This window comes from Trachurus trachurus (assembly GCF_905171665.1).
Source record: "Trachurus trachurus genome assembly, chromosome: 4".
Taxonomy (NCBI): domain Eukaryota; kingdom Metazoa; phylum Chordata; class Actinopteri; order Carangiformes; family Carangidae; genus Trachurus; species Trachurus trachurus.
This window is the reverse complement of record NC_139898.1, coordinates 31,402,819-31,685,303: the sequence shown is the minus strand read 5'-3', so window position 1 is coordinate 31,685,303 and position 282,485 is coordinate 31,402,819. Positions and strand designations below refer to the sequence as shown.

The 282,485-nt window shown below is 41.4% G+C and overlaps 6 protein-coding genes across 6 annotated transcripts; all 6 read right to left on the bottom strand.

Moving 5' to 3' along the window:
• Positions 1–9,642: 9,642 nt before the first annotated feature.
• Positions 9,643–10,817, bottom strand: rgs16 (regulator of G protein signaling 16; the record flags this gene model as incomplete). The annotated part of the gene is made up of 5 exons (XM_083970933.1): positions 9,643–9,906; positions 10,011–10,177; positions 10,335–10,396; positions 10,501–10,584; positions 10,774–10,817. The coding sequence occupies 5 exons, from the start codon at positions 10,815–10,817 to the stop codon at positions 9,643–9,645; spliced, it is 621 nt and encodes a 206-aa protein (XP_083827059.1).
• A 26,637-nt stretch (positions 10,818–37,454) lies between these two features.
• rgs8 (regulator of G protein signaling 8) lies at positions 37,455–45,320 on the bottom strand (the record flags this gene model as incomplete). Its single annotated transcript, XM_083970344.1, has 4 exons — positions 37,455–37,649; positions 39,311–39,477; positions 44,277–44,338; positions 45,220–45,320. 4 exons carry the CDS (start codon positions 45,318–45,320, stop codon positions 37,455–37,457), a joined length of 525 nt encoding a protein of 174 aa, XP_083826470.1.
• A 36,524-nt stretch (positions 45,321–81,844) lies between these two features.
• Positions 81,845–240,997, bottom strand: LOC310985357 (thiamine transporter 1-like; the record flags this gene model as incomplete). The annotated part of the gene is made up of 8 exons (XM_083970931.1): positions 81,845–81,988; positions 82,153–82,294; positions 83,617–83,809; positions 94,769–94,989; positions 95,445–95,971; positions 101,904–102,146; positions 102,200–102,384; positions 240,760–240,997. 8 exons carry the CDS (start codon positions 240,995–240,997, stop codon positions 81,845–81,847), a joined length of 1,893 nt encoding a protein of 630 aa, XP_083827057.1.
• An 8,608-nt stretch (positions 240,998–249,605) lies between these two features.
• Positions 249,606–253,402, bottom strand: LOC310984938 (nuclear factor 7, brain-like; the record flags this gene model as incomplete). The annotated part of the gene is made up of 2 exons (XM_083970319.1): positions 249,606–249,934; positions 252,259–253,402. The coding sequence occupies 2 exons, from the start codon at positions 253,400–253,402 to the stop codon at positions 249,681–249,683; spliced, it is 1,398 nt and encodes a 465-aa protein (XP_083826445.1). The 3' UTR covers positions 249,606–249,680.
• A 1,205-nt stretch (positions 253,403–254,607) lies between these two features.
• On the bottom strand, positions 254,608–256,067 carry LOC310984953 (E3 ubiquitin-protein ligase TRIM39-like; the record flags this gene model as incomplete). The annotated part of the gene is made up of 1 exon (XM_083970336.1): positions 254,608–256,067. The coding sequence occupies exon 1, from the start codon at positions 256,033–256,035 to the stop codon at positions 254,608–254,610; it is 1,428 nt and encodes a 475-aa protein (XP_083826462.1). The 5' UTR covers positions 256,036–256,067.
• Positions 256,068–257,986: 1,919 nt separating this feature from the next.
• On the bottom strand, positions 257,987–259,574 carry LOC310985356 (nuclear factor 7, brain-like; the record flags this gene model as incomplete). Its single annotated transcript, XM_083970930.1, has 2 exons — positions 259,541–259,574; positions 257,987–259,431 (listed from the first exon to the last, which is right to left on the bottom strand). The coding sequence occupies exon 2, from the start codon at positions 259,412–259,414 to the stop codon at positions 257,987–257,989; it is 1,428 nt and encodes a 475-aa protein (XP_083827056.1). The 5' UTR covers positions 259,415–259,431; positions 259,541–259,574.
• Between the last annotated feature and the right edge of the window lie 22,911 nt (positions 259,575–282,485).

Sequence of the window (282,485 nt, the reverse complement as noted above, 5' to 3'; positions counted from 1 at the left end):
GAGCCCTTGCAGGGTGCAAGCGTTTCTTGACTTTTTCAGAACCCCAGTGTAACTCCAGTGTACTTCTACACTTTATATTATTTATGATTTATTTATTTGATTTATTAATGTATGATTCAAGTTATGTTTATTGTTTGATTTTGCCACTCAGTCAGTCAAAGTTTCCAAGTAAATTATGTGAAAATATAGTGTCATACAGCCTGTTGGCTCATAGTGTCATCATATCATGTCAAAAATAACATACAATATAAATAAATAATGTATTTAGAATGATAAAGAAATGTATATTTTATTCATAATGTCATGTTTTAACTTAATTGTTTTAGCTTAATCTATTGTTTGTGTCCTTCTCTTCACACATTTACACAAACCGGGCCCCATTATAGCCTATTTGTCTGTTTGAAGCTGGCTGCACTAGTTACCTGCTAGGGGCTGGTGACAACATTGGGTGAAGTTTATAGTCAAATAACCTATTTTTTTGATAAGATAACAGTCTTTGGTACATATAAATTACATTTTTTGATGATTGGTATTCTGACTTTAATAATGACAGACAAATATATACATACCTTCTGGATTTTTAATTTCCGATTACATTTTCGCCTATAATTCATGTGTGTTTAAGTGTATAAATCTCAAAGATGGGCAAAGGTACTGATCAAATCTTTGCTTTACTGCATTCAACAACTATCTGTGAACATCCATTCCAAATTTGGTGACATTCTGATCATTATTTCCAGAGATACATGTGATAAGGCAAACACTGCCCCTTTTCGAGGAGCCTAAATTTTCACTATTTTCGGTTTTGGCAAGCATCTAAATATTAACCAAAAAAAATAATTTTGCAGTAAAATATTTTTATACAACCATCCATTTCATAAACTAGACATATTAAAGATATGAAAAAACATGGTTGTGTTTTGTTCTACCTCGGGTAGGGGTATGTCAAAAACTAAAGGCTTTTTTGGGGGTTTGTTCCTCTACTAAAAAGGCCCCTTTAGTATTTAAAATGTATGGAAGCCTGTTTCTGCCAGTGAAAGAAAAATAAATCCTCCAGGTAAAAGTCACAGTTATGAGTTAAAAAGTCAATATTATCAGAAAAAGAGTGATCATTTTGAGACAAACTGTCAATATCATGAGATAAAAAGTCAAAATTATTAGATAAAAAGTTAAAATTCATGAGATAAAAAGTCATTATAGGTGTTAAAAAGTCAATATTATGAGAAACTGCAGCACAACAGGTCTAACAGCTCTTTGGTATTTGACATATGGAAATGGATTGTGAATTCATAACCAACATTTTTGGTGCATCCCCCTGTAACCATGGTGCTGACCAGAGATCTGCTGTTCAACGGACGCTGCCATGTCAGCCACATCAGTTTTATTTCTATTTTTATAGAAATAAAGATTTTTTTCTTTCAGTGGCGGAAATGGACTTCATCCATTCATATGACATCATCCATATGACATCATCCATACATTTTTCATTTTCATTTCATTTTATTGTTTATTTGACAAGGACAATGACATCATCCATAAAATACATATGACATCATTAAGGTGTTTTTTTTCCTTTCCTTCCTTTCCTCTCCTTTTCTTAGAGCCATTATATATACAGTATATATGTGTTTACATTTTTTCCTGCTTTTTTTTTTTTACCAGTTTTTTTTATTATTGTTTTTATGATGGATTTTTTTTTTTTGCCAGAATTTTTTTTTTTTTTTTTTTTTTTTTTTTTTTTGGCTGGCCCTAATCGACTTTTTGAAGTTGAAGACAGTTGGAGGAATTTTTCACCGTGGTGCGTGCGTTCACAGGCATGGTGCAAGGTCTCATTTGTGCTGATGATGATGAACCAACACACACACTCTGATGTTGGACTTCCATGATTCTTTGATAATGAAAGATGAAACACACAGCCACTATGAGAAGCTGTGTGTGTGTGTGTGTGTGTGTGTGTGTGTGTGTGTGTCCTGTGTGGACGGACAGAGGATGTGAACCTTAAGGAACTCAGAGTCACTAGATAGAGACACAGTTTTCCCTTTTCACTGGGGACCCTCACCAGGAGTTTTCCCACGCTTGGGAAGTGTAACGCCGTTCTTCCTCCTCCTCCTCTTCCTCCTCCTCCTCCTCTTCCTCCTCTTCCTCCTTCTGTCTCTCCCTCTCTCTGTTCTCGCCCACTCGTCTAATGTGTTTATCATGAATCCTCTCCTCTCCCGTCTCGTCGTCTCCTCCTCGATGCCTCTGTCTTGTCATAGCAACATGAAGGACGATGATGGGATGTTGCCGGGGCCACACTGAGGTGCGTCGGCATCGGGGAGATGAGCAGCACAGATCCATCCGGTCCTGGGGGAGAGATGAGGGGAGCGAGGGAGGAGGAGGAGGAGGAGGAGGAGGAGGAGGAGGAGGAGGAGGAATGTGCACATCGGGTCATCCACTTCATATCTGCTCCGGGGCTTAATGACCACCGAGGGGGGGTCGCGGCGGCTCATCCTTAAAGACGCATGCAGATGCAGAACACTGTGTGAGCTCTGCACCTATTTTAAACTCGGGGTCAGCGGGGGCAGAACAGACTTATGTGATGATAGAGAGGATGGACATGGACATGGACATACAGTCTGTCCTCCTCGGTGCACTGACTCCACCAGATACAGTTTATATGTCAATCTTTTTATTTTTTTTTGTGGTTTTTCAACTTTTCACAAAAAAATACACTTTTATTTAAGTAAGGAATCAACAAACATCCTTAAAGTTTAAGTCTAATTTAGAGTTATTTGTCATTTTACCACTATAATCATCTATACTGAAGTCAATGAAGGGATTTCCCTTACACAGATGGAAATGTACATATATTTATTTCATTTCATTTATTGTTTATTTGAACAGGACAGTGCATACTAATGTACAATTTGTGATGCGACATCACGTCATGTAAATATGCCGGATTTAGCTCAATGCTAATTTCCATCCGTAGTCCTCACATTAAAAGACGGACAGACTACCATACAAAAAGATAACAATAGGAAGCTCCTGCATAAGTATGGAAAAACATAGTATTAGCAGCAGTTACAGCAGCAGTTACAACAATAAGAAAACAGATAGCAACCTGCATAAATATAGGAGAGGACAGAGTAGGCTACTAGCAGCATTTAGGTCACTACATTAGAGACAGACAGATCAGTGCATTCGAAGCATGCAGTTAGAACATTAAAGGTGATTACATGTTTGGTTGGCTCTAAGCCATACCTGCATGTGGCTCTTAAAAGTAGTCAAGGTAGGGCATTCCTTTATGGGTAAGGGTAGTGTGTTCCAGATTGCAGTTCCTTTCGTAGACAGGGCATTTTGACTGAAAGAGGTTTTCCTGTATGGAACCACACAGTCCCTATTAGTAATTGATCTGATATATATATATATTTTTAAAGATATCTATCATATGGTGGTTCGATTCCAGGCTACAACATGTCGAAGTGTCCTTGGGTAAGACACTGAACCCACACTTGCCCCTCGATGTGTCCATTAGGTGTATGAATGGTATGAATGGTTGCCTAGCGCTGTATGAAAGTGTGTGAAAGGGTGAATGTGACCTACAGTGTAATATAAAGCACTTTGAGTGGTCCAAGAGTAGAAAAGCTCTATTGTAAGTGCATTTACCATTTGGCATAAAGAATATTTACAGTTTTTCTCAGTCGCTTTGGTGCTTTTCTCAGATCAGAATAACTTCTAGTTCAACCTTCACAACATTTAGTCATTTGTGCACAACATAGTAGCAATTTCTCATTCCTTTGAACAAATTGCAAATGCTTTTGGACATGTATCAGTAGCTCTCATACAAACAATTCTCTGCTGTTTTATACAGTAACATTATCATTTGCTTATGTCAGTCAAAATTATAAATGCTGAATAGTCGTTCCCTATAAAACTAATAGTCCTCATTTCATTGCTTGAGTCATTACATACAAAATTGTTGAACTAGTTGTAAAAATCTGTCAAACTAATTTTAAATGTTGGGAGAAGCACTGTGAATTCAATTATTCAAACATGTCAGGGAGAACAGGTATGTATGGTATTGGACAGTAGCTACTGTAATTCAGGCATTACGTAAGCTAACAGGGGGACAAGAACTTTTTACATTTAGACTAACAGCTTTACTACAGTACATATTTACTGTATTGTAGTGTATTACAGCAACTTACTTACAGTAAAGATTTGCCATATTTACAGTATTGTACACTACAGTAATAATGGTTGATGCAGTACATGTACTGTACATTACTGTAATTTTACTCTGCACCACATAGGATTGCAACACAACCTGACAGAGGTGGGAGAGACTGAGCCCTTTTTACTCTGCAACAAGAGGAAGCCATTTGTGCAATGGTGACTGCAAACAATGACGTAAGGTTGAGAGAGACACAAAGCGAGGATGACATTACTGTATCTCTGGGAATATTGAATCTGTTTCAATCGTTACAATTGACAGAGTGATGTAGATGAAAACATGTGACCAGACAGACAGGAACATCTGGATTTACAGTACTCTGTAGGTTCAGCTACTATACTGTATGTACTGCAGTATTGTTTAGAGTTGTGCACATGCAGCTCTACCATAAAAAAATGATTCTTATGTTTGTTGTAGTGTGTGTAGTTGTAGTGTGCAAGTGACGCGCTTTTGCAGGTTATCCACTCGGTTTTGCAGTTTGTACTAATTGTTTTGAGAAATACACTAACTATTGTGCAAATGTTCATAGTGATGTGAGAAAAGCACCAAAGCGACTGAGAAAAACTGCATTAAAGCTACACAGATAGATAGATAGATAGATAGATAGATAGATAGATAGATAGATAGATAGATAGATAGATAGATAGATAGATAGATAGATAGATAGATAGATAGGCAGTCAGAGAGAGTCTCTGTGCTGTGGTTTTATTTCTCAGCCTGTTGCCGCCCCCTGGTGGTGGAGAACAGAACCTGCAGGTCACTGGCTTTTCCTCATGAAATCATTTTAAACCAGTTTGTCTGATTAAATAAAGGCTTCAGATGAAAAAGAAAGAGAAAAAAAGAGTGTTTCCTTCTCAAGACCAACTTTTATTTTAAACTTGTGACTCCTCATCTCGAGCAACAAGTCCCTTCCTCTCCTCTCCTGGTTTAGTTTATGGCCCCGAGTCCTGGTAACAAGAAGGGATAAACAGTCCAGTGTCTCATTAATGTATTAACAGAACATCGATGTTGTGTAATGGTCAAACAAGGACGTTTTGATGACAACATTTCCAGTAAAAGCAGCTGCTGTTACACAACCAAACCACCAGGTGTCAGTGCAACTTCACACAACTACTAATGGAGGAGGAAGTCCGGCTTCCTCCATCCACACACTGCACCTTCCTAATGAGCTTTTAGCACCAAGACAATAAAACGCTGCTGATTTGTGAACATGTAATTGTTGGAGAAAAAGAAAAAAAAGAAAAAAGAAAAGGTCATAAAAACAAAACTGGTTGAGTTGTGTGTCCAGGAGGAGCAGAGGTCAGCTGAGTGTTGGCTCGGAGCGACACTCATGAGCTTCACTGTGGCTAAAAATACTGTACAAGTGTGTTATTGTCCTTTGTGCTGCTTTTAGCGCAAACAGCATGTGGCTAATACTGTGGTGACTCTTCTTAATGTGGGCCTTGTTGGAGGACATCAGTGCCCCACACACACACACACACATACAGTAGCTACACATACACAGTGAGTTAGGTGTGTGTGTTTTATTCATAGTTTATTTTGAGTTTTTTTTTTTTTTTTTTTTTACAATACCAAGAAACCAGGAACAGTCTAACACTAAATATAAACCGAGAACATGTGGACGTGTCAGATCACAGACCTGTGTGAATTAACTTCTTATAAACTATATATAATGTAATGATATAAGAAGGGGTCACCAAATATTAAAGACGTGTTGGACGTAGTTAAAGAACTTTCTCTTAAAACAGGAAATCATGACACAGAAGACATTTTTATATCAAGCAGTGATGAAGATTTCAACTCCCTCATAATAGAAATCAACCTACACTGCAAAAACTCATAATCTTTCCAAGAATATTTGTCTTATTTCTTGTCAAAATGTCTCATTTCTAGTCAAAACTAATCTCTTTCCACTTAAAATAAGACTCATGAACTTGTTTTTAGATAATTTTCACTTGTTTCAAACTAATTTTCAATTGAAATAAGTAGAAAAATCTGCCAGATAAAGCAAGTTTTTTTGTGCTTGAAACAAGAACGAAAAACTTGCTCCACTATCAGATTATTTCAAGTGAAAATAGGCTTGAAATAAGTAAAAAGTGTCTAAAAACAAGCTACTTTTTAACGTGATGAGTCTTATTTTAAGTAGGATTAGATTGTTTTGACGACAAATGAGACATTTAGACTAGAAATAAGTCAAATATTCTTGGTAAGATTTAGAGTTTTTGCAGTGTACGGCCACAAGACTCTCTCATGGTGGATGGTGACTCATTTTCCAAGTAATAGACTGCACCACTGACACATGATCTCCACAGGAGCCAGAAGAACCCATACAGATGCCCACGTGTTGCATCCTGGGTAGGAAACACGAGTCAAGTCAAACTGGGCCGAACAGACTGAATCTGAAGCAGCGAGTGTGTCAATTACATTTTCAATACTGATCAGACTTTTTAATGGATTCCTTGTGTGTTTCACTTCAGTTTCAGAAATGTATCTTCATAGAAAAGTTAGACCGCTCACTGTGGAGAGGAGGGGTTGTGGTTGTGGTTGAGTGTTTCTGGAAGGAGGAGGTTGTTGTTGCTGTTGAACACTTAGAGTAGCACAGATTACAGCTCACTTCCACTGAACTGAGAATGAGAATGAATGAAAAGTTTCTGCAGCAGCGGCTCATTATCTACTCACCCTCATGTGGACTAAGGGCTGGGAGAAGTTTCAGAGTCCTCCGTGGCTTCTCTGAGTTACAGGGGGTCTCGGCGTAGCAGTACATGTCCATATAACGGTTGCAAATGGATACCAACTGTCTTCGTAACAAAAAGACACATCAAAAAACAACCAAATACCTCCATGCTGCTTGTATGTAATGTCCCTCTTGTATTGAAGCCCCGAAATGCGAAATTGTTCCGAAAAAAATTAAATAAGTCTATATTTCAAGCTTGTTTGTAGCGGAAGCTCCTCTTCCTGGTTCCGTCCTCTCCCTGGTTCGCATTTTGGGGCTTCAATACAAGACGGACATTACATACGAGCAGCATGGAGGTATTTGGATGTTTTTTGGTGTGTCTTTTTGTTACGAAGACAGTTGGTATCCATTTGCAACCATTATATGGACATGCACTGCTACGCCGAGACCCCCTGTAACTCAGAGAAGCCACGGAGGACTCTGAAACTTCTCCCAGCCCTTAGTCCACATGAGGGGGAGGAGATAATGAGTGCAATTTGAATTTTGAGTGAACTATCCCTTTAACTCTGCTTCATTTGTACCTTAGTTCCAGCTCCAGAGTCCTAGTTCTGGTTAAATCAATGACTAGTAACTAGTTCCAGGGAGAATGGAGCGTCTCTTGGCTGAAAACCAACCTTGTAAGATCAGAGCCTCCGACCCGGTGTCCCAGCTCTCGTCTCCATGGTGACACCGCCACACAAACGTAACGCGCTAACCCGTAACCAGTAATCTCTTGTTTATGACAGATAAGACTACACAGATATACACATGGTAACATGGTAGATGATAAATAACCTTATCCACCGCTCCATGGATTGATTTCTCACCGGCCTCGTTGGAAACAAATGCACATGGAGGAGAGGAGGGAGGAGACACCAGGAGAGTTCTTCTTTAAATGATTTGTCGTATGTTGAGCTTCACTGCTTGAGCTTTAACTCAGAAACCAGTAGAGACAAAGTCCTGCAGAATCATCCAGTATGAATGAATGAGGCCGTGTAATCACCAGTGTGTCTGTCAGCTAACTTTGTAGTGGCTGTGCAAGAAAAAGTTGGTCTTTCATGTCGTTAAAGTGTGAAAGTTGAATAATGCACCAACTTTTACTGTATGTTTGCTACGTCAGCATTAAGTCAAGCTACGATCTTCTCTTCCTGCCATTAAGCAAAATCAAGATATCCACATTTAGCATTAGCTGCATGCTAACACACACACACCTGTGCACTCCAACAGGATGTGAAATCACATTTTCGAGTGTTGCAGCATCTTCTCCTTCAGACCAGTGATGGAGATGAGCTCCTGTCTGCTGTAGTAAAACGTATACTACTGTACATACACATGGTCATTGATCTAGATCAAAGGTGTGTGTGTGTTACTATGGAGATGGAGGCAGCAGCAGTAGTTTATTTTTATTATGATTATTGTGAGCTGTTCATATGCAGGAGTTTGAGCAGCAGCAGCTGTCGTCCACCTCTTCACTGATGACATCTGAATACACAAAGCAGAGCCTCAGTTTGTTGCTGCTGAAATACAAAAAAAAAAATCTTCTACCTGCAGGTTTTTTGTTTTGCATTTTAATGAGAACAAACCAGATTATCACTGTATTCAATGTCAGTGTTACGTAACCACCTGCAGCTCTGCCCTGCGCTCCTTTATTACCTGAAGTCCATGATGATGGTCGGTGCAAACATTGATAATAAAATGTTATTGCTCTTCCTATTACGTTAGTACGTCTCTCTTTCTTTCTCTCTCTCTCTGTCTCTATCTGCACTTCCTGTTTGCTAGAAAGCTCTTTCTCATTCACACGATGTGGGACAAAGGGCCGAGAGCAGCCGGATGCTATGCCAGTCCTTTATGACACAGTTTCCTTGGTGAACGACCAACACTGAGCAAATATATGTCACTGGTGGTTTGGATATGAGTCAGTGTGAGTGTCTGTTTACAGCTCAGAGACACCGTCTGTCAGATATGTTCATAAATATACAGTGGATGAATGAAAATGACCCATTTCACACTTTATTTCTCAAATAATTTAGTTTATTTTCTGATAATGTAAAAAGAAGAACAACAGTGATATAAATATTATAATATAAATTAAATTGCACATTGTTTTCATTTTCTTCTTGCTTTGTTTGGTAAAAATCGCAAAACAAAATATATTACAGACCAATAAATACAAATAAATACAAATCCATGCCTGTTCACATCTAAACAGTGCACAAGCACAAGTGTAGACAGAAGGACACTGAACGTCACAACCACAAACAGGTTTTTTGCCCCGACGGCAAAAGAAAAGTGCGTCTTTCTCCCGGTTGTCCCGCCCCCTTCCTGTCCCTCTGACTGTCTGTCAATCAATCAATCAATCAATTAATCAATCAATCAATCAATCAATCAATCAATCAATCAATCAATCAATCAATCAATCAATCAATCAATCAATCAATCAATCAATCAATCAATCAATAGTCTGTCAGTCCGACTTCCTGTCTTGAACAGGTCGGTCCGCTTTAAGGCATCAACCTGCAGCTTCCTGTTCTTCTGCATCTCTTCAGAGGAGATGGCGCCTGCAGAAACCCGACCGTCGCCATGACGATCTCAGCGGCTTCACGATGCAGCACCCAACTCTCTCTTTCTTTTCTCTCTCTTCTTATTTTGCCTCCTCAACTTTTAAGGCGACCGTGCACGAAAACACATTCCTCCATCGGCTTCACGGAGACGTTCACGCCTTCTTCTCCTGCAGCAGCGGCGCCGGCGGCGACGGATGCTGATGCTGATGCTGCTGCTGTTGCTTGGCGACGGTGGCCTTGGCGCCGGGTTTGGCTTGGCACACTAGATCCCTGTAGTTCGGGGAGCGGAGGAAGCGAGGGTAGCAGTCTTTGGCCATCAGCATGTAGATCTTGTGCTGGGCCATGTCGAAGCAGGACGTCGAGGGCGTGAGCATGTTGGCTTTGGTGATGTCACGGGTTTCGTGGTCGATGTTAACCTGCAAAAGCAAAAAAAAAAAAAAAGAAATTAGTCTTTAAATCCTTTTTTTTTTCCATTTTGAGGACGATTGTTTTAAAAACCGAAGCTTCTGCCGGCTCTTACCTCTCTGGGAGCTTCGCTGCCGATGAACTCGTCGTAGATTTTCTGGGCTTTAGCCGGCAGCTTGTCCACGGCTTTGGTGACCCGGTAATCCTCGCACGCAAAGTAGAACGCGATGTTCTCCTCGCTGAACTCGGACACCAGGAAGGCTGTGAAGGCACACAGTCCATCTGAGGAGAAGAGGAGGAGAGGAGGAGAGAATTGAATTAACTGATGGTACACTGTGGTCCCGCAGGGCTGCACGTGTCTCTGGCTGCTGCAGCCGCGGAGCATCGCACAATGTTTGGTTTGTTGTTTGTGCAAAAAAAAATGTTTTTAAAAACTTACATTTGCTGGACAGAAGTTTTTCAAAGGATTCCTTCCACCGGAGGCATTCCTCCAGGGTTGGCCTGAGGGGAGAAGAGAGTCTGATTAGACACAACAGAGATGATAAGAGTGAAATAAGCTGGTGTTTAATCATGCTACAGTGTGTGTGTGTGAGTGTGATACTTACTTATTTTTCCCTATTTTGCAGCAGGACAGAGTCCAGTTGGGTTTTTGCAGAATGCTTCCCAGCCGTGCTTTCAGCTCCTTGGCCCTGAAACAAAACCAAACAGAACAGAACTGGTTAGGATAAAAGATTAAACTCAGACTCTGTTCTTGATCCTGAGGCTGAAATCCACTTTTAGTTCCTCAGTCGCTCACAAACACACAAATGCACAAAAAAATATGAAAAGTGTAAATCCATCCATCCATCATTGTATGATTTGCATGAAGCTTCTTGTACCTCTCCAGGCAGCAGGTGGGCAGCGATGCTAGTCCTTTACACATCGCAGCAGCAGGTCGGTGCAGGTGCAGGTGCAGGTGGATGTGGAGGTTTAGGTGGTGTTGCTGGTTCTCGGTCGGGTGGCGAGTAAATATCCGTTTGGTGAAGCTGCAGCGGAGAGCGAGATTGTCTGTCTGTGTGTCTGAGCAGAGCCGGAGCAGAGGCTTTATAAAGCTCGACCTCCCCACACGCCTCTGACGTGTCATCGGCTCCCTCGGCCAATCAGAGAGGGCTGAGGAAAACACACAGAGAGAAAGAGAGAAGGAGAGAAAGGGAAGGTTGGAGGAAGGGAGGGTGGGGGAGGGTGTGGGTGCTATGCAAGGACGAGGCTGGGAAATTACTGTGAAATGAAAAAAAGCCGCTGATATTCTCCGTGGTGTTTTTCTTGCATGTCCCTGAAAACACAGTGAATCTCTCAGTGTCTTGTTTTCATCCTTCTCTGGGAATAACAACACAGGAAAACAGAACATGTGTGTGTGTGTGTTTGGTATTGAGGCCCAGGAAAATAAGATTTTAAATCATTCATACTCAGAAATGAGGGTGTCTGACAACCACAACAAGGTGCTTATCATTATTTCTTTGGGTATTATTTACCGACTTAGTTTATTTGCTCTGTTCGTGTTACTTTCAGTTTGTCTTTGTACGTATGAATGTGTTTGTATATGTTTTTATATGTATATGACTATATAGAGAGATAAAGATTAGTAATCATATGTTAGAATAAATCTATATGCATATAAATATAATAATATATTAGAATAAATACAGTTAAATAACTCATCAATTAATTCATTGTATAGACTATAATGACTAGATAACTTGATAGATATTTTATGGATAAGGGAGTGGGAGTAAATAAGTTTTACTTCTTCCCACTCCTTTTCGGATATGAAAAAAAAAAAAAAATCAAGTTATCTTTATTTTCAATTATTTTATTTTTTTTGTTCATATGTTGTCTTTGCAATGTTTTTATTTGTTATGTCTGTCCATTTCTGTATTATGTTTTAACATGTCCGAAATAAACTTAAACTAAACTAAACAAAAAAATTATCACATTTAAATATTTTATTACCTTGAAATATGTGACTTCTCATTATACTATATCATATATTGTCCTCTCTAAAGTGTCTGCTCTCAGGTTACATCTGATGAAGAAACTCCTCTCTGGGAAATAACCACAACCACCCTCAGCTTCCTTTATGGGTGTGATGAAGGCGGCCGGCCCAGGGGCTGATGGGAAGGAAACTGGCTCTTCACTTTGTTTAATTATATTACTGTAAGCAGGCTGCATGTTGGTACAGTACCGCAGCCAGCTGCTGCTGCTGCTGCTGCTGTACGACACAATAAAGCTGCAGCGGGAGCGTTTCCCATATGGCCGGCGCTGCAGGTTGTTGCTTATCTAGGATTTGTTTGTGGTTATAATACAGATTAAAGGGACATTAGATAATCAAAGGCAACACGTGACCCCATGACTCCCACTGCAGGGTCGAATGTCCAACAGATGAGACAAAACTGGAATCATTCATAATAATAAAAAAAATAAAAAAACAACATCTTCTGAACATTTTGTGAATGTGTTGCACTCACAACACGACCTGCAGCAACCAGAACCAATACAGGAATTAGAGCACTGAAACACCTCCAGCCTCCAATTCCCCCCAACAAATGACAGTGCAGCCATTGTGCGTTGCAGCCATTACATAAGTTTATATAGCCACTGGTGTTTTATTTTCGAAGAACTGGGACCAAAACGAGTGCAGTGTGTGATAGATAAAAATCAGCCCCCATGCAATTACGGAAAAATTTACTCCCCTTTGAAAAAAAAAAAAAAAGTAGGGTGCATTCATTCTTAAAATCTAATTCCAAGAAACATCTTCACTGACCAAAGAAACCACTTCAAACACGACCAATGACGCAAACATGGATATTCAGAGATGCCGGGAACATGTTTTGACACATAACCAGGAATAATTCAATTGATCAAGTGTGTTTTTATGTAATTTATCAATGTGAGATACGGGAAAAGATAGTGTTTGAGATTTGACCCCATTACATGCTTGATGTGTGCATGTTAAACCAGGACAGAGGCGATGATCAGTGACACTAAGAGCAGTTAAGACCGATATTCTTCAAAATAAAAAGAAGAGAAGATGAAAAAACCCAAAGCTGGGCAGCACCACAGCTCATTACAACACATTACACTGACATTTATGTCAGCCACAGGAATGTTAATTCACCATTTTAAATTATTCCTGACAAAGGGAACTGGTACCTTACACGCTTCACGAGGCGATCACCGAGGTTTTACTACGTTATCAGAGGACGATGTGGAGAAAAGAAATGTGATGATGATGATGATGATGATGGGAACGAGGTCACTGATATGTCATGAACCATCTCAGCTCTGTGTGACTGTCCTGGTTCATTATTGTGTTCATTCAATGAGAACACACTTCACACTTATAACAGATAGCCTAAAGGTGGTGATGAGCTGGTTAGCAGCTGATATGAATATGAATAATGTTGCACCATACAGTATAGGCTAACTGCTGTGCATCAATCTGGTGATTTATAGCCACATGATAAACTACAACACCCATGCTCATTGTATAAAAGGAACTTGTCACCCAGTGCATGATGTGTTTTTATCATTTTACAGCATCTACACCACAGAGGGATGAATTATGGATCCACAGACAACAAAAGTTTGACTCAGCAACCACAGAGATGGAAGTTACTGTAATAAAACACTCATATTATTAGTCACAGTCACATGAGGTATTAACAAAATATCACATTAACTCTAACTTAACTCACAATATGATGTGATTATCTGCCACTCTCAATCAAATCTATTGACAAAAGACTTAGTGGGATGACGTCGTTAAACTAAAGTGGTCGTCATTGTCACTTAGTCAGGATCCCCTCAGTGTCTGGTGATCAGAGAGTTTTCTTTAATCAGGAGCTGAACGACCCTCGGAGGATCTCCTCCTACTGGAAACCAACAGATGACAACAGTTGATTAAATCCAGTAAAACCACTGAATAAAAACGGTTGCATATTAAAAACCCTGTGTGTGTGTTGTCTCTGATGAGTCTCAGAGCTGCTGTTAACGTTATGATTCTCAAGATGAGGAGTTTTCTGACCCAAATACTTCATTTACTGTAGGTACTTGAAATCTGAAGACATAAAAAGTAGCTACACTTTTAAAATCATTTATTTTGATTCCTCTGCACATTAAAAACCTGTGTTTCTCTCATGCACAAAGGAAATCTCACAGATCAGAGCTAAGTTGCTGCTAACGTTAGCTAGCTTGTCTCTACTGAAGATCCCGACGTCTGCTGACCCAAATCCTTCATCTGGTTGAAATATACCTATGAAGATCTGAAAACTGGATTTTTAAAAATGTTTATTTTGATTCTTCTTCACAATAAAATGTGTTTTTGATGTGTACAAAGGAAGTCTCAGAGGAGTAGAGCTACGCTGCTGCTGCTAACGTTGCTTTGAGATCTAGACGTCTCCCAAACCAAATCCTTCATCTAGTTAAAATCTGTGAAGATCTAAAAAGTGCATCTTATGAAAGTTTATTTTGATATTCCTGCTCAATAAAAAAGGAAGTTTCAGAGGGGCTTGGAGCTTAGCTGCTGCTAACATTAGCTTTTGTCTGTAGCCTAATGACTGAGGATTCAAATACATGTTGACCAAAATCCCTGATCTAGTTGAAATGAAGACATGCCCAATACGGGATAATGTACATATTAAAAAAAAATGCTTATTTTGATTCTTCTGCACATTAAAAAATCTGTGTTTTTCTGATGTGCAAAGGACTTTTGCTGCTAACGTTAGCTTGTCTCTCTGATTACTCAATATTCAGACGTCTCTTGACCTAAATCTGATCAAAATATTTGTTTTGATTCCTCTGATAGTGATAATGGTAAAGTGGATAGCCTATAACAGCATCCACAGGTTGTAAAACCACATGCAGGAAAGATCTGTGGTGATGTAAGTGTACTGCTCCACAAGTTGTGTAACACAGGTCAAGGTTTTCAGACATTTTAGAGATATTAGCCTACCTACACCTTTATCCCAGACTGCAGATATCCTCCAGCAAGAGAGGAAGCAGTAATGTAATGGGGCACTGCCCATAATATGTGAGCACTCAACTAGAGAGCTCACAGTGTACCAATGGACCACAAGGCATCGCTGATTAGGTTGAGTCAGCTAATGCAGGGTGGATATGGCTCCGGCTGGGAAGAAAAAGACAACTGCACAGGGATTACCTAACCTGTCTGGATTCATTGTGCCGGGGAGGATTTAATTACACCATTTGTTTGCCGGGAAAGAACAAAGGTTTTCCTGCAGCAGCCTGGGGGAACCCGGCCACCCACTCTTACGCTCGTATACTGTGATGTCACAACACGTCAGGGCGTCCATCAGCCGCTCGGATAAAAAAGGACAACCGGAATTGAAAGACTGACAAATGAAAAAAAAGAAAAAACATCTGTGTAATGTCATTCAGCTAAGGTGTTTTTTTTTTTTTTTTTTTCCGGAAACTGGGGATTCACTGTCCTTGAAGCTGCCTGATGCAACACACACACACACACACTCACACTCACACACACATAAATGCATCAAACTGGAAATAAGAGCTTACATCACAGCAAGGTATCTGGTATAGCACAACTAGATAAAGCTTTGAGAAGAGACTCTAACATTTTATTTCTCAGAAAAGCTGCAGAATGTGAGTCCTTATCTGAGGTCTTGTATAGCAACAGAGGCTCCCATTGTTACGCTCAGATATCGTCGGTCATGCATTCTTTCAAACTGATGTGCTCCACCATATTGGGTTTTAGAGTTTGCATGCATTAGCTTTTACCTAAAGCTTTTTAATGGTCGTGCAAGGAGACACTCAGTCTGGTGAACTGATGCTCTCAGTTTCTTCTTGGAAACATCTTTGCATATCTCTAAACCAGATTTCAGATTTCAGCCCAGAGGCCCAGTTCAGATGGGAGCTAGTGCAGATCTCTATCTCTGGTAAAAACTGGGATTAATTGTGGTGCAAAGGTCGTCACGTCGGCCATTGTTTTATCATCTCAAAGCTGATTTTGCAGCGGTGCAGTGCATTGAACCTCCAATTTTAGCTCTTTGCTGCAGTGGATGTTTATTTATTCCTTTTTTTACTGAACCACCAAATTTATCTGAAGCCAAATTTAGTTTTAATCCACGGAAATTATTTCGATATGGAGGCTTTATGGCGCTGACTGTGGGTTTTTTAAATGGGATGGCCTATAAATAGGAGCGTCGCTATTATAGAAGGTATTTTGCATGTCGTGTCTGCGCTTTTTAAGCTTGTTGCATGTTGTTTAATACCGTTTAATCCTGCATGTCATTTAACATTTAAAGAGTTTTAGTCAGGGTTATGGAATAGGCAGTGGAGAAATTTCCCCCTACGGTATGACATGCAAAAAAAAGGAAAATGGTGCAGTGATTAGACTTGCAGAGATGCTATCTCACCTCTGACTGCTGACTTTGGCTCTTCTATGTCTGCTGTGTGTTTATTAATTATAAAACTGACCCACTGAGTCTGAGAGCGTGAGAACAGCAACGTCTCATGTTCTTATTTTTAACGCGGTCCATCATCACAGACGACATTTTTCCACTCACAACAATGACCAACAACAAAGAGCTCATTCAGAGGTGGTTTCTCACATGTGGCCGCGGCTTTCATGTAGAAAATGTGTCAAAGTCATAAAATGAGTCACTTTTATGGACTCTGACCTGAAATCATCATAATAATAATAACACCAGGGGGCTAACATGTGCATTTTATACTCACTCCTCTTCACACCTCGGTATATTCGACATGTAATTAATGCTATGTTGACCTTTGACCTTTAGTTTGAACCTGTTGCTAGAGATGATAGGTCGTAGTTGCAAGCTAAACCATCGCAAACAATTACTGCAATGGAGAATGAGAGTGGTGTGCAGCACTTTTATAAAAAGGTATTTTAACCTTAGGCGACCAGTTGTGCACTTTTTTTATATGATACTTTATTTTTGTTTGGCTTTTATTCTGTAATTTCCAGTTTACCTACCACAGGTAACAGGATTTCACTTTGAGTTTCATTGGTTTGTGACTGTTTTCTCTTTTGTTTTAATGCATTTTAAATCATTTTTTATCAGTAAAACCACCTTTTATGTTAAGCATGCACTTCAGGAAAACTGTTTATTATGATAATAAAGTTCTGCCAGATAAACAAAACCAAAGATATGTAGCTTTTATTGTACACCAACCATGTTGAACTGATAAAAAACACAATTGCGATGAAAAATGATGAAATATTGTGATCGATTAACCCTTTCAATCTCGAGGCTACCTGGGCTTTTCTACAAATCTGAATTTATTGAAACGAAATATGTCAAGGTGAAGGTGGGACACTGAATAATGGCGAGGAAGCGTATCGCCGGGGGGAACCAGATAAACCAGACGTGACATTTACCTGAACGAGTGAGTTTTTCAAATTAAAGGTCACTTTATCACCTCTGGGAAAGAATCAAGGCGAAGGCCGATTCAGGACGCTCGCTGAGGTCTCGCCGGCCTCACTTCACCTCGAACCTCACAGTCGTATTCATATTATTTTTGCAGATTGGGAGCGAATATAAGCTTCTTTACCCGAAACTACTGTACCTGCGGGTTGGAAGTCGTCGTGTTTTCATCTCTCTAACCTTTTAGTTTCATGTGGGCGGCTCAGCTGTGACGGAGAGGAAGCTCATCTTCGGCCCAGCGTGCTCCTTTCAGAGCCTTCACCTCCATCTGGGGTCTGACGGGGATCATCCTCTCCTCGGGGGAGGCTGTTACTCCTCCAAGCTTTGTCTCCAAAGAGAAAATGACAAATGAATCATATATATGAGGTCGGTGGTGGTAGCTACCTGTCTTTGGAAACCAGAGCAGCTTGGGACAGAGGCAGAGGGAGAGGCAGACCACCGACTGGCAGTATAATAGTGAGTTATTTGGTGGTAAATTACACCCCGACGCCTGATGGCTCTTATTAGCCTTTTCTTCTTTTGAGGCGGAGAAGTTTATATTAGCATAGAAAGTAGGCCAAGTAGATGAGGAAACTCCTCTCTTCAGGATTAAAGGGCATTAAAACTGTATTAAAAAACACAAACAATCCCCATTTGCATTGTAGCTACTTGTTGTGTGGGATGGTAAATGTAGGATTATTAAAAAAGTAAAGCTCCCAGGGATGAACTCAGCAAATTGTTTTTGTTTTTTGCACCGAGCCAAATTGAATATTATCATAAAATACTAATTACTGTGTGGGTCTCTCATCTCTCTTACTCATGTTGTTTGTTTGTTTCTTTCTTTTTTAGCTTTTATTATCAGTGAAGATACCGTAGAGCAGGGCCGTTTCTAGTAATTCTGGCCCCCCCTAATCAAATACTGCTTGCCCACCTATGTATTATCATGTTTTTTGTTTGTTTTTTGGGGCTTTTTTGCCTTTATTTGACAGTATAGTTGAGAGAGACATGGGAAGAAGAGAGAGGCCATGTATTATCATGTTTTATTTGTTTCCACCAAGGCAACGATGACGGTGAGTGACAGTAACAGACAACTGACCTAATACTTCTCCACTATGTCTCATGAAATTCTTGGTTTTCTTGTGTCGCACCAGTCCTGTGAAAACGTAGCGTCACATTACGGTGCATTCACACCAGATAAACACCAGAAAGCGAATTTTCACCTCTTCACTGTGGGAGTATTTGTGTTTACTTGTGCAAATACAAAGAGGAGATACATTGGAATACCAAACACCATCATTTCTTGGTTGATAATATCATCTGTCTATCAATTTCTGGTGTGTGAAAATCAATAAATATTTACTGTATCTAACAAGCCACTTGAATCTCAACACCCCATATCAGACTCTTAGCAAACACAAAATAATCCGGGCATATGGCAATACAACATGCACCTACCTCAGTTGAACATCTATTTTTATTTCTACACTTTTATTTATATACAGATATAGATAGTATCTGGTCCTTTTAGAGAATTTTATGTCCTTGTCCTTCTTCTTAATCTCAGGTTCGAGCCTTTTTCCTTGTGTCTTGTTTGTCCTACCTGACTCAGAACAACCGCACACGGGTTGGCACACAAGTTCCTATACGTGTACTGTATGCACAAATGGCAAATAAAGTTTTTGACTTTGACTTTGACACTGATACAGTAGTTCTGTCCCAACACAGCGTCACACAAATATTTTTGCTGGAGTAGAAAAATGCAATGCAAATGCAAATGACTCGATTTTGCATATTTGCGTTACACCATTCCTTTCCTGTTATCTGCACCGCCAGCACAAATTTGCATACAAGTATTTGTGTCTTTGCATTGACATGTAATCTCATCACATGAACTCACCGTTAGAGTAGCGCCCTGTATTAAAGCAGAAGTAAGCGATCCGGTGGTTTTGGCTAACTTCCTGTCAGCAGATGGAGTTAGCAGTCCCCGCCCTCGTCCCTACGTCACCACATTCATGCACATCCCTTGGCTGCACACACAGAGAGGACCGCCCCTTTATGCCGTTCTCTCGCCTCATTGGATAAAGGTTGTAGGATACAAGGAAAGTTTTCTCCTCGGCTCAGAGCAGAGCAGAGTGACTGACAGACCCGTGTTTCAGACTAAACACTCTATAGAAGTGATTGCTGTCGGAAGATAGAACTATTTAAGACTTATATTAACAAAAATATTTCACTTACTTCTGCTTTAATTCAGTCAGGGACACTGCACCAACCGCCGCCTGCATCCCTTCCTATGAAGCAGTCTACCACCCAGTCCTCCCATTAAGCTGCCCTGCTCTCCCTATCTCCCTTGCCTGCCAGAAGCTCCTTTCTTCAGCTGTTGTTAACATGTTTCCCACATTCTCTGTTATAAACTGTTTTCTTGTCTGTAACAATATCTATTGCACGTCTGTCCGTCCTGGGTGAGGGATCCCTGTTAAAAGGGTTTTTTATGGAGTTTTTCCTCAGTCGATGTGAGGGTCTAAAGCCAGAGGATGTTGCTACGATGCCATGTAAAGCCCTTTGAGACAAACTGTTTGTAAAAACGGGCTATACAAATAAAATTGCCTTGCCTCGCCTTGCCTTTTATCTTTCAAAGCTGGAAAATCTTATTATATTTGGGATGATACAGTATAAATATCATTTGATTCATCTTTAAATTCCTGTGTTGTGTCTGTGTAATAACATGCTGGGCCGAGCCCCCAGGCCACGCGGCCTCGGCGTAACGCCCCTGCTCATGGGAAGTCTCTACTGCTTCAGGGTTTTTTCCATCAGCGACCACCACCACCACCACCGTCCTCTCATGAACCTCCGTGGACTCGGTGCCAGCAGCACCAGGCTCTGGCCTCGGGCCCAGGGAACACAGACCCAAGAGGCACAATAGGTCCTCCACCTCGTCTGAACCCGCCTGGCATCGGCAGCTCAGGGAGCGGTCGCTATTGAATCAACTGGAGTTACAAGAGGCTGATTTTCTGACAATGAAAAACCAGGAGTCACGGCAACAGAAATAGCCATATCTTCCTGTTTTTGTGTGTCTTGTGTGCAAACTGCAGACACAAGTTGTACTCCTCGTAGGAATATGTTGTTGAACATACTGAGCTGAGCACACAGGTAGTTTCTGCTGCGTCTGGAAATTGGGTCACAGCCACAAACTGTTCAAACTGTACTGTCTAAACCTCACTGACACTGTAGCAGCCAATAGAGATTTTAGTTGTGTTTACTTTGTGTGTGTGTGACGCCATTCTTGCCTTTTCTGCCTAGTTTCCAATTGTTTTTATACAGTAGCACCTGAATGAGGCACTGCAGATGGTGCACCATCACTCACTGGGGAGCAGAATGTGGATTAGCAGCAGTGCTATAGGTTCAGAACAAAAAGGTTATTTGACCGTTATGTTAAAGGGCTAGTTCAACATTTTGGCAAATTGGCCCATTGCCATAATCCCTATAGTCATAGCAGTAGGTTCGTTACCTTTAATCGTCGGTGCAAGCTATTTTTAGAACGCCGGAGCAGAGCCGTGAGCTGCTCAGAGCTACGCTATGGAGGCTCATGGGATTTCTCGGTTTCCCTCATCAAACTCATCAAATACACAATCCAACAACTCCACAACGCTCTGGTGGACAAGTTGTGACCTGCACATTCACCACGCTATGAGATAATAACACAACGTTACCAGACAGAGTTGTTTTAGAGGGAAATACAGAGACTGCTTGCTGAAAAACTGTCCCTGAAGGCAACGTGCATCAGTGGTTTTGCATGAATTTACCTCTAAAACAACTCTGTCTGGTAACGTTGTGTTATTATCTCATAGCGTGGTGAATGTGCAGGTCACAACTTGTCCACCAGAGCGTTGTGGAGTTGTTGGATTGTGTATTTGATGAGTTTGATGAGGGAAACCAAGAAATCCCATGAGCCTCCGTAGCGTAGCTCTGAGCAGCTTGTGGCTCTGCTCCGCCATACTAAAAATAGCTTGCACCGACAATTAAAGGTAACAAACCTACTGCTATGACTATAGGGATTATGGCAATGGGCCAATTTGACAAAATTTTGAACTATCCCTTTAACGTTATGGCATTGTTACAGTTTTTACAGCGTCATCTGTGGAACATTTGTGGAATATCTTCATGTGTGGGGGAATCTAAGAGAAACTTGGACATATATTGATGAGATATTATCTACTGTACCTGAAAGTACAACAGTGTGACATAAAACTGCAAAACGACGACCTGACTCATCAGTAGCCATGTTTACATGGACACAAATGATCGGAATAAAATAGGAATAAAGGCCGATCACGGCAAAAACTCAAAATCCTTCCAAGAATATTTGTCTTATTTAAACTTAAAATAACTTGTTTTTAGATCATTTTCACTTGTTTCAAACAAACTTTCACTTGAAATAAGTAGAAAAATCTGCCAGTGAAAGCAAGTTTTTTGTACTTGTAATAAGAAAGAAAAACTTAACTTACTTAAACTACTTATTTCAAGGGAAAATATGCTTGAAAAAAGTAAAAAGTGTCTAAAAACAAGCTACTTTTTATGTGATGAGTCTTATACAGTAAGTGTAATGAGATCTGTTTTGACTAGAAATAAGACAAATATTCTTGGCAAGATTTGGAATTTTTGCAGTGATCCAAAATAATCCGAAAATTCAAATCTGAACAGGCTCATTCGGACAGAATTTTTTTCCGATCAAGACGAGTGTTTTATGCCGGTCGATTTTCTGATCAAGATCCATGTAAAGGGTTAATATGATCAAAGTCATCCTATCCTGTGGCTGCAGCTTCATTAAAAAGAAAACAATAAACAGGTTATGGTTACTTTATTGGTCTCCACCAGGGAGAAATTTGTCTCGGAGATAGAGAACAAGTTGCAAGACATAAAGAAAAAAAAGACCTAGTTTGGACCCTGCCGACTGCTAACAACTAGAGTGGCTTTGAAAGTAGACCAAGTTTTACGTCTGCAAGGTTTATTGATTGATGGGAAGTTGGATAAGACTGCTTTGCTGTGACCTAGATTCTTTTTTTCTTTCTTTTTTTATAGTGTTACAGTAATTCATAAAATGAAGTGTGAAGCATCTTTTAGTCAATATAATATAACCAGAGCGCTGAGTCAGAGCCACTTCCCGACTGTGTCAACATCTTGCTTCTTGTCTTTTCTATTGATGATGAACACACGGCTAAAAAAGCCTTTGTGCTGCGAAGGACAATGTAGATCTCCACATGCTCCTTTGTCTCCCCCCCATCTACCCCCCCCCCCCCCCCCCCCACACACACACACACACACACACACCACCATGAAGCATCAAGCAGCTGTTAAATGTTACAATGTGCTGCCGATCGCAAATCACAGAACGTACACATTAAGCTGCAGAACAAACATGTTGAGCAGCTGTTCAGATGACACACACGTTAACAGAGAAAAAGTGTGAACTCCCAGTGTGTGTGTGTGTGTGCATGTGCACGTGCACGTGTGTGTGTGTGTGTGTGTGTGTGTGTGTGTGTGTGTGCAACATTGCTATTAAACTAAATGGAGACGAGCGTGCAGCAGCTTCCCTGCAGCCTTGGTGTGACTTTATGTCTGATGGAGTGATGAAAACACAGCAGAAGCAATCACAGCTCCACTGTTTCCTGTATGTGTGTGTTCACGGCCGCTGTGTGTGCGTTTCTGTGTGTGTATGTGTGTGTGTGTGTGTGTGTGAGAGAACATCCCAGTGTCAGGTCAATGCCACAGGAAGCTTCTGCAGCGGTTCTGGGCATTACACCGGGCCTGTTTGTGTTGTGTTGCCCTCCTCAAGGTCTCCGAGCCGTGACTCAGCGAGGAGACGAGCAGAGCAGAGTGAGTGACAGCCGCACAAAGTCACTGAAGGATGCTGGGAAATTCTGCCCGTAACGGATCTGCCCATAAAAGGGAGTAGGACGGGTAATGACTGTGAGCTCTTATCTCTGCTCGGATGCTTGTATTTATTTATTTTAGTCGTTGAATTAGGAGTGAAGTGTATCATGACCTCATGCCGGATATTCCCCCATTTACCTCAACACATGTTAGTCAGCCATGATGAATGAATTAATGAATGAATGAATGATCTCAGTCCACATCAATCTGAAATAACCTGGATATAACATTTATAAAACTTGTACACTTGTACTTTTGCCTTTTTATAAACTTTATTTACAGTATGTGACATCTTCGTTATATCAAGGTTAAGGTTAAGTTTAAGGTTTTAATACCCAAGGGTAAAATTGTTGTGCAGACAAGAGATGTGGCAGTCCAAAACATACAACACATTAAAGGGATGGTTCGAATTTTTTGGCAAATTGGCCCATTGCCATCACCCCTATAGTAATTGTCGTTGCAAGCTATTTTTAGGACCAGACCAGTTGGACATCTGTGGCACATCTGTTCCACCGGAGGAGGACATAAATGAAATATGTGCATTTAATTACAGAAAGCACCAATCATACATCATGTTTAAAGGGATAGTTCAACATTTTAGCAAATTGGCCCATTGCCATAATCCCTATAGTCATAGCAGTAGGTTCGTTGCCTTTAATTGTCGGTGCAAGCTATTTTTAGAACGGCGGAGCAGAGCCGTGAGCTGCTCAGAGCTACTGTACGCTACGGAGGCTAATGGGATTTCTTGGTTTCCCTCATCAAACTCATCAAATACACAATCCAACAACTCCACAACGCTCTGGTGGACAAGTTGTGACCTGCACATTCACCACACTATGAGATAATAACACAACGTTACCAGACAGAGTTGTTTTATAGGTAAATACAGAGACTGCTTGATGAAAAACTGTCCCTGAAGGCAACGCACATCAGTGGTTTTGCATGAATTTCCCTCTAAAACAACTCTGTGTGGTAACGTTGTGTTATTATCTCATAGCGTGGTGAATGTGCAGGTCACAACTTGTCCACCAGAGTGTTGTGGAGTTGTTGGATTGTGTATTTGATGAGTTTGATGAGGGAAACCAAGAAATCCCATGAGCCTCCGTAGCGTAGCTCTGAGCAGCTCACGGCTCTGCTCCGCCGTTCTGAAAATAGCTTGCACCGACAATTAAAGGTAACAAACCTACTGCTATGACTATAGGGGTTATGACAATGGGCCAATTTGCCAAAATGTTGGACTATCCCTTTAATACAAATATATACAAAGTCAATGGCAGTTTGTGTTGACATGACTGATCCACCCAGGTAACTCCTGATCTTCATCACTTGATTAAACAGTGATATAATTGGTGCTCGGACGGATTGGACTTAGTGCGTTGTTGAAGTGGTGTTTGGTCTCAGTGGGAGTGTGTGTGTGTGTGTGTGTGTGTGTGTGTGTGTGTGTGTGTGTGTGTGTGTGTGTGTGTGTGTGTGTGTGTGTGTGTGTGTGTGTGTGTGTGTGTGTGTGTGTGTGTGCGCGTGTGCAGCAGCCTCAGGTTGCTCATCTGTCTGATCATCCTCCGGGGAGCAGAGGAGCAGCTTGCTCCGGGCTCGGCCAGATGCTCAGCGTGGCTGTTAAACAATAACCACTGGAGTGTGCTCCCCCCTCAGCAACACTGTGATCCGTAACTACCCCCCCCAGGGGTGAGAGTGGGGGGTGGGGGGTCGGAGGGGCAGAGGGGCAAGTTTAGACAGAGGTCAGCTGAGCCTATAGCAACACGCAGTCCGCTGTCCTGAGATGCAGAGTCAGAATCTGTGAAGTTATTTCTGTTTCAGTGCTGTGACGGTAATATCACAGTTTTTCCCGCTCAGACACTGAGACTTTATTTCCTGTCTGCACATTTCCTATCCAGTCACATCACCTACTTTATAATTACCCTGCTGATGCTTCGGGGGTTTTTAATCACCAGGTTTCATAAATTAAAAACAAACAAACAAAGAAAACCAGGTCAGCTCGCTCCAAACACAAACTGATGAGACTTTAACGTCAATTTTACAGGAATTTGGCCACAAATCGAACACTAAACTGAGATTTTAATCATCTTATTGTGACTAAAATTCATGATTCTCTGACTGGAAGACAAGTCAACCTGCCTTTATTGTTTTTTTCTTCTACTCTATCAAGATTGAGATCGATCGTCCTCCTCAGTCACATTGGTCCAGATCAGATTTTGCCGGTGGAGGTATCCAGATGTTCCAGATGGTTTGTTACACTGAACCGTTGTTGGACACTAGACTGTGTGTGGAAAAGAGCAGGTGTTCCCAAAAATGGACTTGGATTGGCCGAGCCATCTGTCAATCACCATCTATCAGGAGCTAATTCCAACGGATCAGACCAGTTGGACATCTGTGGCACATCTGTTCCACTGGAGGAGGAAATTAATGAAATATGTGCATTTAATTACAGAAAGCACCAATCATGTTTAAAGGGATAGTTCAACATTTTGGCAAATTGGCATAATCCCTATAATCATAGCAGTAGGTTTGTTACCTTTATTTGTCGGTGCAAGCTATTTTTAGAATGGCGGAGCAGAGCCATGGTGGACCATTCACCATGCTGTGAGATAATTTTTCCATTTATTGTTTATTTGCAGAGGACAATGCACATTAATGAACAATTTAACGCCGTGGCGTCATGTAAGTGTGCCGGATTTAGCTCAGAGCTAGTTTCCGTCCGTAGTCCTCACATTAAAAAACAGACAGACATACCACAGAGCACATATAATAATAATAATAATAATGGAAAAAAAGAAAGCAGATAACGATGCCATGCAGATAATAACAGAACGTTACCAGACAGAGTTGTTTTAGAGGTAAATGCAGAGACTGCTTGCTGAAAAACGGTCCCTGAAGGCAACGCGCATCAGCAGTTTTGCATGAATTTCCCTCTAAAACAACTCTGTCTGGTAACATTGTGTTATTATCTCATAGCGTGGTGAATGTGCAGGTCACAACTTGTCCACCAGAGCGTTGTGGAGTTGTTGGATTGTGTATTTGATGAGTTTGATGAGGGAAACCAAGAAATCCCATGAGCCTCCGTAGCGTAGCTCTGAGCAGCTCACGGCTCTGCTCCGCCGTTCTAAAAACAGCTTGCACCGACAATTAAAGGTAACGAACCTACTGCTATGACTATAGGGATTATGGCAATGGGCCAATTTGCCAAAATGTTGAACTATCCCTTTAAATTTCAATTGCACGGAAACAACTTAGGGAACAGACAAAACAAATATATAATTGTTTGCTGATTTATAATTAATGTTTCGATGATGACAAGTTACAGTAAAAAGATTTGTTGTGTTGGGAAAAAATGTCACAGAATAAAAAAAAAAAAAACACGTTCTGGTTTTCTGTCCAATCAGCTGCTGCGACCCAGAGACAGGAAACATTAAGCTACTGTCTCATCTCCGAGCTGCTTAATCACTGCCACATAATGACGTGTGTGTGTGTGTGTGTGTGTGCGTGTGTTTATCATTTCCTGTGTGTTCATGTACATATTTACCAGCAGTAGATCTGAAGGAGCCGCTGCCACATCACGTGTCCTTTGTGTGTGTGTGTGTGTGTGTGTGTGTGTGTGTGTGTGTAAACGCTGCAGCGCTCTCATGTTGTCGAAGCACCTGGTGCCACTTTTGATTTAATGAGTCGATTTATCTTTTCTTTTTTTTATCATTCTAGAAAGAGGAAGTGAAACCATGTGACGCTGCACTGGGAATCTTTTAATTCAATTTATCCTGAGTGTGTCTGTGCTGTCACATTGTTCTCACACATCCTTCAGCCCACTGTTATGGATTCTTAAAGCCCCAGTATGTAACTTATTTGCCTTTTTAGTAGCAAAAATTAAATATTACTTTCATAAATACGTATTTCACTGAAGTGGAATCACACCCGCATACATATGAAAGCTTTCTGGTTCCTTAGAATGAGTTGTTACAAGTCGTTACAAATACACAAGTGGGCGACGCACCGAACCGAGGCGGCCATGTTGCATCGCCATTTTTTTTTACGTTGAGTGGCAGCGTGACTGTAGGTAACCACAGAAACTGAGCGGAGCTGTGGGCTCGGCCTGTTAAAACTGTCACCACTGTGTAGTGTGAAGAAGGACGGAGGCACTGATGTTGCATTCAGGTGCAGTCAGGCAGACGGCCGTCGGCAAACCAACCGGATGTCATTTTACTCCACCAGAGAAAGACGGTAAAACAATACCACATCACCATGACAACATATTGTCAGGCCTGTATTGTTTTGCCTCGTGCTGGCGGACCACTTGTTTACATTGACGCTTGTTTATCCTGTTACATGCAGCAAGTTAAATTAAAATTAATTACTTATTCAAGTGTTAAAGCAGATATCAGTGGAATGTTTTTGTTAATATAAGTCCTAAATAGTCCTATTTTCCGTCAGCAATCACTTACATGAAGTATTTCAGCCTAAACACGAGTCTCTCCGTCACTCTGCTCTGCTGTAACCCGAGGAGAAAATTTTCCTTGTGGGATACAAGTGTTATCCAATGAGGAGAGAGAACGGCATGAAGGGCTGTGTGTGCAGCCAAGGGATGCGCGTGAATGTGGTGACGTAGCACGAGGACCAATTGATGCCTGACAAGGGCGGGGGCTGCTAACTCATGGTGCGTTCAAAGAAACTCGTACTTTGTGTTTTTCCTTCCTGTGAAGTCATACCAGTTCGATCTGGTACGAGTTCACGGGTCGGAAGTTACGAGTGGCCGTTATAGGGAACTTTCACAGACAACAGGATGGTAAAAACACGAGCTACGGGTTACCTGGAACGCTACCAAGTCGTAGTTGTGACTTGAAGCTGTAACTTACGGTTTCAAAAGCCTGCCTTGAACGCAGCATTAGCCGAAACGGCCGTGAAGCTGATATCTGCTTTAATTATTCAATCAATTCAATGCATTGTTCAGCAGATATGCCCAATATGTCCATATAGAAGACTTGGAAATGTTTGGTGCCAAAAAGGATGTTTTTGCCACATTTTTTTTTATTTTAAAATGTTTTAGAACATGTTCATTGTGTTAATATGCCATACGTTTATTACATAAATACTCTACATCTACTCTATTCATATACGTATGTCTGTGGTTGCAATGTTGTGGTTTAAGGTTAATGAATATAGTTGATTGAAGTGTGGTCAAAATTTTGTTTTGTCTCTCCCGTAAAGTTTGTCAAAAGTCACTTACGCCCCTCTGGCTCCAAGCCCTCGATATTGTCACACCTGTATTGTTTTGCCTTTGTTACATGCAGCGTCTGTTGTCTGTCTGACGTCTGCCCGATTTCACTTGAATGCAACATCAAGAATACGTTCAGATATGCAACCGCACCGCTAGACGGGGGTAATTCCTACATACTGGGGCTTTAAAGCTTTTAAATGAGTCGTTTTTTTAGATGTTTATTACAGAAAAGGTGACTGTAATGAAATCTGAGAACAGATTCTACGGCCATGAATAAAACATAACCGTGATTCTCTCTCTAACAAAAGCACCTCCAGCTGTGTGTGTGTGTGTGTGTGTGTGTGTGTGTGTGTGTGTGTGTGTGTGTGTGTGTGTGTGTGTGTGTGTGTGTGTGTGTGTGTGTGTGACCAGTAGAGAAATCACTGACAATGATTAACTTGATGCTGCAGCTCAGTGGTCGGCGGTTGCGAAACATCAGGACACAACAGACAACAACAGGACTGATATTTGACTCTTGTCAACATCACACACACACACACACACACACACACACACACACACACACACACACACACACACACACACACACACACACACACACACACACACACACACACACACACACACACATAAACACACAGTGTGAATGTACCTGCTGCCGTGGAAACCATAACAAACAATCAGTAATGTCAATAGGAGGGACGGGCAGGTAGTGTTATTCCCATGAAGTGTCTAAAAATAAGATGTAACACTGGTGGATGAGAGTGGAGGTGTTGACATAATTATTATATTTAATGTTAATATTTACTGCTGCCAAAAATAAATCCTTGTTTAAACAGTGAAAATCTGTTTTTTCCTCCTCTATGGAACACATCCTCACATCTGTAAATATTGCACTTTGTGTGTAATAACCAGGTCTAACTAAACAGTGGCTGCTGAACGATGAAAACAATTATGGAAATGAATTGTTTTTATTCCCTCCTCCAGGCGTTATGGGGAACTATAGTTATGTAATGTCAGTCAGTGGCTCTGAACTTTCTCAAAACATGTTTGGTCTAAACTGAGCAGAACAATGGGTTCGGTCTTATTCTGGGTAAGTTCATTAGTTAGTGAAGCTATGAGTCTGTTTTTGGCAAAAGCTGCAGATTCCACACTTTTTTTTTTGCAGTTTAATAGTTTTATAACAGCATTGGGTGCACAATTTAATGTCAAATTAGACTATCTCTCCCTGTGTGTGTCAGTTTTTCTGGACCTTATTTCTACCATAAAATTTGATAATTTACTCACCCAGATAACTTTGGTGTCATTACAAGTCGTTCTGATGAAATTAGATCCAGCCGAGAGCCGTGTATATCCGTATAATGGAGTCTACAGGGCAGCAGAATGCAGCCTCTAAATAACACATTATCTGCAGAGAAACTGGTTCATTTCACCAATATTTAGTTATGATGGGCTAGTGCTATTCCTAATATGCTAATGCTATTCCCCTCTGAGTCCGGGGTTAGCTGTTATCAACATCCGGGGTGTGTAGGTTGACCTACTATATTTTATGCTAGAAATAAGGTCCAGATTGTAAAAAACGGTAATTCTCCTTTAACACACAGAGCTGTGAAGCTGCCACCATTATTAGTGAATTGACTGTTTCTTGTGGAAACTGTAGCAAAGGCTTGTTGTTGTTCTCTGAAGCTCAAGTTAAAGATTTTTCTTCGTGTATTTATTTATTTCAATTGGTGCGTTTAATTTCCTATTTGGCTTCAATAACAATTTCAGATCAATACAGTCCATCCATCCATCCATCATCCATCCATCCATCCATCATCCATCCATCCATCCATCCATCCATCCATCCATCCATCCATCCATCCATCATCCATCCATCCATCCATCCATCATCCATCCATCCATCCATCCATCCATCCATCCATCCATCCATCCATCCATCCATCATCCATCCATCCATCCATCCATCCATCCATCCATCATCCATCATCCATCCATCATCCATCCATCCATCCATCCATCCATCCTTCCATCCATCCATCCATCATCCATCCATCCATCCATCCATCCATCCATCCATCCATCCATCCATCCATCCATCCATCCATCATCCATCCATCCATCCATCCATCCATCCGTCCGTCCGTCCGTCCGTCCCTCAAATTGAAGAGTCATGCAACGTTGGAGTAGGCTATCTCATTACTGTAATGAGGCGTTCACTGTCACCACTCAGCCACCAAGACTCTTCAAAGCTTTGTGTTTTTCCTGACCAAAAGTCAAGAACCCAAACGCAACAGGTCGACTTTACTGCCAATAAAAACTGAGAAGAAAAAAAATCACATTAAAGAAGCCGCAACTGGTGCATTTCTGGCACTTTAACTTTAAAAAGAAAAAAAATATTAATCTGCTGCCAAACATGTTGCTAATTGCTTTTTTTTTTTTTTTTTGATTGATGACATTCTTTATAAATCTGTCTTATCAAGCACCTGAGAATAATAGCTAATCTAAATCCTCACATATGATAGCCAGTGTTAGCTTGTTGCTAGCTTGGCCTGCTGTGTGTTGTAGCTCACAGTGAATGAGACCAAACCACATGGTGCAAAAAATCAAAACAATCAACACTTAGCCCCATGAAGCTGCTGCTGCTGTGTGTTGTTATTGTGTATTTATCAGTGCAGTTTGCACGTGTTGCATACAGTCATTGGTCGTTGGTCATTGTGTTGGACATATCGGTGTTCTGAGCTCCTGACCTCATCACAGTCACGTGAGACGACCGCAGCATCCGATGCAATAAACGGATTTCTTTAATTCAGGTTGGTGTAACACAGAAAATCCAATTTCTTGTGTTGTTTTTCCTGCTCTGCCTCTGTTGTTTGTCTCAGAGCCATCGGCTGTCTCCCTCATCCTCCCCGTGATCCATAGTCATGGCAGCGCTGCACCATGGGTATAATGTTCACTATTGATTAAGACAGCACAGAGATAGAGAGAGAGAGAAAGAGAGAGAGAGAGAGAGGGGGGGGGGGGAGTTAAAGGTTTAGTTCTACTGAATGCTGACGATGAACCTGTTCCTTCTCCTGAGATTGAACTCCACAGCTGCTTTGTGATCACAATGAAAATGAGGGCTGACTTTGAGCTCATATTTTACACTTTTTACTGGATATATGGATTCATAAGAAAATATATTTATGTCATAATACAACAATAATACAAATACAACAATAGCTAAATGTAGGCTATCAGTTTTTTTCCCCCATCGAAATTTATTGAAAAGGATTTGTACAAACAAATGTTCCATATAGTGTCACATAAATCTTATTAGAGAAAAATAATAATTCATATAATTTGAACAAGGATATGAGAAGAATTACCAATATATATATATATATATATATATATATATATATATATATATATATATATATATATATATATATATATATATATATATATAAAGGTAAATAGGTAAATAAATAAATAAATAAATAAACGTTGACATGGGGATCTGAAGAAAAGAGAGAAGATTTGTTTAGTATCAATAAATGTTTCAAATGTTAGGTGCAATAAATGTTAAACTTAACATAAAACACTAACACTAAATGTATGAGTAGCTAAGCATAATAATGAATAAATAAATTGTAGTGCACTGGCCCTTTAATGACGTCCATACGTAGCCTACGTGCGTCCTCCCCGAACGGTGAATGGCGGCAGAATTAAAAAACAAACAAACATGGCGGACGGTGTCGCGGAGGAACGGTTCCATCCGCAGCCAGACTGGAGCACTTCTTCTCGCTCTCCTCACCTCTCTCTCCACGGTCCCTTCGTCTGCCGACCCGGACCCACCAGAACCGAGAGGATTCGGACCGGGTCCGTCACAGAACACAGCACATAGATCCTCAACAGAACAGGAGGAACTCTCCGACCGATATATGCGGGGACCAAGTAGCTTCCTTTCGAGCTAACGGAACTACAGCGCTCCCGACGTTACGTGACCCAGTCGTTTTGTTTTCGCCGCCATCTTGGCGGGAAAAGCGGACAATATTCCACACAAACTTTTCCCTCTTCCTACTCCGGAGAGATTCTGAAAGCCTTCAAGAGCCTGGAGCGTCACAACTGGACACATATCTGGCTTTGTGGTGAATATTCTGCTTCCCTGTGTACCGGCTAAAGATAGCGATGTCGCCATTGGGGTGAGTGTTACTTACATAATTGTTTTGAAAATGGGTTCATTACTCAACTCTTCAGGCTTTTCCTGGTGAATGAGCACACACCTCAATGAGCAGTGTTGGAGAAACTACTTTTGTAGAAAACACCTTTTGTTCTGAAGCATTTTTGCTTTGATCACCCCTGGATTTGAAGTGTGTGTGTAGATGCACACACACACTAAGACTGAATATTATGTTGCATTTACAGATTGTTGAATGTGTGTTTTGTTGTTGTGGGAAATATGGCATAGGTTGGGTGTGCTTGTGTAACTATGGCAGGGGGTGATTGTTGTTGTTGTTGTTGTTTTAGAGGTAAATTCATGCAAAACAGCTGATGTGCGTTCCTGTCAGGGACAGTTTTTCATCAAGCAGTCTCTGTATTTACCTCTAAAACAACTCTGTCTGGTAACATTCTGTTATTATCTCATAGCGTGGTGAATGTGCAGGTCGACAACTTGTCCACCAGAGCGTTGTGGAGTTGTTGGATTGTGTATTTGATGAGTTTGATGAGGGAAACCAAGAAATCCCATGAGCCTCCGTAGCGTAGCTCTGAGCAGCTCACGACTCTGCTCCGCCACTCTAAAAATGGCTTGAACTGAAAATTAAAGGTAATGAACCTACTGCTATGACTATAGGGATTATGGCAATGGACCAATTTGCCAAAATTTTGAACTATCCCTTTAAGCTGCAGTCAGTGTCATGTAAGCTAATTGTTCTGCTAACCTGTCTGTGTCTATGATTTGCGAAGAATGATGTGTTGTTTTATGTTTTATGACTCTGACAGGGGAAAGAGTGCACAGTTTGATTTTAGGAGGGGTTCTGAGTTTAGTTTGTGTTATCCATTCACCTTTTCTGGAAACTGTGACTTGCTTTGTGGTGCTTTGTGATTGTTTGATTTAGGTGTGTGCAATTTTTTGAGAGGATATTATTCTGCCATATGTGACAGTTGAGGTTCCTGTCACTATGCCTCCAATTGATCATGTGCCCTGGCTACTTGGTCAATGGGATGTCCCTTTGGGTGACTGGCAAGCGCACATGACTCTTACCCGGGAGGTGTGGGTTCAATCCCCGCCCGGGCCCTCTTCACCTTGCCACACATACAATGCTTGCTAAAATCCTTTATTTGCTCTTGTCGTAGGGCAGTGATAATATTATTATAACCTTCATTTAAACTCAGAGATATATTGAGGAACATCCTCATTTACAATGTAGCTGAGATAAGACTCAAATCATTTGAAGACAAAACACAAAACATATGAAACATAGCCTACATAAGCGTATCAGAAATACCAAAAAGTAAAGGTGACAAAGATACATTGAAAACAGAGAAGTCTATAAACGATGTAAAATAAGATGCAGTTATGGATTTAAATTGTCCTAATGCTGCTGTTGCAGGAAGAAAAACTGGATGTAGCTATTACCTCACAATGTTACAGAAGTTCAGACAGCATGTTCTCAGGCACAGTTCCTGAATACAGAACATTTTTACGGTGATAAAAATGAAAAAAAAAAAGACGATGACATCCCACATAGATAATCTGTGCTTTTTAAAGTCTGATGTGTGAACACAGCTGCAGCATCAGCATCGATTGCTGATCTCATCAAATAGGAGGCAGCAGCACCCACACAAGGTTTACTCACTCACTGCTGTCCTACAATTACATTACTGTAATTTACACTTTCATAACCACAGATTAAGTTGTGCCGTCATCCGTCATCATCGCAGCCTGAGCCGACGATGCTCGATCACTTTGTAATCACTCTCCTCGGCGCCGTGTGCTCGTCGTCTACTGGCCCAGATAGGATAGCCTCGTGGTGTTTTGTCTACCGAGCAGGACGCTGTCCCACATTCACCGAGTGACTAACACGTTCAACAACAACAGATAAAAAGTCACGGCAAGTCTGTGGATGTGTAACAACGTCACGGTGGAGCGACTCCATCCCACCGTTGCCCCAGTTACTAGAAGACTGAGAGTGCTGCTGCTGCTGCCAAGGAGCATAAATATTTGATTATTATCATTCTGTTTTCCCTCTTTCTAAAAGTAGAAAGGTGTGTAAAATAAGACTCCTCTGCACAGCTACACTGAGTGACTCATCGCTGATAAAACCAGCAGCTACAACGTCCAACCTGCGATGTGTCAAGATGTAAATTAAAGTACTCTGGCATTTGCAATAGCAATTAACTTACTTTGTTGCTCTCCAGCCAGTTTTAATTTTAGCTTTCTTTCTCGCCTGCTAGTCCTTGTTTCTTTTCCCCTAGCAGATTGGAGACTGAATGTTCCCATCCCAACATCTCCTCTCCAAAAATCTTTTTTTTTTTTCAAAAACACAAAATCGGACAACTGGGTTTTTAAGTTATTAGAGATTTTAGCGTCTGGTGTTGTCGCTTTTCTAACGGAGGGGGGAGGGAGAGGGGGATCAAGGTCAATCCGTCAGTCTGATCGGTGGATGAATGCATTTCTCCAGCTCTTTAATACGCTTTTGGTTTTATGGAGAGAGAGAGAGAGAGAAGTCACGCAGTGCACAGAATATAGATGCAAGAGTTTTATTTTTATTCGCAAAATATATAGGGGGTGAGGTTAGGTTACATTCATGTGGAAACACAGTAACAGTAACATACCATACAGGGTGATATGTCATTCAGCCAGGGTTTTGCTGTTTGGCCTATACAGTAGACATGCATTAAATAACCCTCCACCCAGGAAAAGGAAACATTTTTCAATCAATTTATTTAAAAAGGAGTGCAAATACCGCGGGAGAACATTGGTCATGTCACTGACATATTCTGGAGTTACGTTTTTTTGTTTATTTATAAGTTTTGCAGTCATTTTCATCACATATTGTACAAGTAAAATAATAATAACTAGTTAATCTGAGTATTGCATCATGCTGAAAATAAAAAAAAACACATTTTTCAACTCAGAACAGATTCTGTCGGGTTGTCGCTTTCAATTCACTACAATAACAGGGTTTAATATTCGGTTCATACAATGTGCATTTTATCAAAAAAATGCAATTACTGTGTATATTACTGTAAATCCACTGGTGCAACAGGACGCTCTGTGTGAAACCAACATTTTCTGAACTGAGTGAATTGAAAGCAAACAAAAACATAACAAAAATTAAAAAAAAAAAAAAAAAAAAGATTAAACCCAACCCTTCGTTTTATACTCCACATTTAACTATCACATAGAATACCTGCAAGAGTTAACAATACACAGGGTTATTTATGTAGCTATAATCGATACCTAAGTGCAGTCTAGTTTGGCACAGTTTCAGATTATTATGAAAGTGTTCACTCACTTCATTGTTCAGTGTAAACACAAACTACCACAACAGGTCGACGTCGGCCTGCGTACGACGGCGTCTACTCCACAAAGAACTGAAGAGGAGTACTGTACGAGGCAGCGCTGGGGAATAACGTGACGATTACGACGAATAATTATCTCTCCATTAGTCATTTCTTCATGAAGGTTAATGAAGCCAATAAACTTCAAACTGCTCTCGACAAACACCGTGGAGGCCAGCAGAGACTTTAAACCTCCCTCAAGTCTATTTTAATATTATTATAATATGTAAAACCACAGTTAGCAGCTAAATTCATCATCTAATTGGGTCAAATTGCAGTGTTCATACATCGGTTTATGAAAGAGCCTCAGAAAATGTTATTGTGCTATTTTGAGTCTGAGTTGTTGTGTTTATTTTCAGAAGACATGATTCATGACTGATGGAAAAAGAAAGGTTTATATTCTTATCTCGATAATATTGTCCGTCACGTCACCCAGCAGCACTGAGTAGAGGTAAAATAATTAGCTTATCATCATCATCATCATCATCATCATCATCATCATCATCATCATCATCATCATCATCATCATCATCATCATCCTCCTGTCCCCGTCGGTCCACTGAGACACGTCTTATCTAGAGGGATTGCATGCACGGAGCTGGTGTAAGACAAAAGGAAACAGTGGAGCGAGCGCGTCGCCCCGTCCTTTAGATTCACAGTATATTCAGAGATGGTTCAAAGGGGGAATAAGTGGTGTTTTTTGTTATTTTTTACAGTGTAGGTCCAACTTTAAGTCCACTGACGTCTTCATGTGGTCTGGTGGTTATGGAGCTATTTCCCTGACATTAAAAGTTGGCATTGAAAACAGAATTTGGCATTGTAATAAAACATTTTGGCATTGAAAATAAAATTTTGCATTGTAATAAAAGTTGTATTGACACTGAAACAAGTATCGGCATTGAAAAATGTTGGAACACAGGCATAAAAAATACAATATTTAATTTGGATTTTTTTTTAAATATATTATCATGTAGTTTTCAATGTCAGTCTTCAGATTTCTTCTTAATGCGTCCCTATCCCCTCCACTCAGACCCTCCCCTCCACGCCAAAACCCTGACAGTAACTTGGCATTGAAAAAAAGAACATTGAAACAGAAAAAAGAAAATTGAAACTGAAAACCAGTGAGACTTGGGGAAAAATGCAGTGTAAAAAAACACACTGAAAAAGGTGGACATGAAAAAGAAATCTGAAGACTGACATTGAAAACTACATGATAATATATATTTTATAAATCCAAATCAAATATTGTATTTTTTATGCCTGTGTTCCAACAATACTTTTTTCAGTGTCAATACAACTTTTATTACAATGCCAAATTTTATTTTCAATGCCAAATTTTTTTATTACAATGCCAAATTCTGTTTTCAATGCCAACTTTTAATGTCAGGGAAATGGCTCCATAGGTGGTCTGGTGGTGTCAGACGGACCGCCGCTGGCCTTGTGCGTGCGCCCGGTTCACCATGTCTTGGTACATCTTGGACCTGAGGAATCGCGGGTACGAGTCCTTCTCCATGAGGCTGTGGACTTTGGCCTGGACTTCGTTGAGGCTGGTCGGGGACGGGTCCTCCAGGCTCTGCTTGGTCTTCTCCCTGGTGCGGTAGTCAATGTTGACCTGCCATGCAGGAGAGGCAGAGAGCAAACAACTCAGAGATACACAATAAAGTATCATATCATATCGACAGCCACACATAGTAACAGTGTGTGTGTAAGCGTAACTAATGCCCACGGTTGTGTTATCAGGTTTGTTTTGACCAAACACTGCGGATCCAGCTCCACTGAAGCTTAAACAATCACTGCTTTTCTATAGAACTCACTGTTTATTTATTAACTTGCAGAGTATAGGTCATTATAAGTTCAATTTTCATGTTGGGCAATTCAAAAACCTCATCCGTTTAAAGGGGTAGTAGCATCTTTTTAAAGTGGGGTTGTATGATCTACAAATAGCCCCTAAGTACTTTAATTGCAGTAGAAGACTCTCTGCACTCCTCCCGTTAGCAAAGCCAGCCCATAGCCCTGCCCAGAGATTTACAACATACATTGTTGTGAACAGACCCAAAGAAACGGCCTATTTTCACGGCCTAAAAGAGGTTTTACCTGAAAAAAAAACACAGTTCCATTGTTCACTATAATATAATTTTTTCCAGCCCTTCAAAGTGCAGGAAAAACGCAGTTTTTATTTGGACCTAAAACCTCTTTTAGGCCGCGAAAATAGGCCGTTTCTTTGGGTCCGTTCACAACCCTGTATGTTGTAAATCTCTGGGCAGGGCTATTATGGGCTGGCGTTGCTAACGGGAGGAGTGCAGAGAGTCTTCTACTGCAATTAAAGTAGGCCCTACTTAGGGGCTATTTGTAGATCATACAACCCCACTTTAAAAAAAATGCTACTATCTCTTTAACCCTTCATCAGGCAAGTGATGATAATCGTTAGCTTATTTTTGACAAATAGAATAAGTTGTTTTTAAGTTTAAGCTAACTACTTAAAGCATCGACAAATAAATTTCATTTTGTGTTGATGTTGGTGCCCCCTGTGGACAAATGCGGTAGTGTTTTGCCGGAACGAAGACTGCATGAGCTCTAGTAGTTATTGTCGTAAAGACGCTTTATCTGGCTTGCACGTGCCGTCTCCGGTCTGAGTGCCGTAAAGTGTGAAGTCGGAACTCCAGCTCGGAAATTTCTGACATCATAGCGCTCATGCTACAGGTTAACTTGGAGGAGAAAGAACATGGATGCCTGGAAGAAGTTTGGCATATTGTGGCGGATATATATCTATGCAGCAGCAATTTATTCTTATTTTGGAAGTAGATGAAGATGCATGAAAACATCGACAAAGTTTGATGCTTTTCAATTCATTTTACACAACTCGGAGCTCGTTTTTTTCTGAGTTGCAAGTTGAACGCAGCATGAGGCTCAGAATTTGGGGGCGTGGCCAGTCAGGCTGTACAAAGATAGAGAAAGTGCAGTAACACAAATCACTCCTCAGAAACCTACGTCTGACAACATGTCGGCTACATCCATCTCTATTCTTTCGTGATGCGGACCTCTAGTGGCCGTAGGAATTATGACGACCGTCTGTCAAGAATAAAGAGATGGTACTTCGATGTGTAAAGTTGATTTTTTCTAACCAAAACCTTAAAGAAGGTGGTTTTACCTTTTTAAACCTGACCAAACATCATCTATAGCAATTATATATTTAAATAAATTGCTAATTTTGGTTCATTTGCGATGTAAAATGTCAGGAACAACTTTGTCACACACACATACACGTACACACACCTCTCTGGGTGCCTGAACATCAATGAACTCCTTGAAGATCTTGTTTGCTTTTGTCACCAGTTTGGCCGAGCCCTTGATTTTCTTGTACTCCTCGCAGGCCATCCAGAACTCGATGTTCTCGTCGCTGAACTCCGTCTTGAGAAACGTCCGGAAGGCAGCCAGGCCATCTGAGTAGAGGAGGAGGAGGAGGAGGAGGAGGAAGATTAAACACAGGGTTAACAAAAAAAAAAGAACAAGGAGGTTATGAGAACTAAACACACACACACACACACACACAAACAACAAAACGATGATTTACATCCCAGCGTTGCACCTATTTCCTGGCAACAGCTCAGAAGTCCCTCCTCCATGTGATGTGCTATTTTTCCAGCGTGGAGTAGCGCTATCATGTGATGTGTGATAATACACTTAGTCCTATGTTGATATTTTTCCAGCACACACACACATGATGCACACACACACAGAGGAGCGGGAAATGGTTCTTATATTATCTTAAGAACACAAACAAATCAGAACAGGAATCCTCCCACAAAGAGCTCTTTCTTTTTTCAGCCTCCTGTCCAGATAAGTGATCAATTAATATCTGCCCGTCTCTAATAACACAGATGGGGGGGTGGGTAGGGGGTGGAGGGGGGGTTGTTTTTTTCTACGGCCTTGTGTCACGTTGACATGTTATTTCCACCGCTCTCGTTTCTGCTGTTTACCTAATAAAAGCCGGGCCGAGCAGAGGGGCCGGTCCATCTGTGCATATTCAACAACATTACTCACACAGAAAACACACACACACACTCGCACACACACACACACTTTCTCATGAGTGTACACACACAATAACATGCAGGTTGCACAACACACACACACACTCACACACAAACAAACAAAACAGAAGAAATCCCTAAATAACACAAGAGGGCGGAAGTTACAGGCACAAGGAAATTTTTAGAATGAGTAAATGTTGAGACACACACACGCACACACACACCATGATATCTGATCTGTTGTGAGGGTTATATTATAGCAGTGTGTTGAGTCTGTACATTGTTTGCAAAGCCTGTAGTTTAGAATAATATTCACTGGATATTGACTATATTGTTCTGTCCACCATTGAACAAATAACTTGGGCTGGACCAAAGGCTTCCTTTTTTTTTTCTTCCTTTTTGGCCGCATTCATGCCGGAAATGGGACAAACGGGGGCGGGGAATTAATGTTTAATGAGTTGCGAGTCCGGCCACATCGGATCTGGGCTTCAACACCCGTGGGTCGGATCTTAATTGTCAGGCCTGTGGTGAACTCTAGCATGAAACAAGTAGCTTAGAAACTGCCCAAATGGGCGATGCAGTGGGCTTTGAGAGGTTTTGTACGTTCACAAGAACTTGTATAGAAAATAGACTCGCCTTTTACATTTGAGAATTTCTGACTGGATTTTGTCTCTTTTTTGCTGATAAAAGTGTCGGTACATTTCATCATTCGTGGATTCATTTTTATTCAATTGTCATCTCATTTTCATCAGGAATGAAGAAACATGGAGCCTCCACTACTCAACAAGTCATTGGTCCACATCATAAAACCCATGTGGTGGTGTATTTGGTGTGTCAATCGAACTTTCATTATAGTTCATTTATAAATCAGAGATGCTAAATGTCTGAGGACAGACTGAGGCAGGTGAAGTAAGTCAGGCTGAAGAGTCGGCAGGAGGCTACAGGTGGATTAAGAGTCAGTCTGACACAGTGAGAGTCGGCGCTGCTGGGGAACTTCTTAATGAAGTGACAGGAGACCGTCGGTCCACAGATGCAAGCTTAAATACATCAGAGCAATTAGGAAGCAGCTGGGACTGATGGGGACAGTGCAGGGCAGCTGGAGACCTGGGAGTCCTCTGGGGGCCCTGCCCCGAAAACAATAATAACACCAAGCTTCAAAACAAGAGAGAGAGAGAGAGGGAGAGAAAGTGCAAAGGAGAAATTCTGGACGATTCTGATTTGTTTTCGTGCACTTAAAGGTATAATATGTAGGAATTCCTCCCATCTAGCGTTGCGGTTGCATATCGGAACGTATTCTTGATGTTGCATTCACGTGAAATCGGGCAGACTGCTGGAGGTGCTTTTGTTAGAGAGAGAATCACGGTTATGTTTTATTCATGGCCGTAGAATCTGTTCTCAGATTTCATTACAGTCACCTTTTCTGTAATAAACATCTAAAAAAACGACTAATTTAAAAGCTTTAAAGCCCCAGTATGTAGGAATTCCCCCCATCTAGCAGTGCGGTTGCATATCTGAACGTATTCTTGATGTTGCATTCACGTGAAATCGGGCAGACGTCAGACAGACAACAGACGCTGCATGTAACAGGATAAACAAGCGTCTATGTAAACAAGTGGTCCGCCAGCACGAGGCAAAACAATACAGGCCTGACAATATGTTGTCATGGTGATGTCGTATTGTTTACCATCTTTCTCTGGTGGAGTAAAATGACATCCGGTTGGTTTGCCGACGGCCGTCTGCCTGACTGCACCTGAATGCAACACCAGTGCCTCCGTCCTTCCTCACACTACACAGTGGTGACAGTTTTAACAGGCCGAGCCGACAGATCCGCTGAGTTTCCGTGGTTACCTACGGTCACACTGCCACTCAGCGTAAAAAAATGGCGATGCAACATGGCCGCCTCGGTTCGGTGCGTCGCCCACTTATGTATTTGTAACGACTTGTAACAACTCATTCTAAGGTATGAGAAAGCTTTCATTTGTATGCGGCTGTGATTCCACACTGAAATACATTTATGAAAGACATATTTGATTTTTGCTAATAAAAAGCCAAATAAGTTACATACTGGGGCTTTAAATCTATACAAACTCCCACCCTGGGACAATGTGCTAATGAAGCAGCACAACACAATGTCACATAACGTCCTCTGTTCTGCTGAGCAGAAGTGTCAGAGCTGACTGTGCACAGGTCACACAGCCAGTTTTACACAGTGAAGGGCGACACTGGAGACACTGTCCCTGCTTTTAAATCAAATTAAGGCCAATGTCAATGCAATATCCTATCAAGAGAACATTCAGTGCTGCCTTCTATCGCTCTGACTTCACTTATGTAATGTATGTGTATGTGTTTGTGTGTGTTTCGATGTACATGCTCATGCTTCGATGTCGTAGCTCACCTCCCTAATGCTTGGTCAATTGAAACAGGATACGCAGGTGTATCTCTGCCTCGGGGGGCAGGGGTGGGGGGTGGGCTCTATTCTTGGCTCTCTAACAAAACTTTATGTTTCCCGAGGGCGACATTATCTTTTCTTTCTTGTGTGTTGCATTATGTCACAACCCTGACCTGAACATTTAAAGATAATGTTCACGAGGATGTGTTGTAATAATGGACTTGAATCAGTTGGATAACCGTCCAAAGCTTTGAGACGTAAGGACACAACACAAATTGGGGATTTGTTTTTTGTGTGTGTGTGTGTGTTTTTTTTTTCACTTTGGTTGTGTTTGCTTGAGTTGGACACAGATGGAAAGACGGTCTGAGAAGTGTTGGCAGTCAGGACGAGACACTTAGAAATGTCTGTGATTAGAGTTCAGTCTCTAAACCGCTCAAATCCCACAGGACGGCACCGAGACAGAAACGACTTCTGAAGCACTCAGCTTAAAAAGATGAAGAAAAGTATGAAAATGTGACATTTGCTGATTGAAAACATAATCCATCGTCGTCTCAAGGTCTTTATTTGCTTTTTGTATTGAAGCAGTTTTTCATTGTTTGGATGAATCACAAGCAGCTTCCTGTTTCTGATGAGAGTTTCTTTCTTGTTCTTCCAGTTTTCCTGTCAAAGTTTCAAAGCAAGAAGACCCGTGGCCCAAGACCCTGTCTGGTAACGTTCTGTTATTATCTCATAGCGTGGTGAACGTGCAGGTCACAACTTGTCCACCAAAGCTTTTTGGAGTTGTTGGATTGTGTAATTGATGAGGGAAACCAATAAATCCCATGAGCCTCCGTAGCGTAGCTCTGAGCAGCTCGCCGCTCTGCTCCGCTGTTCTAAAAATAACTTACTAAGGTAACGAACCTACTGCTATGACTATAGGGATTATGGCAATGGGCCAGTTTGCCAAAATGTTGAACTATCCCTTTAGATTATGCTGTGATGTAGCCATTTTTCTGCCTGTAGCTGATTTTTTGCTGGGCGTGTTATGCCGAACTTGTTTCTGCCTGGCAATATTTTGCAAGTGCACAATGACTGTGATTGGTTGAAAGACATCCAAACAGTCGGGCCGTTTTTTCCCCTCTGATCTCAGAATCGGAGTCGGTCGTGAGTGAGACTAATCTCCATAAAACACATTTTTTTTAATGTGCTGATTACGAAATATGCATATTTGTCAATGCTTTGTTATGTTGCCATGGTAAATATTACATGCTAAGTAACAAGCCTGCAAATGTAACAAATCGGTAGATATACCGTTGTGATTTAAGCAGTTAAATAAAAAGATGCCATTCATATCAGTTCAAGCATGATCTAATATCATCATAGAATAGATGAGCAATGTATTAAATATTGGTTGGTCACAGTATAGCATGAGTTATTGCTTGTGTTTGTTGAATTACACCAAAGATAAGGAACTTGAAAAATAATTGCAATAGGATTGAATGTGCTCTGACTCCTCAGGTGTTTTCTTTGATATGTCAGCTCAGTGTGTTCACTGATGTCACAGTGAGATAACACATGTGCAACCCTGTTTGTATAGGTCACACACAATAGAGAGCATGTAAGTGAGTCTGGACCAGAGGGAAGGTCAAGTATGTGACTCATTACGCGGTGAGGAGACCTTACAACACAGATCTGAGTCGCCTTACATAAGAAAGGCTCAAGGTGTCAAGTGAAAAATAGAAGCTATTACAGAAACAAGGTTTTACTGCTGCGTTTAGGTGCCGCCGTTAGTTTGGCCGTTCGCCGCAGGGAAGAGAAACATAGAAACCTGTCCACTTACATTTGTGAGCGAGGAGGTGATCGAACGACTCAGACCATCGAACCACCTCGTCGGTTGATATCCTGTTAACAGAGAGAGAGAGACACACACACAGGAAGTGAGACGCCAACCAACCGCTGTGCTTTTCATTCATGCATTTTTAACAGAAGATGGTACAGTATGTATTATTGAAGGGTGGCTGAGTTTAATGTATGATTTATCTCCTGCTCGCAGCACTTCCGTCGCTCGAGGGGGCTGCAAAGTAATCGTAATGTTTTGGTCACATTTCCATAGTGATGGGAACAGCCGACCTTTGTCTGCTCTTTAATGTTCTATCTATATATATGAAGGGGAGGTGAAAACACAACGTCTTGGAGATTGAAGAAACACATTAACATGATTGTATCCAATGTGCTTTGTCAGAACATTAGATGTTTAGAAACATGTCAGACCTTTTACCACAGTAGAGCTGATGATGTAATGATGCGTTCAGGTACATAGCTGTGTTGACTTTGCATGGAAATGGTTGCACTGACTTGAAGTGGAAGGAAGCTCCAATATCTTTTGATTGAAATATATCCAAATTAAGACATACATAGGCTTAATCACACCAATTACAGTGTTTAATACATCAATGTTGTCTCTATAATCGCCGCAAAAACTATCAAGTCTGGACAGGAAAATACAGCTCTGATTGATCATCTGTGTTTGGCTCAGAGAGTTTTTCCCTTCAGAAGTTTGAACAGTTTTAATTCATTTCATAACTCCGAAGACCAAATGTGTTATTTCACACAACAGAAGCTTGAGTTTAAATTTGTCCCACTGAAGAAGAAGAAGAAGAAGGAGAAGAAGAAGAAGAAGAAGAAGAAGAAGAAGGCGAAGAAGAAGAAGAAGAAGAAGAAGAAGAAGAAGAAGAAGAAGAAGAAGAAGAAGAAGAAGAAGAAGACGCGTTGGCACGACTCACTTCAGACACCTGGCTGTGGTTTCATGGGCCGGAGGAAGGAACTCGGAGAAGTCGCTGTAGGAGTCGGATTTGTTGGACAGGCAGCCTAGTCTGGTCTTCATGGTGCAGATCCTGCTGGAGAAAAAAAAACAAAAAAAAAACACAACTCTTGATACGGTGTTATGAGAAGTAAGCTTTTTCTTTTTGGACTGTTCAGGTTTCCATCCACTCCTTGTTGACATTGAATTATCTGAAGATACCTAGACAAATAATGCGAATAAAGCAAAGTCAAAGTGTGTTTCCATATAAGAGCTTTAAATCGAATAAAAAATCAGTGGATAATGACGTCAAATTGGTGTATTGAAGGTGTTTCCATTCGTTTTTTGCACTGAATGAATGCAAAACTGAATGCTCAGCAGCCAAAAGTGGAGCACACCGTTGGAGTCATTGTCGTAGAAACGAGCTTTTTAGAAACATGGATCACATCTAACAACAAATGGTAAATATTGCACATGTTACAATGATAAGGGGAGCATACATCAGTCCGACTGCCCAAAAGTCCGACGGCTCATTTCTCCGACTACCCATTCTACAGTTTTAAGGTTAGGTTTAGGGTAAGGTTAAGGGTTAGGGCTACTTAAGTCTGAGAAGTGGGATGTCGGACTAATGGACGCAAAAATAAAGAAATGTATGGTCGGAGAAATGGGTAGTCGGACAGACGTCATGCGCCCCAATAAGAGTGCCTATAATGTGCCAACTGACTGCGACATACCAAGCTACTGTCAGAAGACGGTGGCGTTTTGATGATGCTCCTACCGTTAGTTAGATGTTACATGACCTGTGGTTTGTTCAGTTGTAGGAGATCATGGTTGAAAGACACTTCAGGGAAAGTTTATCCGTCTGTCTGTCTGTCTGTCCACCTGCGTATTTCTTTGTTTACTCCCGCCATGTCTTTGAAAAGCCGTGCACATACTGAAGCTACAGTAAGTTGTTTTAAAACGTGATTGCAATTCACATTTTTCCGGCAAAGAACTGTTTCATCAGCATTTATTGCATGATGCCTTTTATCGATCATGATAAAAATTTGTCGATATTTATGACATTTAATCAAGTTTTACTGTTTCCATAGAGCGTTTTTAATCCGATATAGCCTACCTCAATGCACGCAAAAAGGAGTGGATGGAAACAGTGAGTTGCTATTGGAAAGTGACGACAGGCTGGGGCTGGGTGGTTAGCATACTGACTTCATTAGGAGAAATAGTTACCTTTCAACCAAAGACATAGATATGTTAAGTGCAACTGAAAGAGCTTCAGCAGCTTTGGAGCCACAGTGGGTCTGAACATGTGTCTAACTGCTGCATGAATGTGAACCTCAGAGCTCATCAAGTGTTTTCAGTTGTGGACAAATCATGTGTTCAAATAGCTGTTGCTACGGTGGCTAATCAGATGCTTTGGCTGCATGTGGTTTGGCAGCCCCCCACTCCCCCTACATGGTTAGACTATGTATAAGTTCTGTTGAAGACCTGTTGAATAAACTGATTGTAAAAAATAAATGAAATAAAAAGCGCAGAGAGATAAGGCCGGCTGGCTGCACAGGCCTGGGCTGGATGTAGACGACAGGTGCAACTCCATATGCACAAGACTGCTTCAGTGTGGTGGAGGGAGCTTCAAACATCCCCGATACTAAACTTCACCTCCTGACGAAGCTTCTGTCTGTGAACGGGGTTTCAGAAAAGCTCCTGCACAGTTTTGCACGACTGCAAACCGAGTTCTCTGCAGTTTCACTGACCTTATCCTGCTTGTTTTAACTCACAATAGTCTGCAAAGGTCTGCATAATAACCTCATTTCATTTTTGCACAGGCTTTGTGCAAACGTGAGCACAAGTGGGTTTGTTTATTTGCTTATGGAAACTGGATAGTATGTATCTTAACGTATAGACTTTTAGTATTTTTGAATGTGATTAAAAAAAAAAAAAAACACTTCCTGTCTCATGAGGATATGTGTGTACTCCCATTTTCCATCACGGTCTGTCCCATCTTATTTGTACACTGCTGCTGTCATGTACAATTTGTCAGTAATCTGCCCCCGGGACACATGAGTCACTCCAGATGGGACATGGTCATAAAGACACTCGGGCAAATGCCAGACATTTCTGTAAAAATAGGTCTGTTGCACATAAAAAAATAATAGAACTGGGAACCATTCCTACTGACAACATAAATAGATACATTTCATAATTGAACATCCATGTTAATTCTTCCATTGGATCTAGATGACCATGATAGAGAGATTATATAACAAATGACTGGATGCATTAATGCTATAGGTTTTTACCTTTTCTGTTAAATAGCCGAAAAACCTTTCAAAAATCTATATTATAATGTATTATGTCATAGCATACCATTTGTTTCCACTCTTTCTGCTAAGTTGTGCTAACTGGCTGTTAGCTTCAGCCTCAGATTTACCATCCAGAGAGTAAATGTTAGAGTGGTATCAATATCAGCAAGTAAAATACGTATAACAACAAAAAAGTCTGCGGCCAATGTTTGGGTACATAACACTACCTTGGCTTTTGGTGCAGATCTAAAGACCAACAGGAGAATATTTTGGCATTTTTGGCACATTTCTTGCTCATTGCATGAATGCACGATCCTTACAAGTTGTACCTTGTAAAGGTGACATGGTTTTCCAACGATATAAAACACAACAATTGGAATTATTAAAGGAGCGGAATCAATCATGTGCAAAACTTGTAATGCATACAAATATTAGTCTGTGTGGATGGTGTGAATGCAGCGGTGGAGTCGGAGAAGTGGATTGTTTTGATGGTTTGGACCTTGAATTGGGAACATTGCATGAAATGTAGCGTTCATTATGATCCAACTGAAAGCCATTTGCTGGAATTAATTTGCTCCATCCTGCATGTGAATGTGAAAGCTCTTTAAAATTCTCACTTTGTGTCCTCCGTCTATCTCTGACACGTTGTTTTGAATTATTGCATGTGTGTGTGCAGAAAACACATGGACTTGTGACTAATGTATATGGTTTCTGATCTTTCTTTGTAAATGAAAATTGAAATGTTGTCTGCTTTGCTAACAAAGCTTGGGAGTGAGAGACCAAAGAAAGATTTTTTCCCCCCATGGAGGTGAATATGAGATATAATAAGAAGGAATCTGGGTTTCAGTGCAGCGTTAATAGTCGTGTTTTTTTTTTTTCTTTTTCAGAAGCTTTTCTATAAACCTCAGAAAGCAAAACGCTAAAGTTTGATTGTGCTGCAGCGTTGATATGAGTCAGCCTGCTCCAGAAACACCCATATTATGTGTCAGATGTTATGTATAAAACAGATGCAGTGAACTGGAAGAGCAGTTTGTGTTTCATCTATGTGAGTCACATTCTCAAGATGCACTCAGTTCGTTAATGAATAGTTATTTTCAGAGATAGCTTTTCGCAAAAAGTATAAAAATAAAATAATGGGCTGGAGATATTTTAAGGTGCAGGAGGATATGAATGAATAACGCTGCGCATTTACCGAGGTTCACGAGTCAGGGTCAAGTTTTACGTCAGATTCCTCCATGAAGCTGCAGAGGGTTATAAAGAGCGTTGGTTGGACGACAGCGGCAGTGACACCAACACAGCGCACAAAGCTATTTTTAAAAACCCACTGCTAAGAAGGTTCAAAATGTAAAGAATCCAGGTTTTGTGCAAACTTGTGGATGTTTTGTGGAAAGTTTATAAAGTGGAAATTAACAGTCCACTGAAAAGGTTCATTGTCTGTTTGCTGCAGGAGGTTTATTTATTTCTCTTCACTTGATAAAATCTTGAGAATATGTAAAATGTCCTGGAGTGCTCAAGTTTTTTATTATACAAATGTGACTTTAATGTATTTTTATTGAAGATCTTTGTATTGCAGCGTTGCCTTGTCAATGTTTTATCTTTATACTTATTGAAGTTCAGGTTCAGGTTATTTGACATGGGGTTGTGTGAGGAAATAAAACATAGTCGGTGTTTACCTGCAGTAAATTCAGCTGATTGAGTCAGATTGAAGCATAAATACACTAAAGTGCAGGAATATGTTGGTTCAACACTCTAAAGAAAAGGTCTGTTGGACAGAAAGAAATAAAAAATTAGCGCCCGGCTGATAAGGATATTTTGGAGCCAAAGCTGCTGTTGATATATCGGCGGATTAAATTTTATATCAAACAAAAAGCTGCTTTTGGCCCTTTAAATAAAGTTCAAGCATTTGTTATGGGATGGTGTATGGTGCAAGCAGCATATGAACAATCCTCTAACATAACATAGGTGGATATTAGCAATATTATAAAAGTCAAAGTTGTAAAACAGGATTTAGAATACATCTTTAAACGTGTGTTCACATTATCTTCCCTCCATCATTCAGACCCATGAAGTTATTGTGAATCAAACTTCAACCAGAAACTCCCTCTCCTGCTCAACGTTAATACAGCTGTCATGTCTTCAGTCGTAAGGTTTAATCGTTACATGGCAAAGTGACATTAGTATCAGAGTGGAGTAAACAACAGAGCAATAATGTAAACTGTTACGTTATTTAATTACTCAAGCACCAACTGGATAAATAATAGCCAAGAACGTCATGTCTGCGTAAATCCAAGTCACATAACATTGGCAACATCGGTGTGTATCGGCAAACTTTTGGCTGATTACCAAAGGGCGACAGTCAGCCAGATCCTAATAAATGTATTATATATGAATATGAATATTCAACCGTTATGTTATTTTGAGAGCAACTAAATTGCACATAGCTTCTGTACACACTCTTTTCTAGGGGTGGGAAAAATATCGATATGGCAATATATTGCGATACTTTATATCGCGATACGATATCGATATGCAATATTTAAATATCGATTATTATTATTTATTTTTTTTGGCTTTTGATGCCTTTATTGATAGTATAGTTGAGAGAGACAGAGAGAGGGGGGATTGAGGACTGTAGCCTCTACATGGGGCGCCTGCTTAACCTCCTGCTCCACTCGATGCCCTCCAATATCGATATTTTTTCAAATAATAAATCATGTTTCAGACGTAAATCCAGTACGACTTCCGCATCTCTGCTTCACGAGGTGTCACTGTACTGCTACCACTGTACTGCTACCACTGTACTGCTACCTCAGACAGTGTGTTGTACATGCAAATATGTTGTTGTAACTTGCACTTGTATAAAATGGCATGGGTAATTTGAATTACATTGTTTTGACTCAGTTTGTCCCATAAATTATCACTATCATCTGATGTAGGCCTACATACAACTCGAATTTTAAGATGCATAATGCCTTTTACATTTTTCAGTGAACTATGTAGAATATCGTAGAATATCGCAATATATCGCAAAATTTGGATATCGTATCGTGACTCAAGTATCGTGATGCGTATCGTATCGTGAGGTCCTTGGCAATACCCACCCTACTCTTTTCCTGTAACCACATCAATGGGCTGCACAATCATAAAAGATATGTAAAGATTAGTGTCTGTTAATCACAGATTGCATGTCAATAGATCAATCCATTCCTGTCACACAGCAACTGAAGCTTTGAATTAAACACAATTTGTAAGAATACATCAAATACTGGATGGCCATTTAACTATATTGGTCCTGGACACCAGCAGCCTTCAACCGTTTATTCATCACGGCCGGCTACATATGTGTGTCAACATGTGTCTTTTTCAGCAGGCAAAGGTCACGGTGTGAGGTTGATGAGGGGAGACGTGTCGCGGACACATTGATGAGTGTGTTTGGTTGCGTGCCGAGCTGTCAATATATAACGTGATGGGAGGAGCCCCCGCTGTGTGTGTGTGTGTGTGTCGTCTCTCCTCCTCTGTTTTGACAAAATCTGCATCTCCCCGGCTGTTATGAGCGGCATTCTTTGTCTGCAGTATGCTGCTGCAAACACGTGCTGCTGCCGCCGCCGCCGTTGCCGCTGAGCTATTTATAAAAATCCCTGACAAATCCATGTAGTCAGGAGGAAGCAGTGCATGTTCTATTCAGCCATGCATGCAGCAAGGCCGGCTCCTGGAGGAGAGAGGAGCTAAAAACAGCTACAGCAACTCTCTAATGTCTCAGATATACACAAGTGTGAGCCTCATGAATGTGAAAGTACAGGAAACATCAGCCAGACCTGCAGCGTCTGAAGCCTGGGAGGGCTGCCTGCTGGGGTTCGGAAGTAACACAAAAATCTAGATCATAGAGGTCGGAAGTGTCTGTGCATGTGTGTGTGTGTATGGCAAGCCATTTTAACATTTAAAAGCTAAGTTTGACTCTCCGGAATTAACATTGTAGATATCAACAACGTCTTTCTGACTTGTCGTAATTACATTTTTGATTCAAGATATCTGTAATTCAGGTTTGCCTAGTCAAAAAGAACATTTCAGATATCCACAACTACATTCTTCCTATCCACAATTGTGATTTCAGATATCCACAACTACATTCTTCCTAGGACAAATTACGTCACTTTAGCCATTCATGTGTATGGGCTTTGTCATTACAGATATCTACAATTCAGTTGCGGATATCCACTATGTGCATTACGGATATCTGTAACTGAATTACGACTAGTAGTAATTCCAGTTTGAGATATCTACGACGTCATTTTGACTAGTCATAATTCCAGTTACAGATACAACGTCATTTCGCCTAGTCAAAACTTAATTTAAGATATCTGAAAAGGGACATGTAGATATCTTTAATTGAGGTGAAATAAAGATATCTTGAACTGGAATTATGACTAGTCAGAATCAAATTGTAGATATCTCAAACTGGAATTCGTACTAGTCGTAATTCAGTTATAGATATCCGTAATTCACATAGTGGATATCTGCAACTGAATTGTAGATATCTGTAATGACAAACCCCATACACATGAATGGCAAAAGTGACGTCATTTGTCCTATAGGAAGAACATGTGGATATCTGAAATGACAATTGTGGATAGGAAGAATTTAGTTGCAGATATCTGAAATGTTCTTTTTGACTAGGCAAAACTGAATTACAGATATCTACAACACATATCCAGTCTGGCTTTTAAATGTTAAAATGGCTTGCCATAGTGTGTGTCGTATGCATATGTATGTGTGTGTGTGAACATCTTCTTTGATGTTACCTAACTTGGTGCAATGCAGGTTTTCAGATTTCCCTCCATGTCCTCATTTCTGGATGTTGACAGGAGACACCCTGCAGCGTTGCGTTAGCTGCAACAATGATCATGAATCCGTCGGATTTAAATTCATGTGCACAGAGGAAATATATAACATATGCTCAGTGATCTGTGATCTATACATTGATACTGCACTATAGGGTGCACGACGTATCTGCTGTGACGCCGGCGGTGTTGACGTCAAAGGCAGAAAGACAAGAGAGAGAGAGAGCACGTGTCAGTGTGAGTCTAAGTGTGTGAGGTTATCCCTCTGAAGTACAGGTCACTTCTCTGCTCTGCTTCTGGCTGAGTGAAAAAGTCAAAAATAGAAACATCCCAAGTCACATTTTTGGGACACTCTGGGATGCGCCCAAATATAGTCGATCACGTTTTTATCCTAAATCTAGGGCAGCCCCCCACACACACACACACACATTAGTCACAGGGTTTTTATATAGCACTGCAGCATAGAGCTCACTATATTATTGTGTTTTAGACGAAATCAGTGACTGGATTCACAGTTTCTAATACAGAACAGTAATTAAATGTCCAGTGGAATTTGGGGGGATTTTATGCTCATCCACTTTCTATAAAAGAACAGTGGTGAGCTTAGTTTATCTATCTGTCTGTCAGCATTGACCCTGACACATACAGAGCTGTGAAAAAGTATTTGCCTCCATCCAGATTCCTTACTTTTTTGCATATACACTTAAATGTTTAAGATCATCAAACAAATAGACAAATATCAACCAAATAAATATAAAATGCAGTTTTTTAAATGATGATTTCATTTATTAAAGGAAAAAAGTAATTGCCCTCCCCTTTGGTAAATCATGGACTGAATCAACCTGTATGTAATTGTGGATCATGATAAATTCATTCATTGATAAATTTGTAAATTGTATAATTGTGTGTGTTTTTTTTGTAATCAAGGCGTCATTGAAAAAGAGAGCTCGCTCTCAATTGACCCTCCCTGAATAAATAAAGGAGAAATGAAATTAATCAAGAAATCTCCTCAACAGAACAAAGTGAAGTAGGCTGAGAGATCTCCAAGACCAACAAAAGAAATTCAAGAAAAGATCTTGACATCTGTCAGTCTGAAAAGTGTTACAAAGCCATTTCTAAAGTTTTGGGACTCCAACGAACCACAGTGAGAACCTTGATCCACTAATGGTGTACTGACGGCCAGATGTTTTTTCTTGTAGAGAGCAGAATTTATGGTTCTATCAATTACTGCAACTTGTCCCGGTCGACAACTGACTGGAAAAAGACGTTGGGTACCTACGTCATGTTTACGTGACTCCTGAGGTTACACCCCGCCTTTCCGAAAATAGACTTTCATTCTTCGTAATAGCGGGGTTTCCTATTTTTTCTAAAGACCCCACTATTCCAAAAAGGCTATTGGGGAATACCCTCCATTCCGAACCCCCCCCACTCCGAAAGGACAGACGGACGCAATCAGAAAGGAAACGGAGGCTGCGCATTGATTCTTTTTTCCTTTTTGGGATCAAACGGATCATGTGCATAATTAACTGCAAAACAAGCAAATACTTAAAGGTATAATATGTAGGAATTCCCCCCATCTAGCGGTGCGGTTGCATATCTGAACGTATTCTTGATGTTGCATTCACGTGAAATCGGGCAGACGTCAGACAGACAACAGACGCTGCATGTAAGAGGATAAACATACGTCTATGTAAACAAGTGGTCCGCCAGCACGAGGCAAAACAATACAGGTGTGACAATATGTTGTCGATGCAACATGGCCGCCTCGGTTTGGTGCGTCGCCCACTTATGTATTTGTAACGACTTGTAACAACTCATTCTAAGGAACCAGAAAGCTTTCATTTGTATGTGGCTGTGATTCAACTTCAGTGAAATACGTATTTATGAAAGACATATTTGATTTGTTTTGCTAATAAAAAGCCAAATAAGTTACATACTGGGGCTTTCATATTAATGACATCTAACACTCATTATGCTTCTAGCCTGTCTAGCCTCTACCTGGTCTTTTTACTAAACTTAACCAACTTCTACGCAGAGTGTAAACAACGTCAGCCAGTTCAGCACCATGGACAGCTGCAGGGGGGGTTGTGTCGGAACAGAGAGCTGTCCCCAACTCCTGATTGTAGGATGAAACTCTGAGAAGTAATACTTTAACAATGGAGACACATGTAATAACTTGTGAATGTAATGAGCTTAAACAATATTTTTGTTTAAGCTCATTACATTCACCTATACCAGCTTATTAGTACGTCCTGCGTCCATAAAGGGCATTCCAACCAAATCTGTTATGTAAAATTTGCAACACACTTACATTTTACCAACTCAATATAAAACGTAAAGAAGGGAAATCGATATATTATAAGCAGTGGTGCAATGAATAGTTGATCCATGATCAAAGAAAAAAAAGGTGTGCACTCATTGTGGGAACATGTAGGCCACCGCGCCAGCCTAATAACCAGGCAATTTGAAAGACTCTGCTCATAAATCTGAAGCTGCAGCTCTATAGGTCATGCTCAACAAAATTGTTTGTTTTATCAACATGTTTATGTTAATTTGTTGCAGAAGTCACACGTTGGAACATCAGTTTCCACCTTCGAATGTTCTCATTCTTTAAATAATTTGAATTCTGTTTGAATAAGCGAAGTTCCTTCTGAAAGCCCTACAAGGTAACAACCAATGACTGCAGACTGTTCCCTCAGTCAGACACGACGGTCACCAAACCAGCTGCTCAGAAACATTTGCACATATTCTACTGTGTTCACCACAGTCCTTTACAATATGACTGGACCGGCGCTGCTTTGTTCCAGCCTCAGATCCACAGAGGAACCGTGCTTTGCATATCCATTAATTCATTTAAATTCATGAACATGTTAATTACTTCGCTCATCCACTGTTGCAGTCTCTCACCGCGCCCTCCCATTTGTCCCACACAGACTAAAAGAGGGTCATTTTCTCATCTTATCTCTGCAGAACCAACACAGAGCTGTGTCGTTGCTTTACCTACATGAAACTTTGGACCATTGGCTGGCTTTTCCCTTTATACGACAATACAGGGTTAAAACTGATCTATGAAAAACTGCTTAAGTCATTGTCTAGTTTCCAAGGACGCAGCCGGAAACAGACAGAGACATATTATATTTTCAGTGTTGCAGGTTGAATAACTATTGTAATGTGTTGCATTGGAAACACACAGTAGAGACAGAAACAGAAGAAAAGCTAAAGATTACAACAGCTGAGACAGACGAGGACGTTTAGAAACTCAAAGAACTCAGTCTATCTCATGATGCGCCGTTATCTGTGCCACATGTTTCACAAAGTAATTAAACTCGCTGTCTCTTCTTCGCTCTGAGAGACGGTTTGAGCTGTTTTCAGGCTAATTAAGATGCTCCGTGACTCAGATGACAATTGGGTTCTTGGCGAGGCCGAGCGTGGTTCTTGCCTCTCCACAGCCCGGCTCGTCAGATTTTTTTGGGGGGTGCTTGAGTCACAAGAGTCACAACTGTTGGTCTTGCACTTGTGTGTCGGATGGTCGCCGAGGCCCTGGAGCGGAAGCCCGACTGCCCACAGAAGAATGTGTCAGACCATCTGAAGTGTCGCCGCCATGAGCAACAACAGACGGGACGAGTCAGGACCGGTCTCTGGAGGATTTATTTCTGTCCCGACTCAGGTACAGGACTCTGACATGACGGACAGCTGATGCTACTCTGTGTGTCTATGTGTTGTTGTCTTAGAAATACTGGGAGAAAAAAAAGGTGCAGGACTCTTCTCGTCTGCCACATTAACAGGTGTTTTTAAGAGGAAGTAGATGAGGAGGTTTAGAGGGATTTAATCTTCACACTTGAGTTGCACAGGAAGCTGGTTACTGCTGTTTATAGTAAACAACGTCCTGTTGTGTCAAGGGCACCGAGGAGAGAAGGCTTCAGGAAATACACAGGGCCGGCTGCACACACCACTGATACACATGAACTGATATTGATGGAAGAAAAATTAGCTCTTATAACTCTGGTACTCTGCATTAAATGGAAACATTTATGCCTAAATTGATAGTTCAACATTTTGGCAAATTGGCCCATTGCCATAATCCCTATAGTCATAGCAGTAGGTTTGTTACCTTTAATTGTCGGTGCAAGCTATTTTTAGAACGGCGGAGCAGAGCCGTGAGCTGCTCAGAGCTACGCTACGGAGGCTCATGGGATTTCTTGGTTTCCCTCATCAAACTCATTAAATACACAATCCAACTACTCAACAACAAAACGCTCTGGTGGACAAGTTGTGACCTGCACATTCACCACGCTATGAGATAATAACACAACGTTACCAGACAGAGTTGTTTTAGAGGGAAATTCATGCAAAACCGCTGATGCACGTGTCCGTCGGGGGCAGTTTTTCATCAAGCAGTCTCTGTATTTCCCTCTAAAACAACTCTGTCTGGTAACGTTGTGTTACTATCTCATACCGTGGTGAATGTGCAGGTCACAACTTGTCCACCAGAGCGTTGTGGAGTTGTTGGATTGTGTATTTGATGAGTTTGATGATGAGGGAAACCAAGAAATCCCACGAGCCTCCATATACCGTAGCTCTGAGCAGCTCACGGCTCTGCTCCGCCGTTCTAAAAACAGCTTGCACCGACAATTAAAGGTAACAAACCTACTGCTATGACTATAGGGATTATGGCAAAGGGCCAATTTGCCAAAATGTTTAACTATCCCTTTAATATTGTGCATGATCCCTTTTACAGAAAACAACAACAACTGATGTCATGCATGAGCCACAGTGAGGACAGAACAAGAGAACACAACAGAAAACTTCTTCTCTCCAGTGAATCATGTTCTTCACCATGATTCATGTTGTTCTCCTCCGTCCGTCGCTCCTTCGCTCCTCTGAGGCTCCTGACGACACCTGAGCTCCAAGCCCACTTCAGCACAGTGACAGGTCAGACTGGGATAAAGCCTCCCGGGGGCTTTTCAGCACATAACGCCCTGGATACTATTTTCATCTACTTTCTACTCAGAAAAAAAAAAAGGTACACTCATGTACGCTTGGATTAATGTCACTCTCCCAGCACACAGCCTCTCCTCTCCTCTATCTATTTATTTTCTATCAGCTTAATCTGTGCGTCCAGTTCACAGGCTGCGGCATCTTCACATTTAATCTCCAAAAGAGCAGAGATGCATTGGCGCCGGCTTTACAGGGACACTGTATATTATTGTGTCTCGTTTGGCAGCCAGAATGTTTTTCGCCTGAATTCTTTATCCTCTTTTCACCGACGTGCGCTCTCGTGTTTATTTGGATTTATGTTACCCTCCTTCCTGCCTGCAGGTGCTCAGCTGCCGTTGCAGAGACTATAAACCAGTACAGGCTGTTAATCATTCACGCAATAAAAGCTGCTGGTTAAATAGCAGAACTTGGATTTTAAGTGACATTAAAATAGTTTATTTTAGAGAAATGGCCGCATGAAGATGATAGCTAATACATAACAAAAAAAAGAGAAAAATATCTGTAAAAATGTAACATAAACAACTTGGTAACACTTTACAATAACCATAGTTTATAAATGGTAAATAGACCATTTATAAATGGTAAACAGATACTGTAATTTACTAATGTTTAATCATCATTTATAAACAGCATATAGACCAATTATAAATGGCCTATTAACCATTTATAAATGGTCTATTTACCATTTAAATACATGGTCTATGCTGTTTATAAATGATGATTAAACATTAGTAAACTATCTGTCTACCATTTATAAATTGTCTATTTACCATTTATAAACTATGGTTATTGTAAAGTGTTACCAACAGCTTTATTTCTATCCATAATCATCCATTTTTCCACCACACATTTATTCACCCCCCCCCCCCCCCTTATTTATATGCTGTGGGTGCAGACATGTCCCAGCATGCCTCAGGTCAAAGCCAACGGTACATCCTAATGCAGGTGAGCTGTGAGACGTTAAGGCTTCATGATCGTCTCATCAGATACAGGAGCTGATTAGCTCTAAAAAACAAAACAGGGAAACTCTGAGTCAGATGTGAAAATCCTCTTAGCATCACAGTAAACAGATGGTTTGGGAATAAGAAAGTGAGAGGTGAAGTCACAGAGGGGAGAAGCTTCTAGACAACATGGGATACATTATTAATTAGATATTGTTGCTAAACAAAGTGGCAGGTTGCTGCTAATTAAGATATTGTGCTAATGATAGAACAGCCTGGCTCCTTGGAGCAGCTGTCAAACCAAAACAACTATGGAAGCCCCAAAGAGTCATCTGCAAACTCCCAGTGGGTTGGTCACTGTGGGCAACAGCATCAACATCAACCTTCAAGGGAACCTCCGGTCGCCTTTTATCACTGTTTTGGTCTTTTTTTGTCCACAGAGCTCCTCTACAGTTACGGATGCAAATTTTACTATCATAAAAACTCACCTCTAACCCCCCCATGTGCATTTGTTTTGGTAAGAAGGCAATCCATGGAGCAATATCTACCGAGATGGGCAACGTTAACAAGTGATTATGGATTACAAGGCGTGTTTGTATCGTAATGCTGTAAAACAGTCCATGTTTCTCGCGAGACGAGATCGGTATATCTGTGTAGTCTTATCTGTCATAATGAAGAGATTATGGGATACGGGGCGCGTTACGTTTGTGTGGTGGTGCCGCAGAGACGAGAGCTGGGACACCGGGTCAGACGCTCTGATCTTACAAGGTTGGTTTTCAGCCAAGAGACGCTAGGTGGAAGGCAGAGAGCCTCCATTCTCCCTGGAACTATTTAAAGGGACAACCAGGAGTTTGTATTTGGTTTGTTTTGGTTGTGGATTAATCTACGTTACCACTTGTTAATGGGTCCATTTTCGATAAATATATTGCTTTGTCTTTATAGTTATTTTGTTATTATTATTTAGTGGTCGGCTCGCCCAGTATTTCCTACTTTCGGTTTCGAGGACGCTGTCCGGCATGTCATGAGAATAATGCCGCCGGATCACCGTTTATGGTCAGAACTACGACGGTATCTGATACCTACTGGTATGACTATAGTGATTATGGCAATGGGCCAATTTGCCAAAATGTTGGACTATCCCTTTAACATTTTGGGGTCGCAAGCAGAAAATTTAGGGGTGCAGACTGTAAATTGACGTAAATCAAAGCAAATTTGCATATTCTCTTTTCATTCATGATCCTTATACACATTGGCCTGACACCTATTTGGCAGATTCCAGATTCTTTGAGTTGTCCCTTCCATGTTTCACCAATTTACTGGTGGCACATGCACAAGTAGAAGAAAAATTTACTTGCACTATTTCAAATTTTAGGGGCAAAGTCTGAAGCCCAGAATGTATGTTCAACTTTAATGAACAGGGTGTTTGGTCGACACCACAGCCTGCTAATTATGTTGTAAATCATTTAAGAGATAATCCACTCAGGTCGGCTGTCGCGGTGTGAAGCAGCAGCAGCAGCATCAACACCACATGTGGTGATTCAAGCGACTGTAGCTCAACAGTTCAAGTCATTGTGTGCTTTGCTTCATGCATATAACAACACACAAACACACTCTTGCAAAAATCCTACTCAAAAGAAACGGCTTTTTAAGTCGACCGAGTTGACAGGCCCGAGAGTGGAGCCGCTTTCTGCGATGCAAAATAAATCCCTGGAACAAACTGATTACATAAATGGCTAAAGGCGGGATGAGCGATAAGAGACATGCGCTCAGCGTGGAGCTGAAAGGAACACGCAGCTTTGGCATCCTGGCCAACAGGCACAGATTAGACTATACTACCACCCCACTACAGAGTACAGTACACCTGGATCACAGAGGTTGGATGTGACATGACAACCGTTCTGCTTTTCTTTAGCCCTTCACAGAAAAAGACAAATTACCTCCAGGCCGCCTACACCTTCACACAACCCTTCCACAAATATGAAAAAGGAGCTATTTATGTTTGAACTGGTGACTTCCCCCTGTCCTCAGCCTGCCATCACCCCCCCCCCCATCTCCAAAAAAACAAGAAGTTGAGTTCAGTAGGTCCGTGCAGAAGCCCATTCAGTCCGGTCACATCACATCAAGCTCGGGAGGACGTAGCCTACAGTCGATGACAAGCTCTAATTTTACCACCAAGCAGAAATGTTCTCCAGGAGCTGCTGATGCAAAGTCAGTGGCATGCCCTTATCATCCTGAGCTCCCCTGGCACGCTCCGGCTTTTAATAGTCCGGTCCAGCCAGTCGGTGACGGGCAGATTCTGCATGAGTGTAATCTGACAGAGCCGTGAATCAGATACATGGGCCAAGATCGTCCGCCCCTCTCCACATGAGGCTGAGCAAGGATGATGAGGGCTTTAAGGACGGCAAGTTTGGACTGAGGTCTGAGGTGAAAGTGAAGATGAGTTACAGATCATTTTTTATTCTTTAAATGTAGAATTTGCCTTTTAATTATGTTTGATTTCAGTGAATTAAAGAGGAACTAATCAAGATTTACACCTTAATTTTACAGCTTCAGAGTAATTGTGATGGTTAAAGGGTCAACTAGGAGTTTTGGGAAGCAAAGTGTTTTCACACTACATTTCCCATGAGCCTCCGAGCGCACGGTGAAATTCTTGGACCGGCACAAGATGGACGAAAGTGAAAACATTTGCCAAGAATGTTTTCATTCATCAAGAAGGAAAGTCGGAGGTTGATCGAACCTACTGCTAAAACTATAGGGATTATGGCAATGGGCCAGTTTGCCAAAATGTTGAACTATCCCTTTAAGTTAGGGGGCCACTGTGCTCCCTGTAAATAAAGTTAGTCTGACATTTTAGTGCCTCTGCTTTGTGTAATCTAGGAATTCAAACATCACTAGATTTGAATTTCCGCGTCATTTAGGAAATAATCCATACATCAAACCTCAAATAACACTTGGCTCTGAGAGCCAGTGCTTGGGTAACATCCAGTGCAAACTGGTACCAGCCCAGTCTGTGGATTATCTAAAGAAAACATCCCAGTGAAAACATCGGCAGACAGCCTGCTCTGTGGATTAATAAAATTCCATTAGCTCCTCTGTGTTGGGCGACGTCTGAAAAACCAAGGCCAAATATGTGTTTATATACGTATATATATAGATACTATACATTATAGCTAATATATATTAAGTGAGAGTGGATTGTTTTCATCTACTGCTCTGGCTCTTTGCCTGTGAAACATGGGGAACGACCATAAAGAGGATTAAATGTAATAAAGGCTGGAAGTGAACACTGTGAACATCAACATTGGGATTACATGGTATTTACCTTTGACCTCTGAGTGTAGGACGACCCTGGATTAGGATTTTAGGAGCTAAACAAGGTTACATTAATAAACACAACTGCTGATATTCATCACCACAGTAAAACTTTGGCGTTGGCAGCATTTTGTTTTTCGTTGCGTAGCTTCTGATACGACCCACAGGAGGGTTCAGGAGTTACAATCTACAAATGTTCCTGTTGATCATCATTTAGTTGGGTTTAGGGACAGAAACAACTTGTTTATATTGAGGGACCGATTGTAGGTTGATATTTCTGTAAGGTTAGAACGTCTTTGTGTCCATGGTTACAACATAGAGGTTGTAAGGTCAGGTTATAGAAATGCTAAGGTTATAATCAATAACGTTGGCTATTGGTTGAGTCGGATGTTTCATTGACCGGTACAAACTACTTCAACTTCCTCTTCCTCGCTCTTTTAACAACATAACTCGACTTCCTGCTCTTGTACGATTTAGGATCGATACTCATGATAAAGTCGGGGGGCTGTGGCTCAGGAGGTAGAGCGGGTCGTCCAATAATCAGAGGGTTGGTGGTTTGAATCCCAGTCTCTGTCAGAGTGTCCTTGGGCACATCGCCATGTGTGAGTGCATATGAATGTGTGGTGGTGTTCAGAGGGCCCGTATTGTGTACATTGGCAGCCTCAGTCAGTCTGCCCCAGGGCACCACCACGGTGTGACTGTTGTCTGAGTGAATAATGGTTTCTGTAGCGCTTTGGGTGTCGGGTAACGTTAAAAAAACGCTATATAAATGTAAACTATTATTAAAGTATTGATACCAATCTGCATTAATTTGGCGTTAAAGGGATAGTAGCATTTTTTTTAAAGTGGGGTTGTATGACCGACAAATAGCCCCTAAGTACTTTAATTGCAGTAGAAGACTCTCTGCACTCCTCCCGTTAGCAACACCAGCCCATAGCCCTGCCCAGAGATTTACAACATACAGTGTTGTGAACAGACCCAAAGAAACGGCCTATTTTTGCGGCCTAAAAGAGGTTTTACGTGAAAAAAAAAATACACAGTTCCATTGTTCGCTATAATATAATTTTTTCCAGCCCTTCAAAGTGCAGGAAAAACACAGTTTTTATTTGGACCTAACCAACTCACGTATCCCTCCGCCCAGGGTTAGCGCCCACCGATCAACAGTTGGTTAGGTCCAAATAAAAACTGCGTTTTTCCTGCACTTTGAAGGGCTGGAAAAAATTATATTATAATAATTAAGCAATTTCTTTGGGTCTGTTCACAACCCTGTATGTTGTAAATCTCTGGGCAGGGCTATGGGCTGGCGTTGCTAACGGGAGGAGTGCAGAGAGTCTTCTACTGCAATTAAAGTAGGCCCTACTTAGGGGCTATTTGTAGATCATACAACCCCACTTTTAAAAAAATGCTACTATCCCTTTAACAACTCTTTACATCTGCTACATCTGTAACGGTATCGGCAATACCACCTTTGGTTTCACTTGGTCACGGATCAGTAGTATCGCTACTGCTCAGCTTCTGTCTAATAATGAGCATGTTGTACAGTAATCTAGATTTATTTATATTATTAAAACTACAACTTTCATACCTGAACAACAGGTGGAATCCAGAACAAGGTCTCTAGTGTCCAAGTCCTGTATCAGTGAACTCCATCTAGAAGGAATAAAGTTTCCTGTGCTGATAAAACCAAAGCTTTCTGCAGAACTACTGACTATCAATAAAGTTTATGGCATTTGGGTGAACTGACCCTTTAAGTATCATGCATCAGTGGCAGCCAAAAGGGGGCTGGGAGTGTGTGTGTGGGGGGGGGTCAACATGGAGGATCATCGGGGTACGAGGTGGCACTTGTGTGGGCTTCAAAGCTCGGCACCGTCTTTGATAGCTGTGAGTGACATTTAGTTGACGGAGCCGTCGGCATCGAGGAGGGAGAAGGGGGGGTTGGGGGGGCACGGGGGGGTGGGAGGGGGGTGTGAACTGATTTTCAGTGGTGCTCACAGGAAATGGCACTGAGAGCATGCATGAATAAGCAATCACTTTGAACACGCGGCCGCACAAAGTGTCCACAAACACACCGTGAAATGATCTGGGTGATAATAATAAGATAATATCAGCAGCAGCAGCAGCAGCAGCAGCAGCAGGACTCTGTTGTGTTGCTCTGCAGCAACAGTTTCACACACACACATCAAATCACTTCATCAACAATGCTTTCCCTAATTTAGCAGTAATCTTCCATTCAAAGCTGCAGATAATAATCAGCCCCATCGACCATAAAGAATGACAAAGAGCCCTATAACGCCTGCAGCCACGTGTCCACGGCTGCGTTACATAATACCCTGCAATGCATGCTCTCCAATACATGAATATGGATCCTTTACCTTGAGTCCGGTGTGTGTGATGATGATGCGAGAGCTGCTGGACTCTGTGTCCCCGTCTTTTTCTATATGACTGCCCGTCCCCCAGCGTGTGTTTGGCAGGATGCAGCCTCTGTCTGTCTGTCTGTCTGTGTGGCCGGCGCTGCTGCTGCCTGCTTGTTGTGTATTTTGTATGAATCTGTACAAAGCTCATGCAGGACTGAAGATATCTCGTGTTTCTGATGCCAGCGAGTGGGAGCTATACACGCGGCATGCTCATTGGTGTGAAACCGTGGTGGTGGTGGTGGTGGTGGAGGAGGAGGGGGGGAGAAGAGAAAGGAGAGAGCAGCTGAGATGGATGGAGGGAGAGGGGGTGGAATCAGAAAGAGAGGAGCGAGGGAGGGGGGGGGAGAGGGAGAGGAGAGGAGAGGAGGAGGAGAGGAAGAGGAGAGGGGGCTTTGTTTGCTGAGGGAAATCTCCAAGGACGACCCGAGCACATCTGTGAAGTGGAGAAGTGCTGCTCACTGATGCTGCGGTTGGAGAGACGGGAACATTAATGTGCAAATCATGTGGAGGTGGAGGAGGATGGGGGGAGTGGGGGGGAGTGAAGGGGGGGTTCAGGGATTCAACCTGAAATCTTCAACTAAAAAGCTTTGAATCACACATTTCACTTTTGTTTTAAAACCCAGAAGAACTCATTCATTCACAACAAAGCGACAACAACTGAGACTTTGTGTTGATTCTGAACAAAAAAACATCCGTCAAGAAAAAAAAAAGAAAAAACATTTGCTGCTTCTAGTTTGTGTTTTAATATTTCTGGATTTTTACTCAGATTTTAAAGGTGTTCAGAAATGGTCGTTTGTCCTGTTCGTCGTGCCTCCTTCTACGAGTTTCCACGAGTTTCCGCACGAGTTTACCCGAGTACGGAAAACGAATTTGATTGGTCGTTATCGAGCGGGCGGGATACTCAATGCTTGGGGCGAGACCGAGCTCGGTGTGTGTGTGTCTTAGACGTTTGATTGATGGATGACGAATCCGTGCGCCTGCATTATCCAATGCGAAAAAAAAAAACACACTTTCATCCCGGATTTACTCGAAAATAGAATTTTGCACAAAGTTTGGGCTACATCGTCTGATAGATGAGTTATTACACTAATGTTAAGACCCACAGTGGGCTCAAAATCAGTTTTCTTTTCTGTACAGCTTTAAGCCAAATTTTGCTGTGTTGTGAATTATTCTGCACAGGAAACAGCATGTTGGAATAAAAGCATGTCAATACGGAAGAATATTAGGGCCAATCATGTTGTGCAAAAAGTTGTGAAAATTTGTGATATGAAATCAGTTAAAGGACAATTCCAGGCAAATTCAACTCGGGGCTGTATTTTCCTAACTACAAGAAGGAATTTGATTTCCAGTTTAATTGCTCCTGTTTTGCGCTAGTTGTGTCTGTCCCGCTGCTTAGGCTGTTTACATCCCTCAAAGCCGCAATTCTGCGGCCACAGACAGCATCAGATGGCGACTCAAACATGCACCGAGAAGTTTGTTCATTTGAAGCAAGTCAAGAGTTGATATTCCTGTGTTTATGACACAAACGGGAGCTCCGACTGCACCTGAACACACCGAGCGTCAACTTGGGTCTCGCGCGAGAGTTTGAATTAGATCTAGTTTTACAAACATGTCAACTTGCTTGAAGTAAATAAACTTCTCGGTGCATGTTTGAGTAGCCATCTGACGCTGTCTGTGGAAAAAAATTGCGGCTTTGAGGGCTGTAAACAGCCTAAACAGCAGAACTTCAATCCGCTCCCATTCATCGCTGCCGTGGCGACAGACACAACTACCGCAAAACAGGAACAATTAAACTTAGAATCTTCAGATTCCTTCTTTTAGACCTAAAATGTTAGGAACATACACCCCCGAGTTGAATTTGCCCGGAATTGTCCTTTAAGTATAAAGCAGTTGCATAACTTCAGAAAACTACTCTTACTGTTACACTCCAAAGATGTGTGCAATCATCAGTCACACTCTGCTTCTAAATTGATGGACCAACATTGTATTTCAACGTGCATAATAATAAATAAATAAAAATCTCCCTCCTCTCTTTCTTAAGAAGACATTAAGACATTAAGAAGAAGAAATTGATGACATTTACTTCCTAACTGGTCATCAACAGTAAACACAGCATTCATCATCCAATAAATAATGTTTGTTTACATTGTAGTTAATGCTGAACGCACACAGGAAGTGTGAGCATATGGACGGACGGAGACATATGACAAAGTTTAAGGCTTAAAGAGAGAGAAGAACATTTGGTCTTTCTGCAATCTGAGGAGGAAGAGAGGATCTGGACGGAGCTGAGCGTGTGGAGGAGGAGGCGGCGGCCTGGCAGAGGAGGAGAGGAGATAATTCTCTGCCGCTGAATAGACAAACCGAGTGTTACATAAAAAAAAAAAAGAAGAAAAAATCAAACACACACAAATGAACGAGGCGCTGCCTACACACACATGTTCTGAGTCTGTGTCCTTCTGTCTCCGTCTCCTCCTCGGTTTCAGATGCACAGTGGAGGTCGGGCTGGTAGGTGTAGAAACCACTGAACAGCTTGAACACTTTACACCACCAAGCTCTGAGGAGAGGGAAACTGAGCCAGAAACAGTAAGAAATCAGTTCAAATGGATTTGGATGCCATAATAACTGAAGATTATGAAGTGCACATACATTATCTATGCACGTGCATCCACAGGATTGACCCTGCAGCTCACATGAACGTATCCACAGCTTTGGACTGGACTGAGTTTGCAGCAGCAGTGAGTCAATACTGTAACAGAAATATCAGCACAACCACATAACAGAACCAGTTCCTGCACAAAATGCAATTTGTTTTTAATTTAATTTCATTTCCATCCTGTCCAGGTTGTGTGAGTCACTGTGGTGCATCATATCTCTGCTGCTGCTGCACGCTCATCCCAGCTCTGCATCAGTCTCATCCTATAACACACCTCAAAATGCACATCTAATGTCCTTTAACCACTTTCACCCCAGCGTCATGAGCTTCAAGCACATTTATCAAGAACATTTTGTGTAACATTTAGCAGCGCCTGCAGCATGAGAGACTGCAACAATAGAAGAGAGCTAACAAAGCGGTGCTGTGACTTTATACCACATATAACACGTCAAAACACACCAGGACATTCTCCTCTTTCAGATAAGACCAATCTGACCTCCCTATGATCTTTTTTGTCCCTTCGACTTCGGGACAGGAAGCAGACAAAGTTTGCAAAATACAAGACAGATGTCAAAATGTAATTCATTTTCTGCATCCAAATCCACTGATAAACTTTGTTTTCAGTCTGCTAGAGGTCAACACAACAAACACTTTCTTTTGATTGGACCACTAAATACCTATCAAGTTGGCTGGCATTGAATTATAGCCAACGGCAGCCTGAGGTTCAAAGTTTTTAATAAATAAGATAATAAAAAAAAGTTTTTTTCTCACTCTAGCCCAGTGAAAGGCACAACCAAACCTTCAGTGGATCTAGATTCTACCCGGTCTTACCTTTCCATTGACACCTGCACCCAGGCCCTGCAGTTGTTGAACAGTTACTCTGAACACTGGTCATTTCAGGGCAGTGTTGTGAAAGTTCACTTTCTACATGAACAAAGTTCAGTTCACAAATTTTAAAATGAACTACTTCAGTTCATAGTTAATAATTCAAAATTTTGAACTTAGTTCACGGTTCCAAAACTGAACTAGATCATAGTAATTTTTCTTTTCTTTTTTTTTCAATATGTTGCTGCAAGATTTTATTTTCCAAATTTTTTGTCTCAGCCCATATTGAACCACAGACAGCAATTATTTTATCAATTTTAACCAGTAGCTATTAGTACAGTTACTAGTTACTTTTCCCCAAAAAGTAACTGAGTTACAATGGGATGAAAGTACCAGGAAAGGTAACTATTGCATTTATTCTATTTTATAAAATTCTCAAATATGTCAAATTACTTGGACTTCCCTCTCCAACCCCCATTTACCTGGTACTAACCAACTGGGTCAGTATTCCTCCACACAGCTCTGCGACATGCTGTATCACTCCGCCTCTTCCATGTGCCGCTGAATAGGTGTTTAGATTTCTAGATTAGGTGGTTTTTCAGCTACATATTTATGCCTGTTTACAGTGTGTTTTAGCTGGAGATTGGCCTGGAAGGCTGTACGGAAATCTGCCACACTCTTGAACAAAAAAGCGGAAATAGAGTATGGTCAGTTCATGTTCACCCAAAATATAAACAAGTTCATGAACGATGGTTCATTGAACGCGTTCAGGCACAACGCTGGTCAAAGGTGTGAGTGGTGGAAGAGCTGAAGTTGACTGTTGTTGGCTGGCTGCAGAATTCGACATTTCATTTTCCATGTGAAGTCCCTGTGAAGGAGAAATGACTTCCAGCACTAATATGATCAGATATGTAAATGACTGTCCTCTCTTCAAAGGCTCCTGTTCCCACACACACTGTGACCATTCAACCAGCACTTTGTTAACGCTCAGAGAGGATGCTGGTGTCAGTGAAGTTACTCTGCTTCTCTCTTGTCTTATTGATGTTGATTACAGACAGGGCCGGCCCTAGGATGTTGGTGGCCCCCTAAACAAGATTTTTGTTTGTGGCCCTGCACTCTGAGCGCAAACACCAAATCACTGGTTAAAACTGAATACAGACGTGTTTATGCCCTCTGAGGTTTGAGGCCATTTTCATGAATTTAACATATTTTCTTAAATTGATCTTTTTAAGATACTTGCAGATGTAACAGTACTCAAGTGTTGTATGTCTAAATATTAGAACCTCTGCTGTAAGCACACTGAGGCCAATTTGTCCTACAACACTGTAGAAAGAAATAATTTAGGCCAAATGCTGGAAATTTGAGGTCTGCTTTTTGAAAAATGTCAAATCCCTTGTGAAAACACCTTCAGTCATGAGAATGAACTGTTTTGGTGCTTGAAATAGGATATGAATACAGTAATAGAGAAGTGTAGAAAACAAGTCTAAAATGAAATTTTGTAAGATTACTTTTTGAGCACAAATGTTGTCATTCTGCCATTCTATTTTCACCATGAGATAAAAGAAGCTGAATATTGACTTCAAATTACATATAAAGCTCATAGCTGCACGTGCAGACCTCAGGATGTTTAAATGACTTGATGAACCCCGGTACCTTTCTGATCATGTGGCCCCCCACCTAACGGCTGTGGCCCTAAACAACCGCATAGAGTGTTTATGCCAGGGGCCGGCCCTGATTACAGATGATTAAAGTTAAACGCGCAGTGTGTTTATTATAAGCAGCAGCAGAACCTGCACGTCCTCGGTTCTTGGTGTGTTTCCGGTCGGGTGTAAAACTAATCTCCTTTTCCATTTGTATCTGCCGGTTCCTTCATGTTCCTAAATAAAAGCAGCTATTATCCACCAGTGTAAAATACTGTAAATCACTGCACAGAAAGCAATGTGTCTTTGATCATGAATCCTCACTGCTGAAAACGGAAATCGTGCTCACACACACACACACACACACACACACACACACACACACACGCTCTTGAAATTACAGTTTGTACAACCCTCTTTTCTCTCTCTGCCTGCTAATGTCATCCAAACAATATTACAGCGGAGCACAAACTCAAACCGTACGTGATTCAAAGCCGCTTTTCAAAAAAAAAAAAAAAAAAAGCAAGGAAGCTGCGACCATAAAGAGCGAGCGATGAAAAGTGTTCGCCCACGCCATCGACCAGAGGTGTGTGACCTTCATGACGCTGCAGCCTGACAGATGCTTGTATTGTAGCTTCCCTCAGTCAGTGTCTGTGGATGACTAATCGGAAATCCTCCCTCAGAATAAGAAATCTCAAATGTTCTTTACTTCATCAAGTCGTTTATCTTTCACGCTGTCTGACATCCTGAGGAAGAGTTACAGCCTTCTGTCTGCAAAGAAAAAAGATCCATCTCTGCAGCATTATCAAGTCTTTTATCTTTCAATTATTCTACATGAAGTGAATGAAGCTATAAACATTCATCATCCTGCACCATGCCCATAGAGCAAACTGCTGCTGCATTGACTCATTCCAGAGCTACGGTTTGTTACTCATACGCTAACAGTGTGTCGCACAACCAGCAGCAGGTTTTTCACACGTCCTGCAAAAATATGTGAAAAGTCTGAATGCTGTGAACCTATACGCCTACGAGATTTGTTCAAGGAAGGAAGGAAGGAAGGAAGGAAGGGAGAGAAAACAAATTGTGGAAAGAAGGAATGGAAAAAGGAAGGAAGAAAGATGGAGGGAGGGAACATATTTGTTCAAGAAAGGAAGAAGAAGGAAAGAAGAAGGGAAATAAGGGAGGAAAGGAAAGGAAGATGGGAGTCATTCTATAATTAGGGGTACATGTCATGTCCTTCGGCTTTGGTAACAAAGACGATTGGGGCTCTCTCTGGATAAGGGGATGAATTCAGTGTTTTCAGTGGATTCAGTGGATTTATGTGGAAAAAAGATCCATCCTTCATGGTCATATCTCACATAATTGACATGATAAAGCTCAAAATTCATAAAATCCAATTAGTTAAACAAACAACCTCAAAACCCTTGGTGAGTGGACCTGAAAGCTTTCAAGAAAATGTGTTATCAAATCTGTAGCACTTCACACATGCTTTCTATGACCAAACATTTGTCCATAACACGGTTGACAAAATAATGTATCCAATAATTATTTTCACAAATATATTTAAATAGACATTAAAGATTAAGCTTGGCAAATTATGAGGGGGTATACTATGGAGACATCAAGTTTATTTTTCAAAAAAGAATACAGATTTTTTCTGGTTTTGGATATGCTGAAATGTACCCCGAATTATAGAATGACTCATTGAAGAAGAAGTAGGCTAACGACGAAGGGAAGGAAGGAAGGGAAAAAGGATTGTGGAAAGAAGGAATGATGGAGGAAGGGAACAGATTGGGTCAATTTGAGAAGGTGAATGTCCAACACGGGTGAGACACTTGAGGTGATCACAGGAAGACAAGACACGGGAACTTCATACAATCAACACACTTTAAAATACAGAGGACCATCCTTATGGAACAATCAATCTACATCACTAAAATCAATATCCACACTGGCTTTGTTCAAAAAAAACAACTGAAAAAATCATTCTTTAGTAAAGATTTGTACCATTTCTGGATCTGTCAATTCGTACCTTTAATTATTTTTTTTTTTCATTATGTAAATTGTTTTTTTTTTGTTAATTTGTCTTTCTTTCTTTTCCTTTTTTGGCTTCTACCTTTCCTGCACAATGTTTAATTTTACTATTTTCATTGTTTATGCAGGTTATACAATGTGCAAATAAAAAACTAAACTAAACCAAACTTCAAAATAAAACAGGAACTACTCAACAGGGAACCTGAGACACAAAACCATGACAAGTCTTCTTCTGGATGGACCGACAATAAATGTTCTCAGCTGCTTCATGCTGCAGGAAAAGCTCAGTAGATATTCAGTGGTGATGAGACACTGTAGACAAGTCAGGTCACTCTGATCTCATTATCACCAACCTTCTCATCACAAGGTCACAAAGCCGTCTGCTGCTCAGCCTCCTCTCCAGAAGATATCTGGGTTACTGCTGCATGTGCACCAGTGCTGTGTGAATATTATGGGATACGCAGTTGTAATTAGATAACGGCCACAATCCAAAAAAAAACCTACCCTCCACTCTCCACCACCACTTCACCACCAAGTGTCACTCCACATCCAGTCAAACTCAGAGCTAATGAAGGCGGGGGGGTGTATAAATGGACAGAGAAATTAGGGGATGCCCTTGTCCTTTTGCTAGAACAAGGAAACAGCTGTCACCATGGCAACTTAGATGCTGCGTGGCTAGGACACAACATCTAAAAAAAAACTTGAATGAGTTATGAGGTGAAACTCTGTGTGTCTGTGTGTGTGTGTGCAGCCGTTGGTGGGTTGTCAGACGACCTTTGAGAAAACGTGATTTCTATATTTTTGTTGTATCTTTTAACTCCTCCACACATTCTGCGAAGGTGGTGTGAGATTTGCATTCCTCCTTTTTTTCAGCCTGTTTCCTTCTGTTGCTCGTGCACTTCCTGTCAGGAGAGTCATAACCCTGTACAGACGCTGATAGAGTGTGATGTTAACCTCTATGAGAAGAGCATTTGACTGAATAAGTAGGCTAAACAAATAAAGAGTCTATCAGGCATCACTGGAAACTGCAGGATAATCAAGCAAAAGTAAGTCAGCATGCAGATGATACAACTTTATATCTAACAGAAGTATTAAACTGCTATTTATGACTCACACTGTTCAAACATGAGTTCTTATTGACTTGATTTACTAAGAGCATGATATAAAGATTGGTCTGAAATAGAGTTGCACAAGTTGTTCTGGACTGTAATAAAATATTTAACATAATAACATAATCAGTTTGCACATAAACTGAGGTTGTTCATTGATAAGCAACTCTGTTTATTTAACTTTGTTTCATAACAATATTTGATATAACATAAGAAATATTTCACTTTTTTTTTAACCTCATCCCATCTCCATTCGTCATCCAGACCCTTTACTGTTGTTTGCATTTGTTGTTATTTCCTCATGTCTTTGATTTTAATTGACACGTGTTTGCATTATGATCAGGAGGAGCGGTTGCTACCTTGGTTGTGGCTGATGGGGATCGAGACGAATAATTAACATACCGTGCATAGCCAAACAGATGGGGCCGACACCATCCACGTCTTCCTCCTCCACGGTGGAGAGGTGGAGAGGGGAGCAGGTCGTAGGCAGCAACGTGTTGAAGATCCCACATGATCCGTGGTTTCAGTCTAGATGGGTCGTCACATGTTCTGCAGGAACACACCAGTGTCGCTGTGAGTCACCGGTGGGAACCCACGTGCCTGGTAGAAGATACTGACAGAAAACCTCCTCCCCGATCTAGTCTGTGTCAGCGGGGGCCACATGGTCATGTCATGAGTCTTATGTGTTCAGTAGAGGGAAGAGCAGTGTGGCAACATGATGGATGGAGCAGCGTTTGAGTGATGTAGGTGAGTGTGCCCAGTACAGAAGAGCTGCTCCCATCAACACCAGCAGGAGTGTGTGTGTTGAGCCATTATTAAAGGAGACATATTCTGCCCCTTTTCCACAAATTGAAATAGTTCCCAGGTGTCTTGAAGACATATCTGTGACAGGCTTTGATCAAAATACCCCAAGGATCAAACATCACAGTTCGTAAAATGAATAGAACTTTTGAAAAAATTACTCCAGCCCTGTTCAGAACGGCTGGTTTCAGAGCCTGTCCCTTTAAATGCAAATGAACCACTGCTTGCCCCGCCCCTTCTATCAGTCCCAGGTAGTGGTGGGATTATGCAAATTTGAATCCTAGTTACATCATTGCTAGACAACTGAAGGAACAGCTCCTAAAACCACATGGATTTCAACCTAGTGAGCATGAAAATTACAGATTTGTTTTGTCAATTCTCACATTTTGGGGGCCGGAAGGAAAGACAAACACCCAAATGTATGTTAAAGAGCCTTGTGATGTAAGTGATATTTCCATAATATGTCCCCTTTAAGGCCTGGGCGTGTGCGGCAGTGAACGCTGCTACATCGATTATCAACGCTATTTCTGAAATGCGCTATTCTTGTATTATTGATGATGTATAAATCGCAGTGCCAGGGAATATCTGATCTGTTAGGTCACAGACATATTGGCGGATATCAGATATATTTTCACACATGAATCCGATTTCATGCATTTTTTTCCCGGTTGACATGTTCATGTTGATCTGCTACTTGAGAGGAAAAAATCAGAATTGGGTAGCTTGAACCATGTGGTGTAAAAACAATCTTAGACTCTGTGCAGAACCTGACATGGTGAACAATTTTACCTCCTGGGTCCTCAGTGAACAGACCAACAACCTCCTGCAGAGCTGAGTGAGGTAAGGCTCATGGGTCTGTTGGGTTCAGGAGACTCTGTACAATCATAATAAATGTTGTTAAATAATGTTCATACTGTGCAAATAAATCGTCTGTAATGCGAAGCCAAAGCTCACAGTTTATCTGTCACACAGCAAATTGGAAACAGTGTGGACTGAAGCTGTGATCAAATAAAGGGTCAGAACAATAATACAACAACAGGCAGCTGAGGCTCCGTGGAAACTCCCTGTCAACGTTTCCTCCTGGTGAGTCGTTCATAGAAACAATGCAGGTGCTGTTACCTCAGGCCTCCATGTTTTACATCTGTATGATGCACTGTGTCGCCCTGTCCTGGATTCACTTACACACACTTTGGTTGGTTGTCATTCACTGAGGGCGGATTGTGATTGGATCTGCCAAACCGCTTCTGGAAGTGGATCACCATAACCCCTATAGTCATAGCAGTAGGTTTGTTACCTTTAATTGTCGGTGCAAGCTATTTTTAGAACGGCGGAGCAGAGCCGTGAGCTGCTCAGAGCTACGCTACGGAGGCTAATGGGATTTCTTGGTTTCCCTCATCAAACTCATCAAATACACAATCCAACAACTCCACAACGCTCTGGTGGACAAGTTGTGACCTGCACATTCACCACGCCATGAGATAATAACACAACGTTACCAGACAGAGTTGTTTTAGAGGTAAATACATGCAAAACCACTGATACGTGTTGCCTTCAGGGACAGTTTTTCAGCAAGCAGTCTCTGTATTTACCTCTAAAACAACTCTGTCTGGTAACGTTGTGTTATTATCTCATAGCGTGGTGAATGTGCAGGTCACAACTTGTCCACCAGAGCGTTGTGGAGTTGTTGGATTGTGTGTATTTGATGAGTTTGATGAGGGAAACCAAGAAATCCCATCAGCCTCCGTAGCGTAGGTCTGAGCAGCTCGCGGCTCTGCCCCACCATTCTAAAAATATCTTGCACCGACAATTAAAGGTAACAAACCTACTGCTAAAGCTATAGGGATTATGGCAATGGGCCAATTTGCCAAAACTATTCCTTTAAGCATCACATGTCACAAAAATATTGTGAAAGCAGCAAAAGAGGAGGAGGATGTGACAAGGAATGTGACTGGATAGAATCTGTATCTCTGGAGAATCATCCTAAAACCAGGTGTAAACATGTGGCCACACATGATCAGATCACCATCGGCTCACAGAGATAAACACATGAGTATACCAGGTGGAGCTCCTTTAGAGCCTCGGGACAAAGACATGTAATGTTTCCCAGTGGTGCAGTGGATGGAGCTGTCACCTTGGCCTCTGCAGCTTTCTCCAACGTCAGTGCTTTACAGAGAGGAGAAAAACTCTCCAACGGGACCCTGAAGGCCACATAAGGCTTCTTTAAACTCTGATGGTTTAGGTTTGTGCTTTGTCTGCAAATGTGAGAGTGAAAGAGAGCTGAAACATTCAAGTGCTTCTAAAAGTGCAGAGTGTTGAAGTCGGGTCCATAAACAGCAGCCGCCGATCATGATGAGGATTATGTGTCGATTTAATGATGTTACCTAACAGTCGGTGAAATACAAGACTGAACAAAGACAGAGGACAGAACAAAAAGGACAGTTGATGTAATATTGTCTCTACAGTGACCAGATGGAGCAACACACACACACACACACACATTCACCTATAAAATCATAAATCATAGAGACCTGTGGAGACCAGTTAAAGGCTCTATTAAGGGAAATACCCAGCTGTCATCACTGACCACATGCACAAGTGTAAATAGAGATAAAAGGAAGTAGATTGAATTTCTTCAGTGTCCCTTTGTGTGAATGAACAGGAGCCAAAACAATTAGCCAATATACAAATAAAAAAAAAAACCCACACAACCCACACTGGCATCTCAAAGGAACTTTGTGTAACTTTTGTGTGGGAAGTGAAGTTTCCAGAAGGAGAGAGGACGGTGGAGGACGATCTACAATAAAAATCACCAGTGATGGGAATAACAGCGCTAACAAGTAGAACAAGTAATCAGAAAAGTTACTGTTTCCACCGTTATAACGCCGTCACCGTTACTGACAATAAAATGTGCCATTACTTGACTCAATAAGTCCCAACACAAAATAATACACCAGTTTAAGTGAAGTATATTTTATACATGTTTTTTTTTTTTCAGTCCATCAACTGGTCAGAAAAAAAAAGGTTTTTCTCAACTCACTCAATAGTTACTTTTCATGGTATTTAGTTACTTATTTTTGGGGACAATAACAAGTAACTATAACCAATTACTTTTTATAAGTAACGTGCCCAACATTGATGATCGCACAGTTCATCCTGAGATTACATCAGTTACTGGGTTTCCATCCAAATTTATCGAAATGAAGAGTGGATTTTGTGAAAATGCGCGAAAAGCAAATGCGAATGTATGCCCGTTTCCATTTATTGTGTTATCAAACAGACATGGCCAACGTTTCGACCTGGAGGTTTTCATCAGGGCAAAAGAACGAAGCAAAGTGACGGAGGTTAAGTAGATGCGGGTGGCGAGTTGATGCAGTGGTTGTGTCCACACACCCGGGTTGGTTTATGTGACTAGAGGGGACATTTCAGCGCAGGAGGGAGTGGAGTGTGGATGCGAGCCAATCTCCTTCAACCATGCACGGAAAAGGGGAATTATAGGAAAGGTTTTTTCTAATTTATTGAGAAACAATGCCCAGGTCAGCAATGCAATGCCAAAAAACATGTCGTTCATTCGTCCCCTTTCAGTCACATAAACCAACACAGCTGTGGACACACACAACTCCGGTGACGTGTAAATGCGAAATAAGTGTTTCCATAGCACTTTTGCAATACACGTTTATATCGACACGTCTGAAAAACCACCTCATGAGAGCGTAAAAATGTTTTGACGATATTTGAGAGGTTTTTCGAAATTAAGGTGTTTCCATTACCTGTTTTTTATTGCAATATTTAGGTTTTGCGAAATTTCTAGGGGTAATGGAAACACACCTAGTCATATATTCATCCAACAACTGAGATTAAAGGAAACTGACAGCAGATAATTCAGGGTTTAAACAGTGTGAACTCCTGCGTTGACGTTGAAGCGTTAAGATATAAAAGTCAGTGTAGAGTTATTGTGCTTCTTCTGCAATAAATCCGTCACAGGTGAAGAGCAGAGCAGCAGGTGATGACCTCAGTGTGGTGCTGCTGTTTACTCTCTGAACAGCTGATGGTGTTTCCAGTGTTTTATCTGACAACAGTATAATCCTCACCTACCTACCTACAGTCCAGAACCTGTACTCTGTCATAAACTGAGCACACCTTGACTCAGAGGAGCCACGCTCTGAATTCCCATGAATAAGTACCTAAGCATCAGTTCCTTGAAACGCACCTCGAGGAAGCATCTGCTCTTTCCTTGCTCTTTTTTATCCCACCCTCCTCTTTCCCTTGGTCTCTGGCCAATATCTTTTTTGCTAATTTCAGTGAACTCCACTTCAAAATCAATAGGACGTATCGATCGCCCAGAGGAAGATGCATTACTCCAATAGGCTGAGTTCACAGAAACACAAACGCACCAGTGTGAATAATGCGGTTAATGATGGCTGAGTTTCAATGACGCTGCGTCACGTTCAGGGATTAGAAACACGTGATCTGTTTATTACCAGAACTGGAGTTAAACACCGACTGTTTCTCTTCTTATTAAATGTCAAAGAGACAGAAACCAGAGACATTAAGACGTGAAATGTGGAGTTGACTGGACTTTTAGAGCTTATAAGCTGCTTATAAACAATGAAAACTGTATCTAAAGAACACTGAAATGCTTGTCTATAAAATACTACGTCCATAACAGGAGATTTCAAAAGGTTGTTAAAGAAAAATATATATAAAAATGTGTGTTTTTGTCTTGGTGTTTTGTATCGAGTCAAACCAACTCAGCACGCCGATGCTCTGATTTAAAACCATCTGCATCCGGATCATTTTGATTTTCTACTGCCTGACACGAGGCGTCACAACACATTTAACACACGCCTTGATTTCATTTGGATGTGTGACTGTGCGTTTCTGCACTCATGCCAACATCCAACATCCCATAATGGGCAGCAGACAGACATTGTTTGGCACAGGGAAGGCATTTAAAGGGAACAACAGAGTGGGCGTCCAGGAAAAATGAGACGACTCAGAACTGGATAAAAGAAAAGACGGAGAGAGAGAGAGAGAGAGAGAGAGAGAGGCAGCACCAACAGTGTTGATGTTGATATAATAAAAGGGGGCGGAGCCACTAATGATACTGCAATCAATCAATGCAACAGTTAAGAACAACAAATATTGACGAAAGGTGAGGAAAACAGGTGGATGATGTCCTCCTCTGCAAGTTGTCTGAATGTTTCAACTAGTCTACAACCAGCTCTAATGGTGCGTTCAAGTTGTAGTCAGATGTCAGAATTTCCCAGCTCTGAGTTTGAATTTTAATCTTTAATCTCTCAGATGAATCCCAAGAATCCAAGATGGCTGCTACTCTGATGTCACAAGTCAGACATAGGCTACATAAGACTGTTCATTTTTGTTCCCATGGACATTTTCCTTAATTGTGTGTGTGTGTGTGTGTGTGTGTGTGTGTGTGTGTGTGTGTGTGTGTGTGTGTGTGTGTGTGTGTGTGTGTGTGTGTGTGTGTAAAGTCAGCCTGTAGTGTTGTTATCAAAATAGTGTTGCTAACAATGGCTAGCAGTAGCTAACAGCTAATGGCCCGAGTATTTTGGTGCATGTTACATGTTTTTGTTCTAAGTTTGTACGTTTTTTCAGTTTTTTTTTAATGTTGTAAATGTTGATTTCAATGCAAACCATTAAATAAGTATGAAATATGAGTAAAATTTTCATGTTGTTATATTAAAGGGATAGTTCACTCAAAATTGAAATATGTAATGTCCGTCTTGTATTGAAGCCCCGAAATGCAAAATTGTTCCGAAAAAAATTAAATAAGTCAATACAAGACGGACATTACATACGAGCAGCATGGAGGTATTTGGATGTTTTTTGGTGTGTCTTTTTGTTACGAAGACAGTTGGTATCCATTTGCAACCGTTTTAAGGACATGCACTGCTACGCCGAGACCCCCTGTAACTCAGAGAAGCCACGGAGGACTCTGAAACTTCTCCCAGCCCTTAGTCCACATGAGGGTGAGTAGATAATGAGTGAAATTTATATTTTGGGTGAACTATTCTTTTAATGGTCCATTTTTACGACTTCCATGTTTGTTTTGTAACTCAGAGGTGACGTTCCGAGCTCCTAATTCCAGTGTAAATTGAACGCACCATAACTCTAACCTGTACTACCTGCTCAGGTGAGCACAGGCCAACAAAGAAAGAAATACACATCAACAAACACATGAAGGCATCGCCTGAACAAACAGACAATCAGGGAGGAAATAAAACACCGTTAGCTTAAAACTGACACGCAGATTCACTAACTTCATATTTTAATTTTCAGCGGTTACACTGAGGAAATTGCAATTAGATGTTTTTAATCTCTCATCAGCTGCAAAGAAATATCTAGTTCACTATACAATTAATAAAGATTTTTAATAAAGACACCAGACCAAGCCGAGGGATGTGTGTGTCCTCGTCGAGAGCTCATCAATTAGCATGTGCGAGTTGACGCATACAATATGCCAGCTCATCTCAGCTAATAGCCGCCCCTGTTCTCCATCATGGAGCCTTAATTAGCTTACTGTTATAATTATGAATTATAGGTCAGACGTGACTGCACATACATCATCTGACCGCCACCTCTGCTGGTCTGCGTCTGTATTGACTGACTGACTGACTGCTGCCTGGTGTTAATGAACAGCCACACTAATGGTTAATAGGCAGGATCATAAACATGGAGCATCGGGTTGAACACACACACACACACACACACACTCACACCTGCTGAGAATCACAACACTTGACTGATTCTAACAAGGTCGACGACGGTTGCGCTGCAGGTGTCGTCCTGTTTCTTTACATGTGCTTCCTGGAAATAAACATTTCTGCAAGATTTTTCTTTTTTTTTTTTTTTATAATAAACCAAGACAGAAACACAAACAGCAGCACAGACAAAAATAAGTGCATCTGTTACCTGGCAACAACAGAGCTGCTTTACTGTAAGACAGCCTATCACCCTCACTTTTTGTCATTTCTCCTAATAGTGCAAGATTAAAAATGATTTCTTGAGACAAATTAGTTTTTTTTTTCTTCATTAATAAACCAATAAACCAGCAAAAACTAACATGACATCCATCGTTGATTGGACATATTTATAACTACAGTTCATTAGGTGGAAATGAATAAATTAATTTGTCAACAGTTATTTAACCTATTACATTAATTAAAGACATTATTTCAGTAATAGTCTATAAATATTACATCTCCTTTTTTCTGCACTATTTACTGTGTGATTATGTTAATGAGTTACAACAGTGACCTGGTTTTCGATTAACCTGATTCCCCAGTTGTTGCTGCATAACCATTATACAACTGTCATGCAAAATGAGAAGTTGTTACGAAAAGTTACTGAACCACATCAAATATCTCATTTTTTAGTATTTTTTTTTCTTTTTTTTTTTTTACAATTTCTCATCTGTAAATCCAGATATTTTAAAAATGTATTCTGAATTACCAAAAGTTAAAGGACACTTAATGTTATTTCTAATTGTAGCCTACTGTACAGTACGTATGGTCTTAATTACTACAGGAACATTTTTAAGTGTTTGTATGAATAGATTTTTCTTTGTGATTTGTGCATTTCTTTACATTTTTTATGATCTTCTAAACTTTGCTATAGGTGGAGGCTTTATAAGCTCTCTTCCTGTACAGTATGTTATCTATCTATGTGATTTGAGCATACCTTACTTTATTCTTCTTGTGCAAAATAAACCATTGAAACCAACGACCCTGTGGTTGTCTTATTATTTTACATTGTGCAGGTAGTGACATCTAGTGGCGACTCACAGGGATCACACTCTCTCTGCAGCATCGATTAGTTAAAACCTGCTGATGATGACAGACTGAAAAATGAATGAAGCACAGTCTCTGAGGTGATGGACTGAATATCCTGATCGACATGTAGGAAAAAGAAACTGTCGACACACTTTATTCCCTGCTGCTGCTGGTGTTTATATCTGATCATTCAGGGACAAGGGAGTTAAAGGGATAGTTCACCCAAAAATTGAAAGTTCACTCATTATCTACTCACCCTCATGTGGACTAAGGGCTGGGAGAAGTTTCAGAGTTATCTGTGACTTCTCTGAGTTACAGGGGGTCTCAGTGTAGCAGTGCATGTCCATATAACGGTTGCAAATGGATACCAACTGTCTTCGTAACAAAAAGACACACCAGAAAACATCCAAATACCTCCATGCTGCTCGTATGTAATGTCCGTCTTGTATTGAAGCTCCGAAATGCGAAATTGTCCCAAAAAAAAAAAAAAAAAGTCTATTTTTCAAGCTTGTTTGTAGCAGAAGCTCCTCTTCCCGGTTCGTCAGATTTGGACGAACCAGGGTCTGTCCTCTTCCCAGTTCGCCCAAATTTGATGAACCGGGAAGAGGAGCTTCGAGAAGCTTCCACTATACAAAACAAGCTTGAAATATAGACTCTTTTTTTTCGGGACAATTTCGCATTTCGGGGCTTCAATACAAGACGGACATTAAATACGAGCAGCATGGAGGTATTTGGATGTTTTTTGTTGTGTCTTTTACTAACGAAGACAGTTGGTATCCATTTACAACCGTTATATGGACATGCACTGCTATGCCGAGACCCCCTGTAACTCAGAGAAGCCACGGAGGACTCTGAAACTTCTCCCAGCCCTTAGTCCACATGAGGGTGAGTAGATAATGAGTGAAATTTCAATTTTGAGTGAACTATCCCTTTCATAAAAGTTTGTATGTTCATCCTTCCTGTGGCAGCTCGGTGGCTCTTTCTGCCTGGCTCCCTGCAGCCGGCTGCTGCTGCCTCATGTGGAGCCCAGTGTACACGCCTCTGACTGTGAACAGCAGGCCAATAACAGCAAAGTAGGAGGCGTAGATGAAGAACTGAAAGGAGAAGTGAAGGTGACGTGAAAAGGTGCAGGGTGACGAATACATTAATTAATTTCCCTTCATGCATTTCTGCTCTTTAGCCTCTAAGTTAATGTGAATCTATCCACTGTGACTGTGCAGCAGCAGCAGCAGCAGCAGCAGCAGCAGCAGCATCCTACCTGCGAGGTGATGGTGAGCTGCAGAGACTTTGTGTTGATGACGACGGCCGTGAGGACGCTCTGCAGGACGGTGCCCACGAAAGAGTTGACGCCAAACACGAAGGCGTAGCGCTTCCTGCTCAGCACCTTGGCGATCTGAAAACTGACACAAGTTCATTCATTAAAGTGGTGCAAGTGAAGGAGCGACGACAGAAAAAAACGACAATCAGATACAGAAAACCAAAAGGAGAAGAAGGGGGCGTCGTGCAGCTCAGTGGGTTGAGCAGGCCTCGCTGCAGTGGCCCTGGCTCGATTCCACCGGTGGCCCTTTGCTGCATGTCATTCCCCCTCTCTCTGTCTCCCAATTTCCTGTTCCTACCCATTTAAGGCCTGAAAAGCCCCAAAAAATATTCTTAAAAAAAAAAAGGATAAGAAGCTCAGAGTCCGATCACAACAAGATGAGCCAGAGCCAAATGCTAATATCAGCGAGCTAACATGCTACTCTCATTAATGCTGCAGGTCAAAAAACACCACTGCTTACCACTTTTATTAATTTAATTTTTTTCCTTTTTTAGAAATGTAAAAAAAAAAAACTTTTTGATTGTACCACTTTTTTGAGAAAATATTTTACTTATTTTGTTTGTTTTATAATTCTTACCACTTTTTTCTAGAATTTTTACACAAATATTTACACAAATTCACGCCATTGGCCCTAATTTGAACATTGACTAAGAAAGTAATGTTCTTCAGTCTCAGAACAAATATTTGGCTCTGATCTTACAAGGTTGGTTTTCAGCCAAGAGACGCTAGGTGGAAGGCAGAGAGCCTCCATTCTCCCTGGAACTAGTTACAAGGCATTGATTTAACCAGCAATAGGACTCTGGAGCTGGTTAATTAAGGTAAACATGTAGCAGAGTTAAGGTGAAAATCCTACATAGTTCTCCTGTTCCAACCCTTTACTGTACCCAGCAGAGACATTTCACTAAAAATGACTCCAAACATTTGAAGTGGGATATGTGGCCTGACAGAGTTTTGTTTCAGATATTTCAGTGGATTAGTGTTGACTGTGACCTTCTGCGGCCCAGAGAGGACAAACAGATGTCGCCGTAATAAAAAATGAAAAAAAAGGAAAAACAACACAAGCTAAAAAAACACAACCAGACTGATCTCTTTGACTTTTCACTGTTAGCAGGTGGGTGAAGCTGATTCATGTCCTGCACTGGGAGACGATCTTTTCATGATCTGAGTATTGCAAAAAAAAAGAAAGAAAAAAAAAACCCAGCTGGAGGCAAAATTACAAAATACAAAGGCAGAGCAACAATAAAGCTGATCAACTTTGATTCAGCAACATTAATTACAGTCCACATTTGTTTGAGCTTCATCCAAGACCCTCAGCAGCCCTGAGTGGCTCAAGAGGAAGGAACATCTGGATTTCTTTACCACACCACCACCAAACCCCCGGCGGTGAGTGTAACCTCCTCTTACGTGCAGATGGTGCTGAGCGGCATGTAGAGCGTTTTGAAGAGGCTGTAGCACGCGTAGCTGATCCAGATGCTGTCGGTCACATCCATCAGGAATAGAGAGGCGGCGATGAGGAGAGTGAAGCCCCCGAGGACCAGCTCCCCCCACACGGACCACTCCAGGGACACGTGGCCCACGGCGACTGTGGCTGCAGCTCCTGCAACGGAAAACACAACAACAATCCACACTGCAAAAACTCAAAATCGTCTCATTTCAAGTCAAAAATGTCATTTCTAATCAAAACAAATCTCATTCTACTTAAAATAAGACTCATCACATATAAAGCAGGTTGTTTTTAGACACTTTTTACTTATTTCAAGCAGATTTTCACTTGAAATAAGCAGAAAAATCTGATAGTGGAGCATCTTATTCTTTCTTATTACAAGCACAAAAAATTGGCAGATTTTTCTACTTATTTCAAGTGAAAATTTGTTTGAAACAAGTGGAAATGATCTCAAAACAAGTTAATCTTTAGGTGATGAGTCTTAGTTTAAGTGAAAAGAGATTAGTTTTGACTAGAAATTAGACATTTTGACAAGAAATAAGACAAATATTCTTGGAAAGATTTTGAGTTTTTGCAGTGCAGTGTTTATTCTTCTTGCTCCAGTTGTTGCTGCTGCAGCCGCTTCAACATCTGGACACAGAAAATATTCCTGCTCCTGCCAACAGCAGCTGTGGGAGGGAACCGGGCCGCAGTCGGACCGAGGAAGGACCGGGTTCATGGCAGACCACCACAAGTCTCCAACATGAAGAAGCAAGAAGAAAGCTGCTGTGGCCAGATGTGGCACCAGATGTTTATGATATAAGATGTCGCTGCTCTAAAGTTTAGATTAAGATTTAGGTTAATTTACCTGAAATAACAATTAACAATTATATTATGTTATGTTATGTCATGTTATATTATATCATATTATATCATGCTATATTATATTATGTTATATCATATTATGTCATGCTATGTTATATTATATTATATCATGTTATGTTATGTTATGTTATATGTTTGTTTATGCATCATATTTTCATTTGTACCTTCATTGTCCACATACTTATAGTATGAGTGGAGAAACATCTGGAATCAGCTGGGAAGTTGATGTTGCAAAGTGAAGTGAAAGCTGCTGGAAAACTGATCTGTCTCCATCCAGATGTTCCTTCTATCCAGAGGATCCAGACCAGCACAGATCAAACCCTCACAAGTTGCACCAATTAGGTTTGTGCCGCTATGCAGTGATATTAAATATAATTCTTACTTCTCGACTTCTCTTTCTGTACATTGTGCTTTGATATCTGACACAAATTGTGTTTAATAAAACCTACTGCAGTGGTTCTCAACTTTTTTTGGCTCGTGACCCCATTCTGACTTCACAAATTTCTAGCGAGCTGTCAATCAAATGTGCCACCTCAGATATTTTTATAAGCTGCATTTTATTTAAACTCTTTATATTCAAGAAAGTGAAAGTATAGAATACAGTTGTTTAAAGCAGAAGTAAGCAGAATGTTTGTGTTAATATATGAGTCTTAAATAGTTGTATCTTCCGACAGCAATCACTTCTATAGAGTGTTTGGTCTGAAACACGGGTCTGTCAGTCACTCTGCTCTGCTCTGAGCCGAGGAGAAAACTTTCCTTGTATCCTACAACCTTTATCCAATGAAGAGAGAGAACGGCATAAAGGGGCGGTCCTCTCTGTGTGTGCAGCCAAGGGATGCGCGTGAATGTGGTGACGTAGGGACGAGGGCGGGGACTGCTAACTCCATCGGCTGACAGGAAGTTAGCCAAAACCACCGGATCGCTTACTGATAGCTTTAAGATTGTGTGTGGTGTTTTTAATCGTAATTTTAAAAAGAATAATAATTATTATTGATAATTTTTTTTTATCAATTACCAGACATTTCAGGCGACCCCCATTTGAATTCCAGGCGACCCCATGTGGGGTCCCGACCCCAAGGTTGAAAAACACTGACCAACTGTATACTAAAACATATTATTGTATATTATCATAATTTCCCTCCCATACATCTAGATAATATTGTCCAATTTGACCCAGAAGATCCAAACCACCACTTTTCAAACCCTCACGTTGAACTTGTCCACATGTTTCACAAAGCAGAGTGATGGTACGATGCACTAACACACCAATAACACATCAACCAGCTGACAACAGAGGAAGAATCCCACACACTCAACAACACATCAGTCAAACTGCTTCGGCTCCTCTGCAGCTTCTCTCTGAGCACCGAACCGTCACAATCTGTAAAAAAAAATGTGACGTTTACTGACACAAACATCTGCGTTTCTCTTTGCATCCGACACAACACAACTAGAACTGTATATAGACGGCGCTGAAATTCATTTGTGACATTTTGCTCCTCCTCCATCACGCTGATATATTCTAGCTTCTCCTTCCTCTCCTTCACTGTCTCGTCTCTCCAAAGGTCACTCTCCTGACAGATGTTCATCAGTGACACATGAAGCTCTGATCATTTTCACTTTCATCTCTCATTAGTTTGAAGGTTGTTGCTGTTCCTCCGTCCGGCCACAGGGTGGCAGCAGACTGCAGCTCTGTTACGTCTCGATGTGTCTTCTCTCCTCCACATGAAGCCGTTGCAGACCTTTGTCCCAGTGGGTGGACTGATGCATTGATTATCCCGGGACGTTTTCGCCCTCTCTTCTCTCTTATCCTGTCACTTCACTTCACTTCAACTTCCCCTGCTGCATATTTATTCATCACATCCTCCATAACTACCTCTCTGCCTTGTCAAATCTCTTTTATTTTACGTCGTTGTAATTGCTAAAGGTTGAATAAAAACCTGAGTCACACATCCAGCGAGGCGAGTGTAAATAAGGATCGCCTTTTAAACCCCCGGGAGACGCTCAGGCTCGGGATAATTGCTTCACTCTTTTAAATGTGTACATTTCCTTTGATTCCTGATCCATTCACGGTCAATCAGCGCTAACGGTCCGGCATAAACATCACCCGGGCCGCCCTGCGTGTGTTTAAGATGTACTTAATCAGTCCCCCGGCTCTGATTAGCAGAGGAGGGGGGTCAAACGAAGGCTGAATAATTAGACCGGTTTCCACCGTGGTGTCAATTGGAGGCTTAGCGAGGTCAGCAGGAGGCGGCTGTACAACTTCATAGAGAGGGATCAATAACGCCGCCGAGATCCACGGTCCGTCCATGTTAAACACCGCTGGCTGCATGGCTCTGATGGTGAAGTGAAGTCTCTGTTTAATTGGATAACTGGATTATAACGTTTAATTCATGTTGCATCTGACAGAGATACGACTTTACAGAGGATTTAAAAAAAACAAAAAACAAACGTCGGCTTCAAACGCAGCTCCGGATAAGATGAGACGAGAGACAACGTCCTTCAACCTGAGTTAAAACACTTCTGACTTTGTGGACCACGACCTTACAAGACTTGTCTTCAGTCAATAGTTGGTTGATTTTTGGACAATTTTGAAAAACTTCAGTGTCCAATGTGAGTGGGTGAGTACATTTGATCTCATAGAGGTTCAAGTTTGTGAAGGTAAAACACAATAACACAAAATACAACAACAAAAACTACAAGCAGTACAGTAGGCTCTGGTTGGTCGACCTCAGTGACCTACTAGTGTGAGCATAAATCATTCAGACAAATACACAGGAACCTGACCACTGACAGCTCTACAAGAAATAACATGATCCACTGCAACAACTCAAACTCTTACCAATAATATTTGTCTTATTTCTAGTCAAAATGTCATTTCCAGTCAAAACAAATCTCATTATACTTAAAATAAGACTCATCATATTAAAAAGTAACTTGTTTTTAGACACTTTTTACTTCTTTCAAGCATATTTTCAATTGGAATAAGTAGAAAAATCTGATAGTGGAGCAAGTTTTTCTTTCTTATTACAAGCACAAAAACTTGCTTTCACTGGCAGATTTTTCTACTTATTTCAAGTGAAAATTAGTTTGAAACAAATGAAATTATCTAAAAACAAGTTAAGTTTTAGGTGATGAGTCTTATTTTAAGTGGAAAGAGGTTAGTTTTGACTAGAAATTAGACATTTTGACAAGAAATAAGACAAATATTCTTGGAAAGATTTTGAGTTTTTGCAGTGTCCTTGTACTGAAACCTGAAGCCAACAGGAAACCAGGGCAGGGAGTCATGTGACTGTATTTACTGGATCTGGTCTAAAGTCTTCTGGACTAACTGGAGCCAGTCTTTGTTGAGACAGGTCAAAAGGGAACTACGAAGAAACAAAGACATGAATTATAATGTCTAAAGCCTTATTTGCACGGTTTTAGCATGGGGACCTCTGGTAATTTGTAATAAGGAAGATATCTGTGATGCCATGTCTGTAATTTGTAAAGTAAAAATTCCACCGCAAATTACCTTCCATATTTCACCAAACACACCGGTGATAATACTAGTCCCATGCCAATATGCATCTCAGTTGGGGGGTATTTGTTGTTTTTATAGTGTTCCTTTTTCTACTTCTTTCCGAGTTGAAACATGGAGGCTGCGATGGAAATTATGATGAGTGGCAATTTTGAGACCACTTTAGGTGCCAGTACAGGAGTCTGGTCTCGGTACTGGAGACCCAATGGAAGAAACAGCAAGCTCAGATAAAATGAGCGAAATTTCAGTAAGGAACATTTTTCTATCTTTCAACAGGCTCAGTACAAACGCCTTGACGGCCCGTTATCCCGACAACTGCACACTTAACTGTGCCGAAGTCACGTGCTGCTTTGACATTTTGCCATGACAACTACCACATCCGCGCCTTAATGTCAGTAAATTCAAGTAAAATACAGACTTCTTATTCCGTGCAAATTCACAGCAGATAATACTAATCCTGTGCAAATAGGGCATAATGAATGTGATATTATAGATCTGAGTTTTGCAGCGTTTTTAAAGTGGAAGAAATGTGATTGAGTTGTAGTTTTGCTAAGTTTTCATACATTCTTACTTTCTATATTATCTTTACATAGTAACAGTGTGTGGTTAAGGTTAGAGAGACAGACTTCACTGTGTTAAACCGGGTTAGGAAACTACAACACCGAGTTATGGTAAGGCTTTACTTTATTGGGGCCGATCACCGATTAGTGAGTTTAAATAATAACGGAGCAATGTGTCTATTTAAATAACTTGTTTATTTACTATCTATATTAAGAGTGTCATCACCACAGTATGTGGAGGAGGAGGTAGAGCGGATCAAAGTACGCAAGCAAAGTTGTTGAAATGCGGAAATCTCCACAATATTAAATGGCAGGTCGACCAGCACCATAAATTCCACGAGCTTCCTTATAATATCTTTTTACCTTGTCACTATCACGGCTATACATCTAAAAGTGTTTTGCTTTAGCATCTGTTTCAGTGTTTTGTGTTTTTCTTATTCCGCTCTCTGTTTCTGGAACTCATCATACTCCTCCTTATCTTCCTTATCCAGGTGTCTGATTACATTTGTTGTGTTGAAAAACTTTTGTTCAGAAGTTTCCCCACGAGGCACAGACTGCAGACGGTTTGTGTTTTATCTGTTTCATTCACTCTGAAGAAGTTTCACACTGCCGACGTGTTTCATTCAATATACTGGAACGTTACGTTAGACGACAGCTCATGTTTATGATGTCACTGATCGGACATTTCGTGTGATTTAAAAAACAAAAAATTGTCCGATCCGATCAGTAGGACAGTTAATGGACAAACACACACTTACGTTTTAACTTCCTAACTTCCTAACTTCCTGCAGAGCTACTGGACATGGATTTGTCCAGTTTTGTCCAGACATACTGTTGCAATACTGGACCAAACCTGAATCTGCAAGTGTGTTGAGTTGAAAGAGGAGGAACTATTTCAAAGTGCTGCACTTTAAGTTGTCTGAATCTAAATGGAAATATATTCACCATGCACTTTCATGCCAAATTAAATGGAAAAACAGTGGACATCCCTGACCCGGGAGAGCTATAATGTACTGACTGCAGCGCTGGTCAGGACTACATTACCCAGGAGAGACTCAGATAAATGTTTGATGTGTAAATCATTTGTAATTACGCACTTCAGACCGCAGATAAATAAATGGGTCGAGGTGCCCTGTGAGTATTTTCTCCTTGGAAATCAAACTGTACAACACAATGAAGCAGTTTGTTCTGCAGACGTGTTTGGTTTTATTTTAAAACTAACGAGCTTCTAAAAAAAAAGGGGGAAAAAAAGAAAGAAAAAAGAAAAATGCTGTTTTCAAGCTCGGGGACATTCAGTTATTAATATGCCGAATATGAAAATAGTAAATGATGTTGTGCTTTTCCTCCATATTTTATCACGTTGGTAATCCATATTCATATTTTCTCCCCTATCGGTTCTCACCAGGTTTGTTTCCTCAGGGATGTTTGCTAAGTGTGGAATACGGGGAAAAAATACAACAGGGATCTTTGGGGAAATATCAGACATGGGCTGTACAGCTTGACTGCATGTTGGGCACAAGCATTTACAAGTGAAAGGCATACAGCTGGATGTGGTTTACACAGAGTAATTGCCTTTGGTTTCTGGGGAATACAGGAATGTATCAGTACTATAATCAATAAAGTGCGCTGGCCGGATGACGGCAGCTGCTGCCATACCCATCTGGGGATGAGAGCAAGGCAATTAAATAGTCTAATTAATGCTGCTCCCATTGTCTGCCATGCTTTAGGGGTTGGGAAATACTGATAGTATAAAGGGATTGTGTTTTCTCTCTGTTTATTTATTCAATTAGTTTTTTTGTGGCAGAACGTGTGTAACAGCCATAAGCCGTAATGAAAATGTTTGGACTCGTTTTTTTTTTTACAAGAACCTGAACCAATTCTCTTTAAGCCGGATACACAGCAGAATTAATCAGAGGTTTTTAAGGATTTGAATTGTCTGATAGTGCAGCATCAAACTGTCACAGGTGTGAAATGTGGAGGACGGAGAAGGGGGTGTTGTTGGGTTGATGTGAGCAGAAAAATGGGGCTGATTGAAGAGTTTATGTTTTGATTGAGGTCTATTTGACCAGAAATGTGTACAGTGTTCATGCAGGTGAACGTTCCTATATCTAATTAATTATGTTTATAAATTATATTTTCATGTTTGTACAGTTGAAATGTTTAGACAAGAGTTACTATAAGAGAAACATCTGGAATCAGCCAGTGTATTTGTTTTAATATGTCCTCCAGGCCTGTGCAGCATATCAGCAAAATGTCCGATGTGCGACGACACTGTTCAATACTGTGATGACAATATGACTTGTGATAAATAAGCAAATACTGTAAATAGAAAAACACGTACTCATCTCATATCAGGAAACCTTTTGCAATGTGTTTGTCGTGCATGTTGATATTGATATAATGATGAAAATAAGATTAATCGATCAGCCCTAGTCAGGTGAAGGGAAGTTGATGTTGTGAAGTGAAGTAAAAGCTGCTGGAAAGTTGATCTGTCTCCAGATGTTCTTTTTATCCAGAAGATCTATAAACCTCTTATCAAACATTTCACAATCTACAGTACCAGTGGGATTTAAGCCGCTATGCAATGATACTGAATATTGCAAAATTCATGAAAATTGTGCTTTGATATGTGACAAATAAATCTATGTGGTAATAAATTACATAGGTATTCAGTAATTGTGTGCAGTAAAAACAATTTAAATTGTATATAACTAAGGACAGGACTCAGGACTGCAGATGGAAATTAGCGGCTCCGCTAATTCTGGTGCAGCCATCTTTTTATTGTCTCAATAACTAATGTCACTGCACATTGTCCTTTCTAAATAAATAAAATAAATAACATTGGCGACTGAAACTTGACTGTATTAAACACTATTTCCCTCCAATACATGATTATATTTCAAATCATGACACCTTCTCTATGGCTCAAATGACAACATGTAAAGTTTGAAGCTATGACAAATGATAAAATATCACCAGACTCTCCAGTTCCTCTCGGCTCTAAACAGCTTTTTAGCAACTTCTAACTCATTATTTGAATTTATGGCCTCCGACTTTCCTGTAGTTTATTCACTCTCACTGGTTTCAGCCGCACTCAGCAAATGTTTCCAGACCCAAACTCGCTGCTGTGCTCAGCAAAACCAGGAGAGAATGAATATTTGAATTATAATCATCAGTTTGCCAGAAAAAAAAAGAGTCTGGATGACTGAATGAATGATGTTGTCTAACTGTTTGCCAAATTGTTTGTTACATCTGCGTCATAAATATGTCACCGCTGAGCCCAGACCCATCCCATCCCGATACGATACAGGAAATAGTATTTAAAGGAATAGTTCACCGAAAAATGAAATTCAGTCATTAGTGACTCACCCTCATGCTGATGAATACTCCAGAGTAGTTTTTTATTCCTCAAAGTGCATCTGGAGACCCGGGAGGTCGGTTCATAGTCCAACCAAAACTTTATATGACAGTAATAGGGCCCGACACAAAAACGTCCATAAAACTACACAAAAACTATTTAATATTCCTCCACACTGCTCGTCCACTGCAATCCAAGTGTCCTGAAGGGAGGTAGTCCAGAGTTTACTGGAAACGTCATTTAGGACATTTTTACAGCCTGAACACTAGGGCTGGGACGATATGCTTTTCTCCCGATTCGATTCTTTTACGATTTTTTGGATGCCGATTTGATTTAAATTGGGATTCTATGATATTGCTGATTTTCTCGATTTTTAGTCTGCATTTTGAACACCAGTGAAACAGTTGAATGATTATGATTGTCTACAGGAACCGTATTTCTCCAAAAGATACACATCACATGTAAGTCAGTTTTTAAAATTTATTCAGCTGCAATATGTTTACTCTCTTTTCAAAAGCCTGGACTGCAAGAGGCAAAAATAATAGAAAAAACAGAAACCTTTCTGACAAAATGAGATATAGGTAAACTGCTACAACATTTATCTGCACATTATGGAGCCTATAAATTAACATATTCCATTATAAAGTGAACTTAAACCCTTTTCAAAACCTGGACTCTCTGTATGTAAAAAGGGCGAACAAATGCACATTGCACAATATAAAAAAAAAAAAGGTTTTAATTCTAAAAAAGAAAGTTTTTTTAATCGATTTTTGAAAAAAAAATCGATTTAAAAATCATCAAAAACAATATCGAGATACTTATGTGAATCGATTTTTTCTCCCACCCCTGCTAAACAGTCCTGTATTGAATTTGCCTGGACATTTTTTGTGTCGGGCCCTCTTCCTCTCATATAAAGTTCTCGTTGGACTATGAACCGTAATTAAAGAACCCTAATTTCTTGGCGCAACTCAGGGTGGCGCAGCGAAGCGAGCCCTGACGCAGCTGGCGAAGTGGTATTTTCGTCCAGTGCAACAAGGTGCGCAGCGGATTCGGTAAATTGGCAGACTGCTGTGCGCTGAGATGGGAGTGGTCGCGCAGCAGGGGGAGGTGTCGACAGATTCGCCGTGGCGCAGTGACAATTTGTTGCCGATAGACTGTGCGGAGAGTGCGCCGAAAGCTCGCCAGCTCCAACCTGGTCTAATGTCAGCGCAAGGCGAAGCGCAGCCAGCGCAGTGGCAATTTGACTGCCCAGCGCGCAGTGCAGACACGTCACCAAGACCTCACAGGCAGATTTCCACAGTTCCAGGCACATTTAAATGCAATTAACAATAATAATAATAATAATAATAATAATAATAATAATAATAATAATAATAATAATAATAATCACAATAACCCCTATTTATTGTATCTGAATCAGGACATACACCTATATCTATATAGATTGTCCCGTCACACTGATGGCAGATCAAAGGCTTGCGTAATGGAAACTCAGCCTGACTGAATTAACACAGATGAAACCACGGAGGGACTGAGACAGCCGTGGATGTCCCAAGAGCAGGTGTTGACACTACACACTGTGCCGTTGCAGATTATCAGCTATTTATTTATTTATTTACTTATTGATTTATTAGGGGCCAGCGCCGCATAGTCACGCGACCATAACAAATAAAACTGAAATGCCTCCGTTACGCACAGCTGTTTGTTTATGCTGTGATCTGTGCACACGTGTTTAAATATAGGATAGATAGATAGATAGATAGATAGATAGAACTGCTCCCTCCTCCTCCCTCCTCCCTCCCAGACTACTTTTGCACCATCAGCCCGTGAGGTCTGTTCGCGCGACCGGACACTGCCAGCTTGGACCGGACCAGAACATCAGTTTCCTCCCGTCTCACTTGCTCTGACAGATTGAGAGCTGTTGCCCAGTAAAAAAAAACAAAAAACAAAACACACACACCCCTTTTCCATTAATAAAGACACTCATATTTAGTAACCTATATTTAAACACGTGTGCACAGATCACAATATAAACAAACAGCTGTGCGTAACGGAGATCACGGAGCGTCTCTCTTTTTCTTTTTTCTTTAGAATTTACCTGAGATGGATATGTGAATATCTGCTCACTATGATGCCGAGGCTGATTGTGGTTTGCTGTGAGAGATGATAGTTTATTTGTTTTCAGTTTTATTTGTTATGGTCGCGTTACGATGCGGCTCAATAAATCAATAAGTAAATACATAAATATAGCAGATAATCGTGTAGTGTCAACACAGCAGTAATCCATCCTCATCTTTCATCTGTGCAGCCTTTGATGTGTCATCAGTGTGACGGGACAATCGATATAGATGTTCTGAATGTCTATGCTGCAATCTGTAGGTGCTGATTCAAATCTTCTCTTCCACGGTGAAATCAAACGTCCGCCTTGCGCGCGCGGCGGATTTAAAGGCGAGGAGAGGAGCTCATTTGATTGGTGAAGATCTGACTCGGCTGTGTCAAACCCACTCCACGCCTTCTCTCCTCCCTCTATGCCATTTGCGCCGGTGGGAGGGAAGTAGGCGGGATGCGCTCCGCTGCGTCTCGAAGGAAAATTGCAATCTACTCCTGACCACTCCCCGTTGGCGAAGCGAAGGCGAGGCGCAGGCCTGATCCGCTCCGCCTGCACCTAGTTCACGAAAGTAGAGCCCCGGGTCTCCAGATGCACTTTGAGGAATAAAAAACTATTAGTATTCATCAGCATGAGGGTGAGTCAACAATGACTAAATTTCATTTTTGGTGAACTATTCCTTTAATGAAATGAACACAGTCACCTGTTAGCGTGCTGATGGCGTCCACGCCCCCGTTGTAGGACGTGACGTTGTGCGGCTGGACGTGAACCCAGAGCAGCTGCACGTAGCCCGTCACCTGGTAGAAGCCGCAGCGGCCGGCAGCCGCCCACATGCAGAAGAAGAGCAACGCCACGGAGGAATAACACGCCTTCCAGTCCCGTAAGAGCCTCCCCATCAACCTCCCAGCATGCCTTGCAGCCGACCTGAATGAATGAATGAATGAATGAATTTATATTTATTTAAGTGTCATGCACCAATTAAAGGGACAACGAGGAGTTTTGGAAAAGCGAAGTGTTTTCACACTACATTTATGAGCCTCTGCACCGTGAAATTCTTTGACCGGCGCAAGACAGACTCATGTTTTCATTCATCAAGAATTAAAGTCAGAGGTTCAAAGACGATCACATACCGTCATAGGTAAGTAAAAGTAAAGAAACGCTGGTCGGCTCGCCCAGCATTTCCACCACCACTAATAATAACAAAATAACGATAGAGACAAAACGATATATTTATCGAAAATGGGCCAATTAACAAGTGGTAACGTAGATTCATCCACATTAACGTGAGACTTTTTTATAACCTAATAGAAACTCCTCGTTGCCCCTTTAAATTACATAATGTGCATAGTCTTTCCTCCTCAGGTAGGCTACTGAGTTACCTGAATGTGTACGGGTCCTCACATTCCTGCGAGTCCCGGGCGTCCTCGCTCTGTCGTGCAGAAACAGAAACGGCTCCGTTGACAAATAAAGAGGTCTTGGGCATGGGCAGGAAGAAGGAGGTTATCAGCGCCACGGCAACGGAGACGAGAGTCACAAACGCTAAGCTGTACAAGGACGCCCCCCCCAGGGAGAGGAGCAGCTGACCCAGCAGTGCCCCCACGGAGTAACCCAGCAAGATGGCCGCCCGCACGTAGCTGGTGGCCCTCTGATAGTGTCTGGCCTGGACCACCATGTAGATGTAGGAGAAGTACGCCACGTCCGCTGCCGTGGCGACGCTGTAGATGAAGAGGGCCAGCTGGGCCGAGCCGACGCCGGGGGCAACCAGCAGCAGGAGGAAGGAGGCGAAGTAGGAGACGCCCTGGAGGACGATGACGGGCTTGTACCTGAGGACGTCCGTCACCAAGAGGACGGGGACGAGGAGGACGAGGCTGGAGTAGGTCCACACGGGGAACACCTGTCTGCTCACCTGGAGGAGGACGGAGGAGACACATGGTCATTGCCATAATCGCTATAGTCATAGCAGTAGGTTCGTTACCTTTAATTGTCGGTGCAAGCTATTTTTAGAACGGCGGAGCAGAGCCGTGAGCTGCTCAGAGCTACGCTACGGAGGCTCATGGGATTTCTTGGTTTCCCTCATCAAACTCATCAAATACACAATCCAACAACTCCAAATCGCGCTGGTGGACAAGTTGTGACCTGCACATTCACCACGCTATGAGATAATAACACAACGTTACCAGACAGAGTTGTTTTAGAGGTAAATACAGAGACTGATTGTTGAAAAATTGTCCCTGAAGGCAACGTGCATCAGCGGTTTTGCATGAATTTCCCTCTAAAACAACTCTGTGTGGTAACGTTGTGTTATTATCTCATAGCGTGGTGAATGTGCAGGTCACAACTTGTCCACCAGAGCGTTGTGGAGTTGTTGGATTGTGTATTTGATGAGTTTGATGAGGGAAACCAAGAAATCCCATGAGCCTCCGTAGCGTAGCTCTGAGCAGCCCACGGCTCTGCTCCGCCGTTCTAAAAATAGCTTGCACCGACAATTAAAGGTAACAAACCTACTGCTATGACTATAGGGATTATGGCAATGGGCCGATTTGCCAAAATGTTGAACTATCCCTTTAAAGAAGACATGTTCTGTCCCTTTTCTACAAATTGAATAGTTCCCAGGTGTCTTAAAGACATGTCTGTGACATGCTTTGGTCAAAATACTCCAAGGATCAAACATCACAGCTCTTTTCATCTGCTGGAAACAACCCTGTTCAGAACGGCTGATTTCAGTGCCTGTCCCTTTAAATGCAAATGAACCGCTGCTCACCCCGCCAATTCAAAAACTAATGACATCATTGTCAACCAAGGGAACAGCTTGTAAAACCACATGGATTTCAACCCAGGAAGTCTGCAAATTACAGATTTTTTTTGTCAATTCTCACATTATATGTTAAAGAGCCTTCAATAAGTGATATTTCCATAATATTTTCCCTTTAATCAAATATGGTTCTTAAACTGTCATTAAGTTGTTGTTTGCGCTCGACTGAAATAATATTCCACGATGGGTTTTTATGGCAGCAGCCGTTCTACATCTGCAGCCTCCTTCAGAGTCATGTTTATGTATGACAGCAGTTATCTGAAGTATTTGTTGCATGTATTTTATTTCCTGTCTTAATATTTATATATAATATATATAAGTTACAGTGTCTAACAGGAACCCAAACCCCTCATTAGGATAAACATTTGTTCCGTTGATTACATCTATTCTCTGTGTTTATATTCACTAATTACACCCCCACACAGTCAGAGGCTTTTATTATTAGTGTTGTTGTGGAGTTGTTCATAATGACGTTGGTCTGGAGAAGAAGTCGCTGAGGCCGACTTCCAACTCCCTGAAAACTGGGGAACCAATCACAACATTTTTCTTGTCTTGTTTTTCACACAACTGTTTCTATTGTCCAATGGTTTCAAAGTGTAAACCTTGTTTCTTTGATCATCTTTGGGTTTTGGACTTCGGACTTTGGTTTCATGGATCTGGTTGTATCAGTCTTTTTAGCTTTTTTAATGTATTGTTCTGATATTTAGACTAGATTTTGGTTTTACCTTTTTGACGTAGAGTTGTAACATTAGTGTGTTTTTGTTACCTTTTGGACTTAGTAGCTAATACTTTTTGTACTTTTTGCCATTTTCCCCATACACATTTGTTCCACAGTGCTTTATCTGGATTAAACCATTTTGAAACCACACTCAATTCTTGGTAACTTTGGGGTTTGACGTTCGATTTCCTACTGGTAGTCATGAATTCAAAACCTGTGGCCTGAGAACGGCAGCTAATGTAAAGTTGGTCGACTGACTGCAAGTCTTTAGGCGCCATTGCTCCTGCAAAACTACAACAACCACATACACATTTTCCATTGCTCTGCAGACGTCATCTTATCGGTTTGACGTCTGCCCAATTACGTTTAGAGGAAAACACCTTTCCCAGACCCATACCCAATCGCAAATGAGATTGAGATGTGGTCTAGCATTAGCCCAGCTAGCTAAAACCACGTTATTAATTAAAAGTCAATCTTAAAATAGAAATCTTGAAGATCTCAGGTTTGTTAACTGTGGTGACACTTGTTGCCAAAAGTGGACATGGTTTGCTGTTTTTTTCACCATCATTTGAAATGATCATATTGGTAATATAGGCCTCTCTCGCTTTTCTTCATTGATATCGGTTGTAACAGGATGAAGAACGTGTCAGGAGTTCACACTTTGGTCACAAACTTTGTTAATTTGTACAACTCCATAAAAAAAAAAAACTATCTAAGAAGCCATTCAGGACCACAAGTAGAAAAGGTAATTTGCATCATACATGGTTGAGCATCAAATGAGTGCACCTTGAGTGTAGCTGCTGTAATTTGTGTGAACAAAGCATCCTCCATCGTGCCTCGTGCATCACAAAGTGATTGTCATTGCTGAGGTGTGAAGGACCCCATCTAGTTTCATCTTAATGCCACCGCTGAGCCGTGACACTGTGGAGCCAAACTCTGAATGCAACACGACACTGTTTTTGGTCTCCTTCTCTGGTTGTGTGTGGTTTTGTCCTTAACTTAAAGGGACATTGTGTAACTTCTCCTGTTATCTATTCAGGAAAATCGATTATTTTGTTCAAAAGTCTGTTTTTCTTTAAACAGTAATCCCCCCCATCAACAAACTGAAGTGTTTCGGTAAGCTCTGAATTTGCCGTTCATATCACGGTAACGCAGTGAGGAGGAATGGAGCGTTACACTGATGCTGCATTCACCTGCAGTCGGGCAGACGGCCGTCGCTAAAAAAAACCAGATGTCATTTTAGTCACAGAAGTCCAGAGAAAGCCGGTAAAACGTGGGTCAGGTAAAACAATATGACATCGCCATGACAACATAGAGGCTTGTTTATGCCGTTACGTGCAGCGGCTGTCGTCCGTCTGCCGTCTGCCCAATTTCACGTGAATGCAGCATGAAAAATACGATTGAGTTGCTTGTGATATACAACCGCAACGCTAGATGGGAGTAATTCCTACACAATGTACCTTTAAATATATAGTGCAGGAACGCATGAATACAACGTGACAAATCCAGCTTGTTCTGCAAAAACTTCATAAACAACACCAACAGTGTCAGATCGTTGTTAAATTTGACTTGTGCATTCATGTTTGCCAAAGAAGGGATTCTGCTTAAGGCTTCAGAGAAGAGAAGCTGTTTTATTTTTTATTTTTTAATCTGTTTGTTTTGGATTTTATTGTCCTGTAAGAGTCATGTCCCTAATTCCACTAAAAAAATCAATGCATTGTTTTCGACACATTCAAGCAGCGTTCAAGAAATGGAAAAATATTTCAGCATTATGTAAGAATTAATGATGTTTTTCCCAGTGTAAACACTCCGACCATGCAGCTTGAATTTTAAAATGTGGCAATGAACCAGAAGAGATATCTAAAATACTTTCTGGAACCAGGATTCACAATTTAAAAGCTGGTTTTCCTTCCTCTTCTTCAGCTCGGCGCCTCTGCAGCAGCTGCACACAGAGGAAAGTGAGGAGTTGCAGGTCACACAGCCTCCCACCGGAGCGGCTGTAAACACCTTCCAAATCTAAACAACATGTCATTTGTGTTTGAGCTCGACGCCTCGACGGCTCCATGTTGAGCCGACTCCCGCCGTGATAAGAGTTTAAAACGACGACTGGAAGTGTTGACAGAAGACAGACTCACAAACTGTGTGCAGCGTGTGTTTTTTTTTTTAGCTCCAGTCACCATCAGCCCAGCCGAGCATGAAGCTACAGTAGAATCGCAAAGTATATACATTATGGTCTGCTCTGCTCATATTGTCAGGTGTAATGAGCGCTGGAGCCACTACAGGGGATTCAGACGTGTTCTTTTCAGATCTCACTTCAGCTTTTCTTTCCCTCACAGGTCAAAGAAAGGACAGAAACAAAAAGCTGGAAGAGGCTCCGGGCTCAGGAGGCTTCACTGTCTCTATATGCTGCACATGATGAACAGATACTTTAATTAAAGATTCATTTAAAATGGCATGTTGCCTAATTATATTGACATATAAATATTTTATATTTACCTGCGTGTAACCATTAAAATCTCATTAGAAATATGAAAACACATTTAAGCTATAATGGTCCCGGAAACCAAACACAATTCAGTTACAGTACATGCCATTTACTGTACAGTCCCTCCAGGAAAATGTAATTCAGCTCAATCAGCTAAAGTTTGCAAATCAATTATTTCTGTGCAAAATGCACAAAATTGGGCCAGAATGATTTCATAATCCCTGCTGTTTTGTTGCAATAAAGTCACATTGATAGTTGCAGAAAGTTGAAAAATGTTGCATATTTACTTCACTCAGTCTTGGGAAGTGACGTAAAAAGCCATCGCCTCGCGCGAAAATATAAATGACACCAGAATGTGAATGTGGTATGATGAATAATGGTTTCTGTAAAACGTTATATAAATCAAAGCTGTGGTTATTATTAATATTGTTAAAGGAGTATTATCGCAAAATTCGGCCACTAGATGGAGCCAAGCGGAGCTTATCAGATATAAACAAGTGGGCAGCTGTCAGAGAGAGAGAGCAGCCTCGTTAAGTCCCCCCCCCCCCTCCTTCTCCTCACCAGGCTGAATGAACGTGCAATCGCGGGAAAAAGAAAACTCGCTAGTGGAAGCGGCAGCTCTACGTCGCGCACAACCACAACAACGACAACAACAACTGAAACGTCCTCCTCCTTAATAACGCTGAGAGGACAGCTGAAGAAAGACACGGGACGTGGAGACAAAGTGTTCTACCAGCGATTCAGTGACTGTGAGCAGCCTAACACACTGCTACATTACTTACTGTTGCATATTTGTCCGGTTCGGAGGTCGGATTTGCGAGTTCCGAGTGCATTTTAATGCAGCAAGCGCCGGGCCGGCTTGGATCATAACAAAGACAATTGCTGCATTTGCCCCACGGACACTATACTGTTGGCGATTTTTTTTGTAAATTTAGTTATGGCTCCCCCCGACCCATCTTTTGCATATTTCAGCTTATTTTATGCTATTACTGCTGTATTTGCGATAATGCTCCTTTAAGTTTTGAAATAAAACAAGATGGGAACTTACGTAATGTTCCCTGTACTTTCTGATGTAGTCTACTAAGAAGATATTAGTTTTGCTGCTACAGGAGACTGGCAAACAATACAATTTTCATTGTATACTGTATATATGCTATAAACTAAACTAGTGAGAGCAAAGTGTGAGTACAATGGTGAGGACTTCCCGCAATTTCATCGCAAAAAATTAAATTGCATAAAAACACCCCACATGTTCTACTGCTTTTTCTAAAGAAAACCTGCTGAATAATCAATGATTTCCACAACGATCACAACAAAACTTCACATAAACAACAGACTTTAAAGGGATAGTTCAACATTTTGGCAAATTGGCCCATTGCCATAATCCCTATAGTCATAGCAGTAGGCAAATTCATGCAAAACCGCTTATGCGTGTTCCCGTCGGGAGCAGTTTTTCAGCAAGCAGTCTCTGTATTTCCCTCTAAAACAACTCTGTGTGGTAACCTTGTGTTATTATCTCATAGTGTGGTGAATGTGCAGGTCACAACTTGTCCACCAGAGCGTTTTAGAGTTGTTGGATTGTGTATTTGATGAGTTTGATGAGGGAAACCAAGAAAGCCCATGAGCCTCTGTAGCGTAGCTCTGAGCAGCTCGTGCCTCTGCTCCGCCGTTCTAAAAATAGCTTGCACCGACAATTAAAGGTAACGAACTTATTGCTATGACTATAGGGATTATGGCAATGGGCCAATTTGCCAAAATGTTGAACTATCCCTTTAAAGCTCCTCTCTCCTTTATCTCATTTCCCATGCAGATCGGTGCCTCACCTGCTCCGTGGTCAGGTTCTTCCAGGTCCCGGTGAGGAACTCGGTCAGGAACGGCTCCACGGGCCTCATCATGGAGCAGAAACCGTAGATGCAGAGCAGCAGAGTGGGGCCCACCCACCCACTGCCACCGCCGCTGCCACGGCAACACCGCTCCCCACTCCAGCACAGAAAACCCATGGTTCCTCCGTTGGGACGTCTCACCACGTCGGCAGAGAGAGCGCCGTCTAATTCAGGCAGTTTAATCTGTGGAGATATGGAGCGGCCCCCAGATAAGGCCAAGGTGAACACACAGTCACCTGCTTGGCCCGCTTCTGCTCTTCCTCCTCCTCCTCCTCCTCCTCCTGCTGAAGTTTTCCTGGCCGTAGCGGTGAGTGAAGACACATTAAGATGAAATATGAGGTGGTGGGGCCCCCGGGGGCCTCCTCCAGCAGCCCATAAATACTGTCTCCTCCTCTGTCTTTATACAAAAACACCCTCGTTCCTGCAAGATTGAGGAAGGGGTGGAAGTCAAGCACAGGAATATGTATGAGTGTAAACAGTTATGTGGCTGTTAAGCTGCTGCTGAAGCCCGAAACAATGAGACTGATGCTTCAACACTGTTTCTATAAAATAAAAAAAAGTGATACATGAAGATTTTTTCAGCTTGTAGCAACCAAGAATGTTATAACGGCCAATAACGTAATAATTTAAATGGCCATTTTAAATGTAATAAAGCCAATAATGTAATAAAATGTTTGAGCCGATAATGTAATAACTTTTTTTTGGACAATAATGTAGTTAATTACTACATTATTGGCCTAGTATTAAGAAAAAACCTTTCACATTGTGATAACTAGAGCAGATAATGTAATAATATATGTATTGTTTTATTTTCAGGGTAGAGGATGTCACAGTGTGTTGTGTGTCGGTGTCTCATCTATAACTCTGACCATGCTTCATAAATGTAATTTGGCTGTTTCATATGTTTGCAAACAGAGGAAGTACAGTAAGAACAGTATAGTAGGCTTTCAACAAACTGGTTGTAACACATTGACATCTTCTACCCTGAAAATAAAAAAGAAATAAAGTGACACATATATTATTACAGTGTCAGTACCAGTTATTACATTTTCAAATGTTTTTTTTGAATACTAGGCCAATAATGTAACAACTACACTGCAAAGACTCAAAATCTTTCCAAGAATATTTGTCATATTTCTTGTCAAAATGTCTCATTTCTAGTCCAAACTAATTTCTTTCCATTTAAGATAAGACTCATCACCTTAAGATCAATTTGTTTTTAGATCATTTTCACTTGTTTCAAACAAATTTTCACTTGAAATAAGTAGAAAAATCTGCCAGTGAAAGCAGGTTTTTTGTGCTTGTAATAAGAAAGAAAAACCTGCCCCACTATCAGATTTTTCTACTTATTTCAAGTAAAAAAAAATGCTTGAAAGAAGTAAAAACTGTCAAAAAACAAGCAACCTTTTATGTGATTTTTACGTATAATGAGATTAGTTTTGACTAGAAATGAGACATTTTGACTAGAAATAAGACAAATATTCTTGGAAAGATTTTGAGTATTTGCAGTGCAGCCAATAATTACAGGCAAGTTATTATGTTATTGCCCGTTATTATGTTTTGTGTTGCTATAGGCTCCTAAAGAAGAAATAAAATAACATAAAATAAAATGAAGCATAGAAACTGACACATCAACACATATCATTTAGCTCTACATTAAAGTCATTCAGCACTTTGTCTTTGTGAATGTCAGAAAAAAAAGAGGAAGTCCTGAACTTTAAAGTCAGTTCTGCTGCAGTTTGAATTCTTAATGCTGGCGGAGGAGAGAAATAAGCAAGGCAATCATTCCCCGAGATGAGAATTACAGTAGTCTGTAATTTAAAATATCCAGCGGCGAATTATGACTCACCAGTGGGGTGTCAACAGAAAGCTGCAGCTCAGCTCCAACTGTCAGAGCGTCGCCATGACTTCATCCTCCACTTCAAGGTCACAGAAGACGAAGACGAAGGAGAAGAAAGTCGTCTTCATATTCATGTGTTTGGTGTTTCTGGCTTTAATGTTGACACATTTGCAGCGTGTGATGTTCAGGGACGGCGAGGACAAAATAATGGAAAATTGTAATGTTACTTTACCAAAACTTAGTTCTTTTTTAATAATAATAATTCACATTCGGACGGTTACCATGACCACAGTGTGATATAATGAAACATGAAGATAATCATCGTTATTTATTCATGTGCTTCTTTCTGTGTTTATGTTTCTGAAATATTTAAGACGTTAGAAACTCGCGTTTATATAAAACAGATTTGCAGATTATGGTGAAATTGCTTCCTCAGTTACGTCCAGTTTTGAAGTTTTGATATTCAAATGAAGGAAGTGTCCGAGAGTTCAGGCCCCCACAGAGTGAACGGAGCGTCATGTCCACAGTTTGATTCACAGTCTTTTATACTGGGGGCGTAGCAATGTCCTGTGTTTCCCACAATCCTTGTGCGCTGCTCTTTCTGCCACATTGTGAGAAACAGAAGCAGAGGAGGTGGGATGAGGTCACCAAATGCAACAAGGGAGAAGGAAGAGGGGGTTCATCATGCTAGTGAGAGACATGTGAAGTACTGATGAAGGAAAAAACACTTAGGATGGACAGTGGGAAGTTTGACGATCTGGTGTGGTGTCTGTTCCTCCTGCAGCCTGGTCAGTGCTGCACAGAGAGCCGCTGTTAACTCACAATTGACAGTTCTCACCACTGGTTGCCCCCAAGCAAAGTGTTAAAGGGATACTTCACCCCAAAATCGATAATTCACCAATCAACTACTCACCATCATGCCAAGGAAGGGCTTGGAGAACTTTCAGAGTCATCAAAACGCTTTAGGATTTTCATATGATGACGGCAGATGGAGTTCACTTTTGAATGGTCCAAAACACACACTATGAAACATCCAGATACCTCCATACTGCTCGTCTGTACTGACCCAAGTAAGTAAAGTAAGTAAAATTTTATTTATATAGCACTTCTCACAGAGAAGACTCACAAAGTGCTTCACAAATACATAAAAAATACAAACATCATACCACTATTATACAAAATAAACAACAACAAAGCAGCAACATAATTGAAGAGACGTACAGCATCACAATACAATATCCCAATACAATACCCCCAGGCTTATTGAAATGCCTGCCTGAACAAATACGTCTTTAACTGTTTTTTAAAAGTGTCGGCAGAAGAAGCGGCTCTTAACTCAAAAGGGAGAGAGTTCCACCATTTTGGAGCAATGGACTGAAAAGCTCTATCACCTCTGGTTTTTAGTCTGCTGTGTGGAACCTGGAGTAGCAGGCTTCCAGCAGACCGCAGTGACCTCACAGGGTGGTAAACAGAGAGGAGATCAGCTAGGTATGGGGGGCTTGACTGTTGAGGGCTCTGTATGTAAGTAAAGGTAAAGGTACTTTATTTGTCACATATTATACAGCTAGTACAGTGAAATTCTTTCTCTGCATTTAACCCATCCCTGAGGAGCAGTGGGCAGCCACGGTGCAGCGCCCGGGGACCAACTCCAGATTATGAGCCAGTGCCTTTGGTCAGGGGCGCTGACTGGAGGATCAGGCTAGCCGACATGTTTTTAGTGGTGGGGGAAACCGGAGCACTCGGAGGAAACCCACGCAGACACGGGGAGAACATGCAAACTCCACACAGAAAGGACCTGGGCGGCCGGGGATTCGAACCCAGGACCTTCTTGCTGTGAGGCAACAGTGCTAACCACTGTGCCACCGTGCCGCACAGTGGCACAATGGGTGAGGATTTTGTATTGGATTGGGTTGCTAAGACAGGAGTGATATGAGAAAATCTGTGGGTTCTGGACAGAAGTCGGGCGGCAGCGTTTTGAATTAATTGAAGGCGGTCTAGTGAGGCTCTATTGAGGCAGGTGAAGAGAGAGTTACAGTAATCTAAGCGTGAGGAGATGACAGCGTGAATGATCATTTCCAGTTCTGAGTATGACACAATTGACCTGAGTTTTGAAATATTTCTAAGGTGGAAAAAGCAAGACCGGGTTATAGTTTTTATATGTTCATCAAAGATCATGGACTGGTCAAAAATAACACCAAGGTTTCTAGAGCTGGTGCGCACATTAGCAGAAAGGGCCCCTAAGCAATTGACAGCTTTAGAGGCCAAGCCTTTGGGGCCAATAATCCAAACCTCAGTTTTTGCATAATTTAGTTGCAAATAGCTACTGGCCATCCAGTCCTTGATCGCTGTCAAGCAGTCCTGCAGAGAATGTATTAATTCTGTCCTGTCAGGGTCAAAGGAAACATATAACTGAAGGTCATCTGCATACATATGGTAAGAGATGCCATCAAATTGAGAAATGATCTCCCTAAGAGGAAGCATATATATAAAGAAAATAAGATGGGCCCCAAAACTGAACCCTGGGGAACGCCGCAAGAAAAGGGGACCGACCCTGACTTATGCGGGCCAGCCACCACAGAGAACGCTCTGTCAGACAGATAGGACCTAAACCAATTTAGGGCAGTCCCTGATATTCCTACCCAGTCTCTCAGTCTGTCCACAAGGATGCCATGATGCCATGATCCACCAAGTGTCCTGAAGCCGCCACATGAAAAAGTTGTTGGGAAAAATGTATATGATCTCTGTTTTTGTCTTTGTTGTTAACAGTAGCTCCCAGTGGCTCTGTTGATGTTTGTGCTCATGCGTGAGATTTGCTGCCAGATGTCCGTTGGTCGTTGTAAACCACTGGATGGAAACACAGAAGAACATCTCGCAGCAAACATCCGCTTTGAGTCTGTGCGAATCTCCGTGGAGTCCATTTCGTGTCCTGTAAAGGCCTCCTTTAAAACACACACCTCTGACCCTGTGTATCCAGGGTTTAGTTTCAGACAGGAGACATTTCAGTTAAAGAGACAATTTGAAAGTTTTCTCTGTGGTTTCTTCTCATGTGATCAACAAGAGCTTCAGCCAGGAGGTTCAAATAAAACCTTTTGTCCTCAGAGCACGTTGTTGGAGTCGAGTCTGCAGTGAGTTGCTAACAGAAAGCAGCCGGCAGCAGCTAGCTGGTTAGCGCTCCAGATGTCATGGAGACAAATATGAACTTCGGTGTTTCCGTCCACAGCTGGAAACATCTGCTTATACTCAGGTTGCATGTTTTGTTTACTGAGGATTAGTAAGTGAACAGTTGTTCATGATAATGTTGGTGACGGCACAGCAGCAAAACTTAAAAAAAAAAAAAATGGTTTCAAAGGTGAACCACAAATGTCTCAAGTCCTGTAAGTTCACATGACCAAACGTCCTCTTTTTACCGGACATTTGTGAAAATCTCTGGTCTTTGTTTTTCCTGGCATCATTGAGCGTGTAGCCTACTGAACTGAAAGGATACTACGGTCCTTTGTTTTATGCGAGCAAAAACATTGTTAATTGCCTCTCATTACAAAATGCTGAAGCAGAGAGTTTCTCCGTTAGTTCACCTGCTGGACGTGTTGCTATGCAGATGAATTACAGAAAAAAAATACTCACTTTCCTTTGGGGATGGTAATTCTGTGTTTCTATCATTATTTCATTCCAGAGGTTTTTGTACCATTGAGACTTGTTAAAGAGAGATTACATTATAGGCATAATACCATAGACTGTAAAAAGAATGGACGTAGCGTCCGTGACGTCACCCATTGGTTTTGGGGAGTCGTTTTTGTGACTCAAATATGGCGGCCTGAACAGCGGCATGTTGGATTGGCCGGCCGAGAACCCGCCCACTGGCCTCGAAGCAGCTGTCCACGGAGCTGCTCGGACCTGTCACTCAACGTTTTTGCGCCCTAATTGGCCAGAGTTTTAACCTTATAACAGTAAAACGGTAGAGTTAAAAAAAAATTCACCCCCCTCAGAGTGTGTGCGGGGGTAGAAACTATCGGTTGAGAAAAAAAAACGTTCTGACACCAGGCTTTTAACATGTTTACTGAGGATGTAAAATCGGCGATTTTAACATGGGGGTCTATGGAGAATGCTGCTTTCTGACACCAGCCCCCAGAGGAATCCGGGGGGATTGCATTTTTTTGAACGTGGAAGTGAGCTTCACTCCTCAGACCCACAACTGCCCCCTTGCATAATACAGCATGTTGAACAACCTCTGAGAATCCAAACGTACGTATGTCTTTGGTTATAGAGATATATTGTATTATTTAGTTGTATAACTGGATTTTCTCTGCATACAGACAAGGCACACTTCAAATATATTAAAGTTATGAGGCATCTTTGTGCAAACTTCAATAATTGCTGAAGTATCTCACAGCGGAGCTAAGTGTCCTTTGGAAGTCAAAACATGTTCACCCTAACAAATGAGATTAATAATGATAATGACAATATAAATAACAGTTATGCTTATGGAGATCATATTTTAAAAGCTGATATAATAGGAAAACATTACATTATTTTCACCTCTACTTTCAGTTCTTTCAGTGTTTCACATTTTGACAGATGTGCTAATTAAAAAAAAAAAAAAACTTAATTAAAAAAAGGTACTTTAGTGCTTTCTAAGTAAACACCTTGTTCATATATAAACAAGTCTCCTTCAGCTTCAACACTTGAACCTTTCATGCACTTTGCAGAACGTCGTCTTCTGTTTCCTACATGAGCTGCTGAGTGTTTTCAGCCTGAGGGAAAGAAAAAAAAAAAACCTCAGTGAAAGTCCTGATTGCTTCATTTTTGGTTTTAGCAGTCGTCCTCGCTCTGACGTCCATCTTTATATTCTACAGCGTCTCAATCCACCACATGCTCTCTCTCTCTCCCTCTCTCCGCTCTGCAGCTTTCAGATTCACACAATAATACCACGGGGGGTTGTTCTGTTATTAATAATTGCAGTGGGAGGAGTAGCATCAGCGATAGCAGCTAGCAGCTGTTCCTGCACCTGCTGGATCTTACATCACAACTTCATTCTCTTTGATTAGTATATTTTCACCTCTTTGTTCTTATTCAGATTTCTTCTTTTCTTTGCGATCTAAGTTTTTTTTTTTTTTATATGTAACTAAAACAACATTACCACAACACCCAACCTTTGCAAGATGCATGCACCACCATCATCACATGCATCTGATCTTCCTCTCTGACCCCTCGGTCTTATTACTGATCATTTATAACAGACAGAGACAAACCTCCATCTCATTTTTAAGGAGCCGTATCTACAGTATAATATCCTCTGGTCCGAGCTGACTGACACCGAAGTGATGATCAAAGGTATCCGTCCTTTCCCTTTGTGCTCCGCTTCCTGTCTGTGCATCCATGTTCTTTTTCTGTTTTTTTTTTCCTTAAAGATGGAGTTTAACAGTCTTACGCTACCTAGAGCCGTGACCTCCTGCAGTGTGCAGCTGTGGGGCCAATACAAATGGAGCCAGGACATCTAAAGGCTCATGGTGTAGCAGCACCAGCAGCAGCAGCAGCTTACCATATCCATATCCGTGTGTGTGTGTGTGTGTGTGTGTGTATAAACCTGTAAACCTGCTCAGGAATAAAAAATAAAAATAAAAACCTCAGAGGAAACTGTGTGAATTTGATTTCAGCGTGTGAACACGAGCTCAGATTGACACTTTGTGGAGTGAGCTCTGCAACGTCCCGGCTGACCCCGCTGTGAACAAAGAGTGCTGCTGCTCCGAGTTAAAGGGATAGTTCAACATTTTGGGAAATTGGCCCATTGCCATAATCGCTCAGAGCTACGCTACGGAGGCTCATGGGATTTCTTTGTTTCCCTCATCAAACTCATCAAATACACAATCCAACAACTCCACAACGCTCTGTGTGACATGCACATTCACCACGCTATGAGATAAAAACAGAACGTTACCAGACAGAGTTGTTTTAGAGGGAAATTCATGCAAAACCGCTGATGCGCGTTGCCTTCAGGGATAATTTTTCATCAAGCAGTCTCTGCATTTACCTTGAAAACGGCTCCGTCTCGTAACGTTGTGTTATTATCTCATAGCGTGGTGAATGTGCAGGTCACAACTTGTCCACCAGAGCGTTGTGGAGTTGTTGGATTGTGTATTTGATGAGTTTGATGAGGGAAACCAAGAAATCCCATTAGCCTCCGTAGCGTAGCTCTGAGCAGCTCACGGCTCTGCTCCGCCGTTCTAAAAATAGCTTGCACCGACAATTAAAGGTAACGAACCTACTGCTGTGACTATAATGGCAATGGGCCAATTTGCCAAAATGTTGAACTATCCCTTTAAGCTCCAAAACCAACCCCTGCTCCAAAATAATGATAATAATCAGACTGTAGCAGAGGAGAGAAGACCAGAAGAACCTCCTCCTCTTCCTTCTCGGGTAGTAAACATTTAAAAAGTCACCTCTGTCAAAGAGAAGTCGCTCACTAACATATTTTGTTCTCAACACCGAGGTTATTCAATTTCCTGCCTGCACCCCCCCCCCCCTCCCCCCAATCCCTCCCCCCCTCGCTTAATATTTCAATTAACCTCTTCATCCTTTCCCTCCTCATCACTGGTGGATTGCAGAGCAGCAGCAGCAGCAGCAGCAGCAGCAGCGTCCGACACAGCTGCTGTTCAAAGGAAACCCAGATGCATTGATTCCTAAAGCTTCACACACCAAAACCTTCTTTCCACAATCTCCTCGCTTCTTTTTTTTTTTTTTTTCCACGCTGGCAAATCATATGAGGCCGTTACAGTGCAGGAGCCTGACTTTGAAACAAGCAGCCAGTCTGTGTGTGTGTGTGTGTGTTTGCGAGGCTCAGATAAGCACATGTGTGCAGTGGTTCGGCTGCAAAACAGGACTCCCACTGTGTTGAGCTGATAAGACGTGGAAGTTCGATGTGTATATATGTGTGTATGTGTGTGTGTATATGTGTGTGTTTTTCCCACACTCCATTATGGCTCTTGTTGATTTCACTGGACAATGAGTCGCGCTCATAATAAAAAGACTGGAACTATGTTTAAACACAAAAGAGGCACGACGAAACAACACTCAGCTAAACACAGACCCGAACAAACTTGTTGTTGTGTGATGTCATCATTAAGTGACTATCAACTAAAATCATCCAATAATAAAGGAGTTCATTCAGGCTGTTAACTCTTTTCTCACACTATAAATTCACAAAACCTCTGATTCTTTGTGCGAAACCAAACCATCGCCTCAAAATAGTTTGACCTGCGCTCAAAACCAGACAATGTTGTCAGATCTTGATCTAATCGGTCAACACAGAAACACTGCTGAGCGAGTCATTACACACTACACCAGTAGATGGAAAACACAGTGTTCAGGGCAGGAAGCTCATGGAGAAATGTTTGCTGATCACATGACAGTATAGCACATGCATTTTCTGTCTCCAAAATCTAATCAATCAAACATAAACTATAGTAATAGGTACTGTGAAAAAAAAGAAAATCATCATACAGAAAGTCTGCAGCCTAGAATGCAATGTTAAGTGTAGTAAAATCAAAATTGATCATGCAGTCATTGAGTTTCAGCTGGTCTTTGGGCTGTTTGGATCAGACCACAGCTCTTCATCAACATCTTGCTACATTGGTCTTATTTACACTTCACATAGTGTAATGGCTTCGTTTTGATGGAACTTGATCTCAACAATGTTCTCCTGCTGGGTGTGAACACAGGTGTCCTCACACCCCTGTATGGCAGCCTGGCAATATACACAAAGTGAATGTGCAAAAAGAAAATAGAAAATAAATCTCTCTATATACAGTTACTTTCATTGATAAAACAGTACAGTAAAGTAGACTGTACCTGTTGTCTTCAGATCTCCAGATTATGAACACAGAGAATCTACTGATGTTTGGTTGGACCCTTTGTCCTCCCTCATAAGGACATGGTCTATGACAGAAGACTGAACCTCATCAGAAATGATCACTGTCTTCTTGCATTCTAAAGTGGTTTATATTGGTTTTCACTTCATGACAAACAAGTGTGATCAATTTTGAGTCTTTGTGTTTGACGGATGTGTTCATGTTTTTCCACTTGTTACCATCATGCATCACAAGTGCATCACAGTGACAACTGTGTTTTATTGCATGAGAACTGTGTTGAGAGTTTTGCAAAAGGAAGGACTGAGATGCAGATAGTGTTTTACTAGGTAGTTTATGGTTTTGTCAAAAGGATGTTCGATTCAGTGAATGAGTTTACAACTGACAACTGAGCAACTGATTCACACAACAGGAATTAGTGTTTTAGCAACTGTATTAAAAAATGTATTTCATTCCAACATCCTGGATTAAGCATCTGAAATCTTTATTACAGAGATTGCACTCTAAGAGAGAGAGAAAAGGAGCAGAGCTGCTTTAAATAAGAAGCTGTAAAGCTCCATGTGAAGATGCAGAGAGACAGAGACACACAGAGAGACAGAGGGAGAGAGAGACCCCACGACACTAGATGGAGCTGTTGCTTCATCACACACCTGTAACACCGACCGCTTCCTCGCCTCCCTCTGAGTGTGTGTGTGTGATGCACTCCTGACTGATAACACATGGACAGTAAGACGTTTACTGTAAGATACAGGATGCTCCACTATGAGTCAGTTTCATGTCTCTGTGTCCCGTGGGTTTGTCTATGACTCCGCCCCCTTTAGGAGACCAGCAGACCGTGACTCCGCCCCCTTTAGGAGACCAGCAGCAGGTCTTGGGTCTGTTGACCACGATGGGAGAAGTGAACGTGAGCTCAGATTATTAGATTTTTTTGCTCCATAGTCACTGGAGTAAACATTGGACTTTTACAAGACACATCTCTTCTGAACATTTTGATTTCAGACACACAAATTAACTTTGTTCAACAAGACCTGTCTCTCTATCAACAACTCTCACGAGATTTGGCACAAATCTTCTAGGCAACTAATTTTCTTAATGCCATATACGACTGTATCACTGGCGCAGCTTGTAGTGAGCCATCTTGTCAGCTTAGAGGATCTTTGGTCTCACCCTTAGACCTTTTTTTTTGCAGGATGAGGAAGAAGAAGAAGAGCAGCAGCAACATGATTGACAGGCTGATGGACGGACAAACAGTGAAAACCTCCGAACCAGCTGTCCTCACCATGTGGCCATCTGCTGCTTCCTGTCTAATTGGACCATGAGTAGTAGTGCTGCAGTTGCAATGCAAGGCAATGCAAACTTGATTGCTTTTTTTTTTTTTTTGTCCCCATATGTTTTAATTATCTTGTGGATTTCTTTCAGGGCTCTTCTCTGGTTTTCTATAGTATATTATATTAGTCATAACAGCAGCAGTCAGTCGATATACATCCCAGCTGCAGCTGAAACACAGCTCTGATCTATTGACGTGTTCGCAGTGAAGATATAAGTTGGTCCACAGAATCATATAAAGAGCAGCAGCGTTGTGGCTTACAGCTAATCCCCTCTGACATTTCCTTCATTCAACCGTGAGGTCACATTTCCTGACACAGAGAAGTATTGTAAAGATCCAAAGGCTTTTTGGGCTTTTTTTTTTCACCCACAGTATAATAACATAAAAAAGAAAGTATCCCCCCTCCTCAACTCCAAGACAAGACAAGAATCCCTGATATGATGGACACCTCCTCTGGACATCAGCGCTCTGATCAATACCAAAAAATATATGAATCTTACAGTAGAACCAATTTGCAGCAGCGAGTTCCTGTTTCTCAGTCCCACACCTGTCAGTCTGATGAAAAATGAAAAAATAAAACCAAAAAAAATAAAAATGAAACTTTTTCATCATGCATTCAGGTACAGCTCTCTCTCTCTCCCTCTCTCTTTGGCAGCCCTGATGAATAACATAAATATTTTCTTATGACACATATAAAAAAGCGGAAACGTTGTATGCAGGTAAATTACTCACAGCCGTGAAATACAATATCATTATGTTGCATAGGGCGTTCGGTTTAATTGATATTGCTGTGCGTGTGTTTATATATACTATATATATATAAAGAAAAGAGACAGTGTTGAATTCAAATGTCACTGAATATCAAGAGGGCGCCGTAAAAAAGCTGCTGCTGATCGGCACTTGACATTTGGGCCGAGTGGACCCACGGCCGTCAGCACCGAGCCCGACCCGACCCGATGACATTTTTTGAAAAAAAAAAATTGGAAGCAAGGAATATTTTCACTAAATGACAGAAAGATTTCCAGATGTGGATGGAAACTCAACTCTCTTGGCCAAACTTGTCATTTTGTTTGGGAATTGAACTCGGCAGCGAGTTATTTATCGAGTGAGGTCTTCTTTTTATGAGTGTGAAACTCCCAAATTCAAATACAAACAATACAGTCTTTTATTTTTGAAAGTTTGAAAGTTTCAGTGATATGGAACTGCAGTGCTTAAGCTCAAAGTTTTCTGTCACTGAGTATAAACTCAGCATCCATTTGTATTTTACTAACATTTCAAAATAATTTCAGGTAAGTGATGTAAATGTGAAGCTACATGATTATGACCATAAATTCTCTAATAGAAGCCAGGACTTTTATTTGTTGCAACTGAACTGAACTGAACCGGTTCATATTTGAGACAGGCCTCAATATGGGACAGGCTTTTAATGAATTTCACACAAATCTTTTGCTGAGCCAAGATGGGAAATAAAGTAAAGTAAATAAATCAAATCCATTGTTTTAAAGAGTAAGATGAGAATTTAACAACACTTGCACTCTGGCCTTTGGTGCCGCACTTCAACTGACTGACCCAAGGAAAGAGCTGGAGCAGGAATTTATTTAGAGGAAGATGAGTCAGTGCTGATTAAACTTCTAATGAATGTAATGCTAATTGGACTTCACGGAATGAAGGGAGTCTTAATTCAGATCCAAGTCCATGTTGACTCAAGTTTGAAAAGATGGCTGTTACAGTGGCACAGAGGAAAAAAAGAGTGATTTGAGCGAAGCTGTCTAGCTAGTGTTGCCGTCAAGACCACCTGACCCAAGACCAATCAAAACCAAGACCAGGGGGGTTAGGTTGAGGTTAGACCGAGTAAAGATGAAAGATGAAAATGTGGTCAAGACCAGTCTCAAGAGTCGAACTATTAAATGCACGATGAATGAAGCAGCTTAGAAACTAGTCAAATGGGGGATCTAGTGGACTTTAAAGGGATAGTTCACCCAAAATTGAAATTTCATTATCTCATTATCTACTCACCCTCATGTCGACTAAGGGCTGGGAGAAGTTTCAGAGTCCTCCGTGGCTTCTCTGAGTTACAGGGGGTCTCGGCGTAGCAGTGCATGTCCATATAACGGTTGCAAATGGATACCAACTGTCTTCGTAACAAAAAGACACACCAAAAAACATCCAAATACCTCCATGCTGCTCGTATGTAATGTCCGTCATGTATTGAAGCCCCGAAATGTGAAATTGTCCCGAAAAAAAATTAAATAAGTCTATTTTTGAAGCTTGTTTGTAGCGGAAGCTCCTCTTCCCGATTCGTCAAATTTGGACGAACCAGGGTCTGTCCTCTTCCCAGTTCGTCCAAATTTGACGAACCGGGAAGAGGAGCTAGAAATATAGACTTATTTAATTTTTTCCGGGACAATTTCGCATTTCTGGGCTTCAATACAAGACGGACATTACATACGAGCAGCATGGAGGTATTTGGATGTTTTTTGGTGTGTCTTTTTGTTACGAAGACAGTTGGTATCCATTTGCAACCGTTATATGGACATGCACTGCTACGCCGAGACCCCCTGTAACTCAGAGAAGCCACGGAGGACTCTGAAACTTCTCCCAGCCCTTAGTCCACATGAGGGTGAGTAGATAATGAAACGAAATTTCAATTTTGGGTGAACTATCCCTTTAAGACATTCACATAAACTTGCACAGACAAAAAAAAACCAGCACGAAACTGAGACCGACTTCTATTTGAGAGTTTACGGTGTTATAATCACAGTAATGGTCTTACATCAGTCTGGTCTTGGTCTGGACTCGGCCTCAGCAGGTTCGGTGGTCTTGAGTACAACACTAGTCTGGACCGGCTGATCCACTAACGCACCAGCCAACACGGAGGAAAGCTCAAAAAAGTCGACAGGTATTTATTTATATTTTTGTTTCTCCTGTAACTGGTGCTCAGTGGGTTTGGACAGGAACTCCAGCAGACATGAAGTCAACTTTCTCTACAGTGAAATCCACACGTCACAGCTTCAACGGCAGGATGTCATCAGGGCTCCATGTGTTTCTCAGCTTTAAGTTGAAGTCTGGCTGCAGAATCTGTCAGAAAAAACCAAGTGGAGGAAGAGTTCATTGGAAAAATATAACGTCCAGTGTTAACGCGAAGCAGAAAACCTCTCATCTCTTCTTCCAGAGGCGTTGGGTTGGGGTGGGGGTTGGGGAAGCGATCCCAGAGGTCACAGATGACTTAATGCCACTTTAACAAGTCTTAAACAGATAAATTAATTGAAAAAAACTGCGGCAATACGGCCAATTTTCACGCAGCCAGTTAGGACGTAGTATCTATTAGGAGCCGTGCATTAAAACTCATTAGGGCTTGTTTGGAGAGGACGGGAGGTCTTTGGCACCAATCAATCAAGGTCATTGCTGAGATGACGCCGTAGCCGTAGCTGGAGGGCTCTTAGGCTGATGAGTGTCAGAGGCTTGTGGTTGAACGCTGCAGGGCTAATGTTCCCCTCTTCTTCCTCCTCCTCCTCCTCCTCCTCCTCCTCCTCCTCCTCCTGGTTCCCAGACGAGGCCCCGACCGACGAGGCTCTGACAGAGAGAGAGCTGCAGGAGGAGGAAGGATATAAAAGCTGACAGATCAGCACCCTCTCTCCACATCTTGTCAGACTTGTCCTCTTTTGCCCCGATCCACTATACCCAAGAACCTCTTGTTCTCTTTTTCATCCCCTCTTTTGTCAAGTTCTGGTTGCTGCTGGATGCTCGGTGCCGCGTGTAGCTGTATCTGTAGCTGTGAGGAGACTCTGCCTTTCATCAGCTCACCGTGTGGGGGTGTGCATGTGTGAAAGTGAAAGTGCAGCGCCATGACAGTTTTTTAAGACTTTCAGCACCAGGACTAGTTCTAGCTCTTACTCCAGTTTTTACTTGTTTCTGCCTCAGATATCCTTCGTCTTGTGTCAGTTTTCTACTGCCATTTATGGTGTTCGGGTCAGTTTTGACCCGTGTTTTTTTTCTTCTCTTGGTTACATTGTTAGGCTTCTTTATGCATGAAAATATTGGTTTTAATATTTTTAGGTGTGGGCCTCTGGGCCTTTTTTGTCAGTATACCCATTGGCTTCAATGTAACCTTCCTCTTGTCAGCTCTCTGCTTCCATCTATGGTGTTAGGGTCAGTTTTGACCCGAGTCTTAAATCAGCTATAGAACACACTAAAACAATTATTTATCATCCCATTTGTTTCTCATCTCTTGGTTACGTTGTTAGGCTCCTTATCCATGAAAAGGTTGGTTTTGCACTTATGATTTCATTTTTAACTCTCATTATTGTTCTTATCATTATAACCGGGTCAAAATTGACCCTAACAACACAGATGTCATCATTTTAACCAGAACATTTAAGAACTTTGTGAACATTTTTTTTTTGCTTTTTTTGTTTAAAGCAGAAGTAAGTGATCCGGTCGTTTTGGCTAACTTCCTGTCAGCCGATGGAGTTAGCAGTCCCCGCCCTCGTCCCTACGTCACCACATTCACGCGCATCCCTTGGCTGCACACACAGAGAGGACCGCCCCTTTATGCCGTTCTCTCTCCTCATTGGATAAAGGTTGTAAGATACAAGGAAAGTTTTCTCCTCGGCTCAGAGCAGAGCAGAGTGACTGACAGACCCGTGTTTCAGACCAAACACTCTATGTAAGTGATTGCTGTCGGAAGATACAACTATTTAAGACTTATATTAACACAAACATTCCGCTTTAAATAGAGGTTCCTGACAAAGTCAAAAAGCCTCGATGCTATAAACAACTTTTGGTACTTTTATGCATTTAAAACCTGAAAACGGGACAGTGGTGACCCGAACACAAGAGAAGGGATATCTCATTTTCTCTCCCTCTTTATTTATTTCTTGAAGTAATAGATCCTGAGTTTGGGGGTAATTGCAGCAGAGAATTAGGGAGGAAGAGGAGGAGGAGGAGCTTAGCTGAGCATTTACTTAGAGTATTTTGTTTTTTGTGTGTGTGTGTGTTTGTGTGCTGCCTTTTCAGTTTGGAGCACCACTCAGCTTCTCCGTTTGACAGCTCTTATCCAGATCCTTCAGGGCACTTCCTTCCGCAATTAACTAATCATATTCTTTTACCACGCCGTCTTTTGTGAGCCTATATATACTATTCTCGTCTCGCAAAAACCGAACAGAAAACGGTAGTTAATGCTCATCATCATCATCATCATCATCATTTGGAGTGGAGGTGTGAAAGAAGAGCCGTTAAAAAAAAGCTCAGGTAGGATTTAACTGCAGCTAAGAGCTTTAAAAAAAAAAAAAAAAACACTCAGGGCTGGATGGACGAGGTCAAGGTGATCAGTGTGTGACCTTTTTTTCCGTTTACATGGAGACTGAACAGATCTTAAGCACATGTGGAAACATCTCTAGAAACACTGCATAGTTAATTTTAACCTGCAGGCAAGTGTTCTCAGTAAATGCACCGCTGCCACCGCCGCCGCTTTGTGTCTTTTGTATTAATCGACAGTGCAATTTGCAGCCGCTCCCCCATTAAAGCCTTATATGTTAATGGTAAAACATTAAAGAATTAAAAAAAAAAGGGGGAAAGAAAAATCGCAGCAGGGTAATCAACAGTGCGTTTTAGGCAGCTGACAATAGGCTGCACTCCCGCCCTTGATTTGGGCATTAATTATTCTAATGAAAGCAGGGGATCCACTTTAAGGTCAGAACGAGCTGCCGGCTGATACATTTGGTTCTGGGAGTCGTACTGTATGTTAATTAATACATTCATCTGAGAGAGGTCGAGCGCCAACGCTACTTTCTAACGACCTTGTCGATCAACTTGCCCTCTCCCTCTCTCTCTCTCTCTCTTATTGCCTCGTTATGAATTAGCGCCGTGTTTCCGTCCGTCTGAAAATAGCAAACACTCAATTAGCTCCATGTGAACTGCAGAGCCGATAATCAACACAGATACTGCTGCTGCAACGTGGCAACTGTTGTTCTACGTTGTTCAAGATTAAGAGATTTAACTCACTTTCTGAAAAATGGTTTATTAAATTAAAGGGAGAAAAAAAGTGCAAACCTGCTACTTTGAACATTTTTATTTCATGTTTTTGGTTTATTATTATGAACCTGCAGGAGGAAGTTGAAACTGTGAAACTAAATAATATTAATTCAACTCACAGTGGTTGTTGTGGTAATTTGTGTTACATAGGATAACTTCAGTTCCACCATAGAGGCAGTTAAAGGAATAGTTCACTGAAAAATGAAATTCAGTCATTGTTGACTCACCCTCATGCTGATGAATACTCTGGAGTAGTTTTTTAATCCTCAAAGTGCATCTGGAGACCTGGGAGGCCGGTTCGAAAACTTTCTATTAGAGTAATAGGGCCCGACACAAAAATGTCCATAAAACTACACAAAAACCATTTAATATTCCTCCACACTGCTCGTCCACTACAATCCAAGTGTCCTGAAGGGAGATAGTCCAGAGTTTACTGGAAATTACGTCATTTAGGACATTTTTACAGTCTAAACAGACCTGTATTGAATTTGCCTGGGGGGACGAGCAGTGTGGAGGTTTTTGTGTAGTTTTATGGACCTGTTTGTGTCGGGCATGATGCACGCGGACTGTTTAGGCTGTAAAAATGTCCTAAATTACGTCGTTTCCAGTAAACTCGGACTATCTCCCTTCAGGACACTTGGATTGCAGTGGACGAGCAGTGTGGAGGAATATTAAATGGTTTTTAACATACGGTAGTTTTATGGACATTTTTGTGTCGGGCCCTATTACTCTCATATACAGTTTTCATTGGACTAGGAACCGGATCTCCAGATGCACTTTGAGGAATAATATACTACTCTGGAGTATTCACCAGCATGAGGGTGAGTCGCTAATAACTGAATTTTTTTTTTTTTTTGGTGAACTATTCCTTTAACCAGTTTGAATGCTAACGCTGCTACAGTAAATGTTGTTTTAGCGATGTCATAATTTACTTCAGGTGAGATGTACGGTGGCCCTGAGAGCTCACAACAATATGACAACAGCTCATAGATACTCATTTAAGTCATATTTAGGGAAATCCGAGACACCTGAGTAAAGAAAATAAAGAAAAAGCAAAAATAAATTTGATTTGTTGATATTGACAGATGGTTTTCCTAAGCTGCAGTGCACTGAGCCTTCAGGGTCACCGTAGAAACAGCCACCGAGACTTGAAGCATCTAAAGTCTGTGGTTGCTGTGTCTAATGTGTTTTTTTCTTCCTCGTCTCAAAACATGGAAGAAAAGAAAAAACTGAAAAGTGTTTTTACTATCAAGGTTGGTTCACATTTCACTGCTCTGGCTTTTTCTCTTCTTTTCTTCTCTTCTCTTCAACACCAGCAGACATCCGTGTAAAACTGCCGTGAGGGAACTGTCTCCAGGATCAAAAAAAAAAGGGAAAATATTGTCATCCACAGTGTCAGGTTCAAGTTCAGACTCGTATTGAGTTTAATTAGTAAACTCTGTCAGGAGGAGTAGAGAGGAAACAAAGGGAGATACTCTGCATGAGTTTATGTGCAAACACACACACTCAGAGAAGAGATACTGGAGGAAAACAGAGAGCAGAGTGATGAGATGTTTGAGTTCGAGGTGAACTGAACACCGACACCGGCAGCATGTGTTGCGTGATGAAGTTCATTATTTCAGAGTTTGTTTGGGGTGAGAAATAAAAAAAATAAAAAAAATAAATAAAACATTTGTGTTGTAGAAGCCATGGCTCCACATCACGAGATGTTGCTGCTCTCAGGAAGATAAAAGCTGCTGAAACACCAGTGTAAATGTGTGTGTATGTGTGTGTGTGTGCGTGCTTGACGCCACGTCTCTGGGACTCCTCGACTCTGATGAGCATCTGCGCCGCTGTCAACACAAAGTCGCTCCTTTCACCAAGAGAGACAAAGAGAGTGTGAGAGGAAATGGGTCTGAACTTTGTGAACTTGTAAAATGTTGGTTTGAACTTTCGCAGCAGCAGCGCTAACAGCTCTGAACCAGGACACGGAGCCGTGGACTCGCTCCTCCTTTAGCCGTGCACCTTTTCCATCTTTTATAATGAATCCTCTGCGGAGCCTCACACCTGCCTGCGGGGGACTGCGGGGGCCCGGCCGCCTCTGCTCTCTTGTTTTATGGCTGCAGGAGACAGTAATAGATGTTCGCACAAATACAGATACAAAAGGGGGAAACCGGTCGCAGGTCATGAGGATGGAGGAGAGAGGAGAGGAGCGTTATCCCACTGTGGATTTGTTAGTGTACACAGTTCGATTACCACCACTTTGTGTAACTTCATGGACTTCTTCTCTGTTGATTTGACTATCTGTGGTATAGGCTATAGCTTGGGCCCTTTTATAAGATAATAAGTAATGATAATGATGATAATTATGGCAGGTTGTTCCAAAAACTGAGAAGTGTGTTACGTTCTCCTGTTTAGTTTGCGGTTTCCTGTTTTATTTTGAAAGTCACCATTGTCTTCTTCCTTCGCCCTGTTGTGTCCAGCTTTGTCTTTGTCTCCCACACCTGAGTCATGTTTCTTTAGCCGCTTTCCCACTAAAATTAGCGGGTCGACGCAGGTTCTTTTAAACGCGGGTCTACCCGCTAACAATCGGCAGGTGCGAGACACACCGTGTCATGCCACAGCCGCAGACAAGACGTCTGGCTGAACCGCGGCACAACACATTAGTTAAAGCAGAAGTAAGCGATATATTTGTGTTAATATAAGTCTTAAATAGTTATATCTTCCGACAGCAATCACTTACATAGAGTGTTTGGACCGAAACACGGGTCTGTCAGTCACTCTGCTCTGCTGTAAGCTGAGGAGAAAACTTTTCTCGTATCCTACAATTTTTATCCAATGAGGAGAGAGAACGGCATGCAGGGCTGTGTGTGCAGCCAAGGGATGCGCGTGAATGTGGTGACGTAGGGACGAGGACTGTTATGGTGCGTTCAAGGCAGCCCGTAACTCGTGTTTTTCCGACCTGTGAAGTCGTACCAGTTCGATCTGGTACGACTTCACGGGTCGGAAGTTACGAGTGGCCGTTATAGTGACTTTCACAGGTAAAACAGGTCGGAAAAACACGAGTGGGTTGCCTGGAACGCTACAAAATCGTAAGTTGTGACATGAAGCTGTAATTTACGGTTTCAAAAGCCTGCCTGGAATGCAGCATTAGCCAAAACGACCCGATCGCTTACTTCTGCTTTAAATAGACTGTTGCTTCTTTTTTTCAATCTTTTTTGGTCTTTTGATCAAATCCCAGTCTCGAATGCGAGCAGAGCTTTGTTTCGGTACGTGATATGAGACATACGTATGTGGCATCACGTAACGCTCAGCGTCATCACGTAAATTAGCGGGTTTACCCGGGTCTGGCGTTCCCACTGCAAGCCGTTCGGAGCCGAGCCAATTGAAGGCGATTTTAACCCGCGTCGCTTGCCGAGTCGTTGCGCCTTTCCCACTGCTACCAAAAGCCGATTGTTAGCGGGTTTAAACGTGTTTTTGGCCATTGGGAAAGGGGTATTTTATACTCTAAGTCTGCGTGTTCACTTCTGTTCTTTCCAAGTTCATCCCGTCCACCTTGTGGTTTCACGTGCACAGATCTAAATAAGTCGGTTTTTCAAGTTCAAGAGGGTCCAGTTCCTCCTGAAACAAGGAAAACTGCTACATGTAAACAGCCTTGGAACTGTGGAACTGTGCAAATGCTAATGCTAATGCTAATTATTGCTGTCTAAAGAGCAGTGAGTAAACTGACAGTAGCTTGTAATGATCAGGTGTCAGGTTGGTTTAGCTCTGCCTATCTGTAAGCTGATTGGTTGTATTAGATTGGTTCCTCAGGTTATAGGCTATTGAAGGTAAATGAATCCGTGTCTCTTATGAGTTTTTTTTATTTTGCTTTCATTGCAGTTTAAAGTGAAAATACTCAAACATGTTGTTGACTGATCATATTACTCGTGGTGTCTTGAGCTTCATTCAGAAACCTTCATCTGGATGTGTTAAACAAAACAAAAACATCCCATCAGCCGTACCCCCGGGTATGACTGAGCCAGCTCCTATAAAGCGCAGTCCGACAAGTGAGAGGACCTTTAATAACAAAACAGAGAGATGAGACATGTTGCACATTTTGTACTGACAGGAAGTGATGAAAATAGCTTCATGAATAGTGAAAGAGAAGCTCAATGTCTGTCATAAATATGAGTTGGGGTTGTGTGGAGGAGGAGGCGGTGGCGGTGGTGGTGGTGTTGGTGTTTCAGCAGCTGTTTGACAGTGGAACAAACATTTCATTTGATGGCTCGAAACAAATCAAATCAATATTTAATGTCTGACTGTTGTACGAGACGTTTCACTTTTAGCTGTTTTTTTTTTATATATATATTTATATATCTGCCGTCTGTTCTGTTCTGTTCTGTTGTTTGTGCGTCTGCTTAATTTACCACTGTCACATTTTTGTTACATGAAAGAATAGGAACGAGTGAACCCGTGTGATTCCCTCCTCATGCACCATCATCACCACCGAAAACACAGACATGACTTCATCATCCGCTGTGGGAGTATATGGATCCGATTCTGACGGCGCTCAACTGGAATCGATCTCGCGCCACCTCGTTCCAGAAAAGACGTTTATCTCACCAGTGTTTTTTTTTTTTGGAGTGGAGGGGAAACCTCTCCCAGTTTGAGATGAAACCGTCCCCTTAAATTTCATCCCCTTAAACTGTTGGATAAAGACGCCACCTTGGCTGCTCTCGCTTGGCGCCCCGGTTGTTTCTGATTTGCAGCAGGCCTCCGAGCCGAGCCAACGGAGCGGAGCGTGTCGTTTGATGTGCCAGGGCTTGCATGCGCTGCCTCATCCAGACACAGAACAGTGTGAAACACAACAGGCAATGCCAAAAAAGACAGCTATAATTAGTCGAGTCAGTTAGGCTTCACCTCTCTCCAGCGGCGGCCCACAGCTGGCTCAGACCCCGCGTATTTAAGTGCAACCAACGCCGTTCGATCCCCCCTCGTCCCTCGTCTATACCCAACCCTCCACTTGAAGTTTCATTCACTCCGGTTTGTAATTGCCTCACGAGCCTGGTTGGTTAGTGAGAGCCGGCTCTATTAGGAGGGCACCAGAGTAGAACATAACATTTTCAGTTTCAATTAGGTCCATGAGGGTGCACGACGTTCAAACGTACGTAACACACGGGGGACGTTTGGCCCCCCATCAGAGAGGTGGACTGACGATCTCCAGAGGGGCCGAGGTGACGCAGCAGAGCCAAACCGAAGAGCGGAGCCGAACTGTCGAACGGTCTATCTGCGCATGCATGGGTGTGAGATTTGCAAGCTTTAAAGTCAATTAGTGTGTGTCCACTGGAGTGTGTGTGTGTGTGTTAATATGTGTGTGTGGCGTGTGCTGTGAAAGAGAGGAAATTGCACCAGACTCAACAAAGTGAATTACATTTAAACTCATGAGGCCACACTTCCCTGCTGAGGATTAAATGGTAATACAGGATTGGGGTTTGTTCCGAATTTCCGGGTTTTCCTGAATGCATCATCCAACTCTCTGTCCCTGAGTGGGTAAAACTCATCAGTGGTTATCAGATTTCTGCAAGAAGAACAACTTTTCCCAATCACAATGAAGCCTGTAGTGTTTTATGCACTAATCAAAATGTAGTGCTAATGTGGAAAAAACAAACTATGATGTGTTTTTATCTGGAAAATTGCATCCTTACCCTTCAATATTGAATAAGATTAACAGTCTATATTAAAACACTGTCTAAATAAATGAGTAAATACATAAAAATATTCACTTTCCAATAATAAATATTGTGGTTTCTTAGATTTAAAAGTGTTTGTAGATATGTGTAGTCTTACTGTTTGGAAAGTTGTACTACAAACAATCACACCAGCCTGTACAATTATTTATTTTTTATTAATTTTTTCATCCTTCTCCTACTGTTAATGCATTTCATACATTATTGCTGTATCTGCTTTTAAACTGATGTAGCTACTCTTTACACTTAATACTAATGTTTTGTGTAGTCTGGATGAAGTTTATGCACTATTAAATATCATCCACCATGTAACGTGTTATCTGCTGCTGTCTACTTAAGCAGAATGCTTATAAATAGTAATCATGTCTTGTTATCTTATTTCTTATATAAGCATCCCATCTGACTGACTGGGTCTAGATCCAACACAGGAAGTTCCCACTGGAAACTGGTGGAGTCTGTTTGCATCCAGTCTAGTCCCGACGTGTTTGGCGCATGAATAATCAAGAGTTTGAATCTCGGGGATAAAGTGACTCACCAGCTCTTTGAGTTGGAGCTTCCTCACTGGTGACATTTATCTGTCTGCTGAGCCAGTGTATTATACCACTTCTTGGTCATAAGCTCACTGACGGACCACAAAAGCATATAATAAAAAAAAACATGATGCAATAAGAAACAGTGCTTACAGTCGGCTGGTGCTTGACTGAACTGAATAGAAGAGTTCAAACTTACATCAGGATCTAAGACAGTAAAAGCAACGCCTCAGGGACCCGGGATTTGAATCATCATACATAAAAAGTCGGCTACATAAGCAGTGGACTTATTAAATCTCTGTATTGAACCGTGTGAAATTATTTGAAATGGCAAACTGATTGATAATTGCCCCCCGAAGGGGTCTTTTAAAGATTTGGAAGTCGAACATGAACAAGCTGCTAAGTTAGCCGTTAGCTAAAGGCTAGCTGCTCCCAAAATCAAATCCAAAACAAGAGGATTGTGGTGATGCTGATGATTTAGTCATATGTGAGTGATTATTAATCCACCATCTGAGCAGTGCAAAGGCCTCAGGGTGGATTTGGAGGGAGCAGCCAAGGCCATGCAGCTAGCTGGTTAGCATGCTAATGTCAGTGGATGGAAAAAGAGGCAAGATAGGCTAAGCTGAACTCACAACATTGCTTTGACTGGTGATTAAACAAATCAGATCAAATTTTTACATTTAACGCATTAAAAAAAATGAATGCAATTAATGCGTTTGTTTACTTCCGGTGGCGGCTGACCCATAACCTTTAATTGGTGACGTGTGCAGACAAACCGATGAACCAGCTGTAGCGCTGTTATTGGTCACTTTTTTAAGTTTTAATATTTTTTCATGAGAGTAATTAACTGTTTAGACTCCCAATATGCGGTTAGTTTATCCAAATGACGCCTGTTTGGAAGTTTGCTCCGGCGTTTTCGGAGAAGTGCAGAGCCACCTGTGGAGGCAGCGACCGGGACAAGTGGGTCATATCAGAGGCAGCAGCCCGTCAACTGAGGTGTTCGGCTAGTTCAAGGCCGTAACGACTGGGGGGGACATTTTGAGCATATCTGACTATTGGGGGGGATGTGTCCCCCCCAATGTATATAGTAATTTCGGCCTTGGGCTAGTTAACCTGTGTTGTCACCCCGGGGTAAGAAAGAGAGCCGATTAACTTACCCAGTCAAAAAGGTGTACTATTTATTTTGCTCTGTGGAAGATCTCCCACAACAGAGTGGGGGAGAAAGCAAGTGGGACAGATCTGCCCAGGCCCTGAGCAGCGGCTCGCGTGATTCGCAAACAGCACAAGAGTGCAAAGTGCAAACAATCGCGGGCCGCGCCTCCACTCCAACTAGTAGCCTACTTTGTCTGTCAGTAGGCTACTAGTCGGCAGCTGTCCAGGGTGCTGAACCGGGTGACAGACTGTCACCTGGTTCAGCACCCTGGACAGCTGCCTGAGAATAACTGGATGGGGGAATTTTATGTATCTGAAGCCGCGACATGTAAGTCTAAACTCTTTTTCTTTGGATTACCGCGAGTGCGGACGGAGAGGATGTAGGAAAAAATATGGACTTGAAAATCAATTTTGGAATGGGGGGTTTCGAAACAGCCGTGTTTCGGAATGGAGGGCTGTCACCATGATGGGGTTGCTGCTCGTTATTGATTGGTTAACGAGCATCGGTTATTGATCTGAAAAAAAAAGTGCATTCCTAGTTTCCTCCAATTTGACCGGTTGGCACAGCTGTAGACTGCACAAACTTTAAGCATTTTTATGGCTTTTTCATAATGGCAAATCACCTCCTGCACCCAAGGTTGCGACTTTCCACGTGACGTCACCGTCAAACTACCTAACGCACAACGTTAGCCACGTAGCAATAGCACAAAATTAGCTATGTAGCAATAGCACAACATGCCATATAAGTAGCAATAGCACACTATTAGCTATGTAGCAAGAGCAGAACAGCTATGTAGCAAAAACACAATGATAGCTATGTAGCAATAGCACAACGTTAGCTATGTAGCAATAGCACAACATGCCTACAAATGGCACCTAATTGAAAGTTTACTCTCATCATTCAGCCAGTTTATTAACCTGTAGCCTGCGCTAACTGTAGCCTATGAATAACACCAGTTATATTGTTCAGTAGCTGGAAAAAGAATCATTGCATATTCAGTAAATACCATTGCTCAGTGTGGTAGTAGAATATATCAAGGCTATTGTCCTCGTGGGCAGACATTTTATCTTTTCTCTGCGCCCTCTTTGATTCCTGCGTTAATGAATGCATCCCTGAAATGAGAAGTGCTTGCGTGAAGTTTTATGGACTTGCAAGACAGATGCTCTGATTAAATCTGAGTTTGTAACGGCCCCTGGCACTCACAGGGTTTTTCTGCCCCCCACTCCCCTCCCCTACCCCCACTCCCCTTTTTTGACACCGTGCACCCTCCGGCTTCCAACCTTGATATCTGTGCCATCCTCTCTCCGCCTGCCAGTTAGCTCTAACTTTGCAGTCTCTGAACTGAACTCCCTGGCTCTCCTTCACCTTCAGTCCCTCTTAGCCAAAAGTCTTGTGGAAAGCTGCATTGACTGTCTCACATTCATTTTCCCTCCTTATACAGACTTGATGTGTGTGTGTGCATGTGTGTGTGTGTGTGTGTGTGTGTGTGTGTGTGTGTGTGTGTGTGTGTGTGTGTGTGTGTGTGTGAGCCTGCAGTGGTGTTGTAAACCAGAGTGAAAGTTGAGCCAGAGCTCACGGGGCATCATTTGTTGTCTGACATTTATTCCTGATGTGGTTGCTTTTATTTTTTAATTTTTATCACTTCACTCGCCTGAAGTCTGTTCTGTACCATGTAGGCTATTCTCTTTCATTGCAAGTGTACTAGGAGCATGCTACATAGAGATCCATCCATCCATCCACTCCCAGCCAATCCCAGCCGACATGGTGTGACCCTGCTACACCATGGAGAGGTCGCCCAGGTCACCTAGAGACAAGGCACCAGAAATGTATTTTATATCACTGCATTTTATTTGTATTTTTGTGTGTAAGGGGGTTCCTTATTTTGGACGCTAGGGGGCAGTAAGAGGCTAAGGATTGCCCCAGAGGCAGTAGCTGTGGGGTGTAGGCTATATCTGCCAAGGATTTTTTTTTTTTATTGCCGTGTTGTGACTTCCCATCTTTCCAGGTTAGTACGGCGGCCTCTAACAGTGATTTCTGTAACTTCCTAGTTGAAGTTTGGTTAAACAAACCGAGTGAAAATACACAATACGTAGCTACATGTTTGTAAGTAAGAAAACATTTATTTTATTTTCATTTTATTTTGTTTATTAAACGGTATTGGCGGTGCCACACTAAGCCACTAGGGCTTTTGTGATGTGTGTCATGGCTCCATGATTTGCTTTGTTGAATTGCTGTCACTTTTTTCCTGTCTTTTCAGAACAGTGGGCTATAGCTGTTAAATCGGTGCTGCAGCCGGTTCTTGTTACACACACTCATATTCACACCTATGGGCAATTTAGAGTTGCCAATCAACCTAAAGTGCATGTCTTTGGCTTTTGACAGAGAGGCCTCAGGCTCAGGGATCAAACATCTTGCATGGAGGCGATCAAATCTGAATAAAAATGGCAGACGGAATAAATCAAGATACGGTCGCTGGATGTTTGTTAATGCACCTTTCAAAAGCAGAGTTACACGGTGCTGTACGGTAAAAACATATGACTCTACACTCATATCACTGACTCTGTGTTAATTTCTTTTAAACCATGATAAATGGTCCGATCTTATGGACGAGATAAAGATTGACTCTTCTCCCGCTGTGCACTGGACTGTTGTTGTTGTTTCTGTCTCTGCGACACACACATACACAAACAAAGCCTCACTTTAGGTCGCATTGTGATGTGTGACCATCGATGTGCAGCAATTGACTCCCCCCCCCTCCCTCCCCACCCCCGGGTGAATGACAACAGGCAGCGGGGGCTTAGTCGGCAGCGAAACGGCGAGCTCTTTGTGTGTGTTGTGTATTTATGTGATCGGTCGGGCCAGAGAGGCCAAGTGTGGCTGAGTGGCTGCCTCAGCCACCGCAAACAAGACAGGACAGAACAAGCCATTTTCTCCAGCCCCCTCTGGTTAAACTCCCTATTTTCACACCAGTCGGCCTGGAATTGCTCTGTCTGTCTCTATGAGAGACGTCCTGATGGCACAGTGGGCAGCGCACCCAGCAGGCCGAGAGGAGGAGGAGGAAGAGGAGGAGGAAGAGGAGGCCGAGCAGCAGCAGCGGCGACGGAGATTTGGGTGAACAAACTGAATATGCGGCAGCAGAGAAGCAGCTGATAAAATCTCAAAGCGCTCTGTTTGGGTTTGTGCACTTTTGTTTTTTCCCTGTATACAGACCTGTGGACGTAGCCTACTACGTCTACTGCACTGCAGAAACTCAAAGTCTTACCAAGAATATTTGTCTTATTTCTAGTAAAAATGTAATTTCTAGTCAAAACAAATCTCATTATACGTAAAATAAGACTCATCCATAGACTGTAAAAAATATGGACGTAGCACGCATGACGTCACCCATTGGTTTTGGGGAGTCGTTTTTGTGACTCAAATATGGCGGCCTGAACAGTGCCATGTTGGATTGGCCGGCCGAGAACCCGCCGGCCTCGAAGCAGCTGTCCACGGAGCTGCTCGGACCTGTCACTCAACGTTTCCGCGCCCTAATTGGCCAGAGTTTTAACCTAATAACAGTAAAACGGTGGAGTTAAAAAAAAATTCACCCCCCTCAGAGTGTGTGCGGGGGTGGAAACTATCGATTGAGACCAAAAAACGTTCTGACATCAGGCTTTTAACATGTTTATTGAGGATGTAAAGTCGGCGATTTTAACATGGGGGTCTATGGAGAAATGCTGCTTTCTGACACCAGCCCCCAGAGGAATCCGAGGGGATTGCAGTTTTTTGAACGCGGAAGTGAGCTTCACTTCTCAGACCGACAACTGCCCCCTTGGACTCATCACATAAAAAGTAGCTTGTTTTTAGACACTTTTTACTTCTTTCAAGCATATTTTCACTTGAAATAAGTAGAAAAAATTTGATAGTGGAGCAAGTTTTTCTTTCTTATTACAAGCACAAAAAACTTGCTTTCACTGGCAGATTTTTCTACTTATTTGAATTGAAAATTATTTGAAACAAGTACATTTTTAGGTGATGAGTCTTATTTTAAATGGAAATAGATTAGTTTGGACTAGAAATGAGACATTTTGACAAGAAATACAACAAATAGTCTATTCTTGGAAAGATTTTGGGTTTTTGCAGTGTGGGACACTGGGGATCATGTCGACATCCATCATGTTTTATCTTCATCTGCCGTTGTTTACTCCAGTCAAACATGGACAGAGGGGGGGTCGAGCGTTGTTGTCTTGTTGGGTCTCGGAGGTGCTGACCCCCTCTCCACCCTCTCCCCCTCCTCCTCCTCCTCCTCTGAGACTGACTGATGTTTGGCTCTCAGTCCTCCAGCCCCCGGGGTCTTGTTCACTACAGGAAGAGCACAGGGTCAAAAACCTGCCTCTTTGCTTTTAGTTCAGACTGAAGCTCCTCTGGGCCAAACTGTTAAAAACACATTGGTGGGAAGTATTACACTGATTGCTGAGGAGGCGTTCTGGGTTTCACAGCTCAGGCCGACCACTTTCTAGGATTTATTTATTTTGTTTTCCATGGTTTCTTTGTATTGCACTTGTATTATGGCCTATAATGTCATGGTTATCGTGGCTATCATTGGAATAATACTGTGTGAAAAAGGAGAATGATTGGGACAATATAAGTTAAAAAGACATTAGGGCTTTAAGGGAAAACTGTTAAATATTTAAAAAATATATTATAATTCATAGTAAAGATTAATTACAACAGAGATATTTCATTGTTTTTATTGGTGGCAGAGGTTGAGAAAGATAAAATGGATAAAAAGATGATTTTAGTAGAAATAATAAATAAAAAATGTACCTCCTATAACATGATAGAAAATACACTTTACGTTACGTTCCTTTTTTGATTTTAATTTGACGTATGAGTTTGGTGAACGTGTTGATTGCTCGTGTCTAGTTCAGAGAGGAACATGTTGCTAACTTGCGGTCTTCTTCTTCTTTATTTCCCCTTGTAACACTAATAATTTAATATGTACATGACTTGATAGTAATAACTATAATATAACACTCATATGTATAATATAACTAAATATGCACATGTATTAAGTTATATATGCAGGCAGGCCTATACATTTAAACCGTGAACCCCTCTGTAATAATTCAACATATTATAGCCAATGCATATATGTATATGTAAGTATGCATAATGTGTATTACATAAATATATATCAACCCCAAAGCCTGAGGGTCAGAAAGAGAGAGACCTTCCCAAAATGAGAGGATAGAAATGTTCAAAATGAATAATAAATTGATTAAAAAAAACAAAAAACAGACATTAATGCCTATATAAATCAGATATCAATATATATACAGCTCTGGAAAAAAATAAGAGACCACTTTACTTTCACAAATGTTTCTTCAAAGCATCTCTACATGTATGACAGTGATTCTTTTCTTTTCTTTTTTTAAACACCAACACAAACACAAACTCATTCTACTTAATGAGACACTGATGAGGTCATCACCTGAACCACATCTGGTTTTATAGGAAGATTATAAATAAAAACCACTGCTGGGATTAAACATTGACATTATCCCACAAAAACTGGTTTATAAACTCTTCCTGAGTTAAAATCTTCTTGCTGTGTTGTTTAGGAATAAATATGAACATGTTTTCTTTGCATTATTATTATTATTCAATGTCTGAAAAGACTTAATTTTTTGTTATTTAGACTAGTTTAGTCATTTTCAGCCAATACAATTTTCAATTTTGGGAGAAATGTTGTCGGTAGTTGATAGAATAAAACAAAAACAATTTCATTTAATTTTACTCAAACACAGACCTATAAATAGTAAAACCAGAGAAACTGATCATTTTGGGAGTGGTCTCTTATTTTCTTCCAGAGCTGTATATACTGTCATATACAAGTGACAACATCACTCAGATATATCTCTGTGTGTGTGGCAGCTCGTCCTGCAGAAAGCTTCTCCTCCTCCTCTGGGAACGCTGTCACTATAAGATTTTGGACTTTGGCTGCAGGGATTTGTTCCCATTCATCCAAACAGGATCAGCGAGTCCAGGCCACTGTTGTCTGGTGATAAGGCCTCGCTCCCAGTCTGGACCCAGTTCAACCATGCAGCCAAACTGGGAACACCATCCAGGCTTCTTTATGGACTTCTATGTCTTCTTTGTACTGTAGCTACTGGGCCTTCTCTGACAAACCTAAAACATATTGCTGTGTGTTGTAGCTTTAATGAGAACGAAGGGGTGTTGCAAAAAAAAAAAGAAAAGAAAAAAGAAGAGGAAACATTAAGCGAGCGCTGATAAAGATCGTGTGATACAATCAGACGTTGTGCTTCACTTTAATGCGATTACACGGGTTTTTAGCCTCTTGTGTGAAAGTCAAAGGTTCACTATTACTGCACCGTCACTGAGACGACACACTCGACTCGACACAACGATGAGCTCATCTGCTCAACATGAAGCATCCAGATGTCTAGATTCTACTGGACCAGAACACAACGACACAACCAACAGGCTGCTGCTTCTTCCTTCATCGTCCTCCTCTTCTTGTCCTTCCCTCCTCTTTCTCTTCTTCTTCCTTCCTCTTTCTCCTCCTCCTCTTCTTCCTTCCTCTTTCTCTTCTTCTTCTTCCTTCCTCTTCCCCTTCTTCCTTCCTCCTCTTCTTCTTCCTTCATCTTCCTCCTCTTTCTCTTCTTCTTCCTTCCTCTTTCTTCTCTTTCTCTTCTTCTTGTCCTTCCTTCCTCCTCCTCTTCTTCTTCCTTCCTTTCTCTTCTTCTTCTTTCTCTTCTTCTTCCTTCCTCTTTCTTCTCTTCCTCTTCTTCTTGTCCTTCCCTCCTCTTTCTCTTCTTCCTTCTCTTTCTCTTCTTCTTCCTTCCTCCTCCTTTTCTTCCTTCCTTTCTCTTCCTCTTCTTCTTGTCCTTCCTTCCTCTTTATTCTTCTTCTTCCTTCCTCCTCCTCTTCTTTTTCTTCTTCCTTCCTCTTTCTCCTCTTCCTCTTCCTTCCTCTTCTTCTTGTCCTTCCTTCCTCTTTCTTCTTCTTCCTTCCTCCTCCTCTTCTTCTTTTTTCTTCTTCCTTCATCTTTCTCTTCTTCTTCCTTCCTTCCTTCCTTCCTTCCTCTTTCTCTTCCTCTACTTATCCCTTCCTTCCTTCCTCTTTCTCTTCTTATTCCTTCATCTTTCTTCTCTTTCTCCTCTTTCTTTTCTTCTTCATTTTTTCCTCTCCCTCCTCTTCTTCTTCCCCTTCCTCTTCTGTATCTTGTTCATCCATCCTCTTCCTCTTTCTCCTCCTCTTCATCCCTTTATCTCAGCTGCACATCAGAGGGAACCAGTCGGACCATGAACAGACGCTTGCGAGTCCTCGGCCACTTTATAGTAAATACATTAATGACTCTTCAGGGAGCGGAGAGAGACACCGGGGGCGCAGCGAGGCCGCCGCCGCCCTGCACGGGAATCAAACACTCGTTTTGTTGGTTATGTTAATTGATTTGAGCGGCTCTGAGTGAAAGGAGGAGGAGGAGGAAGAGGAGGAGGCGCCTGGTGTCGATCTGTGTTTGTGTTTGTATTGGTAGCGACACGTGCAGGCTGCGTGCTCTGCAAAACTCAAGCATGTTGCATCTTGCATGTGTGTGTGTGTCTGTGTGTGTGTGTGTGTGTGTGTGTGTGTGTGTGTGTGTGTGTGTGTGTGTGAGCTCTAAAAGCTCTGTGATTTATAACACACATGCAAACACAGGAGATAAACATGCAAACACACACACACATGAATCATTAATATCATAATTGTGTTTCCCACACATGCAACATCTACAACCACCTCTAATAAGCTTCCAGAGCCACTTTTACTGCCTCATAAAAACCTTATTGATCAGCACATGAGTTTTTTTTTGTTTCTTTTTTATCACTGCATTGGATCGAATTGTGTCTGATCCATGGGAAGTTGTTTCCATGGCGAAGGTTTTTTTTTCATTTTTTTTTTTTTTCATTCTGTTACTGGTGAGCATTTAAGCACGTTTTAACGGCGCGGACGCAGAAGAGGAGACAGTAGTTAGATTATATGCAATAACACAATGTAATGAATAATTGATTCCTTTGGTTCTTGGGTAAAGGGGGGGGAGGAAGAGGTTGCCAGGACAACCAGTAAGTAAAGTATAGCACTCTCGCTTTCTTCCTCACACACACACACACACACACACACACACTGGATGTCTAATTTGCTGGATGCTGCCTCCACATGGACAACCTTTAATTGTTACCTTCTCACCTGAACACACACACACACACACACAAACACACACACACAAACAGATGTATATATTGTTGTTTATCGTCTTATTATTTCCGTGCTAAGGCCCTTTTACGATCTGGACTGTAGCTCTATGATATGTTGGTAAGCATTTTAATTACCGCTCCCATATTTTCATAATTACATGGTAATTAGCTGGCAGCAGAATACAGTGTGTGAAATTATGGGCTATTAAACTGCAGAGTGGTGGTGGTTGGAAGCCGGGCGCTGCTATCTATCATATTTGAGGGTCTATATTTATATCGAGGAGACTGGAGCGACTCGCCTCAGCTGCAGATACTGTATGTTCACTCTGGATCAGTGTGAAGTTTATTGGTAAACACTCAGTGTGTGTGTGTGTGTGTGTGTGTGTTGTGGATCTGTGACGCTGTAATTACACACAAAGAGCTGTAATCCAGAGCGTCGCAAACATATTTGGCTAATTAATCTGTCAGACCCAGGTTGGTTCACTTCTAACCCCCCGGTTTCCACATCCGAGTCTGGAGCAGCTGGAGACCCGAGAACAGAGGAGAACTACGAGCTAACGTGTAGAAAGTGAGATTAAAATGTAAATAACAGATCACTTTGTCTTTCTGAAGTTCATTTGCTGTTTTCTTTTTTAGCTTTCTGTTTGTGTTCTCGTAGAACGGATGTGTCGAATCATAAAATACTGAAGTTTTTCACCTCCACGCCGTCCTGTTACCTGTAGGAGCCTCTGACTGACTGACGACGTGTTGCTTGTGCCAGCGAAGTGAAACTAATGTTGATAGAGTGATGTTTTTATGACTGGAAGTTGAAGCACTGTGTTTTATTTTGAGATTTTCCAGATGCTCTGTGCGAGGTGATCGAATCTTGTGTGTGAAATACGGTGGGTGTAGCTGGGGGTGTTAATTAAAGCAGAAGTAAGTGGTCCGGTCGTTTTGGCTAATGCTGCGTTCCAGGCAGGCTTTTGAAATCGTAAATTACAGCTTCAAGTCACAACTTACGACTTTGTAGCGTTCCAGGCAACCCACTCGTGTTTTTCCGACCTGTTTTACCGGTGAAGGTCACTATAACGGCCACTCGTAACTTCCGACCGGTGAACTCGTACCAGATCGAACTCGTACCACTTCACGGTCGGAAAAATACGAGTTTCCTTGAACGCACCATAACAGTCCTCGTCCCTACGTCGCCACATTCACGGCGTTCCTTGGCTGCACACACAGCCCTGCATGCCGTTCTCTCTCCTCATTGGATAAAAACTGTAGGATACGATAAATGTTTTCTCTTCGGCTCAGAGCAGAGCAGAGTGACTGACAGACCCGTGTTTCAGTCCAAACACTCTATGTAAGTGATTGCTGTCGGAAGATATAACTATTTAAGACTTATATTAACACAAATATATCACTTACTTCTGCTTTAATGGACAGGTCATAAAGTTTTTTTTTTTCTTTGCAATTAGCAATTTTAACATTTTTTAAATGTTAAAGAGTAAAACTTTGAGTCAGAAATATAACTTCTTATTTTTGTTGTCTTGTTTCCTTGGTTACACAGTTTCCTCGTTCTTTAAAAGCAATCCATAGTTTGAATAGTGGGAGGTATTGGCGTATTATTCTGAACACAGATAATGCTTTGAATAGTTTTCCTGTCTGAAGTTTCTCCTCATTATTCAGGAGGTTTTTTCTAAAGAAAAAGAAACGTTTGGATGTGTGTTTTGAGCATGATTTTGAGCCAACTCCAAGAAATTTAACTTAAATAAAACAGAACAAAAAAACATGTTGGTGCGTGTTTTGAGCCAATCACATCCATGCACCAGACAGTTTGGTTTTGCCCTCAGGCTCAGTCCCTTACGTTATCGCAGAGGAGCAACAGCACATAACCAGGTGACTGTGGTTCACACTCCAACACAGTAGGTGGCGCTAATGCACCTTAACGGGAAAAGAAGCGACTATAACAGTGGATACATTTTTCTGTGTCACAACCCTGCGAAACGACTTGTTTCACTACCAGAAGTTGATCCATTCAGTCCGGTTACGTTTGGAAAGTCTAGAAGAGCCACACGATTAAATTATATTATTCCCATTCTAGTTAGCCGAGAGCTAAAGCGGAAGTTAGTTAGAAGTGTAGCACTAGCTCGGCGTAAGCCTCTAGTGTGCCCACTTCCTGTTTCTTCTTGAATACGAATAACAAATCTGAAGTTTTATTTCAAAACCTCGAATCCAAACAAAAATACATATAGTGCGCTGTCTGTAGCCTACATCCCTAATTCCAACACTGCCTGCTGCAGATTTCTGCCGTAGCTGTGACTGACTTGAACGGGATCGTGACTTGCTGCAGCTGAGACAGGCATCGAGGAAACTGGGGTTTACAAACTACGAGGTTTGTGTAAATTGAGGCTTTAAGCTGAAACAGAAAATGAAAAACAAAAAAAAATGTGAATATGGAAGTTTAGATGAATATAACTCGTTGCCTGTGGGCCCACACACACACACACACACACACACACACACACACACACACAGATACAGAGAAGCTGAGAAGTCACAGTTGCAGTTATTTCTGGCGTACACTAATTCTCACATCCTCCTCCTCAGAGCTGCACTGATGTTGGGGGGTTAGTGTGTTATTAATTAGAGCGCTTAAGGAAAACGTAACAAGAAGAAAAAAAAAAAGAAACATCTGGAGGAGTCGTCTTCATCGTTGTTAAGGGAGATCAGCTTTTGTCTCCACTTTGATCTGACGGGTTTTAAAACACACCGGCCCGGATCGACATGACTCGTACACACACACACACACACACAACAACAACAACCACATCCATCCCTCCATTCACATTCACACTTCCCTGTGATTAAAAAGCTTCTCCTCAAAGCTCTGCCGTCCTTTGATGCTGTTTTAGAACGAGGGAGAGAGAAAGAGAAAGGCCGAGGTGTGGCTCAGTGATGCAACCGTGAGCTGCAGGGAAGAGAAAGAGGCTGTAACTCAGACAAAAGCAGACGGCGTCCTTACACATGTCCGTGTGTGTGTGTGTGTGTGTGTGTGCACTGTTGTTCCTATCTAAGAGGGGACATCGGCGTCGTTACACATTCACCAACAGGGGACTAAGCAGCCAACAGGGGACTTTTTTTAGGTCCCCTGTTGGACATGCTTTAAATCAACTTAAAATCATGTGAAAAACCTTCTGGTTAATTTTTTTAACTTTAGCCAAGAGGGGACCTGAGTGTGTGTGTGTGTAAAATACCATATTCAGCAGTGCCCCGGCAGGCTGGAGCAGGGGTTTTAACGACTCATTCACACACGTCGTTTCTTACACTCCTCCATAGTGTGAACGACTTGCAGCCCCGGCAGCCTTTCAGACTGTAGAGAGGCTATCAAACAGGCTCCTTAGTGAACAAACCAGTACCTTGAAACATAATTTGTTATTCTTTGTAACAAAATATAAAGGTTCCGTTTTCATGGATGTCTTAAGTTTAAACTCAACACTGTATTAGGTATAATAGAAATTTTAAAATTTTGAAAAAAATGATCACCCATAACAAAATTTTAAATAAAATGGTCATTTAGATCATTTCTGTTGAATTCTGATTAAACATTAAAAATAATTGACCTTGCTATTGTTGCTTGTCCAGTTTTTTTAAGCACAGGGTTTCAATTTTGCAATATACATGTGTTCTCAATCTGTATTTATAGTAATTATTAGTTGACTTACATTGCAGAAAAAGGTCCACACTTGGTCTATATGGAATGACAGGGGTCCACTGTTGGTTGGTGCATAATGACACACGATCCCACTTAGTTAGCATGGAATGACATACACACTCCATCATGTATGAATAGGAAAGAAATAAGAAAAAGTGATAGTTTTTAAGAGAAAACTTTCATCAAAACTTAAAACAAACATTTCTAATAAAGTAGCACCAATAATGTTGTAATTATTTTTTAAATGTAGGGTGTACTACTGCAACACACATTTCTACAGTCTATTCATTTTTTAATAGAGGGTTTTAGGATTTAGGGTAATCTTAATGTACTTGCATCATAAATCTGTATTCATAAGGATGTATTTTATTTACTGTTTTATATTACAGAAAACTCAATGGCAACCTATGATGATATATTATGTAGAAGTAAACCATCAAAGAGTAACTGATATTAAAGTATTGGCACGGCAATTTGTTATCTTTGGGGAAAATACAGAGGGTTTGGGAGATCATCAGTTTGTCAGAGATACAAGGGATAATTCATTGAGAGGATTAATCTCACAAAGTCCCTATGTTAAACTATTGCCAGACACATTTCTGCAGTCTATTCATTTTTCACTGTACTGGTGTTTTATACTACTTAACTGCATTGTTGTCATGGGAAAATACTTAAACTACTCACAGTTTGACATGGCCTGATGGCTCAGAGCCATAAAAAGTTACTTTTTGGCCACGTACATCTCTTATACCCCTTTCCCACTGGCCAAAAAACCCGTTTAAACCCGCTAACAATCGGCTTTTGGTGGCAGTGGGAAAGGCGCACCGAGCCGAGTCGACCCGCGTCGACACGGGTCAAACGACTCGGCAAGCGACGCGGGTTAAAATCGCCTTTAATCGGCTCGGCTCTGCTCGGCTTGCAGTGGGAACGCCAGACCCGCGTCAACCCGCTAATTTACGTGATGACACTGAACGTTACGTGACGCTACGTCATCGCGCCGGTCGCGTCTCATATCACCAAAACAAAGCTCTGCTCCGCTCTGCTCTCATCCGAGACTGGGATCAAAACATTAGAGAACACTGACCAAAAACGATAGAAAAAAAGAAAAGAAAAGAAGCGACAGTCTGTTTAACTGACGTGTTGTGCCGCGGACGTCCGTCATCCGGCCGCAGCAGACTCTCTGTCCTCCGCGGTCCTGGTGCTCCAGGTCAGCCAGCCAGAGAGTCTGCCTCGGCGGACGGACACTCCGCGGCGGGCGGCTGTGGCATGACTGTGTGTGTCTCTTGCACCGCGGATGAGAGCGGGGCGACTGGTTTATGCTCTGTCTGATCCCTCAGCGGGGGGTCAGACTCGGCTCATTTTGGTCAATGGGAAAGGGGCCAAATGCCGATTGTTAGCGGGTCGACCCGTGTTTAAAAAACCCGCGTCGACCCGCTAATTTTAGTGGGAAAACGGCTATATAGATGAAGCCCTGTTGGGGCCACCTATGGTCAGACTTTTGCTTTTTAAATGCATGTGATTTCAATTAATTTTAATGTATTTGCGTCATAAATCTGTATAGGAATTATTTGTTGATTTACGTTTTAGAAAAAGGTCCACACTTGGTTTATATGGAATGACAGGGGTCCACTGTTGGTTGGTGCATAATGATACAAGTGCCCACTTAGTTAGCATGGAGTGAAATACACACTCCATCATGTATGAATAAGAAAGAAATAAGCAAAAGTGATCATCCGTAAGAGAAATTTTTCATCAAAACTTAACACAAACATTTCTAATAATTTAGCACCAATAATGTTGTAATTATTTTTAAATGTAGGGTGTAGGCTACTACTGCAACACACATATCTACAGTCTATTAATTTTTCCCCTATAAGAGTTTTATACTCCTTGACTGCATTGTTGTTATAGGAAAAATATTTAAATTAAAACTCAGGGTTTTAGGTCACATTTAATGTACTTGCATCATGAATCTGTATTTATGAGGATGTATTTTATTTACTGTTTTAAATTACAGAAAAAGGTCCACACTTGGTTTATATGGAATGACAGGGGTCCACTGTTGGTTGGTGCGGAGTGACATACACACTCCAGCAAAGCAGAAAGGAGAGAAATTGCTGAGTTTTAAGATACATTTTAAATCTAAATTTAATACAAACATTTGTAACTATTAATACACACAACACACACAAACACATGCAAACACACATATTTCAACTTAAGTAGCACTGGTAAAGTTGTAATTGTAGTTTTGTTTTTAAACATGGGGTTAGGGTTAGTTACTGTGAAAACTCAATGGCAACCTTCCATGATACTTAAGGGAATATTTCAGTTATTGACATTTATGGCTCAACAATAAAACATGTATGGGAAAATAAAAGAGGAGCTGGGGGGTCATCAGTTTGTCTGAGATACAAGGGATAATTCTTCTAGAGGATGGATTAACCTCAAAAGCTCAAAACTTTCATCAAAACTTAATACAAACATTTATAATGAAGTAGCAACGGTAATGTTGTGTTTTTTTATGTGGGGTGTACTGTGAAAACTCAATGGCAACCTACGATGATATATTATGTACAAGTAAACCATCAAAGAGGTACTGATATACAACAATTTGATATGGGAAAATACAGAGGGAATGGGGGATTATCAGTTTGTCAGAGATACAAGGGATAATTCATTGAGAGGATCCCTATGTTAAACTATTGCCACACACATTCACACAGTCAAAATGTTTCAGTTCTAGATTGGACTATTGCAATGCACTTTATGTTGGCGTCTCCCAGTCTTCGCTCAGTTGCCTCCAACTTGTCCAAAACGCTGCTGCCCGTCTTTTAACTAACACTAATAGACGTGAGCACATTACTCCTGTTCTTAACTCCCTTCACTGGCTCCCTGATTTTAAACTTTTAATGTTTGTTTTTAAAGCACTTAACGGCCTGGCCCCACTGTATTTATCTGAGCTACTTTATTAGAAATGTTTGTGTTAAGTTTTGATGAAAAATTTCTCTTAAGGATGATCACTTTTGCTTATTTCTTTATTATTCATACATGATGGAGTGTGCATTTCACTCCACTTACTTACATTCAAAACAGACTGACTGAAACATGGGTACATGCAATATAGAGTCACAGAGCATTTTTATGAGCTACCATTCTCTGCCTTACTTAACATGGCACAAGAAATTAGGATTCATCAGATTGCCAAATATACAAGGGATAAGGCATTGTGTGGATGGTATAACCCCAAATAGCTCAATGTTGAACTGCTGCAACACAAATAAAAAAAGTTGACAGTGGTGTGGACCGTGTCTGAGGAATATAGTTCTTGCTGTGTCCTAATTGTCCTTTACAAGGCTTTGTAAGGCTTTGCATGTGTTTTTATATTTATGCGTTCCTTTATTTCCCTTGATTTTCTAAATACCTTTTAATGAGTAGTTTAACAGGGTTTTTTGGGGGGTTATTCCGTCCACACACTGACATATTCCCTGTATCCATGACAATCTGATGAATCCGAATTTCTTATTCCATGTTAATTGTTGTTCTCAGACAGCATTACTACTAGCAGACAATGGTGGCTCATATAAAGGCCCTGTCACCGAATATTATAACAGGTAATTACACACCTTCACAAAACTCATCAAAGAACTGACAATTCTTTAGACAAAATGGAATATTGCTGGTACACCCACTCTTTACAGTTGCCACAGAAGTTGAATCACCAAAGGCCATAGGTGCGTAGGTAGCACATGGCCAACCTAAGACCTGGGAATACCTGTGTCTCAGTCGGTCTGATTTGGATATAAGATGTTGGCTGAAAGAAGGTAGAAACTCTGAAGCCCAACCTGAAAATACCTAACGACCATCGTCAGCTACGACAACCCATCCCCCACACTGCCCACACTCAAGGACTGACACAGGTCATCTGGCACTCACTCCGCTCTCACTCCATTCACTCACTTCTCAGATCCCAGTTCAACAACTCTACCTTAAAGTTAGGACCTGTGAAATACATGAGTGCTGGTGACTTAACTACTTTAATGTCGAGGAATGTTTTGTGCCCACATCATAGACTGAAACCCCATTAAAAATGTTCAACTCTACTTAGAAAGCTGTGTGTAAATGTAATGAAGTCACATTGCTTACTACAACATGCACAAGGTTATACCTAGATAATAAGGAATATACACACTTGTGTTTAGCTGGGTACTGAAACGAAAGAAAATCATTAGGAAACAACCAAAATAGATAACAAATGAATTACTTAAAATATAAATAAATTAGATAACGTTTTAACATCTTCTGAACACAATTAATTGAATTTGTTTATAATCCACTTCAGATGCTATGAATAAAGTAATATGGGATTGTTGAATGTACAATCCACACATCCTGAAAGCAACCAGACCCATTTCTGCTGAGCACCAGTGTGAACTGAATGCAGCTTTTATTGTGTACTTCCCACTTAATATAAACTCTCTGACCCTGTGCCAATCCTGTACCTTTTGACAACTTTAAATTAGGTTTCAATTCATACACCAATTTCATCTATAGATGTGTATGACTATGTGATACAGTGTGTAATATACAGAAGGAAAAAGAACACAAATTTAGTTTTAGTTTTAACTTTTGTTGTGGACCAAAAATATGCAGACAGGTATACATGAACTCCAGTAGAGCTAATAGTTTGGTAAGTAAAAATGTGTGTTGCAGTAGTTCAACAGTGGGTATTTTGGAGTTATTCCATCCACTATAGCTGATTTATCCCCTGTATCTCTGGAAATCTGATAAATCCTAATTTCAGAAACATTTCTACTGGCACACCATGGTTGACCATATAAAGGCTGACAAAATATTATACTGATCACAAGGCATCACACACCTTTACAAAACTCATCAAAGACTTGACAGGGTGGATTATTGCTGGGACACCCACTCTTTACAGTTGCCACAGAAGTCCATAGGTGTGTAGCACATGGCCAACCTAGGACTGGGGAATTCCACTGTCTGTTAGTCTGATTTGGATATAAGATCTTGGCTGAGGGATGCTAGTCTTTTCCAGGTTGCCCTTCAGAGTTGCTAACGACCATCGTCAGCTACAAGAAACCATCCCCCACACTGCCGACAGTCAAGGACTGACACAAGTCGTCTGGCACAGATTTAAAGCCCTCACTCACTTCTCAGCCAGTTCCACATTTAGAGTGGAGAGTGGAGGTAGAGTTAAGCCTACCACACACATAAAGATAATCGGGCTGATTTTGCCCCGATCTTCCCCCTTCCGACCAAAGACAAAAATCGGCCGATTATCCTAAGGTTTTAAGATTATTTTATGAGATTCTCTTGTAGTGTGTGGTGTGTTAAGAGTCAAAATTCTCACAACAATCGCCTCAGAAAACGTTCGGCGCTGAATTGATAATCGTAAATATTAAACATGTTCAATATTTACAAATCAAAAGTCATCTTGCATGTGGAAAGCTGGTGTTGTGCTGAGAAGTGCCAAGCTCTGCATGCTGCTCGCAGCAAGCCACTTCTTGACACAACACCGGTAATCCCACAGAGAGCCACGGTGCAGCCCTGGCATTACATGAGGTTCACACAGACATTCACGCATACACGGGAGATTTCCTGATAGCCGATAGCAAAGACGGTAGCGATCATAGCCAGCAACAGCCAGCAATAGAGCAGCCATGTTTAAATGATCATGTGACCGCCGCTCACAGCCCCTTTACTGCTCGGCCTCCGAAGCCACAGACACACACAGATGGTATCGTTGTAAAGGCTGAAGTGTCCCGCTTTCATTTAAAAAAAATTACATCGCTCTCATTGTCCATTCCGGAAATAGACCCGAAAGAGTAGCTACAACAATACTGATCTCTTTCTGAGTTTTCTGACCGGAGGGTCACGACTCTGAAAAATCTTAATGTGTGTGGTGTGTTGTGTTTGGAATATCACAGCACACCACACACAATACGATCAAAACTGTTCAATCACAGATTTTTTATCTTCACGTGTGGGGTCTTTCACAGATAAAAAATTGGTTGAAATTTAGAGAATCTTTATGTGTGTACCAGGATTTAGGATCTGTGAAATACATGAGTGTTGATGACTTCACTACTTCAATGTAGAGGAATGCTTTTGTGTCCACATCATGGACTGAAGTCTATGGGTGGGAATTGAGAACCGGTTCCTCTTCAGAACTGGTTCCCACGTGATCATTTCCTTGGGATTGTGTGCGTGCCTGCTTAATGATTCCGCTTATCGATTTTGCTTTTTTTCCTTTGCAAATGTGCATGTTTCTAACCCAAACAACACATGCCGTGTTCAGGTCAGAACGAAGGCAAACACGGCGTCGAGACAGAAGAGCTCTAAAGTGTCGGGGTAGATGTGATGTGACAAAAAAATATTCAGATTTATAAAACACTGCAAGTAAAGTGCCTACAAGGCACATACATAATGTAGATAGTAAGGAATATACACACTTGTTGTTGTGTTTAGCTGGGTACTAAAACATCAAAAAATCATTAGGAAGCAACCCAAATGTGTAACAAATTAATCACTGAATCAGATTGCCATTCTACTATTTGTTTTCAAAATAAATTTGATTAGAATTAGATTTATTGTGTACCTCCCACTTAACTCATTGAGTGCCATTGACGTACATACTGTATACGTCAAACGCAGTTTTCTGCGGCAGGTAAATGGGGACGCTGTCGCCCACACTGTGAGTAATTTTGGGGTTTCTGGGATGTGTAGAACGAATGAGACTGTAGATCAGAGCAAGAAGTGAAATAGAAGGAGAAGACGAGTGCGATCGCTACACAGAGATAAAAAAAAAGTTGGAAAAAGTTTCTATTTCTAGAGAAAACGACGGGCAGAGCCTGGAACAAGTGTAACGTGGAGCTGTGATGAAACATTTCTCTTACGGATGATCACTTTTGCTTATTTCTTTCTTATTCATACATGATGGAGTGTGTATGTCACTCCATGCTAACTAAGTGGGCACTTAGTGGGTATCATTATGCACCAACCAAGAGTGGACCCCTGTCATTCCATATAAACCAAGTGTGGACCTTTTTTTTCTGCAATGTAAAACAATAAGTAAAATGCATCCCTATTAATATAGATTTAGAATACAAGTACATTAAAATTGATTGAAACCATGTGCTGTTAAAAAGTAGAAGAGTGACAATACGTGGCCACCACAGAGCTTCATCTATATGGGACATTAGGTGACTACAGAATAACACTTTGTGGCTCTGGGCCATCAGACCATGTTGAATCCTGAGTTTAGTTATTTAAAGTAGTTTTCCCATGACAACAATGCAGTCAAGGAGTATGAAACTTCATTAAGTCAAAAACTTGACAGACTGTAGAAAGGTGTGTTGCAGTGGTATATTACTTAGTGAGGTTAATCCATCCTCTAGAAGAATTATCCCTTGTATCTCAGACAAACTGATGACCCCCCAGCGCCTCCTTTATTTTCCCATACATGTTTTATTGTTGAGCCATAAATGTCAATAACTGAAATATTCCCTTAAGTATCTTGATAGGTTGCCATTGAGTTTTCACAGTACATTCCATGTTTTAAAAAAACTACAATGACAACTTCACCAGTGCTATTTTAGTTTAAATATGTGTGTTTGCATGTGTTTGTGTGTGTGTGTTGTGTGTATTAATAGTTACAAATGTTTGTATTAAATTTAGATTAAAAATGTATCTTAAAACTTAGCAATTTATCTCATTTCTGCTTATCCACCCATGCTGGAGTGTGTGTGTCACTCCGTACCAACCAACAGTGGACCTCTGTCATTCCATATAAACCAAGTGTGGACCTTTTTCTGTAATGTAAAACAGTAAATAAAATACATCCTCATAAATACAGATTCATGATGCAAGTACATTAAAATGACCTAAAACCCTTAGTTTTAATTCAAATATTTTTTCCTATAACAAAAATGCAGTCAAGGAGTATAAAACTCTTGTAGGGGAAAAATTAATAGACTGTAGAAATGTGTGTTGCAGTAGTACACCCTACATTTAAAAATAATGAAAACATTATTGGTGCTACTTTATTAGAAATGTTTGTGTTAAGTTTTGATGAAAAAAAAATATCTTAAGAATGATCACTTTTGCTTATTTCTTTCATATTCATACATGATGGAGTGTGTATGTCACTCCATGCTAACTAAGTGGGAACCTGTGTCATTGTGTACCAGCCAACAGTGGACCCCTGTCATTCCATATGAACCAAGTGTGGACCTTTTTTCTGCAATGCGAAACAATAAATAAAATGCATTCCTATTTCCTATTAATTGGTTGAAACCAAATGTCTAGAGCATTTTGACTATTTAAAATTGAGATGATAGTAGATCCCCTCTTGGACTGCTAAGAATGACAGAGGCAACGCATTTATGGATGAGTAAAGACGGACGAGCAAATTATCTTTGTTAAGAAAAAAGAATTAATCTATATTAAAGCCGGTTTAAAGTAAATGTTGTTGCTTATACTGCAGAACTTGATATTAGTGCATGCAGTCATGTTACTTCTGAACTGCATGCAATTCAATAAAAAATATTCACTCTCAAATGTGGCCATGATTATATATTTATATACAATTTGTACTACAGAGACTTTAAAATAAGTAATGATAACTCTAAAGTTATATTATCCATTTTTGAAAGAAACTGAGAAAGTCATTGTTGTGAACAAGGACTCATTAGGTGAATGAATGGGTCGTTAGGTGAATGAATGGGTGCAGACAGCTCCACTGCAGTATGTGGAGGTCCACTCTTTGATAGGTAAATGTCGCTCAGAGATCCAAGTCCCCTCTTGGCAATTTCTTTAAAAATAATTAAAAGTCACATTTTCAGTAATATTATGGTAAAAGACCTTAAAAGTCAATTTTATATTCCATGTTTGTTTTTTCAAAATAAGTGTAAACATAAGACCCCTCTTGGCAGCTTGGCCCGACAGGTCCCCTGTTCCCCCTATTGGTGTGTATGTGTGTGTGTGTGTGTGTGTGTGTGTGTGCAGCCTCTATAAAGTGTTTCTCTTCCTCTTCCCTCTTATCTTTCTCTCTTTCTCCCCCTCTCTGTGTTGCTCTGTTCATTAATCAGCTCTTTATTAAGCAAAAGCAGCTTCCAGCGCCGCCTAAAAGGTGCATAGATAATCTTGACATGAAGACGGAGTATTTAGCCCCCCCGCCCCCCTCCACCTCCACCTCTGCTGCATGGTAATGGAGGGAGAGAGGGAGAAGGCAGCTCCTGCAGATTGAAAAACACCAACCTCTGTAAATATTACAATATATTCTCTTTAAAGGAATAGTTCAACATTTTGGCAAATTGACCCATTGCCATAGCCTATATAGTTTTAGCAGTAGGTTCGTTACCTTTAATTGTCGGTGCAAGCTATTTTTAGAACGGCGGAGCAGAGCCGTGAGCTGCTCAGAGCTACGCTACGGAGGCTCATGGGATTTCTTGGTTTCACTAATCAAACTCATCAAATACACAATCCAACAACTCCACAATGCTCTGGTGGACAAGTTGTGACCTGCACATTCACCACGCTATGAGATAATAACAGAACGTTACCACACAGAGTTGTTTTAGAGGTAAATACAGAGACTGCTTGATAAAAAACTGTCCCTAAAGGCAACGCGTATCAGCGGTTTTGCATGAATTTACCTCTAAAACAACTCTGTCTGGTAACGTTCTGTTATTATCTCATAGTGTGGTGAATGTGCAGGTCACAACTTGTCCACCAGAGCGTTGTGGAGTTGTTGGATTGTGTATTTGATGAGTTTGATGAGGGAAACCAAGAAATCCCATGAGCCTCCGTAGTGTAGCTCTGAGCAGCTCGCGGCTCTGCTCCGCCGTTCTAAAAATAGCTTGCACCGACAATTCAAGATAACGAACCTACTGCTAAAACTATAGGGATTATGGCAATGGGCCAATTTGCCAAAATGTTGAACTATCCCTTTAATGGTCTTTGAGCTGTTACGCTGCAAAACATCTGCTGCCAGGTACGGTCTGTGCAGACAGAGGTGTGTGTGTGTGTGTGTGTGTGCAAAGAGAGGTGAGACTGGGGTTTAATTACTTGCGTTTGACAGTGACGTTTTTTTTAAAGGACACGGGCAATTTCGAGGGCCATTGTCTAAACTACTCGCAAGGAAAAAGTGATACAGCCGAGCCCGGGCAATCAAACATCCCACAGCAGCAGCGAAAACTGGGACAGGATGTACTTTCTTTGAACAGACAATTTAGAAGTTATAGTTTACTAGTCTGTGGCCGAGGCAGAGAGAGGGAGACAGAGAGGGAGGAAGAGAGAGAGGGAGGGAGAGAGGGAGCGCTCGGACAGGGAATAAAATAATAGTGTGTAAAGGGTTCGATGTGTATAACAATGACAATGAGGCGTCGAGCTGGAAAAGGAGCCCTTAATAGGTAGCGGCCCTCGCTGCTGCCGCCGGCCCCCCGGGGGACCATGGTTGCGTCTTATTGGCCATACATTCACAAGACAGCGGTGCATTCTCCTCACCGCCAATCAGCCAATTACAGGCTCCACAACAGGAGGCCTTCTGGCAGCGAGGCGAAGCTTTACAAGCCTCTGCATCTGAGGGGGAGGGAGGATGGGGGAGGAGGGGAGGATGACCCTGTCACAGAATCATAACTATGATGAATATGGCCGTGGGTTTACAGCAGCAGCAGCAGCAGCAGCAGCAGCAGCAGCAACGCCACCGGTCCTTGTTAATGGGAGGTGGGCGTGAAATGGCCGTTCATCGAGGGGGCTACAGACAGCGTGACCCCTGTTTGAGGCCCCGGGAAAAAAAAAAGACGAAAAAAAAAAAGTGTAAAACGCTGAATGGTGATGAGCAGGGCAGAGAGAGGAGGTGTTAATCCAGACGTGGGGAGCGTTTATTAGTGTAGGGCAGCAGCTAATGGAGCCAGTTATGAGGGAGACGCCGGTTCGGAGCTGGACTCACGCTTTCATATTCACTTCTTTTATGGAGTAGTGCCTGTTCACTTCGTCCTGTGATTATCGGTCCGTCCATTTTAACGAGGCTGAGGCCGGTTCTGACTCTCTGGCAGCCGTCCATCCCTCTCTGATTGCAACATTATCTACCTTCAACGCCAACGACGCCGGCCGATCGCTCAGTGACTTTTAAGGCTGTGTTCAGACCTGCGGCTCGTTTGTTTTTGCTCTGATTCACCACCAGGCTAAAACGATACGGTCATCGGGTCCCAAACGGTCCAAAGTTGTAAACAACACCATGTACGAACCAGCTGTTCTCTCATTGGTCAGAAATCTTACCAGAAGGAGGAAGAGGAGGAGGTTATCCTAGAAAAACACAAACCATGGCGTGGAACAGACGTCTCAGTGGGCCTTAAAGTTAAAGGGATAGTTCACCCAAAATTGAAATTGCACTCATTATCTACTCACCCTCATGTCGACTAAGAGCTGTGAGAATTTTCGGAGTCCTCCGTTCCTTCTCTGAGTTACGGGGGGGTCCGCGCAGCAGTATTTGTCCATATAATGGTTGTCAATGGATACCAACTTTCTTCGTCCAAAAAGACACCAAAAAACATCCAAATACCTCCATACTGCTCTGTAGTCTGTAATGTCCCTCTTGTATTGAAGCCCCGCCATGAGAAATTGTTCCAAAAAATATTAAATAAGTCTATATTTTAAGGTTGTTTGTAGCAGAAGCTCCCAGTGTCTCGGTTCACTGCTCTTCCTGTGTCACCGGTGGAACAATTTCTCATGTTGGGGCTTCAATACAAGAGGGACATTACAGATGAGCAGCATGGAGGTATTTGGATGTTTTTTGGTGTGTCTTTTTGGACGAAGAAAGTTTTTTTTTTCTGTTTTCTGTTTCAGAACAACTGCTCCAAACGAGCCACATGTCTGAATACAGCCTAAGGTCGCTTTAAACGGACCAGAGTTTGTTTCCAGAGTTTGTTTCTTCAGGATAGTCTGCTTCGTTTTGGGCCGGTGTTAAAAGCTCAACCAAACTCTGATATGGTCCAAACAAGTGAACTCTGGTTTTGACTGAAAACGTGGTTCATTTGCAAGTGAACGCTCACCGGACCAAATGTAGGAAGTGTCGCAACAACAATGCATCTTGGGTAGAGGAAGGACAAGAACTCTGGCCTGCACAAAACATGTCATCCATCATATCTTCCTTCATTTTCCTCGTTGTCAGAGTGAAACGGCCTTGCTGCCTAATGCCAGGGTTACACTACACCATTTTTTTTGTCATTCACAATAGATAATATGTCAGATTAGACGATCACCGACAATGAACGTTTGTCTACGACGTGTCTGTCGGGCCAAAATCAGGCTGAGTAACCTGGGCATCACCTGATGGTCGTATTGAACGGCTCACTGAGCCATGTTCATTTGACACAATCCACAAATCATCTACCTTTAAATGCAGCTCTATGTTTGCTCTTTGATTTTCCGAGGTCAGGACTGAGGGAGGGATTTCTCTTCCTACTTTGTCCAATTGATGAGTGTGACGTTGTTCAGAGATCACAGTGTGAAGGCAGAACAGAGACAAGTGATAAATGCAACAACGTTACAACGATCGGCCTCCCGATTAAACCGAGTCCTCTTGATCAGGTGTGAAAACGACCAATGTCTGAGCTGCATTCGGCTTTTAGGTAGTGACTGTGATAACAACACAACTAGTGTGCGTGCACTGTGCATGGATCTCATAGATCTGAGCAGGAACCACTTCTGCCTCCAGGCGCAGTCCTGAATTTCTCAAGGCCTTGAGTTAAAAAAAAAGAAGAAAAAATTCTCAATAATTCATGAATATCCCAAGGTTGAAGCTTCACATTCACCAACAAGGTGCAATCTGATTTGTTTGAGATTTGTCAGAGCCGTATATAGAGCCAAAATCCAAAAGAAATCAGCTTCTGTTTACATGCACAGGATTAAAGTGGGCTGCTTTCCCAGGCTGGACTCGAACCTGATTTCTTGGCCCCGTGCATCTGCATAAGCTGTGGATCTGACTGACTGATTAGAGTTGACATGCATGTACCTGACATCATTATTACATTACATAAACCAATGCTATTTGATATAATTATGTGCCTTTGGTCCAAGTAAAAAGCGCAGCCTCCGAGGAAGTGATAAAACTGTAGGTGGTTACTACAGCAACCAACTGATTGAAACATTTTTAAGGAAGGCAAATAATAAAAAGTAGAAAAAGATATAAAACACACACACACACACACACACACACACGATTACCATCATTAAAAGTAGAAGTTGATTAGCGATGCTAGCAGTGCAGGGAGTCTGCCTCGAGCCGGTGGGCCCTTCACTTATCAATAATAAATGTCATTTACTGTACAGTTGCATAATAATTGTACAGAAAATTCCCCCGGTCCCAACTGGATTTATAGCTGCTGGTTCAGTGTGCTGCCCGTTTTACACCCATAATGCACTGCTGCAGCTCAACGAGGTGACGGCTGTAAAACAAAGCTGCTGCTGCTGCTGCTCTGCTGTTTGACGGTAAACACAGCCGAGACCCGTAGGCTCCACAGGCAAACCAGGGGGGGATGCTGGGGGTTCCTCAAGGGGGAAACTGTACGCCTAATAGCCCGCCCCCCCCCCTACCCCCCCCCATTAAAAAACAATACATATAGACATTTCCAGAGGGGCCCCTTGCTGCAGCTAGCATCTTTACGTTCCGTGCCTCGTTTGAGACGTTCAAAGACGGTTGGTTCTGCGTCTCCTGGTAGTCTGCTGCATGTAAAGTGAAGCGTTTAGGGGACATCTAATGGGGGGGTAGGGGGATTTAATTCATCTGTGGCCCCCAGTGTTTAAAGTTCCTTTCCGCTGCTAGTACACGCTAACATCAGGCTTTTATCGGCAATGGGGGAAGCTTCACTCTGGGAACACGACACCTGGGAGAACCTGCTGCACGTTTTCACCCCCACCGTTCTGCTGTAACATGTTACGGAGTTAAAGACACTGAAGACACACCTGTCACATGTTACACCACAAACACTGTGCACGATTAAAGAGCTGCAGCTTAAAAGACAACAACAACAAAAAAAACCAAGCTTTTTAAAGGGGACACATTATGGAAATATCACTTTTTGAAGGCTCTTTAACAAAAAAATCTGTAATTTTCAGGCTCCCTAGGTTGAAATCCATGTAGTTTTATGAGCTGTTCCCTCAGTTGTCTTCCAGTGATGTAACTAATTTTCGAATTCACATAATACCACCCCCACCTGGTAGCAGTAGAAGGGGCGGGGCAAGCAGTGGTTCATTTGCATTTAAAGGGACAGGCACTGAAACCAGCCATTCTGAACAGGGCTGTTAAAAAGAGCTGTGATGTTTGATCCTTGGGGGATTTTGACCAAAGCATGCCACAGACATGTCTTGAAGACACCTGGGGACTATTTCAATTTGTGGAAAAGGGCAAGGCAAGGCATCTTTATTTATATAGTGCATTTGATACCAAGGCAACTCAATGTGCTTTACATAAAGACAACATGTTTTTTTTTAAACTGCAAAAAACAGCATAAAAACAAAAAACACAGAGTTAAAAGCAGGAACAAAGACAAATAAAAAAGTAGAATAAAAGAAAATAGATAAAGTTTAAAGTTCTTAAAAAGAGCTCAGCCATAAGCCCATGAAAAGAGAAATGTTTTTAACCTGGATTTAAGGTTAAAGGGGCAGAATATGTCTCCTTTAAAGTCTATGTCTATGAGATGGAGCAAAAACAAGTAAGAGAAAAGTGCAAAATAAAGTTTGACAGTCTAATTCTGTTTAGGCTGCAGAGCCCAGATCAGGTAGCGCAGATGAAACAAACAATAAGAACGCACTATAATCAGGACGTGTGCATGGTGCTTTAGCCGATTGTTCATGCATGTGGTTGCAAAACTAAATAAGTATTAAAGTCCACTCAGAAGGCGGCGTGTCCTCAGCTGTGTGCTCTCATTAGGATCCGCGCATGCACCACCCACAGGGATCTCGTTTCATTAAAGTGCTGGTTGCTAACCAAAGCTCATTAGAAATTATTAGCTGGATGACACAGGCCTTGTAGTCGCTCTGTGAATGCATGTTCTCCGTGATGGCTAGGCCAGCGTTCCTTCATACATAATTCAGAGGAACACATAAGAGACAGAACCACATGGACTCTGCAAATGGATGGAAACATTGTGATCTTTATTTTGTGCAACATAAACTCTCTGGACGACGCATCGCAAAAAAACACACACGTCTCATACCCTTTAGGCTGCTGACAACTGCTTCTTCCCCGGTTTGATATTTTTGCTTGAGCAGTTTTAATACAGTTGGTGGATTGGCCGACAGAGCTGCAGAGAGATGAAGGCGGGAGATTGCTCCGCTATCAGCAGAGAGGCTATAGCCACTGGCCACTGTGAATAGAGGAGGGCAGAGATATAACAGACCTTTGTTGACACTGGTAGAGACTCCCAGCTCTTATCAGCAGAGCAGTTTAGGTCAGGTATTATGCATATAGAAAAAGATTCAATGCATGTAGCACAAAAAAAGAAAAAAAAGAGCTTAGTGGCAACGTTAGCAAAGCTAGCAGCATATAGCTAGAGGAATGATGGCAACCTGGTCTGGTCCAGTCCCAATGTATGGGTCCAGACTAAATCTATCGCACAAAAACAGGATGGATTGTCCCAGAGGATGAATCCTGCAGATTGTGATAAACCCTTGATGCACATTCACACATCAGTCAGACAGAGAGGTGCTGTTTACCTAGATGCAAATGGAGAAAAAGCAGAGAGCCTCCATTCTCCCTGCAACAACTTACAAGTCATTTCTTTAACCATCACATTTACTCCGAAGCTGGTCAGTTAAGGTAAAAATGCATATGCATACAGTAGTTCCTCTTTAAATCTGTAAAACAGAGACCAGCTGCTGGACAGATTGCAAAGTTACAGAAAAGTAGAATAATATAGGGGAATGGACTCTGGGTTGTGTTAATGCACATATAAGCTTGTGTGAACAGCTGGATCTACCAGAACAGATGTGCATCAGTTCTATCAACCATGCAAAGGATTAAAAAATAAAAAAGTGGTAAAATAAGTTCAAGTTGCCAGCTTTTTAAAAGATTCTATTTACATGAGTCTCTCACATGTCTCGGCCTCTCTCATTGGTCACTGCTGTGCTACATCCTGCAGCAGAGTGAGGAGGACACAGATTGGACTGAAGATACCGTCTTTAACTGAACTGTGTGTGTGATTGTGGCTGAAAACTGAATTAAGTGCAGAAAGAAGTGGAGAGTTGAAAGAAGAAAGACGAAGCTTTGTGTGTTTTTTTTTTCCTGTATGGAAACTCTGTGCTTTGTGTCATAAATCTATATTTCAAAGCTCCTCATTGCATCATGCATCACACTTCAGACGGTGGACTGGAGTGACTGCACTTTGTTTTTGAATCATTATGTATTTGCCTCCTTTGTCAACATTTTGTTTTTGTTTTTATCTTTCTCTGCAGCTTTTTATTGTTGTTCCAGACTTCCAGACTGAGACTGTTTGTTTATCTTAAACTGGAGGATTTGTCGCCTCCACCCGGGTGTGGACTCGTTCCGTCGATGTGTTTACTTTACACTAAAGGTGTTTGGTTCGTTAGGTACAATCACTTAATTCTCCTACCTGGAGCTCCAAACTCAAAGGATCATTAAACTAATGACATAATTAGTGGGTTGTGTTTTCTATACATTAGTATTTCTGATAAAACCTCCCCAGTTTCTCTTAACGCCTAAATTATTATTCATGCCTGCTGTTAGAATATCTGACTTGGACTCCATCTGGTCACATTAATGTATTATAATTTATGCACTAAAATAAATCTCTCCCTCTCCTGCCACACCCTCTTGACAACTTCACACATTTCTTCTATCATCACTTGTCACCAGTTGATGGCAGACGGCGCTGCCTCTCCTCTCCGGCTCCATATTCATCTGGCTCTCCTTTTTCTTCCCCCCTCTTCTGCTATCAGCCCCCCCTCCCCCCTCCCTCTCTCCCTCCACCTCACCCCCTCGCCCAGCTCAAACCCAAACCAAAAACCTCTTTGATGTGTCACTTCACATCTCACCCTCAAAGCTGTGAAATCTCAATTTTCTGATAAGAGCAACCTCAATTTGTCAGGAGATACTATTTATAGATCTGACAGAGATAGAGTTGCACGAGCTGCAATAATTCTTAACAAGTACTTAGGCCACAACGCCACTTTTGTGTGAAGTACGAGCGCCGCCGTTGCCCCGGACGATCCACCCTGATAACGCCGCGTCGAGGAAGTAGATTTGAAACGATGCTTGGCACCGTGCCGCTGTATTATCCACGGGTCCAGCGTGGCCTCAGCTTCCTGTTTGAACTCGGCTCTCCTGAGGGCCCGAGCTCTTAATATCTCAAATGAACCCACTTGTGTTTTTTTTTTTTTTTGAATTGCATTGCCTCTCTCCACAGAAGCTCCAGCAGCCTTTGGCATGAGGACACTTACTCAAACACTGGGACTGTTCTCAATATACTGTACAGCGCAATAAAGGAAAAGGTTAAGCTATAACACAACTACAGTGGGTGTCTGCAAATGATTGCACTTTTTGTCGAGCAAAGGCCCCATACTTTACAGAGAAGAACCTAACTAGTGGTAAAATGGAGGTCTTAAGACTTTAACAACATGTCAATGGAAAATTAAAGGTGTACACAAAAGAAAAATGAATTTGATTCCACTATGGGTCATAAAATTAGTGTAATAACTCATCTATCAGACGATGGAGCCCAAACTTTGTGCAAAATTCCATTTTCGAGTAAATCCGGGATGAAAGTGTGGTTGTTTTTTTTTCGCATTGGATAATGCGTCACGTTGCTCACGATTAATCAGCCACTGATATTGGATTTGTCATCCGTCAATCAAACGTCTGAGACACACATCGAGCTCGGTCTCGCCCCAAACATTGAATATCCCGCCCATCGATAACGACCAATCAAATTCGTTTTCCTAACTCGGGTAAACTCGTGCAGCAACAAGTGGCAACTCGTAGAAGGAGGAGCGACAAACAGGACAAACGGCCATTTCTTAACACCTTTAAGACATAAATCAGCGATCAGTCGATTACTTCATATTGAGATGTCCATGTGTAGTGTGATTATAAAGCAGCTCTATATTAATACTGTGAAAGTATCAAAGCCTCAGTCCACAGAGAAATGCACACAGCCTGTATTCAGAAACTAAGCCTTAAAACCAGCCGTCAGGACTTCCTGTCACTTTGTGATGTCACAACAAAGCAGCACCAACCCTAACGCCCCGCCCCCTCACCACCTGGATTTGGTTTCTTTGGGTGTTTTATTATGAAATGTACTCTTTTTTATTGGACCACTTTAGAAAACAGTCAGCCAATCAGAGGAGTAGCTCAGAGCCTCCTCCTCTCTTCTGATTGGCTGACACTGACCTGTTGTTACAAGAGCTCCAGAGAGAAGCTGAGAGAGGAGATGGAAAACTACACAGAGGTGTTCAGAAAGGTGAAAAATACAAAGTTTCTCACTCGTTTAACTTCTCTAGTATCAGGTTTGATAGTGTGTTTTTTTCTTCTTTTTACATAAATAGGCCTACTGTAGCTTCTAATTTGCATTTTTTCCATCAGACAGAAGAGAAACAAGTAAAAACACTCTAGTATTGTTCAGCCCAAGGCTAACAGAGGTTTCACAGTACATTCACAACAACTAGAACCCAATCTGAGAACTCCTGTCGATGTGCATCCTCACCGCTCAGCTCGTCTTCACATCACTGCAGTTTTTCCACGGTGTAACATACTATATAGTTTAAGGTTTCTGAGTTGTTCCCTCTTTCCCGGACCCTGCAGGGGGCTGCAGGCCTAACAAGCACTGAGTAGTGTATAGGGCTGTGTGTTTTGGCATGGTGTTAGTGGAAGGGGAGTGTAGTAGTTTCCAAGTCGGCTCTGTTTACTCTATACACTGTGCAGAGGTTCGCTTTGAATCGTATCACACAGATGCACAAATACCAGAGATGCTTTCCCTCAGACTTCTGCATTTTAATCTCATTTTGGATTTTTTTTTTTCTTTTTCTGATGGATGTGTGAGAGGAAAGTGGAAATAAATTAACTTAAAATGGGTGTTTTGAAGAGATGTAGAAAACTGGCTCTTGAGAGGAAATATGCAGTAAGATGTGAATATGAATAAGTGATTTTTTTTTTTTTTTGCCCGATTCGTAATCACTTAAAACCTACAGCTCTTTTCATATGCAGTTAATATTCTGATGGCTTTACTGTAAGTTACAGACTTTCAAAAGCCATTAAATTAACATGCAGATCATTCGCATTCTCCAACACAGACGTTAAGTTTCACTCTGGGTGACATGTGCTCATGTAAATTGAAGTAATTTACGCACATTAATGTTAATACTGAATTCTGTCGATGGCTGCCTGACACTGTCCAGATGAGAAGGAGACAGATGGTGGGAAATAAATGAGTAAAAAATCATACATGCACTGCACTGATGTTGCCAGAAATGTTTATCTCCTGTTAGGTCATTAAATAATGGAGAGATCCCATAAATTTTCAATAGCATAGAAATGTTAGGAGTAAAAAAAAAAAAATGCTGTCAGGCGGTTGATCCGGATTTGACATGAAAATAAACAAAATAAAACAAGTAGCAGCTTCAAAACCCTGAACCAACTGTTACCAGCAGCAGCAGAAGCAGCAGCAGTGTGGCTATAACCTTGATCATTTCCTGTCTAAGCAAACAAATTCATGAAAGTCTGATGGGAAGAGATGCTGAGTTTTAAACTGCTCTTTGAAAAAAAAAAAAAATCTAATTAACTTGTCAATTTTAGTACTTGAACAACCGTGAAGTTATTTTAGATGTGTTATCAAGATGTTTAACAAACCAGCCAGACTTGTAACTAAACCTTGTTCAACATGTGGAACCAGATCAGAGCTTCATCTGAACATCTTGTAATCTTCAAAACTGCAAAATAAACGAGGTGTGCGTGTGTATGTGTGTTAAAGATTTGATTAAAGTTGTGACTAAAAAGTTCCTTCTCTGTCAAACTGAGATGGAAACAAACTTCAGTTCAGTCTCAGGTGGTTTAGAGACGAACCGTCAAGGTGAGATGTCAAGTCAGGTGAAGAAAGGAAGTAGATTGGATGATGACTGTGTGTTGATGTTTCCTGGGGTCCCAGTTGGGTGTTTGGGCTTGTCTCTATTGATCTACATCCAACTATTAGGAGCTTCTGCCAGAATGGAGACCAACATTGTGACCCTTTGCTGACTGGCCACTGTGATATCCAACATACACTTATCAGCAAACCCCCCACACATCCCATCTCAGTGGATTCACACCTTGTTTCCTGGGCTCATCGGATGTTTTGGTTCTTCAGATATAATCAGACACCTTCATCCAGGTGACCCAGTTGGGTGTTGATCAAGTTCAGGCTTGTTTTCATGCAGCATTGTTCCTCCAATGGATCTTCTGTCCTTTATCCTGTAATGGTAAATCTTAATATTCCTTTGTTTTAATCACTTGTGACGTTCCTACACCCTATTTTCCCAGACTTCCTTCTGCAATTGTAAATTCAAGTTCCTTTACACTTAACCATCTGTGATACCCAACTTCCCACTTCCTAATTCACACTCATACCCCTTTGTATGTTAAATTGTATCTCTTAACTCCATACCTCGGGAGACCGGTCATGATACCTTCAAAGGTGAAGGTGTGAAAACACAATTAGGGAAGGGGCCGGCCAAAGGACACAAACTCACCCCAGAAGTGGACCTTCCCTCAGCTATAAATGTTGAGGTTTTCCCTTTGTTCAGAGTCTTTTCTTTACCATCACCCGCTCGGGTATGAACTGACCTTTCCTTGCAAGGAAATAAAACCATGTCGTCCGGCGAAATCTCTATTTCATTATTCACCAACAGCAAACAGCTATGAATTTCCACGACAATCCACATCCAACTACAAGCATCTTGGTGACCGACTTCATGACCCTTTGCTGACTGATCTTGACGGCCCTGCTCTCACTGACAAACCCTTGGTAACTTGGTTGCTGCAGATGGTGTGCATCATGACCTTCAGGAACTGGTCAAGGCCTCCAGCAGAAGAGCATCTTGCCCAGGGCTTTTGACCAACCAGGCTTACTTCTGACCCATTTCATCACATTCGCCATTAGAGACGATTTGGAGTTGAAGTATCTTCATCACACACGCGATCATCCACCTTCTGATTAGTGGACGACCTGGGGCCACGTTTCAGGAAGCAGGATCAACAAACTCTGAGTCACGTCCCGAGCTCCGGGTTGACTGAGCCTGAGCTGGAAAACTCTGTGTTTTAAACTCTGAGTTTTCCAGCTCAGAACAGCTGATCAGAGCACAAGAAGCCATCATCAGTGGAGCACAGATGACACGAATCACAGTGACAGAAAGAAAGAAACAGAGCCGCGAATTTCACTCCGACCCAACTGGAGAGTTTAATGACTGCGTATGTGGAGTATGAACACATGAAAAAACAACAAATTCAGCCAAAACCATGTTAGCTGACGTGGGAAAAAAGAATGCAATGTGTTCACTAAAAAAACTCTGAATATGGGACAAAGACTGATGTCATGTATTGTCATATAGCTCAGTTGGTAGCACATGTACCTTTTATGCATCAGCCCGGGTTTGAAGCCAAGCAAATACCACAGATTTTGGTCGGCAATGCATTTTCCCGTGAGTAGCCTATGTGGTTGTGTGTAATCTGTGGCCTCTCAGAAATGCCCATTTTAATTTGATAGCTCTATTGATTTGTTCAGATGTAATCCACTTCAAATCAAACAGTAAGACATTTAGCTACTTCGTTCTTGCAATATTTGCCTTAGGTTCATTTAATAGCTGAATAGTTGCTATGGAGACTGAGGGGCTGACACAGGTTTAACTGTATCTTCAATATCATGTATAACAATTTCTGCTCACACTGTCCCACATGAAAACCTGCACGGTCTTGTCTTAGAAAAGATTCGCTATAGCTGGCCTGACAAATAAATAATAAATGCAAACAAGCTTAAAATATAGACGTATTAAATTTTTTTCAGAACAATTTCTCATGTCGGGGCTTCATGCAAGAGGGACATTACACACGAGCACTATGGAGGTATTTGGATGTTTTTTGGTGTGTCTTTTTGGACGAAGAATGTTGGTATCCATTGACAACCATTATATGGACAAATACTGCTGCACGGACCCCCCCCCCCCCCCCGTAACTCAGAGAAGGCACGGAGGACTCTGAACATTCTCACAGCTCTTAGTCCACATGAGGGTGAGTAGATAATGAGTGAAATTTGAATTTTGGGTAAACTATCCCTTTAAACTTAGCTTGAACCACTGACAACAGTTCTGTTTTAGTCCTTTCCCTGGCACCAACACTGTCTGCTTTAGCACAATGCAGAGAGCCAGTGTTCACCTTCCCTGAGGCCCGTCCACTCGCTCGGCTTTGTTGCTGGCACGGTGGTCATGTGACGAGGACACTGGCGGCCATGTGCTTCTTGTTTTCCTCCCAAGCAAAGGATCTGAGACAGCACTGGGTTTTGTTTTTTTCTTTCCAGTTTTGTGCTGGCATCCACACTTGGGCGCCTGAGCCAGGACGTCTTCAGCCGGATGACAGCCTCCACACGTCTGGGTATAGGCGACGGGAGATTTCTGATTCACTGTGTCTGGTGTGTTTTTGGGGGGGAAGCAGAGGCTTGACAGGAAGAATATCCCCCCCTTTTCTTCTGGTTATCTCCACATGATGTGCATCTGAAGTTCATTTTCATAAAAAATCCAATGCCCACTCTTTTTTTTATGAATATATCCATGTTTTCAGTGCAACAGCAGAAGGTTAAACGCCTCGTTCAAGGGTCCATCAATAGCACAGACATTTTCCGGGCCGATCTTGGGAATTAAAAATGACAGCCTTGTGGTCACAACCACTCTTTGTCTAACCTTTGGGCTACTGTTGGCCCAGTTTGTCTGAAATGGTAATGTGCTGCTTTGAAGTATTCTCTATTGAGGAAAAGGAGAAACTCCGCCACACACACACACACACTTGTGAAAGATACTTTGCACGACTGTGATTTTATATCATACACACAACAGCTGGCTGAGTAAAGGTTGCTGTGTCCAATCATTTCTGAGTGACCCCCTAGAAAAGAAAAGGAAAAAAAAGGAAAAGAGAAAGGCTTTTCACTTGTTTCTTTCCGTCCAATGAAATATTTCAATGGGGCTTTGATTACCTGCCGCTGTGGGGAAAGAAAGAGCAATTTGAAGAGAGTTTGACCTTTCCACCTTTCTCTGCAACCGCTTGCTCTGTCATTCCCATCTAACATATCTCATTGTGCACCTCAAGTTCCCTGCAAATGTCTCTGATACCGAGAATCTGGCTTTAAGGGAAGGAAGGGCACCTTTGTATGTTTATCTGTATTTGTGTATTAGTGTGTGTGTGTCTGTGCATGTGTTATATCCTTGTGTGGGATTTGCAGTGGATACCCTTGACTGGCAGTTAGGCTTTGGGCTGCAGCTCTCTGTTTTGCATTTCCCCCACATTTTTAATAAAACAAAAGACAATGCACAGTTGACTATTGCTTTATTATCTCTGTGTGTATTCTAGTGGAGGAGACAAAGACGGGGAGTGAAGGACAGAACTGACACTTCCCCCCGGGGGCGTCATCCTATTACCTCCAACAATGTGCTGCCAAATGCAAAACATTTGCTCCATCATTCCAGCCGAGGAACCGGCGCGCTGTTATACGTTGCATATCGAAACATGTCATCTTCATGTATCAATTTACCAGTGAACCCTAAAAAAAAAAAAAATCCTCGGCAGCAGGAAGTGACCCAGAAATGTCACAGCGCTGCATCGTAGTGTCCTAAGATGGAAGTAAATTATGCAAAGAATAAACCTGCTGGCAGACGTGATCAACCGCAAATTATTCTATTCATATCCACAAAGCATGGGCTAATTTGAGGGAGTGACACCAATTTCCCACAGGCCAACACACACACACATGCTTTTTTTCTTCTCCTTCTTCTTTTTTATTTACTATTAAATACCAAAGGGATGTGCTCACTGGTGAGTGAGCATGAGACAGATGCTAATGAAGGATGGATTCCTTTCAGTCTTCTCCACCTCCGACCTTTCACACCCTCTCCCTCTCTCATGATACTCGTACATGCAGCCTTTACAGTTTGGTTACTCTATCTCCTAGCAACCACAGGTTTTTACCATCAGTGTTATATGTGTAGTCTGTGTAATACCAAAAAAAAGAGAAGAAAGAGAGAGATAAGATTAAAGTCCCACAGGCAGGCTTGCAGCTCTACAAGGCTCTATATGGGTGCATCTGTGCATTGAGCTAAATGCTAACTAAGGCATGCTAAAACACTAGAGCCCATCCACACGAATAGGCTACACACACCGCTGGAAGTTAGAGTCTATGAATGTAACAACAGCAATAACGGCTGACTACGACTTATTTTTTGTGTAAGATTTCTAAATGTTTTATCCATTTGTCATGGTGCATCATCTGTAGGTTTTTTATGGTAGGCTACCTGCCTTAGGACAACGGATGGAGTTAAGCAATTGTGCTAACTCCGGCACATTTGCTTTTGCTGATATGTTAATTAATGTGCATTGTCCTAATCAAATAAATGAATAAATAAATAATAAATGAATAAATAAATAAATAAATACTGTCAGCCCCTCAGACACTGCGGCTGAATTGCGCCCGTTAAATCATCATTGGTCGTCATATTTGCTCCTCGTTGTTTTTTGTGTTTATGTGTGGCAGCATCACAGTGCCGTGTTTATGGAGATTTTTTTCAAAATGAATAAGAATATTGTTTTGGGTGAATAAGGCCTCAGTGCTACATACTTTTATTGCTATAATAACCATTGTTAGCTTCTTTTAGCTTCTGCTAAAATTCTCTGGTAGGTTGCCAACTAGATAACAATAAGACTGCTACAACTGAGAGCAATGGGAATGTCTGCTTTGAGGTTTGGACATGATGGTGGTGAAGCCAGTTAAACATCATTAGCGTGATGACCATAATTCCCCCACTGGCAGTCCATAATAACAGCTCAGTAAGACATGCCACTAAACATCAAAAAACGGTGCCAGAGGAAAGTCAGTATGATAAACAGGCTTTCCTCTGGCACGAAACCAGACCTGGGAGTGTCTGCACAAGATTTCATTCAATAGCTGTTGACACGTTTCAGACAAACTGGGAGAGCTGGACCGCTAGTACGACTAAAACTATTGGGGAGATATATATATTATAACATAGAGGGTGCTTTAAGATGTTGATTAAGTGTAGAAATTAGCATTAGCATAACATAAACACTCTGATATATAGGAGGAAACAGACTACATTCAGTGCTCCCATTGTTTCAAAGTATAAAAAGCTAAATGTAAAATCACAACTTGACATTTCAAAAGATACAAACCAATGAAAAAATGTTATAGGCCTATTATAGCCACAGTTTGACATATGCTTTGCTAGCATGTGTACAACCCAGACATGAGCTGACCTGCTTCTACTAGGGGTGTAAGAAAATATCGATACGCTACAATATCGCAATATTTTGAACGGCGATACTGTACCGATACACGGACGCCAAGTATCGATATTTTATTATATAAATTGAGATGAAAATAACAAGTGCATTCTTAGTTTTTCAGCGAACTAGGTAATATCGCAATATATCACAATATTTTGCAAAATTTGGATATCGCAATATATTGTATCGTGACCCAAGTATCGTGATACGTATCGTATCGTGAGGTCCTTGCCAATACACTACATACTCGTTTTAAATGTCTGAGTGTAATTTTATTTAATTATGTGTCATGGGACTACGGATGGAAATTAGCTCCCAGCTAAATCCGACATATTTACTGCAATTAATTGGTTTTTTTTTATGTTCATGAATATGTGAGGTCCCATTTCAAATAAACCTTTAAATAAAAAAAAATAAAAAAAAATAAAAAACACACCCCTAGCTTCTACATGTCACTTTTAAGCTATACAGTCCAAATCACAAAAGAAGCTAGAAGAAGCGTAAGTAAAATTCCATGTGGATGTTCAGCCATCATGACAAGATGAAGGACATTAATATGGTCACCACCAGATTGTCACATCAGAGTGTCTGGTCCTCGAACTTCTCTCTTTGCACATTCACCAGTTCAAACAGATGTACGTTACGGTGTCGCAGTCTGACGTGGCGTCTGAATCTTCCCCTGCACATCGTGTCTTCTATAGCTCTCCTTGACATTTCCTCTCTTTCTCTGTCTGTCTGGCTTTCAGTCTCTTTCTCATTTGTCTGGTCTGAACTAGTGGAAGTGTGACAGCACTCTGGGGATCATTTTACAGCAATTTAACTTCATGTCAGATGTGAGGATATTTAGACGAGGGCAGCCGGTGCATATTTTCCTGTGTTAATCATTGAATGGTGCTGCTGCCGGTGGAAGAGGCACTACATAACACAACATAATTACTTAGTCGGTGCTTTTGTATAACGTGACATATATAATTCTTACTCACATCAGGAGCAACTCGGCGCCGTGTTGCGTTCAAGGACTCAAACCACCAAAACCCGGCCAGAAATCAGAAAGCATAAAGTCGTAAAAAGTGCTCAATTAGACATAAAAGGTCTCACATCCAGAATTTGTGCTTACACGAGTGAAACAGCAGTAATGTTTGTGCAGGTTGGCGACTGTCAAAGTGTTTCACAGCAGCATTTCAAGGTTATTGTTGCAAACAATGGTGGTGGTGTATCTGAATATATCATATCATAAGATATCAGATGTGGCCTGCTGCACTCTTTGTACAGCTACATATTTATTTATTTATATGTCTTTTTTGAATTGTATTTACAGCTCTTTTTTACGCTTTAACTTTGTCTTCTGAGCCTTTACTTATGTCTAAATGGATATGTTCCCTATTGGGAAATTTACTAATCTAATCTGATCTAATCTAAACCAATCAAACCATGTAACTTGCATGTTTCAGTTCAGGTTCAGGACTTTACATCCCATTGTAGGTACTGAACTATGTGTGAACTGTAATCTGATGATTATTCTCCAGATTTTTGCTGAGTTACTTTTATGGTCATCATGTTTGCTGTAACTGGTAAAAGCTGTGAGTCTCTGTGCTCTTCGAAGAAAACCAGATTATTGCTCTGGAGGCGTCGGCACATGAAAACACAACAGTGTACAGTCTAAAGGCCTTTTCACACCGGCCTTGTAGAGTTCACTTGAAATGAACTCAAATTAATTTCCCCGCCTTGGTGCAGACCTTTTTGTCCAGGGGTGAATACAGCAAATCGAACTCCGGTGCGGAACAAACAAGCAGACTGAGATCCAGCTGAAGAGGCGGTTCCAGACAAACCCAGATACGGTTTGTTTTCAGGTCTGAAAGACGCCCGACCTCGATCCGACCCAGTTGCAAAAAGCATATGAGGATACTCTCTCCTTGGCAGCAGGTCTTATTGTTGTAAGATCATGAGAACAGTATATGGTAAAACTGACGTTGTATTAAATGTTCTTATTGCGTAAAGTGTCCAAGCTCTCCATGATTGTTTCCAACCAATGACTGAACAACCTCGGCAAACATGAACTGCACCACACAAACAAATGAAAAACAAAAAAAAACCCAAACATTTGCATTTGATCGGGACCAACTGAAGTGAACTGACAGACTTTCCTGGTGTGAAAACGCCCCAAGTCGGTTGTAAAACCTTAAAGGGATAGTTCAACATTTTGGCAAATTGGCCCATTGTCATAATCCCTTTAGTCATAGCAGTAGGTTCGTTACCTTTATTTGTCGGTGCAAGCTGTTTTTAGAACGGCGGAGCAGAGCCGCGAGCTGCTCAGAGCTACGCTGCGGAGGCTCATGGGATTTCTTGGTTTCCCTCATCAAACTCATCAAATACACAATCCAACAACTCCACAACGCTCTGGTGGACAAGTTGTGACCTGCACATTCACCACGCTATGAGATAATAACACAACGTTACCAGACAGAGTTGTTTTAGAGGGAAATTCATGCAAAACCGCTGATGCATGTTTCTGTCGGGGGCAGTTTTTCGGCAAGCAGTCTCTGCATTCACCTCGAAAACAACTCTGTCCGGTGAATGTGCAGGTCACAACTTGTCCACCAGAGCATTTTGGAGTTGTTGGATTGTGTATTTGATGAGTTTGATGAGGGAAACCAAGAAATCCCATGAGCCTCCGTAGCATAGCTCTGAGCAGCTCACGGCTCTGCTTTGCCATTCTAAAAATATCTTGCACCGACAATTAAAGGTAACAAACCTACTGCTATGACTATAGGGATTATGGCAATGGGCCAATTTGCCAAAATGTTGATCTATCCCTTTAAATCGTTATCTTGCTAAAATGCTATATATAAAAAAAACATCCAAACGTGTAACAGAGTCCTGGATTATTCTGCTCTTCTTCATTAGAGTCAGTGAGACTTCACACTGTGTGACCTCAGTTTGGTTAAGAAGGTGAAGAATCAGCGCCACAGGAGCACCAACATGTTCCAGAGCCGTTTGCAGCAAATGATTTAGTGAGACAGGATTAAAAGTGTAACTGGAATTGGGGGAACCAGGTGACATTGTGTTTCTGTGTGGTGTTCATGTGTGTGTGTGTGTGTGTGTTCGCCTTCTGAAATGGCCAATTGGCCAAACAGGAAAGGATTGGATTTGCAGGACGGACCGGCTTAGCAGGTAACAGTGAACAGGACGGAGAGGAGGCGAGTAGAAAAGACCCCTCCCCCTTCCCTCCTGCTAAATGAGCCCGGGCCACAGCGGTGCCAACTGTGGTCTCCTGCAATGTTGTGATTTGATTGTGGCGCACTATTAAGGCTCTCTTTGCTCATAATGGCACTTCTTTATCCACAGTAATATTATTCAAATGAGAGTCCAATGACACACTCCTCTGGGGTGGAAAAAATCCACCCAGACTTCAGATTAGTTCAAGGGCCCCCTGAGAAATAGGGCTGGATGAATAGAGCGGCGTTAAGTTTTTAATTTCTATACTTTCTGAAAGTGGAAGAAGGGAGAGAGAGAGAGAGAGAGAGAGAGAGAGAGAGACACACACACACAGAGAGACAGAGAGAGAGCTGCAGTGGAGGAGAGTCTTTATATAGAAATTCATGGAGGTTTCAGCGAGTGCTGAACAATGGAGTCTGCCTGCTTTCTGCAAACACATCAATTTGTGGAGCACTGATTTGTTATGCTAATGTGTGTGTTGTCTGGCCTCAGCTGAGACTGAGCTGCTCGAGTGGAAACGGCAAGAAACCCAAAGTGTCCGTGCACACACACACAAACACACAGGTACACACACACACACACAGCTGCTTGACGTGATCTCAGTCAAGTTCGTGTCAGGAATGATGTCATCTTTACATTTGCCACTTTCTTTTTTTTTCTTTTTTTCTTTCCACCAGTGACCAGTTATTACCAATAGGTGGCAATCTGTCCTTGTCACTCAGAGCGAGCCGAGCCTTGTAGCTTATCTGCAGGACTTTAATGTATGCCAAATGAGGTTTTTACAGCTGTGTGCAAAGGGAGAAAAGATGAAGAAACGACAGAAGAGAAGAGGAGGAGGAGGAGGAGGAGGACGGAGAGCGCTGCAGGACGGAGGGAAGGAGGGAGAGGAGGGGAAGGATGAGTGTAGGACGACAGGGTGCTGACTGGTCAGAAGGCTTCACTTCCTCCACCTGCCGCGCCTTATGTCCAAATGAGACCGAACCCCTGTTTTTCTAGCGTTTCAGAACAACCTCCCAGAATGCTTTGTGTCGTTGTGTCGTTGCGTTCCTCCCCCCACACCCCTACAGTCACACTTAATGTCAGGAGTTCATCTATTCTGCATAAAGGTTGGCGGCAAGGACGCGCTGGGTGGAAGTCGTTCGCCTTGTTCGTCATTAAAAGGGGCCGACATCAACTGAAGGCCGGGGGAGGAGGAGGAGGAGGAGGAGGAGGAGGAGGAGGAGGAGGAGGAGACGCAGCGATGTGGCTGATGATTGCATATTTTTACTGAGGAAGCTGTTGTGGCTGCACACACACACACAGTCAAAGTCAGTGCACAAACACACACAAACAACGGCAATCAACCCTCCGCTGCCCCTGTGATGTAACTCGGACACAAGCTGTGTCTTCTAAAGTCTGAAGTCCGGCCTTGATTCCTTCTCGTGTTTACTTCACTGACCTGGAAAAGGACGGGACGAAGCCAAACACAGTCGATGTGTCAACGCAGTGTGTGATCACACCATTTAAGAGGTTATTATTCAAAACAGGCAGCTGATGTAAATCATCACAGGTGCATCATCAGTCCTGCACAGGATGTTAAAGGGATAGTTCACCCAAAATTGAAATTTCACTCATTATCTACTCACCCTCATGTCGACTACGGCATAGCAGTGCATGTCCATATAACGGTTGCAAATGGATACCAACTGTCTTCGTAACAAAAAGACACATCAAAAAACATCCAAATACATCCATGCTGCTCGTATGTAATGTCCGTCTTGTATTGAAGCCCCGAAAATTTTTTAATGAGTCTATATTTCAAGCTTGTTTTGTAGCGGAAGCTTCTCGAAGCTCCTCTTCCCAGTTCGTCAAAATCAAAGAGGAGCTTCCGCTACAAACAAGCTTGAAATATAGACTTATTTAATTTTTTTCCGGGACAATTTCGCATTTCGGGGCTTCAATACAAGACAGACATTACATACGAGCAGCATGGAGGTATTTGGATGTTTTTTGGTGTGTCTTTTTGTTACGAAGACAGTTGGTGTCCATTTGCAACCGTTATATGGACATGCACTGCTACGCCGAGACCCCCTGTAACTCAGAGAAGCCACGGAGGACTCTGAAACTTCTTCCAGCCCTTAGTCGACATGAGGGTGAGTAGATAATGAGTGAAATTTCAATTTTGGGTGAACTATCCCTTTAAAGCTGAACTCTCCAGGTCTGGTGTCTCCTCCTCTGTGTCTCTAACCCTCCTCTCCTCCATGTGCGTTTGTTTTCAACAACGAAGCCAGTGAGAAATCAATCCATGGAGCAGTGGATAAGGTTATTTATCATCTACCATGTTACCATGTGTATATCTGTGTAGTCTTATCTGTCATCAACAAGAGATTATGGGTTACGGGGCGCGTTACGTTTGTGTGGCGGTGGTTGGTTGGACACGTTTCTTTGAAAACGTAAATAGTTAAAGTTACTAGTTACTTTTCCCTAAAAGTAAAACTATTGCGTAGCTTTTTAAAATAAAATGCACAGGCAGATACGGAGGAATACTGAGTTGGTTAGTTCCAGATAAACTGATTTTTCTGTTGATGAACTGGAAAAAAATGTGTATACACTGTCCTACACTTAAACAGGTATATTATTTTCTGATGGGACTTCTTGAGTCAAGTAACAGCGTAAAGGCACATTTTATTGTCAGTAACGGCGTTGTAACGAGGGAAACAGTAACTTTATTACTGAAAAAAGAAGCGCCATTATTCCCATCACTGTTTAATAAGGTTGGTTTTCAGCCAAGAGAGGCAAGGTGGAAGACAGAGAGCCTCCATTTTCCCTGGAACAAGTTAAAGTCTTTTATTTATCATAATTACTCTGAAGCTGTTTGATTAAGGCATAAATGTAGCAGAGTTAAGGTAAAAATCTTGCATAGTTCCTTTTTAATAAGACAATTTCTTCACAGGGACCATGTCAGATTTCTAAAGTGTTTTTACTTCTCAATAGTTGTTGCATGGTAAGAAAAGAAAGGAAAAAAAGAAAAAAGGAGCAACATCTTGGAGGTATTCTGGAAACATGTTTCCCATTATTGCCGAGTAAAGAAGCAATGCATTTCTCTGTATCAGATTGCAAAGTGCAGGAGGTCCGGGCTTTCTCTCTGTAGAATAAAAAAAAAAAAAAAAAAAGGGGGCGAGACAAGCTCTGCACAAAGAATATCTTACCCAAGAGGAAAAACGAACGAGAAAAAAAAGCTTCTATCTCTTCATCTTGTCCTTGGTCGGAATCAACAAATGAGCACATAAAAGGAGGGAGAGAACGAGGGCACAAACAGTGGACAAAAGAGCAGCTCTCAGCGGCTCAGGGTAAACCGAGCACGGCCTTGGGAGGATGTTAGGATACTTCTCTCTGTTTTCTATCTGCTCAGCTGCTCTAACCTTTTTTCTCCAGATCAGCCCCTTTTTACGCTCGTGCGAGAAAAAAGAAAAAAGAAAAAAAGAGAAGGGCCCTGGGCTCTGGAATGAATAAATATGCATGGTAACATACAGCTGTAGGTTAACCTTAATATTTGATGAGAGGACTGTTGTTAGCAGGGGTTGTGGTGTGTTTCTCAGCTTTATTGAAATTAATGAATCCTGACAAGACGCGCCCCGTACACACAGCTCACTGAGCACCACTTACGCCTGTCCTATAAACAACTGAGGAGTATTGGAGATGTATGTTTGGCATGATGGCATGATGTAGAAACATAAAAGTACAAAACAGTGTGCACTGATCAGATACATCGTAACAAATGACTCCCAGTTTCCCTCCACCAACGACACTGCGTATGTGAAATCTATAGAGTTAATCTCTGTCAGGATTACATCAATTATATTTATCTTTAATATTATTATATTGCTTTTTGACGCCCTATGAGAGATGCAGTGAGAACATGCTATGCCGATCAACAGATAAGCATATATTATGCATATTTAACTTGTTTTCAACACAAAGTAAATTGGATTAAGATCTGCGGAGATTAGGCTTTTCCCATATGGTGCGACACATTTTATCTGACGAGGCCGATCTAGAGCATCTGTTAATGACAAACACGGTGACACGTACAGTGATAACGTCAGCGATAACCCATCAGTTCTGCAAAATGTCATCACAAAAGGGTTTTATCATGGCGAGCAGCCAGAGAAGTCACGAGTACCAACAACAACCCCAATGACCGCATCAAGAGACCGCAAAGGACCGAAACCCACAGGAGACGACGACGTCTTTTTGTTAATGACACTCCGTACATGTTGTTGCCAGGGAAACAAATTACACATTTGATGGGATAAGAGGCACACAGATTGTGTTTCACATTAAGGAGCTGTTTAGACACCAGCAGGAAGTGACATTCAATCAAAGACATGCTGGTGTCCACTGTAGCCGTCCTGTGACACAGTGTGGTAACCAATCAGACCCAGCTGTGGCTCCTCAGGGTCCAATCATTTATCAAATTATTACTCAGGAAATACTGATTGTTAATAATGTAATCAAGGTACGAAATTAACTTTTTGACCTACCTGCGTTAGCTCAGGTGACTTGATTTATAAACAAGTCACCCAATAATAGAGGAACAAGGATCATCGGCCTAATAATAAAGAGCAGAGTAGTGTCATCCGAAGAAGAAAAAGAAGGAGGTCTGATATTGTGTTGTCTGTAATATTTCTTCACAAGCAGTGTGCATAACAGGTGCTGTTGGTTTTGGCGATAATAAAGAAATCTCACACACTGTTAATGTGGAACTTTAAAGGGACTACGAGGAGTTTCGGAAAGCAAAGTGTTTTCACACTACATTTCCCATGAGCCTTGGACGAAAGCGAAAACATTTGCCAAAGATGTTTTCATTCATCAAGAATGAAAGTCGGAGGTCTTGAAGATCAGATATTGTCGTAGTTCCAACCATAAATGGCGATTCGGCAACATTATTCCCATGACCCGCCGGGCAGCGTCCGGGAAAACCGAAACCAGGAAATGCTGGGCGAGTCGACCACTAAATAATAACGACAAAATAACTATAAAGACAAAACGATATATATCGAAAATGGACCCATTAACAAGTGGGTAATGTAGATTCATCCACATTAATATGAATCTCTTTTATAACCAAAAGCAAACTCCTTGGGGTCTTTTTAATAGCGTTTTCACACCTGGAAGTCCGAAACAAGGTCCAAGGTGTTTCTGCTCCATTGTCTACATTTGATCCTGTTGGTTCTGGTTTCACACCAAAGAACATTCTATGACATATTAACGTCCTGTCTTCATCACATGCTGCGTCTCCCTACACTTGACATCACTTGTTTTGTAAACAGCTGTGGCCTATGACGTCTTCGCGTCACCAAAGCTTTCCTCAAATTTGCCCGATAGCAAAGTTGCGATCGAGTAAAAATGAATGAACAAGTTTGTGACATTATGGAAACGATAATTATCCTGTTGTTTCGTTGCTACCATCAGCATCAACACCAGGTCCAATATGGAGCCTAGTTCTGAGTCAGATGAGGTGAGGTGTAGTGTGTATGCTAACATGTGGAGGCTATCCACCATAACTTCCTGTTTAAAGGTACGAAAGTCTGGACCAAGCTTTCACACCTGTACATTTGGTTTGGATCAAACGAAAAAGTCCGGACCAAACGAGGTCGGTGTGAAAACCCCTTTAACTGCATGTCATGGCGGAGTTTTTGGATTTAAAGCCAGTAGCTGGTTGCTAACACAAGTGAAAATGTGAAGTTAAAGTTAGCAAAGATGGTGAAAAAAAGGCTCAGCTATCCACCACCACCAACAACAACTTATCCAACTGGCTAATAAATCACACGAGGATGTCGGTGAAGTTACTCCAAACTTAGTGTGGTAGCTTTTGTCCACTGCAAGCTAACGTCAAACTTGGTACATATGTTGAATGATGATAAGCGAGTACATCTGTTTTACTGTTTGGCATTAATGATGAAAGTCATAAGTGAAGTAGTCGTATTCCAGCAGCCTGCCAATGGCAAGTGACCCAGTTACCTTACATATGTTTGGCGAGCGGCGGGTGCCATTGTTAGCTTGATGCTACCACCGCCATGCTAGCTGCCTGCACCCTCACCTACAGTGTTTCCTGTCCTACTTCTACTTTTATCTGCACCACACACTCGAGTTTCATCAAAACAAAGTGCACCTGTAATCTGTTGATATGTTCATGCCAACGCCATTGGCTCCTTCACCCCTCCCCCTCCTCTTTAACACAGCTCAGCCCTCAGCATTGTTGATTTAACTCAGGTTTCATGTGCACGTGTTGTCATATACAGTATATTAGATGCCAATAAAAATTCAGCCTGCAGATCATGTACAACCTCCAATTTGTCGTTTCCTGACACGCAAACGCTCGCTGACACTCGGTCTTGTCGTCTCTGAATAAGATTTCTATGCAACCAATTAGCAAAATTCTTAAACTAATTGGACTTTTCAAATTTAATCAAGACCATAATACAGAATAGCAAAGTTTTTAAGAAGCTAAACAAGATCTATAAATACTTAAATTATGCTGTGGTTGTCTAAAAAGGGAAAAAACAGTTCAGTTATTGATATGTCAAAACAAATACAATCTGTGTAGCACTAAGTCATTAGTTACGTGATGAACCCTAATTGTTTGTGAAAGTAATATAACTAATATTTACCACGTCTGCTTAGGAACAACGACACAAAACTCTAAAATCTTTATCATTTTCTAATTAGTAATCCAACAGGGTGCACTCAGCCGGGCTCACACATTTATTTATAGCTCCTATATGAAAGCAGCAATTCACTCTGAACGCTGTTCTTTGCTGTGATTATGGGCACCACCAGTGCTGCTGACACCGCTCAGCTGTACCTCATATATACCTACTGCACCGCCGGCATGCCCATCATTTTGTCATGAGCTGCCTCTCGGGTGCTATTGCCACATTATATCATTTACTAAAAGCTGCATTTCATCCCAGGATGTCAAGCGTTGCAGGAGCAGAGAGGTATAAAAGTGAAACTATAATTCAACGCTCTCCCTCACATCCTTTCAGACCTTGTTGTCGAGTCTTTCCACCGTTAACAATCGCAGGGATTCCTGAGAAGTGACCCCCTGTTATGTGTCACTTTGCCTTTTACATGCTTTTGCTTGATGGAGCAATTAAGTGAAGAAATGCTCGTCGCTTCTGTTGCGACTGGTCAATAGATTTGAGCAGTGTGTGTGCGTGCGTGTGTGTGTGTGTTGACACTGACGGCTGATGCAGTAGTGGAGTTATAGCTCGCAGGCAGGACAGCGGTGCCACCTAATTCACAGTCATGACCTGAGAGCACACACACAGACACACATAGACGACGCATACACAAAAAGCATGGGGTCTGTCGGGGGGAGAGAGAGGACTGTCACGGCCACCGAAGCAGCACACAGCCTCTCCACAATAATGAGCACTGGTGGGTTTGCTTGTCTCCAGCCTGGTGAATGTTTTCTGGCCTGCACTCAGTAGTCAGTTAGAGTGGTGACAGGGCTTCGGGGTGCTGGATGAATGCCTGAGCAGCTGTCATGACCCCGTGGATGTGACAGTTTTTTTTTTTTTTTCTCTCCCTTCCCGCTACCCCCACAGGGTGTAAAAGGCAGCGTGAGAGAGAGGCTGGACATGTGAGTGATTGTTTGGTTTCTCTCTTTCTGCCATCACTGACTTCATTAGAGCAGGTGAGTCTCCTTCACGTATACAAGTAACAACTACTTTAATTGGCCGTGAAACAAATGTTCGGTGTAGATAAAGGAGCCGACAGCAGACGGATAGATGCAGCAGAGTCTTTCCTCAGGGTGTGTTCAGGGCTCAAAATACATCTGATGTAAAAAAAAAAACAGACAGAGAAAAAAAAAAAACACTGCGTCATAGGGGTGGGTATTGCCAAGGACCTCACGATACGATACGCATCACGATACTTGAGTCACGATACAATACGATATTGCGATATCCAAATTTTGCGATATATCACGATATTCTACGATATTCTACATAGTTCACTGAAAAATGTAAAAGGCATTATGCATCTTAAAATCGGAGTTGTATGTACATCAGATGATAGTGATAATTTATGGGACAAACTGAGTCAAAGCAATGTAATTCAAATTGTCCATGCCATTTTATACAAGTGCAAGTTACAACAACATATTTGCATGTACAACACACTGTCTGAGGTAGCAGTACAGTGACACCTCGCGGAGCAGAGGTGCGGCAGTCGTACTGGATTTACGTCTGAAACATGATTTTTTTTTTTTTTTTAAATGATTTTTTAAAATCGATACTTAAATATTGAATATCGATATCGTATCGCGATATAAAGTATTGCGATATATTGCCATATCTATATTTTTGACCACCCCTACTGCGTCACCCTGCACCATGTGAGGACAGGTGAGCTCCCACACATCTGCTCCATCATGTGCAATTAGAAACTGTGAAGTATAATCTTTTTAAATGTTGCAAAGAAAAGAGAGAGACATATCCTCACATTGAAGTTGTGCAACCTGCAGGAAACAGCTGGAGAGCTATTGTCACATTTAATAGGAGGAGAATTCACTAACAGACCATTTATAACTGGGGTTTTGTCGGCTTTTATTGTGCTTCTGTTTTGCAGAGGTGACTGTTCATCTGTGTTAATGAGGATGTGAGAAGCAGGTGTGCAGATCAAGGTGATTATCGTTTTGAAATGTTTATTCGTTTGCTGTTTTATTTTTTATTTTACGTTTCAGTTTTAGTTAGTTCAATAAGTGATTAAGCAGTCTGAATTTAGTTTAGCAGGTATAAGCCGGAAAGCCTTGATCTGTAGAAGCTCTGAAGATAACCTTTCAAATTTGTGGGATTTTTAAAAATAGTATCATTTTGACCTAATTGGGTTTTTTTTCCCCCTGCAACTTTCAGCTATCTCTAGCAAATCATTAGTGTTCTGGTACCTGAGGCCGGTCTTGGTCTTGACTCAATCTTGGGTTAGTTGGTCCACAACACTATAAATCAGATGATATCGGCTCTGCTGCCACTTGGCAGAGGTTCATAATAAAGGGACCTGATGGTGTATTGTTTTGAAATTTCCGACCAAGTCGCAGAGTTTACTTTCACTTTCGTCAACTTACCAACTGGAGTTTTAAAGGGATAGTTCACCCCAAATTCAAATTTCACTCATTATCTCATTATCTACTCACCCTCATGTCGACTAAGAGCTGTGATAATTTTCAGAGTCCTCTGTGCTTTCTCTGAGTTACTTCTCTGAGGGTCCACGCAGCAGTATTTGTCCATATAATGGTTGTGAATGGATACCAACTTTCTTCGTCCAAAAAGACACACCAAAAAACATCCAAATACCTCCATAGTGTTTGTCTGTAATGTCCCTCTTGTATTGAAGCCCCGACATGAGAAATTGTTCCGCCGGTCAGTGCAAATCACTGCACTGACACAGGAAGAGCAGCGAACCGAGACACTGGGAGCTTCCGCTACAAACAAGCTTAAAATATTGACTTATTTAATTTTATTCAGAACAATTTCTCATGCCGGGGCTTCAATACAAGAGGGACATTACAGACGAGCAGTATGGAGGTATTTGGATGTTTTTTGGTGTGTCTTTTTGGACAAAGAAAGTTGGTATCCATTGACAACCATTATATGGACAGTTTCAGTGCCATTCTTCGTTAATTGTAATAACCCTGGTGCAGATGTATTGAAGAGCAGCTGGTGGAAAGGTGAGGAACTGCAGCTCTGCAGAGGAAAAACACAGGAAGCTGAAGCTGAATGACTGATCTGGAGACAGTTATCATTAAAATCCTCACAATCAAGTCCCGGGCGATTTAAAGAGACTGTCTGTAGAAGACGACCCCAGAGTTTGTCTTTGCCAGCAGCTCATCACGACCCATATTTAGTTTTAGCAGCCGAGGTAATTATGACAGCAGCCACGCAGGAAGCAGGACGTTATATATTAAATATGACTTTAGTAAACTTGTGAGCAACAGTCAGAGGTTATTAAACATAGTTTTGACTTTTGCAGATATGAAAATCAATACTTGACTTGACTTTCTCAAACAAAGTAAAAAAAACTTTTTAATTCATCAGTAACTTTGTGCTGTTTTCATCCAGAACCCATCATCACTCATAGTAAAGACACTAATTGAGACAATTAGTCCCAATTATTATTATTATCTCTTGTTTAAAATGCACCGTGTCTTTCAGTCCACTCCATTAGTTGGTTCTGATGCTGATCCGGGGTCAGTCCTTGACAGTGAACGTCTCTCCCTGGCGTTGCTGATGAGGCCAAATGCACTCTGGGAAAATAATAACCAATAATAATAGTAGGTTTTCAGCAACTAGATCGTTTATGTGACGTGATTTTGCAGCGCTGAGGTCGATACTTACGTCCCATCCAACCTCTATAAGCCGGTGTTTTAAAAATTAGTGCTTGTGCCACGTCTGTGCAACAACAACTATAGTTACCATTGGGGAAAATATAGGTTTCAGCAAATAAACACTGACATTAGAGAGAGGAAGTGGCTGCGGTTATAAGGTGGTGGTATTGTGTTGGTTGTGTTGAACATAAATTTCAGTGCAGAATAAACCAAGAAGAAAAAGAAGACTCTTTAAAGGAATAGTTCACCAAAAAATGAAATTCAGTCATTATTGACTCACCCTCATGTTGATGAATACTCTGTAGTTTGTTATTCCTCAAAGTGCATCTGGAGACCTGGGAGGCCGGTTCGTAGTCACAAAAACGTCCATAAAACTACACAAAAACCATTTAATATTCCTCCACACTGCTCGTCTACTGCAATCCAAGTGTCCTGAGGGGATATAGTCCAGAGTTTATTGGACACAACGTCATTTAGGACATTTTTACAGCCTCAACAGTCCTGTATTGAATTTGCCTGGGGCGACGAGCAGTGTGGAGGAATATTTCAAGGTTTTTTGTGTAGTTTTATGGACCTGTTTGTGTCGGGCATGATGCACGCGGACTGTTCAGGCTGTAAAAATGTCCTAAATGACATTGTTTCGAGTAAACTCTGGACTATATCCCTTCAGGACACTTGGATTGCAGTGGATAAGCAGTGTGGAGCAATATTAAATGTTTTTTGTGTGGTTTTATGGACGTATTTGTGTCATTTTTGTGCCTATTAATCTCATATAAAGTTTTAGTTGGACTACGAACCGGCCTCCCGGGTCTCCAGATGCACTTTGAGGAATAAAAAAACTACTCTGGAGTATTCATCAGCATGAGGGTGAGTCAATAATGAATTTTTTGGTGAACTATTCCTTTAAAGAGCAAAAAGCACAGATACAGATACAGTCCTGATAACCACAGGAAATGACAAACAAGACTCAGTGACCAGCTCTTGAGGTGAGTGGCTCGTCATATTTTATCTCAATGATAATGCAATTATGACTTTGCATGTAAGAAATCCAATTAGCACTAGACTGTAATCCCCCAAGGTAATTTAAATCAAGTCAATGTGGTAAATGTTATTCTATGTTGTGCTCTAATTAATCCTGATTGCCGTTGTAGGTTGAGCTGTCATTATGTAACTTTTTTTTTCTTTGAAAACGGGGTGTCATTTCAGTCCTGGGTCTCCAAGAACCATTAAATCTGTTTGGGGAATATCCCCCCTTGGATGTTTTAACCTTTCAAGGAGAGCCACTTTAGTTCAGAAATTGGCTCCACATCCTCAGTAAGCCCTTCACCACCTGTAAGTCAAACCCTCTGCGGAATAAAAAAAAAAAAAAAAAAAAAACCCTAGTAAGTGAGATGGGGTTGAGTGGAGGAATGAAGGGTTTTGGGTGATGAAAATAGGAATGCTAATGTGTAATGTCTAATTGCTAGTTGCTCAAATTGGCTGACATGAGCGCCCATCTGCTGAAGGTGTGTGTGAACGTTGCTAAAGTGCTCGCTAATTAAAATACTTGAAAGATAATTTGTGGAATTGAAAATTATTTAATTCTCATTTATGTAATTCCAGCGCATTAGTATAGAGAGGAAGAAGGAGGAAGAAACATGCAGGCGAGAGGCATGCTGGGTGTTTATTATGTTTTTTTTTGCCATTGTGCTATGTACAGTACAGGCTGAAGGTAACAGAGGAAGTCGGGTGGTGGGGGAAGAAAAAAAAAAAAAAAGGCACAATATTTATGAAGCACTGTCAGGTTAATGTCATGCAACATTTATTGATGCAGTAATGTTTAATTTAGCATAGGCTTCCTGTAATAAGCCATTAGGTGTTGTGCTATGATTCAGAGTTTGATGGTGCTGTAATGACAATCAGATGCCCTTGGATATCTCACCAACACTGTGTCTGCTGCGTTTTAGAAGGCGGAAAATCAAGATAAATCAAAGTTTAAATATATTTATGTCGGCTTGCGGGAGAAAGGGAGGTGTGTGTGCGTGCGTGTGTGTGTCTGTGGGGTTATTGATAACATCAGGATCTGTCTTTCAAAAAACGGCTGCCGGTAAAAAATATTCACAAAAATTTTCAGACAGGGAACATGATTGGATTAGCTTTGATAATGGATGTCATAAAAGCAGGCAGCGCCACTTTAATAAATCTATCACATTGCCAAAGGGGAGAAATTAGAGAATGACAACAGAATCTTTTCTGGCCGGCGCCCACTTAAAAACACACACACATCTTCACACACATGCATGCAACGCAACTCAACACAAAGGAGGTCCTGGCTGCAGCAGCAGAGTGTAGCACCTATCACAGCTGCACAGAAAAAACAAAATGACCAGCAATGTCGGCTGAAGGAGAGGGCCGAGCTGACCTTGGAGATAAAAAAAACCAGCGCTCTCCAGTTTGTTGCCTGTGATTGTGTTGTGTGTGACACCGACGTTTAAATGACCACGGTGTCCTTTCCCTTTTCTCCTGCTCAGTGATTAATGCCCTTAATTTGCCTGTATAAGCCTCTACCTGATAGAGACAGACAGATAGATGGATGGATAGGTTGTGTGTTGCAGTTGCAGTTGCGAGATTATTCCCCGGCATTTTCTTCTGACACTCTCGGGTGACAGTGATTTACATAAGGATTAAAGAAAAGATTATCATATCAGATGCGGGGACGGCTCAGTGAAATAACTCAAGGAAAACAGAGCTATCAGCTGGATATCATACCCTGCCATGCATATGGATGAAGACACTGAGATGTGTCCCCTCTCTTTCTTTTCTGTTGGTGTGTGCAGTGCAGGCCACGCAAGAATGCTCGCTGTTTTGCGGCAAGATGACCCAAAGCTATTTCTAGAAGGACTTTAAAGTTTTGTCTCGATCATTACTTCCAATGGCTGCCTGTCAGCGCGACGGCTCAATCGCCGCAGAAGGAGACAACGACGACGACGGCGACTTCTCAGGGTCACATTGTTATCGTTGATTTCCTCTTGACAATAAATGGCCTGAGACAAAAAAAAGATAAACATTTCTCTCTCCGACATGGGAGTTTTTTCCTTCCTATTTCCTCCCAAAAAAAAACATATTAGTTTAGTATCTCCCAGCCATCTCCCCTCCGTCTCTCTGTAATGAAAATACTGAATTTATCTTTGTAATGAATCATTATGCATCTGCCACAGCGCAATAGCAGCAAGATGAAAAATAATGCCGCTTGATTTACCTCGCTGGTGCACTCCATTAGATCTGAGTCTTGCAAATTAGCACAGAGGAGGAATCGGGATTGCGAGAACACAGGAGCCATGAGATTGAGAACATGAATGCGGTGAAATTGTCCAATCAGGAAAGTTGCATCAGAGAGGCATTAGTATAAAGAAGCACAGCCAGGGGATTTATTAGAGTGTAGTTGTAGCTGTAGTAGTAGTAGTAGTAGTAGTAGAGGGGACAATGTCCTTTCTCACTCCTCCAAAAAAGCCATTAGTGCAGAGCTGTGAGCTGAGATGGAGACCATGCAGAGATGGAGAATGAAGGAAAAAGCCGAGAGGCTGACACATACATGATTGCAGGGGGGAGCTGAATGCTGAATAAAAGAAAATAATGTTTCTGGACTTTGGAAATTAGCTCTCAAAAATTTATCTCATGGCTCCTCTTGCAAAATTATGTACAAATTAGTATGAGTAGTGAGGTTTTTAGATTGTGTGCTCTCGCTCACACTGAGCCGGGTTCATTCAGCCGTCCATTACTGATGCAAATCATACATGATGACATAAAGGAGCACCACAGGGTTTAATACTGGGCCCATTGTGCAAATTATACAACAGGATTTTACCAAGAACTGAAAAAAAAGGTTTTGTGAAGCTGTCGGCCATGTTTGTTGTTAACATGTGAACAGGTTTGTGTGTGGTTTCATGTGATGTTCCTCAGACGGTGTGCTATCTTTCATACCTTATGTAAACTGATACAGACTGATAGGATGATTATTCACAAAATTAATTAAACTATCCTCCTTCCTCTACTTTCTATAACGTAACGCTACTGAAACATTAACATAACCTTTTGTAAATACCAATAAATTTGGTTTCAAATGTTTTAGTGTAACAAAAGTAGAGTGGCTTTTATTGTAAACCTGAACACACTGACAGAACTAGATCTGTTCTGCTTTGAACTGTGACGTTTGTCCAATGTTGCAGAAAAGAAGTGATGGACTGATGCATGAAAAAGTCCGAATTAAATTCACAATTAACTCAGTTAATTATGAATTTAAAAAAAAAAACCAATGAAATCATCATATTGTAATTGAATGAATGATTTTTAACTGTCAACTATGAAAGAGATAAATAAAAGTGGTATGTGAATCATAAAAGGCTTCATAAATTATGTCAACAGTTTCATTACACTGTACTATTACTCATTTCATTAGTAAAAATCCAGAATTAGGCCTTAAATTATAAAAGATGAGTGCAAGAAACCAAGTAAGATAACTAAGTAAGATAACTGCTAAAATGGGAAGTGGTATTTCAACCATCAGAAGATGTGCTTCATTTTTGACACAAAAAGCAAAGACACAAGTAATTCAGGCCTTAATATTGTCCAACCTTGGCTCCTGCCCAGCTGTATACTATGGTCCAACAATACTGTAAACATGATCAGAAGCAGCACACATATGTGTAACTTCAGAACAAACATTATCGAAATGCATACAAAAGTTAGCTGGTTACTGGTGAAAGACAGACTACTCTATTCATTAGTATTTATTAGAAATATCACTGTTGCATAGACTCCACTTATTCTGCACCAGAATTTATCATTCAGCACAGACAAACATAACTACATCACAACCACAGGAGGTAACTTTTCATTACCAAAAATAAGGACAAATGCATCAGAAGAGCAGTCATGTATGAGGCCATGCAGGAATCAAACACACCCCAAAGAAACATCAAAGAAGAGAACGATAAGAGTCAATTTAAATGACTTATAAAACAGTATCTCTGAAACAGAGAGCATGCTTTGTCTATCACAAATGAATTGTTCATGAATTATTTCATTCATTGATTAATTGACTGAGTATGGATTATGATTGTGTGTGAGTGTATTGTATTGATTGTGTCATCATATTGTATTGATTTCTCTGTTATGTATTGCAGCATGCTGCAGCTAATGGGGATCCTAAGAAACAAGAAACAGTACGTTTTCAGGCATTATGACATTTAAAACCAAAAAAAAAAAAAAATCTAAAGTTTCACTGCAGCAACATGAGAATCACTCAAACAGTATTAATATATTTTCTAACCATTTTAGGCTGTTTGATGTCTGCTGTCAAAAATAAGTAAGATATTAATTTATAATGACATGAAATAAAAAAAAACAACAACAGTCGTGTCAGTGACCTGTCACCTGGAAATGTGTGTCCCCTGTCCATCAGACCAGCTCATACAAACCACATGGATAAATAACAAACCTCAAAAGTTTACATTTTAAAAGTAAATAATTCATTTGAAAAGTCGTCTGCAGCATCAAATGGAATAACATACAAGAGATTTTCTCTCTTATTTTAAAAAACTTTGAACTACCGATGGATGTAGGATCATTTGTGATTCTTTATGTCTTAGGAAAATCACTGATTTCAATGAACGATGTTTTACCACTTAACATCTTTGTATGTTATGAATATATATGTGTGGCGGCCTGGGAAAACCCGTCAGAAGTCGCTGACGTTCGATTGTGGCAAATAGCCAAAATAGGTGGAAAAGTAGGCTACTATTTCAACGATTTTGATATATCGTGTGATTCTGGTACTTTGAACTCCCTACTACATTGTGGTGAATAAATATTTTAAGAAAACAAAACGGAAAGTACTTATTTTTACGTTTTTGTGGTGAGTAAAGTGTTTAATTTTCAGCTGAGCTGCAGCAGCAGCGCTAGAGGAGAGGACGTCCGTTGTTATTGTAGAGGTAACATTCAAGGACCCTCGGAAAGCAGAAAATCACACGATTCAGATACAGTTTACAGCTCATCTCTATCATAAACGGTTCAGAAGCTGTTTAATGTTTTGTAAAACACTCGTCTTTAGAGGGTTAAAACAGCAACGTTCTATTAAAAGCCATTTTTCTCACTTTTCAGTGTTTTGGTCATAAGCCTAGATTAAAATGCCCATAACTTTTGATCTGAAAGGGCTATCTCAGTTATTCAAACAGTTTTGAATGGCTGAAAACTTCTAGTTTATGGACATATCAAAAAATGAAAATGTCAAAATCCCACCATGTGAAGGGTTTTCCCAGGCCACCACACATATATAATAAAAAATAATGAATCAGAAGCTTCCTGTGCAGATGTGGTTGTGCAGATGTGAACTCTGCACATGTAAACACATACAGTTGTTGTTGTGATGATGACGATGTCCTGCAGAGAAGTGAATCCTGATGAGATAACCAACATGGCCGCCTGGCTCATTGCATCTTAATGTATGATTCATAACGACCTGCAGCGACTCGGAACCTCGATCTCCTCTGACAGCGAAGGAGGCGGCGGCCGGCCGCGGCGTATCCCAGGGACACAAAGACAGTGACCCGGGAAAAACTTCAACACGGATTGGCAGCGCGCACTTTTCCCAAGGTCGACAGTGCACTGGAGCAACACACCAAGGTCACACACACACACACAGACACACACACGCCCTGGGCTGCTTTTCAACAAAAACCTCCGTCCTGCTGAATTCTTTTGAAGCACAAATCTGACACTTGTTATTTTTCCCAGGGAATTTAAAGCTATTTCCTTTTCTCTCTGTAGCACAAGTGTCTCGTGTAGATTAGACAGAGGACGGGCCGACACACACACAAAAAAACTAAAAGCCACTCAAGTCCAAAAAATGTAAGGGGGCAAATTCCCCCATCACTTCAAACCGGTGCGCTGCTGTCACTTTGACAGGCCATAATACTTATTAAGCTGACAATGCCGTGATGACGAGCCTCCAAGAGAGAGAGAGGGAAGAAAAAACATTTCATAAGGAGACGAAGGGCGAGAGCCGTGGCTCTGGTCAAAGCAGTCGGGGGGAGATAGTGAGTAGCGAGGGAGAGAAGGAGTTTGAGCCTCTCCTGACCTTGTGATGGGGGTTTATGAGAGGAAGAGGTGGCAGTTTGTTGTCAGCATAAAGTTATTGTGCTTGCTGCTGTAACAGGATGATATCCTGACTCTGCACTGTCTGGAATATACCGGTAAATTTCATCTCTTTATCCCCGGGCGGTGGGAGAGCAGCAGCAGCAGCAGCAGCAGAAGTCCCAGAATCTACCTCTTCTGTGGGTGACAGACAAGGGGGCAGTTGTCGGTCTGAGAAGTGAAGCTCACTTCCGCGTTCAAAAAACTGCAATCCCCTCGGCTTCCTCTGGGGGCTGGTGTCAGAAAGCAGCATTCTCCATAGACCCCCATGTTAAAATAGCCGACTTTACAGCTTAAAAAAACATATTTACAGCCTGGTACATTTCATTTTTTTGTCTCAACCGATAGTTTCTACCCCCGCACACACTCTGAGGGGGGTGAATTTTTTTTAAACTCTACCGTTTTACTGTTATTAGGTTTAAAATTCTGGCCAATTAGGGCGCGGAAACGTTGAGTGACAGGTCCGGAGACCGCTGCTTCGAGGCCAGTGGGCGGGTTCTTGGCCGGCTAACCGCCGCACCTCTCCAAATATGGCAAGTAGAATCCAACATGGCGCAGTTCAAACCCCCGTAGTAGCGGCACAAAACAGACTCACCCAAACCAATGGGAGACGTCACGGTGCTACGTCCATTCTTTATACAGTCTATGTGGGTGACAGACAGAGCAGAGGGGATTAGTACGGTGGCCCGGAGGTGCAAAACACAACGGCAAATCAGAAAACACAACGACAAATTACTGAACATTTGTCGTTGTGTTTTCAGTTTTGTTTTCTTTCCCTTTTGCCGTTATGTTTTGTGATTTGCCGTTGTGTTTTCTCTTTTGCTGATGTGTTTTCTTTTTTGCTGATGTGTTTTCTTTTTGTGTTGTGTTTTCTCTTTTTGCCGTTGTGTTTTGTGATTTGCCGTTGTGTTTTCTCTTTTGCTGTTGTGTTTTCTCTTTTTGTGTTGTGTTTTCTCTTTTGCCGTTGTGTTTTCTCTTTGTGTTGTGTTTTCTCTTTTTGTGTTGTGATTTCTCTTTTTGTGTGTTCTGTGTTGTGTTTCTGAATTGCCGTTGTGTTTTCTCTTTTGTCATTGTAATTTCTCTTTTTGTGTTGTGTTTTCTCTTTTGCTGTTGTGTTTTGCACCTCAGGGCCACCGTAGGATCAGGGAGCTCCTCATGTTCACAGCTGTATGTTCACAAAGTTCGCTGCTCTCTTATGTTGATAGAGTGAGACAATTTGTCCAGAGAGAGTTCATGACCTTATCCTGCATCCCCCCCCCCCCCTTATCCTGGGGGGGGGGGGGGGTTGATGGAGTGATGGGATCCACAATGAGCTGTGTGTGTGACTGAGGACGCCACCAGCTGACACCGAGGAAGGAAAACAAGAGCGTTGCATCATCATCTCCTCCATCACTCAAAAGCGTTCGGGGCTCTTACATCATGCAGTGGCGGCGGCGGCGCAGCAGATCACACTGACAACTAAAAAGGGAAATTGCAGTCGAGTTGAAATGATTAACAGGAGTAAGAATTGCTCTTTTTTAAACTTCCTTTCAAGAGAAAAGTTTCACACACAACAAGAACAGATTTCTAAGGAAACACTTTATTTATTAAATAAAAAAGCCACTTTTCTCCGGATGTTTTTAAACACTTTGAAGGATTTGACTTTTTAAGGTGAAAACGACTGAAATCAGCATGAAGGTGACAATGTCAACCCTGGATGCTGTGTTAGAGTTTAAAGAGGAACTATGTCAACTAAGCCATCTCTCTTCTCCTCTGTGTCTCTAACCCTCCTCTCCTCCATGTGCATTTGTTCTCAACCAAAGCCGGTGAGAGATCAATCCATGGAGCGGTGGATAACACTATTTATCATCTACCTTGTTATGATGTGTATATTTGTGTATTTCTTATCTGTCATAAACAAGAGATTATGGGTTACGGGGTGTGTTTGTGTCACGGTGGAACATTAAATTACACATTTAAATTGATAATTTAAATTTAAAGGGACATTTTTGGCAAATTGGTCCATTGCCATAATCCCTATAGTTTTAGCAGTAGGTTCGTTACCTTTAATTGTCGGTGCAAGATATTTTAAGAACGGCGGAGCAGAGCCGTGAGCTGCTCAGAGCTACGCTACGGAGGCTCATGGGATTTCTTGGTTTCCCTCATCATCAAACTCATCAAATACACAATCCAACAAAATGCAGAGAATGCTTGCTGAAAAACTGTCCCTGAAGGCAACACGCATCAGCGGTTTTGCATGAATTTACCTCGAAAACAACTCTGTGTGGTAACATTGTGTTATTATCTAATAGCGTGGTGAATGTGCAGGTCACAACTTGTCCACCAGAGTGTTGTTGTGGAGTTGTTGGATTGTGTATTTGATGAGTTTGATGAAGGAAACCACGAAATCCCATGAGCCTCCGTAGCGTAGCTCTGAGCAGCTCACGGCTCTGCTCCGCCGTTCTAAAAATAGCTTGCACCGACAATTAAAGGTAACAAACCTACTGCTATGACTATAGCGATTATGACAATGGGCCAATTTGCCAAAATGTTGAACTATCCCTTTAATAAAAGGTAAAAATCTTGCATAGTTCCACTTTAAAGAGTATTTTGAAGGTTCTTCCTGAGGGGCTTAGAAAGTTGTCTATTATCGGAGGGGGAGGTGCCAATTTGATTGACAGGTTAGTGAATTAATGCACCAACATCTCTTCCACCACCTCGCTGATTAAACTGTAAGAAGACGGAGTCAGTAGCTGCCAAGATGGCGACAGCGGAGCAGCTCACTCCGAGCATCCACACTTTGTATTCAGGTCCACGGTCAAACTACAACATTAGAGCTCGATGGACTGAAGTAATAATAATAAATAATTTTAAAAAAAACCTAAATTATTACAGAGAAAGTAATTACATTACTAATCACTCATAGGCAGAAATTAATTAGTGTAATTACTCGTCATGTTCTTTCTTTGATCAGACCATCTCCGAGCTCCATCTTTATTCAGCAGGCCGAGGAACATCAGAGGAGACATGGGGGGTTTTAACAATCAGCCTGCTTTGTATTTACTGACCATCACCAGCTACACTGGCTTGGCTACGCTGCTCACACACACACACACACTCACTCTCTACCAAGCCCTTCAGGTTTACCAGAGGCTAACGTCGGCATGGCAATCTAATATTGCTATAGATGGATAGAGAGATATTGTGTATTGATCCCGTGAGGGAGATTGTCATGTTACAGCAGAGTGGAGATAACAACAATAATATTAAAAATTAAAACCCACAGCTGTAGAGCTGCAGCTCCACACGCAGAGCCACACATGGAACACAATGAAAACAAATGAACAGCAGATATATCAATACGAATATACATTAACATGAGGAACACTCATTGATCACGGTGTAGGCTACGGTAGCAACAGTAGCAGCTTTAAAAGGGAAGAGATGGAGCACAATGAGAACGGTGCCAAATGGAAGAGTGTAATAAATTCAATAAAAGTATGATCTGCAGTGCAGCAGTGTGTTCAGCGCTCACGCCGAGGTGAGCTGCTGTAAAGTGTTACAGTAAATGTAAGGAACGATTTCCTGTAACATCTGTTAGCTGGATCAGTGTGAGGAGGCGAGCTCTGCTGGGGGGAGGAGGAGGAGGAGGAGGAGGAAGAGGAGAGGCTGGCTTCCTGCTCCTCTCCAGGTTCTGACTGATAATAACCAACACCATGTGGATGAGTTCATTGATCAGCTGCTGTGCTGCACTGCAAAAACTCTAAATCTTAACAAGAATATTTGTCTTATTTCTAGTCAAAATGTCATTTCTAGTCAAAACTAATCCAATCCTACTTAAAATGAGACTCATCACATTAAAACGTAGCTTGTTTTTAGGGAAGGGGATCCTGGTGCCGCCAGCAAAAGTTGCGGTGATTGGACAAAATTGCAAGATTGCACAAAATTTACAGGGATTGGTTGAATTTGCGTTAATTGTTGCGATTGCGAATTCCTGGAGGGACTGACTAGGCTGTCGAGTCAGTTCCTGAGATTTAAATACGCCCTCAATCGTCTCTCTGAATCGGTATGAAGAAGCTTTTGATTGACATCTACAGCAGCCAATAGCGTGGGATGAACCACCTGTGGGATCAGACGGTATAGAAGCAGACAGCTCTCTGTGTGGACCATGGTTACTCCACCTGCCAACCAAACAAACAAAAAATACTCTGTATCTGCCCAAACTCTCAAACCATCGCTAGCAGGTCCAGCACCCAGGTTGTCATGATGACTGGCAGTATTTTAGGAATTAGGACGAGTGCAGGATGAGTCACAAAGGCCCAATTCCAATCCGACCCCTCACGGACTCACTGACTTAGAGGCGCGTTCACGGGAAGTCCGTGAGTGTGTGAGTGCTGTTCCATTGTCAGATCATCAAGTCAGTGAGTCAGTGAATGAGCCCTTACTGCCCCCTTACCGTAAGTCAGCACCGATGCTGACTTTGGGTAGGGGAATTACCCACAGTTCATGGCGTTGTGAAGTCAAACACATGAGATGCCGTCGGAACGCGAGTGTTAAAAAAAAAAGTAAATTAACACAGGTAGTCAGAGAGAGCTCCGCCAGTCTTGTTAATAGACAGGAGCAAAAAAAAAAGAAAGAAATATAAAGAAAAGAAGAAGTTTACTGTCAGTGTTAACGTGCAGTTTGTGATTATTGATGATGATTTGATCAGATCTGATCCAGGAACATTTTGTTTTGAGTCCGCCTCCCTCGCACACCTTGTGCGTGTTGAAAGTACGGTAAATTATCGGCCCAAGACCAGAGTCAACAACATGTTGTTGTCAAGGTAACGTGTGGTGAGAGTGGGTAAGTGCTGTTCCATTCATGTTTACAGCATCTGGACCCTCACAGACTCTCACACTCTGTCACTTAGAGCTGACGTCACTTTAGTCAGTGAGGGTTCAGGGCTTCAGTCTTTAGGGAACAGATTGGAATTGGGCCAAAATGTCTGCAGAGAAAATACATCGTTTTTGATGAAAAAAAAAAAAAAAAAAAACAGTAACCAGTCTGGGAGGGGCCGGTCTGGGTTCTGGTACCAGACGACTTCAGGAGCTGCAGTCGACTGGTGTCTGTGTGGCGTCTCTCTGCAGCTGACTCACCTCAGGCTCTGGATCCGTTCGACGTCGTGGTGGTCTGAGTCATTCAGGGGAGCGCGTCACCGTTCCTCTGAAGGCTGGACATGAAGAGCTGCTGACTGTGATACAGATCAGAGCTGCTCAGCATGGGGGGGCGATGTGTGTGTGTGTGGGGGTGTTTTTGGTGTGTGAAGCTCAGGCCTCAGTGGGGGGTCGGCCTCGGCCCGCTGCTGCACCTATAGAAAAACCCACTGGGTGGTTTGTCTGAGTCTGGGCTGCTTTGATGTCCAGACCTCAAATCCCCTCTTCTCTTCTGCAGGAGTTCCCTCTCTCCTCCTCCTCCTCCTCTCCTCTCCCTCCCCTCGGTGTGTCCTCACCTTGAGACCACGCCGTACCCTTTTCGCTTCACCTCTGTAAATAGACCTGACCTGACCTTTTCACTCAGCAGCAGAGCCTTCATCCCATCACCACTGATCCGCCCGCCGCCTTATTACTGGGGGGAGAGCGGCACAAAATCCCAGTTGAAGTGGTGGTGTGCTCTACAGATGTGCTGCTGGTGGATGATGTAGAGCTGGAGAGCAGAATACAGAGCCAACCTCCTCCTCCTCTTCCTCTTCCTCCTCCTCCTCTTCCTCCTCAGTCCGACACGACCTGCAGCACTCGGCTACGTCACGCTACGGGACCAGTTCCCTCGCAGCGTGCAAAAACTGATTAAAGGGAAGAAGAAAAAAAAACCTCTCAATCAGCGTGGTTCCAGGACTTTATTAGGACACAGTGGCAATTATTTCCTACCTTAAAGGGGCTGGTGATGGTGGCAAAGGCTGCATGTGTTAACTTTAAGCCAGTGGTCACAAATCTGAAACACTCTCACTGTTCTCCATTTCCAGTGTTGGGAAAATTCACTTTCTAGATGAACTAGTTCAAAGTTCATAGTTCATCATTTAAAATTTTGAGCTAAGTTCACGGTTCCAAAACTGAACTAGTTCATAGTTCTTTTTTATTTTATTTTTTTTCAATATGTTGCTACAAGTTCTTATTTTTCAAAACCAGTAACCAGTATTAGTTATAGTTACTACTTAACTTTCCCCAACTGAGTTACAATGTGATGAAAATAATTACCAGGAAAAGTAACTATTGCGTTACTATTTTATAAAATTCTCAAATATGTCAAGTTACTTGGACTTCCCTCTCTAACCCCGTCTATCTGGTACTAACCAACTGAATTTAATTGAATTGAATTCCTTTATTGTCATTCATACCAAGGTATAAACGAAATTTAAATGCAAACCTCCATGTGGTTAAAAACATCAATGAAGATAAAAAAAGACGACATACCGGTACACACAATCAACAACAATAAGACAGTAAAATTCAATATTGCATTTTTACTGTCTTATTGTTGTTGATTGTGTGTATGTCTGGGTCAGACTGAACTGGGTCAGTATTCCTCCACAAAGACAGGCTCCACGACGCGCTGTATCACTCCGCCTCTTCCAGCGCTGCTGATCCAAACAGCTGGTAGGTGTTGCCAGATTGGGTGGTTTTTCCGCTATATATTAACGCCTGTTTACAGTGTGTTTTAGCTGGGTTTTTGCCTGGAGGGCTGTATGGAAATCTGGCACACTCCTGAACAAAGTCATACTATGAGAGAGCGCCGTTCACAAACGCCAGAATGAACGCGTTCACAATAACGTTCATCAAGCGGAAATACAGTACGTTCAGTTCACGACACGTTCGCCCAAAATATGAACGAGTTCATGAACGATCGCTCATTGAACGCATTCAGGCACAACACTGTCCATTACTTCTTCTGACCTTCATCATAAATCTGTCTTGTGAGGAATCTGCAGGTTTCTGATACAACCCGGGAAATCCGCCGTCATCTTCCTTGTGGCAGGAGGAGGAGGACGGATAATCACTCCTCTCTCCCTCTCCTCTCCTTTTCACCCCCTCTGGACAGGTTTAAAGGTCACACACTCCGGGTCACATTCAGCTGTACACCGCTGGACCGGACGGCTGCTGTCACACACACCATGAGACTCCTGAAACACTTGCTCCATCCACCTCATCTCATCTCATCTCTTCTCCTCATCACGCTGCACCACACCGTCACCGCCTGGCTTAAAAAAATGAGATGCATGCTTCTTCTGAGCACACCTGCTACTATACCGCTGTGGAGCAGGAGGAAAAAGGAGCATATTTATCTTATGAGCAGAGTTTCTCATGTGTGTGTGTGTGTGTGTGTGCTCTCTCTACTCCATTTGGATGTGTCTCTTTCCCTTCAGAGTGACAAATGAGATGGAAAATTCTCATGTCGGAAAACATTCCTGCTGAAAGCTCTCACGCTGCTATCCTCCACCGCCGTGTCGGAGCTGAAGGGAACAGCATGAAGAGATACCGTATCAAAAAAAAGAAAAGAAAAAGAAAACATGCTAGGCTTTAGCTTGTCACAGAATCTGTGGCGTTTTTTGTTGTATTGTAAAGCATCATTATGATAATGAAGCGTCATTCTCCATCACCAGCCACCTCTCGGGCGCCCGGCCCTTTAATGTACTCCTGTGAAGGTAACGCTCTCTGACAGACTTATTTATTGCTTTGCATAGCGGGGGTTTATTTCTGGAAGTCACTTTTTTTTTTTTTTTTTTAGAAAGAATGCTTGAAAGATTATCTGTGAAAATCTATATCAAAGCAGATTCCCATAGTAAATCACTGGGCGTTATGGGAAATAAAGTCTGTGTTGGAAGTAATAACGTCCGCACCGTGCAGGCCCCCGTCGCTCTCAGACCTGTTTGTTCTCTGTGAATATGCACCATTTGGTTTCTTGATTGACTGAGCGACGACTAAGACGGCGATGACGATGGTGGGGTTTTAAAAATTAAAAACGCACACACACACACACACAAAAAAAAGACGCAGTTGTGCACAACATCTTAAAATGAGATGAAGTGGCTGCTTAAATCTAGCATGAAATAAAGTTATTCATTCTGTGATTGCATATCTCCTCGTTCAAAGAGCGATTGGGAGCGCCGCCGCTGCACCTTAACAATCCTGTAATGATCCGAAACCGCCGCAATCGTACGCGGCGCCGATGCGTGACAATATTATCATTAAAAAGCCTGTTGAGCCCCCGCGAGCTCGTCTTATAGACACAAGAACAAAAATGATATCCACTCCACTCTCTGTCTCTGGAGGAGGAGGGCTGAGAATTCACAGGGATTCACACTTAGGAGGGTTTTAACAAAAGCGGCTATGCAGTAGGCGAGCGCCGCGCAATTACCAATTCTTTCAGGGGAAATGATTAAATGATTTTCATTTACTGTGGATTTTAAAAACTTAAGTGTGTGAGCAAATCTGCCGTCCACTGAGAGGGAAAAAAAAGAAGCTTTTTCTTCTGTCGCACCGGGTTTTTGTAAGATGATCCCTGCAAAACACACACACACACACACACGTGCACAGTCTTTTTGTGTGTAGTCATGTGTCATTTACCTGCACACTACCAGGCACAGGTAGTGTGCCAGTGTGTAGTTGCCATAGTAACGACTAGGAAAGACACAACGACGGCCATTATTGTGCATTTCTTCTTCCTCTTCTTGTTCTTCTTCCTCCATGATCTCGTTATTGAAGGAGCAACCGACAATTTTTCGTATCTTAGCAACACTTTACACAGACTTCAAAAAGAAAGTTACCGATGTTCGAGAGCAGGAGTGTGTGTGTGTGTGTGTTAAATGTTTGAGTTGTCTTAAAAATTGCAGCTCGTCACTTACTGAGCTCAGAGACTCTGTTGCTGAACTTTGGTGGCCATTATTTTTCTGAGACTGTTGCAAAGATCCCACACACTCCAGGAGGGAGGAAGCTGAGACTGTGTGTGTGTGAGAGAGAGAGAGCTTTATTCACTGAATAGCCAGGTTTTTATTTTTATTATTTACTTTATTTATTTATCTTTTTTTTATAAGTAAGAGCATCAGTGTTGTTAAAGTGCGACCGGGGCTGAAAAATGAGTCCTGAGAGCTGGTGTCAGAGGCTGCACCTGCACACTGAGCCTGAATAATGCCCTCACACACCACAAGGGCACCTGCTGTAGCCCGTACATCTGCACTATCACACACACACACACACACAACATATCCATGCACATAAAGATCCATCTTTAAAAAAAAAAAAAAAAAAAAAAGCAACTGTACAGCTGTGCAGGAAAAGTCGGAGCATGCCCAGACCTGCCGAGCCAAAATACTCCTAATTGGAGTTTGGAGGCAGAACTTGAAACCATCCATCAGAAAGGGGAAAAGGGGGAAAGAGAATATTATCTCTTCTGAGCTTCTTTTCCTCCCCGCAGATTGATTTCTATGGTTGTAGATGAGTGAGAGCTTTCATTGGGTATTCATACAGAACCTACAACTGCTCCAAAGTGGGCCTATAAGACGGAGCTGATCAAAAAACAGACCTTGGAATATTTGGCAGGCCTCCACAACGATACATGTAGTAATACACGTTGTAATGGTGTCAGATGGAATTGGGACAATAAACAAGCTTGTTTTACTTATTTTCGCCTTGTGCTGGTAAAAAAAAAAGTCATCTTGAGTGAGTAAAAAAAAGAAAAAACAACATCCCTAAAGCGATCAGAGCTTCAATTATTGATAGTTTTCACTGGTGAGCAGTCATCAGATGGTTGTCGGGCTCAGAGCAACGTTTGGACGAGGGGAGGGAGGGAGGGATGGAAAGAGGGAGGGAGGGATGGAGGATCTTTCATGGTTTCTGTGCTGACAATTTGAAAGCAATTACATGAGAGAGAGAAAAACCGACAGAGAGGAGAAACCACTGTCTGCTGTATGTTGCTTTGGAGGATACTTAAGATATTCCAAGGTGAGAGACAGAGCCAGAGAGTTGGGGAGTAATTGAAGGTGAAATGGAGAAAGAAAAAGCAGCAGAGACATGGAATAGAAACATGCTGAGGTTTTTTTTTTCTTTTGCATATTTCTTCACTTTCGGGTTGTGGCGTACGTCCTGCGCTGGAGCAGAGCAGAGCCGAGCCGAGCCGAGCCCCACTCATCAATACTGGATGAGTTATATCTCTCTACAGTGCAGGAGCTGTCAGTCTGAGCGCCAACACGCTTCTACTAGCAACAGACAGGCAGGGGGATGCTCACCACGACACCCTCACCTGTGTTTTACTGTCCTGCCATTAACTCAATATCCCACCAGTCAAAGTGAATGTGACGTGTCATGTCTGACAACTAGCTCAGGCCCTTTTCTATTTCAGCCTGGGTGGTTCTCAGTTTCACTACACAGCTCCTGTGACCATGTGATTACAACTCTCTCTCTCTCTCTGATAGGCTACCACATCTGTCACATCTGCCCAGTAGGCCTATAAGGTTGCAGATATTTACATTTACAATTGGGAGATGTTATTATCCAAAGCGACAGCAGCTGGTCAGCTTAGTGCAACACATGGTAGCCTATTTTATACCAATTTGCCATTTTCACACTGTTTTTTGCAATGATTAAACAAGATATAAGATTTAGCGAGCTTCAGGAGGTGCTGGTTGGTGGATTTGATGCATCTGCAGATGCAAAACAAAAGTGGTTTCTATCCAAATTGTGATTTGTTTAGCCTATTGGTTATAAGGTTGGATATAATTGTGTTTACAAAAGTTAATAAAACACCCACCCGTGAAACGTCTTCAGGGCAGATTGGAAGTTGGAAAGTAATGAGATGGTAGGGAGCTAGCAGATTAGCATGCTGCTTTCACTTGAAGAAAAAGTAGCTAGGCCTGTAGAGTAGAAAAGAAGATCTTATTTTTCAATTTTACACAATTTTCTTTAAAGGCAACAATATATGATTTAGGGAGCTTTACAGGTTTCTGTCTGGTGGATTTGTTTGCTAACTTCAGAGTTAGCTAGGCTAGCTGCTCATCTTTCATCACTAAGCAAAGCTAACTGGATGTTTAGCTATAGTGACACACATTATGCTGCTGTAAACAAAAGTTTCTTACTTTAAAAATGTGTAATTTAAAAATGTGTAATAATGTGTAATTGTGTAAAATGTGTAAAAAATGTGTAAATAAGTTACGTTGGCAATGTCGGCATGAAATGGCATCATGCTAATGCTAACTAACGGTCAGCCGGTAGGTGCAGGCGTGATGCTGCGGGTTTTCGGGTTCGTCTGCAGGTGAGTATGAAAAAGAGATTGTTAAATCTCAATGGATTCTTCCTGGATACATAAAGGTTAAATAAAGTGTGAAATGATTCAGATGTGTTTCCAGTCCGCTGTCAACACCGCATACGGTTAGCATTAGCTTCTAGCTGGCCGGGAGGAATTAAACTTGTAGCTAACCCCTTTAAGGAATTGCACTGATCATTTTCAATAAACAAAATGATGGGCACACCAGATTTAGAAGCTAATTTCCATCTGTTGATGCTGAACATTTCCTCTGGACCAGTTGGTAAACGGCTGTTAACATCAGCTCAGCATTAGCAAGTCATAAAAATAGAAAAGAAAAGAAAAGAAAAAAGGACAAAATAAACTAATCTCTGAGCCGGCTGGTCTTGGCAGGTCTCAGGCTAATCACTTCTATTCTCCACATTCAGCTGCACCCTGTGGGAAGGCCAACCAATTGAATAAATCAGTAAAGCCACTCCACCAAAAAAAAAGGTGCAGAGGTCCCAGCATGCACTGCTGCCCTGTGAGAACGGCGTTTCCGGTCGACTGAGCTGATGAGTTTCAGTCCGACACCCCGTTTTGCTGCAGGTGAAGCGCCCGGGGAAAGCAGGTGTCTCTCTTTCAGTGAGGAGCAACACTGTGTGAATGTGTGTGTGTGTGTGTGTGTGTGTGTGTGTGTGTGTGTGTGTGTGTGTGTGTCCTCATAAATGTGTGTGCATGATTCCACCCCCAGGAGGGTGTTATAGCAACACAACCTGGGATTTTGTGCGACACCTGGAACCAGGCTCGCTCGACCTCATTTGTTGTGCGGCCTCTCTGATTGGCCAGCCTCCCCCTCCATTGTCAGAGTGTATTTAACAAAAGGAAGCTGCGGCGCGGCCTTTGGCGCCCACAGTCTGCTTTACCTCCTTTTAGTTCTGAGTTTTTAATTATTTTCATGCTTAATTTCCCATGGCAGGATTTTCGGCGTGACTCCTGTTGTGGAGGAACGCTTTTCTTTTCTTTTCCGTCTTCTTCCATAAAAAAAAGTGTGCAAAGAAAAGAGCGAGAGAGACAAATGTGGACAAGGAGTTGAGAGATGGAGGACAGGTGTAGGATTGCAGAAGAATTGACAGAGTTTTCTGCAGAGAGAGAAAAAAACAGAGAGAGAGAGAGAAGAGGGAGATAACCAACATGGAGAGGCAGAAAAATCCCTCTGGCGCTATCTTCCTATTTCAGCACACAGCGGGACGGCCTGATGTTTGAGTGAACATGGGCCAAAACCAACATGGCAACACACAATTAAGGCCTTAATAAATTAGGACACAGTTAACGGCAACGGCGTGTCAACACGGCCCAGAATGGGAGGGGGTTGGGGGTGCTGCGAGCGACGTATGGAGGATTCTACGGCGGCTACGTGTTGGAAACAGACTAATGGGAAGCGATTTGGGGTTGGCCCAAGATATAATTACCGTCCCCACCTCTCCTGTTCAATGATGCCTGAGGCCTCCAGGGAGAGGCCTATTTCAGGCAGGTAATGGAGAGCCTATGCCCAGGAGCGGATGATCAAATTGTCTGCAGCAATCTGCTTTTTTTTTTTGCGCTCCTGATTGTCCCCGAAGACGTAAAGAGCTGACCCGAGGATTTTCTTTCCTTTCTATTAGAACCAAGCTCGGCTTTAGACGCTATAAGCTCTCCCCCTCCACCAGCCAACACAACCAACATCATCATGGCTGTTTGTGTATGTGTATAGTGTGTGTGTGTGTGTGTTTTGGTGATGGTGGCCCAACGTCACGGTGATTTATGTGTTGTCACACTAACAGGAGCGTAATGAAGTTGTTCTTTGCAAAACACATGGTTTGGGCTCCGAGGGGCCGAGAGGAGAGCAGGGACAGAGGAGAGAGTAATGCCTATATATGTAGAAGCAGAGAGAGACGGTGTTTAAATGTAAATGTCATCCGTTTCCATGAAGGACAAGAGCCTAAGGGTTGTACTCAATTAAAAGTAGACGAATGCTTTATGAAATAAATAAAGAAACATTATGAGCCATCACTTGTCAAAACTATGTTGCAGGAGACAAAAGTATAGAGACAAGTGCATGAAATATAAAACTGTGAAGACAACATGTCTGTAATATATATAAATACATGTTTATATAATGAGTCAATCAGGTGTGTTTTCACCTGGAGGTCAAAGGAAGACAGGTTTTTTCCACGTGTTTGATACATGAAGCCTGAAATATCCTCTGATTTAATCTGTGAACACGTCTTTTATTCATTACGGATTCTCTTGTACTGTATAAAGCTGAAGGTTAAGGCCTCAGTTTGGCTCATTGCATCCATCACTAAGCTGTCAGATCTGTAAGACTCTTCTAGTTGCTTGGACTCTTCGAGGGCCTGAGCCAATCCCAGGATTCATTGTGATAATGAGAATAACACAGCAGCAAAGAGCACTGGCAGACAATCTGTATTAAGTTTCAGATTCATGCACATGTTCTGGCAACGTGATTAATTCAATAGTTTCTGGAGAATTATTTAATTAATTGCAAAGTCTTAAAATTAGAATTTGAGTTGAGTTATCTCCATACGATATCACCAGACCTGAAGAAATGTAGACTGTTGATCAACATAACATATTTTTGCCAAGGAATAGCCTACTTCTTTTATGGAAAAAATAATCTTCACCAACATTTGAGTATGTTTCTAGATCATATATATCAGTTTCTAACAAAAATACAAAAATAACAATGGAAAGGTAGAATCAGGGTTATTTATTCCATGACCTTTGGTATCCATTGGAAAAACATGATTTAGATTTATCTACTTTGTCACTGTTCTTGTTACAGTATTCATATTGATAGTAATATTTCTTTCTTTTCTTTTGTTTCTTTTCTGGGATGGTTCAGTTCAGTTTAGTTTATTAAGAGTGTAAAATCACCATGGTAGCAACATGGTTCAATACACAAAAGAGCAAATGAATTAAACCTGGATGTGTCTAAATGCAGGCTAAAAACTAGAGGCGATCGGGCGTTTGTGGTGGAACAGTTCACCGGTCGCCATATAGAATCTGGAGACTTTTATATCCTCTTTTAAAACCCATTTTTTCTCCCAGGCTTTCGAACCTGTGTGAGACAAAAGTAGTTTGTGTGTTGAATGCATCTGTATTTATCTCTGTCATCGCTGAAATTGTCTTTTTGAAATGTATTATTGTATTTTATTGTTATTTTTGTTATGTAAAGCGCCTTGGTCAACCTAGGTTGTTTATAAGGAGCTCTATAAATAAACGTGACCTTGGCCTTGGAAAAGTAGACAAGCCAAATAAGCAAAAGAACACACAACAAGAGGAAAAACAGACAAGGAAACCAATTAGAAACTCAAATTGCACCAAAATATTGGGTAAAAAGGTGTTTTAAGACGTGGTGACAGACTGGGGGAGGTGTGGGGTTTATACAGTAGCACACTGTTCACATCTGTCAGTGAAAACCGTTGGAAATATTTGTGAAATTGAATGAAAGTAAAAATAAAGTTCAAGAGAGTATAAAGTTTCAGCTCAGTCTTCTCTGGCGGAACAAAAAAAAAAAAAGCTTAATGGCTGCACTTCATGATGCAACAGTACGAGTGGACTCGGCTGGTGACGCAGAGCGAAAATCCTCCACAGGCCACAGACCGTCTCTCTCTCTCTCTTGGTGTTTGGACCATTTCTGTGGTTTGATATGTCGACCGTGTTCTCAGAGGAAGAACTGAGTCACAGCTCCAGGTCGTGTGACTCACTGCACTCAGCTTTCAGTATCACCTTCTCTATTTCCCTCCTCTTATTTCCCGTTTGAAGGATACATGAGAAGAAACCGCTGTTCATTAAAAAAGAAAACGAGCGTCCAGGTCCGTGCACGTACACCTCCACTATGCTGTAATGCGGCGTAGAGGTGAGATAACCCTCTGATGACATCATCAGGGGCTTTTTGCTCAGACTTCAGAGCGCTGTTCTCCTGCTGGGCTGTACTCACCATGACGACGGACCATGAAACTCACTCTTTAGTGCAAAATTCATGAAGTTTACCTTTAAAAGCTCAACCTAAAGTCACTGTGGGGATTCAGACTGTGACAAACATTATGTTGTATTTACTAGGGGTTGCTCTATTATGGGATTAGTTTTGGTTAATATTTAAATGACAATTATGTACATGATCATGTCTTTGGGTTTAGAGTTTATTTATTTAGCACACAAATTTCAATGGTGCAAGGAGGGAACGAAGCCGGTTGGCTTGTACATAGGTTCCACCCCTATAACAAATTACAGCAAGACAAATTTCAATGGCTAACAAATAAACATAGAAAAAAAAAAGAAATAAAGTGCATACATAATCAATGTTATATGAGCAAAATGAACAGAAATGAGAAAAAAAATAAAGAGATAAAGTGCAAAGTGATTCGGTAACAAATAGAGACAATAGAGATAAAGTACAAAAAATTAATTAAACTCATAAAGAGACAAAGTAATGATGTGGGATATGGAGAGAGCAAAAGAGAGAGAGGAAAGAGCGGGAAATTCAAGAGAAGTTGAGATGTATTTTTAACTGCTTTTTAAAAAGTGAATAAGAAGAAATGGATCTTAATGAATGAGGTCCATTACAAAACATAGGACCTCTATAAGTCATATTAAACTGATGGTGTGATGTGCAGGTGGAGAGTAAATATAGAGTAAGATTATTACTGTGTCTGGTGCGGTGAGAATGTACATTATGAGTGAAGGTGAAGACATTTTGAAAAGCGACAGGGAGACCTTGGTTCCTGTAAATAAACTTGTGAATAAACAAACAAATCTAATAGTTATTCAATTTGTGAATTGGTAGAAGAGAATACTTAGTGAATAGTTGTGCTGACGGAGCATATCTATTTGAATGTGAGATTAATCTTATGAATCTCTTCTGAATAGTACATCATTTCTTGAGATGTGTAGGAGATGTAGCTGCCCAGACCATGTTACAGTAGTTCAAATAAGGAAATTAAAAACTATAATATAATGTTAAATGAGCAGAAGGATGAATGAATGGGCACACGTTTGGAAACATGATGCAGTTGTTGGACTGTGGAGCTAAAGAGGTGCAGATACGACCTTGAAGCAAACCTTGCACATCCTAACCTTGTTTTCCCAGAAGTGTATTTGTATTCATTGGGCCGACGCAAACGGATTCAGTTCGAACTGCAGGTTTTTGAATGGTGAGAGGAGCTAAATAAGTGAATAACTAACTTAACAACCAACAACGACTCATTATGTTTGCTTTTGTGAATTAACCGACACGTTTTGGTAGAAGGATGGACATTGTTCATTTGTAAAAAGTTGTTGTTGTTGTGTGGCTTAGAGGAAGTTTGTTTTTCAGCTCATTGGGCAGTGAAATGTCATGGTTATACTGGGTCTAACAGTGATAATGAATGGAGATATATAAGCTTAAACATGAGTAAACCAGATTGATGGTCTGTGTTAGTGATTGATTGCTGTGGCCTTCCAGGGTGGAAGAGGTTGAAAAAGACAAAACGGATAATAAGATGATTTTTATTTCAAATGTTTTATTCACCTTCTTTAATGTGACAGAAACTGCACTTCAAGTTCTGTTTTTGCCTTGATAGCCTTGATTTGTTTCCTGTCTTTCTGTGGGTTTGGCTGAAGTGCTGCATCTGTTGTTGATTTGCTTTTGTCTCGTTCAGCCATGAGAGAGAAACATGACGCCGACGCAAAAGGTAACAAAAACACTCAGGTGGAGGGTCTAAGTCGGATATTCAATTAATCATTGAGCCGTACAGTGAAAACATCGAGTGTGAAACCAACTGTTTATCATGGATCAAGGAACCGACCAATCAGTCAGCTGAATGCATCAATACACCTCTAAAGCTTGCTGTTTGGTGATTGGTCCACTCAGAATGTCATTTCCAACATTTAACTTTCACGGTTCCTCCTTCATGCTATACTGTCATTTTTAAAGGGATAGTTCACCCATTATCTCCTCCCCCTCATGTGGACTAAGGGCTGGGAGAAGTTTCAGAGTCCTCCATGGCTTCTCTGAGTTACAGGGGGTCTCGGCGTAGCAGTGCATGTCCATATAACGGTTGCAAATGGATACCAACTGTCTTTGTAACAAAACAACACACCAAAAAACATCCAAATACCTCCATGCTGCTCGTATGTAATGTCCGTCTTGTATTGAAGCCCCGAAATGCGAAATTGTCCCAAAAAAAAAAAAAAAAGTCTATATTTAAAGCTTGTTTTGTAGCGGAAGCTTCTCAAAGCTCCTCTTCCGGGGTTAATCAAATTTGGACGAACTGGGAATAGGACAGACCCTGGTTCATCCAAATTGGACAAACAGAGCTTCCGCTACAAACAAGCTTGAAATATAGACATATTTAATTTTTTTCAGGACAATTTCGCATTTCAGGGCTTCAATACAAGACGGACATTACATACGAGCAGCATGGAGGTATTTGGATGTTTTTTGGTGTGTTGTTTTGTTACAAAGACAGTTGGTATCCATTTGCAGCCGTATGGACATGCACTGCTACGCTGAGACCCCCTGTAAACTCAGAGAAGCCACGGAGGACTCTGAAACTTCTCCCAGCCCTTAGTCCACATGAAGGTGAGTAGATAATGAGTGAAATTTTAATTTTGGGTGAACTATCCCTTTAAAGTGTTCGTACTGTAGTATTTGTTTTGTTTTTCCACATCAATCATCTCCAACTCCAAAAGCAACTCTCTCCACTTCGGTCGCCATTGTTCATTGTGACCAGAAGAAACAGAGCAGCAAAGTTTCGCAAATGAAATGAGTCGCGCTATTGCACAGCAACGCGTTCCCTCTACGCAAAACTTTGAAAGGTTATGACGAAGAAGTATAAACCAGGCTTAACTCCTCCTTCCTCCTCCTCCTCCTCTTCCTCTGGGGAGCTGCCATGCTTTCTAGGAAATAGGATCTTTATTTTGCAGTCTGTAGCCACTTTACTCTCTGGGGTATTAAAAAGGAAGAAAAAAAAATCAAGAATAATTGACAGAGCAGAATATCTGTTACTCTGATTAGGAGCAGAGGCTGAAAAAACAAGGATGAGCCTCTCGCCGTCCCACAGCGCCGCACGTTTTAAAGTATTTTAACCAGAGGAGGGGAGAGAAAAAAAAAAAAAAAGAAAACGAGAGGGATTGAGTGGTGTAGATAAATCCATGCCACACAGCTATCACATTGTTTGCTATAATTAAACTCTGCCATCCCTGGTGGATGGTGAAAGAGACTTCAGTCAAGAGAGAACATGTCACAAACTCCCAGTCGCATGCTCCTATTGTCAGCGATGGTTTATCAATACTCTGGATCTTAATCTTTTTCACTCCGGCGCTCCGAGGTCCCCGGGCCCTTTCTGCATCGACCTTTACCGACCGGCGTCGCGGCGTGTGAGTGAATGACTGGTGGTGGTGGTGGTGGTGGTGAGGACACAGAGAGAGAGAGAGAGATTGTCTTTAAATCCCCATGGAAATTAACCTCTACGTCAATGTTTTGCTTCCTATATCCGCTTTAATGGCTTTTTAATGAAACCGTAAAAAGGAACCCTTTAAATTTAGCAATTACCCGTAAAACTTTAATGCTCCAGACAATGAGTCATTCCAGACATTTTTTGGCATTGCAGTCTCAGTGAGTGGCCCTTTCACAGATAAGAGGTCAGCGTTCATTTAAAGACTATACAGTACATTTGTCATAATATAATGCCGTGGATGAATGAATGTTTTATTTTGACGGGTCGGGGTGGTGGGGTAGGGGGAAGTGTATTAAAGCTGTTGTCGGTTTGGACCATTCGAGCTCCTCTGAACATAAAAATGGCGGCCATATTGGTGAAGAACAGAGGCGGTTTAGAGGCATTTCATCACAATCATAAACTCCTTCCCCCGGGCCGAGCCCCCCACTCCCTCTACGGGGGCCATGACACCAGAGGTTAGCGAGAGGTGAGCGTCTCTCTATCTCGCCACTATAGAAGAATGGACTGTCCCCCGTGTCCCCTCCACCCCCCACCCCACCCCTCCCCATCCTGGGCCGACCTCTGGAGGCTATCAGGTCCAGGCATCTATACCTTGAAAACGCTCCTCGTCCACTATCCCCTTTCATTCATCATCGCCCTTATAATGTCTGGAAGAAATATGCTGCTGTAAGTGTCATCTTTCATGGGTGTCACAGCTCCAGTCTCCCCATTTGTCCTGGAGCCATAAAGTTCCTGTAATTCTTGTGGGTCGACCCCTTCGCGAATCGGCCAGGCCTGTGAGTGGTTAAACACAAACATAACCAGGAAGTGGCAGTTTGGGTGGAGAATCACTGTTTTTTTTTTGTTTTCTTTGAATTATTAATTAGAGAAGCACTGATTGTGCACTGAATTGGAATTTGATACCGACAAACCGATGTTTAAAATAACAATTTGACAGATTGGCCGATCCTGGTACCGATGTTTGTTCTCTGTCATTTAGTCCTCTATTGTTTAACCTTCCACTTGTGCATAAAAAGTACCACATACATTTGTTTATTGTATCAAGGCTTTTTGACTTTGGCAGGAACCTCTATTTGCAGAGTAAGTGCAAGTGCATAAGTGCAAAACCAACCTTTTCATGGATGAGGAAGCCTAACAATGTAACCAAGAGATGAGAAACAAATGGGATGATGAATAATTGTTTTCACTGTGTTTCACAGCTGATTTAAGACTCGGGTGAGAACTGACGCCAACACCATAGATGGTAGCAGAAAGCTGACAAGAAGAAGGTTACATTGAAGTCAAGGGGTATACTGACAAAAAAGGCCCAGGGGCCCACACCAACAATATTAAAACCAACATTTCCATGGATAGGAAGCCTAACAATGTAACCAAGAGAAGAAAAACAAATTGGATGGAACATTTTTTTGTGTATTTTACAGCTGATTTAAGACTGGTCAAAACTGACCCCAACACCATAGATGGTAGCAGAAAGCTGACACAAGACGAAGGTTAAAGAAAACCAAGAAATCTTCATTACTCCCACACAACCAACATTTTCGCCACACAGCCCCCCAACATGGAGAAAAAAACAAAACAGGCCACTGAACAGATCAACATCGGTCATGGCCATCAGCATGTGTCAGTAAATCCCAACTATTACTGATCATCACCAGCGGAACGAGTCACAGTTGGGCCGGGGGTGGTGATGATCGAGTCCATTAAACCCAATTCAGTTATCAACGGGCCGGGCCAGTCGACCCACCTGACCTGACGCGCTGCTCTGGGTCTGAAAATGATGATAAATGAATGAATGAATGACTGATATACAAATGACTGGTAGGGTTATGGGGTCGGTCTGGCTTTTTTTGGGGGGGGACTCGGGTCAGGCCTTTGTTTTCAGGTTCGGGCCAAGAATTAATGCCAGTGAGTCAAGCAGCATTGGGTCGGGGCCAGGCTTCAACACACTCAGATTTAGTTTTTCAGGCCCGTTGAGAACTCTAATCCCAATAAAACTCAATATTACATCACTTTACAACATACACATGCAGCAGCTACCCTGATGATTATATTTGAGATAAAAATGTATTAACGAGAGAATATTTAATGTTATGACTCCAAACTTGTGTGACTTCTGATTAGGTTTTTTCTTTTTTTTTTTGTATCATTCCGTGAGGAAAAACATTTCTTTTCATTTAATTTTACTTAATTTGCTCCAACACATCTCTTATTTTGCTTTCTAATCAGAAACTTCATTAATTTTCGGACCATAACGTGCCTCCTCATTTTCATACAACAACAGCAAAGAAAAAGAAGAAGATGAAGAGGAAGAAGGAGAAGCAAAATGGAACAGAAATAATTACATTTTATCCCACCAGTACAGTAAGTTGGCCTTGAAGACTTGTTAACTAAAACAAATGGACAATTTCATGGTGGAAACGAGACAGAAAACACCAATAAAAAGATGCTGATTTATTCAGCTGTGAATGAATTACATGCTCCTCTGCCTCTGCTGTTCTAATGGCCATTATAAAATATAAAAAATACATAAATCCAAGGCTCATTCATCTTACATGATTGGTCTGGATTTATGCTTCCATTCTACACCCACTTCCTGTCCTCGGACATAATGTGACGCGTTTAAACTTTGATTTTCACTTTAAAATGCACGAGTGTTTGATTTGAGAGTGTGTACAGATTGGATATTTTACAACAGTCTTAAGTCAATCACTCTAATGTCACTCCCAGCTTTCTAAAATGAAACAAACAACTCCACCCCGGCCTGACACCGACACTAACAGCAGCTATTTATGGATGGAAACAGTTGGTGTGGGAGAAGAGCCAGAAAACCAGCGACTCTCAGCTCACACAGTGTTACAGTTAGCAAATTAACCGACCAAGAAGAAGCCGGAATGAAAGAAGAAGGAGGAGGAAACAGCAAACATATGGTAAAATGGTTTAGATCTTCACCTCATCGCTCCATGCTCCTGAAATACTCCCAGTCTGCAATCTAGAATCTGAACGCTAGATATCACGGTTTCCCCTCCATTTTACAGACTGGACCTTTAAAAGGTAACCTGCTTTGTTCAGTGGATGGAGGAGGGATTCATGAGACACACTCTTTAATTGAAAATCAGTTGCAGCTGAGAAGTCTCATCTAAAATAGCAGATCTTTCATTATTTAAATGTTCATTTGCTTCGTTTGCAATGCAATTTGACCCAAGTGACCAAATTCTATAACTTATTGTTGACAAATAAAATAAGTTATTTCTATACACATTTTTTATGTATGAATTAACATTCCTTTGACTTTATCTGTATTCTTCATTTTTTTTTTTTCAAAAATGTATTACATTCAAAGGGTGAATGGCAACTTTACTGACCTTGATTTGAAAAAACTCATTAATACCCTCAAATAATAGTCCAGGGTTGAAATATTAAGTTTCCAAGTATTTGAATGAGTGGCCTGTAAAGGGTTCATGGACATTTGTGCAAAATTCACAATGCAAATGTGACAGACTGCAGCAAAAAAATCATTATTTCTATCAATGACCTTACAAATATAAAGTACGCAGATAAGAAGACAAACCAGTATTTTGCTGCACGATGTTTGACGGTCTTAAATTTGGGATTTAATGGTTGTTTTTGGAAATTTCCCAATCGTTGGACTAATAAAGTAGTATCTTTTTTCTTTTTTTTCCTATCTCCTGTTATTATAACTGTTAAGCCACATATCTGATTTGTTTTCATTTTCACCTTCTGGTTAAAAATAGTTCATCTGCTGGTTTTAATTGACAAAAACAACCAGAAACAACTTTCTCCACCCGTTCCTGACTTATAGAGCTATCAACACTGTAATTATGTTTTTATTGTCGTCTCTAGTCACACGAGGCTTTAAATGACAGAGTCACATCTGAGGTGTAAACACGGGACGCAGTGTTTTAATAAGTGTGCAGATATTTGTTTAAACATCCGAAACATACAGAACGACTTGAAAGGAAATGAGAAACAGCGCTGAGCTGACAGTGATAAATGTGCGTCCTAATTAGTATTTAGATAGTGTGTGTGTGTGTGTGGATGTGGAAAATACAAACAACAGAAGTTGTCAAAGAGCTAAAGCAGCTGATTGACAGGTGATCCAGATGTGCCGCCATCATCTGAAACATCAAGTGATGCTTCAGAGATTCTGGAAGAGAGACCATGAAGCTCTGGTCCAAGGCCACAACATGAAGGCAAGGCAAGGCAAGGCATCTTTATTTATATAGCGCATTTCATACCAAGGCAACTCAATGTGCTTTACATAAAGACAAAACATTTAAAAAAGAAGCATAAGACAGAATAAAAACAAACAAAACACTAAAAACAGAGTTAAAAGCAAGAGCAAATAAAAGTAAAATAAAAGAAAATAGATAAAGTTTTAAGTTCTCAGCTATAAGCACGTGAAAAGAGAAATGTTTTTAACCTGGATTTAAAAGTGCTTACAGTTGGGGCTGATTTCAGTTCTGCTGGTAGTTTGTTCCACTTGTGTGCAGCATAACAGCTAAATGCTGCTTCACCATGTCTGGTCTGAACTCTGAGCTCCACTATCTGACCTGAGTCAGTAGATCTCAGAGCTCTACTGGGTTTATACTCTACTAACATGTCATTCATGTATTCTGGACCTAAACCATTCAGTGATTTGTAAACCAGTAGCAGAACATTACAATCTATTCTGTAGCTGACTGGGAGCCAATGTAAGGTCTTAAGAACCGGGGTGATGTGATCTGATCTCTTTGTTCTGGTTAAAACTCGAGCTGCAGCGTTCTGAATGAGCTGCAGCTGTTTGATACTTTTTAGGGGGAGACCAGTCAGAAGACCGTTACAGTAGTCTAGTCTACTGGAGATAAAAGCATGAATCAGCTTCTCCTGATCAGTTTGGGACATAAAACCCTTAAACATGAGAGTCACAGACTGAAACCATTTCTTATCCGTCCCGTATCCACAGCGCCACACTAGAGCTGAGCACCGCGCACGCTCCTTATCAACCAGTTCAAAAAGTCACCAATTAGTGTCGAACCAACAAGTAAAAGTCCGTTTATCATCACTGACTCAGGAAGAAACAGAAACTACACACACACTTACTTCCAGGCCGACTGAAAATTATGATAAATAACCTGCACAGAAGAAGCCAGACACACACACACACACACACACGAGGCAGCAGCTGAAAAAACAACTTTTTGGAAAAAGAACTTTGAGAAGAACGGGTCAGGTCTTAAATCGTCTGGAAACACCGGCTCGCTGCTTCCAGTTCACCGACGACACTCCGGCTTCGCCCATCCAGAAATCTGCCACAGTCAAAACCCAAACACACACACAGCATCAGGAAGACACACACACACACACTCCACAGAGACTCCACCTGATAGTCTGAGGTCATCACAGCTGGATGGATTCATCTCCCTTTAAACTATGAAGGAAGGATATCTATATCTATCCATCTATCTATCCATTCATCTATTCATTTTTGATTTATTCCATTCATAGTTTACATACTTCACATGGTTGCACATATTTACATAATGTACACGTCACCATAAATGAAAAGGAGCAGGATGAAGAAAAACTTATAGTACCTTTCTATTGCTATAATTACATTCTCCAACTCCAATATTATACACTATTTCAAAAAATTAAAGAAGATGAAACATATAACAAGTAAATAGCAGTGGACACCGCTCGTCTGCTGTATCTATCTTTTCTTTTTTTTCCCTCTTTTTCTCTTTCTCCTTCTTCTCTTTTGTAGGCGCTTATTTTTTCTATTTTAAACATTTTCTTAAAGGGATAGTTCAACATTTTGGCAAATTGGCCCATTGCCATAATCCCTATAGTCATAGCAGTAGGTTCGTTACCTTTATTTGTCGGTGCAAGCTGTTTTTAGAACGGCGGAGCAGAGCGGTGAGCTGCTCAGAGCTATGATATGGAGGCTAAAGGAATTTCTTGGTTTCCCTCATCAAACTCATCAAATACAAAATCCCAAAACTCCAAAACGCTGTCGTGGACAAGTTGTGACCTGCACATTCACCACGCTATGAGATAATGATCGAACGTTACGAAACGGAGCCGTTTTCGAGGTAAATACAGGGTAAATACAGAGGCTGCTTGCTGAAAAACTGTCCCTGAACGCAACGCGCATCAGCGGTTTTGCATGAATTTCCCTCTAAAACAACTCTGTCTGGTAACGTTCTGTTATTATCTCATAGCGTGGTGAATGTGCAGCTCATAACTTGTCCACGACAGCGTTTTAGAGTTGTTGGATTGTGTATTTGATGAGGGAAACCAAGAAATTCCCTTAACCTCCATAGCATAGCCCCGAGCAGCCTGCTGCTCCGCTCCGCCATTCTAAAAATAGCTTGCACTGACAATTAAAGGTAACGAACATAGGGATTATGGCAATGGGCCAATTTGCCAAAATGTTGAACTATCCCTTTAAACTGAGATATACTTGTACAACTTTTCAGTTCCTTTCTTTGTGAATGCCATAGTTTTACACCTGCAACAGAAATACACATTGGTTTTAAGCTTAGCCTTGCAAAAATGTATGTTTAAAATCTCCATTTCCAGTGCAGTCTTGGGTTATTCATGTTTATTTAGGCCGCTGAACGACGCATTTGCCCAATTAGAAAAGGTTCACACTGTCAGAACTGTCTACCTGAAATTATGCCTCCGTCTCTCTCTCCCTCTCTCTCGTTAAATGTCCATGTCACACCACAGTGAAAAACATAATTGAACTCCAAGTGGAAATGCTGTTTCACCAATGTCAAACAATGTCTGCTCGGAGCGCACTGTAAAAAAAAAAAAAAAAAAAAAAACACAAACACAACATCGTCACTGCGTTTCCCTGGCTGTCTGAGCGCTGATGACTCCTTGAACTGGCTAATCATCATCCAGAAGACTGAACCTGTGAAGTGCGGAGCCGATAACATACATCATATGAAGAAGTTGTGCTGTTAACTTCCATCACCTCCAGATGCTGCGTCTCAAGTAATGAGCGCCACGCTGCTAGACGCTGACAGATATGATAATTAGCTCAGCGTCTTCAAAACTGCACAAAAGAGACTCATCATCATCAGCTCATCCCAGTCGACGGGCTGGCTGGCTGGCTGGCTGGCGAAGGTTTCTCCAAGAATAAGGAGGCCAGATATCACCTCGGATGTGTCAGATAATAAATTAGCACAAAGCCCCGCCCCCGCCCTTGTAATCTGTTGACATGACAACAGCTTCGGCGAGCTGCTCGTCTCCTTAATTTGTCATTCTGCGCAGAGAGCGGCGGTGTTCACATCTTGTCTTTAATCATCATCAGACATTTAGAGCCTGGATAAGATCTTCACACTCACATTATTAGAGCCACGTTCTGCAGTAAATACATTTGCTGCCTTATCTCTTTATATCACCAGTGAATGACTCAGCCATGTCCATGTTTAGGTAGAAAAGCTTCTCTCCATACTATGTCAGCTTTATTTAATCACTAAGGTCCTTGAACCTCTCACTTTTGTCTTATCTGTTGTTTTTTATCTTCATCTACTGCTCGTTTTTCCCCCAACAAATTGAAAACAGGAGGATATCCAGACAGAGGATAGATAGTCAGAAGCTGCACACTGCTCATTTAATATTGTTGAAAATTATACATCTGAAGTAATGAATCTTTTTTGTCGTTGTTGCTGTCGTTGTCTGACTGCTGTGCTGTTTGGAAATCTAGACACATTAAGAAATATGGTGGTTATCTCCATTAAATCAGTATTACTGCCTGGGATTATTATGAACGGTGTGAAAAACTTCCTCACACATCATAGTTTATGTTTTAAGTATTATAGCAAATACAGTTTTGTCTACCATCTGCAAAAGGCAGGAAATTTGTCTTTCATGTGCAGAACATCAAGTAAAAACATACGATATGATATACACTACAATATGATACAGTACAATACAAAACAATATGATATATGGTACAACACGGTGCATTATGATACTGTAAGATATGATACAATATGGTACATTATAGGGGTGGGAGATAAAAATCGATTCACATAAATATCGCAATATCTTTTTGGACGATATTTAAATCGATTTAAAATATATATATATAAAATATGTTTTATACCTGAGTGTTTGTGATGTGTGAGCGGGTGTATACGCATGTGTATGGATGTTTGGTCTGTTATGTAAGTTGACAATTTTTATCTTTCTATTGTTGTTACTCACCTGCCCAGGGACTACGGATGGAAAGTAGCTAGCTAAATCTGGTACAAAGCATCTTCTCTCATCTTGAGACTAATGTTATTTTGTGTATTGTCCCTCATATAAATAAACTTATTAAACTAAAGGTCAAGTAGAGTTAGTTTTTGTCTTTGAAGACGTTTCGCCCCTAAATCCAAGTGGCTGAACTGATGAACCGTGTAGACTAGTCAACACAAACTGATGAAGCCACTTGGATAAGGGACGAAACGTCTTCAAAGACAAAAACTAAGTCCACTTGACCTATAGTTCAATTTAACAAATATATTTGTATGAGGGACAATATACAAAATAACATTTGGCTCAAGATGAGAGAAGATGCTTTAGTTTCCTTAGAGATACAATACAGTGCAATACAATACAATATGGTAGGGCACATTACATTACGATACACAACTGATAGGAATGATATCACTACAAAATGAAAAAGAAAAAGTATAGAGTTTAGTATAGAGAGAGAACTGTTGCTGATGTTGTTGAATACACCTGACATGAGCACGCTTGACTTTTATTCCTCTATATAAAATCACCCTGATGGTCCCTGCCTGTGAAATGTGCCAAAAGTATCAAGGTTGACTTGATGTAATTGTCAGATTCTGTCAGGGACTTTCTGAAATCTTTCAAAATTGCATCAGCCGAAGTTGGAGCCGAACCACTGTTTGTAACTCAGTTATATGGAGGAGGCTCGGCGGCACTGTCACCTCACAGCGAGGGGCACCTGGATTTTTATTCCCCCGTCTTAGAAATAGGCCAATTTGCATGTTGGAAAAAAAGAAGAAAAAAAACACACACCAGGGCAACGGAGACTTGTCTTTTTGTTTTTTTTGGTATTGTGATGACCCTGTAACTGCACTGCAAAAACTCAAAATCTTTTCCAAGAATATTTGTCTTATTTCTTGTCAAAATGTCTCAATTTTAGTCAAAACTAATCTCTTTCCACTTAAAATAATATACTCATCACCTAAAAATTAACTTGTTTTTAGATCGTTTTCACTTGTTTCAAACTCATTTTCAGTTTAAATAAGTAGAAAAATCTGCCAGTGAAAGCAAGATTTTTATGCTTGTAATAAGAAAGAAAAACTTGCTCCACTGTCAGATTTTTCTACTTATTTCAAGTGGAAAATGTGCTTGAAAAAGGTAAAAAAGTGTCTAAAAACAAGCTACTTTTAAATGTGATTGAGTCTTATTTTAAGTATAATTAGATTTATTTTGACTAGAAATGACATTTTGACAATATTCTTGGTAAGATTTGTGTGTGTATCTTCCACCTGCCATGACCCTCAGGTGGTGACATTGTTGTTATCATAGCAATGAGATTAAATCCTCCACTGTAGGAGGTGGGGGGAGTGGGCAGCTCTCCATGGAGCCTCAGACCCCCGGGGGCCTGAAAGCCACAGGTTTATTATGTGTCATTTCATTTGTGGTGATGTGATTACCTGCAAATACCCACCTCAAATGTTGACTTAAAGTGATATCTGCATGTTTACAGTGCTGAGGGGCCGATCCTGCAGACTGGTGTCAATTCAGTTTATATTGTGCTTACATGATTACATGCACCTGCCCAAACAACTGTTGTGTAAATTACTTTGTGGTAATTTGATTCAACTGCTTCAACCTGGGGGCAGTAATATTCCTACGTTAAGTGTTTAGGTTGGGTTTCTGGGGCAATAGGCTCAGTATAATGAATCTGCCAGGTGTAGTGTGCTTGATGATTACCTAAGGTGACATGGTATATACACACACACACACACACACACACACACACACACACACACACACACACACACACACACACGGAATAGAAGAAGTGGGGTTCAACAAGGGCTCACAGCTAATTTCATCCCAGGGGAACCCAGACATGTTGGGCAGGATAGCTGCTCCCTGGTGGAGGGTGGGGGTTGGGGGGGCTTAACATAAATCTACAATCAAGCTCACACACACACACACACACAAGGCAAAGCCCCCAGAGGAAACTAACATGGAAAGGGACATATAGGCCGACCTAGCTTCCTTTGTTAGTAAAAACTAACGCAGCTAACTAAAATGCTAACTTTTTGGGATATGACAAAAACAATTACTGTAAATAGATATTGCAAATTATGTGACTGTAACTTTAGCCATAACAAAATGTAACTGATTTTGAACACAACAGTGACATTAGCTGCAAAATCTTACCAACTGCATGGCTATAACTGCTTAGCAACAGCTGCTAATCTACAGTCATGGAGCAATATTACCGTTCATATGGTTCAAAAATTCTGCACACAAGGTGAATGTTACGCCCAATATTCATTCTCTCTTTGCTTAGGTTTTGTCTTTACTAACTGATGCTTAACGTTCAGCAGCTAGCTGCCATATCTGCCTGTCATTTGGTGCCAAACCATTGATATGAAATTGATTTAGCTCTGACTTCCTAATTCCAACTCGACGTGTCCACATGACAAAATAAATACGGCGTTTTTAAAAATCTCAGTTTTAAGTTGTCATTTGCGTGTGTATGGAGCCCCCAAACCGGATGAAAAAAGCTGTGTAAAAAACATTTTCGTGTGGATAGGGCCTGAGAGAATTTGCCATTCCTTTGGTTCAAAATTTCTGGCCACATGATGAATGTAATGGAAATATCTGTCTCTTTTAGATTATTTCTGCCTGCCATTAGTACTGAGGTGCTAGTGTGACCAATGTTGTTCTGGCCTACCCTGCCCTGAGCGGGTTTCGAACCCAAGTCTCCTGCACCGCGGGCAATGATGCTAACCGTTTTGCCAAGAGGTCAGTGACCACTTGGCAAGTGGGTTAGCACATCTTTCTATGGGTGAGTACGTTTAACTTCAGTACCGCTAACCGCCACGCGCCGTCACTTCTCCTTACTGGTACCTCGTGACTGTGGCCCTACGGCACCAATGTGGCCGATGTTGTTCTGGCCTGCACTGAACAGGTTTTGCACTGCGGACAACAATGCTAACCGTTTCACTAAGAGGTCAATGACCACTTGGCCGTCACTTTTCCTTACTGGTACCTCTTGACTGTGACTATACCCGCGGACCTCCGTTCTAGTGCTGCACGATTTGATAAAAATGTGCGATTGCGATTATGGTGGAAAATATTGCGATTTGCGATTGCGATTACGATATTGTAAATGAATGCTGTAAGGAGTCTATTTGCTTGATTATCAAGCACAGCACAGGAAATAACCATATTTTAGGAGTGTATTTCTCAAATAATAAGTGTTTCCTTACAGTATCTTTGTATTAAATAAAAATAGGTAACTTTTTGTGCAGTTTCATAGTCTACTGCGATGCCATCATTTATTACAATGCCTTTCTCCCCCCTCCCTCCTCTCACAGCACACAGGTACACAGGTAACACAGAGACAGACAGACAGACAGACAGACAGACACACACACGCACGCACGCACGCGCGCGCGCACACACACAACGGAGGAGACGAGAGGAGACGGCAATGAGTGTGGCTGTTACCTTAAAATAAAAATAAAAAAGACAGTTAAAAGAAAACCAAACACCGGAGCTTTCTGGTCGTTCGCCCCAACAGGCATATACCTCCTCGTTTTTTAAACGCACTGCACATGTTGCAGAGGAAAACACAGTTCGCTCCGTGACGATAAAGCTCCACAGCTGCTGTAATCACGGGGAGACGGTCCTGCAGCACACGGAGCGCTGTCTGCCAGCTGGGTAGTCACGTGATCAGACCTGCTGGTCACATGACTACTGACGGAGTCTGCTATGCTGCACACATTAGCGGCTCCGCTACACACACTACAGGAGTTAAAGTCCCGTTTACAGGCTCACGCGGTCGCACATTTATGTAGCCTACTTTAAATCGCCAATCGCACTCTTTCGTGCGATTACGTAATCGCACGGCGTGACATCGCGATTGCGATTGCGATTAGATTAATCGTGCAGCACTACTCCGTTCCACTAGTATACAGCTAGCTGGTTGCTAGAAGGTTAATATGAAACTGAATGACCCAAAACTGTATAAAACCGCTGTGCTAGACTAAGGTGACCATGATGATCATTTGTAATCGTTTGTAATGAAAACATTAGCCTATAATTACACATGCATCTTTTTTTGTTGCACCTGCACCTGCAAAAACTGACCCAGATGTCAGATACTCAAGGTTTTCCTCTTACTCGAGTATCATCCTGTTTCCCTTTACAAGTATCTGACAAATGGACTGAATCAGTCTAACATATTCCCATTTCACCGCTGTCACTCTCACATCCTATAATCCCTGATACATTACTATAATAATTTCCAAGTCTGCTTGTGAGTGAAATGGTGCGTTTGGCAAAACAAGTCTCCCGAGGCCTCTTAAATTACAGGTCAGCACAGTAATACATATTGTCACTAATGGAGCGCATGATTTGCAGGGGACAATGTGTTTACTTCTGCTTTATTTATATTTACGGAAGAAATACACTTTTCATAATTTGATGAACAACCACTTTGGAGTGTCAGTTGCTGCTGTTGAGAAATCTCTGGCACAGAAACACTGTGTTAACTTTCCATACTTAGAAAACTATTAATCACGCTGTCAAGTCCGTCTTTTGTGCTGGTGCAAGCATTAATAATTATAAATAAATTCAGGCTTTAGTGTCTGCCAAGGCGTTCGCCGTCTTATCATTATTTTTCACATGGACAGGTCTGGTAGCCTTATTTACCGGTGATACCAAAAACATTAATTTCTATCTACAGTAAATTATTTTTTATTATTACGCCCATTGTTGTCATCAATCATGCTAAAGTGCACAGGACAGATTTTCGAGCTGTTTTTTTGTTACCTGTTATTTGTGTTCCTTTCACCTGGAGCCATTTTGGAGACGGACTGGAATAACAGTAATTATAAGCTGACACAGCTTTACAGCCGTCGTAGTATGCTGTTGTTGTGCCGTTTTGATGCTCCGTGTTCATTCTTGTGAACTGCTTGCATGTGCATGAATAAACCTGGATGTCTGCACCCTGTCTGTTAAATTAGAAATCCCTGGTGCGAAAATTATGCTAATCTCTCGACTGGACTTCTTTTCACAGAATTGTCCAAAAGATAGATGCAGTTTTCATGACTTCTGTAATACAATTTTATTTAAAACAGAAGAATTTTCAAAGCAAGAAATATCCACAAAGTGCTGAATGTCTCCTGTCTGACTGCATCATATCAATAGCCGACAGCAAGCATCGGTGCCTGAGGCATTGAGAAAGACTGATGACTTCCTTCATTATCCTTGCATGTTAGAAGTGTGTGACCACTCAACAGATCAATGGCCACAAGAATCTTTAAATGTCAACACATAATGTATTAGAATCAAATAAGCATTTTCAGCAAAGTCAACTATGTATTTATTTGATTATGCTGATTTCCTGGTTTGTAAAACGTGCATCATCGGATCAAATGTATACAGGCGCAACGGTAGTAAAAAGGTATCCTGGTCTGCAGACGGGATTGATCTATGTAGATGCAGGAGGTGGATGCACGATATTTCAGATACAATATGAACTCTACTTGATCCATCAGTCAGTTGCCTTGTAAATCATTCTGTTACAACATCCATACATGCCCCCGCTGCAGACAAATCACACTACATGTTTTATATTACAGCAGAAATGAATTTGTTTTTTTATAAAGAAACAGCTGCTGCTTTCAAATCAAAGTGAAATTACAAAAAAAAGAGGTGCGACTGTGACTCTTTCCTGCACCGGTCCCGTGGTCCTCTGACCTTTTCCTTAACGACTCGGGGATGGTTGGTAATTACTGTGGCTGACTTGAGTCCTGAATGAAATATACACAATTCCACTGTTGCGTTATAGGTGCAGCTCCGGCTTATTCCCCCGAAGCCTACAATCCATCATGCTGAGGTGAACTGGCATGTGCTTGTTACATGTACCTGACAGTTCGGAGGCCGTCTATGTAAAAGCAGAAGGTCTTTTCATAGCCCTGGAAAAGGTCGCACACTGGAAAACACATTCAGGTTTTTTTTAAAAATCTGTCGTTGGGCAGGTTTCTGCACTTAAGTTGAAGAAGGATCCTCTGTTTTTACATAATCCTCAGCAGATTGCTATCACATGCTGTTAGTGACCTCATGACCCAAGGTTTGCTGTTAACTGAACCTTTTAGGAACCTACAAGACTCTCCTTTTCCTTTCTTTGTGTTTTGCACAGCAAGATGCTTTGTGAATCCTAAAACCGTCAGTGGCAGATAACCACATCCAGAGCACTGGAACAACCTGGTCCCATAGTTTCCAGTAGTGATCCAATGATAAATGTAGAAAAATGTAGCAGATAGGGCTGACCCGATTATCATATTTTGGTAATCGCAGCTTCGCGGACGGCGATGAGAACTGGTGACAAAAAGGGAAAAAGGAGGGGGGAAAAAAACGATCACGGACTTTCATGATCGATTACCATGGCAACGAACGAAGCTTCGAATTTTTTGGGTCAGCCCTAGTAGTAGATACCACAGAAACTAGGCTGGACCTAAAGGCTAGAAACCTCAGATGGTTGTTTCTTCTAACCCTGATCAGGAGCTTTACTAGCCTGGCTAACGGCTCTGGGGAAGGTGTAGGTGTTGCCAACTGTAGATCAAAGCCTCAAACCAATCAGAGCAGCAAATGTACAGTCAATAGACTTGGTATTACATCTTACACAACTGACCGGTCCGGTGGTGGTCCAACTTTAAAGTGACTATGAATAAATAGTCTTTCTGTTAACCCTCCTGTTGTCCTTCTAGGTCAAATTAACCCAATCTGTTCCCTTCCTCCACCCTTCCTTCCTTTCTCCCTTCCTTCTTTCCACAATCCTTTTCCCCTTCCTTCCTTCTGCTTCCTTCCTTGACCTAATCTGTTCCTTCCCTCCATTTTTCTTTCCTTCCTTTTCCCCTTCCTTCCCTTCATCCTGACTTCTTCTTTCTTTCTCTTTTGATCCAATTGACCCAATCTGTTCCCTCTCCCTCCATATTTCTTTCCTTCCTTTTCCCTTCCTTCTTTCCACAATCATTTTCTCCTTCCTTCCTTCCTTCTTGACCCAATCTGTTCAACTATCTTACCTTCCCTTTTCCCTTCCTTCCTCCCATTCCTTCCTTCCTTCCTCCCATTCCTTCCTTCCTTCCTTCCTTCCTTCCTTCCTTCCTTCCTTCCTTCCTTCCTTCCTTCCTTCCTTCCTTCCTTCCCTGACCCAGGAGGACATTGTATTATTGGTAAGGCTGGTTACTATGGGGAAAAAAATAATGGAAATAATTTTAGTCAGAGGAAAATTAAAGTCTCTTCTGGGAGAACAAATATGATCTGAGAGTTAATTATTTTTTAGCTTTTCATATTATAAACCTCCTTAATGGTCTCTAAAGCTATTGTTTGCCTCAGCCTGTTCACTCACTAGTCGATGCATTTACTGTATAATACTGTTGGTATTGGTTTATTAGTGAATTAAATAGTTACTGTAACTGAGGACAAATCTGATAAAGAACTGGAAGCTGAGCTCTTTGTTAAATTGTAATTATCTGATATGTAAGTGGCTCTTCTTTCATTCTAGTTTGTCATGAATTTTTGCTCAGACACATTTCCACAACTCCATCGTCAGGTCGCTCAAAGCATTCACCCTCATTCCCATCTCCGTCGTACATCATGTCTGACAAGACTGCAATTAAAATTACCTGGAACTTAGTTTCATTATCACATCCTCCTGAACGGAAAATATCTAAAACTTCTCCCTGAAAGTGTGTGAATTGGAGGCGACTGGACGGGGCGCTGCGTCCTGCATCACAGTCTGAGATTGAGGTTGGTGGCCGGGACTTTCGATTTGCTGTTATCCAGTAGATCTTATTCACAGCAGACATTTGTACTTATAGACTAATGGAAAAACACAGGCAGAGCTAACATCATTAACGGCGGCGTGAAGACGGCGTAAACAGCAGCAGGGCCCTGGAACTGGACCAGCCAAATGAAATGCACCTCTTATTTCACTCATTAGTCACACCTGCTGCTCGGAAATGTCAAGATTTGCCGTGAAAAAGGCAGAAAGTCGAGTAAAAAAAAAAGAAAAACTGAACAAAACAAACAAAATATTTAAATTTCATCTTGAGCATGAATCAAGTAAAGCCCATATTTGCTCGAAACAGCGTTGCAGCTAATGATACTGGATGAAACACTCAACCCTGATAATGGTCTTGAGATAGCCCTCTGTGTATCATTAGTGCTGATTTGCATCAAGAGTGCTCAAACTCAAGAGGAAACACACTGCGGATTATTTTCCTGATGCAGTTTTCATCCTGACATCCAACCGGGCGGAGATATAATAAAAAAATAAAAAAAAGAAGGAAGAACACAGAAGGAATATCTGCACCCGCTCATAAATTCCTGTTTTTTAATACACAGCACAAGACGAGGAGCAAACACATTTCAGCGCTTCACCTTTGTCAGCGTTTTCTTTTGTTCTTTAATGCGTTCAGCCATTTTCTTATACAAAAAAAAAAAAAAAAAAGTTGCAGAAAGAGAGAGAGGGAGTGAGGTTGGCTTTTACTTTCTTCTTGCTCACATGCTGACAGGGTTTTTGCATGTGTTTCCTCTGGAGACGGAGCTTCTCTAGCTGGGAGGTGTCGTACAGGCTTTACAATAGTACAGCTCCAACCCTCCTGAGACTCTCAAACAGACACAAATCACTTTGACAGGTCTTTCTTCTCCTTCTTGTGCTTCTGCTCTTTTCATACAGGATATAGACATTTGGAGAAACGGCCAACGCTGCACATAACAGCAGCTACACACCCCTGTATCCTGGTGACAAGTGACGACTTTGCACGTAAACACTGAGCTGTCACTCCAAACAGGATTAAATGCAACAGATTTGACTGTGACAGATTATTCTTATTTTCTTTCAATTACACAAATTAGATATCGCTCCAACACGAAATGCTGCATTTGCACAGTTGCAGAGTCCCCCGTCCCTCCTCCTCTCTCGGGTGCGTTCAGTTCAGTTTTTTTGTTGCCGTGCAGAAACTTTCAATTCCAATACTGCAAATCCAGCGCGAAACACTCTCTTGATCACATCAGTGCTGCTCCAGCTGCACCGCGGTCCGTGCAATATGGAAATCCTTGTCATGGCTTGAACTGGTGGGAAAAAGATGAATTAATGGGATGGAAACCCGAGCTATGAGCGTCCGCTGAGTTGCTCTTTATACACTGAAGGCTCACTCAGTCCGCTGGTGTGTGTGTGTGTTTGTGTCGCCTCGATCTTCCTGTCTGAGTGTGTTCACTGCACGGAAGAAACCTCCACTTCCAGGTTAGATCGCCGCTCTCTGCTCTCCAGTTTGTCTCCATCTGTTTAAAGCTGCCGTTTGGCTGCATCACCGGCTGTGGCTGCTCTTACCATTGTGTCTCAAAGTGGTTCCCATCGCCATCACCTAGCAACCTTGAACACACTTAGGTCTTTTTTTGTACACTATAACTAAAGGTTTCAAGGCCCCTGCCGAGACACTGGACTCAAGTGGCTCCATCCACTTTAAAAACCAGTGAGCTATGAATACTGGTATTGCAGCATCATACAGAGGCAATCTGGAGGCTATTTGGCATTTACACCTGGCATTGTCCATGTAGCGTAGAAGCCTCTCCCTAAATAGAATAAAAGGTTGGGCGCCAGACAGCAGAATAGTAAATTCAAACTGTCACTTTTATATTATGATTTCTATGTTAAACGATTAATTCATAAGGGAGAGAAAACCCAGCAGCTCGCTTCCCTGCTACACAAGTCACATCACACAATCAACCAAAATCAACCACATCAAACTCAGGGAGGTTAAGGCTGGTAAAGATTCTTATTTTCAATCAGACAGCCATCAATATCATCATCATCATCATCATCATCATCATCATCATCATCAAAACAGTTTAACAAATTAATTAGATCAAGCAGGATAAATCAGGAGGTAAAACAGTCAATTCACAAAACTTAAGTTAAACGTAAATATGCAGACTGTTTCCTTAAATAAAGTCTCTGCTTAAATGAAGTCCAAGAGGGTGTATGTATGAGCGTAGGTGTGTATGTGGGGAGGGACAGGGGTTTGTAGGTGAGTCTTCAGGGGGCCAGTCCGTTCCGGGGAAGGAGAGGGAGTGTGGGAGTGAATGCAATTCAGTTCAGTTCAGTTCATAGGAGTGTGCATGTAGGTGTGTGGGGGGAGGGAGAGGGGAAGATAATCCAGTCCCGGGCAGGTAGGAGATGGGGTATGTGTGTTTCAGGTAGGGGAGAGAGAGGGAGAGAGAGAGCAGGAGTAATTCTCAGGTCAGACAGGGAGAAGCCAGGAGAGTTTGGTGTAAAGGGGACTAATCTGCTGATACAGGGGTACACGGTTGTCCTCCGACCCGGAGAGAAAACCACGCCTGAGTCAGAGCAGTGACAGATCCGCCTGCTCCAGGGATTCAGTTCCTTTTTCCGAGTCCTGGGTCCACTTACAGATTCCTCAGCTTTCCTCAGTTAAAGTCTTTTTTTTCACTTTTACTTTAAACTATTTTCCTCCTTTCCTCTTCATTCTCACTTCTTGTGTTCAGACCTCCTTCCTCCTTTCAGTCTCTCCTTTGTTTGATTTTCCCTCCTCCCAGACTCTCACAGGTGGTCTGATTTCTAACCTCCCTTCCTCCTCCTTACCAGTGCTTCCTTTCACCCTCCTCCTTGCTACACTCCTCCCATCGACAAGACCACGCCTAGTGGTCGCACAGAGCTTTACACAAGAATCCGACGAAATCCTCCTCCTCTGAACTTTCCTGGAAGATGTCTAGTATCATTTGTTTTTCCAGGCGCTCCAAGTCCTCCGCACTCAGATAGAAAGGCTTCAGATTACAGACATGGAACGTTCTTACATCCCCACATGTGTCTTCCAGAACGACACAGTAGTTCAGGGGTCCTAATTGTTGGACCACCCTATAGGGGCCTTTCCATTTCTTCGCCAGCTTAGCCGTGAACTTTCGCTGAGCATGTGACTGAGGAAAATTCCTAACCCACACTCTCTGTTTGGGTCGGAAATCAACATTGCGGCGAGTCTTGTTATAACTCCTCAGTTGCCTTTGTTTCGCTTTCTTTATGTTTTCCTCCACATTCGCTTTAAATTGAGACAGCTGCTGGACGACATCATAGGCAGGTGCATCTGGGGAATAAACTTTTCCTTTTAGAACTTTATCCAACGGGCTGCTAAACTTCCGGCCGATATGTAGTTCGGTAGTTTCTTGGACTGCAGAGTTAATGGTAAACCGGAACTCCGGAAGGAGTTGGTCCCATTTAGCATGGCTGTCATCCACGTAAGAAGCGATCATACCCTTTAGAGTACGATTTACTCTTTCAGTCAGATTTGTCTGAGGATGGTATGCGGTGGTGAATTTGGGTTTTACAGTCCATTGTGCACAGAGTTCCCGGAACACCTCTGACACAAACTGACGTCCTCGATCCAATAATATGTGATCCGGTACCCCCCATCGTGTGAAGATCTCAGTCCTCAGGAAGCGAGCAACCATTTGGGCCGTAGCCGTCCGTAGAGGGGAAAACTCGACCCAGCGGGTATAATAGTCAACCACTACCAATAAATATTCGTGCCTTTGTGGACTTTTGGGTAGGGGTCCCATGAGATCAATGCCCAACATCTCGTTGGGGCCGGAGACACGGGTCTGCTGAATTTTGCCGGCGGGTTTCTGGTTGTCTGCTTTCAAACTCTGACAGACCGTACACTGCCTGATGAAGGCTTTTACATCCGACCACATCCCAGGCCAATAGGCTACTTCATACAGCCTTTTATAGATTTTGAAGATGCCCGCATGCCCACTTAGTCTCGTTCATGAAATCCTCCAGAATTATCATGAAAGCCATCTGAGGGGGATGTAAAGCCGGTAGTGGAATTGGTGTTCAGTTAGCTGCTTTTTATGATATAGTTTGTCCTCCACGACCGCAAACTCCTGTTCCACCTTTCTGTTCTTTTCAGCCAATTGCCTCAAGATTTCCTCCACTTTTTTGTCCTTATGTTGCTCTGTCCAAACCCTTTCAAGAGATAGGGATATGTTTTCGGGCGTTTTTTTACAGACCACACTGGACCTGAGGAGGGATCTGGGAAAGAGCATCAGGAGCACTGTTTAGCTTTCCCTTCCGGTATTCCACAATGAAATCAAAACGTTGCAGCCTTAGTGCCCACCTGATCAGCCGACTCGTGGTTTTCGTTGAAGAGAGGACCCATTTTAAGGCAGAGTGATCCGTGACAACAGTGGAGAGCTTTGGTTCCAGATAATGCTGCCATCATTCTAGAGCCCAAATGATTGCAAGACATTCTTTTTCTGTTGCAGAATAGTTCTTTTCCGCTCGGTTTAACGTTCTACTAGCATAAGCGAGAACCACTTCACCGTCGGTGTGGTCCTTCTGGGTCAACACAGCTCCTAGTCCAAGGTCACTGGTGTCAGTATAAACTGAGAAGGGAAGTTCTGGATTAGGATGCCCTAAAATAGGGGGAGAGATCAGACAGGACTTCAGCTGATCGAAAGTGTGCTGACAGGTTTGATTCCAAATGTAAGGTCTCCCTTTTTTCTTAAGGTCGTTCAAAGGTTGAGCGACTTTTGAGAAGTCGGGTACAAACTTATGGTACCATCCCGCAAGTCCTAGGAATCTCTGAACTTCCTTCAGGTTTGTTGGTACGGGGTAGGATCGAATTGCCTCAACTTTGTCCGGATCAGCACTGACTCCGTTTCCCGAGACGATGTGCCCAATAAATTTGATTTCTTGCAGGCAAAATCTAGATTTCTTTAGATTGACAGTGAGATTAGCGGTGCGAAGTGGATCCAACTGTTGGGTTACAGAGGATGAGTAGACAATTATATCATCAATGTAGACGAAACAGATTTCACCACGCAGACCATCCAGGACTTTTTCCATTAGTCGTTGGAAAGTGGCCGGGGCATTTTTAAGTCCAAATGGCATGACATTAAAATGATACAGGCCGACATGAGTGACGAAGGCAGTCTTGGCTTTACTATCAGGATCCATTGGTACCTGCCAGTATCCACTGTTTAAGTCTATTGTGGAGAACAGAGAGGAACCAGAAAGTGACTCCAGAATTTCATTGATGTTAGGAAGAGGATAGGCATCTCTGTGACAGCATTGACCTTCCGGACAACACAACACAAAACCTGTGTCAACCATCTTTCTTCGGAGGCAGTACTACAGGAGAGGCCCACCCAGAATGGGAGGGTTCAACAACTCCAGCAGCGATCATCCCCCTTAACTGTTCCTCCACAATTGCTTGCTTAGCAGCCGGCATTCTGTAAGGTCTCTGTTTGATTGGCACACAGTTAGTGGTGTAGATGGTGTGTTGCAGAACGTCAGTTCTCCCAGGTGTATGGTTACAGACCTGTGGGTTAGATTCCAGAAGATGCCGTAATTGTTGTTTTCCTTCCTCCTTTAAGTGAGCACCAGACACAGCGATGTTGATGTAATCTTGCACTTCCATTCGCAGTGGTTCCAGAGTGAGGATGGGAGGTGGAACAGAGCTGATCAGGGAAAGTGACTGGCCTGGCTTGTTTTTTGTCAGCCGAGAGGTGTTCTGTGGGAGGTAAGCACTGCCTGGCTGAAACGGGTAGGTTACAGAAGGGTCAGACAAAAAACTGTAAACTCCATCAGCTACAGTGATTACCATCCCCACACTAGCGATGAAATAAAGGCCTAGCACCATACCATAAGCCAGAGCCTCTGGTCCCAGTACAGCGACAGGTAGATTGCACACTCTTCCCTGAAGATCTGATTACATTTTTGCGCAGGTAAATTAAAACAGGAAAAAGAAAATGAATAGTAGAAGAACAAGAGAAAATGGTAGCCATCTGTGAAGCTGCGCTATTGTACACACTTTCTTTGGCTTTTTTAAGTCTTAAATATCTTGAATGCCGACGCAAGAGGAGAGTGCTGAGTTATACAGCTGCTTCTCTGACAGCTGTGGCCTCTTCACCCACTGTCACATCTGGATGCAGGAACATAGCGAAGACCAGTGTGAGAGGACAGTGATGGACACCTTCACAGAACAAATTCCAGTATGTGCCGTCAAACATTGTACTTTTATGTGGTCAAGCACTATCTGGTGATATCCAATCACTGAACCCGAATGTTAATGCCAGGTGTAAACAGGGTATAAAAGTAAAAACAGCAGGCCTGCACAATATCAGCAAAAGTTCCGGTGTGCGATGACACTGATCAATACTGCCATGACTTGAGATAAATAAAAAAGCAAACCTACATGTCGCGGCTTCAATGCATCAAATTCATCCAGTTATTCTCAGGCAGCTGTCCAGGGTGCTGAAGTGGGTGACAGACAAAGTAGGCTACTACTCGGAGCGAAGCCGCGGCCTGTGATTGTTTGCACTCTGCGTTCTTGTGGCTTGTTTGCGAATCGTGCAAGCTGCTGCTCAGGGACTGGGCAGACCTGTCCCACTGCTTTCTCCCCCACTCCTTTGTGGGAGATCTCCCACAGAGCAAAAGAAATACACCTTTTTTTTTCTCTCCCCGCTCCGCTCGAGCACGGCTGAACCTGGCGTGAGCCAACAGTCTGTACAGCAGGTCCCACTGTGTGTGTCAGGGCATATCAGGCTGCACAAAGATCGGTTTAACGCATTGAAGCAATTTCATACAATTTCGGACATTTAACATGAAGAGGTGGTTTCGGAATGGAGGGTTTTCCCCAATAGCCTTTTTGGTAGGGGTGGGAGAAAAAAATTGATTCACATAAATATCGCGATATCTTTTTTGACGATTTTTAAATCGATTTTTTTTTTTTCAAAAATCAATTTTTTTATTTATTTTTATTTATTTTATTTTATTTTTTTAAATATTGTGCAATGTGCATTTGTTTGCCTTTTTTACATACAGAGAGTCCAGGTTTTGAAAAGGGTTTAAGTTCACTTTATAATGGAGTATGTTAATTTATAGGCTCCTACAGTATTTGTGTGCAGATAAATATTAAAAATGCAGACTAAAAATTGAGAGAATCGGCAATATCGTAGAATCGCAATTTAAATCGAATCGCCATCCAAAAAATCGTAGAAGAATCGAATCGGGAGAAAAGCATTTCGTTCCAGCCCTACTTTTCGGAATAGCGGGATATTTAGAAAAAATGGGAAACCCGGCTATTACGAAGAATGGAAGGCGGGGTGTAACCAACGTACTCATCACATTTCAGGAAACCTTTTGCAGTTTGTTTATACTGCATGTTGATATCGCGATGACAATAAAAATAAGATGAATCATCAGCCCTAAAAGACAATATAATATATTATCTACATTTTTCACAGTAATTTTCAAATCTAAAGAAATCCTTTATCGTCCTGTAACGCGTGCTGCATGTGCAGGAACTCTTCCTTTACTTCCCCTGCAGTGTAGCCACTCTGTTCATTACCTTATCTGTTATTATATTTACTGTTATCAAAATGCATCTTTTCCTATTGTTTTAATTAAGACGCCCTCTGGCAGCTGAAATTACATACTGTGCATTTAATTTGTATCAGATCAGCCCAGTGAATCACATCAGTGTTGTTTAAAATCAGGTTATAATGAAGAAAAAACAAAGATGAATGCACTGTAACTCTGAATTAACAGCTATTAGATGAAGGGTGCATCAATATCTACGTGCATGTGTGGCCACTTTGAAGAGGGGAGTTTCAGTGCATGTTAATTAGTAAAAGAGGAGGTAGATATACTAATTAAGTTTGCACCTATTAAGGAAACAGACTATTTGCTGCTCCTGCACAGATTCAAGTGGTGAAAATGATGTTTTTTGTTGGATTAATGTTTCTTTTTAACTTTGCTGGAATACAAAGGAAAAGTGATCGATGGAAACATGTCGACTAAATTGGTAGGTGCACACATACTAACACACACAGACATGCACCGATCCTCTTTTATCCTGCCTGATCGTTCATATCTTCCACTCTGGTTGCTAATTATGCAGAGTCGAGTCGACCCATCATATCAGAAGGAGTCTGCAGAACGAGGCCGAGGTGATTTTCAATAGCTGACAAATATAAACATCAACCGAGTGACGTCTCACAATGAAGGTGTCGTCTTTACTTTAACGCGGCTGCTGTGGATCCCTGGTCTCTGCTCCCTGATAGGTCTGAATTACCATCTAACTACTTTCTTCTATTTGCAACAGCGTATACCGGCTTGATTTTGAGTGACTCGTTTCTTGTCAGCAGCTAAAATGTTTTCGCCTTCAGATCAATTTCATCAGCCGTGAAGTGGATGACCTTGATGAAGTATGATGCTTCATCAACTAGAAAAGAAAAATGAATTACTTTTCTTCAATTTACAGCCTTTCCAGGACTTTTTTTTCTCTCTCCCTTCCTCCCTCCATCATAAGATGCACAACAACAACAACACAGTGAATAAGCTCATACACGTTGTCACAGCTTTCATTTTCTTGTCATTTCCGATCCCCCGCAGGCAGCTTAGGAGCCGCCGCAATTAATGACTTTTTTTTTTCTTGGTCATTTAGACGAGGACGGCGTTGAATTTATGTAGCTCCACGAGTTGACAAGTGTCTCCTCCTTGTGCATTAGTTGCTTTAGCCTATTACTCGCTGTATGAGAAAATAAAGTGTAATGTCACAGCTTTATGTCACAGTCGGTGGAAAGTCTGCTGCAGGCTGGAGCCGCCGCTGCTGCTCACAGGACTGATGCTCCAATATATCAATAATATATTCAACATGTAAAAATATACCCTGTCAATATAAAGAACGTACACATCATTCATATTTACATGCCATTAACAATGAATAGCATCAGCATTTGCAATAGCAGAACATATAAAATCTCCTTAAGCCGCAGTTTCATTTAAAGCACAACTGCCATTTTTTTTTACAACATGGACCTATATTAAAGGGATAGTTCACCCAAAATTCAAATTTCACTCATTATGTAGTCACCCTCATGTCGACTAAGGGCTGTGAGAATTTTCAGAGTCCTCCATGCCTTCTCTGAGTTACGGGGGGGTCCGCGCAGCAGTATTTGTCCATATAATGGTTGTGAATGGATACCAACTGTCTTCGTAACAAAAAGACACACCAAAAAACATCCAAATACCTCCATAGTACTGCCTGAACAGTATTGTTCTGTATATAACAAAGAAAAAAAGAAAGGCTCATTCACTCTGAGATGCACGGCTGTAATTTGCTGCTGCTAGTTTTGTGCAACATGGCTGAATATTTGTCAGATTTTGAGGTTGTGGACGACGACTTTGAACATGATGGACGTCCTCACCGTTTTAAGCCAGCGTCTACGGATGAGCAGCTCTTTGAAAGGAGGATGCGGAGGCAAAGAGAAGAACAGCTGGCCAGAGAACAATGAACTACTCCACGTCTGCGAATACATAGTAACCGGTGGTGTTCTTGTAGCGAATCATAACAAAATATTGGTGAAATGAACGAGTTTCGCGGCAGATAATGCGTTATTTAGAGACTGCGTTTGGGTACCCCGATCATTCCTAATGACACCAAAGTTATATGGTGAGTAAACTAACATATTTTATGCCAGAAATAAGGTCCAGGTTGTAAAAAACAGCACTTCTCCTTCAAGTGTTTTCCTTTTGTGCTGACATTCCACAGCTATATTACTAGATTAAAAAAGAAGAAAGAAAAAAAACTAACAAGAAAATGTTTGGCGGCTGGTCTGTGAAAAGCTTCAGAAGCTGCTTCTTTGTGGCGGCGGTCAGGAGTGGTTTTGCAGGAACAATGGATTTGAATAGCTGAACCAGTTTCATAGTGAAAGATCAAAAAGTCCATAGAAAAAAAACTCTCAAAGCTCAAACTTCAACCACCTCTGGATGCTCAATAATAGTTTATTCCAAACAGTTCAAAATGCAGCTGCACAGTCAGAGTCTGAAATTTCTAACACTTAAAAAAAAGAAATAAAAGTCATTCTGCATGATGAGGACGAACAGCACACAACAGAGACATGCCATGATTGTTGATACAGACACATTGACAAAAACTAGCATTAGCACAACAGAAATCCACTGCTCATTCACTGCAGATAAACAGAGACAAACAAAGTGAGATTACTGCAATATCATTGTGTTAAGCTTATCGTTTGTCTCTAACTTTATCTTTTTGTCTAAATGTGACACTTATTCCACTTCTTTCCCCATTTCCCACTCAGTGTTAAACACATAAAAGTGTCCTCCGCTGCAGCAGGTTAAACAGAAACAATCGAGGACTCCCAACACACATCAAGGAAAATAATCAGATGGGGATTAGTCTGTGAATAATGCAAAGAAAATAAGTGCAAATTAAAAAAGAAAAGAAAACGTTAGCAGCCCATCAAACACAGCTTCTTAAAAACACGGCACGTTTACAGTCGGTACAATAATTAGACCCCAGAGGAGCGGTTGTGAGGTTATGAAGAGGCTCCTTCATCCTCTCATGTAAGGTAAATCATGATGAAAACAGGCAACAGTGTTCAGACCCTGTCTCCAATAGATAGACTCTGTGTGTTTGTCTCTTCTTATCATAGAAGGCTGCTGCAATAAATAAGTAAATACTTGAGAGAACAAACAGCGTTCAGACACAAGAGCTCCTGCAACAGAAACTTCTTATGATGAGGCAAATCCTTGTAATATGTGAATGGGGAGAAGAGCATTGTTCAGTAGACATGACCCTCAGACTGTTTGCATTTTACACAACTTATTCTGATAAACAATGAAAACATGTCTCCATGTGGCCTCGCTCTGTTTGCTGCACATTTCTACTTTGAAAACACTTTGATTTCATCCATTTAACCCAAAATAAACATTTATCACAGTTAAAATGTTCAATTCTCATTTTGCACGCACACAGTGGACGTGTGATGTGATTCAGACAGAGCAGAGCTGTGTGTTTGTTAGCCTTCACAGTGAACCGACTGATCAATATTAATAGTTTGTTATGAATTAGGCTACGTCACAGCAGCCAAAGTGATGACCACTTGTGTGAAGCATTTAAACACTTAAGTTAATTAAGATGCTAAATACTGTGATGTTAAACTATGAAGACAAATGCAGACATTTAGAAAAAACTAAAAGCTGCTTAATACAAAATATGTGATCAGTTTACAAAGTGCTGGCCGCTGCTCCCACAGTGGCTCTTGCACTTCTCTGAAAATGTCGGAGCGAATCTCCTATCCGGAGTTATTTGGATAAACTGATCACGGTTTTGGGATCTAAACAGTGACTTTGGCGGTCGGCATTCCTAAATCCTAAATCCTCCACTCCTTAAAGGTACATTGTGTAGGAATTACTCCCATCTAGCGTTGCGGTTGTATATCGCAAGTCACTCAATCGTATTTTTCATGCTGCATTCACGTGAAATTGGGCAGACGGCAGACAGCCGCTGCACGTAACGGCATAAACAAGCCTGTATGTTGTCATGGCGATGTCGTATTGTTTACCTGACCCACGTTTTACCGGCTTTCTCTCGACTTCTGTGACTAAAATGACATCTGGTTTGTTAGCGACGGCCGTCTGCCCGACTGCAGGTGAATGCAGCATCAGTGTAACGCTCCATTCCTCCTCACTGCGTTACCACGGTGACTTTTCACAGACGCCACCTCGACCTGAGCCGACAGCTCCGGTGTCTCAGCTGAGTTTCCGTGGTTTCCTACCGTCACGCTGCCACTGAACGTAAAAACATGGCGCACGACATGGCAGCCAGCACCGAGCTTACCCACTCCATGGAGATATGAATGATATGAACGGCTCATTCAGAGCTGAAAGGAACACTTCAGTTTGTTGATGGGGGGGATTACTGATTGATGAAAAACAGACTTTTGAACCAAATAATTGATTTTCGTGAATAGATAACAGGAGAAGTTATGTCCCTTTTTTAAAAATCCTAGCGGAAACACTGCATTCTTTTTGGTTTTGGCATTGGCATTAAAAAACTTAAAGTGCATGTGTATTTTTTCATGAATCCTGCCCCAAGTCCCTTTAAATATCTCCATCGCAGACAACAGGAAACAGAAGAGCGGCTGTTTTTACCTACAGTAGCTGATTTCGGCCACTTGGGGGCACATCTCTGATAGGAGTGGGAGAAAAAATCGATTCACATAAATATCGCAATATCTTTTTTGAGGATTTTTAAATCGTTTTTTTTTTTCAAAAATCAATTTTTTTTAATTTTTTTTATATTGTGCAATGTGCATTTGTTTGCCTTTTTTACATACAGAGAGTCCAGGTTTTGAAAAGGGTTTAAGTTCACTTTATAATGGAGTATGTTCATTTATAGGCTCCTACAGTATTTGTGTGCAGATAAATGTTAAAAATGCAGACTAAAAATCGAGAGAATCGGCAATATCGTAGAATCGCAATGTAAATCGAATCGCCATCCAAAAAATCATAGAAGAATCGAATCGGGAGAAAAGCATATTGTCCCAGCCCTAATCTCTGATATACTGTATATAGTCACCTTTAAAGCCGATGTTGTGAATGTGCTGGCAAACTAACGTTAGTATTTATTTGAAGTCACACACAAGATGAACAGGTTGTATATTCACTTTTGTCTTTACCTCTGTTTTGGTCTCTTCAGGCTCCTGAGTGAAATATCCATGGATTTATTATTAGGAGAAGAATCAGACGACAAGATAACACCCGTTCACTGGAATTAAAAATGCATGAGCCACAAAACATTGCTCTGTGCTGCCAACTCTGCTCACATACTTAACAGTGGGAGAATGTCAAACATTCACAAATACAAAAAAAAAACCTAATGGGTAAAAAAAAAAAAAAAAAGAGTAAATACCAAGGGTAATAATTGACCTTGTTTACAGCTCTGTGTGTCCTTCCAACAGTTTTAATGAGACGTCTTCAAAATGGTGTGGAAAGTTCCCACTGGGCAAAATGAAATAATAAAAAAATGTGATCATTTCATTACAGCAGCATAAACAATGGTAACAACTGACAGCAGCTAAACACCATTTGTTAACATTAAAGTAATGACATAGCTTGTCTTCACATGCAGAGACAACAGTATATTATCTTTTATTTTGAAAAAATAAGTCTTAATATATATAAAACCTCAGCGGCAGATCCTTGAACACAATTGCAGCTAATTACCCGCAGGAGAAATGAATCTTCGTTAAGTCGGCACAGGAACAAATTGGAGCCTGAAAAGACCAAATGAGAGATAGAAATTCACCATGATCGTATGTTTATATTCCTGAGGCGGCGGGACCAGAGCACTGTACTGAACTGTGGCTCTGCATCAGTGTGTAAAAGAAAGAGTGAGCATGTTTTATTCATACAGTATACCACATTTCCTCAATGTAATGGTGGAGAAAAAGTGTGCACACGCACGCAGACAAAGAAAAAAAAAAAACAGTTAATGTGCTCAAACCTCACAATGACGCCAGTCGTGTTAATTCACTGGGAGGAAATCTTCTCAAGTGAGGCGAGATGTTGATTTTTTTTGTCTTTTCTAATTATTCTAAATCAGATGTTCAGTCTCAGAAGCGTCACTGCAGGAAACCACAGCAGATTAGCAGCCTGTTCTCCTATACGTTACTGTGTTTTAGCCTACTGATTCTGTTTAAATTATGTTGACTTGTAATGTTTTCTTTACCCGACTGTAGAAGTGTGACATCAGTTTGCTGCAGACGAGTCAGAGTGGATGGTTCAGGACTGGACTCTGACCTGTAAGACAGTTCATGTCCTGTAAAACTGATATTTCCCCCTTTATCGTTTATCACACGAAATCGTTTTCAAAAAGCTAGTTATTTACACAAACCTGCGCAAATATGCCATTAAAGGCTGCTCTGTGCATGCCAAACCTGTAGGTGGCAGTGTAACGAGGAGCATAAAGCCATGCTAACCAATCAGAATCCTGGAAAAACACAACAACGAATGACACAAGTTGAAGAAATAATGAAAGTAATGGCAAACAAACACTGCATATCTCCAAATTCAGGCAGGTTTCCAGGATGCCAAGTTGCCTACTCATTGTAATGTAACAAGTGCCGATGAGAACCGGTGTCAAAAAGGAAAAAAGGAAGGAAAAAAACAATCGATCACAGACTTCATGATCGATTTTCCATGGCTTTTTTGGGTAAGCCCTAGCTACAACACTGTTAGGATTAAAGAATTTGGTTCCACTAAACTATCAAAAGGAATCGGCTAAAACATTGTTGTCACACCCGGAAGAAAACTAGACCAAATCTGTTTCATCCCAAACTTCACTAAATGTAAAGTCTGTAAAGTCAATGAGAAGTTGTGAGCAAGTGCAAAGAGATGAGTTGTAGGTAAGTTGTGGAATCAGTCAAAAGACACGTAAAGATGAAAATGATAATTTTCGCTGGAAGAAATATATTTTGGTTCAATATTCTGAAGAAAGTCCAGTTAAGATCTTGTTAAACATGACCATAAAATCCTTTAAATAAGATGCTTCAATAGTAAATATTATGTCCATATAATAAAATTAGATGTAAATGAGTGTAATTTCCTGGTGCGTGAGGTTAAAAATCCGCAGAACAACGTGTCTTAAGACAAAAGCTGTGTGGACTTCCCTCCCGCTGCCTCTTCCTTTATCACAGCCTAGTTTCTCCATTATGCTGCTGGCTCTAATGTGGACTGTCAATGAAAAATATAAAATTGTTGGAGGCCATTACTTCCAAGTCATTAGTTAAAGGTGGGTGGACTGTGCAGTCTCATGAAATCATCTGTGCTGCTCTTTTAAGTCGTTCTCCTTGCCGGGGAACGGGTCACTGCAGCAGAGCCGTGAGTGATTGCCTCGCAAGACAACTTATTATGAATTAGTATGAACGGGCAGCGCTCCCACTGTGGAGGCACGGAGAGGAGGGGAGGGAAAAAAAGCTCTTATACAGGTCACTTAGAGGGAAACTGTATCATACAAAAAAAAATTCATTTAGCATTTAACATGCATTTACATTCCCATTACTCTGGGAGTCGGAATGAAAGGTGATGTTTGGCCTGTTCCTCATAGAGAAGATCATTATAGAAAAATGATCGTGCTGCTGTTTTCTCTATGAAATGAAAATATTCTCCGAGGATGGTAATGGGTTCAGAGCTGAAGGGAAATATTCAAATGTCACAGTCATGTTTTAGTCTTTAACAAAGCATCTGCGAGCCGATTCTTGACCTGGACGTAGGCTCGACACGGCACCTCTCGCTCTTCCTGTATTAAAAATGGTGGTTTGTTCCTGTTGCCAAGAGGATTTTGTGTGCATGTGTGTGTGATGAAAGCATTGCTGACAATTACCCAGACTGTTTTTCCCCCCTCGGTGCATAAAAAGCTACATAAAAGGTCATAAAGTAGAAAGAGTGGAGCTGTATTCATGGTCAGTGAGACGCTGCAGGAGCAGCAGCAGTTTATCGAGCGTCTCTTCTTCTTCTGTCTTCCCTCAAGTGGTGGGTTCATTGTTGTCTTGCTTTTAAGCCCAACGAATGCTTTTGCATCCTCAATGCCACTTCTTTACATCTCATTTCACTAGACTGTGTCCGTGTGATGCTTTCAAGTCCTTTGATTTGCAAGACAAGAGGTCGTCCGTCTGCGCAAAAGTGACGAAAACACCTCGGTAACTTTCTTCAACTTTCACGAGACGACAAAAAAAAGGTGTCGTTTTGTCTTCAAAATTCAACTCATATTGAACCGTGTCTAACATTTTGGTATTTAGAAAACAAGATGTAACGTGGAGGATATAGGCTAGAGGTTGTAGTAACAGTCGTCTAATTTGACAAACTGGCAAACAAAAGTTAGAAAGTCCAAACTGTGGCAGCTAAAAACCCAGAGGGCAAAAATCTGAAGCACAAACTGAAGGAAACCACAGAGATGAACAGGACCAGGAGCATCCAGAGGTAATTGGGCAAACAAAAAGAGAGAAAAACTAGATAAAGAGAGAAGTAAAACAGCTGCACAAGGTGAGTACGATCAAATAAAGACAAGAAATGGAGAAGTCACAAGAAGTCACTGAGGCCTCTTCCACACGGAGACGGAAAATCTTTTACTTGTGCGTAGGCCTGGACGATAATTAGATAACAATATTGAGCGACAGGAAAAAAAAAACACAATTTACACTCTACACACGATTTTTTCCAAATTTGTAGACAAACTTGTTCTGTCTCTCACAATGTGCTCAAAATATCTGAGAGACTTACAGAATTTGAATTGGCAGCCTCTAAGTGCAGCCACGTCTGTCTCTGCTCCTCATTGACAACCAATACAAAGATTTTCTGAGAGAAGCAGAACGGACCCCTGTTTTAAACTTGCAAGTGTCTCCAAAATATTAACTGTAGAAACACCAAAATCACACCAAATCGTTCAGGAAGTCCTTACAGCGCTGATGGTCTGTGTTTTTTTCTGATAGGAGTTACTGTTTTGTCAGAATAAGCCCAAATGTGAGACCAGTGCAGAGGTAGAAAATTGCTCTTTTTCTCCACATTTCCGTCTGCCTCAGCCTGAGGGCCCCTATCGTCATTGGCAACCACCTCAAGTTGCCGTGGTAACCTCTGAGCCTCAGGCCAGAGCTCGTTAAGGTTTATAAACAATCCACCTGGCGCTCGTTAACCTGTTTATAAACATCACCCCAACCACACACACACACACACACACACATCTATCTATCTATACGCACATGTGATACATGTGTTATGTGGTTACAGCTCCTCCATATGAGAGCTCAGTGAAAGATGATCATGTGTCTGATCAGTTCTGCCTTGACCTTAAAGCAGAAGTAAGCGATCCGGTGGTTTTGGCTAACTTCCTGTCAGCCGATGGAGTTAGCAGTCCCCGCCCTCGTCCCTATGTCACCACATTCACGCGCATCCCTTGGCTGCACACACAGAGAGGACCGCCCCTTTATGCCGTTCTCTCTCCTCATTGGATAAAGGTTGTAGGATACAAGGAAAGTTTTCTCCTCGGCTCAGAGCAGAGCAGAATGACTGACAGACCCGTGTTTCAGACCAAACACTCTATAGAAGTGATTTCTGTCAGAAGATATAACTATTTGAGACTTATATTAATACAAACATCCCGCTTACTTCTGCTTTAAGGTCATGGGTTTGATTCCCATGTTGACAGAGATGGTATGTCCGGCAGTAGCCCCCCGTGGTCAAAATCAATTTCCCAGAGATTTTACTGATACCCCTACACCCATTATTCATGACAATCCCTAAAAGAAGTAGCTATGACAACACTGTTGAAGTAGGTGCAACAATCCTGAGCGATCAAACAGTCCGACCTTCATTTGAACAGCTACAGCTAGCCACTACTTCAATCAAATCAAAAAAAACGTTATTGTCCCAGAAGGGAAAATTGTCTTGGGCACATAGTGCAACAGAGCTACAACATAGTGCAACAGAGCTACAAGTGTGAAATAAAACACAGACGCACAACAAAGTCAAGGACAATTACATCAACTAAGTGAAATGGTCCTCAGTGCAACTGGTTGCTTCACTATGTTGAGTCATGATAACAGGCTAAAAAATATCATAAAATAAAAGTTAAATAAAATTGCACTAGCACAGAATGTAAGAACTAAAAAAAAAATCCATCTAAAAACTGACACAAATAAAAACCACACATCAAGAGCTTCATCGCACCAAAGTGTCTGCAAAGTGCAGTAGTTACATTAGGGACTCGCAGACGGAGGACGTACCAATGCAAATTTGCTCCCTTCTGGTTTCATTCTTTTGTTTTCCCACTGTAAATAAATGCACAGCTGGATCACTACTTGCGACTCCATCTAGAACTGCAACAATTAATCGATTAATCGAACAATAATCGGTTTGAGTATTTTTAAAGAAAAAAAGTCAAAATTATCTGATTTCAGCTTCTTAAATGTGAATATTTCTGGTTTCTTTGTTCCTTTATGACAATGAACTGAGTCTCTCTTTGGTTTGTGGACATTAATCAATAATGAAAATAATCGTTAGTTGCAGCCCTAACTCCATCCATCCTGTTGTTTGTCCCTCTCCCCACTGAATCACAGACACCCACGTTTTTGGGACATGGGGTCAAGGATGAGACAAGTGTCCTCAAGTCTGACTCTTTAAGACTCTTCTGGCTTTAGTAACAGGAGTTTTATCATAACAAGAACGAAGCAAATCAGCCGATCCTCATTAAAAGAAAGAAAGAAAAAAATCCAAGCTGAAAATAATGTAATAACACAGACTGAGTCACTTTGTCTGCAGGTCTTGATCACCAGCACATGAGCAGCACTTGAACCCTATTAACCCCGTTCGTTCTGTGCGTTGTGTCACAGGTGGAGGTGTGCTGCTGATGAACCACAGAGGAACACTTGAATTCCTGAGTGTTTAATGCAGGATGACTGTCACTCTGAACGGCTCCATAACAGACGCTTTTCTTTTGATTACACGCTCCCTATCTGTTACAGTCACTCATGCTGAAGGCTCTCGGGGTCAAATTTATTTGTGATTGTATGAAAATCCTGAGTGCTGAAGGTCAATTACGTAAGCTGTCAAACCAAGAGCAGGAGAGGCAGCAGCTGTATTTATGTAGTAGATTTTATCCACAGGGTGACAATAATACAAGCAACAAGATCAACAGTAAATTAATTAAAGGGGGAAAAAAGTACAATAAAAAAAAGCTAATGACAAAATGAGTCTTATTAGAATAGATGATAACCAATTATGATTTTAACTTTGATTTAAAATGTGTTGTGACAAAGCTCAGATTTGTTTCACACTGGAGCTAAAAAGTTTCATCATAATTAAATTTAATTTGAGGAATAGCTAACAACAAGTGACAGCTGATCACCCTAAATTGTTTCTGTTTTTAAGCAATTTAATTATTATGTAGCTGTATTTGACAGGCTGCTTTACAGACTCTAGATCTCAGGGGGACCAGTAGGAGCCGAGATGGATCAATAGAGGGGGTGTATCCAGACAAAAGTTCATAGTTTTTAAATTTAATACCTACAATATGTTGCACCAGGCTTTGGTGAGTGTACCTATTAAGCCCACGTACCATATAAGCCCACTTGTGACTTCTGAGTCAAATAAAAAAAAAACTACATCACCATTTTTGCTGGTTCATGGTTCTTCCAATGAAGCAGCTTGTTACATAAATTATGCTTTTTATTCTAAGCAAATCAGATTTGTCAATCTTGAGTTATCGAAGCATATGTGTGACATGTGCCTGCTGCTCCTGAAGAAGTTGCAAAAAAACTTCAGTGATTTTGATGCCCTGAAAAAACGATATTTATTCCATATTTCTACTCCGACTTTAGCTAAGTACTCATTTGTTATCAAAATTTAAGAGATTAGTGCTTTAAATAAAACATGTGTTAGAATTTTATTAGAATTAGAAATAGTTTTTCTTTTGAATTCAAAATATGCATTTTAGCATGCTAGCAAACAGCCCACATGCTGCATCTATGCAGCCACTGCATAGCATTGTTCATTGCCATGACATAAAGCATGATAAACATGGATAGTTTACATTTTTGTATGCAGAATATCCTATTGTATTGTTAAATTGATAATACATATGAATATTTATCTTTATTTATTTTTTAATTAACATTTTTACCAAGTGGGCTTAAAGGGGACAGTAGCAAAAAAATCACACCATTTAGGGCAGATGTAAATGAGTATAGCTAATTACTTAAATACATGATCAATTAATACTTTTCATGTTATGTTAGTGCAGCTTATATAGATTCATGTCATGTAGTTGTTTTTAAATGCCATGTGTGTAGAATAAAAATATTCAGATTTTTAACCAGTAATTCACTGATGTTCCCTTTAAGCCCACCTGCTCCCATTAAGCCCACTGGCTGTGTTTCAATGGAGAGTTTCTTCCTTTCGACTTTTGAACCATTTTCCTGCCTAAGTTTGACCTCACCTAATCAATCAGCTTCATAATTCAGATAATTAAATACCCAAATTTAAATATTAGTGATATTGCATCGGCCAATTCATTCATTTTATTAATTGTTTCTATTTAAGCTGTGTTTTTATGTTTAAAAAGTTATTTGTTTAGTTGTAAATACTGAAATTGATTCATTTATTATCCTTAAAATAGTATTGAACCAGGAAACTGTCTTTCTCTCAGTCATTGGGTCTTCAGAAATCTAGATAAAAACACTTTCAACCAGCTGGCTGGACCAGAAAATTTGGCCAAATGTAAATGCCAATTGTATAATGTAGGATAGAGATACAGACAAAATGACAACAGATATTGAAAGCTTAAGTACTGAAGAGTAATTTCGATTCTAATTTTTATTTTGTTCATGAATAGTTTTTTGGCTACATTCCAAAGAAGACATGTTGTAAGTTTAGCTTTTCCGGTGTTGACAACACAGCAAATAGGCCGATCATGCCTATTTCAAATGCCATTTACAGGGCCAAGGAAAGGAGTGGAGACAAAATGAAAATAGCTATTGAGAGCTAAGAGATTACATATTTTAATAGAATAACTTTGGATTTTTTAGATTTTTAAATATATATATGTATTTATCAACAAATCATGAAGTGGGCTTATTTGGAACACCCATGGGCTTAAAGGGTACATTAAGTACCCATTAAGCCCATGCCAGATTTTTGGTATATTTTGACAAATTAAACAATAAAAACATTAAAAATTGGTATAAATGAATGATTGACACTTCAAATTAGACATTAGACTATCATTTGAACTAAAATGTTTTCACTTAAATTGGGGTGGTATATATTAAAAATGGCTGAAAAGCAGATTTGGTGGGCTTAATAGGTACACTCACCCTACCTGCCTACTAGCCACAGCTGCCTTCAATAGTATGAAGGTTAATCCACCACAACCATTCACAAGTCAGCCACCTTAGACCCTGTGTCATGAACCTTTCCTTCAATCAACCACCAACACAAGCAAGAGAGACAACTGACAACATAACACAGTTAAATCCTACTAAAGTCCAAATGTCAATCACTAAAGAAAACAACGTTGCTGTCAGATGAAACCACACAAGCAAAATGTCCAAAATGTCCCACAGCAGCGATGAACAACAAGGACAGTTCAACTAGACCAACATAAAGTTTTTGTTTTTTTTCCACCAGAGTAACTCATCTTCCTAGAAAAGCGAATAGAGGGTCTTCCACAGTGTCGGACTTACCTTCAAGCTGCCATGCTAGTTGTTGCTGCTGCTGCTGCTGCTGCTGCTCAGGAGGTTCAGGAGGATCCCTGTGTAGCTCCGATGTTCCTGCGTGGGTCCACACTTTATAATCCACAGGACGAGACAGACGAGGATGAATCCCACTACACGACCGAGAACTGTGTTCAAAAGCCAGAGATAGGCACGGAGCTGACGACGCTGCTGCTGCTGCTACTCCTCCAGTACGGTGAGCCGCCATCTTGGCTCTTATGGCGCCAGTTTTCAAAAAAAGAAAGTGCGTAGCCTCAGCCTGTAGTTGAAGGGACGCCATTGGCCGATGCTGGAGGTGTGTCGGGGGCGGGGTTTTACGGCAGGAGAGACTTGTAGAAAAAAAGGTTTATTTATTGTCGAACATCACAGCTGTAGAGACTGTTCGAATTTATCATGAATGAATCAATCAAAGAATGAATGAATGTTTAAATATAGAAAATTATCATAAAAACACACAAAATAACAATATGATAAATGGAGAGAAGTTAGGCTAAATATAATTGGTTGCCATCGATCGTACATTGGAAACCAACAAAAATATGCGCACAGATAATGAGAAAAATGCTGCTACAATTGATTGTTTTATTTGTACAATTAAAGTTCCACATAAGAATAGCTAAATAAATAAAAAAATAAAAAACAATAAACAAGTATTATTTAAGATAATAAAAAAAAGTCTATAGTGCTTAGTAGAAGCGATATCTCACCTAATGAAGTAAACATACACATTCAAAATAATCTGAAGAAATTCATATATTAAAAATAAGTGAATGAAAGGTAAAAACAGCTAAACAAGCAGAGGTGTCTGTATAAAACATTAACATATCAAATAGATTATAAAAATATAGGATGCATGAAAATATTCAGTCTCTTATAATGAAACAGATCAAATACAGTCATAAACATTCATATTGATTGAGGCTGTTTGTCAGAAAGTAAAGTTTGGTCGATCAGACAGGCCTGAAGATTTTTTTTTTTATATATATATATATAACTTTTTAGAGAAATTGACTGAGATGAAATGCTAATCCATATAACCGTTCAAATACAATGAGAACTGAAAGTACTTCTATCCATCCAGAGTCTTTACAAAGTTTTCCTCTCTGTAAACTCTGCTGATGAAAACCACAGTGTGCTGGAAGTTGGGAAGTAAAAGTGTTTTAATGCAAATCAAACCCTCAACAATTCAGTGGATTTAATCAACACTTGTGCTGCTTCTCTCAGCTATACGAGAAGTCGATTGTTTCCAGCCTGCAACTTTACAGTTCGACTTCATTCTCGCTGCATTTGCAAACAACAGTGTTTACAGTAGCAGCAGGTGGCTGCTCTTAGCCCAAAGTTCCCATCAATCCAGTGTACACCACCTGCTGAACACCAAACAGCAGAGAGATGAAGCCGGAGACTAAGTGTTGAGGAGAACATGGTGGAGCATTTAGCAGCTAAAGAGACCGGAGCTAAGACTGAATATTGGACTTAAATTGGACAGATATCTTTCTTCCCCTCAGGCTTCAGACTCCTAAACAGCTGATGGGAGTCTATAATCACCACCTCGTGTAAAAGCACCTTCAGTTTGCACTATGCACAGTCATTTGTACTTAGTTTTATATCCATAGTCATACTGTAGAAGTAGGTTCATTACCTTTAATCATCAGTGCATGTTGTTTTTAGGTTGACAGGGCAGAGACGCAAGCTGCCCAGCGAACCAAACAGAGGCGCATGGTACTTGCGCTTTTCCCTCATCAAACTCATCAAATACACAATCCAACAACTCCAAAATGCTCTGGTGGACAAGTTGTGACCTGCACATTCACCACGCTATGAAATAATAGCATATAGTTACTGGGGCTGACCCCAAAAAATCGAAGGTTCGTTCATTGCCATGGTAATCGATCATGAAGTCTGTGATCAATTTTTTTTTTCATTTTTGACACTGGTTCTCATCAGCAATTGTTACATTAAAATGAGTAGGCTACTTGGCATCTTGGAAACCTGCCTGATTTTGGAGATGCAGTGTTTGTTTGCCCCCCCGGTCATATTCGATTATCAAAATATGATAATCGGGACAGCCCTAATATCATTACGACGCATGAAGTTGTAGTTCCGGCTGCATTTTCCTCTTAAAGAACTCTGTCTCGTAATGTTACTATATTATTATCTCATAGCGTGGTGAATGTGCAGGTCACAACTTGTCCACAAGAGTGTTTTGGAGTTGTTGGATTGTGTATTTGATGCGGAAAAAGCAAAAGTGCCGCACGCCTTTGTTGCATTAGCTGAGCAGCTTGCGTCTCTGCTCCGCCAATCTAAAAACAGCTTGCACCAATAATTAAAGGTAATGAACCTTCTGCTATGACTATAGGGATTATGGCAATAGGATAATTTGCCAAAATGTTGAACTATCCCTTAAAGAAAAATAATAATCATGGAGATTGCAACATTTTCTGATACAACACATTGGTTCTACAAAGACACAGACAGGAGGAAATTACAGAGTAATGTTGAAGTGAACAGCAAATCAAACTCAGAAAGGCAAAGTGATCTGTTGTTAATCTGACTTTATAGACGGCTGTTATCACGTTAGCTTCAAGTTCTCCCGTGATCTCCGGGCTCCAGCTGCTCTGGGCTCCGGAGACGTAACACATCCAGTAGGCGAAGGTTTGATCCGACAGTTGGAGCTAAACCGCAACGGATACGAGAGAGGATGTGGAGATTGGGGGTTAGTGAGACCCGTGGCCTGGCTAATCATGGTTTCACAATTTGACTCACGTTTCCAATACTGTTTTCATTTTACTTCACAGTTTCTAATTGCACATTAATCGGGTTAATGGAAACACACCATATGTCCAATCCTCTGCAGGTGAAGCAAATACAGAGATAGTCGATGCTTAAAGGTAAAAAGAAAAAGATAAAATCAATAATTTATACGTCTAATCTTCCACTGAAGCGTCTCTAATTTTGACAAATATACAATCCTGTGTTTAAAGCAGTAACATAAGTGTCTGTGTGGACAGATTGACAGTTTGGACAGACTGAGATGTTTGTTTCAGTCCACAAGGACAGAGAAGTGTTCGTACAGTCTGAAACACTTCTCATTTTGTTGTGGTTGTTGTTGTGTTTTGGACAGTTTTACAGTGAGTTCCATAAAGACTGTGCATGTCTCTCTGCAAATTAAAATAAATCATAAATATTCAGTGTCGTCCTGTCTGAACGAATGCGAGACTAAAACACTAAGTCACCGCAGCAGGATGTAAATCCTCCCTCTCTAAAGTATTCATTTAAAGACTCATAAATTCAGCGTTTAGTCAGTTGAAAGCAGGCAGCTAGCGGATCATGCTGTGCATTATGGGTGGTGGGGGGGGGGAGTGAAGGCAACACAATGACGGCTTGTCATTGTTGTTTTTTTTCCAGCCTAATGTGGTTTGCCGGCTGATAATGTAGAAAAGGCGTCTCGTGAACGCAGCTCTATAATCAGTTCATGATGGAGAGAAGTTGGAGTGGGAGAAAGAAATGAATTTGACTGTTATAGTCTTAAGTAAGCAGCAGCAGGAGCATTAGAGGCATTAAAGGAGAATTACGGTCATTTTTGACCCCTAAATCATTTTCCTGATGGTCACCCAGTGTTGAGGTGGAGCAAAAAACGCGACTAAAATTGATGCAGGCAAACCAGAGCTCAGGGCTAGGGAAAGTGACAACGCTAACCCATGGGGGCAATTCTTTCAACCACAACAAACACTCAGAAAACAATCAAATATCTATGGTACATGACTGGAATCCTTAGAGACACCACTGAACTCATATAGTGTAGAGTATAAACAGTATAAACTTTGTGTTTTTGCATGTAGTCACTCACCTCAGACAGCTGAACTCTGAAACATCCTGGAAAGACATTACTATCCCATCACAGAGCGCCTTCTCTCCCCGCCACAGAAACAAACACTTTGTCCTTGTTGTGATGATTTCTTTACAAAAATAAGTGGTGGAGCAGTGCAGTGGTAATGTCCAAAATATCTCCGACCGTTTATTTTTGTAAAGAAATCATCACAACAAGGAAAAAGGTGTTTGTTTCTGTGTCGGGGAGAGCAGGCGCTCTGTGATCGGGTAGTAATGTCTTTCCAGGATGTTTCAGAGTTCAGCTATCTGATGTGAGTGGCTACATGCAAAAACACAAAGTTTACACTGTTTATACGTATACACTATATGAGTTCAGTGGTGTGTCATAAGGATTCCAGTCATGTACCATAGATATTTGATAGTTTTTTGAGTGTTTGTTGTGGTTGAAAGAATTGCCCCCATCTGTTAGCGTTGTGGCTATCCCGAGTGCCGGGTAGCCATGGTGTAACTCTGGTTTGCCTGCATCAATTTTAGTCGCGTTTTTTGCTCCCCCCAACACTGGGTGACCATCAGGACAATGATTTAGGGGTCAAAAATGACTGTAATTCTCCTTTAACGACGGATGCGGTATGGTACGTGACGCACGTTGCTCAGATTGTTTAACAGGTGTCGGTCGGTGCAGAAACTGGGTGCGTAACTGTTATTAACAAGGAACAGGAAGAGTTTAAAGGATGGAGCTGAGCAGCGCTCTGATCCTCCTGGTTTCCCCTCAGGCGGCGCAGAAGAAAGAGTCAACACAGGTAAAACAGAGAAGCAGAGAATCTCTCTCTCTGTCTCTGTGATGAGCAGGGAGGCAGATTTTAGCAGGAGAAGGTGTGAAACCCCCCCATCACCCATTCTCCTCATCACGAAGGGTTTTAAATGGCTCATGATGAAAAAGTGCTAACGGTTGATTTGAAGGCATTTGTGTTGATATAATTTTGCACTTCAGTGAGGTTTATGTGAAGCCTGTTTCTGCAGGAGAGGAAGAAGAAGGGGAGGAAGAGGAAACAGGCAGGATGTTGAGGCCCGAGGGCTGATTTTCTCTTTTTTGTCATGTCTACATCTCTGATCTCCGTGTCTCTTCTTCAGCCTCCACCTCGTGTCGCTCCTCGGGGGCTTTTTGCAGCAACATGGGAGCAACAAGGATAAATATAATAATTGCAGCTTTTAACATATTTGTAATAAAACCTCTGGAGAACTGACTGCAACTCTGATTGAAATAAGCTGCACACACCAAGCAGCTCTCTTTCTTTCTTTCTTTCTTTCTTTCTTTCTTTCTTTCTTTCTTTCTTTCTTTCTTTCTTTCTTTTTTCGTCGAGTGTGAAGGTGAAGGGGGGGAAATGTTCTTCAAACGCTGTTGCTGGATGTGTCAGTATTTGAGAGTCAGCACAGCAGTACTCGCTTGGAGAGGGAAATAATTGGCTGCACTGTGCAAAGGCATACATGTCAGTCTTCCTCGGTGCAGCCATGGATGTGATAACGCCTCTTCCAGCTCTGGCTCTGTTTAGACGTAGGTGTACGTGGACTAAATGGCCCCTCAATGGGAAAAAAAACAAAACAACAACACTTAAAGAGCTGCTTTTCTACTTTTCTTTTTTTTTTTTTTACCTTACTGCAAGTCAAGCAGTTTTACCCTTTTAATCAATGCTCATCCTTTGTTTGTGTGTTTGCCTGCTAATGGCTGCTCGATGTTGTGATTTGCACGGCTGCCATTAACACTCCTATTATGTTAATTAAGCATGATTTAATGCCTCGGAGAGGACTTCAAAGGACAATGCCAGAAGAGGAGCAGAGATGGAAAATGACAGGTTGCAGTATTTTGATCCCAGTTGGTGAGTCACCCCCCACTCCGCCCCACCCCACCCCAGTTTGCAGAGTTTCCCTCACTCTCTTCCTCTGAAGTTGCTTCACGCCTCCATGGTGGTTCTCACTTTATAGAATAGTTGTTGTTGTTTTTTTTAAAGGGACATTGTGTAACTTCTCCTGTTATCTATTCACGAAAATTGATTATTTGGTTCAAAAGTCTGTTTTTCATTAATCAGTAATCACCCCCATCAACAAACTGAAGTGTTCCTTTCAGCTCTGAATTAGCCGTTCATATCATTCATATCGACATGGTCAGGTAAACAATACGACATCGCCATGACAACATATTGTCACGTGTATTGTTTTGCCTCGTGCTGACGGACCACTTGTTTACATAGAGGCTTGTTTATGCCGTTATGTGCAGCGGCTGTCGTCCGTCTGCCGTCTGCCAGATTTCACGTGAATGCAGCATGAAAAATACAATTGAGTTGCTTGTGATATACAACCGCAAAGCTAGATGGGAGGAATTCCTACACAATGTACCTTTAAGGAGTGGTGCAGTGGAGTGGCGGCTAGGATTTAGGAATGCCGGCCCGCCAAAGTCACTGTTTAGATCCCAAAACCCTGATCGTATGCCGTTACGTGCAGCGGCTGTCGTGCGTCTGCTGTCTGCCCAATTTCACGTGAATGCAGCATGAAAAATACGATTGAGTTGCTTGCAATACGCTAGATGGGAGTAATTCCTACACAATGTACCTTTAATAAAAGCCAGACAGGAAGTGTATGTGTGTGTGTGTGACTGAATGGATTCTGGTTCCATACTGTGCCAGCCTTTGTCTCCCGTTTTGCTTCAACAGAAACAAAAGACTAATGTTTTGTGGAACGTGGATTCGTTTGCAAGAAATATAGAACTTCTCTTTTTCCTATTACATCAACTTGAATGATGAATTCAGCCAGCCGTCTTCTTCTTCTTCTTTTTCATCTTCTTCCTGGCAGACTGTCAGCGGATACAGTCTTTAATATCCACCTACACATTAATAATACAAATTACAATAACCAGGGGTATTGAGGCAGAAATGAAGATATGGCCCTATAGGCGCTACTAAGTGCAGAATTTATTATTTTTCCTACGTAGTTCCCATCGGTCCTCGATGACACTTTCTCACCTAGAAGAGCCCAGTGGCTTTCTGCAACTTGTCACATTGTCATATATGGAAAGTACCCACAGCAGCGTCGGGACAGGGAAGACACTAATAAGGTGACAAAATACAGAGCCAAGCATTTTCTAGGGGGGAAAATGCTGCCGCCATGATTTCATGTTGGAAGAGAAAATTAATGTGCACGCTCCTCCAATCCTGAATCTTATCTGTCCCCTCAGAATTTGTGAATAGTTATTGCCACCAAAATTGTTGGATTTCTTCAGGCCCCCTTTTAGAAGGAGGAGAGAGTGAGGAGAGGAAAAAAAAGTTAGTGTGATATGCTCTCTATTTGCAGCTAATGCATAATGATTGAGAAAAACGCTGGCGCAGTAATATTCATTTTTTCTTGACCAATGGCTTTTTCAGACAGAAGAGATGGAGAGAGAGAGAGAGAGAGAGAGAGAGTGAAGACGCTCGGCTGCACAGGAAACTAAGCTGTGATGCTCATGAATAGTGTGCCAATGAAAATTAAATTCATATGTTTAAAAGGCCTGTAAACACATGATGACAAAACTATATAAAGCCCTGTGTTCTCAGAGCCAGTGTGAAAGCTGTGAGTTATAAATGGAAAGGTTTAATTGCTGCATCTTGATTGTCAATTGTCAATTAAAGAGTCCTGAGGGACGGAGATGTGTTGAGAAAAAGGCTCATCGCAACAAAACTGAAGCATGTGGGCCGACGGGTAGAAGTTACACACCTTCTTTTTTTTGTTCTTTGTCTCTTGTCACGAATCGCTCCACTGTGCTAATGAACCTGTTCTCACTGTCGGCTCCACGCCCACAAGAGAATCACTTCTGAAACTGCAGCCTCTCATCAAGCACTTCATGGACTTCAACCTGCAGCTGTCACTGTGATTCACAGCAGTCGCATACAGTATGTGTGTCTGTGTGTGTGTGTGTGTGTGTGTACTAAACAGTTCTTCCTTGCTTTGCCTTCCAGAAAACCATGGAGTTTTTTTGTGATTCTTGTGGCCAATAATCCTTGATAATGCGGCGGGTTCTCTCAACACTTCCTCCACCTCTGCTGCTAATGATAAAAAGAACGGGATGTTGTGTAGATGCAGGAGACGTTAAAGACGAAGCTGAATATGAATCCAAGTCAAGACAACATTTTATTATGTTGATGAAAAACAGGAACGAATGTACATTCAGCTTTTGTGATGAACTGACAAGTTAATACATTTTAGATAATTTCATGTGGACAGATACAAACTTTTTACATATGTAGGGGAGAGCGGGGTAAGTAGTGCCAATTTTTACTTAAAGGGACAACGAGGAGTTTTGGAAAAGCGAAGCGTTTTCACACTACATTTATGAGCCTCCGCGCGCACCGTACATTTCTTTGACCCGGCGCATGACGGACTCATGTTTTCATTCATCAAAAATTAAAGTCAGAGGTTCAAAGAGGTTCACATACCATCGTAGTTCCGACCATAAACGGCGATTCTGCGGCGTTATTCTCATAACTCGCCATGAAGGAAACGCTGGTCGGCTCGACCAGCATTTCCGCCACCACTAATAATAACAAAATAACGATAGAGACAGATCGATATATTTAGCGAAAATGGAGCCATTAACAAGTGTGAGTAGCGGAGATTCATCCACATTAACGTGAGACATTTTTATAACCGAATAGAAACTCCTCGTTGTCCCTTTAAATTACATATGTAATTAAACAAGAATCACTTTTCAACTTTTCATTGACATTTTGTAATCTAAAGAACTGAAAATCTTCTTCTAGAGAAGAAGAATCAAATGTTCAGTAATTTATCATTCTTAACTCATCCCTCAACACAAAGTCATAATAACAAACGTAACGTGAAATGACTCATTAAGATAAAATACAGCCAGTAATTGAGTGATAAGAGTGAAAATATTTTACACATTAAAAGTAGTAAAAAAGGAAAAGTGTAATAATGAGGCAGCAGGAGGACAGGTGAAGTTTATCAGGTTCAATTCACTGACTTTTCCCTTTAAGAAATAAACAACATGATAAATATGATCATCCTCTTTATCTCTAACTGCTCTGCTCCACTGTCACTGACACCTTCACTGGTAACAGCTTCACTGGGAGGAGATCACCAGTGTTTACGTATGGAAACATCTTCTGAGTGAAAGTGTGTGTGAAGGTGTGTATGTGTGTGTTAGTATCAGGATCAGAGAACGACAGTTTTCCTCCGTTCAAGTCCAGATTCACTCTGATCCTCTGGAGCTTCTTCTGCTCTGGGAGATCTATGCCTGGAGCTGATGGTGACTGTGCTCCGTATTCACCTTCATCAAACCACATTCTCCATAATCCAGACAGAATCTCATCTCTGTTCCTCTGCACAGTCTCTGTTAACACACCCAGTTCCCAGTGAACTGAGTCCCTGAGTTAAAACCCTCAGAGCCCAGGACAGAGCAGTAAGGATCAAACCTCTCTGGATTGTCAGGAAGCTGCTGTTCATCTCCTCCAAAACTCACACTGATCAGATCTTCAGACAGGATGAGTTTCGGACAAGCAGTGTTTGGGTCCAGAACAACTCTAGTATGTTGACATACTAGAGTCAGAGGTTTTTACAGAGGGGATTTTGGATATCTCTTTTTATCACTCTGTAAATTAGAAAATACTGTCACCAGCCCTAAAAATTCAAATATCGCCATGTTTTTAAGAGTAAAATGTTGTATAAATCAGGCTATGAATGATATATCAACAAACCCCTCTGTAAAAACCTTCAGAATATAGAAAGGGATCAAACTGGAAGGTTACGTGTCTGTAAGTGCTGCTGAAGTGGAGACTTTGGGCTCAGAGTCTGAGGAAAAACTCATTCTATGATGGAAATTGTGCACTGTAGTATTTTCTTGTAACATTTTGCATGCACTGATAATTTTGAGATTTTGGGCTATTTTTCTTTCTTAACATGTCTTTTTTCAGAAAAGTCAAAAGAAATGGTAGAAAATCCACATTAAGGTGGTTATTTTACTTCATTGTGTCTCTTTTTTCTGTAGATTTCTCCTAAATTCACCACAAGTGAACATGCTATTGTGACATACTGTGCGCCTGTTGTCTGACCCATGTCATGTCAGGTATCATTGTAAAGCTCTCTCTCTCCTGAACAATTATGTTGGCTCCAAAATTCCTCCGTATCCGCAACCAATCATAAAAGTACAATTTACATGGAATTTTACATGTACATGTTTTCTCAAATTGAGTTTTTCCTCAGACTCTGGGCCCAAAATCTCCACTTCAGCAGCATTTACAGACACCAAACCTTCCAGTTTGATCCCTTTCTATATTCTGAAGGTTTTTACAGAGGGGTTTGTTGATATATCATTCATAGCCTGATTTATACAACATTTTACTCCTAAAAACATAGCGATATTTGAATTTTTAGGGCTGGTGACAGTATTTTCTCATTTACAGAGTGATAAAAAGAGATATCCAAAATCCCCTCTGTAAAAACTTCTGACTCTAGTATGTCAACTAAATAAAACAAGAATTTTGAAAGTAGCTTTATCCATTGTTCAGATTTCGGTTCTGGAAATGTATGCAAATTAGCGCATATTTAATTAGATATTGCCTCATTTACATATTTAAACATACAATTTGACAAAACTTGTAATACAAAAAATATTTGTCTTAATGTAAGTGATAAACTTGGGAAGTTTCATGGTGATATCTGTTAGTTAAAATTTTTTATCCGATTCACCTCTGGTGTCTCCCCAGGCTTCCTATCCATCTTGGACGCCATCTTGAAAATGACACCTTTCTAGTGGTCAAATTTTGGTAAACTTTTAGTATGTTATTAAGGTCATCTAATACTATAAAAAAACAGCTGAGAAACCTTTTGTTAGAATTTTTTTAGGGTTAGGTGTTTTTTTTTCATATATGCACCCGCCTATAAAGAGAATGGGAAGTTGTGTAGATGCAGGAGACGTTAAAGACGAAGCTGAATATGAATCCAAGTCAAGACAACATTTTATTATGTTGATGAAAAACAGGAGCGAATGTACATTCAGCTTTTGTGATGAACTGACACGTTAATACGCATTAGATCATTTCATATGAACAGATACAAACTTTTTACATATATGTAATTAAACAAGAATCACTTTTCAACTTTTCATGTTCGACATTTTTTCATCTGGAGAAGAACTCCATATCTTCTTCTGGAGAAGAAGAATCAACTGTTCAGTAATTGAGTGACAAGAGTGAAAATATTTTACACGTGAAAAGTAGTAGAAAAGGAAAAGTGTAATAATGAGGCAGCAGGAGGACAGGTAAAGTTTACCAGGTTAAATTCACTGACTTTTCCCTTTTAGAAATAAACAACATTATAAATATGATCATCCTCTTTATCTCTAACTGCTCTGCTCCACTGTCACTGACACATTCACTGGTAACAGCTTCAATGGGAGTTTATCACCAATGTCAATGTATGGAAACATCTTCTGAGTGAAAGTGTGTGTGAAGGTGTGTATGTGTGTGTTAGTATCGGGATCAGAGAACGACAGTTTTCCTCTGTTCAAGTCCAGATTCACTCTGATCCTCTGGTGCTTCTTCTGCTCTGGGAGATCAATGTCTGCAGCTGATGGTGAAAATGCTTGGTATTCACCTTCATAGAACCATATTCCCCATAATCCAGACTCTATATCGTCTCCCTTCCTCTGCGCAGACTCTGTTAATACACCCAGTTCCCAGTCTGTACTGTCTCCAACCTGGACATCCCAGCTGTGAGTCCCTGAGTTAAAACCCTCAGAGCCCAGGACACATGAGAAATAATCAGTCCTCTCTGGATTGTCAGGAAGCTTCTGTTTGTCTCCAGCTCTCAGACTGGTCAGATCTTCAGACAGGATGAGATATGGATTAGCAGTGTTTGGGTCCAGAACCACAGGACTGTAGGAGACCATGTCCTTCATCTTGTTCCAGATGTTGAAGGTCAGGTTGCCCAGGTGTTTGGCCTGGTCTATCAGAGCTCCTGAGTCCAGCTGTGGATCCTCCAGCAGGGGGCGCTGCTGGACTCTTTCCACTGCAGCCTTGTAGTTGAGCAGGAATGAGACATCTTCAGCTCTCAGCTCGTCCTCTGTGGCTCTGACTGTGTGTGAAAGAGCTGCTATCTCTCTGCTCAGAGCCTCCATCTTCTCCTTCATCCTCTGACTCTTCTGCTCCTCTTCCTCCCTCAGTGCAGCCATCCTGGCCTCCTCTTCCTCTTCTAGAAACTGGTGAAGCCTCTTAAACTGCTCCTTAATCTGCCTCTCTGTGTGTCGGGCCTGGACCTTAATGTGTTCTGCTGTTTGACCAAACTTCACTTGAACTTCTTCAAAACCCTTTAACTTCTTCTTTAAGGGCTCCAGAGTTTCCTCAAGTTCCTTCTTGAGTTTCAAAGCTGCTTCATCGATGGGTTTGAATCTGTGGTTGGTGTGTTTGTCTGAATCTCTGCAGATGAGACACACTGGCTGCTGATGGTCCAGACAGAAGAGTTTGAGTTTCTCAGAGTGCAGCCTGCAGAGAGCCTCTGAAGATCTCTGCTCTCTCTGCTGTAAGAAGCTCTCACACAGATTCTTCAACACCAGGTTATTAAGTGGATGACCCTTTGAAGATCTTCTCTTACAAACTGGACACAGTTGATCTTGTTTCTCCTTCCACCAGCTCTTCAGACAGTCTTTACAGAAGCTGTGGCTGCAGGACAGAACAACAGGATCTCTGAAGACCTCCGTACAGACCGGACAGCAGAGATCCTCCTCTAGTCTGGAAGCCATTTAGTCTGTGAGTGAAGCTGAAAACACAGCAGACAGGAAGTAGAGTCAGTCATGGCTCCCCTCCCTCCTCTACTGACTTGACTGAAGTTTACTGTGACTCTGAGTCCAGGTTTTAGTCAAACTCACCTTCAGTGTGTGGAGTGTCAGCAGGTTGAAGCAGCAGTGTTGTAGCTGGACTCACTCACAGGAAGTTGTTGGTTTGGTCTGAAGCTGAATCTGATCGTCTCTTCTTCAGTCTGCGTCTCTGGGACTGACAGAGTCCAATAAAGTTATTCCTGGGACTTTGTCCTCAACGTTAATAACTAACTTGGTTTATCTGAGGTGAGTCAGGTGAGGGGGCGGAGCTTTGAAAAATGACCGAATGTTGAACAGGTCAGTCCAGAATAATGTAGAGGAGTTGTTCAAGGCATGTGCCTCGTATTGAAAAGGGTCTTTTCATGTGTTTTTTGATTAATAAATAAATTACTGTTGTGCATAGGGATGTCTACCGTACACATTTCCATACCATGTCGTGTGTATGGAAGTTAAGACATATAAACTCATGTAGATTAATAACACAAGCTCTGACAGCTTTGAAACTTGACATAATTTTGGTCAGAAAGCTGCTTTACCTGTTAGTAAAACCTGGGTGTGAATATCATAATTCTTTGTGTGGAAGGGATCAACTGTATAAGTGCAGTACTTGTACCTGTGCATAGTACTTGTAAACAGTGTGGTGTCAGTACTTCATGTCGACACTTCCTCCACCTCTGCTGCTAATTATAAAGACAATGGGATGTTGTGTAGATGCAGGAGACGTTAAAGACGAAGCTGAATATGAATTCAAGTCAAGACAACATTTTAGTATGTTGATGAAAAACAGGAATGAATCTACATTCAGCTTTTGTGATGAACTCACACGTTGATACATTTGAGATTATTTCATGTGAACAGATACAAACTTTTTACATAAACAAGAATCACTTTTCAACTTTTTATGTTTGACATTTTTTCATCTGGAGAAGAACTCCAGAGCTTCTTCTGGAGAAGAAGAATCACATGTTTAGTAATTGAGTGATAAGAGTGAAAATATTTTACACATGTAAAGTAGTAAAAAAGGAAAAGTGTAATAATGAGGCAGCAGGAGGACAAATGAAGTGTAACAGGTTCAATTTACTGACTTTAAGAAATAAACAACATTGTAAATATGATCATCCTCTTTATCTCTAACTGCTCTGCTCCACTGTCACTGACACCTGCACTGGTAACAGCTTCACTGGGTGGTCATCAATAGTGTCAATGAATGGAAACATCTTCTGAGTGAAAGTGTGTGTGAAGGTGTGTATGTGTGTGTTAGTATCAGGATCAGAGAACGACAGTTTTCCTCTGTTCAAGTCCAGATTCACTCTGATCCTCTGGAGCTTCTTCACTCTGATCCTCTGGAACTTCTTCTGCTCTGGACGAAGTGGATGAATGTTTGGACCTGATGGTGAAACTGCTCCGTATTTACCTTCATCAAACCCTATTCCCCATAATCCAGACATGATCTCATCTCCCTTCCTTGGCACAGACTCTGGTAACACACCCAGTATCCAGTGTGTTCTATCTTCAACCTCGACATCCCAGCTGTGAGTCCCTGAGTTAAAACCCTCAGAGCCTAGGACAAACCAGATATAATCAAACCTCTCTGGATTGTCAGGAAGCTGCTGTTCATCTCCTCGTCTCACACTGGTCAGATCTTCAGACAAGATGAGTTCTGGATGAGCAGTTCTTGGGTCCAGAACCACAGGACTGTAGGAGACCATGTCCTTCATCTTGTTCCAGATGTTGAAGGTCAGGTTGCCCAGGTGTTTGGCCTGGTCTATCAGAGCTCCTGAGTCCAGCTGTGGATCCTCCAGCAGGGGGCGCTGCTGGACTCTTTCCACTGCAGCCTTGTAGTTGAGCAGGAATGAGACGTCTTCAGCTCTCAGCTCGTCCTCTGTGGCTCTGACTGTGTGTGAAAGAGCTGCTATCTCTCTGCTCAGAGCCTCCATCTTCTCCTTCATCCTCTGACTCTTCTGCTCCTCTTCCTCCCTCAGTGCAGCCATCCTGGCCTCCTCTTCCTCTTCTAGACACTGGTGAAGCTTCTTAAACTGCTCCTTAATCTGCCTCTCTGTGTGGCGGGCCTGGACCTTAATGTGTTCAGCTTTTTGATCAAACTCCACTTGAACTTCTTCAAAACCCTTTAACTTCTTCTTTAAGGGCTCCAGAGTTTCCTCAAGTTCCTTCTTGAGTTTCGAAACAGCTTCATCGATGGGTTTGAATCTGTGGTTGGTGTGTTTGTCTGAATCTCTGCAGATGAGACACACTGGCTGCTGATGGTCCAGACAGAAGAGTTTGAGTTTCTCAGAGTGCAGACTGCAGAGAGCCTCTGAAGATCTCTGCTCTCTCTGCTGTAAGAAGCTCTCACACAGATTCTTCAACGTCAGACTAACAGGTGGATGTGGCTTTGAAGATCTTCTCTTACAAACTGGACACAGTCGATCTTGTTTCTCCTTCCACCAGCTCTTCAGACAGTCTTTACAGAAGCTGTGGCTGCAGGACAGAACAACAGGATCTCTGAAGACCTCCGTACAGACCGGACAGCAGAGATCCTCCTCTAATCTGGAAGCCATTTAGTCTGTGAGCGAAGCTGAAAACACAGCAGACAGGAAGTAGAGTCAGTCATGGCTCCCCTCCCTCCTCTACTGACTTGACTGAAGTTTACTGTGACTCTGAGTCCAGGTTTTAGTCAAACTCACCTTCAGTGTGTGGAGTGTCAGCAGGTTGAAGCAGCAGTGTTGTAGCTGGACTCGCTCACAGGAAGTTGTTGGTTTGGTCTGAAGCTGAATCTGATCGTCTCTTCTTCAGTCTGCGTCTCTGGGACTGACAGAGTCCAATAAAGTTGTTCCTGGGACTTTGTCCTCAGCGTTAATAACTAACTTGGTTTATCACAGGTGAGTCAGGTGAGGGGGCGGAGCTTTGAAAAGTGACTGAATGTTGAACAGGTCAGTCCAGATTAATGTAGAGGAGTTGTTCAAGGCATGTGCCTCGTATTGAAAAGGGTCTTTTCATGTGTTTTTTGATTAATAAATAAATTACTGTTGTGCATAGGGATGTCTACTGTACACATTTCCTTGTCATACCATGTCATGTGTGTGTGGGAGTCAAGACATATGAACTCATGTAGATTAATAACACCAGCTCTGACAGCTTTGAAACTTGACATCCTTCGCGTAAGCCCCGCCCCCTTGGTTACTGTTGCTACGGCGGGCAAGCTTTCACTCCCAGCCATGCTCCTGGCAGTATTTGGTATCGATTTCAAAGGAAATATCAGCAAATTTCTGGATAAACTGTTCTGAGATAATAGAGAGAAGAAGTCACAAAGATCATTCATAGTTTTCAGTGACGTGTGACTCGCGCAGGAGGATAAAACATCTGTTCAACGACACGACTGGACAATGTACAGAGCAGCAGTAAGGACCGGTAATTTTACCGTCTATCAACCCACGAAGACTTACGTCATCTCACTGGTCATGAAACGTTGTCAAACTGCAAGTTTTTGGGCGATTGTGAACCACATACAGCTTTCGCTGCTGTTTTGTTTTCTCCCACCGCTGTATCAGTCAGTGAAAGCAATCCCTGCCTGGAGGATCCCTCGCCTGAAAGCCCAGGTAAAAGCCCTAAAAGTACAGCTGTCATTTCGGAGGTGAACATATGGTTATCCCCATATTTACACTTGCTCAAGTCGAAAAAAAAGTCCGCTCGTATCTGAACATCTCTATATTGCTGCTGCCGCCGCCGCCGCCGCCGTAGTAGCAGCAGCAACAACAACATCCTTCTCTACAAACAAATGTTTTTCGTCCTAGTCTCAAAATGTGTCCACAAAAGCAAACGTAATGACTCACTGCGGAAAGCTTGCCAGGCCTATAGTTACGGTTGCTAACGTAGGATTGGACAATAGCCGTTTGTGGGAGGAGTTGGCGAAGGGTCAATTGTGGTCAGAAAGCGTCTTTGTCTGTTAGAAAAACCTAAGTGTGAATATCTTAATTCTTTGTGTGGAAGGGAGCAACTGTTTAAGTGCAGTACTTGTACCTGTGTGCCGAGTACTTGTACACAGTGTGGTGTCAGTACTTCATCTCAACACTTCCTCCACCTCTGCTGCTAATTATAAAGAGAATGGGATGTTGTGTAGATGCAGGAGACGTTAAAGACGAAGCTGAATATGAATCCAAGTCAAGACAACATTTTATTATGTTGATGAAAAACAGGAACAAATCTATATTCAGCTTTTGTGAGGAAGTGACTCGATACATTTTAGATAATTTCATGTGAACAGATATTATGTACTTAAACAAGAATCACTTTTCAACTTTTCATGTTTGACATTTTTTCATCTGGAGAAGAACTCCAGATCTTCTTCTGGAGAAGAAGAATCAAATGTTCAGTAATTGAGTGATACGAGTGAAAATATTTTACACGTAAAAATTAGTAAAGAAGAAAAAGTGTAATAATGAGGCAGCAGGAGGACAGGTGAAGTTTAACAGGTTCAATTCACTGACTTTTCCCTTTAAGAAATAAACATCATTATAAACATGATCGTCCTCTTTTTCTCTTACTGCTCTGCTCCACTGTCACTGACACCTTCATTGGTAACAGCTTCACTGGGAGTTCATCACCAATGTGAATGTATGGAAACATCTTCTGAGTGGAAGTGTGTGTGAAGGTGTGTATGTGTGTGTTAGTATCAGGATCAGAGAACGACAGTTTTCCTCTGTTCAAGTCCAGATTCACTCTGATCCTCTGGAACTTCTTCTGCACTGAGGGAAAAATGTTTGGACTTGATGGTGAAAATGCTCCGTATTCACCTTCAATTAACCATATTCCCCATAATCCAGACCCTATCTTCTTTCCCTTCCTCTGCACAGACTCTGTTAACACACCCAGTCCCCACCATGTACTGTCTCCAACCTCGACATCCCAGCTGTGAGTCCCTGAGTTAAAACCCTCAGAGCCCAGGACAGAGCAGGAATAACCAATCCTCTCTGGATTGTCAGGAAGCTGCTTTTTGTCTCCTCCATGTCCCACACTGGTCAGATCTTCAGACAGGATGAAATATGGAGGAGCAGTGTTTGGGTCCAGAACCACAGGACTGTAGGAGACCATGTCCTTCATCTTGTTCCAGATGTTGAAGGTCAGGTTGCCCAGGTGTTTGGCCTGGTCTATCAGAGCTCCTGAGTCCAGCTGTGGATCCTCCAGCAGGGGGCGCTGCTGGACTCTTTCCACTGCAGCCTTGTAGTTGAGCAGGAATGAGACGTCTTCAGCTCTCAGCTCGTCCTCTGTGGCTCTGACTGAGTGTGAAAGAGCTGCTATCTCTCTGCTCAGAGCCTCCAACTTCTCCTTCATCCTCTGACTCTTCTGCTCCTCTTCCTCCCTCAGTGCAGCCATCCTGGCCTCCTCTTCCTCTTCTAGAAACTGGTGAAGCTTCTTAAACTGCTCCTTAATCTGCCTCTCTGTGTGTCGGGCCTGGACCTTAATGTGTTCTGCTGTTTGACCAAACTTCACTTGAACTTCTTCAAAACCCTTTAACTTCTTCTTTAAGGGCTCCAGAGTTTCCTCGAGTTCCTTCTTGAGTTGTGAAGCAGCTTCATCGATGGGTTTGATTCTGTGGTTGGTGTGTTTGTCTGAATCTCTGCAGATGACACACACTGGCTGCTGATGGTCCAGACAGAAGAGTTTGAGTTTCTCAGAGTGCAGACTGCAGAGAGCTTCTGAAGATCTCTGCTCTCTCTGCTGCAAGAAGCTCTCACACAGGTTCTTCAACACCAAGTTACAAGGTGGTTTGTGTCTTGAAGATCTTCTCTTACAAACTGGACACAGTCGATCTTGTTTCTCCTTCCACCAGCTCTTCAGACAGTCTTTACAGAAGCTGTGGCTGCAGGACAGAACAACAGGATCTCTGAAGACCTCCGTACAGACCGGACAGCAGAGATCCTCCTCTAATCTGGAAGCCATTTAGTCTGTGAGTGAAGCTGAAAACACAGCAGACAGGAAGTAGAGTCAGTCATGGCTCCCCTCCCTCTTTTACTGACTTGACTGAAGTTTAATGTGACTCTGAGTCCAGGTTTTAGTCAAACTCACCATCAGTGTGTGGAGTGTCAGCAGGTTGAAGCAGCAGTGTTGTAGTTGGACTCACTCACAAGAAGTTGTTGCTTTGCTCTGAAGCTGAATCTGCATCTGTGAATCTGTTCTTCTGTCTGCATCTCTGGGACTGAAGAGGAAGTGCAGCAGTTTCCTGGTTTATAAGTCATGTGAGGGGGCGGAGCTTTGTCACACTGAAAGGATGTTCAGTTTCTGTTTGTGGATCATTTAACTTCTAAAGCAGGGGTGTCAAACTCAAATACACCGTGGGCCAGAATTTAAAAATTGGTACAAGTCGATGGCCGGACTGGTTGTTTATTGAGAACTTATTAAAATGACTTTTTTGCACATATTGAACCTAAAACTAACAAAGCCTGTAAGTTATCGCATACAATACAACATTAATCATTAAATAAATACATTTTGCATTCATTTATTATGGCTCTATCTGCTGCTTTCCATAGTCATTTCATTTAGGGATGCACATGATTGACCATTAACCAATATCAAGAACTTTGACTCATTCACTATTGATTAATATTTTTTTAGCTTCTATGTCGTGAACTTATGGGGGCTTGCTGTGTGTTTCATAACGGCAAGAAAAGAAAAATAACACATTGTCGATCGTCCTCTCAATCAACAACAGTTGCTGGTGCTGATGAACAAGTGGGACAAGGACCCCCTGATAGAAGTGCACTGGCAGTGCATTGTGGGATTTGTAGTAGGCCTATAGTGTCTTAGTGGTATACGTGCAACATACCAGCGGGCCAGTAGTACCTAAATATTTATATATAAATAAACATTTGTGGGGAAAATACAACAAAAGTGGAGTGGAGCACGCACATCCAAACACACTACAGGTGCAGGACCAACAAAGTAAACTTAGAGAAAAAGAAGTGAAGTCCGCACTCTGTATCAATCATCCTTTATTGTTTATTGTGGAACGATCAATGTTTCGATCCCTGTGGATCTTCGTCAGGATAACAAGACAAAGCAAACATTTCATTCATATAGTCAGTTGGTCCCACCCCACAAATCAAGCCCGAGATACAACCCAGGTGTGGCGCATCAGTGAGAAGACTGAGGCTGTTAGGGAGATGAGACAAAAAAAACAAAACAAACAATTATAGCTGCTGAGCAGCAATGGTCGGGGCCGGGCAATTTTTTTATAGACAAAATTGGGCAATTTGAAAGTTGAAAAGCCGTAGCACAAATGGTTTATCTGTTATGAATTTATTTTCAAAGTTTAGAAAGATGCTGTAAGGCCACCATGGACTATTGTCTTTTGTTACTAGTTGACAACATCTGGATATGTCATCATCATTACCCTTGCTAGGGCTTGAACCCACAGCCTCTGGCACCAAAACCAGCTCATAACTCACTGAGCTAATTGTCTGGAAGTGAGTCATGGTGTGTGACTTCTCAAATAGACTCAGGGAGTCACAAGCCAGGCAGAAGTTGTCAAAATGTCAGGAACACGGTCATGTAAACAAAAATCAATACATTAATTGCATTTAGACAGCATGGAAATGTTGGTGATTTGTTTTTAACAATAAGTGTTTGGCATCATAAGATAAAATCTGATGAAAAATGCCACTCTTACATTGACTGCAGTTGTTCCCATAAGAGCAGATTGAAAATGTATTTATCAAGAATTGGATGGTATATGTTTACAGTACTGTTTACAGTCAAACGTTTTCATGCACTGTAGGCTCAACTTTTTTTTGATAAATCAAAAATCTGTGTGGATCGTTTGTGGAGGACAGTCTGAAGATCCTCTCCAGCAAGTTTGATGGACTTCATAATTTGTAATGAGTTTAAGTGGACAAAAGTGTCAGCAATATTGGGGCGACATTTTGGTGAGAGTTGCAAATGTTGGTTTGGTAAAGATTTTCAAAGTTTTTAAATTGAAACTCTTATTGTGAAGTCTGAAAGTCTTGAGAACATTTTACAAGAAACATGACCGAGAGAGAAAGACAAAGAGGTAAAGAGACAGATCGGTTGGAAAATGCACCAACAAGGTTATTGAAGTGAGACCCACAACCTTTGTGTTGCCAAGCTGACACCATACGCACTGAGCTACAGTGTATGGCTCTACAGTACTTGCTTCAAGTAAAAAAAAATGATCGGCACATGTTTGAGTAGCCACCTGACGCTGTCTCTGGAAAAAAATGTACACTTGAAGCAAGTCAAGAGTTGATATTCCTGTGATTATGACACAAACGGAAGCTGCCACTGCACCTGAACACACAGAGCACGGCAACTGGGTCTCGCGCGAGACTCCGGGAGACTTTGAATTAGATCTAGTTTTCTAAACATGTCGGCTTGCTTGAAGTAAATAAACTTCTCGGTGCATGTTTGAGTAGCCACCTGACGCTGTCTGTGGAAAAAAATTGCGGCTTTGAGGGCTGTAAACAGCCTAAACAGCGGAACTTACATCCACACCCATTCATTGCTGCCGTGGCGATGTGGGGACAGACGCAACTACCGCAAAACAGGAGCGATTAAACTGAAAATCTTCAGATTCCTTCTTTTAGACCTAAAATGATAGGAAAATACACCCCCGAATTGAATTCACCTGGAATTGTCCTTTAAGTTGCCATATTTGTTTTGGTATTGATCATTTAATTTCAAATTGGGCCAGATGTGTGTTTAAATTTTGTCATGCCCAATTGTGTACAAGTTAAAGGTCCTCGTTACAAATATAAAAAAGTGTATTGAAGTGAAAAAAAATCCATTTCAAGCTATTGTGTAACTTAAAGGTGAATACCGAGAAAAAAAGTGAAACAAACCGTTAAACACTGAAACATTGAAACAGAAAACAATACAGTGAATTGAAACAGGTTAACGGTTGGTGTTAGTTATTGTGGGAAGAAATAAAAGTGTTTCATTTACTACTTTTCTGCTCTATTTTACTTTCAGTCTCCTCTTAGAACCTAGACATTAGACATACCTGCAGGGTTGGTGGAACACACGCCAGGTGGGTTACATAAACATGCAACATTTTTCAACTTTCTGTCGAGATACGTACATGTGACTTTTTAGCAAAGAAAATGCAGCGATTATGAAACATGCAAGATTTTTGCGACAAAAGTGTAGCATCTTTGACAAACATGCAACCACCCCTGCATAATATGCAAACTTTGGCAGATGATGCATTGAATTACGCAATTGCATAAAAGCGTTTTTTTCTGCAGGGACCGATTCAAACACACACACACACACATACACACTGTCCATAAATGTGTGATTCAGAAGACGCCGACACCAACGGAGCAGCTTTCTGACTGAAACACCTGCTCAGCTGCTGCACCATCCATTAGATCTGAGCCGGTCTCACATGGCCTATTCTCAACTGGAGCAGATCATTACTTTAGTTTGAGCCTCGATCACCACATAGACTTCACTGATATCTCATGAGGGACTCGCATCTGAGGTCCTGTGTGCACCCCCCATCATCCACTGCACCCGTTCTCTTCATACCCATCATGCATCCTGTCTTCTCTTCTTAGAAACTCACTCTTTCCTCATCCTCGGCTTTGTTTTCATTTTATTTTTTTATATATATATTTACATCCTCTGTTCTATTAGGATTCCTCACTCCTCCTTTCACTCCACATTCACTCTGTCCATTTGTTCTCCTCTCTATCATCTCTGCCTCCCCACTCCCTCTGTTCCTTTCTAACCCATCTACTATTTTCTCCTGTCCTCTCCGCCTTGCTAAACAGAGCCCCACATTATCCCCCTCCTGCCCGTATCAGGGGTAGCTAGCCTGTCAGCCCCGAGCCTTAGTTAATCACTCAGGCAGCCAGGCAGTCGGGCAACTCGCTGCTAGCTCCCTGGACACTAATAGCAAGACAAGCAGAGAACGAGAGCGGGGAAGGGAGGGCGGGGTGGACTCATTAGGAATACAGGTATTTAAGGAAATGGTCCATTTCAAATCAAAAGATAATTTGTCTCCCGCTCAAGTGAAGGTTTTTTTTTTTTTTTTTTTTTTCCTTCCTGCTGGACAGGCTGGAGTTATATATTGGGTTAGCTCCGTATGTGAAGTGGTTGGGTTGTGCCCCTGGCTGTTGATGTTATCAATTTGAAGCTTGATAAATACTTCCTGTGTCGGGATGGGCATATTTTATCCCCAAAAGAGAGGCTGGCTTTGCTACTCCAAGGCATTTTTTTTTTTATGCTGACTCCATGTAGCTGCTGCGCCGACGGGGCAGGACTCAATAAAGTTGAAATATGACCTCCATTTGCAAAATGACATTACTGGAAATAAAAAAAAGAAAAAAAAAGAGAGAGGTTCCTGTCAGGCCGGTGGGGTGATCAATGCCTCTCAACAAATCCCTCTTTCCCATTATGTGTTTGCATGGTCTAATCAATACTAGAGCAAATAAAAAATTCATACCTTACAGGCAAATGGCAATAGCAGGTGAATGACAACGCTTTTTATCCGACCTGACGAGGGCCACATGACAACTTTCTGCAGGTGCTAAGTCTTTATGGATCTATTATTCATGTTCACGGGCTGAACACGGCAACACCTGGACTGTGTTATGCTGACAGGTGTAAAGTGTAGAGACGATCGGTACAAAGTTACACACCCGAGGGTTTTTACTACAGTGTCACTTAGGTTCAGACTGATTAATAAAATGCATCCCCATTCCCTGTTGATGTGTGAATGAGTCAGTAGGTTGCTAATCCTCAGGCTGCCCGCTCGCTATGACAACATGTGCTGATGTAGGTTTTTTAATGACGGGGAATTAATCTATTGATAAATGGTGTGCAACCAAAACCTCCACCTCGAAATCACGACCTACATTAATGACTCAGTGTGATGAAGTTTCATCTGGTTTGATGCCTTGAGGCTCCAATAAGGGCCCAGCGTGAGAGTGACGAGACAGGCACAGTGAGCTGGTTAGCATGCTAACTTCAGTTTTTCACAGCTGCTGTTTTTCATTGTTACTCTCCAAGAGCCAAGAAACTCAGATTGTGCACAGTAATAAAATAATTCAATCAACAACAGCTGAAATCTACAACTTCAAGTGACCAAAATTGAAAAATGACAAACTTGAATTCATCACGTCAAGGTCACGTTTATTTATAGAGAATCTTATAACAACCTAGGCTGACCAAGGTGCTTTACATAAAATAAGTAACAATAAAATACAATAGTACATTTCAAAAGACAATTTCGGCAATGACACATGCAAAACCAGCCATTCGATTGGCTGCTTGGGTCGTCGTCATGTACGTACGTAGAGTACAACACATTTTCCCCCTGTCCTCCTCATCATTAGTCATATGGTCGAATTAAACATCCATATTGTTTCAGAGTTTCTATAAGGCTCAACTCCTTATAATTGTGAATAACGCCACATTATGAAATAATGTAATACATCTTCACCTTATGATATAACAACGCCGCATTTTGTAATAAAATTATTCAATGCAATATGTAATAAACTTTGTCTCATTTTGTAATAAGTTGTTACATATTGCATCGAATTATTACAAAATGTGGGTGTTGCACTTTTTTTTAATGAAAAAAATGTAATCATTTGGCGCAATATGTAACAACTTATTACAAAACGTGGCAAGTCTTGTATTATTACGTTCAAGGGTTTTATTATGTGGCAGATTATTACAAAGTACGGTGTCAAAATTGATCATATTATTACATAATGTGGTGCTACTGCTGTTAAGTTTTTTGCCATAACGATAGCAAAACTTAAAAAACAGCTCCTTTAAGCTACATTTATATATATTGTTTTCTTACAAATTGCTTTCATCACAAAAAGTAAAATAGCTCTATCTTGCCAGGAGGAGATTATATGTGATGCAGTAGCCTCAATCACAATTGCGTAAAGAACAGGCTGAAAGCACAAGAATCATAAATGATATATGGACCAAAAAAAAAAAAAAAAAAAAAAGTCATGAAGTCATAGTATCAGGGTATTATTTTGTGCTGGTGGGTAGAGTGGCCATCACAGCCAGACTCTGATCCTAATGTCTGAGCTCTCTGGGCCCAAAAGCACTGATGCCTGAAGAACTTCTCCAGCGCTGAGCCCAGTATGCAACTGTCACTGGAATAAAAGGGGGTGTTGTCTTGGAACAGTATGCCCTGTTCTCTAAATATATTTCCTGTTGTGGTCCACTTCCATGCACTGTCAGTCAGGTCACCTATAATGACGCCGGCGCCTTTTATAAAGGAGAGAATTTCAGTATGTGGCACCACCACCACCACCACCACCACCACCCAGTTGGTCCGTCTCTACAAAACTGGAACATTATACGCTTGTAAGGATGTTAAACAGGTGTCCCTGTTTATGTGTCCAAACTGTGTCATCTTAAAATGTGTCTTTTTTATCAACCAAAGAGTTGCTGTTGAAAAATAAAATGATTTCTTTCTAAAAGCAGCAGCAGCAGCAGCAGCAGCAGCGGTGCAGTTACTGCAGAGGAAGTGGACCTGTCACCGTGTTGACATTCCTGCTATTAGAGGAACACTCTCAGGTGCGGTGGCTGGCAGTCTCCAGTGTTTACCGGGGAGCATCATTAGCCTGGCGTCTCACAGCCTTAAAATGTCATATATCCACAGTAATGAACTGTGAGAGTGTGCGCTATTCCCAAACTTCCCCGCTGCAGCGCCCACATTAATCCAAATGCTCAAACTCTGCAACTCGAGTCCCTCCACTCATTAACAGTGGCAGATATCAAGATAGGAATAATGAGGAAGTGCCCGCAAGTCAGGACATATATTAAAGAAACAGAGAGAGGAGGAGAGAGAGAGAGAAAGAGAAGAGAAAGAGAATAAATCCTGTCATAAATGGGGAAAATACCCCCGAGAAATGGCCCGGGCTCGGATGACAAACAGCATGCATTCACATTGTTTGGAGACGGTGACAGCCTCTTCTTCTGCTGCCAGAAACATAATCATAGGAACGTACAACTGGTGCAGTCGGACAAATTGCACAATAAAAGACTGCTTTTATAAGTGTTTGTAAAGAATGGTCATAATATTCAGCTGCGTTGTTGTTTTACAGCCTTTCTGAACATGTTCTTGTACATTATTAAGTTGCTGTATATTAAATTCAGCGGTAATGAATCACATTTCCAGCTCTGCTTCTGGTGGTATAGCTGAACATAATTCTTCCAGGGCACAAATACTAAACTACAGCTCTGTTAGATCCAGTAGAACATCAGAGAAAGTCCTAACCTATATTATAAGTGTGTAATGTTTTAATAGTCTCCAACAAAGTGAGATGTAAAAACTCATCCGGCTTGTTCCAAATAGTGAAAATAGTCCTTGAAAAACAGCACTGTTACGTCCTGCCTGCTGAAAAAAGGTTTGAACTACTCCAGCTGACACTTCTTTTTTAAGGTGGGTCAGTGATAAGTGGGCGACTGCAGAGAGTGGGACTGGGAATGTCGTGAAAATCACATGAAATGTGATTGATTTTGATGCAACTAGGACAAGAACAACCGGTGAGTCAGACGGGCCTGAGACCTGCTACGACATCTTTATGGGAATTTGCATTTAGCAACTGGCCTTAATGTACCTCAGTAATATACTTTATTCTAACAAACCTCTTCATTTATCTATCAAACACACCCCGAACCCATATTTTATGTTTTTATGTCACCATGTCTTTCATGCTACTCTGATTTACTGTTTTCTCATTTGACTCTACTACTACTGCTACTCCATAGCAGACCCTGGACAACCTGACAACTGCACAAATACAATACAAATACCTGCACATAGCATAGTTTCTTGTATTTTATTTATACAATTTTAAAATATTTGACTTATTGCTGCATTTATTACTATTTTTGTGTCTATATTTTATATTTTTACTGTTGCAACAAAATGTCACTTTTTCCTGTGTGGGAAAGGAATATCTTATCTTACTAGTGACAAGGCTGGTACAGAGGAGGGACTCTTGACAAAAAGTATTTTAAATAAATGTAAAAGGCATGCATCAGATATGTTAAAATGTACATTTTGTATTCATGTTGGTTTTATGTCATTTGAAATGACATTTGAACCTTTTCTAGGAAAAGAAAGACTGACCACAAATAAAAATGAAAAATGAAATACACATAAAATACTTTCCTCTGAAAACATTAAATTGAAATTGATTTTTTTGCTGTGTATCTATATTTGGATTTTAATGCATTTTAGCAACACTGGGCAGGAAAATTACAAACCCCCAAAACACTGCTCTTCCTCTAAATAATGTGACAAATTAGATAGAATCTGTGAAGAAACGTAGTGTTGCAGTGGAAAAGTGAATAATATTGGTTCCACATTTGAGTCCAGATTTATTTTTACTTAAATAGTCCAATTTTTTAATGGAAATGGGTTGCATCACATCATTGACCCTAAAACGTCTTTACTGGCTAAAGTTCGTTACACAGGCAGTCAGTCAGTCCCGAATGAAACAAAGAAATCTGACAGGGAGCAGGGCAAAGGTCAGAGCAGAGATCAAAACCACAAACACACTCAGAAAACAGCTGGAGCACATGACACGGAGTCACAAAGACAAACTGGCACAGGAAATTGGAAGATCACAGACTATTGTATACACAAGGGAGGCAGGGATAATAGGACACAGGTGAAATAAATCTGGGCGGGGCTGAGGCACCAGAAGACAGGAAGTGAGAATCTGAAATGAGAGGAAAATAAATAAAAACAGGAAATGGAACAAGCTACCACTAATAAGAAGAATGTAGAACATTTTGGGAAGGAAATCATAGTGGAGAAAGTCAATAAACAACCAGTTGACAAACTATTCTACATGATTCTACACTTTCTATCACTTTACATGATGAATATTCATGTGTGCAGGATTCATCGTCTGCTCACACCGACTCTTATTATCATTATTACACATCCATCCATCAAGGGAGAGAGACTGTATCGATATGAAATCTTGCCAAAGCATTACGCTGCATGTATCGACTGGAAATTGTTTTCCATTTCGGAGCGTCACAATATATTGCAACTCATTAAACTTCACCACTGTCAAGATAATATGTCAGCGCTGCTGCCTCCCTTTTGATAAATAAGGAAGTCAAATGTGTGACGGGAAGACGGATCACGTTTGATGCAACAAATTCAGACAGACTTTCTCACCTTACTTTTAAAGCAGTGGTGTATATGAACTTATCTGCAACAGATCAGATTTTCTATTTGTATTAAAATTAAGTAATTATACAGAGCAAACTGACAGAGTGATATAGTTATAATGGAAGACAGAGAAAAGAAAATTGCCATCTGTTATTGGAACGGATCATTAAAAAAAGAAAGGGCTCAGAACAAGTTGATGAAGAGTCACAACACACAGTGGGTTCAGGAAGCTTATACACTCCCCTGGTGGATTGACATTTGCAATGTAATTTAATGAAAGATCACAAAGTACAGGGATACCTGCAGGTTTGAGTTCACCTCTCACTGTTGACTTTATGTTTCTGCAGCTCCTCTGTCAGAAAACCAGCTGTTTATTTAATAAATCTCACTCTGATCTATGCAGAAATATTGCAAAAAGAAGAAAAGACCTAGAACATACAGCTTTTAGTAACAGAAATAAGTCATATGATTAACACTCAATCTGTTCCCTTCCTCCCTCCCTCCTTCTTTCCTTCCTTTCTCCCTTCCTTCTTTCCACAATCATTTTCCATTCCTTCCTTCCTTCCTAATATGTTTCTTCCCTCCATTTTTCTTTCCTTCCTTTTTCCCTTCCGTCCATCCTTCCTTCATTCCCTTCATCCTTACTTCTTCCTTCCTCTTGGCCCAATCTGTTGCCTCCCTCCATCCTTTTCCCCTTCCTTTCTTCCTTCGAGCTTCCCGCCTTCCTTCCTTCCTTCCTTTCTTCTTTCCCTTCGTCCTTCCTTCTTTCCCTTCATCCTTCCTTGGAGGGGTTAAAATCCAAGATAAAAAAATTGTAGTGAATATTATACGTGATCAGTCAGGTCCTCCATTAGCGCCGTGAGAGGTGGATGTCATCGTAAAGGCCGTCTCCATGGGCAACGTGGTGAAGAAAATGTCACATCCCAGAGTAAGTGACAAACAGGCTGGACTGAGGAGACTCACGGCACGCTCAGGCTTCTTCTTTTTTTTCCTTTTTCTTTTTTCTTTTTAACTGGGTCTGATGTTTGAATGACAAGAACTACTTATGCAGACCGGTTTTACATCCAATCTGGCCTCCAATCAGTTTATCTCCCGGCCGCTCCTCACGCTGACAACTTGTTCCTCTTATCTCCTCGACACTCAATCTCCCGTGTCTCATGTGGCTGGAGCAAGAAAAAGACTTGCTCTAATTTACATCCAGGACAGCGCTTCATCAGTTTTGCTTGTTTTTGATCACCGTGTTGGATTATTGCGACGACGACGAGGCAGACGAGGAGGAGGAGGAGGAAACGCTTCACTGCAAAGTAGCCCGGCCTAAACGATGTGAACGGCAGACAGACACACACTCACACTGGCTTTTAGAGACGTTTCAGGATATCTGACACTATGAATAGATTTAAACACATGTGGTTATATCCTCTCAGCTCCTCTTTGCTCCATCATACCGACAGTCAGATATCCCATAATGCAATGGCTGGTGATGAATCTACTAAAGAAAACATGGAAATAATTTTTTAAATGTTATCAACAACAGACCTTGGTTGGTTGTCATAACTATTTGGGGGGAGTTTTTTTTTGTTAAAATATGAACTTCTTTCAGGTTACATTATCTTTGTTGTCATGGTTACACTATACTTCTATTGTGTAAGGGGGTGTAAAATCACAAGTTTCATCACGATAAGATATTATATTGATGCAATAGACGACAAACACTCAATCACTTCCATTATCAAACCGCAAGAAAGAAAAAAAAACAGACATTTCAATGAAAAACAATCAATTTCTTTTATATAAATGTTCCCTTTGTTGCACATTTCTATTTCAATTCTAGAAAATGATTAAAACTGAGACATTCAGTTCCTGTTTGTTTTTTCAATAAAGCAAGATATTGGTGTGAACTTTTCTCCTACTAATGATATCAGACTAAATATGTTTTTTGTGTGTGAGTGGAATATGAAAACGCAGCTGTAGTAGGCTACTTACAGCTCTTTTCAGGTTGCACTTTAACTTTTGTGGTACAAGCTTTTGACTGTGTCTGCGTGTATACTTGTGTAAACCAGACAGGGGATTTTCAAAATTAAAGCGCACCCAACAACATGATAGCATTAGCTACTATGTATGACTTTCTGATTGATGTTTTCATTTGGTATCGATGCTGCTGACTCAAATCGTTGCTCACTGCATTGATGTATCGTCACACCCCTACTGTCATGATTTGTCTCTGGTCTTCCTGTTTAATTTTGAAGTTAAAGGAATGGTTCACCTAAAAATGAAATTCAGTCATTAGTGACTCACCCTCATGCTGATGAATACTCTGCCCGAGGCAAATTCAATACCAGACTGTTTAGGCTGTAAAAATGTCTTAAATGACGTTGGTTCGAGTAAACTCTGGACTATTTCCCTTCAGGACATTTGGATTGCAGCGGACGAGCATGTAAGGAGGAATATTACATGTTTTTTGTGTAGTTTTATGCACGTTTTGTGTCAGGCCCTATTGCTGTACTCTCATATAAAGTTTTCGTTGGACTACAAACCGGCCTCTCGGGTCTCCAGATGCACTTAGAGGAATAAAAAACTACTCCGGAGTATTCATCAACATGAGGGTGAATTTCATTTTTTGGTGAACTATTCCTTTAAGTTGAAGTTATTGTGGCCCCTGGAAGACCACCAGATGTTACCAAAGAACAAAATGCAGTTGTGAGTCACAGGATGAAAAGTCTCGCACAACTTGTGAGGTTTCTTAGTTTTCACTTTAAAAGGCAGATTCTTTTCTTCAGCGAAACAACATGAAAGTAGAGTTTCTCTTTTCTAATCTTTCTACTCCAGACAGCGGATGATTTGAAGAGTAAAAAAAAAAAAAAAAAAAGTAACATGAAGGTAAAGTAAAGTATAAGCTGAAGCTGCTGAGTCAATTGAAACCGACAATTTCTGAAGACAACGCCCTGCAACACGGTGCATGAATTCACCGCAGACCTGGAATACTTGAACATTTCTCATTAAATGCCACCACAGCTCCTTTGAGATATAGTGGGGGCATCAGCTTCCATTGCTCCCTGGTCTGGTGAATGAAGTGGAGGCTGCAGATCCACACACACACATGTACACACACACACACACACACACATAGGGCAGCAGTGGGCAGGTGCAGGAAAAGGCCCTGATAATTGGCTGGCTAGTGTGGCCAGGCCTCCGGTGGGGCTGGGCGATGACTCCTGAGAAAGACACACAAAATGAGCAACTGCATCAAAAATTGAGGTTGGCAACCTCCATGCACGTCTGGGCGATTTTTCAAATGAGCATTCCTTGGCCCCAGAGGAAACCGAGGCGCTTCTGCTATCATAAGCAATTGGAATAGAAATGGACACAAAACACTTTTTTCCCTGGCATGCATAAGTAGGTTGGGCAAGAGGGCAAGCTGTGATGTTCAAAGAGCGGCGGATAAGAGAGCATGGAACAAAAAAAGAGACGTATTTTATTTTCTAAAGAAATGAGGTTAGCATATTTTTGTTACAAGAGTTTGTCTTTTAAGCCTCACATTTCCTTTGTGTGTTCTTCACGGAATGAAAAGAGATCAGAGAAATGAATAATAATAAGAAGTGTAAGAGCTGCGTGGTGTGTCCTGCTGCCTCTGACAGAGCTTTGAAACCCCCAGAGCAGAAATAGCTCTGTTTTCACACATCACAGGTTCTCTGTTTAAAGTTTGATAAATGTTACTTAAGACAAGCGAGTTATCAGCTCTCTTTAATCCAAAGCAGCTATAACAGCAGGTTCTGCATTGTTTTCTCTGTTGCATGCAGCTTAATATTCAGCATCACTTTGAGAATGGCATTTTGTTTTTTGTTCCACTTGCATGGTATCACAAAATTCAAAAGACAAGCAAATTATATGAGTACATTTCAGCTGAGATTTGATGAAATTGTTCAGAGATTTGGTTTAATTGCTGAAAAGGTGTGTGTGCGTATGTGTTTTTTTTTTCTGCAGAAGCTCATACTCACCCACACCTGGCTCATCAGTGCTGAATAAAAGAGGCGTAAAAAAAACAAAATAATAATCACACACATCTAGCACTCGGAAATGAAAATACAGTTTTTCAAAAAGAGTTGTTTTGCCGACTGATATCCAAACAGAAACCCATTATTATGCTTCGCTAGCTAGCAAAAGAAACTACAGAGAGTTTGCTCAGTTGTTACATTTAATTTATGTATTCCTCAGAGTTTAGCATAAGTTAACAGTCATATTATAAAGTTTCACACAAAGGGAAAGAACAAGTAAGACTTTGGGAAAAGTAGAATTTACTCCAACACAAAGTCTGCCACTGGGTTGTAGAGTTGTGTTTGAAGCGACCTAATGAACTCTCTTTAAAGCCACTAATTGTACATTTTGCTATAGCTACATAACCGATGTTAGCGTAACCAATGTCAATCTGGCCCTCTGCGTTGTGTTCTCAGGTGGGGTTCGAACCCTGGTCTCCCGCAAGGCAGGCGGCGATGCAAACCGTTGTGCCAAGAGGTCAATGACCGCTTAGCTATCAGGCAGAAAACAAAAGTTACACCTAGGCTTAAAGGGATAGGTCACCCAAAATTGAAATTTCACTCACCCTCATGTGGACTAAGGGCTGGGAGAAGTTTCAGAGTCCTCTGTGGCTTCTCTGAGTTACAGGGGGTCTCGGCGTAGCAGGGCATGTCCATATAACGGTTGCAAATGGATACCAACTGTCTTCGTAACAAAAAGACACACCAAAAAACATCCAATTACCTCCATGCTGCTCGTATGTAATGTCCGTCTTGTATTAAAGCCCCGAAATGCGAAATTGTTCAGAAAAAAATTAAATAAGTCTATATTTCAAGCTTGTTTTGTAGCGGAAGCTTCTCGAAGCGGGAGAAGAGGACAGACCCTGGTTTGTCCAAATTTGACGAACCGGGAAAAGGAGCTTCCGCTACAAACAAGCTTGAAAAATAGACTTATTTAATTTTTTGGGGGGACAATTTCGCATTTCGGGGCTTCAACACAAGACAGACATTACATACGAGCAGCATGGAGGTATTTGGATGTTTTTTGGTGTGTCTTTTTGTTACGAAGACAGTTGGTATCCATTTGCAACCGTTATATGGACATGCACTGCTACGCCGAGACCCCCTGTAACTCAGAGAAGCCACGGAGGACTCTGAAACTTCTCCCAGCCCTTAGTCTACATGAGGGTGAGGAGATAATGAGTGAAATTTCAATTTTGGGTGAACTATCCCATTAAGTTAACTCTTGTTTCTAAACTGAAGCTAGCATGCTAACCAGCTATAGCAGCAGTTGGCCATGTCTATTCCTGATTCCCACTCCCTGTTTACCAATGTGTCTTGATGAACTAGGCTATCAGAGTGCAGCTAAAACCCCTGGCCTTGACTGAAGCTCTTAAGCCAACATTAAGCTCACCAATGGGCCCTTTAATGGCTAAATGTTCCATCATGTTCCTCTGCTAGATGCTAACTTTATCTAGACTAGAGCACCTGGCCTGTAATTGACAGATCTCTGTGGGTCCATCACTTTGAACAACATCACTGCAGCTTTAAAGCCAACCAACGTGACAAACAGTACTGCAGGGATGTACCATATGCTAACACAAAACCTATTATCATGCTTCGCTGGCTAACAACGACTACAGTATGAGGAGTTGGCTGGTTGTTCCATCAATTAAGACTGAATTTATGTGTTTGTTTACTTTCTTGGTCACAAGTTCAACACGACGTCTGACATCAATATCAATGACAATGCTGCAGTGACGGAGCATCATTGATAGTTGTTTGGCTCATTCTCCGCCTCAGTCTTTCATTCTTTAATGGCTCAATGGTTCACTGTGTTTTCCTTGCTCACTTTGGGTTCTGGGTGTGTATAGGGTGGGTTTATCACAGCCTGTTGGCTATTATCAGCTTTCTGCTACTACTGGAAAGGAGGTCGAGCTTTATGGGCCAAAAAAAAAAAAAAAAAAAAAAGCCACAGCTATGAAGCTAAGAGGCTAAAAAGCTCAGTAGAGCTGAGAGTTAATTGACAGCTCTCTGTGAGCCCATCACTACCAGCAACACCTCCCGCATCAGTGCAGCTTTAAAGGCAACCAGCAGCAGCAGCAGGGCCAACACAACACAACACAACACAGCCGTCACTGCAGGGATGTTTGCAGGGAGGTGATTTCAAGTCCAAAGGTAGATTGAGGAGGTTAAATCTTTCTGCTCCATTATCTCCGATGTGTTATTCACCTCTGGGTTATACACTCAAATCTGATGATTTGGGGGGAAAATCTCGCCTCAGAACCAGTTTGCACGTCTCGCCTGAGCAGAACTTGGCACAGTTGATTGAGGGACACATTTGCATTTGGCCGACCAAATCACTATTTTTATAGACCCCCTTTTGCAATTACATATTCTCCGTGTTAATGTTACTTTCAGATGGAATTAGTTCTTTATGTGCTCCGATGCTTGTAGTCCATTAATTTAGTTTTATTGCCGCTAAATTGGATTCACTTACCCCCTCTGGCAAGGAAGCATAATGTGCATAAAAATAACTTATACCCCTAAACATTTGTTCTCACAATATTCAGCTCAAGTGCACCGTAGGTAGGCCACATGAATGTCAATACCCTTCAAAGCTCCTTCATGTTTCAGACGTTTATTGTGATACGGATTGAATTACACTGGGCTTTTTTTCATCCAGGTTCTTAGGCTAGGACACCATGTCTGACAGCCTACTTTAAGTTTCTGAGGGAGTGTTTTCTCTGAGGATGTGGCATTGAGATGATGATAATATTGTCACCTTCACCCACCGCATTCTGTGCAGACGGCACTCTTCCACTTTCATCCTTTAACATTATGTTTTAGTGCCGCCATTGAGGCATTATGAGTTCGGATGAGTGTTTTCTTTCTGCAGGAGAAAAAGGGGGCTGCGACTCTCGGGGTCACTTTGGGAATTGCGCCTGATTGCAGCTTGTGTGGTGAACTATGAAGTGCGTTTTCAAAGAGTCGTGCAGATTGCTCTGTAGGGAGCTGCTGAAGCCGGGACCAAACCGAGGAGGAACAACAACACGACGCCGAACAATGAAAAGCAAAGCAGCACATGCTGATAGCAGAAATATTTTGACACTCGAATCAGAGAATAGTCTGTCTCTTGAGAACGGGAACGCAGATACTTGAGAGCCGAAGCCCGTCGTGAATGGAACTTAAACTCTCTCACTGTTTGACTTATAATGAGATGGAGTCTCAAACACTGTCTTACATAAGAAATTTGCCATAAATAAAATATTTCAAAAAGAAAGGAGTGTTAGATTTTTCAAATTGCTGATATGAATTACTAAAAAAAGGAAAAAAATCACTTAGGCTACATGCAAGAGACATTTATTTGGATTCACTTTGGAATAAAAATGGTCACATATGTGTTTGTTTTATACTGCTACAGCACTGGGATCAGTTTTATTGTAGGGTTAAATATGGAATTACATTTTTATGGCATCTTGATTAGTACAAGAGCTCTTTTAATTTCATTTTATTTTAATTCAATTTTAATGTGGTTGTCCTAATTTTGTTAATTGTCTTCAACTGGTCTTCATTGTTTTAAAATGTTTTTATTAACTATCTTATTGTCTGTTTGAGGCTGTCTGAAGTGGACATATACGATACCTGAACCCGATGTAAATTTCTGTCTGTTTAGTTTTGTTTTAAATAATATAATTCACTCACAATATTTTCAAGATATCTCTGCATTCATTCAAAACCAGCTTCAATCAGGAAAGAAACTGAGTTTTGTATTGAGTCCATGCACATGTATGAGCTAAGTGGTTGAAGTGTAGCAATGTTCAAGTGTGGACAAGAAGGACAGACCAACAAGCCAACAATGAAGGATTTAGAAATATCAGAAATGCTAGACCACAAAAGTACCACTCTATGTTTTTGTGTCAAACATTGAGTGTTTTCTTGTTAGATTGTGAAGCATCCATGTCTTTGAGCAGATTGCTGCTACATGAATAGGCCACTGCTTGTCAATGAGATTCAGAAGCACATCTATCTTTAAACCATTGATTTTGTCTTTGTGAAGGTCTTATTGACCTTGTACACAACTGGGGAGAAGTTTTAGAGCTCCATCATTTCCCCAGTTAGTAGTGGAGTCCAGTGGTAAACTGCCGAAGGTTTTTCTTTTTCTTTTCTTTTTTTTTTTTAAGAATATGAAGTGGGAAAACTCATGTAAATTTGAAGGGAAACAGGGCTTTGTAAGGGATTAAGAAACTTGTTAATATCCAACTTTCCTGCAGCGATGGAAGAAACTGAAGCCAAACAATTCCTACATGTGCCACAACTTGTGTTCATTGACCCTCTGTCTGTGTAAAAGAGGTTTATGTGGATGAAGCTGAACTGCGGTGTGGATCAGTAAAGAAACTGTACATTTATCCTTGATTCCAGTGTTGAACTCATAAGTTTCTCCTCACCTTCAATGGAATAAATAAACTGAAGCTATTTTCATCTGGATTGACACCGAGCAGTTCTGAAGAGCAAAGAACACGATGCATACTTTCAGACTTCTTTTTCTTTCTTTCTTTTCTCATTAAATCAAATCAAACCTGCAATAATCTATTGATAAAAAAAGAAGAAGAAGATAAAATGAATGTACTGGCACAACAAAGCTGCTTTAATTAACTTGTGCTTTGAATGACATCGTCCCCAATTGATTTAAAAGAAATGACTCTGTATTGGCTCTAAAGCTAAACGGTTCTGTTTCTGTTTTCATCTCAAGGCCGAGATCTGACTCTGTTCAGCACAGACGGAAACAAAAACGCTTTAGTCGTGTCCCAAATATCACACACGGCTGCCATCAGACATTATATACGAGGAGAGGTCAGAGACAGTCTTTATCACCAAAGCAACGGGAAGTCAAATCCCAGCTTTTTAAATTAACTGCGTCCAAAAACACATTTGCCCTTTTTTAATAAATGACTCTGTAGTTCCTCTAATGGGAATTCATTCGCTCTGAGCTCCGCCTCCTCCACCTGACTTGAAAGGCCCCATATTTTATTACAAGTGTTGACATCCACAAGATTTATTTGTGTCTCTGAGCCTCTCTTCTGATTGGCTGACAGTTTTTTTTTTTTTTACTGAGTTATCCAAAAAATGAGCAAAGTTCAGAATAAAAGATTAGTACAACACAAACCAAATCCTCCAAGTGTTGGATGGTGGGTCCAGGTGGTGAGGGGGCGGGGCTTTGGTTAACTGCTTCATTGTGACATCACAAAGTGACAGGAAGTCCTGATGGTTGGTTTTAAAGGGATAGTTCAACATTTTGGCAAATTGGCCCATTGCCATAATCGCTATAGTCATAGCAGTAGGTTCGTTACCTTTATTTGTCGGTGCAAGCTATTTTTAGAACAGAGGAGCAGAGCCGTGAGCTGCTCAGAGCTACGCTACGGAGGCTCATGGGATTTCTTGGTTTCCCTCATCATACTCATCAAATACACAATCCAACAACTCCAAAACGCTCTGGTGGACAAGTTGTGACCTGCACATTCACCACGCTATGAGATAATAACAGAACGTTACCAGACAGTTGTTTTAGAGGGGAATTCATGCAAAACCGCTGATGCACGTTGCCTTCAGGGACAGTTTTTCATCAAGCAGTCTCTGCATTTCCCTCTAAAACAACTCTGTCTGGTAACGTTGTGTTATTATCTCATAGCGTGGTGAATGTGCAGGTCACAACTTGTCCCATCCCATGAGCCTCCGTAGCGTAGCTCTGAGTAGCTCACGGCTCTGCTCCGCCGTTCTAAAAATAGCTTGCACCGACAATTAAAGGTAACGAACCTACTGCTATGACTATAGGGATTATGGCAATGGGCCAATTTGCCAAAATGTTGAACTATCCCTTTAAGGCTCAGTTTCTGAATACAGGCTGTGTGCATTTCTCTGTGATACTTTCACAGTATTAATATAGAACCTAGAGCTGCTTTATAATCACACTACACATGGACATCTACCTTTATACTGTATGGAGCTTTAACACAAACATCTACCTTTATACTGTATAACAGAAACATCTTCCTACACTGGTCGAACACTTTTATTTCCTCCCTCTGTTTTGATGGATGGGTCCTGATGGCAGCCGGAGCACGAAGACATTAAATTCATGCCCACCCCTCTCCCTCCCTCCCTCCCTCCCTCTTTCCCTCTTGGACATGTGGTTTAATTAAACTACTATCCCTGTGTTTTTGGTGGGACTCCAAATAAAGAGTCTTGGCTCGCTCCGACTCTGATGGAGTCACAGAGTAAAAACATTCCACACAGGCGTGATGTTACTTGATTGTGATTGTTGTAATTCACGGATAATTTCAAACCCAAATCGCTATGCAAGAAAAATAATGACAAAAGCAAAACACCAGACACTCCGGTGCATGATGGGGCTTCGGCTCTGTTCCATTAAACGTTGGAAGGGGAAAATTACCTGCTGGTGGGGTGTAATTACAGTATTAGTATGTCGCAGGGATTCAACTCAGATATGAGGAAATGAATCAATGAAATGTTGAGACTTGTGAGTTTTGATTTAACCCCGAAACGTGTATGTTCAGTAGCTAGCCTAATAGCACAGTTTTTTTTTTTTTAACAAAATGCATCTGTGGGTGGCTGCAGCCTATCCCAGCATGCACTGGGGCACATTACCATGCTTTGATTTTTTACAGGCAATACAATAAAAGACTTGAACGCACATGTTTAAAGTTTCTCTTGTGCTATACCGTTACGTCAGCAAAGTCTCGGGGAAACAAATTGTCGAGAAATCTTTGAAATTTTTTACTCGTGTAATTTCAACTCGATCCGTTCTTCTTTCATTCCTACAGGAGGAAGGAGACATTTGCATTTTCCAGACATCCCTGACAGATCCTGCATGTGGCACCTCTTCTGCTGTGCGGTTCGGGGAATACTCTGGGCGTTTTCTCCCTCTCTCTGAACCTGCATTTTCCACACTGCAGGCTTTCATCATACGAAATGGTTAAACATCAGAGAGAGAGAGTGAGAGAATGGGCGACGTGCGGAGCGGCCGGGGCTGCAAACTGTGCGTATTGCACAAATCATCTAGGGGTGGTGGAAATGGTGGTTGGTGGGGGGACTCGATGTGCGAAGCTTTTATTTCACGGCTTGGAGTAGAAGACATAAACCCCCACAAATTACAGCAGCGAGGAGACCAGCGGGAGAAGAAGAATAAGCACCTGAAATAACGGGCTTTGATGATGATGATGATGATGATGATGATGTGGCTTCTGCACCAAACCAGAGGAGATCTAAAGTAAAACAACCTCCGTCATCCTCCTTTGAAAAACCTCAAATCTGCCAAAAAGCAACACATGTTGAACATTTAATCATGCTATATTATCACACCAGTGTTTCTCTTACAGAGAGAAACAACATGTGAGGACCAAAAAGGAAGAGATGAGTGTGTGATGATGAGCCAGATATCAGCTGCTGATGCTGCTGCTGCTATTTTCTAAAGTAAGTGTCAGACTCTTATGAAGCTGTCAGAGAAAATCATTATAGAGCTTCACTCAGAAACCGTTACTTTTTCTGTCTAATGTGCTTTGAAAAGAGTTCGGTAAAAGGTGCCATTCAGACAGAGGAGAATGAATTGACGGTGACGTTCACCAACCACTGGATTTAGCATTGTTACAGAACGCAACAGGATTTTAATGGAGCCGACTCAACTGTTGCATCTGCACTTAGTCTCTCTGATTCAAGACTGAGATCCTATATAGAAATAGATATACAGTAGGTATATACTGTATATAGTGGCATGCAAAAGTTTGGGCACCCCTGGTCAAAATTTCTATGAATGCAAACAGTTAATCCAATGGAAGATTATAATGATCTCCAAAAGGTATAACGTTAAACATGAAACACTCTTTCTTTCCCATGCCACTTCATTGTTAAAAATAATAAAATATACAGTATGCTGAAAACTGTCAAACTGATGTGTCACAACTTCAGGAAATCAACTTCATGGAGCTGTTGCTGTTCGGTTTTTGACAGATTTTGACACATTTGCGATGTTCACATCCTCATGTACCAGTAAAGAAGGACAAATGTAGAAGTAATTGTTCACAACAGTTTTCATAAAGTCAGAACTCAAGTTTATCTTATAAAGCGATCTGACATTCAGGTTATAATTTTTTTCACAGGTATTTCTAATATCCTTAATGATGGCTCTAATCTATTAACACTGAGTCATTACTATGAAGACATGATACTAATGATTCTAAATTATTCTAAATTGCCTGTATAATCTACACCTTTTGTCCTCCAGTATGGTTACAGGAGCAAACTCAGCATCAGTTATCAACTCATCAACTGTTTGTTACTTAGCAACAGATGCTATACTACTTACATCTCATCTCGCTGAGCTTTGTTCAGATTTGTCATTGAGATGTTTTTCTTTTTCTTTTTCAATGCAACAAAACATCATAGTCTACTTGCCAGCCCATAGGGCCCCATTGTGAACCCGGAAATGTTGAGTACCCCAAAGTTTTATGTTAGAAATAGATAGTATGGGTCCCCAGTATTCAGAAACTGCCGGATGCTAATTTATATATATTGGGCAATTAGCACAATTGACATAATTAGCATAAATTAGCATATTTTGCCTATATGGGCAATATTTCAACAAAATTGACTTGGCTGATCTGGGCAATATTGGAGTGGTTTTAGGGGTTATTGATGATGCTGAATCCATTTCTGACGTTTTCAAAATTCTAAATGGCTGTCTAAACCGGAAGTGACCAGATTTTAACCGCCAGTGGGCCGATTTTGATGGATTTCAATCTGGTCACTTCCGGTTTAGACAGCCATTTTGAATTTTGAAAATGTCAGAAATGGATTCAGCATCATCAATAACCCCTAAAACCACTCCAATATTGCCCAGATCAGCCAAGTCAATTTTGTTGAAATATTGCCCATATAGGCAATTATGCTAATTTATGCTAATTATGCCAATTGTGCTAATTGCCCAATATATATAAGTTAGCATCCGGCAGTTTCTGAATACTGGGGACCCATACTATCTATTTCTAACATAAAACTTTGGGGTACTCAACATTTCCTGGTACTCATTGTTGGCAAGTAGACTATCAGTGGATGAATCTAAAGAGAAAATTTGTTTTTTTGGAGAAATTTACAACAACGAGAGAGGATGGGTTATCACAAAAGCAATAAAACATAATCTGTATGGATTGAACAAGAGGAGTTCATGTAAAATTTTGGGAAGTTTATAAATCTTAAATTATGGCAAAACATTGATTTAGGAACTATTCATCTGTAATGACTTTTCTCTCCCTGGATATACCACTGTAGTTCTTCTATCTATTTATTCAGGTTTGTGTGGGAATATAATTACCAGTGGTTTTATGTTTAATATACACATTCTCCCTTCGTGGAAAATAACCATGATATCGTTATAATATATCATGAAAATCAGTCGTCAGTGAGAGGTGCACAGGTTTGACCTGAAGGAATCAACAGCTCCAGATAATTAAATACAGAGTAAACCATGTCTGATCATTAATTAAGTCATATATAAGAAGGAAAAAGAGTTTCTCATTCAAACTCATTAATTAATCAATGACTCATTGCAGCTCTTGTTTCATCTGTACTTTACCAGTTTTCGATTTAAGCGTGACATTCAACACAACACAGACACTATCTATAGACCACACATAAAAATGTATTTTATTTACTGTATTAACAAATTGTATTGTACATTTTATAGACAGTGTTTTTGTAACTTTTGCTTCACAAACAACAGCATTATAAAAATAAA